This window comes from Pseudophryne corroboree, chromosome 6 (assembly GCF_028390025.1).
Source record: "Pseudophryne corroboree isolate aPseCor3 chromosome 6, aPseCor3.hap2, whole genome shotgun sequence".
NCBI lineage: Eukaryota > Metazoa > Chordata > Amphibia > Anura > Myobatrachidae > Pseudophryne > Pseudophryne corroboree.
In genome coordinates, this window is record NC_086449.1 from 564,059,189 (window position 1) to 564,347,546 (window position 288,358).

At 46.6% G+C, this 288,358-nt stretch overlaps 4 protein-coding genes across 8 annotated transcripts in view; 2 read left to right on the top strand and 2 right to left on the bottom strand.

Annotated features, from left to right (window-relative positions):
* Window positions 1-266: 266 nt before the first annotated feature.
* HCFC2 (host cell factor C2) lies at window positions 267-179,635 on the bottom strand. Of its 4 annotated transcripts, none has more exons than XM_063927779.1 (15): window positions 179,544-179,635; window positions 174,082-174,230; window positions 169,708-169,868; window positions 145,088-145,296; window positions 134,748-134,832; window positions 103,761-103,867; window positions 103,401-103,586; window positions 57,348-57,602; window positions 54,923-55,020; window positions 45,105-45,255; window positions 35,755-35,795; window positions 35,374-35,514; window positions 16,533-16,718; window positions 6,566-6,848; window positions 267-5,957 (listed from the first exon to the last, which is right to left on the bottom strand). In XM_063927779.1, the coding sequence occupies exons 2-15, from the start codon at window positions 174,124-174,126 to the stop codon at window positions 5,947-5,949; spliced, it is 1,959 nt and encodes a 652-aa protein (XP_063783849.1). In that variant the 5' UTR covers window positions 174,127-174,230; window positions 179,544-179,635; the 3' UTR covers window positions 267-5,946. The 4 variants fall into 4 exon arrangements, with proteins under 4 accessions (XP_063783849.1, XP_063783848.1, XP_063783847.1 ...); XM_063927778.1 differs by lacking the exon at window positions 179,544-179,635 and adding an exon at window positions 178,964-179,501; XM_063927777.1 differs by lacking the exon at window positions 179,544-179,635 and adding an exon at window positions 178,542-178,947 and having other exon boundaries at window positions 35,761-35,795.
* Window positions 179,636-216,335: 36,700 nt separating this feature from the next.
* Window positions 216,336-237,425, top strand: GLT8D2 (glycosyltransferase 8 domain containing 2). The gene is made up of 10 exons (XM_063930516.1): window positions 216,336-216,610; window positions 219,970-219,999; window positions 220,123-220,218; window positions 223,369-223,534; window positions 224,105-224,222; window positions 226,306-226,390; window positions 230,159-230,271; window positions 230,687-230,853; window positions 233,165-233,277; window positions 236,387-237,425. Exons 2-10 carry the CDS (start codon window positions 219,981-219,983, stop codon window positions 236,551-236,553), a joined length of 1,044 nt encoding a protein of 347 aa, XP_063786586.1. The 5' UTR covers window positions 216,336-216,610; window positions 219,970-219,980; the 3' UTR covers window positions 236,554-237,425.
* Window positions 237,426-256,160: 18,735 nt separating this feature from the next.
* TDG (thymine DNA glycosylase) lies at window positions 256,161-284,388 on the bottom strand. Its single transcript, XM_063927780.1, has 10 exons — window positions 284,224-284,388; window positions 282,299-282,564; window positions 272,323-272,549; window positions 270,145-270,214; window positions 267,047-267,182; window positions 266,869-266,951; window positions 266,690-266,784; window positions 265,521-265,692; window positions 259,199-259,327; window positions 256,161-258,092 (listed from the first exon to the last, which is right to left on the bottom strand). Exons 1-10 carry the CDS (start codon window positions 284,244-284,246, stop codon window positions 257,968-257,970), a joined length of 1,326 nt encoding a protein of 441 aa, XP_063783850.1. The 5' UTR covers window positions 284,247-284,388; the 3' UTR covers window positions 256,161-257,967.
* A 52-nt stretch (window positions 284,389-284,440) lies between these two features.
* Window positions 284,441-288,358, top strand: part of LOC134932923 (ubiquinol-cytochrome-c reductase complex assembly factor 6) — a 32,231-nt gene continuing 28,313 nt past the window's right edge. Inside the window, exon 1 of one of the 2 annotated variants that reach the window (XM_063927782.1) lies at window positions 284,441-284,537. The gene's annotated coding sequence lies outside the window, so the exon portion shown is untranslated. The remainder of the gene's footprint in view (window positions 284,538-288,358) is intronic. The other variant, XM_063927781.1, reaches the window with a different exon arrangement.

Consider the following 288,358-nt stretch of genomic DNA (forward strand, 5'->3'; position numbering starts at 1 on the left):
CAGATCTGTAATAAAGGCAAAACTATGGAGATGTTTCAAGCCTGCTAGAGGACAGGTGAAGTTGCCCATAGCAACCAATACAATTCAATCTATTATTTCATAGAATGTACTCTAAATTCTAGTAAGAAGCGGATTGCTTTCGACATGTGCTCTTTAGAAGGCCTCAAATATCTACCCTTGCCCCTTTGTGATTTTAATTGTACAATGTCAGTTTTTAGAGTAATTACCCTCAACATTTTAGAAATGATTATAACACTTAAACCACGTAAAATAATACAAAGCAGTTTTATTTCATACAATTGACACATTTCAAGCAAATATTTCAAATTGTTGTAAACAGGTAAAAACCAAAAACACAGACAAAACAATTTGGTCAACTGCAGAAAACACAAATCTATAACTTGCAAATATACAAATAAATATTTGTCAGTTTGGCAAATGGAACAATTTTTTTAATGCACAATACTTAAAAGTGGCAAATAGCAATGCAAACTATATTCCCTGTATATATTAAAAGAAAAAAAAAAAAAAAGAAAAAATAATAATAATAATAATAATAATAAGGCAAGATACAGAATAAGCATTTTTTTATTTTTCTGTACACCACCTGAAGACCCTGATTCAATACATTGTTTCAGAACAAAGTGTGCATGATGTCTTGTATAGTTAGGCTTACCATACTACCCCTTTAAACTGGGACACTCAAGAATTACACAGGTTCTGTGGGTGATTAAATCCAGGGGAAAAGCAGGCTTGTAGTCATCCTCCAGCCACAGAACCTGTGCAATTCCCCGCTTTAAAGGGACAGTATGGTAACCCTATGTATAGTACATGTTATACTTGCTGACTTTTAAAAAGCCCCTTCCTTAGGTCTGTATTACCCACATACCAAGGGTAACACATCATTCACTTATGTTGTCACATGATTAAATAAGCAGAAAAACAAGACTGAAAGCAAATGAATATAGGAATTTACCTATCAGTATTACAGTTTACATGCTTTTGAAGATAAAGATTATTCATGTTTTTTTTCATTACTAGTTTGCTGTTTGCATGTTGGGAATTTACAGTATCAGTTGTGAAGCTTATTCGGAATTAAAAACTACCTACCACACATCATCACCACATTTGTGGATTGGCTTTTTACAGGCAGTTAGTTGGCTTAAAAATTGCTGCAAAAAGTCACATGCATGAGAACAATATTCATATTAGTGCAAAGCAAGCTTGAATGTAAAACCCGTATAGAAGCAGGTATATGCTTCCACAGGAATAATGAACAGATGGGCTTTTGTAAACATTGATGGGTAAGGCTCAACATCATTTTGCACTAGCCATACACATATATACAAAAAAGGCGGCAGCAGCATTGCACATAGAGGCATGGCAGAGGCCGGCACAATGAGAGGATCATCACTGCAAACACTAAGCCACTTCAAATGTCACAAACTCAAGTAGAAATGGAATATGTGTTATGTGGCACTGATAATATAAGACACACGTTTAGCAAGATATCCGATTTCTTACAATCTAATGGAGAGTTGCCGGGGACAAGTAACTAGCAGGTTTTCCTTTATTTTGTTTTGTCCAAAGACTCCTATTGTAGCAGAGCTGCAAACTACAGAACATTGCTATACGCTTTATAAATGTTGTTTAAAGTATCTAAAAGCAAAATAAAAGATTCAGTAGCCAATATAAGTGCCTGAAGTTCTTTAAACATTGATATAAAATAAATGACAACGATATATAAATGTTACACATCTTTTATTGCAGCTAAAATTTCCCATGTAAATGCTCTGTTCCCCCAACTCCTGCATGGCTAAAGCCAAGTTGGGGATACAGAAAATAGAGTGTCATTAAGTAAATAAGATCACTCAAGAGTAGGTACACTTTCATTATCTACATTTCAATTACGCACTAACCCGATGATGGGGGGGAACGTGTCGCCCCCGTTTTGTAGGAGTGCAGAGGACAGTCTCTGCATGTTGGCCACATATTTTGGGGCCTGGTAGAGGAGTTCCAATGGCCAGAGTAAGTTGAGAATTATGCAGATGACCCAGGGCTGCGACCTTTGAGACCAATGGTCGCTATGTTGATCTGATGCTGCACCTTTGGACGCAGATGTTGCGAGAAGGTGTCTTTTTCCTACAGACTCCTCCTGCAGCGTTAGCATATTAGTTGTACGGTATTGCACAGCTGCTTTCCTGCAGCTGTGCAATACCATATATATCCCAATAAGATAATCTTCTCCAAGCACCACCTCCTCCTATGAAGAGAACGGGTGCCGGGTCGCCTTGACCCGGTATACCCGTTTACACTGCCAGCTTCCCGGGACGGTCCCGGGTTCAACCCTGGTCGAGACCTGGGATGAAATCCCGGGATGTTCGTCCCGGGAAATGGACCCTGTTCCCATTCACACTGAGAAAAATCCCGGGATGATGCGCGTTCACGTGCAATATCCCGGGATTTTTCTGCGAGTGTAAAAGGGGTATTAGGAGCTGATTGGTTGGTACTTTATCACCATGCAATTTATCACTCTCCAAGGCTAAATAAATCTGGGCCCAAGTGTTCAAAGCTTAACAAATACGAATGAAAAGCCACAGAACATATTAGTTACAAAGTGAATATTTAAGAAATGTGTCTGCCTTCCTTAGTTAATTGGGGAACACTATGTAATTTGCACTGGTGCGCTGGTAGACTGAAGCCCAATACTGTGCAGTCTTTTACTTTTACCCAAATCTCTTTCTCCACATGTTATATCTGCCCCACCTGCACTTCACATGGTTTTGCCCATTAGAGGAAAATGTTGTTTTGCATTCAACCTTGAATAAGGCTCATAGGACAGTGTTTTTCAACTCCTGTGTACAACGGGTTGTGTTTTGAGCATTTCCCTGGATGAACATGCAACATAATTAGGAACTTAGTTTATCTCTGTGGTGCTGACCAACACCCCTCCCTTCCTCCGGATCCCCTTTGTTTTAATTAGGGGAAAATGTGTGTCTCATGCAGAGTTGCACACCAGTCCGCTTTGTGGAGAGATCTTGAGGGGTAAATTTAATAAGATGGGAGTTCTATTTATCAACCAATGAGATTCTACTTCTCATTTATCTAGCACCTTTCAGAAGATAATACCTAGAATCTGATTGATTGCTCTGGGCAACAATCTATCATACATAGAACTTCCATCTTAATAAATTTACCCTGATAGTTTTAGCACTGTGCATGCTCTGTGGCAAATTGTATGTAACTATGAGAAATTCTGGGTGATTCAGTCATATGCTACAGTCGCATCTCCAATTACAGCTAAAGGGGACACAAGTGGGGGCATTTTCACGTAGGCTTAGTTAAGTGTGTGTGTGTGTGTTATGGTCGTGTAGGCGTAATTGTGGACTACACAGAGAGTGAAGCTATTAATGAGGAAGACTATTTGCAAAAGCGTGTGGATCAGGTTTATACAGTCACATAAACGTGTACAACTCTGCACAATGGCGAACATCAGCAATTAGTTCTGCGCAACTCTCCATCAGCCCAGTGTGTCTAAATCTGGACCTGGGAGTGGGTACTTAGGGGCAGATGAAGTGATAAAGTGGAAGGTGATAAAGTACCAGCCAATCAGATCCTATCTTCCACATCACAGGCTGGGTTTGAAAAATTACAGTTAGGAGCTGACTGGCTGGTGCTTTATCACCTTCCACTTTATCACTTCACCAGTCTTAATAAATCTGCCCCTCAATTTGTAAAGCACACCAATCATTAGGTTATATGATGTGATTTCAATTGAATACAGTGTGCCCTATGCAGTCAACAAAAAACACAAATGTATTCAGCGTGCCATGTTTTCTCTGACTGGGATTCCTGCAGCCAGCACTGTTGCAGAGACAGTCAGCCCAGGAAGAAGCACTCATCCAAATGGACAGCCTAACTCAGCTTCAAGTCATGTTGTCAGACTGCACTATGCTTGGTCCTACACTGGCTTTCTCTCTACACATCAGTGTTACTGCCGTATGACCTGACGGACGTCTGCCTGGGAGAGAGCATCACAAGATAAATATAGCACTCGCTAATAAAAAAAAAAAAAAAAAGTACATTTTATATTAAACACTAGACAAGAAAAGTACTATTTTACATTTATACGTTCTCCTGTTAAACACACAATCTTAAAATGCTTAGAATTTCTACTTGTATATAAAACAGTACATATGAATATACCCATGCATTTATAAAATTATGTATAAAGTATATATTCCCAAGATTATGAATTTTAATGCACTGACATTACATATTGCTATAGGGAACCTTAGAGTTCCATGTCTTTTTTTTTTTTTTTTTTTTTAAATATAGACCAAGTCTTGCAAAGTAGAATAGCAAATTTCACATGAGGCACTGTATGGTATAGTCATCAACACTGTACATGCCTGCAGTAGGTACAGACATGCCCTTAACGCCCATGCCTATTTATAGCAACCATGGCCCAGAGTCTGCAAATATTGATATTGTGTTCAAAGAAAGAAATATCTGTAGCACAGCTAGAGGATATAATGCTAGGCCCTCCAAACAGGGCCAGACTAAAGTCTCCTCTCCTCCGCTGCACTGACCGCCCCTCCCATCTGCAGGAAGTACAGACCTCTTTCACTAAAAAGCTACTCCCCTTCACTATCATTTTCTTTCCTGGTCGTGTAAAGCATTCTCTTTATGTGGTACTTTCAATATGGCCATGTGTAATCCAGGCTTCCTCAGTACTAGAAGTGTCTCTGCTCATAGAGAATTTAGATTTATATTTCCCTCCTACTATTCAGAAACGTATTTTATTAATCTCTGAAATTATTGTACTGATTTCTTCCTGTTCTCAGACCTACTTGTAAGAATTTAAAATGATATCTATTATATTTAAATCTGGTTCTGGTACTACGTACTGTTGGGTATCATCAGGAAAACAAGTCACTGGAGAAACCAACGGCACTATGAGCATTTCTATAACCGGAGATGTTCTTACCACTGCTGGACCAGGAAACCTTGTACAGCTGGTTCTCTGTCCACAGGGCCCTGCCTCCCTTCCTAGTGGCAGCAGGTCCCCTGGATCTGGAACCACTGTGACAAAGTTCTTCGGAAACTGAGAAATACTCCAAATATAATGACATTTAAGCTACTGTAGAAAAGGATAGTAGAAGAAGGTAGATGAGTGTAACTTTGTGTAGATGTCCACAATTGCTTATTCATATAATTAAATAGCTGTCCACATACACATACATCTACACACTCAAAAATGTCACAGATACATAGACAGTTTGGAGGTCTGATTTCCACAACAGCTAAATAACAAGTCTGGTGCTATATAAGCTTTTCAGCATTTTTTTTTTGCATATCACATAAAATTACATTTTTCTTCAAATAGGCTATTTTAAAAGTGCTATGCATTTAACAAACATATAGAAATAGAACAATAGCAAAAAAAGAAAATCTGATGTAACACCTTGATATTCCCGAGTTTCTCCTTCTTAGCAAGAACTGGCAAGATAGCCCTGCTATTAGGGAAGTGCTACGTGCCTTTCATATTGCACTGTAAGAATCCTCCACTCCCTCTGCACCATTTTATTGCTATCAAATTCTATACTCACAAACATACTGAAGTGGTAACAGAAATGGAAGCAAAAATTCAGTTCCCAGCTATCAGAAACTGTACCATGTAATCCCACCTGAGTACATATCACTAATGCTTACAATAGAACATGAAAAAGTATATATTCAGATATTTATATAATATGTATATCTATACAATTAGAAGCAGAATGTAAAAATAAACATTTTGAGATTTACAAAATCTTACAAAAGTGAAACATATAGCGATATTAAAATATACATTTAAAAAGGATTCCTTCCAGTTGTGTTAGGGGCAAACATCTACCGGAACTGGCAATTCTCTTGTATCTTATAGACCTTCCAGACGGAACCTCATGCTCTATCTGAAAAACACATTATTTCAAATAAATTGTGTATTTTTTGTATTTATAAACAGTTGACTGTGCTTCTGATGTGTAAAACACCAGGCATAGAGGAGTCTGTACAGAAAACCTTATTTTCTGTATATTTATGTATTTAAAAACAAAAACAAATAAATAGCAGTTACTATTTAAGTGTTTAGGAGGTCAATACATTGGAACATCCTTATTCTATATGTACAGTACCCAATGAGTATTGTTTCGGGACGGGAAGGGTGTGTGTGTGTGTGTGTGTGTGTGTGTGTGTGTGTGTGTGTGTGTGTGTGTGTGTGTGGGGGGGGGGGGATATGGTGTTATGATCCGTTTCTACACTAGAGGTGACAATCATGTGACCTCTTTGTTCATTTACCTATTATCCCAAGTAATAGCATTAGTGAAAACCTATCTTTTCTTTTTTTATTGAGTTAATGTACTTTTTTGTAGTTTTGTCCTAAATAATATTTCAGTTCAGTGTCCTTGACCTACTACTTAATTTATCGGTCAACAATCAAATTCTGTAACTGTAATTCTTCATATGAAACAATAAAATCTCTACTGACAGAGAGTGGGGCCTGTCATTCATAGTCACTCACCTTGCAGCCATCTAACTTGTATTGCTGGTCCATAACCCTTTTCATTCTTTGCAGAAATCCGGAATACCACAGCAGGCCGGGAGCTGTAGTCAACATGTGCATTCGCCAGCTGCGCAGCTGTTACGGTGCAGGATGTCTCCAGGCCACTGTAAATTTTCACAAACGCCAGCTGGTTTTGAACCTCAGGAAGTAAAGTACGTATGGCTAAGAAAGCGGAATATTCCAATATATTTCCAGTGGGTGAAGAAGGAGACTCCCAAGAAATGTGGACACAGTCTGCATTCTGTGAAGCAAGTGTACACTTAGCTCATGAGCCTTCAGATCAAGTTTGTTCATGCCAGACATTGCAACTACTGTATTAACCCCCTCCGCTATGCCAAATAGATCTACGGCAGCACCAAATGGTTTTAGGTTGAGGTGACATTACTCTTTGAGCAAAATATTTATCGGAGAGGAAAGACCAACAGTGCTCAAAAAAAAGTATATCAGGTATATATTTCTAGATCTCTTTAATGACATTTGTAAGCTTTTCATTACAAAATCACATTTTCACACAGATTTCATGTTAGTCTGGGTAACAAGTTCATAAAAAATAAGAATTTACTCACCGGTAATTCTATTTCTCGTAGTCCGTAGTGGATGCTGGGTACTCCGTAAGAACCATGGGGTATAGACGGGCTCCGCAGGAGACTGGGCACTCTTAAAAGAAAGATTAGGTACTATGGGGTATATGCAATTGCGGTCGAATTCGCGGCAATTTTCGCCGTTTTTTAATTCGACTCAATTCGACAGGTGAATCCCGGAAGGTGGCTTCCGGAATTCACCATATTCAATGAAAAACGGATTCGCCAGAGTCGCGGGCGAAAATCGGCCGATTTGGCGGATTTTGCTGCGATTTTAAAAAACGGTAAAAAAACGTGAAAAACCCGGAAAAAAAATGGCGTGGGGTCCCCCCTCCAAAGCATAACCAGCCTCGGGCTCATCGAGCTGGTCCTGGTTCTAAAAATGCAGGGGAAAAATTGGCCAGGGATCCCCCGTATTTTTAAAACCAGCACCGGGCTCTGCGCCTGGTGCTGGTGCCAAAAATACGGGGGACAAAAAGAGTAGGGGTCCCCCGTATTTTTAACACCAGCATCGGGCTCCACTAGCTGGACAGATAATGCCACAGCCGGGGGTCACTTTTATGCCGTGCCCTGCGGCCGTGGCATTAAATATCCAACTAGTCACCCCTGGCCGGGGTACCCTGGGGGAGTGGGGACCCCTTCAATCAAGGGGTCCCCAGCCACCCAAGGGCCAGGGGTGAAGCCCGAGGCTGTCCCCCCCCCATCCAATGGGCTGCGGATGGGGGGGCTGATAGCCTTTTGTGATAATAAAAAGATATTGTTTTTTTCCAGCAGTACTACAAGTCCCAGCAAGCCTCCCCCGCAAGCTGGAACTTGGAGAACCACAAGTACCAGCATGCGGGAGAAAAACGGGTCCGCTGGTACCTGTAGTACTACTGGGAAAAAAATACCCAAATAAAAACAGGACACACACACCTTGATAGTAAAACTTTATTACACACTACCGACACACACATACTTACCTATGTTGACACGCCGACTGCCACGGTCTCCGACGATCCGAGGGTACCTGTGAAAAAATTATACTCACCTTCCAGCGTCCAGAGATAAATCCACGTCCAGAGAGTAAAATCCACGTACTTGTTTAAAAAAAAAAACACGCAAAAACCCGCTCCATACCGGACTAGAAAGGGGTCCAATGTTTTCACATCAGACCCCTTTCTCCCGAATGCCGGGACATCACGTGACTCCTGTCACTGACGTCCCTTCAGCCAATCAGGAAGCGCTACTTCCGTGGCGCTCACCTGATTGGCTGTGCGCTGTCTGTACTGTGACAGCACATCGCAAAGCCGCTCCATTACTTTCAATGGTGGGAACTTTGCGGGTAGCGGTGGGGTCACCCGCCGGTCAGCCGCTGCCCGGCGGGTGACCTTACCGCTAGCCGCTAAGTTCCCACCATTGAAAGTAATGGAGCGGCTTTGCGATGTGCTGTCACAGTACAGACAGCGCACAGCCAATCAGGTGAGCGCCACGGAAGTAGCGCTTCCTGATTGGCTTAGAGACCTTTCTGTGACAGCTGTCACTGACAGGTCTCATTCGTGGAAAGGTGTCCCATGTGTCAGCATGGGACCCCTTTCAGTCCGGCATGGAGCGGGTGTTCGGTTTGTTTTTTTGCCAAGTACGTGGATTTATCTCTGGACCATGGCTGAGGTGAGTATATTGATCTTTTCTTTTCAGGTATCCGTGGATTCTACATGGAGAAGAGGACCGATGTCGGCGTGTGAACATAGGTAAGTATGTGTGTGTCGACGTATGAAATAAAGTTTTACTGTCGACGGTGTGTGTGTCCTGTTTTTATTTGGGTATTTTTTTCCCAGTAGTACTACAGGTACCAGCGGGCCCGTTTTTCTCCCGCATGCTGGTACTTGTGGTTCTCCAAGTACCAGCTTGCGGGGGAGGCTGGCTGGGACTTGTAGTACTACTGGAAAAAACAATATCTTTTTATTATCACAAAAGGCTATCAGCCCCCCCATCCGCAGCCCATTGGATGGGGGGGGACAGCCTCGGGCTTCACCCCTGGCCCTTGGGTGGCTGGGGGGGGGGGACCCCTTGATTGAAGGGGTCCCCACTCCCCCAGGGTACCCCGGCCAGGGGTGACTAGTTGGATATTTAATGCCACGGCCGCAGGGCACGGCATAAAAGTGACCCCCGGCTGTGGCATTATCTGTCCAGCTAGTGGAGCCCGATGCTGGTGTTAAAAATACGGGGGACCCCTACTCTTTTTGTCCCCCGTATTTTTGGCACCAGCACCAGGCGCAGAGCCCGGTGCTGGTTTTAAAAATACGGGGGATCCCCTGTCAATTTTTCCCCCGCATTTTTAGAACCAGGACCAGCTCGAAGAGCCCGAGGCTGGTTATGCTTTGGAGGGGGGACCCCACGCCATTTTTTTTTATGATTTCACCGTTCCAGCATAAAAAAAAAATAATAATAATAATAATATTTTAAAAAATATATAAATAATATTTGTGCCTCCAAAAAAAAAAAAAAAAAAAGGTACCTAATCCCTTCTAATATAAATAGATCTGTTATTCCCCCCCAAAAAAACACAAAAAAAAACATGTTTAAAAAATTTTTATTTGTTTTCACCCTCCAAAGTGTGGCGGATTGAAAATGACGAATTTGCTGTCTAAAAGCACTGCTGTCGAATTTCCAAACTTGAATTGAATATGCTTTGGTCGAATTGCAGCACTTGTATCATTGCAGAAAAGTCGAATTTGCAAAAAGTCGAATTTCAAAAAGTCGAATTTTGAAAGTCCGTTTTTTGGTCGGAAAGCACTGAATTGCATAGGCGATTTTTTTTTTTGGTCGAAAATGACCCGAAATTCGACAATTTCGGGAATTCGACCGCAATTGCATATACCCCTTAATCTGGTGTGCACTGGCTCCTCCCTCTATGCCCCTCCTCCAGACCTCAGTTAGGGAAACTGTGCCCGGAAGAGCTGACATTACTAGGAAAGGATTTGGAATCCAGGGTAAGACTCATACCAGCCACACCAATCACACCGTACAACTCGTGATAACTATACCCAGTTAACAGTATGAACAATAACTGAGCCTCTCTCAACAGATGGCTCATACAATAACCCTTTAGTTAAGCAATAACTATATACATGTATTGCAGAGAGTCCGCACTTGGGACGGGCTCCCAGCATCCACTACGGACTACGAGAAATAGAATTACCGGTGAGTAAATTCTTATTTTCTCTGACGTCCTAGTGGATGCTGGGTACTCCGTAAGGACCATGGGGATTATACCAAAGCTCCCAAACGGGCGGGAGAGTGCGGATGACTCTGCAGCACTGAATGAGCAAACTCAAGGTCCTCCTCAGCCAGGGTATCAAACTTGTAGAATTTTGCAAAAGTGTTTGAACCCGACCAAGTTGCAGCTCGGCAAAGTTGTAAAGCCGAGACCCCTCGGGCAGCCGCCCAAGAAGAGCCCACCTTCCTCGTGGAATGGGCTTTTACTGATATAGGATGCGGCAGTTCAGCCGCAGAATGTGCAAGCTAAATCGTGCTACAGATCCAGCGAGCAATAGTCTGCTTTTAAGCAGGAGCACCCAGCTTGTTGGGTGCATGCAGGATAAATAGCGAGTCAGTTTTTCTGACTCTAGCCGTCCTGGAAACAAAGTTTCAGGGCCCGGACTACGTCCAGCAACTTGGAATCCTCCAAGTCCCTAGTAGCCGCAGGCACCACAATAGGTTGGTTCAAATGAAACGATGATACCACCTTAGGGAGAAATTGGGGATGAGTCCTCCATTCTGCCCTTTCCATATGGAAGATCAGATATGGGCTTTTTCATGACAAAGCCGCCAATTCTGACACACGCCTAGTCCAAGCTAAGGCCAAAAGCATGACCACTTTCCACGTGAGATATTTTAGTTTCATGGTCTTAAGTGGCTCAAACCAGTGGGATTTTAGGAATCCAACACACGTTAAGATCCCAAGGTGCCACTGGAGGCACAAAAGGGGCTGAATATGCAGCACCCCTGTAACAACGTCCGAACTTCAGGCAGTGAAGCCAGTTCTTTTTGACAGAAAAAGGGATAGGGCCGAAATCTTGGCCTTTATGGATCCTAATTTTAGGCCCATAGTCACTCCTGACTGTAGGAAGTGCAGGAATCGACCCCCCTGGAATTCCTCTGTAGGGCCTTCCCGGCCACACACCAAGCAACCTATTTTCGCCATATACAGTGAAAAAGTCTTGCTGTCACGTCTTTCCTAGCCTTTATCAGCGTAGGAATAACTGCATACGGAATGCCCTTTTCCGCTAGGATCCGGCGTTCAACCGCCATGCCGTCCAACGCAGCCGCGGTAAGTCTTGGATCAGACAGGGTCCCTGTTGCAACATGTCCTGACTGAGAGGCAGAGGCCATGGGTCCTCTGAGAGCATTTCTTGCAGTTCCGGGTACCGAGTCCTTCTTTGCCAATCCGGAGCAAAGAATATTGTTCACACTCCTCCGTTTATTACAATTCTCAGCCCTTGGGTCTGAGAGGAAGAGGAGGGAATATATAGACCGACTGGAACACCCACGGTGTTACTAGTGCGACCACAGCTATCGCCTGAGAGTCCCTTGACCCAGCGTAAAACCTTTTTTATCTTTTTATTGAGGTGGGACGCCATGTAGTCCACCTGAGGCAGTTTCCATCAATTTGCAAAACTGCGTGAAGACTTCCTGATGAAGTCACCACTTTCCCGGGTGGAGGTCCTGTCCACTCCCGGAATGAACACTGCTGAGAGTGCGCTTACTTGATTCTCCACCCAGCGAAGAATTCTGGTGGCTTCTACCCTCGCCACCCTGCTCCCTGGCGGTTTACATGAGCCCCTGCGGTCTGACTGGATCAGAACCGGTTGGTCGCGAAGCAGGAACTCGCTTGACTTAGGGCGTTGTATATGGCCCTTAGTTCCAGGATATTGATGTGAAGGCAAGTCTGTTGGCTTGACCACAACCTTGGAATTTTTTTCCCTGTGTAACTGCCCCCCACCCTCGGAGGCTTGCATCCGTGGTCACCAGGACCCAGTCCTGAATGCCGAATCTGCGGCCCTCGAGAAGGTGAGCACTCCGCAGCCACCACAGGAGAGACACCCTGGCCCTGGGGGATAGGGTGATTAACCGATGCATCTGAAGATGTGATCCGGACCACTTGTCCAGTAAGTTCCATTGTCCTTGCATGGAACCAGCCGAAGTGGATGGCCTCGTATGATGCCATCATCCTTCCCAGGACTCGAGTGCAGTGATGCACTGACACCTGTTTTGGTTTTCAATAGATTCCTGACCAGTGTCATAAGCTCCTGAGCTCTCTCTATCGGGAGATAAACCCTCTTCTGGTCTGTGTCTAGGATCATGCCTAGGCGAGGCAGATGAGCTGTAGGAACCAACTGCGACTTCGGAATATATAGAATCCAGTCGTGTTGCCGTTTCACTTCCAGAGAAGGTGATACGCTGTCCAGCAACTGCTCTCTTGATCTCGCTTTTATGAGATCATCCAAGTATGTGATAATAGTGACACCTTGCTTCCGCAGGAGCACCATCATATCCGCCATTACCTTGGTGAAATTGGTAATGACAATCCCGTACCGCAATTCTGAGGTACGCCTGATGAGGTGGATAAATGGGGACACGAAGGTAAGCATCCCTTATGTCCCGATTCATTTCAGGCTTGCAATGACCGCTCTTAGCGATTCCATCTTGAACCTGAACCTTTTCAGGTATATGTTCAGGGATTTTAATTCAATATGGGTCTCTCCGAACCGTCTGGTTTCGGGATTATAACATGGTCGAATAATAACACCCTCTTGTTGAAGGAGGGGACCCTTGACCACCACCTGTTGAAGATACAATTTACGAATTGCAATTAACACTGGCTCCCTCTCTTGGGGGGAAGCCCGCCGGGTCCTCGGTGAGGGGGCATCTTCTCACAGTCCAGCCTGTATCCCTGCGATACAATTTCTATTGCCCAGGGATCTAACAGGGAGTGAACCCACTTGTGGCTGAACTTACGAAGGCGTGTCCCCACCGGGCCTAGCTCCGCCTGTGGAGCCCCAGCGACATGCGGTGGATTTTTGTAGAGGCCGGGGAGGACTTCTGTTCCTGGGGACTAGCTGTGTTGTACAGCTTCTTTCCTCTGCCCCCGGCTCTGACAAGAAAGGACGCACCTCAGACTTTCTTGTTTCTTTATTTGAAAAGCTGCATTTAATAATGTCGTGCTTTCCTAGGCTGTGCAGGAATATAAGGCAAAATATCCGAATTACCAGCTATAGCTGTGGAGACCAGGCCCGAGAACCTTTCTCCACACAATCCTCAGCCTTCCATATGCCTCTTAAGTCGGCATCATCTGTCCAATGTATATTCTACAGGACACGTCAAGCAGAAATCGACATAGATTTTGTCTCTAGGACCCAGTATACTCATGTCCCTTTGAGCATGCTTTATAATTATATATCTATCATATTTATATGCATACTAGGTCTCAATCTCTGCTGATAAGGTACCTGTCCACGCTGCCACAGCGCTATAAACCCATGCCGACACAATCGCCGGTCTGGGTAGTATACTAGAATGTGCACACTATCTGCAGGATCCCTGAGAATAGCTAGTGCAAACAGGACACCCAAGGGGAAGATTCTCAACACATCCTGGCCCTAGTGGGGAAAGGATACAGCCTGAGAATTCTCTTGTGGGAAGCTGCCGTGTCTTGTCTGGAGATTCCCGCTCTTTTTCCTCATGAGAGGAGGGAAATTTACCTCGGCATTCTTCCCCTTAACATGTGTACTCTCGTGTCAGGGACAGATGAGTCATCAGTGATATGCAAATCATCTTTTATTCTAATAATCATATATTGAATATCTTTTAGCCCTGTTGGCTGTAACTTTGCATTATCGTAGTCGACAGTGGAGTTAATCTCCGTGTCGATACTTTGTTATTTTGGATAGTGAGCATAGAGAGACTCTGAAGGACTCTGTGACATAGGGACAGACCAGGGTAGATTTCCTTTCTGTTCCCTAACCTTTTGTGCAATAATTTTACCTCAGCACTTACACATATCCAAACAGGTGTCGGCGTTGTTGACGGAGACACCCTCCCACACACTTATCCGCTCTATCACCTCCTTAGAGGAGCCTTTTACCTCAGACATGTCGACACACGCGTACCGACACACCACACACACAAGGGATGCTCTATTTGAAGACAGTTCCCCCACCAGGCCCTTTGGAGAGACAGAGAGAGAGTATGCCAGCACACACCACAGCGCTATATAATACAGGGATGTACACTATACTGAGTGATTTTTCCCCTATAGCAGCTTATATACACAGTTTTGCGCCTAAATTTATGTGCCCCCCCCTCTCTTTTTTACCCTTTGTGTACCAGGATACTACAGGGGAGAGCCTGGGGAGCTTCCTTCCAGCTGAGCTGTGAAGAGAAAATGGCGCCGGTGTGCTGAGGAAGAAGGCCCGGCCCCCTCAGCGGCGGGCTTCTGTCCTTTTATGTACTTTAATGGCGGGGGTTAATGCACATATACAGTTTATCAGACTGTATTATGTGCTTTTCGCCAAGTAAGGTAATCTAATTGCTGCCAATGGCGCCCCCCCCCCAGCGCCCTGCACCCATCAGTGACCGGAGTGTGTGGTGTGCTAAGGGAGCAATGGCGCACAGCTGCAGTGCTGTGCGCTACCTTAATGAAGACCGGAGTCTTCAGCCACCGATTTTCAACTTCTCTTCGTTCTTCTGGCTCTGCAAGGGGGACGGCGGCGCGGCTCCGGGACCGGACGACCGAGGACTGGGCCTGTGTTCGATCCCTCTGGAGCTAATGGTATCCAGTAGCCTTAGAAGCCCAAGCTAGCTGCAAGCAGGTAGGTTTGCTTCTCTCCCCTCAGTCCCACGTAGCAGTGAGTCTGTTGCCAGCAGATCTCACTGAAAATAAAAAACCTAACAAATACTTTCTTTTCTAGGAAGCTCAGGAGAGCCCCTAGGGTGCATCCAGCTCTGGCCAGGCACAGATACTAACTGAGGTCTGGAGGAGGGGCATAGAGGGAGGAGCCAGTGCACACCAGATATAGTACCTAATCTTTCTTTTAAGAGTGCCCAGTCTCCTGCGGAGCCCGTCTATACCCCATGGTCCTTACGGAGTACCCAGCATCCACTAGGACGTCAGAGAAATTAGAACACTAACTAGGTAGTAATTAAAAAGTTGTTCTAGGTAATAAGTAAAACACAGCCACAATAAAAAGGGAAAGTGACCACATCACAAATGGTTTGATGGGTTGGCAATCAGAGGCTTAGCCATTCGTAAGCCTGGTCGAGCAGCTCAGCCATATGATGCTCTGCTCGGTGGGACTCTGGATGTGGGCTGAGCAGTTTGGATGGCAGATGGCAGCTCCACCTTCCAGCATTCTGCTTGATGGGATTAATGTTAAGGTGTGGCGTGACATTACATCATGCATACTGGGAGAGGCTGGGAACAGCTTAATGAGTGAAGGGGATGACCCGGGAGCTGGACAATGGGGGTAATTCTGAGTTGATCGCAGCAGCAAGTTTGTTAGCAATTGGGCAAAACCATGTGCACTGCAGGGGGGGCAGATATAACATGTGCAGAGAGAGTTAGATTTGGGTGGGTTATTTTGTTTCTGTGCAGGGTAAATACTGGCTGCTTTATTTTTACACTGCAATTTAGATTTCAGTTTGAATACACCCCACCCAAATCTAACTCTCTTTGCACATGTTATATCTGCCCCTCCTGCAGTGCACATGGTTTTGCCCAACTGCTAACAAAATTGCTGCTGCAATCAACTCAGAATTAGGCCCAATGTTTCCGAGTGAATCTGCCAGTCAGCAGACCCAGTAAAGCAGTAAGAGGAGGCAGGTGGGCCTGTGTACTTTAAATGCCAGGGACGATTTTTAGGAGCAGTGTGTCCCTGTATCACTAGTACATCTAGCTACAATGGCCTTCTGGTATTAAGGTACCAAATAATATATTCCAAACATTTTTACTTTTTATTACATAATCCATATCAAATAAAGATGCTATTGAATGTCTTGGTGCATTCATGACCCCACCTTGGTAGAAACTGAATATAGGAGCAATAAGACTAGATGTTTATCAGCAAAACTGACTTTTTATATCATGTGCTTATTGCACTTCAAAAGAAAGCCTAGATTGTTTAAACTAACTGGCTTTCCCTATTCTACCAGCCAAAGGGGCAAATCTTGTTTTAGGATTCACTTTATATTTTTGAAAAGGTCAACAATATGTGTCAAATACTCCTGTACTGCCGCGTGAGAGAATTATGGTGCTTTTTCTTTTTTCTTCATTGAATGGCTCACATCATTTTTCAGTATCTTACCTTTGTGATTTTTACGGATGATGGTGCGCCAGGAAATCCAGGAATGCAAGTCTTAAACTGACTGATTTTACTGAAAGGACCTATGCCATGTCCGTTAACTGCTGCTACTCTGAATCTGTACGCGCTTCCAGGACACAAGTCATGTTTCTTCAGCATAGTGTAGTCTGACAAATCTGGATCCACAGCCTACAAGTGGGAGAGCAGGTAATTGTTAAAGAGGACATTGCAGTTTTTGTTCACAGGCTTTAAAACTGTAATGTAAATCTACAAATAATGTTGTAAATAAATGTAGCCTGCCAGGCCAGTGAGAGGGTTGTGAAACAGTCTCCGAAAAGTGGCAGAGAGTGAAGAGGACAAAACACAGTGATGACAAGCTGCAGTCAATGACAACGAACTTTAATCAGGCACCAAAAGTTAGATGTTATTATTAGAATACATATGAACATAAATAAAAATTTTGTAGGACTAATTTTGTCATTGATGAACCAATCTGTGAAGCACTGCTTGTTTTATATGAAAAGGCATACACATTAACATTACTGCAACTGTCTGGAATTTAAGATTTTGTTACATTTTTATTTTGGACAAAAATTGAACACACACCAGATGTCATCATTGAATATCATTTAATTAAGGTAGCAAATGACCTCAGATTCTGAAATGACCAAGCCTGCACTTTGTTTTGTTCAGACTGTTGCTATTATTATTATTATTGGTAAAAGCAATCATGCTTTAGCTGCAGCATGCAATGAAAAGTCTGTATGTGCCGAAAGACCCCAATAGCACTGGAGAACTACAACAGACGTTCTCTCCATCCCTCACTAAGATGAAATCAGCCAACCATACAAATGGTAGACAGCACTCCCTACAATAAGTCCTCCAAGCAATCTGTGGAAAGACAGTTTGAGCAAATTGAAGAAGTGCCATAACCGTCAAATATGGACAGAGCGAGGGAAGCAGCGCACCATATTTCTTTTTCATCCACTAGGGGTCACTGGAGTACTCTTGGGATATGGACTGGGCGTAGCCGGAAATGGCACATATTTAAATAATAGGATTTTGGTACTTACCAGGTAAATCCTTTTCTTTGAATCCATAGGGGGCACTGGAGTACTCTTGGGATATGGACGGGCTTCCGTAGGAACAGCACTGAATATTTAAATTTAGAACACTCCACCCCTCCATATCCCAGAGTACCTCAGTGTACTACCTCAGTGTTTTTTACTGAGCCGAACAGGAACTATAGAGAGGTTGACAATGGAGAATTCCTATAACATAACGGACAACAACAAAGTTGACACATAACGTTACTGACAACTAAACAGTTGACACCATAACTGATAGACCTTTATAATTTGAACCAATCGGTGAAAATGTGTTACCATAAGCTCCTCTGAGCTTAATACAACCCAGGTAAAACTGCTCTGGGTGGGCGTCCAGTGCCCCCTATGGATTCAAAGAAAAGGATTTACCTGGTAAGTACCAAAATCCTATTTTCTTTATCATCCACTAGGGGTCACTGGAGTACTCTTGGGACGTACCAAAGCTTCCCCCGTGGGCGGGAGAGCTGTTTGGCACCTGTAACACTAAGCGGCCAAAGCTAGATGCTGATGCCGCAAACGTATCAAACTTGTAAAAGCGCACAAACGTGTGCACTGAAGACCATGTAGCCGCACGGCAAAGCTGCGTCGTAGAAGCTCCTCGACCAGCTGCCCATGAAGTTCCCACAGAACGTGTGGAATGAGCGGTTACTGATGTAGGTGGTTGTAACCTAGCATGAAGGTAAGCCTGACGTACGGTTAGTTTTATCCATCTGGATAAGGTTTGTTTAGACGCTGGCCAACCCATCTTGGCAGCATCATAGAGAACAAACAACGTATCCGTCTTACGAAGATACATAAACGCATAATGCACGTACCACATCCAGAGTTCCAGAATGTGCTGTCAACACAGGAACTACTATTGGTTGATTGATGTGAAAAGATGACACTACCTTTGGTAAGAAAGCGGGATTCGTCCGAAGTTCCGCTCTGTCATCATGAAACACCAAATACGGTGACTTGCATGACAAGGCACCCAAATCCGAAACACGCCTTGCCGAAGCTAAGGCTAGAAGAAAAATTATTTTCCAAGTGAGAAACTTTATATCCACTTGCTGTAAGGGTTCAAAATATGAAGACTGTAAGAACTCTAAAACCAGATTCAAGTCCCATGGCGCTGTAGGTGGAATGAATGGAGGCTGTACTCTGAGGACACCTTGGAGAAAAGTGCGTATAGACGGCAATAGAGCCAATCGTCTTTGAAAGTAAATTGACAAAGCAGATACCTGCACCTTTAGTGTAGATAAACGCAGTCCTTCATCTAACCCTGTTTGTAGAAACAACAAAAGGCGGTATAACTTGAAAGATGATGTCGGAAACTTCCGCGCCTCACACCAACCTATATAGGCACGCCATATTCTGTAATAATGAGCTGCCGTAACCGGCTTCCTAGCTCGTAACATGGTTGGCATAACCGAATCTGGAATGCCCTCTCTTCTCAACAGCCACCCCGTCAAACGCAGCCGCGCTAAATCGGGGTAAAGGAACGGACCCTGTTGTAACAGGTCTGGACGTAGTGGGAGCGGCCAAGGATCGTCTGCAAGTAGTCCTCGGAGATCCGAGAACCAAGCTCTCCGAGGCCAATGAAGCGCCACTAGTATGACTGTGACAGACTCTCTTTTGATCCGTTTTAGCACCAGAGGGAGCAACGGAAACGGTGGAAACAGATACACAAGACTGTACGGCCACGCGACAGTGAGAGCGTCCACCGCCACTGACTTTGGATCTCTTGTTCTGGACACATACTGGAACGTTTGGTGATTGTGTCGAGACGCCATCAGGTCCACCTGAGGATAACCCCATCGCTGAACCAACATGTGAAACACTTCTGGATTTAATGCCCATTCGCCTGGATGAAAATCCCGACGACTGAGATAATCCGCTTCCCAGTTGTCCACTCCCGGAATGAACACGGCCGACAACATCACCTGGTGGCATTCCGCCCAATTGAGGATTCGAGCTACTTCCCGCATTGCCATGCGGCTTCTCGTTCCTCCTTGTTTGTTGATGTATGCGACCGCCGTCGCATTGTCTGACTGCACTTGGACAGGCTGAGAGCGAAGCATGTGCACTGCTTGTCGTAGCGCATTGTAAATTGCGCGGAGTTCCAGGACATTTATAGACAGCAATTTTTCGTGATCCGCCCAGAGACCCTGGAGCTGACAATTTTGAATTACCGCTCCCCAACCTCTGAGACTGGCGTCCGTAGTTAGAATTATCCAATTCCAGCCTCCGAACAGTCTTCCTGCGGTTAAATTGTGTTCCTTAAGCCACCAGAGCAGAGATACTCTTGCCCTTGGCGACAACCTCACCCTGTGGTGAATCTGCAGATGCGAGCCCGACCACTGGGCGAGCACATTCAGTTGAAAAGGACGCGAGTGAAATCTTCCGAACTGAAGCGCTTCGAAAACTGCCACCATTGTGCCTAAGAGGCGAATGCACCAGTGTACAGACACTGTGCGTGGCTTGAGCACTAATTGTACTAGATGGCGTAGAATTTGTACTTTCTGCTGTGGTAGGTAAATTCTTTGATTGACCGTATCGAGAATCATACCTAGGAATTGAAGGCGTTGAGACGGAATTAGATGTGATTTCTTGAAGTTGACAATCCAACCGTGGTGAACCAGTACATCGTATGTTAGCAGCACATGTTGGAGAAGTATCTGTTGAGACGGTGCTTTGATGAGCAGATCGTCTAAATACGGAACTATTGTCACTCCCAGGGATCTGAGATGAGCTATCATCACAGACATCACTTTGTTGAATACCCGAGGCGCTGATGACAGGCCAAACGGTAGAGCCTGAAACTGGTAATGGTTTCTGATGAGGCTGCCAAATTGGAATGTGTAAGTACGCATCCTTGAGATCTAGCGCAATCATAAATTCCTTTGGCTCTAAACCCGCAATCACCGAGCGCAGAGACTCCATTTTGAATCTGTAGTAAGTTACGTACTGATTGAGACCCTTTAAGTTCAATATTGGTCTGACTGAGCCATCCGGCTTTGGTACCACAAACAGACTTGAATAATAACCCTGACCCTGTTGGTGTACAGGGACCGGAATCAAAACTGCCGAATCCAGTAGGGACTGAATGGCAATTTGCAGAACCGTCCTCTTGTCGTCCGACAGAGGCAATCCTGTCTTGAAAAACCGCAGAGGCGGAAGACAGTCGAACTCTATTTTGTAACCTTTTAACACTAAATTGCGGATCCACCCATCCGCGGATGTGTGGAACCACGCCAAATGGAACGTCTGAAGGCAAGCTCCCACAATCGGAGAACCGAGATGGGCTGGTAGCCCGTCATGCCACTGGCTTGTCGCCTTAGCGTCCTGGCGAGTTGTGTTGGTTTGTTGGAAACCACGTCCTCGACCACGTCTAGCAGGCGTGGCTGTTCCTCTGCCACGTCCTCGAAAGGGCTGAGGTCTAAAAGATTTGAACGAAGGTCCAGCGTACCTTCTTCTTGATACCGGTGGAGGCAATGTAAGAAAACAGACTTACCTCCCGTAGCCTCAACAATCCATGCGTCCAATTCAGGACCAAACAACTTCTTGCCATTGTAAGGCAACGCCTCTATACCTCGTTTGACCTCTGCCTCCGCATGATAAGCACGCAGCCAGAGTGCTCTTCGTGCCGTTACTAGCGACGATGAAATACGAGAAGTGAGCTGACAGACGTCAGTAGACGCTGTGCAGAGATACCCTACAGCCTCACTCATTTGATTTACAAGTAGTATCAGGTTTTCGTCATGTAAAGCAGATTTGAGTTCTGTAACCTGCTGCTACATACATGGATTTTAGCATAGTTTCTTAAGCGTAGTAGCTGCTGGCACTGGTATGGTTAATTTCTTGGTAAGTTTTGACACTGAAGAATCAACTATTGGTGGATTCTCCCATGTACATGTTACGGAGTCTGGAAACGGGTAACTAGACTTAAATCTGCGAGGTATAGAAAACCGTTTATCTGGATTCCGTCGTGTTTCTACTAACATCTGATTAAGAGATTCCGACACAGGAAAACTTATCAGAGTTTTTTTGTCGTTTAGTAAATACGACCTGATCATTTGTGAGAGGCTCCTCAGTTTCAGTAAACTTCAGAGACTGACGTACCGCTCTGATGAGATCATCAATGCCGGAACTGTTAAAATCCTCGCCATCTGACTCCACTTCGCCCTCATCTTGTTCCGTGAGGTCTGGCATGGAATCGTCAGAGTGCAACATAGCAGAAACTGGAAAATCATAAGACATATGAAATTTATCCCGTTTACCCAAAATGGATTTGGACCTTACGCAAGGCTGAGACGCCTCCGGTAGTTTTGGCGGTCTCACCCTCCGGTTCTAGACTCAGATCTTGCAGTTTCCCGCTACCGACGAGCGGCGGTCAATTCTGATTGTAACCTATCTAGTACATTTACTAACATACCCCACGGAAGGTCCGGTGAGGACATTGGTTGTAACACTGGAGCAGAAATGGTATTCTGAACCGAATCCACAAAACATACTGTACATGTGGTAGATCCATCCGGTAACACACTGCTACAGACTCTGCTATTATGCTTTTTAGTTTTTGCTGGTGCCTTACTCATTATGGCGACAGACAATACAATACACAAAAAACAGACACTTGCACGACTCAGTAAAATAGCAGTAAGGTGTCTCTATATATATATATCTGGCCAAGTGCAGTACACGTGGCCAGTACTATGAAATGTGATCCCAAATTCCCACTAACACCCCTGCGCCTCCGGTGGAGTAGAGATGTAGTACTGGAACGTTCTGGAATCACAGAGGAAGACACAGGAAGCATGTTAAAATGGTTGCCATGCTATGCTTACACATATAATCCTAGTGCTGGTTACAAACTTTCACTGATTATAATTCTGCAAATATCCCTGCAGCCTAGCATCTGCTGGTGCTGCAGTATTTCTTATGCCGCTCTATTGCCCCCTTATTTATTGCCCCCCCCCTCTGCCTCACCCTTGTGGTAATGCCTGCATGCTCTTTCAGATTCAGAGCAGCGGCAGCGCAGCGTGTGGGGCCCCAGCGGGTATCGCCGAGCGGATCGCCTGTGAGCCCGGGTGAGCAGCGCGTAACACAGCGGTGGGACCCGGAGCAGTAGCGGCGGCCGGCGCCGTGAGCGGGAGAGCAGCCGCTGCCGGCGCCGTGTGAGCGGAAGAGCAGCGGCGGCCGGAGCCGTTGTGAGTGGGGAGAGCAGCGGCGGCCGGAGCCGCTGTGAGTGGGGAGAGCAGCGGCGGCCGGAGCCGTGTGCGGCGGCGGCCGGAGGCAGTCTGTCCCCGAGTTCTTTAACAATGTCCCCACACCTCGGGGCGGCAGCGGGAGCTGACCGCCCCGTTCACATACCTTAAGTCCTGCAGCTTGTGAGGAGGCTCCGACGGGGCTTCTTAGTAAGCGCCGGCCAGCCTGTGCAGGATCTGTGTGTGGCTGTGAGGGAGCTCTTTCAGAGAGGCCCGACACGCCCCTGCTGCTATCAGCAGCTGCACTATCCCTGACCCTTTGGAAGGGGGAAAGGGATGTATAAAAATAGAGAAATATAAAAATAAAAATATTCAAAGTAATTGTGACTTTTAGCCACAGAGCTGTTACTACTTCGAGCACAGAAAAAACACTGAGGTAGTACACTGAGGTACTCTGGGATATGGAGGGGTGGAGTGTTCTAAATTTAAATATTCAGTGCTGTTCCTACGGAAGCCCGTCCATATCCCAAGAGTACTCCAGTGACCCCTAGTGGATGATAAAGAAATTTAAATTAGTAACTGGCCATCCCCTCCATAATCCCATAGAGCCTTCAGTATTTTTCTGTGCCTCTAGCGGAAGGTACTGTGGACTGAATGTCCTGCGATTCTTCAAGCAAGATTATTTTTGTTTTTTTCTACCTGATCCCTTCCCAACTTATCAGAGAAGTTCGGGTTAGGGATCATTGGTGCTGCATTAGCAGCAGATGGTCTGCCGGCGCTCATACAAAGGGCCCCGCCATTGATCAAAATCAGCGCAGCTGATTGCAGCCACGGGCTGCACAAGGAGGACGGCGCTTACAGAAAAGTCCCGTCATGGCCTCCGCAGGTGGTGCAGGTACTGAGCGGTAGGCAGCTCTCACTGCCGCCGCTCACTTACTTACTTTTTCTGTCTATTGCGGGCGGTCAGCTCACGCTGCCGCCCATTATGTGGGGACTGTGTGTATTTATAGACTTTAATGGTCGTTCCCCTGCTGCCTGCTACTTGTAAAATCCCTTGCTAATTCTTCACTTGCACAGGGAGCCAGCGAGCGAACCCCGGCACTGCGCAGGCCGCTCGACGCTTCCTGGGTCACCAGGCGCCGCTGGCCGCTTGCAGGGGTAGCTAGCGAGCAGCTTCCGCCACTACCGCCGGAACGCTCGCCGCTCCCCGTCTCTCCGGATCCGTCCTCCTCCCTACCCCGGTACGGCTCTCGTGGGCTGCGCGGCCGACCTGACCGCGGACAGCTGCTGCCGCGGCCCGCTCTGGCGGCCGCTCACCAATCTCCGACGTACTGTCCTTCACGCGGCTGCGGTAAGACTTGCACTCCCCGTCTCCCGTCTGCTGAACAACGAGGGGGGGGGAGCGGTGTGGGGGAAGTCGGCAGCCAGAATAAAGGCTGCACTTGCATATCATACTCTTCTGCAGGAGAGAGAAGGGGGGAGGAAGCCCGCAGGGAGGCCCCAATAACTAAGCTGCGTTTAGGCAGCAAAATCATCAGGATTTTAAGCCTGTGGCCAATATCAGAAGTCTCTGTTACATATGCAATATAACTGTTGTATATATATATATATATGTATATTTATATATATGTGTATGTATGTGTGTATATGTGTTTGTGTGTTTACACACTGATGGTATACAGATAGGTGTGTCTGTGTATATACATATGCATGTATTAATGTATATCAGCAATCTTGCAATAAGCAAGCACATGGCCGGACACCATTTTAACATTACTTCCTGCTTCTTCCCAGGAAGTTGCTGCCCTACAACACTCGGCCTCTAGAGGAGCCGGGGTGTTGTTAGGAATTTTATTTTATTGGTATTGTACATGACCACGTGTGCTGTAATGTACAGTTATACACACTTTATTTACGTGGTACTAAGTCACGGTACTGGTCTATCCTTCTGTACTTGCTTGTCCGTGTACATAAGGAATAAGTATAAGACATAGCAGCTTCGCTGCAAAGTCCGTCGGACAAATACGACTGCACATACGCACTATTGCCGTTCCTCGTTGGGGGAGGCTGGCGTATATACTGACTGGGGACAATTGTTATTATTGTTTTATAATTTGACAGTTTCAGAGATACCCGTCGCAGTGTGCCCTACAGTATACAGCAGTAGGGGTGTTGTTTAACCTGGTTTGGCCCGGGTTTTGGCTTAACAGGGCAGTGGTTGCATGGCAATACAGTTCAAGTTTGCCCTACAAGAAGAACACCTTACGCTTCTCGCTGATCACACTTGTGAATCTGCTCAATATCTAGGTACAGTTTCTGAGTCAGCCAGTATAGTTCTCGCTTTTCAGCTTCACTAGTGCGGCACAACGTGCTTTTTCGCTACGTTCTTAACAGGACGGCGTCCGTTTCTAAACGAGAATAGAAACATCACCTTACGCTGGCTACAGGTTTCGTCCTGTCTTGGACAAATTCCAGTCTTTACATCTCAGTCCTTTCGGGGCCGTGCTACAGGAACAGCCACAGACGGGTCAGGTGGTAGTGAACGTGGTTTTCGATAACCTCTAATTGTCCTCAATATACGGTTAAAGTGCTGCCACCTACTTCCAGGCATCTTTAACCAGGGTTTCAGTGGTGTTTACAGCTAAGCCACTGAAAAGCCAGGGCTAGAATGAGTTTCCAGCCCATCGCCGATCGTCAGTTGTGGGCATCCACAGTTGAGGGATCCGCAATTTTGGGTTCGCAGTTTACCAGACAAAGGTTGATTGTTTTCCACCATTGCAATTTGCAAGACGGGGCTGCCTGGGTCAGAAGATAAAATCGCGGTTCTGCACACCGCCATACAAGCTCTAGTAGATTGAGCACTTTGACTGCAGTCAACAACAGAGTCACGGTCATTATTCCAGTTTGGGGTAGTTCCAAAGCTGGCTGAATCTGTCAGTCCGATACTGACCCTTCAGGTCAATCAGTGCGTCGCTTACTACACATTCAACAAATGAATACCTGCAGTTGGTGACTACAGGTTGAAATCCACAGTGATTCTGGATTTCAACAAGAATAAGTACTTAAACGCATCAGGCCTACTTAAGTTTGCAGTAAAAACCATTCTCGCTTTCAAGCGCTACCGTTTTGGCTTCGTATGGCGCCTAGGGTTGTCACAAGTAATGGCTATCGTGATAGCTCATCCCTGGAAGTGATAACAGTTCCGTGTTTTGCAGATCTGCTCATTAAAGCACCGTCTCAAAACTTCGTCATGCAACGGCCCTTACTAACGTACAATGGCGTCGTTCAGCACGGTTAGATTGTTAACCTAGAGATATCAAGCCTCATTCCGTAACAACGGACTCATGCATAGGGATAATTCCGTGATTACACGGATTTATCTGTCTGAACATACCACACAAACTGTTCGTCATCACGTACAGTTCGTACGCAAGCCACGGACAGTCTTGATCCGTTTGGCCTTTTGCCTATTGGAAAGGAGAGTGACGTCTTTCGACGCACTCTACTTCGCAAGGAGTCACTCAGGTCATTTTCACCTGGAAGTTCTTGCACGCTCCTACAAGTTCATCAAATAGTACGGTTGTCTCTAAGGGCCAGAGTTTCACTACTCTAGTGGCTCCAAGTACATAATTTTACCGCAGGGACAATGTTCGGCGTCTGGAATTGGATAATTCTAAATATGAACGCGAGTCTCAGAGGTTGGGGACCTGGGGTCCCAAATGATCAACTTCACATATCACGGAAAATTTCGGTCAAACGCGCTGCGGCAAGCGGGCCACATGCTCCGTTCTCAGACTGTCCAAGTGCGGTCAGACAACACAACGGCGATCGCATACATCACCGAACAAGGACGGAATCGAAGTCGCATGACCATGCGGCAAGTTGCTCGATGTTCATTCTGGGAGTGAACAGCTGGAAGGCAGCTTATTCCAGGACACTGAGCATTGAATTCTTAAGTGTTCCAGATGTTGGTCCAGCGGTGGAGTTACCCACAGTGGTATCTATTGGCATCTCGCAAAAAATAAATAAATAAATAAATAAAAACATCCAAGTATGTGTCCAACCCAGTATGTGTCCAGTACAAGAGCTCCGAAGGCAGCAGCTGTGGATGCTCTCACGATCGCGTGGCTGTACAGCGTTGTGAATCTGTTGCAACGTTTACGCTGCTTCCTCGGGTACTAAAATGGATCATACAAGACTCCATGACAGTCATACTAGTGGCGCCACATTGGCCTCGGAGGCCATGATTCTTGGATCTCCGCTAACTACTCGCAGCCGATCCTTCACCGCTCTCGCCACGTCCGGACCTGTCCCACTAGGGTCAGTTCTTTTACCCCGATTTAGCGCAGCAGCGTTTGACGGGGTGGCTGTTCAAAGCGCTCTCTTAAGAACGGATGGCATTCCAGAATCTGGTATACAAACCATGTTGGGGGCTGGGAAGCCAGTACGGCAGCACATTATCACAAGGTTTAGCGTGCCTCTATAGGTTGGTGTGACGCTCAGAAGTTTCCAACATCATTTTCAAATATCCCGTCTTTTAATATTTTTACAGACTGGGTTTGGTGAAGGATTATATTCTACACTCAAGGTGCAGGTCTCTGCATGTCAATTTACCTGCAAAGGTGTTTGGCTCCTTTGCCGATTGTACACACTTTCCTGCACGGTGTCCTCAGACGACCTCCATTTATACCACCTACAGCGCCATGGGACGTGATCTGGTTACCACCTACAGCGCCATGGGATGTGATCTGGTTTTAGGTTTTTTATTTACAGTCTTCATTTGTTGAATTCTTACAACAAGTGGATGTTACGTTTATCAATTGGTAAACACTTTTCTCTTAGCCTTAGCCTCTCAGCAAGGCGTGTTTTAACATAGGGTGGCTTGCATGACAAGGCCCCAAATCTGGTGTTTTATGGTCATAGGGCGGAACTTCGCACAAATTCCGTGTTCCAGTCAAAGATCGTATAATGTCACGCATCAATTAATTAATGTAGTTCCTCGGTTATCATTATGTTCGAGAACTTAAGTTACTTTGAATGTGGTACGCGCACTACGCGTTTCTGTAACCCAAACAATTGTACGTAGAACAGACACATTGTTCTCTATAATGTAGTGAAGATGGCTTTACAAGCTTCCAAGCAGTCCTTATGTCATACGTCAGGCTTAGCTTCATAATAGGCTACAACGCCTACATCAGGGTCAGACCATTCCAAACGTTCTAGTGAACGTCATAAGCGGGCTTCAACCGCCTACATCAGTGTCAGACCATTCCAAACGTTCTTTGGGAACGTCAGGAGCAGCAGGTCGTGGAGTTTCTACGAAACAGCGTAGACGAGCTGCTACATGGTCATCAGTGCATGACCATCAGTGCGCATGTTGGTGCGCTTTTACAGGTTGGCTACGTTTGCGGCATCAGCATTTAGCTTTGGCCGTGTAGTGTTACAGGTGCCAAACAGCTCTCCCACCCAACGGGAAACTTTGGTACGTCCCAAGAGTACTCCAGTGACCCCTAGTGGATGAAAAAGAAAATAGGATTTTGGTACTTACCAGGTAAATCCTTTTCTTTGAATCCATAGGGGGCACTGGACGCCCACCCAGAGCAGTTTACCTGGCTTGTGGTAAGGTCTGTGGATCTTATGGTAACACTTTATCACCAATGCATTCGATGTTATGGTATCAACTGATTATCAGTTCCGTTATGTGTCAACTTTAGGGTTGACCATTATATTATAATGTTATAGGTTCATATAATGTTAAATGTAATTCTCTATGGTTCATCCTCTCTATCACTCCTGTTCGGCCCAGTAAAAATACTGAAGGCTCTATGAGATTATGGAGGGGATGGCCAGTTACTAATTTAAATATTTAAATATGTGCCATTTCCGGCTACGCCCAGTCCATATCCCAAGAGTATTCCAGTGCCCCCTATGGATTCAAAGAAAAGGATTTACCTGGTAAGTACCAAAATCCTATTATCTAGCTTGGTAGACACTACTAAGGGTTGAGTTACGTTGTACATTTTTTCACCTCTCTCCCTTTAACGTTGTCCCTCAAAAAGCGGCTTTCTTTTACTTGCAGTTGAACAATGAGTATTGTCTGCACTCTTTTTCGTCTTATGATTCTCAATATTTTTGAGATGAGAGGAAGAGGAGGGAACACATAGACCGACTGAAACACCCATGGTGTTACCAGGGCGTCCACCACTACTGCCTGAGGGTTCCGTGACCTGGCACAATACCTCCGAAGCTTGTTGTTGATGGCGTCCATCGTGTCTATTTGAGGAATTCCCCAAAGACTTGTTATCTCTGCAAAAACTTCTTGATGAAGTCCCCACTCTCCTGGATGGAGATCGTGTCTGCTGAGGAAGTCTGCTTCCCAGTTGTCCACTCCCGGAATGAAGACAGCTGACAGAGCGCTTACGTGATTTTCCGCCCAGTGAAGAATCCTGGTGGCTTCCGCCATCGCCACTCTGCTTCTTGTCCCGCCTTGGCGGTTTACAAGAGCCACAGCTGTGACGTTGTCTGATTGAATCAGAACCGGTAGGTCGCGAAGAAGATTCTCCGCTTGTCGTAGGCCGTTGTATATGGCCCTCAATTCCAGTATGTTGATGTGTAGACAAGCCTCCTGGCTTGACCATAGTCCCTGAAAATTTCTTCCTTGTGTGACTGCTCCCCATCCTCGGAGGCTCGTGTCCGTGGTCACCAGAACCCAGTCTTGAATGCCGAACCTGCGACCCTCTAGAAGGTGAGCACTCTACAGCCACCACAGGAGAGACACCCTGGCCCTGGGGGACAGGGTTATTTTCTGATGTATTTGTAGATGGGACCCGGACCACTTATCCAGAAGGTCCCACTGAAATGTCCTCGCATGGAACCTGCCGAAGGGGATGGCCTCGTAGGCTGCCACCATTTTTCCCAGAACTCGAGTGCAGTGATGAACAGACACTCTTTTTGGTTTTAGCAGGTCTCTGACCATGTTCTGGAGGTCCTGGGATTTTTCCAATGGGAGAAAAACCCTCTTATTTCCATGTCCAGAATCATGCCTAGGAATGATAGCCGAGTCGTTGGAACCAATTGTGACTTTGGCAGATTGAGAATCCAACCGTGCTGTTGCAACACTCTCAGGGAGAGCGACATGCTCTTCAGCAATTGATCTCGCGATCTCGCCTTTATCAGGAGATCGTCCAAGTATGGGATAATTGTGACTCCCTGCCTGCGCAGGAGCACAATCATCTCCGCCATCACCTTGGTGAAAATCCTCGGGGCCGTGGAAAGCCCAAACGGCAACGTCTGAAACTGGTAATGACAGTCCTGTATAGCGAATCTCAGGTACTCCTAATGAGGGGGATATATGGGGACATGAAGGTATGCATCCTTTATGTCTAGTGACACTATAAAATCCCTCCCTTCCAGGCTGGATATTACAGCTCGGAGCGATTCCATCTTGAATTTGAACTTTTTCAAGTACAGGTTTAGGGATTTTAGATTTAAAATGGGTCTCACCGAACCATCCGGCTTCGGGACCACGAACAGGGTTGAATAGTACCCTTTTCCCTGTTGGACCAGGGGAACCTTGACAATCACTTGCTGTTGACACAGCTTTTGAATTGCAGCTAACACTACTTCCCTCTCCGGGGGTGAAGCTGGCAAGGCCGACTTGAAAAATCGGCACGGAGGCACCTCTTCGAATTTCAGCTTGTAGCCTTGGGAAACAATTTCCATCGCCCAAGGATCCACGTCTGAAAGAACCCAGATCTGGCTGAAAAGTCGAAGACGTGCCCCCACTGGTGCGGACTCCCTCAGTGGAGCCCCAGCGTCATGCAATGGATTTTGTAGAAGCCGGGGAGGACTTCTGCTCCTGGGAACTAGCCGAAGCAGGCGTTCTCTTTCCTCTACCCTTACCTCTGGCAAGGAAGGAGGAGCCCCGACCTCTTCTGGACTTATGCGACCGAAAGGACTGCATCTGATACTGTGGAGTTTTCTTTTGCTGTTGGGGAACAAAAGGTAAAAAGGTAGATTTACCCGCGGTAGCTGTGGAAACCAGGCCCGCGAGCCCATCCCCAAACAACACTTCACCCTTGTAAGGTAAAACCTCCATATGCTTCTTTGAGTCTGCATCACCCGTCCATTGGCGGGTCCATAGAGCTCGTCTCGCAGAAATAGCCATGGCATTGGCTCTGGAACCCAGCAGCCCAACGTCTCTTTGAGCGTCCCTCATATATAAGACTGCGTCTTTAATGTGGGTTAAGGTCAATAAAATGGTATCCCTGTCCAGGGTATCAAGGTCAGCTGACAAGGTATCTGTCCACGCTGCAACTGCACTACACACCCATGCCGATGCTATTGCCGGTCTGAGCAAAGCACCTGTATGCGCATAAATAGACTTTAAAGTAGTTTCCTGTCTTTCCTGAGACGGTAGCGCCACCTTCTTGGACAGGCGTGTTAAAGCCTTGTCCCCCCTGGGAGAGGATTCCCAACGTACCCTGCCCTGTGCAGGGAAAGGATACGCCATAAGAACCCTTTTGGGAATCTGCAGTTTTTTATCTGCAGTTTCCCAAGCCTTTTCAAATCACTCGTTAAGTTCATGGGATGGGGGAAAGGTTACCTCAGGTTTCTTTTCCTTATACATGCGCACCCTCATGTCAGGGACAGAGGGGTCATCAGTGATATGCAAAATATCTTTTATTGCAATAATCATATACTGAATACTTTTTGCCACCCTTGGGTGTAATCTTGCATCATCGTAGTCGACACTGGAGTCAGAATCCGTGTCAGGACCAGTGTCTGCTATTTGGGATAGGGGACGTTTTTGAGACCCAGAAGGGCCCTGTGACCCAGTCCAATCCGTGGATTGACTCCCTGCTTTTTCCCTGGACTCTGCTTTGTCCATTCTCTTATGTAATGAGGTCACACTTGCATTTAACATATGCAACATGTCCATCCAATCATGAGTCGGCGTTGCCGACGGAGACACACCACTCATCTGCTCCACCTCCTCCTTGGACGAGCCTTCCGCTTCAGACATGCCGACACGCACGTACCGACACCCCCCCACACACAGGGATATATCTATAAGGGGACAATTCCCCAACAAGGCCCTTTGGAGAGACAGAGAGAGAGTATGCCAGCACACACCCAGCGCCAAGTGACACTGGAATAAAAACCCAGATATAGCGCTTTTTATATGTATAATAAATGTGTATACACTCACTGTGCCTCACAAATGCCCCCCCCCCCCCTCTTTTCAGCCCTCTGTCACCGTGTTTAGCAGGGGAGAGTCCGAGGAGCCAGCTTCTCTGCAGCGTTCTGTGGAGAAAATGGCGCTGTTAGTGTTGAGGGATCAAGCTCCGCCCCCTCCAGCGGCGGGCTTCGGTCCCGCTCCAATATACAAAAAATAACGGGGGATTTTTTCATTTACTGCCTCCGCAGCCTAATGTACCCTGTTGCCAGTCCAGAGGTTTATATTGCTGCCCAGGGCGCCCCCCCTGCGCCCTGCATCCATCAGTGCCTTCAGTGTGTGTGTAGTGTGTGGGAGCAATGGCGCGCAGCATTACCGCTGCGCGCTTACCTCAGTGAAGATCTGAAGTCTTCTGCCGCCTTGAAGTCTTTTTTTTCTTCTTATACTCACCCGGCTTCTATCTTCCGGCTCTGCGAAGAGGACGGCGGCGCGGCTCTGGGACGAACGGCGGGATGAGACCTGCGTTCCGACTCCCTCTGGAGCTAATGGTGTCCAGTAGCCTAAGAAGCAGGGCCTATCATTTAAGTAGGTCTGCTTCTCTCTCCTCAGTCCCACGATGCAGGGAGCCTGTTGCCAGCAGAGCTCCCTGAAAATAAAAAACCTAACAAAATTCTTTTTCAGAGAAACTCAGGAGAGCTCCCCTGTAGTGCACCCAGTCTCCTCTGGGCACAGGATCTAACTGAGGTCTGGAGGAGGGGCATAGAGGGAGGAGCCAGTGCACACCCATACTAAAAGGTCTTTATAGTGGCCATGTCTCCTGCGGAGCCCGTCTATACCCCATGGTTCTTACGGAGTCCCCAGCATCCTCTAGGACGTAAGAGAAATTTACCTTTTTCCTATAAGTCCCAAATGTTCAATGGTGAACTGTACAGCCTTGATGTGATGATACAGTCAACAGTATCAGTCCTAGGGAGGGACTTCTCAGACTTCAGAAGGGTTGCTAAATTGTTCAGTCCTCATCTTTGCTAGTATCATTTTTTCTTCAAAGACAAAGTATCTGGCTCCTAATTTTTACATAATTTTCCTCAGGAGCCTAAATGTCAGGGAGGGGGGTGCTTGGCTTTGGAGAACGAGGTATCTGCAGATCTTTAACTTACCTGGAAAAGGTCTAAGGCAGACAGAATTATCTCTCTTTTACTCTGCCTTCAAAAATCCAGATTTTTGCACATGAACGAGCATCAACCCAGGTTTTTGTCAGTGGAAAACGCTTACTGAAAAAAAAAAAATTGGGTCCAGTGCCCCGAGAATCCAACCCGGGTAGCAGACAGGGTTGGACACAGGAAGGACCCGGGTTAAGGCAGTGTAAACCTGTAACCCAGGACCTCCAACCCTGGTTCTGTTTACAGCATGGTGATTGGGTGAAAACAGAAAGGTGTCTGTGACAGCTGTCACTGGGAAGGGAGCAGCATTGCACACGTTAAGCCGCCGCCTTCTGGGAGTGTATCTTAGCTTAGCAGAATTGCGAACGAAAGATTAGCAGAATTGCGAATAGAATTTTTTTTGCAGTTTCTGAGTAGCTCCAGACTTACTCACAGATTGCGATCAGCTCAGGCCGTTTCGTTCCTGGTTTGACGTCACATACACGTCCAGCGTTCGGCCAGCCACTCCCCCATTTCTCCAGACACTCCTGCGTTTTTTCGCACACTCCCATAAAACGGCCAGTTTCAGCACAGAAACACCCACTTCCTGTCAATCACACTCCGATCACTTCAACGATGAAAAATCTTTGTTCGGATGTGAGTAAATCTACTAAGTTTTGTGTTAAAATACTAACCGCATGCGCACTGCAAACCATGCGCATGCGCATTTTTGCCTTAATCGCTCCGTTGCGAAAATCGTCAACGAGCGAACAACTCGGAATGACCCCCATGGTCCGAAACGTTCTGGTTTTTACCCCATCCCCGCTTCATACAGGGAGGCTGTAATCTCTCCCTGCCCGACTCCCGGATGACATCTTGTGACTGACAAACACCTTCCCGGACAGACTGATGGACATCCTTCTGTTTTGCTGGCCTGTGTCAGTTCTTGCAGGCCAGCAAAACAGTGTACCATAGCAAGGCTGGGTCAATGATGCGAGTGGTCGCTGTACAGGCTGATCAAATCTGGAGGATAGTAAAAGACTGTGAAGGTACTCAGAAATAGAGCACTATAGATATGCTGACCACACAGGAGCCGCTGGGAACCCACCACTCGTGCTATTTCCCGATCCAGCTGACACTAATACCCCTTTACCACTGCCTTAAAAACCTGTGTTATTGCCGTGTCAACCCAGGTCACAGCTCAGTGGAAACTGATCCCAATAAAAGAATTTGGTTCAAGTAATCCGGCATTGCTTCCTGGGTCGATAGCAGTGTAATACCTGGGAAGGATCTGGGTGCAGCATGGCGAGAGCCCATGCCTCCCAACCACAGTGTCCCATGGGCAGCTATGAGGTTGGGGGATAAGATGTCTGCACTGCTGGTGAAGGTGAATGAATTGCACATAGGAGGCTGGGGCAGCCCAGCAGCTGCCAGAGTGCTGGGCTCGCCCCAAGTGCGACATGGAGAGGTATCATTGATGGGGCGTGGCCTAACCAGAGCAAGCCATGTCTCGAGGTCCCGATCAAAGACGGGAGAGCAAGATATCTCATTGCTTGGAGGTGATGTCATCTCCAAGCACTGGCAGAAGATAGACTGCACCTGTGTGCAGTGTGAACAGAGCTGATCAGGGAATAACTCTGGTCAGATCAGCAGTGGGAACAGGGTCTGTCCCAGCCTGGAACCGTGGAAAAGGGGTATGATTCTACTCTGCAGGAAATTCCTCCTAAATACTCAATTTGCACGTGCCTCCTCCACATACAATCTTGAATTGGAGAATGAAGGAGTGAACATAACATTTCTACTGCTGCAAAGTGGATACCTGCAAAGGAGGCTCACATGCTGTCAAGGATGCATCATCCACCATTCAAACCTCTCTGACTAGGATTGAAAGGAATGCGAGAGGAGTCCGCAACAGTAAGTGAACACTAGGCAGCCAATGGTTCACATGACTCATAGCTGACGGCAGTGACAGAGGTGGGGTGAGACGCTACAGTGATAGGAGCTGGGAGGAGGAAAAATATCATGATATATCATAAAACATGTAAAGAAATCATATAAATAAAGCCAAACACCCACTTCCTATGCAGAGGTAACTCTGACAAATGATGTGTGACTGATACGTGAGTATACACAGGATTCTGATGCTTAACTGTGACTAATAATGACCCAACATGGTTCTGATGTGGAAACCGTACAGAAGATATCAAACACAGACAACAGTAGACAGAATACCTTGTTAGATGTGCTCGGATTGCCACCTGGAAGTAAAAAGAAGTGCGTGACCACAGCACTATTGGTCTGGAAGATGCCAACATCATACCAATGCCTCTGTCCATCCTTCAATGCAGTCTTCTCTGCAGTCTGACCATTTGTCTGTCAGCAAGCCAGAGATAAACACCCTTAGGTTATCCAGAAATTACATTTTTGTTTCTGGAAAATTAGGTCTGCTGACGCCATGTACATGCTTTCAGATTAGGGATGTATATATATTTTAGGTCAGACTTATACTCTATAATGCAATTTGCGCTATATAGATACATTTATTTATTCTTTGCAAATCTCAATGCTAATAAAAAAACACTGTCTAAAGAACGAAGACCGAGTCAAACTTACACTTACTTGGTTTCTTGAATGCAGATGTGGTAACGTTGTAGCTAGAGAGAAAAGAAAAACCCAAATATAAATTTTACACATAACCGTTTGACACCGTTCAAAGATTAGGTCTTCTTTGTTTATCTATACAAGCACACACACTGGTTTAAGTGGGGTAGTATAAGGTGGATCTCTGCTCCTTCCCACTGTGTCATGTGCAGATTCTACACTCCAGCCCAGGCCACAATACAGAGTGCATGATGTGAACTTTTACAACATCCTATGGGAGCCAGGATACATCCTAGGGAAGCAGGTCTCATTGGCCTGGCTGTCATTCAGTTAATGGTAAGAGATGTACCTATTTGATTAACTGATGCTCATTTAAAAATTAGTAGTTTGTATTGATAAAGGGAGAAAAGTGTGGAAATTGCAGAAGCTAAAAGGGAGATAGAAGAGGCATGAGCCATAGTAGAGGAACACTAAAGAGAATCCTGGCTATTTACTTACATATTCTATACATAGACTTACCACATTATCCCTTTAAACCGGGAAGCTCATGGATTACACAGGTTATGTGGCTAATTAAGACCAGCTGTAATGCAGGCTTGATGTCAGCCAGCCACAGAACCTGTGTAATTCATTATTGTTCCGGTTTAAAGGGATAGTATGGGTAAGCCTATCAATACAACATTTATGAATGAAAATCTTCATGTTCAATTTGAAAAAGGGTCTTATTATTCAAATATATATCTCAGTATATACAGGTTGAGTATCCCTTATCCAAAATGTTTGGGACCAGAGGTATTTTGGATATCGGATTTTTCCGTATTTTGGAATAATTGCACACCATAATGAGATATCATGGTGATGGGACCTAAATCTAAGCACAGAATGCATTTATGTTACATATACACCTTATACACACAGCCTGAAGGTCATTTTAGCCAATAATAAGAATTTACTTACCGATAATTCTATTTCTCGGAGTCCGTAGTGGATGCTGGGGTTCCTGAAAGGACCATGGGGAACAGCGGCTCCGCAGGAGACAGGGCACAAAAAGTAAAGCTTTCCGATCAGGTGGTGTGCACTGGCTCCTCCCCCCATGACCCTCCTCCAAGCCTCAGCCAGGTACTGTGCCCGGACGAGCGTACACAATAAGGGAGGAATTTTGAATCCCGGGTAAGACTCATACCAGCCACACCAATCACACCGTACAACTTGTGATCAAACCCAGTTAACAGTATGATAACAGAGGAGCCTCTGAAAGATGGCTTCCTAAACAATAACCCGAATTAGTTAACAATAACTATGTACAATTATTGCAGATAATCCGCACTTGGGATGGGCGCCCAGCATCCACTACGGACTCCGAGAAATAGAATTATCGGTAAGTAAATTCTTATTTTCTCTATCGTCCTAGTGGATGCTGGGGTTCCTGAAAGGACCATGGGGATTATACCAAAGCTCCCAAACGGGCGGGAGAGTGCGGATGACTCTGCAGCACCGAATGAGAGAACTCCAGGTCCTCCTTAGCCAGAGTATCAAATTTGTAAAATTTTACAAACGTGTTCTCCCCTGACCACGTAGCTGCTCGGCAAAGTTGTAATGCCGAGACCCCTCGGGCAGCCGCCCAAGATGAGCCCACCTTCCTTGTGGAGTGGGCCTTTACAGATTTAGGCTGTGGCAGGCCTGCCACAGAATGTGCAAGTTGGATTGTGCTACAGATCCAACGAGCAATCGTCTGCTTAGACGCAGGAGCACCCATCTTGTTGGGTGCATACAATATAAACAACGAGTCAGATTTTCTGACTCCAGCTGTCCTTGCAATATATATTTTTAATGCTCTGACAACGTCCAGTAACTTGGAGTCCTCCAAGTCACTTGTAGCCGCAGGCACTACAATAGGCTGGTTCAGATGAAATGCTGACACCACCTTAGGGAGAAAATGCGGACGAGTCCGCAGTTCTGCCCTGTCCGAATGGAAAATCAGATATGGGCTTTTGTAAGATAAAGCTGCCAGTTCTGACACTCTCCTGGCCGAAGCCAGGGCTAGTAACATGGTCACTTTCCATGTGAGATATTTTAAATCCACCTTTTTTAGTGGTTCAAACCAATGAGATTTTAGAAATTCCAAAACCACATTGAGATCCCACGGTGCCACTGGAGGCACCACAGGAGGCTGTATATGCAGCACTCCCTTAACAAAAGTCTGGACTTCAGGAACTGAAGCCAATTCTTTTTGAAAGAAAATCGACAGGGACGAAATTTGAACCTTAATAGATCCCAATTTGAGACCCATAGACAATCCTGATTGCAGGAAATGTAGGAATCGACCCAGTTGAAATTCCTCCGTTGGAGCACTCCGATCCTCGCACCACGCAACATATCTTCGCCAAATGCGGTGATAGTGTTGCACGGTTACTTCCTTCCTTGCTTTAATCAAAGTAGGAATGACTTCTTCCGGCATGCCTTTTTCCTTTAGGATCCGGCGTTCAACCGCCATGCCGTCAAACGCAGCCGCGGTAAGTCTTGAAACAGACAGGGACCCTGCTGAAGCAAGTTCCTCCTTAGAGGTAGAGGCCACGGATCTTCCGTGATCATCTCTTGAAGTTCCGGGTACCAAGTCCTTCTTGGCCAATCCGGAACCACTAGTATCGTTCTTACGCCTCTTTGCCGTATAATTCTCAATACTTTTGGTATGAGAGGCAGAGGAGGAAACACATACACCGACTGGTACACCCAAGGCGTTACCAGCGCGTCCACAGCTATTGCCTGCGGATCTCTTGACCTGGCGCAATACCTGTCCAGTTTTTTGTTGAGGCGAGACGCCATCATGTCCACCATTGGTCTTTCCCAACGGGTTACCAGCATGTGGAAGACTTCCGGATGAAGTCCCCACTCTCCCGGGTGAAGGTCGTGTCTGCTGAGGAAGTCTGCTTCCCAGTTGTCCACTCCCGGGATGAACACTGCTGACAGTGCTATCACATGATTCTCTGCCCAGCGAAGAATCCTTGCAGCTTCTGCCATTGCACTCCTGCTTCTTGTGCCGCCCTGTCTGTTTACATGGGCGACTGCCGTGATGTTGTCCGACTGGATCAACACCGGTTTTCCTTGAAGCAGAGGTTCTGCCTGGCTTAGAGCATTGTAGATTGCTCTTAGTTCCAGAATGTTTATGTGAAGAGACGTTTCCAGGCTCGTCCACACTCCCTGGAAGTTTCTTCCTTGTGTGACTGCTCCCCAGCCTCTCAGGCTGGCGTCCGTGGTCACCAGGATCCAATCCTGTATGCCGAATCTGCGGCCCTCCAATAGATGAGCACTCTGCAACCACCACAGAAGAGATACCCTTGTCCTTGGAGACAGGGTTATCCGCTGGTGCATCTGAAGATGCGACCCTGACCATTTGTCCAACAGATCCCTCTGGAAAATTCGTGCATGGAATCTGCCGAATGGAATTGCTTCGTAAGAAGCCACCATTTTTCCCAGGACTCTTGTGCATTGATGTACAGACACCTTTCCTGGTTTTAGGAGGTTCCTGACAAGCTCGGATAACTCCTTGGCTTTTTCCTCCGGGAGAAAAACCTTTTTCTGAACCGTGTCCAGAATCATCCCTAGGAACAGCAGACGAGTTGTCGGCATTAACTGGGATTTTGGAATATTCAGAATCCAGCCGTGCTGTTTTAGCACTTCTTGAGACAGTGCTAATCCCCTCTCTAGCTGTTCTCTGGACCTTGCCCTTATTAGGAGATCGTCCAAGTATGGGATAATTAATACGCCTTTTCTTCGAAGAAGAATCATCATCTCGGCCATTACCTATGTAAAGACCCGAGGTGCCGTGGACAATCCGAACGGCAGCGTCTGAAACTGATAGTGACAGTTTTGTACAACGAACCTGAGGTACCCCTGGTGTGAGGGGTAAATTGGAACGTGGAGGTACGCATCCTTGATGTCCAAGGACACCATAAAGTCCCCTTCTTCCAGGTTCGCTATCACTGCTCTGAGTGACTCCATTTTGAACTTGAACTTCTTTATGTACAGGTTCAAGGACTTCAGATTTAGAATAGGTCTTACCGAGCCGTCCGGCTTCGGTACCACAAATAGAGTGGAATAATACCCCTTTCCCTGTTGTAGAAGAGGTACCTTGACTATCACCTGCTGAGAGTACAGCTTGTGAATGGCTTCCAAAACCGTCTCCCTTTCGGAGGGGGACGTTGGTAAAGCAGACTTCAGGAAACGGCGAGGCGGATCTGTCTCTAGTTCCAACCTGTACCCCTGAGATATTATCTGCAGGATCCAGGGATCTACCTGCGAGTGAGCCCACTGCGCGCTGAAATTCTTGAGACGACCGCCCACCGCCCCCGAGTCCGCTTGAGAAGCCCCAGCGTCATGCTGAGGCTTTTGTAGAAGCGGGGGAGGGCTTCTGTTCCTGGGAAGGAGCTGCCTGTTGGTGTCTCTTCCCCCTTCCTCTGCCTCGTGGCAGATATGAATATCCCTTTGCTCTCTTGTTTTTAAAGGAACGAAAGGGCTGCGGTTGAAAAGTCGGTGTCTTTTTCTGTTGGGGAGTAGCTTGAGGTAAAAAAGGTGGATTTCCCGGCTGTAGCCGTGGCCACCAAATCTGATAGACCGACTCCAAATAACTCCTCCCCTTTATACGGCAAAACTTCCATATGCCGTTTTGAGTCCGCATCGCCTGACCACTGTCGCGTCCATAAACTTCTTCTGGCCGAAATGGACATAGCACTTACCCGTGATGCCAGTGTGCAGATATCCCTCTGTGCATCACGCATATAAAGAAATGCATCCTTTATTTGCTCTAAAGACAGTAAAACATTGTCCCTATCCAGGGTATCAATATTTTCAATCAGGGACTCTGACCAAGCTACTCCAGCACTGCACATCCAGGCTGTCGCTATAGCTGGTCGTAGTATAACACCTGTATGTGTGTATATACTTTTTTGGATATTTTCCATCCTCCTATCTGCTGGATCTTTAAGTGCGGCCGTCTCAGGAGAGGGTAACGCCACTTGTTTAGATAAGCGTGTGAGCGCCTTGTCCACCCTAGGAGGTGCTTCCCAGCGCGCCCTAACCTCTGACGGGAAAGGGTATAAAGCTAATAACTTCTTTGAAATTAGCATCTTTTTATCGGGGGCAACCCACGCTTCATCACATACATCATTTAGTTCTTCTGATTCAGGAAAAACTATAGGTAGTTTTTTCACACCCCACATAATACCCTGTTTAGTGGTACCTGTAGTATCAGCTAAATGTAACGCCTCCTTCATTGCCAAAATCATATAACGTGTGGCCCTACTGGAAAATACGGTTGATTCGTCACCGTCGCCACTGGAATCAGTGCCTGTGTCTGGGTCTGTGTCGACCGACTGAGGCAAAGGGCGTTTTACAGCCCCTGACGGTGTTTGAGGCGCCTGGACAGGCACTAACTGATTGTCCGGCCGTCTCATGTCGTCAAACGACTGCTTTAGCGTGTTGACACTATCCCGTAATTCCATAAATAAAGGCATCCATTCTGGTGTCGACCCCCTAGGAGGTGACATCCCCATATTTGGCAATTGCTCCGCCTCCACACCAATATCGTCCTCATACATGTCGACACACACGTACCGACACACAGCAGACACACAGGGAATGCTCTTAACGAAGACAGGACCCCACTAGCCCTTTGGGGAGACAGAGGGAGAGTTTGCCAGCACACACCAAAAGCGCTATATATGACAGGGATAGCCTTATAATAAGTGCTCCCTGTATAGCTGCTTTTATAATATAATTTTTGCCACTATTTTGCCCCCCCTCTCTTGTTTTACCCTGTTTCTGTAGTGCAGTGCAGGGGAGAGACCTGGGAGCCGTCCTGACCAGCGGAGCTGTGTAAGGAAAATGGCGCTGTGTGCTGAGGAGATAGGCCCCGCCCCTTTTTCGGCGGGCTCGTCTCCCGCTCTTTAGTGTATTCTGGCAGGGGTTAAATATCTCCATATAGCCCCCGGAGGCTATATGTGAGGTATTTTTTAGCCAAATAGGTTTTCATTTGCCTCCCAGGGCGCTCCCCTCCCAGCGCCCTGCACCCTCAGTGACTGCCGTGTGAAGTGTGCTGAGAGGAAAATGGCGCACAGCTGCAGTGCTGTGCGCTACCTTTAGAAGACTGAGGAGTCTTCTGCCGCCGATTCTGGACCTCTTCATGTTTCAGCATCTGCAAGGGGGCCGGCGGCGAGGCTCCGGTGACCATCCAGGCTGTACCTGTGATCGTCCCTCTGGAGCTGATGTCCAGTAGCCAAGAAGCCAATCCATCCTGCACGCAGGTGAGTTCACTTCTTCTCCCCTAAGTCCCTCGTTGCAGTGATCCTGTTGCCAGCAGGACTCACTGTAAAATAAAAAAACCTAAGCTAAACTTTCTCTAAGCAGCTCTTTAGGAGAGCCACCTAGATTGCACCCTTCTCGGCCGGGCACAAAAATCTAACTGAGGCTTGGAGGAGGGTCATGGGGGGAGGAGCCAGTGCACACCACCTGATCGGAAAGCTTTACTTTTTGTGCCCTGTCTCCTGCGGAGCCGCTGTTCCCCATGGTCCTTTCAGGAACCCCAGCATCCACTAGGACGATAGAGAAATTTTTTATCACTTTGTGCATTAACAAAGTGTGTGTCTGCATTCACACAATTCATTTATGTTTCATATACACCTTATACACACAGCCTGGGGGTCATTTAATACAATATATTTAATAACTATGTGTATTAAACAAAGTTTGTGTACATTGAGCCATCAAAAAACAAAAGTTTCACTATCTCACTCAAAAAAGTCCGTATTTCGGAATATTCCGTATTTCGGAATATTTGGATATGGGATACTCAACCTGTATCAGTAATTGCGCTGGGTAAAAAAAAAATTGTGGGTCCCAGGGACCCCTCACTTTAAAAATGTGGGTCCTACTCCACCTTTTCTCGGTCCCATCATATTATGGGGAATGAGGGCAGGCAGAAGTTGGGACAGTGCTGTGGGTAGAGGCAGGGAGAAGCAGGGCTAGATGGGCGGCTGGGGGTAAGGTCAGGTAGTGCTAGGGGTAGAAAAGAGCAGTTGGTATAGTGCTGAGGGGCAAGTTCGGGGCAGGCAGTACTAGGTTTAGGAAGGTGGTAAGGGTAGATAGCAGCTAGGGCAGTACTGGGGGTAAGGACTGGGTCAGGATAGCAGCTGGGGCAATACTGGGGGTAGGGAGGAGGGATACAGGTAGATAGCCGTTAGTGCTGTGGTTACCTTCTTCCTCCTGCTTGGAGCCCCCAGCCGGGTCACTGTCGCCTGCCTCCAGCTTGAGCTGCAGCCCCAGCTTGTCCTTAAGTAGCCACATGTAGACCTCCAGCTCCCTCCTGCCCAGGAAGTGTCCACCTCCTGGGCCGCCTGTGTGCAGAGAGCTGAGGTCTCTGTCGGGGAGGGGCCCAGCACTACTGACAATGCTGCTAATACAGCAACCAGGTACAATTACATGCAGCTGTGGATCTCGCAGGCTGATGAGTCCCCTCACAGAGCTGGCTCGTGGAAGTGAGGCAGCGGACCCCGCAGTTAGCAGCAGCCGCCAAGAGGGAGCAGCAGGGCTCGGGCGGCAGCTATACAGCCATGGTAAAGGCAGTACCATGCTGATCTGCTATTGTAGTTAGGCCACGCACCCTTAGTGAGCTAGGAAATATTTACATTTCTGAGCAGGGTGCTGGTGAGCAGGGAGGGAAGTACTCAGGTGGCGATTGGATGAAAAGACTGCTGGCAGTGATTGGTCGTGGAGACACTGAGGATGGTTGTTGGCTACTGCAGGACAAACAAGGGGGGATATCCAATTACCCACGGTACATTACCATGGGTAATGATATCGCCCAGGGCTATCCTATTAGCCCCGATAAGCCGGCATGAGCTGCGGCTTATCTGGGTTTTTCTGTACTGCACAGAGTGCCGGCTCCTGACATCTCCCTGTGCAGCACTGCACCTCCCGGTCACATGACCGCTCCCCAGTCATGTAACCGCTGCTGGGGGAGGGGAAAGAAGGAGGCTTCCCTGCACCCTCACTGCAGTCCCAGCCTGCTGCGGCGGGCATGGGACACTGCAGGTCGCCGCGGTTATCAGGGATTTTGTTTCACATGCCTCGGGCAGGAGAAACCAAATCCCCAGAAACAGCCCCATTTTCAAGCAAAAAACGTGGCTGTTTCTCACGAAAACACACAGGTTCTGGAGGAAAACTGTTTTTTCGGGTGATCCTAATTGGATAGCCTGTAAAGACTCTTTTTTTCCAAATTCAGCATGGAATAACACACAGCACCACACATATACATACAAACTCGTCCAAAGGTATGTGGACCCTTTAACATCACGCCCATATGTATTTGCTGTACAAATAAAAAAAACCATGGGGGTCATTCCGAGTTGTTCGCTCGCTAGCAGATTTTAGCAGCATTGCACTCCCTCTGGGAGTGTATCTTAGCTTAACAGAACTGCGAACAAAAGATTAGCAGAATTGCGAATAGAAATTTTTTAGCAGTTTCTGAGTAGCTCCAGACCTACTCACAGATTGCGATCAGCTCAGGCCGTTTCGTTCCTGGTTTGACGTCACACACACGTCCAGCGTTCGGCCAGCCATTCCCCTGTTTCTCCAGACACTCCCGCGTTTTTTCCTGACACGCCTGCGTTTTTCCGCACACTTCCAGAAAACGATCAGTTTCCGCCCTGTCAATCACACTCCGATCACTTCAACGATGAAAATTCTTCGTTCGGACGTGAGTAAATCTACTAAGTTTTGTGCTAAAATACTTAGCGCATGCGCACTGCGTACCATGCGCATTTTTGCCTTAATCGCTCCGTTGCGAAAATTGGCAACGAGCGATCAACTTGGAATGACCCCTCATGTGCACTAATAAGGAGTTCGAAAAAAAAAAAAAAAAAAAAAAATACTCAAAATACATTATGAGAAAGTTGTGTACAGAATGCAATTAGTGACTTCTCTAACAAGTGCCCATTTGTACTGCTGGGTTACCACAGATTGCACAGGAGACAATGCAGGATGCACAAGCCTCAGATGTTAACATTTCTATGTCCAAATCACCCACTAAGCATGTGCACTCACATATTCAAATGATCATTCACAAAAGAAAAGCTATTTATCAATGGTAAACCATGGTAGAGAGATTGGGCTACTTGTTAAAAAATAATAAAAAAAAAAACATAAAAAAAAAACCCTGCATGTGATATGCTATTTTATTGACTAAACCACCCAGATTACTACCCACTAGTATACATTTGAAATTCCTTCAGGTCCATCTGTAAAATGAATTAGTATATAATACAGACACAGTTCTTTACTATATTGTTTCTGTACTGCATTCCTCTTACCTAATGATTTAGGCCCAGGAGACTCTTGCAATTTGCCATTTAACTCTATAGTTGCACTGGAAAGAGTTTGTTTCTCAGTCAAGGTTATCTTCATGGCTACAACTTCATGGTCTGCTGCATTGTTGTTGTTTAAACAACTGGGAGTGGAATTCTGGATCGAAAATTAGAAAGAGAAGACAATCACAAATCTAAAAGATACCCATCTATATGTATAGATATGTATATGATGGGGAGGGGCTACCATTTTAACAGACACCTATACTCTCCTATAAAATCAGCCATGCTGTCTTTCAAGGGTTGGTTGGTTTAAACCATTTTTTTTTTTTTTAAATACATCACTACTCTTGTTTTTATATTATGCTGTGACTACACGCATGGTGGCGTGACTTCTTATAAAAAGCTTATTATAAGGGAATCCCCCTGGTATTGTTCCACATTTTTGTTGCTTGTGGTCTTCATTTGAGTGAGTTGAACCAATGCCATAAATTCACATACACATCAGAGACATAGGGAGCATGAACCAGATCTGAGGCGTCACTCACCTCTTATGCACCCGATGCGGCTGCGTTTGCAAAGGGGGTGTGGCTTCATGGGAGAGGCGCGTGGCTAAGCGCCCCGACTCGCATTTTCATCACTTTGGGGGTCCGGGAGTTGCAGGTGACACCCGAGTGCGGGCCGCACCACCCTTGTGACACAGGTGACACCCAAGTACAGACCGCACCCCCCTTGTGACGCCAATGAACCAGATCAGAGCGGTACTAAATCTGCCTAGAATCAGCTAAGACTCCACAAACTCCTACCCTAACAATCCTATAGGACGGGAGAAAACCACAATTTACACATTCTCAATCTTAAAAGGGTAAACAACTCCAGCACATTAAAAGAGGCAATATACAGAGAAAAACCTTGTGGTTTAATCTCATTCATGTTTATTTCAATTCAGAACCTTCACTCCTATTGAGATGTCTCCGAGTGTACTTTGTATGTTTTAATATGTTTAGTCTATCTACATATATTCAGATGTAATAGGAATAAGCTGTAAAAAATTGGTTTTATTGAAATACAACATGTCACATCATATCAAAGCCTATTAACTTTGGATTGTTAATGCTAGAAAGGTTTAAAACATTGTTGATCAAGGTTTCTAATACATAGTAATGTTTCACAGTATTAATATAATAAGCAGGATTCCATTTTTTTATTAGAACATTAATGCAAAAAAAGGGTTTAAAAAAAAAAAAAAAACTACACACAAATAAAAAACGGTTTAAACCAGTGGCTCTCTGTGTGCCGTGGCACCCTGGGGTGCCGCAGGACACTTGCATGGGTGCCTTGGATTGGTGGTCCAGGGCCAAATCAAATTATTTATAGTCAATGTAATGGGCAAAACCGGACAATGCAATAGGAAAAACCAGTGCTGGTGGATCCCAATCATAAAATATGTGGACAAACAGAAGCAAATCCTGTCCCTCACCACACAATTGAACCCAAAGATGACATATAAACACAATTTACTTAATTGAATATTTGTTTCTAAATTCTCAATAAGAAACTTATGGCTTAGAGGTGCCGTGAAAAATATTCTGATACTGTAGGGTCCCGTGACTCAAAAGTTTTGTTTTCTTTAAACCCTTTTTTTTTACAACCTAAACAAAGGACTCAAATCTCTTCACAACGTGAGCATAAGTCAAGACAAACAGAGCCACATCTTCCCTCTTCCATACCACACAACATCACAGAGGATAAATTCAAACAACTACTAAGCATAGGGAAGCTATTGGGTTGGGATATACCCAAGCAATACAATACAACCACATAAATGAAGCCACATATCCTGCATGATCAAACATTTAGGTGATTGTGTGGAGAACAAAGAATTAGCAAAGGATAAAATATCCCAGTGATAATGACTGCAGAAGGTACAATTACTCCAGTGATCCATCTAGAAATGTATTGTTTGGAAGGGGCATAACCTTTGCCAAAGTATGCTGGAATAAAAAATAATGGTCCTGTATTTCTAAGATTCTCTAGATGGAAACTTACGAAATACTGAACCTTTGAATCAGTTGCCCATCCGTAGTTTGGGGGTCTCTTATCCATTAAGAAGCATCTACCAAGACATTAGGAACCATGGATATCATGGGCAAAATAGAAGATTTGCCATAATTTCTTAATTTAGTTTTGGATTCAGTTTAGCAGATGAGAGATTAATGGAAAAACAGGGAAGACATAGGTTAGTTGAAACCTCCATAGGGTTGTCTACTCCTCTTGTCCCAGAATTTTTGATTTGGGAGAAGAATGTAGATACTTTGCATTTTGGATTATTGCCATAAAGTCCATCTAAAGATAACAATTCTTTCTATCAGCAATTTGAAAACTCACTGCTGTAGAGATCACTCACCTGGAACAACCTTGCAAACCCCATGACATGGAATGCTTAAAGAGAATGACGTTTTCTTTCCACCCAAGGCATTAGTTCTGCTATTCCCAACATCATAGCTCTGCTTCTGGTGGCTCTCTGGTCAATTAAGAAGGCCACTACTGTTCTGGTGATTGAGAATATGCTGAGATGCTTTTCCAGCAACTGCTGTTGAAGCTGCTGAAATGCTTTCCATGCTTCTCCAGCACATTTTTATGTAGTTTCCATTCTGTTTCAGACCAAGCACCCAGTATTAGCTTTGTGAGATTAGCTCCCCAGTCTGTAGTACTGCAATATATATTACTGATTCTGGATCTGAGTGTGACATGCCAAGTGTACTCAGTACTGGGACTTGTAACAGATTAGAAACATTATTGCCAATCTCAACAAGGTTATTGTCATCTAGTGAAGTGAATTTATGATCCCACAGATATAACAATTCTATCTGACTATTACGCTGCGCCATCTTGCCCAGGGAACTGCCTCTATGGGGTATATGCAATTGCGGTCGAATTCCGGCTGGAATTCGACCGTTTTTAAATTCGACACAATTCGACAGTCACATACCCTCCCGCCGGGACCCGAATTCGACATATTCAATAAAAAACGGATTCGACAGTCCCGCTGTCGAAAAATGGACCAATTGACGGATATGTGTGTCCTGGATTCGACTTTTTGGACGGCACAAAAATTATTAAAAAACCCAGAAAAAAATTGCGTGGGGTCCCCCCTCCTAAGCATAACACGCATTTTTTTTCCTTGATTTTAACCCATTCCCACCCCTTCCCACTGAAAACCATGCTCTGATCTCTCCATATTATTTTAGTCAGTTTAAAAAAAATAATATTCTTTTAAAAAAATATATAAATAATACTTGTCTCTCCTAATAGACAAACCAAGTACATAATCCCTTCTAATATAAATAGATATGCTATTAGCAATAAAAAAAAAAAAACACAAAAAAAACATGTTTTTAATTTTTTTTTATTAGATTCCGCCAGCAAAGTGAGGCGGAATGAAATTGACGAAATGACTGTCGAAAAGCACTGTTGTCGAATCGACATTCTTCAATTGAATATACTTTTGTCGAAAAGCCGCATTTTTACCATTGCAGACATGTCGAATTTGACAACTGTCGAATTTCAAAAAGTCGAATCTGAAACGTCCGTTTTTTTGTGGAAAAGTACTGTATTGCATGTCGAAATTTTTTTGTGTGTCGAAAATGCCCCGTTTTTTTCGACATTTGCGGCAATTCGACCGCAATTGCATATACCCCTATGTTGGAGAATGTTCTCAGCTGATGTAGAACTCTTTTTACTGGTGATGTTGAGGATTCTGTACTTGATGTGCTAAGTACCTTTCCTCTAACAGTGTTTCTTTCTTCTGTATGGAATTTATCTGAACTGCCAGAAATTTGCTGTGATGTAACAAGTGGACCTCTTATAATGTTGCAATCTAGCAATGTTTCTGCGACTGTTTTGTCTTCTTATTTACAACATTCTGATTCTCCTATAACTAGGATGTTGGCCAGGTATTTCCATTTCTTAGCTCTGTCTAATGTCACAAATACTTTTGTAAAGCTTCTTGGGGATGTTGCCTGGCCAAAAGGCAGATACATGTCATAGGATCCAGTAAATGAAAAACTTGCTGTGCTGAACTACAACATGAAAGCACTTTGAAGATCTATGGATGTGAGAAATTCCCCTTTGCTGAGACAATTGTTTTCACCAATTCTTTTAAAATTATGTGGCATTTTTTTTTTCAGTCTCCTCAGGTTCAGAATAATTAGAGAGGACCCTATGGTCTTTTTGACAAGGAATAAAATCCTTTGCAGTTCGGGTTTGAAGGAGCTGGTGCCACAGTGCCTGCTTTGATTAAAGCTTGTAGGTTGTTCTGTAAGGCCTCTAATCTGATGGATGTCCTGGACTGTACAAAGACCTTTTTGTGGCTAGTTTTAGAATTCTCACTTGTATTTAGAACTCATTGGTCTCTTATACCGCTTTCAGATCACAAACCCAGGTCGGACCCGGCTTTTGAATCCATGTCCGACCCGGCTCAGACCCTTTCACATTGCAGTTTCGACCCTGGTTATTGCCTTTCACACTAAACCCAGATCACCCATGTTAAACAATGTGATATGATTTCAAATGGACTTTTATGGCTCACACTGACGAGGTTTCAAAGGAAATAAAAGGAGGGGCTGGGGACTGCTCTGTGCAGACACATAAACAGCCAATCAGCACCTTCTTTGAGACCCGGGTTGAATATCCCGGGTCAGAGGCTTTCACACTGCACAACGACCCGAGTCCAATCCGTGTTTAACCCTTCTTTTAACCCGGGTTGAAATGCAGAGTTGCTAGACCCGGGTTATTCACACTGCACCTCATAGCAGGTTGACCCGGCAACAACCCGGGTTATTTTGGCGATGTGAAAGGGGGTATTATGGAATCTGACCATGCCTGTACAAGGGTGTGGATCATAGCATATACAGTCACTAGGTCGACTACTATTGGTCGACAGTGACTAGGTCGACATCTGAAATAGGTCGACATGGTCATTAGGTCGACATGGGAAAAGGTTGACATGAGTTTTTAAAGTTTTTTTGGGTGTCGTTCTTTTCATATAGAGACGGGGAACCCCAATTAGTGCACCGTGTCCCATTGCATTGCTCGCCATGCTTCGGGCAAGGTGCCGAGCGCAGCGGGGTTACCGTTCCCGGTTGTAGTCCACGTGGATCGTAAAGTATGAAAAAGCTAAAAAAATTATAAAAATTGTGAAAAACTCATGTCGACCTTTTAACATGTCGACCTTGTTCATATCAACCTAGTGACCATGTCAGCCTATAGAACATGTCGACCAATAGTGGTCGGCCTAATGACTGACGACCTATGGACCGGATACCCCAGTACAATATGTACTTGTATGCAAGCGATGAGGAGGATGGATAAAAATTGTATCTTCTCTCCTGTGGCAAACAATCAGATTTCGTTCCAGTGGATTTCAGTATCATGGAATACAATTTTTCACAAAATAAAAGATTTAGGGACCAAAGAGGTTTCACATATAAGATCAGTTCCTTTCCGTCTATTTCCCACACTTCTAAACAGATTTGCCTATTTACCTAGTTCTTTAATTTCCATTTAAGTCCTAGCCACCGAGGCTATGACAAAGCCTGTTTCAAAGTGAATTTTGAGGAAACGGGAAGATTCTTGAAACCACTTTCCTTCTTTCTATCCATGGGGTCCTTAAATTGACCCTCATCTTCTAGTGGAATAGAAGTTCTGCAGTCATGCTAGGTTTTTTTTTTTTTAGTTCTGCAGACATGCTAAGCGTACTGTTTGAAGTCTGCCTAATTTCTATATCTCTTCATCATTAAAGGGATACATACATCCTAATCTTTTAGCATAACATTGGTGCTTTTCCATCTGATCTTGTTCTTTATGGACCAATTCTTTGATGTGAAAAGCAAGGGCGTCACTAGCCTTGGGGACACCAGATGCGGATGAAAGACTCCATGCTCACCGTGCTAAAAGTGGTGTGGCTTCACGAGAAAGGGGCGTGGCATCACAGCACATGGCCCCTATGATTGAAGGGTACCTGGCATTTTGGTGTAACCCCTCGACTGGTGACACCCAGGAGCGTCCCGTACCTCTGTAGTGACGCAAATGGTGACAGGACAACTGTTTTGTTTTTACGCTCCTGAAAGAGGGATCTTTGTGCTTCAATAGATGTTATTAGTTCAGTGATTCCCTTAGACTAATTATGCATTCTTCAGTAAAGATTCCACATGATCATAATTACATTTTATAAGGTATTTCTTAATTTTCTACAGATTCAGTACTAAAGGAATCTTCCACCATACCTGAGGAATCCATTTCTGAATATGAAGATAGTATTTACTAGAGAGGACCCAATTCAGGGACTAACACATAATCTCAATAATGAGAATATCCCACTGATAGGTACTTATTTAAGCGAGGAAGTAGTCTGTGACCGATTAAAACATTTAAAGATTAATAAGTCACCAGGTCCCGATGGTATTCACCCAAGGGTTCTAATGGAGCTTCACTCTGAACTTGCAAAACCGCTATTTTTGATCTTTAAGGATTCAGTAATATCAGGTATGGTTCCCAAAAATGGCGTATAGCGGAAGTAGTGCCTATATTCAAAAAGGGAAGTAAAGCTGAACAGGTAATTATAGACCAGTTAGTCTTACATCTATAGTGGGGAAAGTATTGGAAGGTATTCTAAGAGATAGTATTCAGAAGTTCCTTGAAGTCAATAAGGTCATTAAAAGGAATCAACATGGGTTTATGAAGGACAGATCCTGTCAAACCAACTTACTTGGCTTTTATGAAACAGTAAGCGCAAACCTAGATCAGGGTAAAGAGGTGGATGTAATCTTTTTAGATTTTGCCAAAGCATTCGACACTGTACCACACATGAGACTTATCTACAAGCTACAAGAAACAGGGCTAGGAAGCACAATATGCACTTGGGTCAAAACTGGTTAGATAATAGGGAGCAGCGCGTTGTGGTTAATGGATCTTTTTCAAATTGGACTGAAGTGCTAAGTGGTGTGCCGCAAGGCTCAGTATTAGGACCGCTATTGTTCAATATTTTCATTAACGACCTAACAGAAGGTCTAGAGAGCATGGTGTCAATTTTTGCAGATGATACCAAATTGTGTAAAGTTATAAATGCGGAGGGGGATGCTGAGTCGCTTCAGAACGACTTAGTTAAATTAGAAGCTTGGGCAGTGAAATGGAGAATGCGCTTCAATACAGACAAGTGTAAGGTAATGCACTGTGGTAACAAGAACAAAAATAACACCTACCTACTAAATGGGGTAAAATTAGGGGATTCTGTACTGGAAAAGGACTTAGGTGACCTCATAGATAGCAAACTAAGCAGTAGTACCCAAAGTAGGACTGCAGCAAAGAAGGCTAATAAGATATTAGCATGCACAAAATGGGGAATTGATGCTAGGGACGAGAGTATTATACTCCCGTTACATAAATCACTTGTGAGGCCACACCTTGAATACTGTGTACAATTCTGGGCACCTTACTACAAAAAGGATATCCTGGAGCTAGAAAAGGTTCAAAGGCGGGCGACTAAACTAATTAAGGGTATGGAGACGCTGGAATACGAGGAAAGGCTTGCAAGACTAGGCACGTTTACACTGGAAAAGAGGAGATTAAGAGGGGACATGATCAACATTTACAAATATATAAGGGGACAATATACAGATCTTGCGCAGGACCTGTTTTTGGTTAGATCAACACAGAGAACTCGTGGACACTCGCTCAGGTTAGAGGAGATTCCGCACAATACGGCGTAAAGGCTTTTTTATGGCAAGGACGATACGTGTTTGGAATTCCCTGCCTAAGGGAGTTGTAACGGCCGACTCAGTCAACACCTTTAAGAATGGGTTAGATAAATTCCTAATGTATAAGGATATCCAGGGTTACGGGGCATAGTCACGCACTATGGTTATTATAAAAAAAGAGGGGTAAAACGTAACGGCAGTCACAAACTTCAGTCAAAATTTTATACAAAATAATTGTGCATAGGAGACCACAAATAGGGTGAACTCGATGGACAATTGTCTTTTTTCAACCTTAGATACTATGTTACTATGTATCTTACTATATCCATACTTGCAAAAGATTTTGTTCTCGTTACACCAAGTTTACCATAAAGATCTTCCTTAGTAACAAAAGCTTATTTCATCTGTGCAATTAAACATTAAAACTACCGATTTCTTTCATGGGTCATAAAGACACTCCATTTTGTACAGAATAAACGGAACCACTTGCTGCACAAATCATATTACACTGAGCTTTGTTATCCTCCTTTTTCCTAAAAGGTTCTGCAAGGGCACTAAAGGAAAACACTAATTACTACTTACACATTTCCAGATATGGAGCATGAGACCACCACTAACTCTGGTACTTACCTCAGACAGGTATCTTTTGCCTGTTTCTTCCATGTTTGCAGCCAAAAAACTGCAGAGTTCATGGTGTTCTAGGCTTCTATAGCATGCCCAGTGCTTCCTGTATGACGCTGACTGTATGCTTAGGCAGAGCACCAGTTAGTTCCATATAAGTACTCTTGTTGAAAAAGTTTGCAGTCAGTTCTGCTCCTGGATACAGCGGACTGGTGTACAAAGGTCAGCCTGCCTGTCCATGGCTTGCAGCATTATAGCTGTATTTTGCTTTGACCAATGAGCGAGGTAAGCCCTGCACTGCAGAAAAAAAATGCTCATGTGGCCTACCAAGCAAGAGACAGGAATAGACAAGGGGGACAGAAGGAGCCACATTAAAGACCATCTAAGGGAATGTTTTATATACATCCGTCTCTACTACAAGGGATATAGGGGGTAATTCAGAGGTGATCGCAGCAGCAAATTTTTAGCAGTTGGGCAAAACCATGTGCACTGCAGGGGGGGCAGATATAACATTTGCTGAGAGTCAGATTTGGGGGGGGGGGATATTTTGTTTCTGTGCAGGGTAAATACTGGCTGCTTTATTTTTACACTGCAATCTAGATTTCAGTTTCAACACACCCCACCCAAATCTAACTCTCTCTGCACATGTTACATCTGCCCCCCCCTGCAGGGCACATGGTTTTGCCCATCTGCTAACAAATGTGCTGCTGCGATCAACTCTGAATTAGGCCCATAACCCACTGTCATAGCTACAATAAAGTACTGATGGAGAACATCTATATTGTAACCTGTATTATCTATATGTTCTCAACCATTGTGGTAGCAGACTGCCAAGCTATCGAAAACATGAATTCCAGAATAACACCTTTACAAGTTGTCCCCTAACCCTCAGTTACATTCTGCTCATTTTTGCGGCTCTGGTTTGTCAATAGAGTGTTTCCACAAGGAGGCTGCCTAATAATTATATGAATGGATGGTATAATAATTATAAGCAAGACCTCAAAGGCATTACAGAAAATAAGTAATTCACTTCAATCATCTATACTCCCAAATATAGTGGGATTGATCAGTACAGCTTGTAATATCTTGAGAGAAAAAACTAAGACTCCCCATGGAATGAAATTCTCTAGAAAAATAATCCCATATTGGCAGATTTATGGCTTAATCCTACAGAAAGGAACAGCTCCATGGTTGACTAATTACCATTTACAAAGTACTGTATATATGGACTGGGTTTAAAGAAATATCCTTCCCCAATACAATTAAGCTCAGAGGCATACTTCTCAGGTAAAGGGGACATATATGAAATACAATTGCCACATCATGTAAAGGGGACATATATGAAATACAATTGCCACATCATGACTCCCATGACTTCACAATGAAAACTGATATACTGAAATGTATTTAAAAAAATAATACACAAATATACAAAATGACACTTACTTGATTGACTAGTCCACTATTGCTGCTTTGGTGACAAATGTCCACTCTGAGTTCTGGAGAAAACATACAGCTAGCAGGGGATACAAGACTATCCGCATCTGTAATACAAACATTATGATTGTTATATTTTACATAAGCAGATTCCCCATAAAATGAAAATATATTGCTTAGTATCAACATGACAGACCACTGCAGCATACTGATAGTATAACCTCCTCAGTCCGCTACAGGCCCCTGCACCCCCTCCGCCACTTTTGACATCTTTACAATGATATACCATTTTTATCCGACAATGGCCAAAATGCTGTTATTTACACTGTTGTGAAATGAAACATCCTGCGTATGATTCCACCAATGCAAAAAGGGCATCTCTGTAACGGAAGACTGTTACTCACTCTCGGCCTTCTAAGTTAGAGACACAGCTAGGTGAGAGAGATGAAATGGCGTACTTTTTATATATGTGTAACGATAATTGAATATGTGACACAATATTAAACTGAACGTATGTTTGTCATTAATTTGCATAATCAGGACATGGTAGTTCCAAGCTGTAGGTATGTTTGTAAGTAATTTGCATAAATAGGGCATGGTATTTCAAAGCTGTGTGATCTAATCTAATCTACATTATCATTGAGTTAATGATTAAACATTTTTTGAAACATACTGTGTAGGTATGATGCAGTTAAAGATTAGAAAATATGTAATAACTTGTTGCCTTGTATATAAAGAACACTAACAGACAGATTCAATTACCAGTGGGGGCGTTTCACACAGTCTCTTCTCAGCTATTCAATTAGAGACTCGCAGTCAGTCCACCACAAGCCCAGAGGCAGCAGTCAAAGTTTGTCTGCTCACACCTTCCAGTAACTGACAAAATAAACTGTTACATCATGCCATCTTGCATGGAATATGTAAACTGGCATAATCCATTGAACAAGGAAATTATTCAACTGACTGATGATTTAGCTAGGTACACTCCTATACAATAGTTGACCGTTCTCCCGTTATTGGATGAATGGCCGTTGCTTGTATAGGTGTGTATGCAGAACCGATGCAAGTGTTAGTTGTTAGGGATGCAGTCACTTTACCTCCAATCATAATCCCGACGGACTATATACCGACACCCATTGACCGATGGTCGAAATCCCGACAAGGTCTAAATACCGACACGGACTAAATACCGACATGTAAAATACCGACAAGGTCTAAATACCGACATGTAAAATGCCGACAGGTCGAAATACCGACACAAGTTTTTCATGATTTTTTTCATTAAAACCGACTTGTTCATACTTTACCGTCCCAGTGGACCTGGAGGGGGAATATAATAGTGTGCCGAGCGCAGCGAGGCACCGTGCCCGAAGCATGGCGAGCGCAGCGAGCCATGCGAGGGGACGCGGTACACTTTATATGGTGTCCATGTTGATTTATGTCGACATACACACAAAAAAACATCAAAAAAGGCATGTCGGTATTTCGACCTGTCGGCATTTTACATGTCGGTATTTAGACCTTGTCGGTATTTTACATGTCGGTATTTAGTCCGTGTCGGTATTTAGACCTTGTCGGGATTTCGACCATCGGTCAATGGGTGTCGGTATATAGTCCGTCGGGATTATGATTGGCGGGATTTCATACCGATCCCAGTTGTTAAACAGCTAATAATGCTCCTGTGACGGTCAGGACCGGAAAAGTCGCATCTTATGTGCTGCACCACCAACCTCCCAATCTCCATAGAAGAGCCTCTATCCTCTGCTTCACAGGAAGTCACAGATAGATTTTCACCTCTCGGCTGATCAGGAGTGTTTAACCCGATCAACCGGCGATCGAACACGTGTGTACCCGGCTTAAGACTTGGAATTATGATCATTAACAGATGATAGAGACCCAATTGTAACAGGGCACGGAGACCAGGTCAAGTATAAAAGATTCCAAAAAAAAGGCACGTTCGCTCCAAGTTGGACAGGATCTCATCAGGTACTTCTGCCAACAAATTTTAATTAACCACACACTCATGCTGCAAACCTAAAATAATATATTTTATTGCATTACACCAGTGATAGGTAACCTGATTTACTTTGGGAGCCGCACTGGGTGGCCTTCTAATCTTTAAAACTGACTCACATCAGCCTTAATCTCAGTAGTAAATGAAATTAATAATTGAAATAAATGAAATGGACACCTATACGTAATAAAATATCAACAGGCCTTTTAAATAAGCATTATACAGTAGAAGAAACAAATATAACACCAAAGGAGGAAGCTGCTGGGGGCAACAAGTAAAGGCTTGAAGGGCCCCCTGTTGTCCGTCACTGCATTATTCCAACTCTCCCCTAATGAAATGTCACATCTTAGCTGTTGTGGATTACATAACGGTTATCTGCACCATACTATTTAAACAACTCTTTATCAGAACATAACTTACTTTCTTCAAAACAATGAGAGCGTATGGATCCACTTTGTAGATGCAGTGGAGCAGAACACGCTGCAGATGTAATATTAGAACTTAGTGCACATATTTCACTGAAAGGGGCAGGTATTCCAGCACCTGTTGAAGTTGGGGATTCTGGGCTTAGCTGCAAGAGATACCCTTCGACAATTGGCAATTCATTCCATTTAACATGAAAACTGTTTGTGGTAGCTAGAATTAGCTGAACTTGCGAAGGTGGTGGAGGCTTCTCTGAAACAAGAACAAATATATACATCAACTGAATAATATACTTGTGTTTTATACTTACATATATCAAATAAACCAGATTTGTTTATGCATAAACTCCACATTAGTAATGGGGTGTCTTTAAGAATGTATAAGGATATCAAATATTATTGTAGTGGTTCCCAAACTGGGTTCCACAGGGAACAAAGGTGGTCATTCCGAGTTGATTGCTCGCTAGCAATTTTTAGCAGCCGTACAAACGCTATGCCGCCGCCCACTGGGAGTGTATTTTAGCTTAGCAGAAGTGCGAACGAATGTATCGCAGAGCGGCTACAAAGTTTTTTGTGCAGTTTCAGAGTAGCGCTAAACCTAGTCAGCGCTTGCGATCACTTCAGACTGTTCAGTTCCTGTTTTGACGTCACAAACCCGCCCAGCGTTCGCCCAGCCACGCCTGCGTTTTTCCGAAAACACTCCCTGAAAACGGTCAGTTGACACCCTGAAATGCCCACTTCATGTCAATCACTCTGCAGCCACCAGTGCGACCGAAATGCTTCGCTAGACCCTGTGCAAAACTACATAGTTCGTTGTGCCCATACGACGCGCGTGCGCATTGCACCGCATACGCATATCTGCCGTTTTTTAGCCTGATCGCTGCGCACAAATGCAGCTAGCGATCAACTCGAAATGACCACCAAACTTAGTGCTAGCGGCTGCCAATCGTAAGATACGTGGACAAAGAGAAGTGTAACCTGTTCACCACCACATAACTGACCCTAAACATGGCAAGTAAACACAATTTACTTCATTTCATTTCCCCCCCTGAATTTCACAATAAAAAAGGTTTGGCCAAGGGATGCAGTGAAAAAATGCTGACACTCTGGGGTGCTGTGATTTAAGAATGTTTTCAACCAATGCATTAGAGGTAAGGGGCCTGAATAAGATGCATGTACAGCTAGAAGGTGCACATTTTCATCTTACTAAAGCTGCCCAGCATGTGTGTTACTGTACATGTAGGATTTTCCCTACCATCCTTTAATTTTTATTAATGAGACTATCTCAGAGATATATATTATAGCATATACAGCAGGAACCACAAGAACTAAAGATATACAAATGTGCAAATTATCCATAGTAATAGCAGTGATCCAAGTGGGTGTCTTTGGACAGTCCTTATAATATGAACATGAAAGAACAGCAGAAAATGACATCAGATTATGGGTCATTCCATGTCATTCGGACCAGGGGCCCCTGCTTGACCATCTACGATTTTGATGAAATTTTGCATGAAGTTTGGTATACATATATGTATAATTAACTTTGGTAAAGTTTCAGTTCACAGAATGTAATAGTAGTGGAGATGTGGCCCTGGTAGTTTAAGTACTGTAGTTGAAACGGTCACTGACTCCGCAGGGCACAATCAGCAATGTTCAAGTAATTGCTGTGGCAGATCTATGAGAGCAAAAGTTGTGAAAGTGCACATACCTAATAGAAACCTAAATTTAAAGCCTGTTTTCTCTCTTCTGAGGAAAAACGCCTATCCAGAAAAATATATATGTTGTAGTTTAAAGGGGTGTGATACAGAAGATCGACATTAAAAAGGTAGGCAGTCATTAGGTCTACACCATAGGGTCGACAGTCAAAAGGTCAACAGGATCGAAAGGTCGACACACACCCTAAAAACTTTTGAGGGTGTTATTTTGTGTGTTTCAATATTTTTTCCCCAAAATTTGTCCCAAATGCATCCCCTCGTGGGCTTGCTTTGCTCACCACGATTCGGGCTCGTGGCTTGCTCTGCTCCGCTCACAAGGTTACTAGGTAATAGTTTGTGATATGGATAGTTAACTCAGCAAAAGATAAACCGTGAAAAACCCCTAAAAACATGTGTTGACCATATTTCAACCTTTTTACCCTATAGACCCTATCGTGTTGACCTACTGACTGTCAACCATTTTACTATCAACCAACCATCTCCCATTTAAATCTGCTCTTTACAATGAATGTTATTTTAAGAAAACCGGTTATGTTTCTTTTTTGTTATTGAACTTCAATGAAGGCGGAAAATTTAAAGCACGATTTGTGAAAGCAATTTTAGATGACATTATCACAGCAACTAAGTAACTTTAAACTGTTATTTATTGATTGTGATGGTGTCAACTTGGATAGTTAGCTATCCTAATGTCATGCTAAAACAATGTTTTTCTTTGGAGATAAGGACAGCTGAATTCCAGAAAAATTTTACACAATGGATTTTTTTACCTACTCTGGTTCATACTGTCAAAAAAAAAGTACTTTTCTGTAACAAGTCTCAAGGCATTAATTTTTGAAATCAGCATCAATGCTCTCATAGATCTGCCACAACAATTACTTGAACATTACTGATTGTGCACCACGGAGTCAGTGACAGTTTCACCTATAGTACCTTCACTATCAGCGACACAACTATACCTACCTTCATGCAAAATGTCATCAAAATTGGATATGGTCAAGTGTAACGCTTTTCAAAATTGTCCACCTGACACAGAATGACTCTTGTTTGAGTAAAAAGGACATAGACATCAAAACATTTGTTATAGGTCAAATATTGTAAAGGTGAGTAACACCTGGTGTAACACTGATATTCAATTAATAGGTACAACTCACAACATAAGGCGGCAATCAAAATAAGACAAAGAGATGGGGGAGGGGGTAAAAAAGGCTTTAAAGGCTGAGGACAAAACTCACTGGGCTAAAACTAACAAACAAAGCGTACCAAGTATAAAAATGATGTAGATAAAGGTCAGAGGAATGCATACGACCCGGTTAAGAGGAAGAGCTTAACAATTACGTAATTAATTTGTGGACTCAAACTTTATAAATATGAGTCTGTGTGGGAGGATCAGAAAATAGAGTTATGGTAGACTTACCATTGTTAACTCTCTTTTTGTGAGGTACATTGGGTCCACAGGAAAACATCGGGGTGTAGAATGGATCTTGATCCAGAGGCACCAACAGTCTAAAGCTTTAGGCTGTCCCAGAATGCACTGGGGCCTCCTCTATAAACCCCGCCTCCAGGCACTGGAGTTCAGTTTCGTTAACCAGTTCAATGCAGGAGCCGGCAAGAGAGAAGGCAGATGTTAGTCAAATAGAACCACATCCTCACGACAGGCAAAGGTACCAGCGGCTAATGCCATACAAACCCATAGAAGCAAGGTGCGTCAGGGTGGGTGCCCTGTGGAACCAATGTACCTCGCAGAAAGAGAGTTAACAATGGTAAGTCTACCATAACTCTATTTTCTGCAGCAGGATACATTCATTTCCACAGGAAAACATCTGGAATGTCCTAAAGCAGTTCCCCAAGGGAGGGGACGCACCTTAGCTGGTATGAGAACCCGGCGTCCAAAGGAAGCATCCTGGGAGGCGGAAGTATCAAAGGCATAGAACCTATTGAACACGTTCGCTGAGGACCATGTAGCTGTCTTGCACAATTGTTCTGCGGACGCGCCACGGTGGGCTGCCCAAGAAGGTCCAACAGACCGAGTAGAATTGGCTTTAATAACAGCAGGAGCTGGGAGTCCAGCCTGCGCATAAGCTTGTGCAATAACCATTCTAATCCATCTGGCCAAGGTTTGCTTATATGCAGGTCAGCCACGTTTGTGGAAATCAAACAGTATAAAAAGGGAATCTGACCTCCTGATAGAGGCAGTCCTCCTTATATAAATACAGAGAGCCTTTAGAACATCCAAAGAACACTCTTTGGAAGACAAGTCTGAAGAGATAAAGGCCGAAACCACAATCTCTTGGCTAAGGTGAAAAGATGTCACCACCTTAGGTAAATAACCCGGTCGAGTTCGTAGAACTGCCCGGTCTCTGTGAAATATCAAATAGGGTGGTCGACAGGACAAAGCGCCTAAGTCCGACACCCGTCTTGCCGAGGCAATAGCCAGCAAGAACAGGACCTTGGCCGTGAGCCATTAAAGGTCCGCTCTCTCAAGGGGTTCAAATGGAGACTCTTGCAGGGCTTTCAGTACCACAGTTAAATCCCATGGAGCCACAGGAGGGACATAGGGAGGCTGAATCCTAAGTACGCCCTGAGTGAAAGTATGAAAGTCAGGTATAGACGCAATTTTTCTCCGAAACCATACCAACAAGGCAGATATGTGAACCTTGAGGGAGGCCAGACGGAGACCTAAGTCAAGGCCTCGTTGCAGAAAAGCCAGAATTCTGGACGTTCTGAATGTCAAGACTTTTTTTTCTTATCAGCACACCATGTGAAGTAAGAATTCTAAATCCAGTAATAAATCCGGGCAGAGGCCAGTTTGCGGGCTTTCAACATAGTCTGATTAGCCTCCTCAGAAAAACCTTTGGCCATCAGGAGTGATGCTTCAAGAGCCACGCCGTCAAAGCCAGTCTGACCAGGTCTGGGTAGAGACACGGGCACTGCATGAGGAGGTCCGGGCGCTGAGGAAGTAGAAGGGGGTTTCTCTGTCGACAGACCCTGCAGGTCTGAGAACCAATGCCTTCGAGGCCAGACAGGGGCGACTAGAAGTATTATTCCTCCTTCATGTTTGAACTTCAATAGTACTCAGGGCAGGAGTGACACTGTAGGGAACACCTAAGGCAGCCGAAAGTTCCATGGAACGTCCAGTGCGTCCACGAACGCTGCCTGAGGATCCCTTGTCCTTGATACGAAGACTGGAACCTTGTGATTGTGTCGAGACACCATCAGGTCTACGTCTGGTAGGCCCCATCTGTCCACTAGGAGTTGAAAAACTTCCGGATGAAGATTCCACTCTCCGGCGTGCACGTCCTGGCGACTGAGCAAGTCCGCTTCCCAGTTCAGGCAGATGGCATTCCGCCCAACACAGGATTTTTGACACTTCCATCATTGCCAAGCGGCTTCGAGAGCCGCCTTGATGGTTTATGTATGCCACTGTGGTGGCATTGGGGGTAATTCTGAGTTGATCGCAGCAGCAAGTTTGTTAGCAATTGGGCAAAACCATGTGCACTGCAGGGGGGGGCAGATATAACATTTGCAGAGAGAGTTAGATTCGGGTGGGTTATATTGTTTCTGTGCAGGGTAAATACTGGCTGCTTTATTCTTACACTGCAATTTAGATTTCAGTTTGAACACACCACACCCAAATCTTACTCTCTCTGCACATGTTATATCTGTCCCCCCTGCAGTGCACATGGTTTTGCCCAATTGCTATCAAAAATCCTGCTGCGATCAACTTGGAATTACCCCCATTGTCTGATCGTACTTGAACAGGCCTGTTCTGTACCAGAGGTAGGGCGAGACATGAGTGCATTGAACACTGCCCTCAGCTCCAGAATATTTATTGGAAGGAGTGATTCCTCCTTGATCCAACGACCTTGAAAAGTGTTGCTCCAACACCGCTCCCCATCCCCTCAGACAGACGTTTGTTGTAAGCAGAACCCAGTCGGGGACCCAGAAGGGACGGCCCCTGCTCTTGCTGGTCCTAGATTCACCACGTCAGCGACAGGCAAACCTAAGGAGTCAAAGAGATCATGTGAAATCTGATCCAATGAGGCAATGATTAACCTGTGTAGTGGGCGGGAATGAAATGGAGCGTACTCTACCATGTCAATACCATCAGGCCAAGTACTTGCATCGTCGAGTGCATAGGCACTCTAGGATACTGGGGAAGCATCTTATCCTGTCCTGAATCTTCAGGACTTTTTCTGAATACAGAACCAGTCTTCTGACTATGTGTGTCCAGGAGTGCCCCCCCCCCCCCCCCCAGCAGGTGCACCATGCTCTGAGCTGGGATCAGCGAGAACTTCGTCCATCTGATAAGCCACCCTGTGGCTTGCAGGAATGTTACCTTCAGTTGCAGATGACAGAGGAGGACTTTGTGGGAATTTGCCAGAATCATTAGGTCGTCTATATACGGCAGAATGCTGACTCCCTGGCGACGGAGATGAGCCGTCATAACAGCCATGACCTTGTGAAGATCCGAGGATCCGTAGCCAGTCCAAATGGCAGAACCTGGAATTGGAAGCCGCAGAAACTGCTGATGCGATATGGCAAAAGGTATATGCAGGTATGTATCCTGTATATCCAGGGATACCATATAGTCTCCGGGTTCCCTACCCAGTACAATGGAGCGCAGTGTTTCCATATGAAGCATGGACACTCTCACAAACTTGTTCAGAGATTTAAGATTTAGTATATGCTGGAAGGACCCACTGAGTTTCGGTCAGAAACAGGGTCGAATATTAACCTCTACCTCTCTGGGACTGAGGTACCAGCACAATCACTCCAGCACTCAGGAGGGAATTCACCACAGTTTGTAGAGTTTGCACCTTTAATGGATCCGAAAGGGGAGCCGTAATGCAAAACTGGTGAGAGAGACGTCTCTTCAACGAGACAGAGTACCCGTGATCCTGGGAGCCCAGTGACATGCTATGAGCTTCTCTGGGCTGCGAACGCCTCTGCCTGATTGACCAGCAGAGGCGGTCTTGGGGCGGGAGGGGGCGTGCCAACAGCGTTAGAATGCCGTTGACGGGATGTTTTTGGACTGTTGGGAGGGGCGGGCCGCGGCGGCTGCGTGACGTCACACACAGCCGCTGCGACCCGGCGCGGCCAGTAGCTCCCTGCCAGAGCGCAGGAGCTGCACTGGCATGGAACTACTCACCAGGTACAAAAGCATCGCCGCTGTGCAATGCTTTTGTACCTGTGCAGGAGGTGGGTGGGGGGGGGGGGAGGGGTCAGGGACTGACATGCGGGACAGACTAGCCCTGTGCTGGGCGTCCCAGCGTATGTCACAGTAACTGATCGTAGATGTGCTAAATTTAGCACATCTGCGATCAACTCTGACTTACCCCCTTAGTACGATAAAGCCAGGCAAAGTACAATACCTACAAATAAATCCAGTAATATGTGACGGAATACACAGTAGAATATACGTATTGGATAAATACTGTGATGCACTATATTAGCAGACCCAGACGCACCTAGCCTCTTAGGGTACAGAATATAGTGACAGTTATATCTGGGAAACACTGAGAGTGAAACCACACAGCAGATACAGACACACACAGTCATAGGCAATGCAGAAATTATCACAATAAAGCTGCACTGAACTAATATAAATATATATATATATATATAGATATATATTAACACAGTGCAGTCCTCCTAGACCGGAGGTATATATCAGAATACTCGCACAATATATTCTGTAACAGGTACACTCTTTCATAACCAACGCTGTCTGTATAAAGACATGTAGAATACTCAAGTGTTTGTAAAGTCACAGCGCTGTATACAGGCGGCTTTACAAGGGAGACCTTGCCCTGCAATCCCAGAGACTAGTAGCAACTATGCTCAGAAGATGGCGCCCAGCATCTCTGTCAGGGAATGAGGGAGAATGTGAGGCAGCTCCAGGGCGGGAAAATCTACTCAGAGATGGCACCCTGGGCTGGGGGAAGGGCTACAGGTCAAGCGCCGGTTCTCCTAAGCTGGACTTCCACCGCCGGTACTACAAAACCTTATTAAATGGGGCGTTAGTAGACCCGACCTGTACTCTTATGCTCTGGTGGTCTAGTGGGGTACCTGCTTGGTGACAGTGTCCACGCCAGCGCCGTGACCCGTCTCCCTAGGACGCGGACGGAACGTGATTTAATGGCTGGTCCCGCCTGGGGGACCCTCTTACCTCCACCCCGTAGCAGCCACGAGATCCACGCGAGCGGTCTGCGACTGTTTGCCTAAGACAGAGCGTCTCCGCCGCAAGTACCCGGGAACAGAGCCGCGGGAGTATGCGACGCAGCTTGGGAGGTGATGGAGCTGCAGTGCTGAAGTGTCTACTGACATACAGTGCTGACAGCCCAGTTGAAGAAATCTTCTTAGAAAAGATTTTTCAGGGCTGCCCAGTGCAGCCCTCCTGTTAGGTGACCTGCTGCTGCAGGCACCAACTCAAAACTGAGCTTCAGTGCCTGGAGGCGGATTTTATAGAGGAGGCCCCAATGCATTCTGGGACAGCCTAAAGCTTAGCCTGTTGGTGCCTCTGGATCAAGATCCACTCTACACCCCGATGTTATCTTGTGGAAACCAATGTATCCTGCTGCAGAAATCCCATTTTTTATGGAACCGCATAATTCCCTTCTCTTAACAACTGGTAAAATCACTTTTTACGCTACAGTTATCAAAATTAAAGCAGTAGGGTTGAAGTGTCCATTACTAATTACAATGAGAAAATATTATGAAAAAACATAACTTTACCCCAAATCTTACAGATTTTTCTTTAGTCTAAAAAGTTCTGGAAAAAATTAGCAATACAGGAATCACTTTTGGGACAACTATCCATCTCCTCGCCCCCAACACCCCCACCCCTTCCCTCCCTCTCTTAAAATGTAGCTTTTAAGGCTTGAAAAATGAGTAAGTTAACACTGGGGTCATAAACATCCCTTATAGCCGCTTACCATTTGGAGAACCAAGCAAGAAAGGTGGCATGATCCAGGCCAAGGGAAAAGGTTACACTGCCGCACAATTTTTGTAAACTGGGAACTAGTAGGATTACGTTTAAGTTTCTGATTAATGGAGTGCTATGCATAATAGGTCTTTCATAAGATAATGTTACTCATAACATGGGGAGGGCACTGAGGGGAAAATGGAGCAAATTACTTCAACTCAAGTAACAAATTAGCATAAGAGCTCCTCCCATAGAGCCAATCAACAATAGATCTGAAAAAATAGGCTTTTAATTATCTATCGTTAAATCCTTTTCTCGTAGTCCGTAGAGGATACTGGGGTCCAGTTATTACCATGGGGTATAGATGGGTCCACTAGGAGCCATGGGCACTTTAAGAATTTGATAGTGTGGGCTGGCTCCTCCCTCTATGCCCCTCCTACCAGACTCAGTCTAGGAAACTGTGCCCGAGGAGACGGACATACTTCGAGAGAAGGATAGATAAGGATAGTGGAGAGATTCCGAACCAGCACACACAAGAGGAAAGCCATGCTAAACAAACTTGAAACAGGAACAGCAACGGCTGAACCAACAATACTTAACCGAGTAACAGTGCAGGAAGAACGAAGCACTGGGCAGGCGCCCAATAACCTCTACAGACTAGGAGAAAAGGATTTACCGGTAGGTAATTAAAATCCTATTTTCTCTTACGTCCTAGAGTATACTGGGGTCCATTTAGTACCATGGGGATGTACCAAAGCTCCCAAACCAGGTGGGTGAGTGCTGAGGGGTCTGCAGAACTGATTGACTAAACTGAATGTCTCAGAGGCCAAAGTATCGAACTTGTAGAACTTTGCAAACGTGTTCGAACCTGACCAAGTAGCTGCTCGGCAGAGCTGTAAAGCTGAGACACCCCGGGCAGCCGCCCAGGAAGAACCCACCGACCTAGTAGAGTGGGCCTGTACAGATTGTGGACATTGCAAACTTGCCGTGGAATAAGCATGCTGGATAGTAAGTTTGATCCAACGTGCAATAGTCTGCTTTGAAGCAGGACACCCAATCTTATTGGGATCATAAAGAACAAACAGCGAGTCCATCTTTCTGTGACAAGCTGTTCTTTTCACATACACCTTTAAAGCCCTCACAACATCCAAAGACTTTGAAGTAGCAGAGGTGTCGGTGACAACTGGGACCACAATAGGTTGGTTGATGTGAAATGCAGACACCACCTTAGGAAGAAATTGCTGACGAGTTCCGAGTTCAGCTCTGTCCTCATGGAAAATTAAACAGGGACTTTTGTAAGACAAAGCCCCCAGCTCCGACACACGTTTTACTGAAGCCAAGGTCAACAGTGTGACGGTCTTCCACGTAAGATATTTTACGTCCACCTCCTGTAACCGCTCAAACGAGTCCGATTGGAGGAAATGCAGCACCACATCGAGATCCCAAGGTGCCGTAGGAGGCACAAAGGGAGGTTGGAAGTGCAGAACACCTTTCAAGAACGTCTGGACCTCAGGGAGAAAAGCCAATTGTTTATGAAAGAAAATGGACAAGGACAAAATCTGGACTTTTATGGAGCGCATACCCAGGCTCACATCCACTTCTGCTTGTAACAAAAGCAGGAAACGTACTAGATGGAATTCCACCGCAGAAAATTTTCTGCTCTCACACCAAGAGACGTATTTCTTCCAAATACGATGGTAATGCTTAGACGTTACCCCCTTCCTGGCTTGCATAATAGTTGGGATAACCTTGTTAGGGATCCCTCTCCTGGCTAGAATCAGCCGTTCAATGTCCATGCCGTCAAACGTAGCCGCTGTAAATCCTGATAGACGAACAGGCTCTGTTACAGAAGATCCTCGCGAAGAGGTAAAGGCCATGGATCTTCGAGGAGCATCTCCAAAAGGTCAGCGTTCCAGGCCCTTCTTGGCCAGTCTGGAGCAATTAGAATTGTCTGAACCTTTTCCCTTTTTATTCTCTTTAGAATTCTTGGGATCAGAGGAAGTGGAGGAAACACATACATCATCTGATAGACCCATGAATTTGTCAGGGCGTTTACCGCCACCGCCTGTGGGTCGCTCAAGCTGGAACAATACCGCTTGAGCTGCTTGTTGAGACGAGAGGCCATCATGTTGATCTGTGGCCGATTTGTTAAGAACCTGAACACCTCCGGGTGAAGGCCCCACTCCCCTGGGTGTAGGTCGTGTCTGTTGAGGAAGTCTGCTTCCCAGTTGTCTACTCCCGGAATGAAGACCACTGACAACACCACAGCGTTTCTCTCTGCCCAGGGGAGAATTCTTGACACCTCTGACATTGCTGGTCTGCTTTTTGTTCCGCCCTGTCGGTTTATGTACGTTACTACCGTCACATTGTCCGACTGGACCTGAATGGCCCGATCTTGAAGATGATGTGAGGCCTGCAGAAGGGCGTTGTATACAGCCCTGAGTTCCAGAATGTGGATTGGAGCACCCTCTGAGTGACTGCTCCCCAACCTCTGAGGCTTGCGTCCGTGGTTAGAAGAATCCAGTTCTGAATTCCGAACCTCCGACCCTCGACGAGGTGAGAAGTCTGTAGCCACCACAGAAGGGAGATCGTGGCTTTTGGCGACAGACGGATCCTCTGGTACATGTGAAGATGCGATCCGAACCATTTGTCCAACAGGTCGAGCTGGAAGGGTCTTGCATGAAACCTTCCGTACTGAAGCGCCTTGTAAGATGCCACCATTTTCCCCAGAAGGCGAATGCATAGATGCACAGACAACCGGGTTGGCTTCAGGACGTCCCGAACCATCGACTGGATTACTAATGCCTTTTCCAATGGAAGGAACACCTTCTGCGACTCCGTATGCAGTATCATTCCCAGGAAAGGGAGCTTCCATGTTGGCTCTAGGTGATCCTGGAGAAGTTTGGTTGAGAGAGCAATGCTGTCCAGCAACCTTTTCTTGGACGGTGCTTTTATCAGGAGATCGTCCAGGTATGGAATTATGTTCACTCCCTGTTTGCGGAGTAGAAACATCATCTCTGCCATCACCTTGGTGAACACCCTCGGTGCCGTGGAGAGGCCGAATGGCAGGGCCTGGAACTGATAGTGACAGTCCTGCAGTGCAAACCATAGATAAGCCTGATGAGGCGGCCAGATATGAATGTGAAGGTACGCATCCTTGATATCCAGAGATACTAGGAATTCCCCCTCCTCCAGACCGGAGATCACCGCTCTCAGAGACTCCATCTTGAATTTGAACACCCGTAAGTACGGGTTCAAAGACTTGAGGTTCAGAATTGGTCTTACCGAACCTTCCGGTTTCGGTACTACAGACAAGTTGGAATAGTACCCCTTGTTTAGCTGATGAGGTGGAACTGGAACAATGACGTGAGTCTGTACCAGTTTTTGGATGGCATATTGTAAAGTTATACTTGCCTCTTGTGAAACTGGGAGGCCTGATTTGAAGAATCTGTGAGGTGGGAGCTCTTGGAACTCCTGTCTGTAGCCCTGGGAAACAAGATTTATGACCCAGGGATCTTGGCATGAATTTGACAGGATTTGACTGAAGAATTGTAGGCGAGCTCCCACCTGACAGTCTTCCAGGCATTGCGGCCTTCTTGGTTGGGGGGGCTGCGGAAGGAAGATACGTAGACTTACCCGCAGTAGCTGTGGAGATCCATTTGTCTAGTTCATCTCCAAACAAGGCCTCTCCTGTGAATGGTAGGCCTTCCACGCCTTTCCTGGAGTCTGCGTCAGCAATCCACTGGCGTAGCCACAAGCCCTTGCCTGCCGACACAGCCACAGCGGTGGTGCGTTCGTTAAGCACACCTATTTCCTTTATGGCCTCACCATAAAGTTCGCAGAGTCCTGTATATGCTGCAGAAGTAAGACAACAACACCCTAGATAAGGAATCTAACCTCTCAATTAGGTAACCTGACCATTTTGCCATGGCCTTAGTGATCTACGTACATGCAATAGTGGGTCTTTGGGCCACCCCAGCAGCTGTGTACAATGAACATCTCGGTTAGCCTCAAGAGCCTCTATTCCCTGGAACAGAGCTGCATCCGCCCCCCCACCCTTTCCCCCCCTCCCCAGGTGAAGAGGAACACTCTGCGGTACAAGACACACACTCTTTCCCTGACATAATGGAATGTGACAGCACACACACAGAGGAAAGGTTAAGCACAATTAACCCCCAAAGAGCCCTTCAGGGAGACACCGCCTTATCGCTAATGCCAAGCTTAGCCGGGTCACAGACTAAGTACCCTGGTAGGGGACTTAGTACACTAGTAATCGTTCTCCCCCCTGCTATGACCCCCTGGTACCGCTGAGGTAATTTGGAGTCACACCGGAGGAGCTGTGCATCCCTGTCAGTGTGTGTCCACTGCAGAGGGAAAATGGCACTGGTGAGCTGCTGGATCCTCTCATAGTGAAGCCCCGCCCCTTCAATGGCGCGCAGTGCTTTTTTTTATACTGGCTGAAGTCATTTTTGTGCTTAAAATGGAGAGAACCGTTTTAAGGCGGTTGTGCCAGTATGGGTACTGTGTCAGTTGTGCACTATGTCTGGAGACCCATTCCGCCCCGTTTAGAAGCCGTGCATCTCCGTACCCTGATGTCGCCATAATGGCCGGCGCCCCGCTACCTGGGACGCTGGCTCAGCACTCACCACTCTTCATTCTTCTGGCTCTGTTAGGGGTGGCGGCGTGCTGCGGGACTGTACGCTCGCCATGGTGGGGCTTGCGAATAGGTCCCTCAGGAGCTCAGTGTCCTGTCAGCGAGGAACGGGACCATTAACCCTTCAAGAGGTTGGGCCGTTCCCCACCCTAAGTCTCACAAAGCAGGCAGGCTGGTGCCATCCAGCTCTGCCTGAAAATAACAAACATAAAATAAATGCAGAAAACGCTTCAGGAGTTTCCTTCAGCGTGACCTCCGGGCACATTTTCTAAACGGAGTCTGGTAGGAGGGGCATAGAGGGAGGAGCCAGCCCACACTATCAAATTCTAAAAGTGCCCATGGCTCCTAGTGGACCCGTCTATATCCCATGGTACTAAATGGACCCCAGTATCCTCTAGGACGCAAGAGAAATACAGCATTAGCGAAAACTGAAAGATTAGGCACTGCCAAACTACAATGTTGCTGGAGATTGACAAGGGGGATCCTAGGCTTCTTATTTCACCATAAGAACTTAGGGCCTAATTCAGAGTTGATCGCAGCTGGAGATTGACAAGGGGGATCCTAGGCTTCTTATTTCACCATAGGAACTTAGGGCCTAATTCAGAGTTGATCGCAGCAGCAAATTTGTTAGCAGTTTGGCAAAACCATGGGGGGTCATTTCGAGTTGATCGCTCGCCAGCAGTTTTCAGCACCCGTGCAAACGCATTGTCGCTGCCCACTGGGGAGTGTATTTTCGCTTTGCAGAACTGCGAACGCTTGTGCAGCAGAGTGCCTGCAAAAACATTTGTACAAAACAAGACCAGCCCTGAACTTACTCTTCGTGAGCGTTGACTCTAACGTTGGAGGGTTGGCTTTTGACGTCACACACCCGCCCAGCTGTAGTTGTTCCGGCATGCCTGCGTTTTTCCAAACACTCCCTGAATACGGTCGGTTGACACCCAGAAACGCCCTCTTTCTGTCAATCATCTTGCGGCCGGCTGTGCGATTGGAATCGTCGCTAGAACCAGTGAAAAACCACAATGGACTTTGTACCCGTACGACGCGCGTGCGCATTGCGATGCCTACGCATGAGCAGATTAGCCTTTTTTTACACTGATCGCTGCGCATCGAACAACGGCAGCTAGCGATCAACTCGGAATGACCCCCCATGTGCACTGCAGGGGGGGCAGATATAACATGTGCAGACAGAGTTAGATTTGGGTGGGGTGTGTTCAAACTGAAATCTAAATTGCAGTGTAAGAATAAAGCAGCCAGTATTTACCATGCACAGAAACAAACTAACTCATCCAACTCTAACTCTCTCTGCACATGTTATATCTGCCACACCTGCAGTGCACACAGGGGGTCATTCCGACCCGTTTGCACGCAGCGGTTTATCGCTGCGGTGCGAACGGGTCCGGAATGAGCATGCGCGCCGTCCGCAATGCGCGATGGTGCCCGACAACAGGGGTCGCTGGGTTACGTCGCGTCTAACGAAAGAAGCGGTTGCAGAGCCGACTGCAAAGAAGATTGACAAGAAGAAGGCGTACCTGGGCGGATCCGAACCGTTGTAGACCGTTTTCGGGGAGTGGTAAGGAAAACGCAGGCATGTCCAGCAGAACGGTGGGCGGATGTCTGACGTCAAAGCCGGCTCCAGCATTGCAGAGATCGTCGCACAGGGTAAGTAGGTATAGGGCTGGTCTACTTCTTATTGAAATTTTTTTGGCTTAGCAGGGCTGCACAAGCGATCGCAGCCCTGCTAAGCTAAAATACACTCCCCCATAGGCGTGTACTAGTTGAACGCAGCAGCAGCAAAAAGTTGCTGGCTGCGATCAACTCGGAATGACCACCATGGTTTTTCCTAACTGCTAACAAATTTGCTGCTGCAATCAACTCTGAATTACCCCCTTAGTGAATACCTTGACGTTACGAGTACAGATGTGTCCTCTTACAACTTTGCTCCATGCACTACAAGTTGTGTTACACATAACGCGTGTGTGCCGTGTGACTCGGCAGAGTCTGAGCATCTTTTTTGGGTGTTTTTCTGAAAGAATGCGTCTTGCACGAAATGTAATGCAATAGTACACATGAGCCGTTTCTGCTGATTAAAATTATATGCAGCATGCCTATATACTGTGTGTAATAGCAGCTTTATCTGCATCTGATATTAAATGTTAGTGTTTTCTAGAAAAACATTGTAGCATAGCATTTTGTATGTTAACACAGTCACACACAGATTAACGAGTTTTATGGTAAGAACTTACCTTTGTTAAAAGTCTTTCTGCGAGGTACACTGGGCTCCACAAGGAATGGACAATGGGGTGTAGAGTAGGATCTTGATCCGAGGCACCAACAGGCTCAAAGCTTTGACTGTTCCCAGAATGCACAGCGCCACCTCCTATATCACCCCGCCTCCCTACACAGGATCTCAGTTTTTAGTTAACCAGTCCGATGCAGTAGCAGGAAAAGAGACGACAACGGTTAGTAGCCACAACACCGCATTCTCGTGACAGGAGACGTGTCAGCGGCTAATGCCATACCAACCCAAAGAAGCTAAGTGCGTCAGGGTGGGCGCCTTGTGGAGCCCAATGTACCTCGCAGAAAGAGTTTTAACAAAGGTAAGCTCTTACCATAAAACTCGTTTTCTGCTGCGGGGTACACTGGGCTCCACAAGGAATGGACAATGGGGATGTCCTAAAGCAGTTCCTTATGGGAGGGGACGCACTGTAGCGGGCACAAGAACCCGGCGTCCAAAGGAAGCATCCTGGGAAGCGGCAGTGTCGAAGGCATAGAACCTTATGAACGTGTTCACAGAGGACCACGTAGCCGCCTTGCACAATTGTTCAAGGGTCGCACCACATTGGGCCGCCCAAGAAGGTCCAACAGACCGAGTAGAATGGGCCTTAATGTGATCAGGAGCAGAGAGACCAGCCTTCACATAAGCATGTGCAATCACCATTCTAATCAATCTGGCCAGAGTTTGCTTGTGAGCAGGCCAGCCACGTTTGTGAAACCCAAACACAACAAAAAGAGAATCCGATTTCCTAATAGGAGCAGTTCTCTTCTCATAGATACGGAGAGCCCGAACCACATCCAAAGACCGCTCTTTGGGAGACAGATCAGGAGAAACAAGTGCCGGAACTACAATCTCCTGATTAAGGTGGAACGAAGAAACCACCTTAGGTAGATAGCTGGGACGAGTCCTAAGAACCGCCCGGTCACGGTGAAATATCAGATATGGGAAACTACAGGACAAGGCACCCAAATCAGACACTCTTCTAGCTGACGCAATAGCCAGCAGAAACACCACCTTAAGAGAAAGCCACTTAAGGTCAGCTGAACTAAGAGGTTCAAACGGAGACTCTTGTAACGCCTCCAAAACCACAGACAAGTCCCAAGGAGCCACAGGCGGGACATAGGGAGGTTGGATACGCAACACGCCCTGAGTAAAGGTATGCACATCAGGTAAGGTCGCAATTTTTCTCTGAAACCACACCGACAAGGCAGATATTTGAACCTTGAGGGAGGCCAGACGCAGGCCTAAGTCCAGGCCCTGCTGAAGAAAAGCCAACAACTGGGCTATACTAACCTTGGAAGCGTCATAATCGTTAGATGCGCACCAAACAAAGGAAGAATGCCAGACCCTATAGTAAATCCGAGCCAAAGCCGGTTTCCAGGCCCACAACATAGTTTGAATGACCGCCTCAGAAAACCCTTTAGCCCTTAAGACGGAAGCTTCAAAAGCCACGCCGTCAAAGACAGCCGGGCTAGGTCCTGGTAGACACAGGGGCCCTGAACGAGGAGGTCTGGGCGTTGTGGAAGTAGAAATGGACGCTCTGACGATAGGCCTTGCAGGTCTGAGAACCAGTGCCGTCTGGGCCACGCTGGAGCTATGAGAAGCTTGAACTTCCGAATTACCCTGGGCAGGAGTGACACCGGAGGGAACACGTACGGCAGCCGAAACCTCCACGGTACCGCCAGCGCATCCACGAATGCTGCTTGAGGATCCCTTGTCCTTGCTCCGAAGACCGGAACCTTGTGATTGTGTCGAGACGCCATCAGATCTACGTCTGGAAGGCCCCACCTTTCCACTAGGAGTTGAAACACTTCTGGATGGAGGCCCCACTCGCCGGCATGCACGTCCTGACGACTGAGAAAGTGCGCTTCCCAATTCAGGACTCCCGGAATGAATATTGCCGATATGGCCGGTAGATGGCGTTCTGCCCACTGTAGAATCCGTGAGACTTCCTTCACTGCTAGGCGGCTTCGAGTGCCGCCTTGATGATTTATGTAAGCCACTGTGGTGGCGTTGTCCGACTGTACTTTAACAGGACGGTTCTGAATTAAATGCTGGGCTAGGTTCAAGGCATTGAAGACCGCACGCAACTCCAGAATATTGATCGAGAGGAGGGACTCCTCCTTGGTCCACCGCCCCTGAAGGGAGTGTTGCTCCAGCACCGCGCCCCAACCTCTTAGACTGGCATCTGTCGTCATCAGGACCCAGTTGGATATCCAGAACGGATGGCCCCTGCACAGTTGTTGGTCCCGGAGCCACCAGAGCAGCGACAGACGGACCTCCGGAGTCAATGAGATCATTTGAGACCTGATCCGGTGAGGCAGGCCGTCCCATTTGGCTAGAATCAGCCTCTGGAGAGGGGGAGAATGAAATTGAGCATACTCCACCATGTCGAATGCTGATACCATGAGGCCCAGCAGCTGCATCGCCGAATGTATCGACACTTGCAGACAAGATAGGAAGCAACGAATCCTGTCCTGAAGTTTCAGGACTTTCTCCTAAGACAGGAACAACCGCTGGTTGTGAGTGTCCAATAGTGCTCCCAGATGCACCATGCTCTGAGCAGGGATCAGGGATGACTTATTCCAGATGATGAGCCACCCGTGGGCTTGCAGAAACCGGACCGTCACATCTAGATGACGCAGGAGAAGTTCTGGGGAATTTGCCAGGATTAACAAGTCGTCCAAATACGGCAGTATCCTGACCCCTTGACGGCGGATTACCACCGTCATCACCGCCATGACTTTTGTAAAGACTCGCGGAGCCGTTGTTAAACCAAACGGTAACGCCCGAAACTGGTAATGGCAGTTGCCAATCGCAAAGCTCAGGTATTGCTGATGAGACACTGCTATAGGAACATGCAGGTAAGCATCCTGTATATCCAGGGAGACCATGAAGTCCCCAGGTTCCAAGGCCAGAACTATAGAGCGAAGGGTTTCCATCCGGAACATGGAAACCTTCACAAACCTGTTCCATGCCTTGAGGTTGAGAATGGGCCGGGAGGACCCATTCGGTTTCGGGACTAGAAACAGCGGAGAATAGTACCCCCGGCCCCTCTGCGCAAGAGGCACCTGTACTACGACTCCTGTATCCAGGAGGGTCTGTACCACCGAATGTAGAGTGTTTGCCTTTGTCTTGTCCAACGGGACATCTGTCTGGCAAAATCGATGAGGGGGTCGGTTTTTGAAGGCTATGGCATAACCTCGTGTGACAACTTCCCGTACCCAGGCATCTGAAGTGGTCTTCAACCATTCCTGGGTATACCCTAGAAGGGAGGCCCGCCCCGTCATGCGGCAGGCTTATCTGTCTTGGAAGCTGGCTGACGGGCCGCCCAGGCTCTTTTGGGCTTAGGCTTACCAGGTTTGGAAGTGCGGGCCTGCTTGTTGTACGCCTGACCTTTTGCTTTACCTGAAGGACGAAAGGGGCAAAAGGAAGTACCTTTAGCCTTCGACACAGAAGGAGCAGTACTTGGCAGACAGGCAGTTTTGGCAGTAGCCAAGTCAGCCACAATCTTATTTAAATCCTCCCCAAACAGAATATCTCCCTTAAAAGGGAGTACCTCCAGGGTTTTTCTAGAGTCCAGATCCACAGACCAGGATCTCAGCCACAATATCCGGCGAGCCAGGACTGATGTAGTAGAGGCCTTGGCTGCCAGGATACCGGCATCAGAAGCCGCCTCTTTAATATAACGAGAAGCTGTGACAATATAAGACAAGCATTGTCTAGCATGGTCAGAGGAGATTTCAGCATCTAACTCCAAGGCCCATGCTTCAATGGCCTCTGCAGCCCAAGTAGCTGCAATAGTGGGCCTTTGTGCAGCACCCGTGAGGGTGTAAATCGCTTTCAGACAACCCTCCACACGTTTATCCATGGGCTCTTTTAGAGACGTGACGGTGGTGACCGGTAGAGCTGAGGAAACCACCATCCTAGCCACATGTGAGTCCACTGGAGGAGGCGTTTCCCAATTCTTAGACAGCTCCGGCGCGAGGGGATAGCGAGCCAGCATCTTCTTTTGAGGCACAAACTTCGTATCCGGGTTTTCCCAGGGTTCCTGACGTATATCAATTAGGTGGTCAGAGTGAGGTAAAACTTGTTTAATCGCCTTCTGACGCTTGAACCTATCTGGTTTCTTAGGAGGAACAGATGACTCGGGATCATCCGTAATCTGTAAAATTAACTTAATAGCCTCCAAGAGATCAGGAACATCCACATGTGAACCACCCTCCCCATCAGCCGTATCTGAGTCAGAACCTGTGGGGTCAGTGTAAGTGCCGTCTTCATCCGACGAGGTGTCAGTGACAGCAGAGGATTGTGAGGAGACTAGGGCTCGCTTAGGGGACCCCTTGGACGTAGGCGAGCGACGGTCAGACTTTTTAGTAGTCAGGGACTGGTTCAACTTCTTTATTTGAGCAGATAAATCGTCCGCCCACGGCGGGTTAGCTGCAGGGACCACAAACGGTTGTACCGGCATTGGGGGTCCCATAGGGGGTGTTAGTTTATGAACTAGCGTATGCAGAAGCGTGGAAAAAGCGGCCCACGGCGGGTCATTATTTGCCCCCGTTGCCACCGTCCCACTGGGGGGCAAGGAGCCCCCTGAACCAGAGCCCAAAGCTGCTATATTCTCCTCATAGGTATCTGCGGCTTCAGCAACACCGGCAGTGTGTTCAGCCCCAGAACAGTTACCCTCAGAAGCAAACATGATATAACTTGCAGTATGTCACAACTGAGGGCCTGAGCTGACGGGAGGCAGCCTCAGTTGTAGGGGCTGAGATGTACCGGAACCTGGGAGGTTGTATCAGACCCCTGGACATGTAAGTAACATGAAGAAGAACCGCCCGAAGGCGTGACCACGACAACTTGAATAAAAGTCAATGATGTTTATTTATGACAAACTCCATGCATCACAGTAGCAGTAAAAGAAACATAAAATCAGCAGAGAAATAATACAGTTCCTGGGTACTACAGGGTGGCAGGGGCCACAGAGCTCTGGTAGTATGAGACAGTTCTTATTATCTGCGAGTTGGAAAGTCCTTACCAGGCCTGACTGTAGCAATGAAGAAAGCCCAGGATCGTACCAGCTGGTGTTCCAGGGAAAGCTGGACTGCTGTAAATAAAATAGCTGCTGTGGGTTCTGGTTGGAACCAGACAGATGTTGGCACGGAGTGGATACTGGCTGGAACCAGTCAAATAATAAATGAAGCTTGAGAGCGATGCAATATGAATGAAATGTAGAGTTTGAGAGCGGAGAAATAATAATACCGGTGGAGAGTGGTAAACTGTAGAAAGGACACCGGCCCTTTAAGAGAAGCTGTACTCTGCTGGAAGCTGGGCTGGAAGCAGGTAATGTTGTAGCTGGAAACAGATGAATCCACAATGGATCGGAGAGTCAGGCTACACCGCAGGTGGAATGCTGGTGCGGGTCTCTATGATGGAAGTCTTGAGACAGGAGCTGGAACCTGGAAGACAATCACAGGAGAGAGACAAACAGGAACTAGGTTTGACAACCAAAGCACTGACGCCTTCCTTGCTCAGGCACAGTGTATTTATACCTGCAGCAAGGAAGGGATTGGCTAGGCAACTATGCAGATTATCAATACTGAGAACAGATTGGTGGAAATGATCAGCTGACAGAATCCAAGATGGCTGCGCCCATGCAGACACTTGGAGGGAAGTTTGGTTTGTAATCCATGTGGTAATGAAAACAGTAACGGCGGCGCCGGCCACCGGAGACAGGAGGCGCCAAGCTGACAGGTGCGCATCCAACCACGCGGACACAGCGGAGGCCGCGGCTGACGTAATCGCCACTCAGACACTCTGCATGCAGAAGCTCAGGGACGGCAGCGGAGGCCGCGGAAGACGCCATGCCAGGTGTAATATGGCGTTTACTGTGACAGCGTCTCAGAGTGACAGGAGAGGATACAGGAATGTAAACATCAGGATAACAGATAGGATCCGGTCCTGGAGCGCTGAGCCAGCCTTAGGAGGCATCTGATGGGTAAGAAATGGCGTCCAGATACCCGGATCGTGACAGCACCCCCCCCTTTAGGAGTGGCCCCAGGACACTTCTTTGGCTTTTGAGGAAACTTGGAATGGAATCTCCGGACCAAGGCAGGAGCATGGACATCAGAAGCATTGGTCCATGAACGTTCCTCAGGGCCATAACCCTTTCAGTCAATAAGATATTGTAGTTGACCATAACGGTGACGTGAGTCCAGGATCTTGGCTACTTCATACTCAACGCCTCGTTGAGTTTGGACTTTCGGAGTTGGAGGAAGTGAGGAATGAAACCGATTCAAGATCAGCGGTTTCAACAGGGAAACATGGAATGTCCTGGGTATTTTTAAGAAGGGAGGCAACTGGAGTCTGTAAGCAACAGGATTGATGACTTGTTCAATCTTGAAAGGACCGATATAGCGAGGTGCAAACTTCATACTGGGAACTCTTAACCTCAAATTCTTCGTGGATAACCATACCCGATCACCCACCTTGAGAGCAGGAACTGCTCGACGCTTCTTATCCGCAAACTTCTTGTACCTGAACGATGCCTTGAGCAGAGCTGATCGTACGCTCTTCCAGATATTGGCAAACTGATGCAAGGTGATATCCACTGCGGGAACAGAAGTTGCTGGAAGCGGTTGGAACTCAGGGACTTTAGGGTGGAATCCAAAGTTAGTGAAGAATGGTGTTGAAGCAGATGAAGAATGATACTGGTTGTTATGACAGAACTCGGCCCAGGGAAGTAATTGAACCCAGTCATCTTGAGAGGAGGACACATAGATGCGGAGGAAGGCCTCCAAGTCCTGATTCACCCTCTCGGTTTGACCATTGGTCTGAGGATGGTAAGCCGTGGAAAACTTTAGCTTGACTTGGAGGACTTGACATAAACTTCGCCAGAATTTGGCTGTGAATTGAACTCCTCGATCTGAGATAATTTCTTCAGGAAGACCGTGGAGTCGGAAGATCTCTTGTATGAATACTTGAGCCAACTTGGAAGCTGACGGAAGACCGGTGAGAGGAATGAAGTGTGCCATCTTGGTGAACCGGTCAACTACCACCCAGATGGTATTGAACTTGTTGCACATGGGTAAATCTGTAATAAAATCCATCGACAAATGGGTCCAAGGTCGACGGGGAACAGATAGTGGAACCAGTTGCCCCGCAGGCAACTGGCGGGATACCTTATGTTGAGCACACTTTGGGCAAGATGCAATAAACTCCAAGACGTCCTTTTTCAGAGTTGGCCACCAATAGGACCTAGAGATAAACTCCAGGGTTTTTTGGATACCTGTATGTCCGGCAAAACGGGAAGCATGGGCCCAATGCATGAGCTTCTTCCTTAGCATCGGTTTCACAAAACTTTTCCCTGATGGGGGCGTAGAGTCCATCCCTACCGTGGAGAATGCCAACGGATTTATAATAGGATGCTTGTCTGAAGACTCTGACTCATTTTCTTGCTCCCATGAGCGGGAAAGGGCATCGGCCTTGCGATTCTGAGAGCCCGGACAGAACTGGAGTTTAAAGTCGAACCTGGAAAAGAAAAGTGCCCATCTGGCCTGACGAGGGTTGAGACATTGTGCGCCTTTCAGATATAAAAGGTTCTTGTGGTCTGTAAGTATGGTGATTGAATGAGAAGCTCCCTCCAACAGATACCTCCACTCTTCTAGAGCGAGCTTGATGGCTAGCAACTCCTGGTCGCCAATGGCATAGCTGCGCTCAGCTGGGGAGAACTTCCGGGAGAAGAAACTGCAAGGGTGTAAATGGCCATCTTTAGCCCTCTGAGATAACACCGCTCCTACTCCAACGGAGGAGGCATCCACCTCTAAGATGAAAGGAGAGTCGATGTCAGGCTGTTTCAGAACAGGCGCAGAGATGAACCTTTGTTTTAAAAGATGAAATGCTTGCATGGCTTCTTCAGACCACTTGGACGGGTTAGCACCCTTCTTAGTGAAAGCAGTAATAGGCGCCACAATGGTGGAAAAGTCTCGTATAAACTTTCGGTAATAGTTGGCGAACCCTAAGAACCTCTGGACCCCTTTGAGGGTTAAGGGTACCGGCCAATTTTGGATTGCTTGTAGTTTCTCAGGATCCATCTCTAGTCCGGAACCGGACACAATGTACCCTAGAAACGGAATGGACTTGACTTCAAAGACGCATTTCTCTAATTTGCAATAGAGATGATTGACACGGAGACGGGACAGAACCTCTTTAACCCAAAAACGATGTTCCTCTAAATCGTTGGCAAAAATGAGGATATCGTCTAGATAGACCACGACATGACGGTATAGAATGTCTCTGAAGATCTCATTGACAAAATGCTGGAAGACAGCTGGAGCATTGCTCAATCCGAAGGGCATGACGAGGTACTCATAATGTCCGTCACGGGTGTTAAAGGCGGTCTTCCACTCGTCACCCTCACGGATCCGGATGAGATTGTATGCACCTCTCAAGTCCAGCTTTGTAAAGATGGTAGCTCCGCTAACTCTGTCAAAGAGCTCAGTAATCAGGGGTAAAGGATAACGGTTCTTGATGGTAATGTCGTTCAAACCTCTGTAGTCGATGCACGGCCGCAGACCACCATCTTTCTTTTTTACAAAAAAGAAGCCTGCGCCGGCTGGGGAAGAAGAAGGTCGAATGAACCCCTTTGCTAGGTTCTCTTTAATGTATTCCTCCATAGAATGCGTCTCAGGCAGAGACAACGGATAAGTTCGGCCTCGAGGTGGAACCTTCCCCTGGAACGAGATCAATCGGGCAGTCCCATTCTCTATGAGGAGGAAGGATATCAGCAGAAGCTTTACTGAACACATCCGTGAAATCTTGATATGGAGGAGGTGGAACATCAGACGACCTGGGGGAGGAAGAACAGACAGGCAATACTTTAAACAAACATGTCTCAGCACAGGAGGAACCCCATGCCAGGATTTGCGTAGTCGTCCAATCAATTGTAGGATTGTGAAGACGGAGCCATGGAAGGCCCAGGACCACAGGATGTGTGGCTCTTGGAATCACTAAAAAAGAAATAAGTTCGGAATGAAGAACTCCCACTCTCAGACGAACTGGTAGAGTCCTTAAAGAAATAACTGCATCAAAAATTTTGCTGCCATCCACGGCAGTTAAAGAAACGGACGAAGGAAGTCTCTCGGTGGGTAGGGACCACCGTTTAACATAGGCTTCGGTAATAAAGTTCCCAGCTGCTCCGGCATCAAGGAGGGCAATGACGTTCCGATAACGTTGAGCAACTTGAAGCGAGACTGGGAGATTACAATCTTGAGGAGATGGAGAGGAGATCATTACTCCTAGCCGGCCCTCTCCTTGGCGAGCTAGGATTTGGAGTTTCCCGGACGTTTGGGACAGGCATTAATGGTGTGAGACGGAGCTGCACAATAAAGACAGAGAGACTCGGAGAGACGTCTTCGGCGCTCAGCAGGAGTTAAACGGGAACGGCCAATTTGCATGGGCTCATCTTTAGTTGGTGACAGTTGGCGAGGAGGAGGAGCAGAAGATTTTGGAGCAGATGATCTTCCACGCTCAGTTGCTCTCTCTCTGAAACGTAAATCAACTTTCGTGCAGAGTGAGATTAGCTCATCTAATTTAGAGGGTAAGTCTCTGGTAGCTAACTCATCTTTAATACGCTCAGATAAGCCATGCCAGAATGCAGCATACAGGGCTCGTCGTTCCATGCCAGTTCGGATGCCAGGATCTGGAACTGTATCAGATATTGTCCTACAGTACGTGACCCCTGGCGTAAACGGAGAATCTCGGATGAAGCTGAGGTTACCCGGCCTGGCTCGTCGAAGATGCGCCTGAATGTTGTCACGAATGCAGTGTAAGAAGATAGCAGGGTGTCGGACCTCTCCCATAACGGTGATGCCCAATCAAGGGCTGAGCCACTGAGAAGAGAAATAATGTAGGCAATTTTTGTACGGTCACTGGGAAAATTGCCAGGTTGTAGCTCAAACTGAATCTCACACTGGTTGAGAAATCCCCTGCAGAATCTTGGAGATCCGTCAAATTTTGCTGGCGTTGGAAGATGAAGACGTGGAGCAGAAATGGGTAAGGTGGGTGGGGTTATAGCTGGAGTCACTGTGGTTGACGCACCAGACGCGCCTGATCCACGGAGAGTTGTCTGAATCCCATCCAGCCGAGTAGAGAGATCCTGGAGACAGCGGATGATGTGGCCCTGTGCAGCCTCCTGATGTTCTAGTCGGGCTGCCAGTTCTTGCATCGGCCTGGCCGCTTGATCCTGGTCTCCGGCTGGATTCATTAGGTCAGTGCTTACTGTCACAACTGAGGGCCTGAGCTGACGGGAGGCAGCCTCAGTTGTAGGGGCTGAGATGTACCGGAACCTGGGAGGTTGTATCAGACCCCTGGACATGTAAGTAACATGAAGAAGAACCGCCCGAAGGCGTGACCACGACAACTTGAATAAAAGTCAATGATGTTTATTTATGACAAACTCCATGCATCACAGTAGCAGTAAAAGAAACATAAAATCAGCAGAGAAATAATACAGTTCCTGGGTACTACAGGGTGGCAGGGGCCACAGAGCTCTGGTAGTATGAGACAGTTCTTATTATCTGCGAGTTGGAAAGTCCTTACCAGGCCTGACTGTAGCAATGAAGAAAGCCCAGGATCGTACCAGCTGGTGTTCCAGGGAAAGCTGGACTGCTGTAAATAAAATAGCTGCTGTGGGTTCTGGTTGGAACCAGACAGATGTTGGCACGGAGTGGATACTGGCTGGAACCAGTCAAATAATAAATGAAGCTTGAGAGCGATGCAATATGAATGAAATGTAGAGTTTGAGAGCGGAGAAATAATAATACCGGTGGAGAGTGGTAAACTGTAGAAAGGACACCGGCCCTTTAAGAGAAGCTGTACTCTGCTGGAAGCTGGGCTGGAAGCAGGTAATGTTGTAGCTGGAAACAGATGAATCCACAATGGATCGGAGAGTCAGGCTACACCGCAGGTGGAATGCTGGTGCGGGTCTCTATGATGGAAGTCTTGAGACAGGAGCTGGAACCTGGAAGACAATCACAGGAGAGAGACAAACAGGAACTAGGTTTGACAACCAAAGCACTGACGCCTTCCTTGCTCAGGCACAGTGTATTTATACCTGCAGCAAGGAAGGGATTGGCTAGGCAACTATGCAGATTATCAATACTGAGAACAGATTGGTGGAAATGATCAGCTGACAGAATCCAAGATGGCTGCGCCCATGCAGACACTTGGAGGGAAGTTTGGTTTGTAATCCATGTGGTAATGAAAACAGTAACGGCGGCGCCGGCCACCGGAGACAGGAGGCGCCAAGCTGACAGGTGCGCATCCAACCACGCGGACACAGCGGAGGCCGCGGCTGACGTAATCGCCACTCAGACACTCTGCATGCAGAAGCTCAGGGACGGCAGCGGAGGCCGCGGAAGACGCCATGCCAGGTGTAATATGGCGTTTACTGTGACAGCGTCTCAGAGTGACAGGAGAGGATACAGGAATGTAAACATCAGGATAACAGATAGGATCCGGTCCTGGAGCGCTGAGCCAGCCTTAGGAGGCATCTGATGGGTAAGAAATGGCGTCCAGATACCCGGATCGTGACAGCACCCCCCCCTTTAGGAGTGGCCCCAGGACACTTCTTTGGCTTTTGAGGAAACTTGGAATGGAATCTCCGGACCAAGGCAGGAGCATGGACATCAGAAGCATTGGTCCATGAACGTTCCTCAGGGCCATAACCCTTTCAGTCAATAAGATATTGTAGTTGACCATAACGGTGACGTGAGTCCAGGATCTTGGCTACTTCATACTCAACGCCTCGTTGAGTTTGGACTTTCGGAGTTGGAGGAAGTGAGGAATGAAACCGATTCAAGATCAGCGGTTTCAACAGGGAAACATGGAATGTCCTGGGTATTTTTAAGAAGGGAGGCAACTGGAGTCTGTAAGCAACAGGATTGATGACTTGTTCAATCTTGAAAGGACCGATATAGCGAGGTGCAAACTTCATACTGGGAACTCTTAACCTCAAATTCTTCGTGGATAACCATACCCGATCACCCACCTTGAGAGCAGGAACTGCTCGACGCTTCTTATCCGCAAACTTCTTGTACCTGAACGATGCCTTGAGCAGAGCTGATCGTACGCTCTTCCAGATATTGGCAAACTGATGCAAGGTGATATCCACTGCGGGAACAGAAGTTGCTGGAAGCGGTTGGAACTCAGGGACTTTAGGGTGGAATCCAAAGTTAGTGAAGAATGGTGTTGAAGCAGATGAAGAATGATACTGGTTGTTATGACAGAACTCGGCCCAGGGAAGTAATTGAACCCAGTCATCTTGAGAGGAGGACACATAGATGCGGAGGAAGGCCTCCAAGTCCTGATTCACCCTCTCGGTTTGACCATTGGTCTGAGGATGGTAAGCCGTGGAAAACTTTAGCTTGACTTGGAGGACTTGACATAAACTTCGCCAGAATTTGGCTGTGAATTGAACTCCTCGATCTGAGATAATTTCTTCAGGAAGACCGTGGAGTCGGAAGATCTCTTGTATGAATACTTGAGCCAACTTGGAAGCTGACGGAAGACCGGTGAGAGGAATGAAGTGTGCCATCTTGGTGAACCGGTCAACTACCACCCAGATGGTATTGAACTTGTTGCACATGGGTAAATCTGTAATAAAATCCATCGACAAATGGGTCCAAGGTCGACGGGGAACAGATAGTGGAACCAGTTGCCCCGCAGGCAACTGGCGGGATACCTTATGTTGAGCACACTTTGGGCAAGATGCAATAAACTCCAAGACGTCCTTTTTCAGAGTTGGCCACCAATAGGACCTAGAGATAAACTCCAGGGTTTTTTGGATACCTGTATGTCCGGCAAAACGGGAAGCATGGGCCCAATGCATGAGCTTCTTCCTTAGCATCGGTTTCACAAAACTTTTCCCTGATGGGGGCGTAGAGTCCATCCCTACCGTGGAGAATGCCAACGGATTTATAATAGGATGCTTGTCTGAAGACTCTGACTCATTTTCTTGCTCCCATGAGCGGGAAAGGGCATCGGCCTTGCGATTCTGAGAGCCCGGACAGAACTGGAGTTTAAAGTCGAACCTGGAAAAGAAAAGTGCCCATCTGGCCTGACGAGGGTTGAGACATTGTGCGCCTTTCAGATATAAAAGGTTCTTGTGGTCTGTAAGTATGGTGATTGAATGAGAAGCTCCCTCCAACAGATACCTCCACTCTTCTAGAGCGAGCTTGATGGCTAGCAACTCCTGGTCGCCAATGGCATAGCTGCGCTCAGCTGGGGAGAACTTCCGGGAGAAGAAACTGCAAGGGTGTAAATGGCCATCTTTAGCCCTCTGAGATAACACCGCTCCTACTCCAACGGAGGAGGCATCCACCTCTAAGATGAAAGGAGAGTCGATGTCAGGCTGTTTCAGAACAGGCGCAGAGATGAACCTTTGTTTTAAAAGATGAAATGCTTGCATGGCTTCTTCAGACCACTTGGACGGGTTAGCACCCTTCTTAGTGAAAGCAGTAATAGGCGCCACAATGGTGGAAAAGTCTCGTATAAACTTTCGGTAATAGTTGGCGAACCCTAAGAACCTCTGGACCCCTTTGAGGGTTAAGGGTACCGGCCAATTTTGGATTGCTTGTAGTTTCTCAGGATCCATCTCTAGTCCGGAACCGGACACAATGTACCCTAGAAACGGAATGGACTTGACTTCAAAGACGCATTTCTCTAATTTGCAATAGAGATGATTGACACGGAGACGGGACAGAACCTCTTTAACCCAAAAACGATGTTCCTCTAAATCGTTGGCAAAAATGAGGATATCGTCTAGATAGACCACGACATGACGGTATAGAATGTCTCTGAAGATCTCATTGACAAAATGCTGGAAGACAGCTGGAGCATTGCTCAATCCGAAGGGCATGACGAGGTACTCATAATGTCCGTCACGGGTGTTAAAGGCGGTCTTCCACTCGTCACCCTCACGGATCCGGATGAGATTGTATGCACCTCTCAAGTCCAGCTTTGTAAAGATGGTAGCTCCGCTAACTCTGTCAAAGAGCTCAGTAATCAGGGGTAAAGGATAACGGTTCTTGATGGTAATGTCGTTCAAACCTCTGTAGTCGATGCACGGCCGCAGACCACCATCTTTCTTTTTTACAAAAAAGAAGCCTGCGCCGGCTGGGGAAGAAGAAGGTCGAATGAACCCCTTTGCTAGGTTCTCTTTAATGTATTCCTCCATAGAATGCGTCTCAGGCAGAGACAACGGATAAGTTCGGCCTCGAGGTGGAACCTTCCCCTGGAACGAGATCAATCGGGCAGTCCCATTCTCTATGAGGAGGAAGGATATCAGCAGAAGCTTTACTGAACACATCCGTGAAATCTTGATATGGAGGAGGTGGAACATCAGACGACCTGGGGGAGGAAGAACAGACAGGCAATACTTTAAACAAACATGTCTCAGCACAGGAGGAACCCCATGCCAGGATTTGCGTAGTCGTCCAATCAATTGTAGGATTGTGAAGACGGAGCCATGGAAGGCCCAGGACCACAGGATGTGTGGCTCTTGGAATCACTAAAAAAGAAATAAGTTCGGAATGAAGAACTCCCACTCTCAGACGAACTGGTAGAGTCCTTAAAGAAATAACTGCATCAAAAATTTTGCTGCCATCCACGGCAGTTAAAGAAACGGACGAAGGAAGTCTCTCGGTGGGTAGGGACCACCGTTTAACATAGGCTTCGGTAATAAAGTTCCCAGCTGCTCCGGCATCAAGGAGGGCAATGACGTTCCGATAACGTTGAGCAACTTGAAGCGAGACTGGGAGATTACAATCTTGAGGAGATGGAGAGGAGATCATTACTCCTAGCCGGCCCTCTCCTTGGCGAGCTAGGATTTGGAGTTTCCCGGACGTTTGGGACAGGCATTAATGGTGTGAGACGGAGCTGCACAATAAAGACAGAGAGACTCGGAGAGACGTCTTCGGCGCTCAGCAGGAGTTAAACGGGAACGGCCAATTTGCATGGGCTCATCTTTAGTTGGTGACAGTTGGCGAGGAGGAGGAGCAGAAGATTTGGAGCAGATGATCTTCCACGCTCAGTTGCTCTCTCTCTGAAACGTAAATCAACTTTCGTGCAGAGTGAGATTAGCTCATCTAATTTAGAGGGTAAGTCTCTGGTAGCTAACTCATCTTTAATACGCTCAGATAAGCCATGCCAGAATGCAGCATACAGGGCTCGTCGTTCCATGCCAGTTCGGATGCCAGGATCTGGAACTGTATCAGATATTGTCCTACAGTACGTGACCCCTGGCGTAAACGGAGAATCTCGGATGAAGCTGAGGTTACCCGGCCTGGCTCGTCGAAGATGCGCCTGAATGTTGTCACGAATGCAGTGTAAGAAGATAGCAGGGTGTCGGACCTCTCCCATAACGGTGATGCCCAATCAAGGGCTGAGCCACTGAGAAGAGAAATAATGTAGGCAATTTTTGTACGGTCACTGGGAAAATTGCCAGGTTGTAGCTCAAACTGAATCTCACACTGGTTGAGAAATCCCCTGCAGAATCTTGGAGATCCGTCAAATTTTGCTGGCGTTGGAAGATGAAGACGTGGAGCAGAAATGGGTAAGGTGGGTGGGGTTATAGCTGGAGTCACTGTGGTTGACGCACCAGACGCGCCTGATCCACGGAGAGTTGTCTGAATCCCATCCAGCCGAGTAGAGAGATCCTGGAGACAGCGGATGATGTGGCCCTGTGCAGCCTCCTGATGTTCTAGTCGGGCTGCCAGTTCTTGCATCGGCCTGGCCGCTTGATCCTGGTCTCCGGCTGGATTCATTAGGTCAGTGCTTACTGTCACAACTGAGGGCCTGAGCTGACGGGAGGCAGCCTCAGTTGTAGGGGCTGAGATGTACCGGAACCTGGGAGGTTGTATCAGACCCCTGGACATGTAAGTAACATGAAGAAGAACCGCCCGAAGGCGTGACCACGACAACTTGAATAAAAGTCAATGATGTTTATTTATGACAAACTCCATGCATCACAGTAGCAGTAAAAGAAACATAAAATCAGCAGAGAAATAATACAGTTCCTGGGTACTACAGGGTGGCAGGGGCCACAGAGCTCTGGTAGTATGAGACAGTTCTTATTATCTGCGAGTTGGAAAGTCCTTACCAGGCCTGACTGTAGCAATGAAGAAAGCCCAGGATCGTACCAGCTGGTGTTCCAGGGAAAGCTGGACTGCTGTAAATAAAATAGCTGCTGTGGGTTCTGGTTGGAACCAGACAGATGTTGGCACGGAGTGGATACTGGCTGGAACCAGTCAAATAATAAATGAAGCTTGAGAGCGATGCAATATGAATGAAATGTAGAGTTTGAGAGCGGAGAAATAATAATACCGGTGGAGAGTGGTAAACTGTAGAAAGGACACCGGCCCTTTAAGAGAAGCTGTACTCTGCTGGAAGCTGGGCTGGAAGCAGGTAATGTTGTAGCTGGAAACAGATGAATCCACAATGGATCGGAGAGTCAGGCTACACCGCAGGTGGAATGCTGGTGCGGGTCTCTATGATGGAAGTCTTGAGACAGGAGCTGGAACCTGGAAGACAATCACAGGAGAGAGACAAACAGGAACTAGGTTTGACAACCAAAGCACTGACGCCTTCCTTGCTCAAGCACAGTGTATTTATACCTGCAGCAAGGAAGGGATTGGCTAGGCAATTATGCAGATTATCAATACTGAGAACAGATTGGTGGAAATGATCAGCTGACAGAATCCAAGATGGCTGCGCCCATGCAGACACTTGGAGGGAAGTTTGGTTTGTAATCCATGTGGTAATGAAAACAGTAATGGCGGCGCCGGCCACCGGAGACAGGAGGCGCCAAGCTGACAGGTGCACATCCAACCACGCGGACACAGCGGAGGCCGCGGCTGACGTAATCGCCACTCAGACACTCTGCATGCAGAAGCTCAGGGACGGCGGCGGAGGCCGCGGAAGACGCCATGCCAGGTGTAATATGGCGTTTACTGTGACAGCGTCTCAGAGTGACAGGAGAGGATACAGGAATGTTAACATCAGGATAACAGATAGGATCCGGTCCTGGAGCGCTGAGCCAGCCATAGGAGGCATCTGATGGGTAAGAAATGGCGTCCAGATACCCGGATCGTGACACAGTATCAGGTAACACAGAACAATTTGTCAGCAGCACAATATCTCTAGCCCAAACCTCTGCGCAGTGTAGTCAGCACCAGCAGAAATAAAGGAGAGATACAGTGACTAAATCACAGAGAAAAATAAGTAAAACAGTGCATCTTTGTGAAAATCCTATACAGGTTGAGTATCCCATATCCAAATATCCGAAATACGGAATATTCCGAAATACGGACTTTTTGAGTGAAAGTGAGATAGTGAAACTTTTGTTTTTTGATGGCTCAATGTACACAAACTTTGTTTAATACACACAGTTATTAAACATATTGTATTAAATTACCTTCAGGCTGTGTGTATAAGGTGTATATGAAACAGAAATGAATTGTGTGAATGTAGATACACTTTGTTTAATGCACAAAGTTATAAAAAATATTGGCTAAAATTACCTTGAGGCTGTGTGTATAAGGTGTATATGAAACATAAATGTATTCTGTGCTTAGATTTAGGTCCCATCACCATGATATCTCATTATGGTATGCAATTATTCCAAAATATGGAAAAATCCCATATCCAATATATCTCTGGTCCCAAGCATTTTGGATAAGGGATACTCAAACCTGTATTAGATAAAACCTGACGCACCAAGCCCCCTCAGGTTATAGAATATAGGGATAGCAGGTTGAGTGAAAGACACGAAATGGACACCACTCAGCTATCAAATGCACACACAAATAGTCACAGTTTGTACAATGCAGAGGTTATTACTAACAATAATACTGCACTGGACTAGCTTACACAGCTATATAACAATAGATATAACAGTACACAGTAAGAACTGGATGTATATCACAGGGTAATTGTACTAGGAAACCCTGACTAAATGCACTCTTTCTTAACTAACACTGACTAAAAAAGGCAGGTATAATACTTAAGTGTCTTGTAAAGTCACAGCGCTGACAACCAGGCGGCTTTACATAGGAGGATTTGCCCAAGCATTCCCAGGAACAGTGAGCTGAGGGATAATGGCGCCGCAGACACTGCCAGGGAGTGAGGGAGAGACAGATATGCAGCTCCAGGGAGGGAACATTTGCAGAAAATGGCGCCCTGGGGCTGGGGGAGGGGCTTCAGGTAAAAGCTCTATCCCCCTGCTGGCAAAACCACCAGGTACTGCGGGCTCTAATAAAACGGTTTATAGAGAAAACCTGACCTGTCCCATGCCCTGGTGATCTAGTGGGATCGCCTGTACTGCCACAGTGTCCACCGACAGCGCGCGCGGCCCGCCTCCCACTGACCGTGCCGGATCGCGATAAACACTGGGTCCCGGTAGCGGGACCCACTTACCACCTCCCGAAGCGCGGCCACACGATCCCGGAGAGCCCCCGTCGTGTGTGCCTGACAAGAAGAAAACCCGAGCCTCCAGCTGTAGTTACCCGGCAACCAGGGCTCGGGAGTGTACAGCGCCGCTGGGGAGAGCCGGAGCTGCAGCCGTGAATGTCCACTGACATGAAACACTGCTGCTGCCCTTGAAGTCTTCACTTTTTTCCTCAGAAAAAAAATAAGATTTTACTTACCGATAAATCTATTTCTCATAGTCCGTAGTGGATGCTGGGACTCCGTAAGGACCATGGGGAATAGCGGCTCCGCAGGAGACAGGGCACAAGAATAAAAGCTTTAGGATCAGGTGGTGTGCACTGGCTCCTCCCCCTATGACCCTCCTCCAAGCCTCAGTTAGGATACTGTGCCCGGACGAGCGTACATAATAAGGAAGGATATTGAATCCCTGGTAAGACTCATACCAGCCACACCAATCACACCGTACAACTCGTGATCTGAACCCAGTTAACAGTATGATAACAACGAAGGAGCCTCTGAAAAGATGGCTCACAACAACAATAACCCGATTTTGTTAACAATAACTATGTACAAGTATTGCAGACAATCCGCACTTGGGATGGGCGCCCAGCATCCACTACGGACTATGAGAAATAGATTTATCGGTAAGTAAAATCTTATTTTCTCTGACGTCCTAGTGGATGCTGGGACTCCGTAAGGACCATGGGGATTATACCAAAGCTCCCAAACGGGCGGGAGAGTGCGGATGACTCTGCAGCACCGAATGAGAGAACTCCAGGTCCTCCTCAGCCAGGGTATCAAATTTGTAGAATTTAGCAAACGTGTTTGCCCCTGACCAAGTAGCTGCTCGGCAAAGTTGTAAAGCCGAGACCCCTCGGGCAGCCGCCCAAGATGAGCCCACTTTCCTTGTGGAATGGGCTTTTACAGATTTAGGCTGTGGCAGGCCTGCCACAGAATGTGCAAGTTGAATTGTACTACAAATCCAACGAGCAATAGTCTGCTTAGAAGCAGGAGCACCCAGCTTGTTGGGTGCATACAGGATAAACAGCGAGTCAGACTTTCTGACTCCAGCCGTCCTGGAAACATATATTTTCAGGGCCCTGACAACGTCAAGTAACTTGGAGTCCTCCAAGTCCCTAGTAGCCGCAGGCACCACAATAGGTTGGTTCATGTGAAAAGCAGAAACCACCTTAGGGAGAAATTGAGGACGAGTCCTCAATTCTGCCCTGTCAGAATGAAAAATTAAGTAAGGGCTTTTATATGATAAAGCCGCCAATTCTGACACACGCCTGGCTGAAGCCAGGGCTAACAGCATCGTCACCTTCCATGTGAGATATTTTAAGTCCACAGTGGTGAGTGGTTCAAACCAATGTGACTTAAGGAACCTCAAAACAACATTGAGATCCCAAGGTGCCACTGGAGGCACAAAAGGAGGTTGTATATGCAGTACCCCTTTTACAAATGTCTGAACTTCAGGTACTGAAGCCAGTTCTTTCTGGAAGAAAATCGACAGGGCCGAAATTTGAACCTTAATGGACCCTAATTTTAGGCCCATAGACAGTCCTGTTTGCAGGAAATGGAGGAAACGACCCAGTTGAAATTCCTCTGTAGGGGCCTTCTTGGCCTCACACCACGCAACATATTTTCGCCAAATGCGGTGATAATGTTTTGCGGTTACATCCTTCCTGGCTTTGACCAGGGTAGGGATGACTTCATCTGGAATGCCTTTTTCCTTCAGGATCCGGCGTTCAACCGCCATGCCGTCAAACGCAGCCGCGGTAAGTCTTGGAACAGACAAGGCCCCTGCTGGAGCAGGTCCTTTCTTAGAGGTAGAGGCCACGGGTCTTCCGTGAGCATCTCCTGAAGTTCCGGGTACCAAGTCCTTCTTGGCCAATCCGGAACCACGAGTATCGTTCTTACTCCTCTCCTTCGTATGATTCTCAGTACTTTTGGTATGAGAGGCAGAGGAGGGAACACATACACTGACTGGTACACCCACGGTGTCACCAGAGCGTCCACCGCTATTGCCTGAGGGTCCCTTGACCTGGCGCAATATCTGTCTAATTTTTTGTTTAGACGTGACGCCATCATGTCCACCTTTGGTTTTTCCCAACGGTTTACAATCAGGTGGAAGACTTCTGGGTGAAGTCCCCACTCTCCCGGGTGAAGGTCGTGTCTGCTGAGGAAGTCTGCTTCCCAGTTGTCCACTCCCGGAATGAACACTGCTGACAGAGCTATCACATGATTTTTCGCCCAGCGAAGAATCCTTGCAGCCTCTGCCATTGCCCTCCTGCTTCTCGTGCCGCCCTGTCTGTTTACGTGGGCGACTGACGTGATGTTGTCCGATTGGATCAATACCGCCTGACCCTGAAGCAGGGGTTTCGCTTGACTTAGGGCATTGTAAATGGCCCGTAGTTCCAGAATGTTTATATGAAGAGATGTTTCCATGCTTGACCACAAGCCCTGGAAGTTTTTTCCCTGTGTGACTGCTCCCCAGCCTCTCAGGCTTGCATCCGTGGTCACCAGGATCCAATCCTGAATGCCGAATCTGCGGCCCTCTAGAAGATGAGCACTCTGCAACCACCACAGGAGAGACACCCTTGTCTTTGGTGACAGGGTTATCCGCTGCTGCATCTGAAGATGCGAACCGGACCATTTGTCCAGTAGATCCCACTGAAACGTTCTTGCATGGAATCTTCCGAATGGAATTGCTTCGTAAGAAGCCACCATTTTTCCCAGGACCCTCGTGCACTGATGCACTGACACCTGGGCTGGTTTTAGGAGGTTCCTGACTAGCTCGGATAACTCCTTGGCCTTCTCCTCCGGGAGAAAAACCTTCTTCTGGACTGTGTCCAGAATCATTCCTAGGAACAGAAGACGTGTCGTTGGAATCAGCTGCGATTTTGGAATATTTAGGATCCACCCGTGCTGACGTAACACTATCTGAGATAGTGCTACTCCGACTTCTAACTGTTCCCTGGACCTTGCCCTTATCAGGAGATCGTCCAAGTAAGGGATAATTAATACGCCTTTTCTTCGAAGAAGAATCATCATTTCGGCCATTACCTTGGTAAAGACCCGAGGTGCCGTGGACAACCCAAACGGCAGCGTCTGAAACTGATAATGACAGTCTTCTACTACAAACCTGAGATACCCTTGGTGAGAAGGGTAGATTTGGACGTGGAGATAAGCATCTTTGATGTCCAGAGACACCATATAGTCCCCTTCTTCCAGGTTCGCTATCACCGCTCTGAGTGATTCCATCTTGAATTTGAACCTTTTTATGTAAGTGTTCAAGGATTTCAGATTTAAAATTGGTCTCACCGAGCCGTCCGGCTTCGGTACCACAAACAGCGTGGAATAATACCCCTTTCCTTGTTGTAGGAGGGGTACCTTGATTATCACCTGCTGGGAATACAGCTTGTGAATGGCTTCCAGAACTGCCTCCCTGTCGGAGGGAGACTTTGGCAGAGCAGACTTCAGGAACCGGCGAGGGAAAAACGCCTCGAATTCCAGTTTGTACCCCTGCGATACTACCTGTAGAATCCAGGGATCCACTTGCGAGTGAGCCCACTGCGCGTTGAAATTCTTGAGACGGGCCCCCACCAAGCCTGAGTCTGCTTGTAAAGCCCCAGCGTCATGCTGAAGACTTGGCAGAAGCAGGGGAAGGCTTCTGATCCTGGGAAGCGGCTGCATGGTGCAGTCTTTTTCCCCTTCCTCTGCCCCGGGGCAGAAAGGAATGGCCTTTTGCTCGCTTGTATTTATGGGAACGAAAGGACTGAGTTTGAAAAGACGGTGTCTTTTTCTGTTGATGTGAAGTGACCTGGGGTAAGAAGGTGGACTTTCCAGCCGTTGCCGTGGCCACCAGGTCCGAAAGACCAGCCCCAAATAACTCCTCCCCTTTATACGGCAATACTTCCATATGTCGTTTGGAATCCGCATCCCCTGACCACTGACGCGTCCATAACGTTCTTCTGGCAGAGATGGACATAGCACTTACTCTTGATGCCAGGGTGCAAATATCCCTCTGTGCATCACGCATATATAGTAATGCATCCTTCAAATGCTCTATAGTTAACAATATATTGTCCCTATCCAGGGTATCAATATTTTCAGTCAGGGAATCCGACCACGCGACTCCAGCACTGCACATCCAGGCTGAAGCGATTGCTGGTCGCAGTATAACACCAGTATGTGTGTATATACTTTTTAGGATATTTTCCAGCCTTCTATCAGCTGGTTCTTCGAGGGTGGCCGTATCAGGAGACGGTAACGCTACTTGTTTAGATAAACGTGTGAGCGCCTTATCTACCCTAGGGGGTGTTTCCCAACGTGTCCTAACCTCTGATGGGAAAGGATATAGTGCCAATAATTTATTAGAAATTAGCAGTTTTTTGTCGGGAGAAACCCACGCTTTATCACATACCTCATTCAATTCATCTGACTCAGGAAAAACTATTGGTAGTTTTTTCACCCCCCACATACTACAAATACCACTAAGAAGGGTATTTGTAGTGTCAGAAATGTGCAATGCTTCCTTCATTGCCGTGATCATGTAACGTGTGGCCCTACTGGACATTACGTTCGACTCATCACCGTCGACACTAGACTCCGTATCTGTGTCTGGGTCTGTGTCGACCCACTGAGGTAACGGGCGTTTTAGGGCCCCTGGCGGTGTCTGAGACGCCTGGACAGGCACTAATTGATTTGCCGGCTGTCTCATGTCGTCAACAGTTTTTTGCAAAGTGTTGACATTATCACTTAATTGTTTGAACACGATCATCCAGTCAGGTGTCGACTCCCTAGGGGGTGACATCACTAACGCAGGCAATTGCTCCGCCTCCACATCATTTTCCTCCTCATACATGTCGACACACACGTACCGACACACAGCACACACACCGGGAATGCTCTGATAGAGGACAGGACCCCACGAGCCCTTTGGAGAGACAGAGGGAGAGTCTGCCAGCACACACCCAGCGCTATATATATATATATATACAGGGATAACCTTATATAAGTGTTATTCCCTTATAGCTGCTGTTTATATTGTCATTTGCTGCCAATAGTGCCCCCCCTTCTCTTTTTTACCCTGATTCTGAAGCAAGACAGCAGGGGAGGGTCAGGGAGCCGTCCTTCCAGCGGAACTGTGAGGGAAAATGGCGCTTGTGTGCTGAGGAGATAGGCTCCGCCCCTTCACGACGTCCTTATCTCCCGCTTTTTTGTGTAAAAATGGCAGGGGTTAAAATACATCCATATAGCCCAGGAGCTATATGTGATGTATTCTTTTGCCACCTAAGGTATTATCATTTATATTGCGTCTCAGGGCGCTCCCCCCCAAGCGCCCTGCACCCTCAGTGACCGGAGTGTGAAGTGTGCTGAGAGCAATGGCGCACAGCTGCGGTGCTGTGCGCTACCTTAGTCTGAAGACAGGATTGTCTTCTGCCGCCGATTTCACCGGACCTCTTCGTCTCTTCTGGCTCTGTAAGGGGGACGGCGGCGCGGCTCCGGTGACCCATCCAGGCTGTACCTGTGATCGTCCCTCTGGAGCTAATGTCCAGTAGCCTAAGAAGCCCAATCCACTCTGCACGCAGGTGAGTTCGCTTCTTCTCCCCTTAGTCCCACGATGCAGTGAGCCTGTTGCCAGCAGGACTCACTGAAAATAAAAAAAACCTAAATTAAACTTTTATTCTAAGCAGCTCAGGAGAGCCACCTAGCCTGCACCCTTCTCGTTCGGGCACAAAAATCTAACTGAGGCTTGGAGGAGGGTCATAGGGGGAGGAGCCAGTGCACACCACCTGATCCTAAAGCTTTTATTCTTGTGCCCTGTCTCCTGCGGAGCCGCTATTCCCCATGATCCTTACGGAGTCCCAGCATCCACTAGGACGTCAGAGAAAAGCTCTTCTTAGGGCTGCCTGGAGCAGCCCCTCTGTTAAGTGCCTGATACTGCAGCACCAACTACAAAACTGAGATCCTGTGCAGGGAGGCGGGGTGATATAGGAGGCGGCGCTATGCATTCTGGCAACAGTCAAAGCTTTGAGCCTGTTAGTGCCTCGGATCAAGGTCCTACTCTACACCCCATTGTCCATTCCTTGTGGAGCCCAGTGTACCCCGCAGCAGAAAATAAGATTTTACTTACCGATAAATCTATTTCTCGTAGTCCGTAGTGGATGCTGGGACTCCGTAAGGACCATGGGGAATAGCGGCTCCGCAGGAGACAGGGCACAAAATAAAAGCTTAAGGATCAGGTGGTGTGCACTGGCTCCTCCCCCTATGACCCTCCTCCAAGCCTCAGTTAGGATACTGTGCCCGGACGAGCGTACATAATAAGGAAGGATATTGAATCCCGGGTAAGACTCATACCAGCCACACCAATCACACCGTACAACTTGTGATCTGAACCCAGTTAACAGTATGATAAACGCAAAGGAGCCTCTGAAAAGATGGCTCACAACAATAATAACCCGAATCTTTGTAACAATAAGTATATACAAGTATTGCAGACAATCCGCACTAGGGATGGGCGCCCAGCATCCACTACGGACTACGAGAAATAGATTTATCGGTAAGTAAAATCTTATTTTCTCTGACGTCCTAGTGGATGCTGGGACTCCGTAAGGACCATGGGGATTATACCAAAGCTCCCAAACGGGCGGGAGAGTGCGGATGACTCTGCAGCACCGAATGAGAGAACTCCAGGTCCTCCTCAGCCAGGGTATCAAATTTGTAGAATTTAGCAAACGTGTTTGCCCCTGACCAAGTAGCTGCTCGGCAAAGTTGTAAGGCCGAGACCCCTCGGGCAGCCGCCCAAGATGAGCCCACTTTCCTTGTGGAATGGGCTTTTACTGATTTTGGCTGTGGCAATCCTGCCACAGAATGTGCAAGCTGAATTGTACTACAAATCCAACGAGCAATCGTCTGCTTAGAAGCAGGAGCACCCAGCTTGTTGGGTGCATACAGGATAAACAGCGAGTCAGATTTTCTGACTCCAGCCGTCCTGGAAACATATATTTTCAAGGCCCTGACAACGTCAAGCAACTTAGAGTCCTCTAAGTCCCTGGTAGCCGCAGGTACCACAATAGGTTGGTTCATGTGAAATGCAGAAACCACCTTAGGTAGAAATTGAGGACGAGTCCTCAATTCCGCCCTGTCAGAATGAAAAATTAAGTAAGGGCTTTTATATGATAAAGCCGCCAATTCTGACACACGCCTGGCTGAAGCCAAGGCTAACAGCATCGACACCTTCCATGTGAGATATTTTAAGTCCACAGTGGAAAGTGGTTCAAACCAATGTGACTTTAGAAAACTCAACACCACATTGAGATCCCAAGGTGCCACTGGAGGCACAAAAGGAGGCTGTATGTGCAGCACCCCTATTACAAATGTCTGAACTTCAGGTACTGAAGCCAGTTCTTTCTGGAAGAAAATCGACAGGGCCGAAATTTGAACCTTAATGGACCCTAATTTTAGGCCCATAGACAGTCCTGTTTGCAGGAAATGAAGGAAACGACCCAGTTGAAATTCCTCTGTAGGGGCCTTCTTGGCCTCACACCACGCAACATATTTACGCCAAATGCGGTGATAATGTTTTGCGGTTACGTCCTTCCTGGCTTTGACCAGAGTAGGGATGACTTCTTCTGGAATGCCTTTTTCCCTCAGGATCCGGCGTTCAACCGCCATGCCGTCAAACGCAGCCGCGGTAAGTCCTGGAACAGACAAGGCCCCTGCAGTAGCAGGTCCTTTCTTAGAGGTAGAGGCCACGGTTCGTCCGTGAGCATCTCTTGAAGTTCCGGGTACCAAGTCCGTCTTGGCCAATCCGGAACCACGAGTATAGTTCTTACTCCTCTCCTTCTTATGATTCTCAGTACTTTTGGTATGAGAGGCAGAGGAGGGAACACATACACTGACTGGTACACCCACGGCGTTACCAGAGCGTCCACTGCTATTGCCTGAGGGTCCCTTGACCTGGCGCAATATCTGTCCAGTTTTTTGTTTAGACGTGACGCCATCATGTCCACCTTTGGTTTTTCCCAACGGTTTACAATCAGGTGGAAGACTTCTGGGTGAAGTCCCCACTCTCCCGGGTGAAGGTCGTGTCTGCTGAGGAAGTCTGCTTCCCAGTTGTCCACTCCCGGAATGAATACTGCTGACAGTGCTATCACATGATTTTCCGCCCAGCGAAGAATCCTTGCAGCTTCTGCCATTGCCCTCCTGCTTCTCGTGCCCCCCTGTCTGTTTACGTGGGCGACTGACGTGATGTTGTCCGATTGGATCAACACCGCCTGACCCTGAAGCAGAGGTTTTGCTTGACTTAGGGCATTGTAAATGGCCCTTAGTTCCAGAATGTTTATATGAAGAGACGTTTCCAAGCTTGACCACAGGCCCTGGAAATTCCTTCCCTGTGTGACTGCTCCCCAGCCTCTCAGGCTGGCATCCGTGGTTACCAGGATCCAATCCTGAATGCCAAATCTGCGGCCCTCTAGTAGATGAGCACTCTGCAGCCACCACAGGAGAGACACCCTTGTCCTTGGCGACAGGGTTATCCGCTGATGCATCTGCAGATGCGATCCGGACCATTTGTCCAGTAGATCCCACTGAAATGTTCTTGCATGGAATCTTCCGAATGGAATCGCTTCGTAAGAAGCCACCATTTTCCCCAGGACCCTCGTGCACTGATGCACTGAGACCTGTCCTGGTTTTAGGAGGTTCCTGACTAGCTCGGATAACTCCCTGGCCTTCTCCTCCGGGAGAAACACCTTCTTCTGGACTGTGTCCAGAATCATTCCTAGGAACAGTAGACGTGTCGTTGGAATCAGCTGCGATTTTGGAATATTTAGAATCCACCCGTGCTGACGTAACACTACCTGAGATAGTGCTACTCCGACTTCTAACTGTTCCCTGGATCTTGCCCTTATCAGGAGATCGTCCAAGTAAGGGATAATTAAAATGCCTTTTCTTCGTAGAAGAATCATCATTTCGGCCATTACCTTGGTAAAGACCCGAGGTGCCGTGGACAATCCAAACGGCAGCGTCTGAAACTGATAATGACAGTTTTGTACTACAAACCTGAGGTACCCTTGGTGAGAAGGGTATATCGGGACGTGGAGATAAGCATCTTTGATGTCCAGAGACACCATATAGTCCCCTTCTTCCAGGTTTGCTATCACTGCTCTGAGTGACTCCATCTTGAATTTGAACCTTTTTATGTAAGTGTTCAAGGATTTCAGATTTAAAATTGGTCTCACCGAGCCGTCCGGCTTCGGTACCACAAACAGCGTGGAATAATACCCCTTTCCTTGTTGCAGGAGGGGTACCTTGATTATCACCTGCTGGGAATACAGCTTGTGAATGGCTTCCAAAACTGCCTCCCTGTCGGAGGGAGACTTTGGTAAAGCAGACTTCAGGAAACGACGAGGGGGAAACGCCTCGAATTCCAGTTTGTACCCCTGCGATACTACCTGTAGAATCCAGGGATCCACTTGCGAGTGAGCCCACTGCGCGTTGAAATTCTTGAGACGGGCCCCCACCATATCTGAGTCTGCTTGTAAAGCCCCAGCGTCATGCTGAAGACTTGGCAGAAGCAGGGGAGGGCTTCTGCTCCTGTGAAGCGGCTGCATGGTGCAGTCTTTTTCCTCTTCCTCTGCCCCGGGGCAGAAAAGAATGGCCTTTTGCTCGCTTGTACTTATGGGAACGAAAGGACTGAGTTTGAAAAGACGGTGTCTTTTTCTGCTGATGTGGAGTGACCTGGGGTAAAAAGGTGGATTTTCCAGCCGTTGCCGTGGCCACCAGGTCCGATAGACCAGCCCCAAATAACTCCTCCCCTTTATACGGCAATACTTCCATGTGCCGTTTGGAATCCGCATCCCCTGACCACTGTCGCGTCCATAACGCTCTTCTGGCAGAGATGGACATAGCACTTACTCTTGATGCCAGGGTGCAAATATCCCTCTGTGCATCACGCATATATAGTAATGCATCCTTTAAATGTTCTATAGTTAACAAAATATTGTCCCTATCCAGGGTATCAATATTCTCGGTCAGGGAATCCGACCATGCGACTCCAGCACTGCACATCCAGGCTGAGGCGATTGCTGGTCGCAGTATAACACCAGTATGTGTGTATATACTTTTTAGGATATTTTCCAGCCTTCTATCAGCTGGTTCTTTGAGGGTAGCCGTATCAGGAGACGGTAACGCTACTTGTTTTGATAAACGTGTGAGCGCCTTATCTACCCTAGGGGGTGTTTCCCAACGCGCCCTAACCTCTGGCGGGAAAGGATATAATGCTAATAATTTTTTAGAAATTAGCTGTTTTTTATCGGGGGAAACCCACGCTTTTTCACACACCTCATTTATTTCCTCTGACTCAGGAAAAAATATTGGTAGTTTTTTCTCACCCCACATAATACCCTTCTTTGTGGTACTTGTAGTGTCAGAAAGGTTCAATGCCTCTTTCATTGCCGTGATCATGTAACGTGTGGCCCTACTGGACATTACGTTTGTCTCGTCACCGTCGACACTAGACTCAGTATCTGTGTCAGGGTCTGTGTCGACCCACTGAGGTAACGGGCGTTTTAGCGCCCCTGACGGTGTCTGAGACGCCTGGACAGGCACTAATTGATTTGCCGGCTGTCTCATGTCGTCAACAGCGGCCGGGCACAAAAATCTAACTGAGGCTTGGAGGAGGGTCATAGGGGGAGGAGCCAGTGCACACCTCCTGATCCTTAAGCTTTTATTTTGTGCCCTGTCTCCTGCGGAGCCGCTATTCCCCATGGTCCTTACGGAGTCCCAGCATCCACTAGGACGTCAGAGAAATAGGCATGCTGCATATCATTTTTAACAACAAAAGCTGCTCATGCGTCCTATTGCATTACACTGCATCTAAGAAGCATTTTCGCGGCTAAAGATGCAAAAAAGACGCTCAGCGCTACAGAGTCCCGCCACAGCATGGAGCGACTTGAAGGGCTGTTTAGCGTGACTGCAGCAAGGATGTAAGAGAACACATCTGTAACATCTCTTAAGGGCCCTACTCACTGGCCGACCCGCCGCCGAGCTGCCCGACGGCGGATACGGCCGACGAGCGACCCGGCGGCGGGGGGGCAGTGACGGGGGGAGTGAAGTTTCTTCACGTCACGCGGCTGCATCGAAGTGCAGGCAAATATGGACGAGATCGTCCATATTGGCCTGCATGCACAGCCGACGGGAGACCAGCGATGAACGAGTGCGGGGACGCGCATCGTTCATCGCTGGAGTCTCCACACTGAAAGATATGAACGAGTTCTCGTTCATTTATGAACGAGATCGTTCATATCTTTCAAAAAATCGCCCAGTGTGTAGGGCCTATAAGAGATATACAAATCAGTAATATCTGAATGAGGTAAGACAATTTAAGAAGTATAATAACTTTTAAAGGACTGCTATTCTACAATAGCAGTGATCAGGGCAAAAGTCTCTAGCTATCGAATAGATGTTCAATTCTGAATATGATACAGCTATAATTGGCTGCATACAAATGGGGAAGATCTGAGGTGATACGAATATCTAACTTCTTGAGAGATGACAGGGTATATGTAATAGGGTCCAGTTTGTCGGATGTTTTTTAAAAGAGACAATCATTTACAAGGCATGGTTTTGGACTGTATTACATATGCCCCAATGTGTTGGTGTTTTTTATTTTAAGTGTGCAGAAATAAAAGGTAGGGAGTTATGTCAGGATAACAATCCTATGGGCATACATACCCATTTGTTAAAAATCACCTTATACCCTAAAAAAAAAACAAAGTGAGTTCTAATGTCAATCACAATAGGAACTGAGAGGGCTGGGTTAGTAATAATGAGTAACGTATCGGGTACAGTGTAACTTTAACTTTTAACACAGCAAGCAGGAAACATTTATCAGCAATTTGCCTTGAGTGAATCAAAAATAAACCAAGAGCATGGGAAATTCAGTAATATGAGACAGAAAGTAAAACAGACATTATCAGCTATGCAACTACCTGTATCAATGTACCAAAGGTCTTTGCAACAAACTTGGTAATTCCATGCTTTTTTGTAACCGTCCCTTCCACTCCAGATATACAAACGCTTCCCAATTGTGACCGCACAGTGACCTGCTCTGGGTCTTGGCCAATTCTTTCTATCTTCTGAGCAGTCTGACATTAGAGTTGTCCATTCCATGGAGTCTGGACAATAAAAATATTTGGTTCTAAGCGGACATAAAATAAACAAAGGTCTACCGCAGCATCTTGCAATAGTCTAACAAGAGGATATATATGTATACAGCATATATTCTTTACAATTGCAAAGTAAATAGCCAGGTACTAAAAGAAAGATGTTAGTTAATGAATGAGACAAACCCAAATCCAGGGAGGAAAAAGAGTTGGAGCACTTCCACTTCTTCTCTTGCAAAGGAGGGTTATCATCTTCTGCTGTTTGTGGAACCCAGCCACCAAAAATATACATTCTAAAAACAGAGGACAAACACTATTTTTAGATATCAATGAATCCACATTTAAAAAAAAGAAAGTTACCAATTCTACTTTGAACATACTTGTTAGTAACATATAGAGATGTCCTCATACATTTAGCCTCAATACGCCATGCCTGGCGAGATGCCTGGCGTGAGTGAGCCACCAGGTCCCATGCAACTCTGGTAACGTTGGGCGTTTTTTTTAACCCCAAGAAAATGTGTCTTAGTCGCAATGCAATGCAACTAGGACGCACAAGTAGACTGTGCAGATTAATTTGATATATGACATGTATATTGTGTGTGACTGAGACTATACTCGGCAGAACAGAACTTGTTTTGGAAAAAAGCTGCTGCTGCTACATTGTAGCACTATGTAAACAGATTCAGGGGTAGATGTATGATAATCCATTATGGGGGAAAAACTGTATCAACATTATGCACACTGATAATGGTTCTCCCCCATATATTACTGTGCCGATGTGTGGCAATTATTATTGATGATTATCAATGCTGCTGGGCAATGTAAGAACGGTCAGTATCACCGACTGTTCCGGTACCTGTAGCTGCTGATTAGGCAGCTGGCTACATGGGAGATCTTGTGAAATTTGTGAGATCTCTCACATACCCACTGAAACCAGCCGGGGGTGAGACACAGCTCATCAGACTGATGCACTTTGGGGGTTCTGACAGGGACAGCCATAGTTTCCACTCCCCCTCTCTGGCGCTACTGCTTCTTGGTTCGCCACGATAAACAGGCAAAGCAGGAAGAACTGTAGCAGCATAACTGGTACCACTATAGTACATTTACCCCTCAGAGACTCAGTCGCACACAGATAATAAGATTTTACTCACCGGTAAATCTATTTCTCGTAGTCCGTAGTGGATGCTGGGAACTCCGTAAGGACCATGGGGAATAGCGGCTCCGCAGGAGACTGGGCACAACTAAAAGAAAGCTTTTAGACTACCTGGTGTGCACTGGGTCCTCCCACTATGACCCTCCTCCAAGCCTCAGTTAGGATACTGTGCCCGGAAGAGCTGACACAATAAGGAAGGATTTTGAATCCCGGGTAAGACTCATACCAGCCACACCAATCACACCGTATAACTTGTGATACTATACCCAGTTAACAGTATGAAATATAACTGAGCCTCTCAACAGATGGCTCAACAATAACCCTTAGTTAGGCAATAACTACATACAAGTATTGCAGACAATCCGCACTTGGGATGGGCGCCCAGCATCCACTACGGACTACGAGAAATAGATTTACCGGTGAGTAAAATCTTATTTTCTCTGACGTCCTAGTGGATGCTGGGAACTCCGTAAGGACCATGGGGATTATACCAAAGCTCCCAAACGGGCGGGAGAGTGCGGATGACTCTGCAGCCCCGAATGAGAGAACTCAAGGTCATCCTCAGCCAGGGTATCAAATTTGTAGAATTTTGCAAACGTGTTTGCCCCTGATCAAGTTGCAGCTCGGCAAAGTTGTAAAGCCGAGACCCCTCGGGCAGCCGCCCAAGATGAGCCCACTTTCCTCGTGGAATGGGCTTTTACTGATTTAGGATGCGGCAATCCAGCCGCCGAATGCTCCAGCTGAATTGTGCTACAAATTCAGCGAGCAATAGTCTGCTTAGAAGCAGGAGCACCTATTTTGTTGGGTGCCTACAGGATAAAAAGCGAGTCAGTTTTCCTGACTCCAGCCGTCCTGGAAATATAAATTTTTAAGGCCCTGACTACGTCCAGTAACTTGGAATCTTCCAAGTCCCTAGTAGCCGCAGGCACTACAATAGGTTGGTTTAAGTGAAAAGCTGATACCACCTTAGGGAGAAACTGGGGACAAGTCCTCAATTCTGCCCTATCCATATGGAAAATCAGATAAGGGCTTTTACATGACAAAGCCGCCAATTCTGACACACGCCTGGCCGAAGCCAAGGCCAATAACATGACCACTTTCCACGTGAGATATTTCAAATCCACAGTTTTAAGTGGCTCAAACCAATGTGACTTCAGGAAACTCAACACCACGTTGAGATCCCAAGGTGCCACAGGAGGCACAAAAGGGGGCTGAATATGTAGCACTTCCTTTACAAATGTCTGAACTCCAGGCAGTGAAGCCAGTTCTTTCTGGAAGAAAATTGACAGAGCCGAAATCTGGACCTTAATGGAACCCAAGTTTAGGCCCATAGTCACTCCTGACTGTAGGAAGTGCAGAAAACGACCCAGCTGAAATTCCTCTGTTGGGGCCTTCCTGGCCTCACACCACGCAACATATTTTCGCCAAATATGGTGATAATGGTTTGCGGTTACTTCTTTCCTGGCTTTTATCAGCGTATGAATGACTTCCTCCGGAATGCCTTTTTCCTTTAGGATCCGGAATTCAACCGCCATGCCTTCAAACGCAGCCGCGGTAAGTCTTGGAACAGACAGGGCCCCTGCTGTAGCAGATCCTGTCTGAGCGGTAGAGGCCATGGGTCCTCTGATATCATTTCTTGAAGTTCTGGGTACCAAGCTCTTCTTGGCCCATCCGGAACCACGAGTATCGTTCTTACTCCTCGTTTTCTTATTATTCTCAGTACCTTTGGTATGAGAGGCAGAGGAGGGAATACATAAACCGACTGGTACACCCACGGTGTCACTAGAGCGTCCACAGCTATTGCCTGAGGGTCCCTTGACCTGGCGCAATATCTAGTTTTTTGTTTAGGCGGGACGCCATCATGTCCACCTGTGGCCTTTCCCAACGGTTTACCAACAGTTGGAAGACTTCTGGATGAAGTCCCCACTCTCCCGGGTGTAGGTCGTGTCTGCTGAGGAAGTCTGCTTCCCAGTTGTCCACTCCCGGAATGAACACTGCTGACAGTGCTAAGACGTGATTCTCCGCCCATCGGAGAATCCTTGTGGCTTCTGCCATCGCCATCCTGCTTCTTGTGCCGCCCTGTCGGTTTACAAGGGCGACTGCCGTGATGTTGTCTGATTGGATCAGTACCGGCTGGTTTTGAAGCAGAGGCCTTGCCAGACTTAGGGCATTGTAAATGGCCCTCAGTTCCAGAATATTTATGTGTAGGGACGACTCCTTACTTGACCAAAGTCATTGGAAATTTCTTCCCTGTGTGACTGCCCCCCAGCCTCGAAGGCTGGCATCCGTGGTTACCAGGACCCAGTCCTGTATGCCGAATCTGCGGCCCTCTTGAAGATGAGCACTCTGCAGCCACCACAGTAGAGATAACCCTGTCTCCAAGGACCAGGGTATCAGCCGATGCATCTGAAGATGCTATCCCGACCACTTGTCCAAGAGGTCCCACTGAAAGGTTCTTGCATGGAACCCGTCGAATGGAATTTTGCTTCGTAAGAAGCTACCATTTTTCCCAGGACTCGTGTGCAGTGATGCACCGATACCTGTTTTGGTTTCAGGAGGTCTCTGACTAGAGATGACAGCTCCTTGGCTTTCTCCTGCGGGAGAAACACTTTTTTCTGTTCTGTGTCCAGAACCATCCCCAGGAACAGTAGGCGTGTGGTAGGAACCAGCTGTGACTTTGGAATGTATAGAATCCATCCGTGCTGTTGTAGCACTTCCCGAGATAGTGCTACTCCGACCAACAACTGCTCCTTGGACCTCGCCTTTATAAGGAGATCGTCCAAGTACGGGATAATTAAAACTCCCTTTTTTCGAAGGAGTATCATCATTTCTGCCATTACCTTGGTAAAGACCCTCGGTGCCGTGGACAGTCCAAACGGCAGTTTTTCTTCCCAGCTGTTGCTGTGGATACGAGGTCCCAGAGACCATCCCCAAACAATTCCTCACCCTTATAAGGCTCTATGTGCCTTTTAAAGTCAGCATCACCTGTCCAGTGTCGGGTCTCTAATACCCTCCTGACAGAATGGACATTGCATTAATTCTGGATGCTAGCCGGCAAAATATCCCTCTGTGCATCCCTCATATATAAGACGACGTCTTATGTTCGCAAAATAGTATCCCTGTTTGACAGGGTTACAGACCACGCTGCAGCAGCACTATCTGCAGGTCTCAGTCTAGTACCTGAGTGTGTAAATACAGACTTCAGGATAGCCTCCTGCTTTTTATCAGCAGGTACCTTCAAAGTGGCCGTATCCTAAGACGGCAGTGCCACCTTTTTTGACAAACGTGTGAGCGCCTTATCCACCCTAGGGGATATCTCCCAGCGTAACTTATCCTCTGGCGGGAAAGGGTACGCCATCAGTAACTTTTTAGAAATTACCAGTTTCTTATCGGGGGAACCCACGCTTTTTCACACTTCAATCACTCATTTGATGGGGGAACAAAACACTGCCTGCTTTTTCTCCCCAAACATAAAACCCTTTTTTAGTGGTACTTGGGTTAATGTCAGAAATGTGTAACACATTTTTTATTGCCGGGATCATGTAACGGATGTTCCTAGTGGATTGTGTATATGTCTCAACCTCGTCGACACTGGAGTCAGACTCCGTGTCGACATCTGTGTCTGCCATCTGAGGGAGCGGGCGTTTTTGAGCCCCTGATGGCCTTTGAGACGCCTGGGCAAGCGCGGGCTGAGAAGCCGGCTGTCCCATAGCTGTTACGTCATCTAGCCTTTTATGTAAGGAGTTGACACTGTCGGTTTATACCTTCCACCTATCCATCCACTCTGGTGTCGGCCCCACAGGGGGCGACATCACATTTATCGGCATCTGCTCTGCCATCACATAAGCCTCCTCATCAAACGTGTCGACACAGCCGTACCGACACACCGCACACACACAGGGAATGCTCTGACTGAGGACAGGACCCCACACAGCCCTTTGGGGAGACAGAGAGAGAGTATGCCAGCACACACCAGAGCGCTATATAATTTAGGGATTAACACTATATTGAGTGAATTTTTCCCAATAGCTGCTTGTATATACAATATTGCGCCTAAATGTAGTGCCCCCCCTCTCTTTTTAACCCTTTGAGCCTGCAACTACAGGGGAGAGCCTGGGGAGCTGTCTTGCAGCTGCACTGTGAAGAGAAAATGGCGCCAGTGTGCTGAGGGAGATAGCTCCGCCCCTTTTTCGCGGACTTTTCTCCCGCTTTTTTTATGGATTCTGGCATGGGTATTTATCACATATATAGCCTCTGGGGCTATATATTGTGATATATTTGCCAGCCAAGGTGTTTTTATTGCTGCTCAGGGCGCCCCCCCCCAGCGCCCTGCACCCTCAGTGACCGGAGTGTGAAGTGTGCATGAGGAGCAATGGCGCACAGCTGCAGTGCTGTGCGCTACCTTGGTGAAGACTGATGTCTTCTGCCGCCGATTTTCCAGACCTCTTCTTGCTTCTGGCTCTGTAAGGGGGACGGCGGCGCGGCTCCGGGAACGAACACCAAGGCCAGTTCCATGCGGTCGATCCCTCTGGAGCTAATGGTGTCCAGTAGCCTAAGAAGCCCAAGCTAGCTGCAAGCAGGTAGGTTCGCTTCTTCTCCCCTTAGTCCCTCGATGCAGTGAGCCTGTTGCCAGCAGGTCTCACTGTAAAATAAAAAACCTAAAATAAACTTTCTTTCTAGGAGCTCAGGAGAGCCCCTAGTGTGCATCCAGCTCGGCCGGGCACAGAAATCTAACTGGGGCTTGGAGGAGGGTCATAGTGGGAGGAGCCAGTGCACACCAGGTAGTCTAAAAGCTTTCTTTTAGTTGTGCCCAGTCTCCTGCGGAGCCGCTATTCCCCATGGTCCTTACGGAGTTCCCAGCATCCACTAGGACGTCAGAGAAATACAAATGCTTTGTGGGCAGGATGTACTTCATGTGGATCTTTCCATACAGGTTATACCATACCACTACACAAGTGTCAGTTTTCCCATATATGCATTGGGCCCTTGCATGGCTCACCTCCCGCAGTGTAACCTTTGTTGTGTGCCCAACATTTCTGCCTCATCTGGTACGCTTGTGGATGGGATGAAAAATACATGGACCTAACGGTTGTGTTGTGACCCTACTCTGATGCTAGAACCACCCTATTTTGTGTCATCTCTTCTAGGGATAGACTATTTCAACCATGTTAACCCAGCACAGTGCGCCCAAGATGGCTGCCTCACCTGGTACCTTGTGAATACACAGCCTGTGGAAGTTTTTACCCAACATGCCTACACCAATCCTAAATTATGCTTACTGTGCGCTCTAAAAAAATGTTTTATGTCTGTGTGGCTTGTCTATTGCTGTATTACTTAAATCTTCTGTACAATGGGAGTTATTCAGACTTGGTCACAGCTGCGCGTTCGCATGCAGCGGCCGCATCCAGGTGGTCTGCACACTTGCACTGGGCGTTCTGCATGACCTTACACATTGCGTCCGCGTCCAGGAAAGATGCAGCCGCAGTATGAGTGACAGTGGTGCCGTCGGGAGGGTCATCCTCGCGCCATTGGGGGGGGGGGGGGTTTGAGCGTTCTGAATGGGGGAGGGCCGAGACAGTTTTCGGGGCGACTGCGTGACGTCACATGCAGCCGCTCTAAAAAAAAATGGCAACAGACCGCCTCACTGCGCGCCCAGGGATCAACCTTAGTTCTGATGCGTCCATAATCTAATTGCAGACACATTGGGAGGCAGCCTCACACATGCTGGGCGGCCCCCAGCACGTGAGGAGATAAACGCAGATCAGGCTGCGAATGCAGTGATCTGCGTTCATCTCTGAATAAGGTCCTTTGTGCATTGTTTTTGATCTCTGTAATGCGCCTTGAGTCCTGTAGGAGAAAGTGGACTATATAAATAAAATTATTATAAAACGCATATTCATCAAAAAAAAAGCAAACATTATGCCTGGTGCTAAAAGATTCTCACGCGACCTAGAGTATCAGGATTAAAAACCCAACTCAACAAATACAGTAAACCAAACACTATACACTTAACCCAGGTGTGAAAGTGTTTTATTTAAATCACCTTAACTATACTTTTGCTGGCTGTGCGGGGCCTCAGTTACCCTCAGGACACTCAAGTCTGCACTAAACCCATAACATGAAGACAGATCTAGAGCCAGACCCGGAATGCCAAGTATCATAGGCCAGAGCGCATGAAGATTGCTGACCACTAATGGATCTATAGTTGGTCTCCTGAAACTGATGCCCTCTGTACTTTGAAGACAAGAGACTGCTTGTCTAAAGGAGGAGTCTTCTGTTAAAGCACATAATCATTATTATTAAGGAGGAATTCACACTCAAAAGGGAGCTATTCAATAAGTTTAGTTGTGTTTAGCCGCTTTACGTGGCTAAACACTGACTAATTGGGCACGATTATTAAGGGGCGCCCAAACAATTGAATAGCAAAAATGGGGGCCCATTATCACACTTTCGCAAACAACTGAATTGTCCCCAAAGAATTCTATTGTCCAAATAGATTTGTTTGTTTTTGTTGTAGCAGCAGATCAGCTTCTGTATGTGCATTAAATAAAATTGTATGAACACTGCAGATCTATTATCGCATCTAAGGACAATGACAATAGGCAACCTCACCTGGAAAACAGAAATCTCTGACAATTGATCTTAAGTACTAAACCTTTAAGAAATCTCTTGGCAATATTTAACACTTTAATCCTAAACATTAGTCTAAAATAAAACTGCAAGCCAATCCTATACTGCAAATTTGTCGTCAACACCCTTACATTAACCCCTAACCCTAGTCCTGAATTACACTCAATCCCTAAGCAAAGTTACATTTTTTGGTTTTTTATTTTAAAATCAGCCACATTTCCTCTAGAAGTGATAAATTTAATAGAGACTAAGCAGTGATAAGAGCAGAGAAGTGGGCCAGTGGAGATATTTCCCCATCAACCAATCAGTAGCTCTGTATCATTTTATTGTATGCAAATTATAGATGTTACTTCAGTGCTGATTGGTTGCCATGGGCAACTTCTCCACTGGCTCACTTCTCCGCTCTTATCACTGCTTAGTAAATATACCCCTCAGTTCGTGTGTAGTTCTAAAGTTCTAAAAGTCTTTTTGAAAAAGGCTTTCTGTTCTTTATTTATATTATATATATACACACACACACACACACACACACACACACACACACACACACACACACACACACACACACACACACACACACACACACATATATATATATAAAAATCCAATATGTCCGGCACTCCCAATATTCAAGATCAAGTTGACCCGGTGCCCTCACCAAATGGGGTTACATACAGTTTAGTAGGTGGGTGCGGTACTTGCGGCTGACGGATGACACCATGAATCACACGGACCACCACAGTCTGATACCTGAAGGTAACCTGAAGACAATCCTTACAGATTGAAACGTTGATTGAGACTGTGGTGGTCCGTGTGATTCATGGTGTCATCCGTCAGCCGCGAGTGCCGCACCCACCTACTAAACTACCTATATATATATATATATATATATATATATATATATATATACACACACACACATATGCAGAGAACGCAGCACTCTCCTCCGTAACCTCATTCACTTCAAAACTTTAATACATAACTAGAAACACATGGGTCCATGAACTTATCACAGATTCTATGGGGAGTATTCAATTAGCAGGGATTACCCTGTGCGCTAGTTCCTGCAGTCGGACTGTACCTTGCAGCTCGTAAGGTCAGCTGAAGAAAGACAAAATTGAGTTTGTGCGTGTAAAAAACCCAACAACATTGATTCCGCAGTTTACACAGAATCAGTGGGTTTCGAAGCCTTAATCACGATTTTTAGGCGTGGAAAAAAGGCTCTTTAATTGACTAGCCTTTCCTTGCGCCAAAGGGACTTTTGCTGGCAATTAGTCTCGTGGTAAACCCCGCGGCTAAATTATTCACCCGAAAACAGATAATAAATTTGGGCGCAAAAAAATGGTCTCTAATTGAATTGCAAAAAGCTAAAAAGTGCGTAAAAGTCCCTTTTTTGCAACCAAAAAGTTATCACGGCTAATTGAATTCCCCCCAATAGCCCATTGGTTAATGCCTAGGGGAAAAAAATGTTGCATGGTAAATAAAAGGAAATTTATCAGGGAGTACACAGGGAGAAGTCGAAGAACAGGGGGAGAAATGGGAAAGGACAAGGGGAGGTGGGAAGAAAAGGGGTAAGTACAAAGGGGAGATAAGAGGAACAGGGGAAACAAGGGGAGGGACAGAAGGAGATGGGAGGAACAGGGGGAGAGTTAAGAAAAAAAATCACTGCAAATCGGCTAATTACTAGTGATGAGCGGATTCGGTTTTACTCGGTTCTCAAAACCGAATCTTATTGGCTCACTGATGTCACGTGTTTTGGATAGCCAATAAGATTCGGTTTTGAGAACCGAGTAAAACCGAGTAAAACCGAATCCGCTCATCACTACTAATTACAGGTGCAAAATACTAGTCCTTACTAATTAAAGGATGGATGGGGTACTTTACATATTAAAATTAGACACTCTGGTCACTGGCCAATTCTTTAATCGTATTTAAAAATGGGCTTGATCTTTTGTACAAGAAATGTAATCTGTAGCTATAATTATTAGATTACATTACTGAGTTTATTGATCAAGGCCAATAATCTCATTGCCAACAGTGGCCAAGAATACAACTAACAACAGCGTATTGGTTGAACTTTTAATTTTTAGAACATTACTTTGTAAAACAATCACATCTTGCTAGGAAATCGGTGGCTACGAATGTGATCTTTATCTGAGTTATACCAATGTCTTGGAAAGATAAAACCACATTTAGTGAACCCCACTAATCATATACATACTCTTATCGAATGTCCGCTACCCCTCCTTCAAGAAGTTTCATCCTTTTGGGAGCACATCCCTGTTATGTTGAACAAATCAAAGAAAATATTGACCAACTTTGCTGGCTTCAGACACGGAGGTGGAACTTGATTAACTTGATTGTTTTGAAGTCATTGGGGGAGATTCAAATGTTTGAAAAGTCGGTTGTGTGTCTGTTTTTTCCTGTCTATTAGATAGGAAAAAACAGACTCCCAAATGAGTTTTCAGACATTTGAATCTCCCGGATTATCTCCTATAGATTCTCTCTTTTGACATTACTAGTGCATGGTGTCCTCTTCTTTAGACCTACCAAACATAGAAGGTATGCCACCTAATGGGCTCTTTTAATTCCTACAAAATTGATAAGGTCAAAATTAAATGTCTGAGAAAAGTTCACCAGCACCGAGCAATTCATGGATTTCTGTAAAATATTTTTACTCAAAAGATAGCACAGTAGGTAAAAAAATAAATAAATTCAAGGGCATAATGTGGTAGATGTTTTGATCAAACACAATTTTTTTTTTTTCACAGTTGATGTAAAATCATATGTCCACTGCAATGGACGTCATGCAATACAATGGTTCATACTATGTGCAAGCCTTATCATTAGTAGCAGCTGTGGTAGTAATGGTGGATGCTTTATTAGTATTGTTTTTATTTTCTCCAGACATCAAGAGCATCTGCTAACAGGGTTAGGTACAGTAGTATAAAACACACATGGGGGACTGGATCTCATGGGTCAGTGTGTAGTGATGCAAAAACAGAAGATGGTACATTCAGGTGTTCTTTCACTATCTTGATGTGATTTGGCCACTGTATAGAATGTATGGATTCAATTAGAAGAATCAGTTGCATTTCAAAGCACCCATAGCTGGATTTTTGGAGCAATGTCGAAGAGGAAGACCTAGTGAGACTCCACCTCCGTTGAAGAGCTGGACCATGTCAATGGCACCCTCTGAAATTAGGTTCAGTGTGGGAAAATGGAGGCGCTGGTATTGAAATACTATAATTAAATAATTAAAATACGACGTATTTTAAAATACGTCGTATTTTAATTATTTAATTATAATATTTCAATACCAGCGCCGCCATTTTCTCCACTTTGTGGGGAAAATTTTGTTTCTAGTTTCACCAATAGTGGGAATAGCATACACACTCGAGAGGCAGCAGGTATTTAAATATTATCAGCTGGCGCTGGGTAATCTCTCTCTATATTATATATATATATATATATATATATATATATATATATATATATATATTCAGTGTGGGAAAATATTGGCCAAAGTTTATAGATGCAAAACATGCTAACAGGTGCCATGATGTAGCTTGTACACATAAAACTAAGGACATCTGCATGCCGTGCCTTAAGCCTTTGTGACCAGGATGCTTCCCCAAATTTCCTACTAAGCATCAAAATCAGTCAAATTCAGTTTGTGAAAAAGGCTAACTTTCTAGGTATAAAGCAAACTCAGAAGGAAATGAAAACATCTGCTAAAAATACTGAGGACATTTTTGTTTCTGGAGGAATATATTAATAAATAGGCGTTAATAGGGCAATTTTTTATGCTGCAGATGCATGATGTCCTCTTAAGTGGACACATATAACTTCCTTAGTTTTAAAAAAGTTTTTTTTATAGGCACTGAAGACGAATAAAAAAAGTTTTAAAAAAAATCTTGCTTTAGGTTATCATAATCATGAATGAATAACTGCTTGGAAATGTGTGCTTTATCTAAATGTATCAGGGCATACAGTTACATTATGGTATAACCCTTGGCAATAAGCTAATGGCTCATCCATAACAGCTGGAAAACAAACATAAAATTACCCCTGATCAGCCTTCAATACAGAATAGCAAATGACTGAAGTTCTCATTAGTGTTTCCATAACAAGCCCTTTGATGTAGTAATAATCAGAGAGGCTCTCTAAACACGTCCTAGTGTTAGAACATGTGTTATTACCAGCTATATATTAACTGTGTAAGGCTGCCCCGTCTACTCAACGCACACGCAGTGGCTCCCACTGCGAGGAAGATGGGACAAACTTAGGTGAGGCTAGACGGGGTAGGAGGCTGAAGTGACCCAAGCCTGTTATACTAGTCTAACATAAGCTTAGATGTGGCTTGACAAAAAACATTTAAGATATTTTTTAATATAATCATAATATTCAGAATCAAAGAATACGTATAAAGAATATTATTCTCATGTGAAACTGAAACTCATTTATTGTTTTTAATTAACTTCTAAATGTTTGTCTTTTGTTTTCATTGTAAAACTGAAATAGCATTTTTTATTATTATTATTATTATTATTATTATTAGAAATGCTTATGTCAATGTTCGACAGCGCATAATTCTACTGTTTTATGCATAAAGGAACCCACTGAGTTATACATTTTATATTTGCGTAATCATTAAACCACCATCTTAATGCAATAAAAATAGGATTTTAATACCTACCGGTAAATCCTTTTCTTGTAGTCCGTAGAGGATGTTGGGGACTCCAAAAGGACCATGGGGTATAGACGGGATCTGCAGGAGACATGGGCACTTTAAGACTTTAATGGGCGTGAACTGGCTCCTCCCTCTATGCCCCTCCTCCAGACCTCAGTTATAGAAACTGTGCCCAGAGGAGACGGACATTTCGAGGAAAAGGATTTTGTTAAACGAAGGGTGAGATACATACCAGCTCACACCACAACACACCGTACAACATGGCATTTAACTAAAACCAGGTAACAGCGTGAACCAAAGAGATCAGCAACAGGCTGACCTTAACCGAAACACAACCTTTGTGTAACAAAAGCAATAACCATTAACAAGTACTGCAGAAAAAAGTCCGCACTGGGACGGGCGCCCAGCATCCTCTACGGACTAAGAGAAAAGGATTTACCGGTAGGTATTAAAATCCTAGGGGTTTATTTACTAAAATTCGTACTTGTACCGATTTGGAGGGAGATTCATCACGAATGACATCGAATGTGTAATTGTGGAACTTTTTGAATTTATTACGACTAATTTACTAAGCTGTCGTATATTTTTTTTTCGTGATTTCCGATGTCGATGTCATTCGTAGTTTTGTAAGGTAGAATGCGGCCGATTTAGTGGTTTTGCGGTCGTGTTATGAGGTTTTTTTTACGACTGCGTCACATTTTGGTTACGGCAGTGTTTGTCTGTTCACGGCCGCGTTTTTTTCCTAAGTTTCGTTTTTGTCACTCGTCCGTGAGTGGTTTGATTCGTGATGGAGGAGTGTCTGTGCACATTACTATAAAAACGCCCCAAACCGCCAGCACCTCGTGGGTTTAGCTAGTGGAGAGGTGAGAGGAAGGTGTGTTAGGAGTTGGAGAGTTGTTTGGAGTTTGTGGAGGATTTGAGGAGGTTATTTGCGATTGTTGTACTGTGTGTGTAAGTAGTCTTGTCATACTTGTTGTGTAGTTATTTAAAAGTTTGTTTACTTTTTTGTCATTGTTTTTTATTTAACGTCTATTGTCATTGTTTGTGAGTGAGTGAGTGAGTGAGTGTGTGTGTGTGTGTGTGTGTGTGTGTGTGTATGTGTGTGTGTGTGTTTGGTGTGTGGTGTGTAGTGGTAGTGGAGGAGTGTGTTTACTGTTTTTTTTTATCAGTGTTATTTGCGGTTTGTCCTGATTATGTCCCAGTCAGAGGTGAGTGAGAGGGAGAAGGTAAGTGAGGTGGAGGAGGTGAGTGAGAAGGAGGAGGTTAGTGAGGTGGAGGTGGTTAGTGAGGAGGAGGGGGTGGCTGCTGCTGCGGCCTCCAGTGATAGTGATGGTGTTGTGGCTCCGCAGCCACGCACCACTACAAAGACTGGCCGCAATGTCAAATTTAGCTATGCTGAAAATATGGCTTTGGTGCGGGAGCTGATGAGGCATCATCGCCAGTTGTTTGGCCATGATGCTGCAAAGGTGTCGTCACGCAGGAAGAGTGTTCTGTGGGGGAAGGTCATTGCGGCTGTGAATACTGAGGGTGTGGTGAGGCGGACCGAGGACACGTGTCGTAAGCGTTTTTACGACATAAAGCGCCGTGTCAAGGCGAAGATGGCCAAGGAGGCTAAATCGGCCCGCCAAACCGGGGGTGGACACCCCTTCCGTGCATCTTACCGAGATTGGGAGGAGCCTGTGCGTGCACTCATTCCGCAAGAAGTGGTTGGTGCCACTCATGTCCGGGATTCGGATTGGCCAAGGCAGGATGGTGAGTTTTTTTTGTTTTTTTTAAAAACAATTTAAGCATGTGTGCTTTGTCCTTAGTTGTCTGTTTGTTCATTCTTATGTGTTGGTGATGTAGTGCAGGCCTGGCCAACCTGTGGCTCTCCAGCTGTTGTGAAACTACAAGTCCCATCATGCCTTGCCACAGTTTTGCTATTAGGGAATGCTAAAACTGTGGCAGGGCATGCTGGGATGTGTAGTTTCACTACATCTGGAGAGCCACAGGTTGGCCAGGCCTGATGTACTGTTTTTGTTTTTTGTTAAAAATTTTACTGGTTGCCTTGGAGTTTTTCTGTTGTTGTAAGTCAAAAGTAAATGTTTGTAGGTGTGTTTTCATGCTTTTAAATTTCTCTGACGTCCTAAGTGGATGCTGGGGACTCCGTCAGGACCATGGGGAATAGCGGCTCCGCAGGAGACAGGGCACAAAAGTAAAAGCTTTAGGATCAGGTGGTGTGCACTGGCTCCTCCCCCTATGACCCTCCTCCAAGCCTCAGTTAGGTTTTTGTGCCCGGCCGAGAAGGGTGCAATCTAGGTGGCTCTCCTAAAGAGCTGCTTAGAGTAAAAGTTTTGTTAGGTTTTTTATTTTCAGTGAGTCCTGCTGGCAACAGGCTCACTGCAACGAGGGACTTAGGGGAGAAGAAGTGAACTCACCTGCGTGCAGGATGGATTGGCTTCTTAGGCTACTGGACACTAGCTCCAGAGGGACGATCACAGGTACAGCCTGGATGGGTCACCGGAGCCGCGCCGCCGACCCCCTTGCAGATGCTGAAGAGAGAAGAGGTCCAGAAATCGGCGGCTGAAGACTTCTCAGTCTTCATGAGGTAGCGCACAGCACTGCAGCTGTGCGCCATTGCTCTCAGCACACTTCACACCAACGGTCACTGAGGGTGCAGGGCGCTGGGGGGGGCGCCCTGGGCAGCAATGAAAGTACCTATGCTGGCTAAAAATACATCACATATAGCCTCTGGGGCTATATGGATGTATTTAACCCCTGCCAGGTTGTCAGAAAACGGGAGAAGAAGCCCGCCGAAAAGGGGGCGGGGCCTATTCTCCTCAGCACACAGCGCCATTTTCCTACACAGCTCCGCTGCTAGGAAGGCTCCCAGGCTCTCCCCTGCACTGCACTACAGAAACAGGGTTAAAACAGAGAGGGGGGGCACTTATTTGGCGATATTATTATATATTAAGATGCTATAAGGGAAAACACTTATATAAGGTTGTCCCTGTATAATTATAGCGTTTTGGTGTGTGCTGGCAAACTCTCCCTCTGTCTCCCCAAAGGGCTAGTGGGGTCCTGTCCTCTATCAGAGCATTCCCTGTGTGTGTGCTGTGTGTCGGTACGTGTGTGTCGACATGTATGAGGACGATGTTGGTGAGGAGGCGGAGCAATTGCCTGTAATGGTGATGTCACTCTCTAGGGAGTCGACACCGGAATGGATGGCTTATTTAGGGAATTACGTGATAATGTCAACACGCTGCAAGGTCGGTTGACGACATGAGACGGCCGGCAAACCAATTAGTACCTGTCCAGGCGTCTCAAACACCGACAGGGGCTTTAAAACGCCCATTTACCTCAGTCGGTCGACACAGACACAGACACGGACACTGACTCCAGTGTCGACGGTGAAGAAACAAACGTATTTTCCATTAGGGCCACACGTTACATGTTAAGGGCAATGAAGGAGGTGTTACATATTTCTGATACTACAAGTACCACAAAAAAGGGTATTATGTGGGGTGTGAAAAAACTACCTGTAGTTTTTCCTGAATCAGATAAATTAAATGAAGTGTGTGATGATGCGTGGGTTTCCCCCGATAGAAAATTATTGGCGTTATACCCTTTCCCGCCAGAAGTTAGGGCGCGTTGGGAAACACCCCTTAGAGTGGATAAGGCGCTCACACGCTTATCAAAACAAGTGGCGTTACCGTCTCCAGATACGGCCGCCCTCAAGGAGCCAGCTGATAGGAGGCTGGAAAATATCCTAAAAAGTATATACACACATACTGGTGTTATACTGCGACCAGCGATCGCCTCAGCCTGGATGTGCAGCGCTGGGGTGGCTTGGTCGGATTCCCTGACTGAAAATATTGATACCCTTGACAGGGACAGTATTTTATTGACTATAGAGCATTTAAAGGATGCATTTCTATATATGCGAGATGCACAGAGGGATATTTGCACTCTGGCATCAAGAGTAAGTGCGATGTCCATATCTGCCAGAAGATGTTTATGGACACGACAGTGGTCAGGTGATGCAGATTCCAAACGGCACATGGAAGTATTGCCGTATAAAGGGGAGGAGTTATTTGGGGTCGGTCCATCGGACCTGGTGGCCACGGCAACAGCTGGAAAATCCACCTTTTTTACCCCAAGTCACATCTCAGCAGAAAAAGACACCGTCTTTTCAGCCTCAGTCCTTTCGTCCCCATAAGGGCAAGCGGGCAAAAGGCCAGTCATATCTGCCCAGGGATAGAGGAAAGGGAAGAAGACTGCAGCAGGCAGCCCCTTCCCAGGAACAGAAGCCCTCCACCGCTTCTGCCAAGTCCTCAGCATGACGCTGGGGCCGTACAAGCGGACTCAGGTGCGGTGGGGGGTCGTCTCAAGAGTTTCAGCGCGCAGTGGGCTCACTCGCAAGTGGACCCCTGGATCCTACAAGTAGTATCCCAGGGGTACAGATTGGAAATTCGAGACGTCTCCCCCTCGCAGGTTCCTGAAGTCTGCTTTACCAACGTCTCCCTCCGACAGGGAGGCAGTATTGGAAACAATTCACAAGCTGTATTCCCAGCAGGTGATAATCAAAGTACCCCTCCTACAACAAGGAAAGGGGTATTATTCCACACTATATTGTGGTACTGAAGCCAGACGGCTCGGTGAGACCTATTCTAAATCTGAAATCTTTGAACACTTACATACAAAGGTTCAAATCAAGATGGAGTCACTCAGAGCAGTGATAGCGAACCAGGAAGAAGGGGACTATATGGTGTCCCTGGACATCAAGGATGCTTACCTCCATGTCCCAATTTGCCCTTCTCACCAAGGGTACCTCAGGTTCGTGGTACAGAACTGTCACTATCAGTTTCAGACGCTGCCGTTTGGATTGTCCACGGCACCCCGGGTCTTTACCAAGGTAATGGCCGAAATGATGATCCTTCTTCAAAGAAAAGGCGTCTTAATTATCCCTTACTTGGACGATCTCCTGATAAGGGCAAAGTCCAGAGAACAGTTGGAGGTCGGAGTAGCACTATCTCAAGTAGTTCTACGACAGCACGGGTGGATTCTAAATATTCCAAAATCGCAGCTGTTTCCGACGACACGTCTGCTGTTCCTAGGGATGATTCTGGACACAGTCCAGAAAAAGGTGTTTCTCCCGGAGGAGAAAGCCAGGGAGTTATCCGAGCTAGTCAGAAACCTCCTAAAACCAGGCCAAGTGTCAGTGCATCAATGCACAAGAGTCCTGGGAAAAATGGTGGCTTCTTACGAAGCGATTCCATTCGGCAGATTTCACGCAAGAATTTTTCAGTGGGATCTGCTGGACGAATGGTCCGGATCGCATCTTCAGATGCATCAGCGGATAATCCTGTCTCCAAGGACAAGGGTGTCTCTTCTGTGGTGGCTGCAGAGTGCTCATCTACTAGAGGGCAGCACATTCGGCATTCAGGACTGGGTTCTGGTGACCACGGATGCCAGCCTGAGAGGCTGGGGAGCAGTCACACAGGGAAGAAATTTCCAAGGAGTGTGGTCAAGTCTGGAGACTTCTCTCCACATAAATATACTGGAGCTAAGGGCAATTTACAATGCTCTGAGCCTAGGAAGACCTCTGCTTCAAAGTCAACCGGTGCTGATCCAGTCGGACAACATCACGGCAGTCGCCCACGTAAACAGACAGGGCGGCACAAGAAGCAGGAGGGCAATGGCAGCAAGGATTCTTCGCTGGGCGAAAAATCATGTGATAACACTGTCAGCGGTGTTCATTCCGGGAGTGGACAACTGGGAAGCAGACTTCCTCAGCAGGAACGACCTCCACCCGGGAGAGTGGGGACTTCATCTGGAAGTCTTCCACATGATTGTGAACCGTTGGGAAAGACCAAAGGTGGACATGATGGCGTCCCGCCTGAACAAAAAACTGGACAGGTATTGCGCCAGGTCAAGAGACCCTCAGGCAATAGCTGGGACGCTCTGGTAACACCGTGGGTGTACCAGTCGGTGTATGTGTTCCCTCCTCTGCCTCTCATACCCAAGGTACTGGGAATTATAAGACGGAGAGGAGTAAGAACTATACTCGTGGCTCCGGATTGGCCAAGAAGGACTTGGTAACCGGAACTTCAAGAGATACTAAGAAGGGACTTGCTTCAGCAAGGATCATGTCTGTTCCAAGACTTACCGCGGCTGCGTTTGACGGCATGGCGGATGAACGCCGGATCCTAAGGGAAAAAGGCATTCCGGAAGAGGTCATCCCTATCCTGGTCAGAGCCAGGAAGGAGGTGACCGCACAACATTATCACCGCATTTGGCGAAAATATGTTGCATGGTGTGAGGCCAGGAAGGCCCCCACGGAGGAATTTCAACTCGGTCGATTCCTGCATTTCCTACAAACAGGAGTGTCTATGGGCCTCAAATTGGGGTCCATTAAGGTTCAAATTTCGGCCCTGTCGATTTTCTTCCAGAAAGAATTGGCTTCAGTTCCTGAAGTCCAGAAGTTTGTCAAGGGAGTACTGCATATACAACCCCCTTTTGTGCCTCCAGTGGCACTGTGGGATCTCAACGTAGTTCTGGGATTCCTCAAATCACATTGGTTTAAACCGCTCAAATCTGTGGATTTGAAATATCTCACATGGAAAGTGACCATGCTGTTGGCCCTGGCCTCGGCCAGGCGAGTGTCAGAATTGGCGGCTTTGTCTCACAAAAGCCCATATCGGATTGTCCATTCGGACAGGGCAGAGCTGCGGACCAGCTTATTGTGGTACCTGCGGCTACTAGGGACTTGGAGGACTCCAAGTTGCTAGATGTTGTCAGGGCCCTGAAAATATAGGTTTCCAGGACGGCTGGAGTCAGGAAAACTGACTTGCTGTTATCCTGTATGCACCCAACAAACTGGGTGCTCTTGCTTCTAAGCAGACGATTGCTAGTTGGATGTGTAGTACAATTCAGCTTGCACATTCTGTGGCAGGCCTGCCACAGCCAAAATATGTAAATGCCCATTCCACAAGGAAGGTGGGCTCATCTTGGGCGGCTGCCCGAGGGGTCTCGGCTTTACAACTTTGCCGAGCTGCTACTTGGTCAGGGGCAAACACGTTTGAAAAATTCTACAAATTTGATACCCTGGCTGAGGAGGACCTGGAGTTCTCTCATTCGGTGCTGCAGAGTCATCCGCACTCTCCCGCCCGTTTGGGAGCTTTGGTATAATCCCCATGGTCCTGACGGAGTCCCCAGCATCCACTTAGGACGTCAGAGAAAATAAGAATTTACTTACCGATAATTCTATTTCTCGTAGTCCGTAGTGGATGCTGGGCGCCCATCCCAAGTACGGATTGTCTGCAATACTTGTACATAGTTATTGTTACAAAAATCGGGTTATTATTGTTGTGAGCCATCTTTTCAGAGGCTCCGCTGTTATCATGCTGTTAACTGGGTTCAGATCACAGGTTGTACAGTGTGATTGGTGTGGCTGGTATGAGTCTTACCCGGGATTCAAAATCCTTCCTTATTGTGTACGCTCGTCCGGGCACAGTATCCTAACTGAGGCTTGGAGGAGGGTCATAGGGGGAGGAGCCAGTGCACACCACCTGATCCTAAAGCTTTTACTTTTGTGCCCTGTCTCCTGCGGAGCCGCTATTCCCCATGGTCCTGACTGAGTCCCCAGCATCCACTACGGACTACGAGAAATAGAATTATCGGTAAGTAAATTCTTATTTTTAACTTTTTAAACAAAAGGTTTTTTGTAAATACATTTCATATCATTTATGATTATTGTGTGTTGTTATGGGTTGCCCTTTGTGTGCTTGATGTGTTTTTGAATGCATATTTGGTTGTGATGTTTCCAATTTTTACAAGATTTTTTTGTCTAGTGTTTTATTATTATTTTCCAAAATTGAGACCTTAGCGTGCAATATTGTGGTTGTGTCAAGCTACGACGTTTTGTTTTTAAGTAATATAATTGTTTGCATTATGCGCCTGTGTATTGTATTTTTGGCATAATTTATGCTAATTTAAAGAATACGCACCCAATGACGTCAGGCAGAAAAGCATAAGCATCGTTTAGTTTAATTCTCATCAGGTACCACATATGTTTACATCACAATAAGGAATTTGGAAAAAAATATCACCAAAATAGTATGTTCATAAGGACATTCTTCATATTTCTACAGTACGCCAGAGAAGCAGCACAGCCAGGCCACAGCCAACACTGCCAAGAGATGCAGATGGTGGCAATGCCGGTAAGATTTAACTGTATACACATATTCTGCAAACGCATAGAAACACAAAATGTTAATGATTATCTTATCACACAGGTTCTTCTTCGGCAAATCCACCTACACTAAGGCGCCCATCACAGGGCTCGGTTACTGTGTCAACGAGGCCACCCAAGAGACGCCGTCTTGAGGCTCCAGCACCAGCATCACCACCCCAACGGCGCATCTCCGCAGTGTCGGCCGTGCCACCACTAGTTCTATTGGCCAGCCCCCAAAGTGAGGATCCACAATCCCCTCAGTTGTCTGGTGAGTAAACATAACAATTACGTGTAAATAAGTAAACAAACAGTGTTGTTGATTTATTAACCTGGAGAAGGCATAAGGAATTAAAAAAAATGATATGTGCAAGATGATAAAGGCAGCAGTACAAAATAAACACAACTGTTAATGTACATATTGGATCTGTTTGCCTTGTGCCTTTATCACCTTGCACATATCACTGGTTTTTCACTTCCTTATGCCTTCTCCATGTTTAGACATCTGCCCCACTGTTAGTACATAGAAAATATAATTAAACTAATGACCAGTCATCCTTGCAATTATCAACAACAACAATAATCAGATGGTGTTAAGGTATTTTTAGATGGGTAATTGTCAGATGTGATGTTGGCCATATCAACACATTTTTGACACGTAATTTTTGGAGTAAAAAAACAACATAAATGTTAAGTCTTATCCAATTGTTTTGCATGGCCAACAACACCACTTCTAAACATAGTGCACCGTAATACTTTTTCTACCATTGTTAATGTGTACATTTTAGGACACTATAATTGTTTACGTTTTTGCCAGACCACTGACTGCCTTGAACAATGTATGAGTGTATTGGTAAACACATTTATTGTATTGTGTGTGTTGTTCCAAAGGAAGGTACATTCCCAATTTGTAAATTTAGTAATTTGTATTTGTTCGAGTTCTTCGTGGTTGCACATTTAAAAAAACAATTAAAAAAAAAAACATCAACTGAGTAGTGAAGGATAGAAGCATCATATTTATACAAACAGATGAACAACATAGTCAAGTTTATGCCACAATCTATTGATCAATTAAAACATGTATATTAAGAAGAAATGCATGTTGACGTAAAGCTAGAGTAAGACCAATGCTAAAAAGTTACTAAATACTGGCTGTGTTCAACCCCATACAGAACCAGCCATCATGCCCGAGGATGCCCAGCAGGAAAGTGACCAGCAGGATACATACACTCTTCACCTGCAACCCATAGATGATACCAAGACAACCACGCCGCAGGACATACCCCAAACATCCCACAGGCCACAATTGAGCACAACACCAGACCAGACACAAATGGAGACTGAGTTTTGGAGCGGATGGGCCAAACAACAGGAACTAAAATATGCGTGCCTTAAAACCCACAGCCAATACCTGGCAAGTCTGCCCCATCATCTGCCTAGACTGGCTCGAAACTCTGGCAGACTTATCGTTCAAGTGGGAAGAATAGCCAATTCAATGGAACAGATGAGGCCAGACAACTGCCAAATGCAAGCAAATCTCGTACGCATCATGGATGAACAACAGCGCCAACAACAATCCCTAATTCAGGTCATCCAACACAACCAAATTATCAATGAAAACATGTCCCGAATAATAGCAAGCCACACTGCAGCTAATACGCAACTCACTGCCAGCCTCAATATACTCAGCCAAAGCCTTAATGTTTTGGCATCACACCAAGTCAGCTCTAGCTCGGGGACAACTACACCAAACCAGACCCCAGTTCAATCCCCAGTTAGACGCTCCAGTAGAACCAGGAGCAACGAGCCATAACAATCCTCGGCACCCAGCACACAACAAAGAAAAAAATAATGTGGCCTGCAGCTAATTTTTACACTATTATAATATTATGTTGAGTTGTTGTGGCAAAAATGCCTTTGTTGTAGGAATTAAATTGCTCACACGGAATATGTGTCTTGTTTAATTAGCTACAGAAACAACCTGTACATTAGTGTCTAGGACCAGATGTGTATTGTTAGAAATATATTGCCTGCCCCTAGGTGTCCTCAGCTCAACGTGTGTCTAATCTATGGCACCCAGAACATTGGCCATGGCCGCAAGATCAGATAAAGCTACCCTGACTGCATGCCACTGCGACTCCTGGGTAGGGAAGCAGAGAGAGGCATGTATGTAGCCATCCAAGACATCCAAAACCTGAGTGGACAATCCAAAATTAAAGGTGAGTGTCATGACCTGTAATCAATACAATACTGTGTTCTATTACATTACAGAAGCACGACTTAGACATAGACGTGTATGTATGTATGTTTTAACTCACCTGAATTAAATATTTATAAAAGGTGGCCTGTGAGATACTAATTACATTGCCAGTCACAGGCTGGAAGCACCCATTAGCCATAAAGTGCAACACAGCCAGGAGTTTGAGCAGGCCTGAGACAGAGCGAGAGCGTGCTGTCTCAGGGTCTAGGTTCAGTTTGACAAGGTCATACAAACGGAAAATATTATTTACATTTAGTCGGAGCATCTGTATAACATGGTCATCAGCAAATGTGTTATCGTTTAAACGCCCACTAAAAAAACAAGCCATGGCCAGCCTACGCGGAACATGTACAACCTGCTTACCCTGTAGTTTTTCCTGGCCTGGATTTATTGTAGCCTCATGGAGCAGTGTCAGGTATCCCCCAGCAAACAAGACAGCAGTACTACACACAGTAGCAGCCATTTCAGATTGAGAGTGGTGAAAAATGTGTTGGGGCCCCTTTTAAAGGTCCAAAAAAATCAGGTGTGACTAATGTAGAATTGACAACACATGTAAACACGCTTCTCAAAAGCAGGTCTATTTTTTTTTAGGCTTTTTGTACGATTAGTATTTTATCACGGCCGCACATGCATTTTCACGGTAGAGATTTCAAATACGAATGTTTAGTAAATGACCGTGTTCCATACCTAAACAGCCGCGTTTGACCGATGGTGTATTCATTCGTATTTTTTTTCTAGGACTTCCAAAAAAATACGAATGCCCTCATCACTGCCGTGATTTGAGTTTAGTAAATTCCCGAGTTGACACTTTGAAGAAAAAACACCATCTCGGTCAAAATCGGGAGCTTAGTAAATATACCCCCTATTTTCTCCTTCATCCTAGAGGATGCTGGGGACTCCAAAAGGACCATGGGGTTAATACCAAAGCTCCAGACCGGGCGGGAGAGTGCGGATGACTCTGCAGCACCGATTGAGCAAACATGAGGTCCTCATCAGCCAGGGTATCAAACTTGTAGAATTTTGCAAAAGTGTTTGAATCCGAACAAGTAGCTGCTCGGCAAAGCTGTAATGCCGAGACGCCTCGGGCAGCCGCCCAAGATTAGCCCACCTTCCTAGTGGAATGGGCTTTCACCGATTTCGGTACCGGCAATCCAGCCGTAGAATGAGCCTTCTGAATCGTACTACAGATCCAGCGTGCAATAGTCTGCTTAGAAGCAGGAGCGCCAACCTTGTTGGCCGCATACAGAACAAACAGCGCCTCTGTTTTCCTAACACGAGCCATTCTGGCTACATTAATTTTCAAAGCTCTGACTACATCAAGAGACTTGGACTCAGCCAAGGCTTCAGTAGCCACAGGCACCACAATAGGTTGGTTCATGTGAAACGAAGAAACCAGCTTTGGCAGAAATTGTTGACGAGTTCTCAACTCTGCTCTATCCACATGGAAAACCAGATAGGGGCTTTTGTGAGACAAAGCCGCCAATTCAGACACCCGCCTTGCGGACGCCAAGGCCAATAGCATGACCACCTTCCAAGTGAGAAATTTCAACTCTACCTCCTGTAAAGGGTCAAACCAATGTGACGTAAGGAACTGTAACACCACATTAAGGTCCCATGGCGCCACAGGGGGCACAAACGGAGGTTGGATGTGTAGCACGCCCTTCACGAAGGTCTGCACTTCTGGAAGTGAGGCTAATTCTTTGTCAAAGTCGAAAAATATTGCAGTACACACATCACGTACAAACTACACACAGATGGCCTCCGCGCGTGTACTTGTACTGCCGTGCGTGCACATATCCGCAATTTGCGCATGGTCGCTCCCGCGGTCCTGCGAATTAGCGCGTGGTATGAGTATTTACGGTAGAGTTTGTGAACGCATGGAAAGCTATCAAAACACATTACATATTTAATCCAAATAGTGCACAATGTACACATAGCCTCCCTGCACCACATCAGTAAGTTACAATAGTTTAAATGGTAACAGAACAAAGGGATTCACCTTTACAGGATAGGAGGGGACAGAACAAGGTTATAAGGTGGTGTTTGGTATCCAGCTGTAGGGTATTTTAAGGGTAACATTCTGGTGTTGGTCTGCAGCAGATCGCATGTTCCTGCGGATAGTTATGTGCAGGAGCAGAATATAGATATAAACTGTATTTACTCTACATTATGTATGCAGCGGGAATCCAGAGGAGACCACCCACAAGAGCAGTTGGAACAGACATCGCCCACCTATTCAAACCGACCTATGACCTCTCCTGTACTGTAAATGACCATCCCTGTGTCCAATGGACAAAGAGATTACAGTATCCATTGTGTTAAGTTTTGAAAGAATTGTATAAAGAGAGCCTGCTGCAGGCCTGGTCAGACACAAGACTCACAAAGTTATCTATCAGATGACTGAGGACCAGACTGGGTAGCGTGGCGAATCCAATTACGTATGTACCATTGACTGTAGCCATTATTCTGTTGTATTGTATTGTATATATTGTAACCCCCTTTCAATAATAATATGCTGTGGTGTCGGAACCCAGCAGTTTAATTACAATCTGGTGTCGTGTCTTCCTTTCCCTGCTAAGGTTTAAAGTGTATTATTATCGCATTGCATAGCTGTTAAGGGTTTGCGGTGTATCTCTGGGTGTGTACGCGCTGTGTGCACTTTGTACCGTCAGCGCGGCGTTTGTGCGCAAAGTCCGTACACAGTACGGGACTCTTTACGCTAACAGCGTAAAGAGTACGTAGAGTGTGTATTATGTATAGCGGCCGCAGCGGCTCCATGGTAAAGTGTATTTAAAGTGTGTTTAAGGTATAGCTTTTCATTCCTGTATATAAATCAGCATTCTCATCTTTTTGAAAGAAAATCGATAAGGCACTTTAATGGAGCCTAATTTTAGGCCCGCATCCACACCTGCTTGCAAAAAATGGAGAAAACGACCCAGCTGAAATTCCTCCGTAGGGACCTTCTTGGATTCACACCAAGACACATATTTTCTCCAAATACGGTGATAATGCTTCGCCGTTACCTCCGTTCTAGCTTTGAGTAGAGTGGGTATGACTTCCCCGGGAATACCCTTCCTAGCTAGGATTTGGCGTTCAGCCGCCATGCCGTCAAATGCAACCGCGGTAAGTCCTGGAACACACACGGCCCTTGCTGTAACAGATCCTCTCTGAGAGGAAGAGGCCAGGGATCCCCTGTGAGTAATTCCTGAAGATCCGGATACCAGGCCCTCCGTGGCCAATCTGGAACAACGAGTATCGTCCGAACTCTTGTTCTTCTTATGATCCTTTGGTATGAGTGGAAGCGGAGGGAACACATAGACCGACTGAAACACCCACGGTGTCACTAGTGCGTCCACTGCTATTGCTTGAGGGTCCCTCGACCTGGAACAATATGTCTGAAGCTTCTTGTTGAGGCGAGACGCTATCATGTCTATTTGAAGAAGTCCCCAACGACTTGCCACTTCTGCAAAGACCTCCTGATGAAGACCCCACTCTCCTGGATGGAGATTGTGTCTGCTGAGGAAGTCTGCTTCCCAGTTGTCAACTCCTGGAATGAAGACCGCTGACAGAGCGCTTGCATGTTTTTCCGCCCAGCGAAGAATCTTGGTGGCCTCCGCCATCGCCGCTCTGCTCTTCGTTCTGCCCTGGCGGTTTACGTGCGCCACGGCTGTGATGTTGTCCGACTGAATCAGGACGGGCCGGTCGCGAAGAAGATGTTCCGCCTGCCGCCGGCCGTTTTAGATGGCCCTTAACTCCAGCACTTTATGTGCAGACAAGCTTCCTGGCTTGACCATTTTCCATGGATATTTTGTCCCTGTGTGACCGCTCCCCAACCTCGGAGACTCGCGTCCGTGGTCACCAGAATCCAATCGTGGATTCTGAACCTGCAACCCTCTAGAAGGTGAGAACTCTGGAGCCACCACAGGAGAGAAACCCTGATCCTGGGGGACAGGCTTATCTTCCGGTGCATCTGCAGATGGGACCCGGACCACTTGTCCAGCAGGTCCCACTGAAACGTTCTTGCATGGAACCTGCCAAACGGAATGGCTTCATAGGCCGCCACCATTTTCCCCAGCACTCGAGTGCAGTGATGAATCGACACTCTTGGCGGTTTCAGAAGTTCCTTGACCATGTTCTGGATTTCCTGAGCTTTTTCCAACGGGAGAAAGATCCTCTGCAGGTCGGTGTCCAGAATCATGCCCAAAAATGATAGCCGAGTTGTCGGAATCAACTGCGACTTTTGTAAATTTAGGAGCCAGCCATGCTGTTGCAGGATCTGCAGGGAGAGCGCAACGCTTTTCAGTAACTGCTCCTGTGATCTCGCCTTTATCAGGAGATCGTCCAAGTACGGGATAATTGTGACCCCTTGCTTGCGCAGGAGCACCATCATTTCCACCATTACCTTGGTGAAAATACTCGGGGCCGTGGAAAGACCAAATGGCAACGTCTGAAATTGGTAGTGACAATCCTGAACAGCGAACCTCAGGTACGCCTGATGAGGAGGATATATGGGGACATGTAGGTACGCATCCTTTATGTCGACCGACACCATAAAATCCCCCCCTTCCAGACTGGAGATCACTGCTCGGAGAGACTCCATCTAGAATTTGAATTTTTTTAAATAAAGGTTGAGGGATTTTAAGTTCAGAATCGGTCTGACCGAGCCATCCGGCATTAGGGACCACAAACAGGGTTGAATAAAACCAGTCTCCCCGTTGTGACGGGGGTACCGTGACAATGACTTGCTGTTGACACAGCTTTTGTATTGCAGCACGTACTACCTCTCTCTCTGGAAGAGAAACTGGTAAAGCCGATTTGAAAAATCGGTGCGGAGGCACGTCTTGGAATTCCAGCTTGTATCCTTGGGTCACAATATCCAGCACCCAAGGATCTAGGTCCGAGCGAACCCAGACCTGACTGAAGAGTTGAAGACGTGCCCCCACCGGTGCGGACTCCAGCAGCGGAGCCTCAGCGTCATGCGGTGGACTTGGTTGAAGCCGGGTAGGACTTCTGTTCCTGGGAGCTTGCCCCAGGGGGATTTTTTTACCTCTTCCGTTACCTCTGGCCGCGAGGAAGGAAGAACCACGTCCTATTCTGAACTTACTGCATCTGCTACTGAGGTGTTCTCTTTTGCTGTGGAGGGACAAAAGACAAAAAGGAAGACTTACCCGAGGTAGCTGTGGAAACCAGGTCCGCGAGGCGCTCACCAAACAAAACTTCACCTTTGTAGCGCAGAGCCTCCATAGCCTTCTTAGAGTCAGCATCACCATTCCATTGATGAGTCCACAACGCCCTCCTAGCCGAGATTGCCATGGCATTGGCCCTTGATCCCAAGATGCCAATATCCCTTGCAGCGTCCCTTAAATAAACCGGTGCGTCCCTGATGTGACCCAGGGTCAAAGCTATGCTGTCCCTATCCAGGGTGTCCATGTCAGATAACAAGTTATCTGCCCACTTTTCAATAGCGCTACTCACCCATGCCGATGCCACGGCCGGTCTGAGTAGCGTACCGGTAGTAACATAAATAGATTTTAAGGTAGTTTCCTGTTTACGATCCGCAGGATCCTTAAGGGCTGCCGTGTCAGGGGACGGTAGCGCCACCTTCTTGGACAAACGCGCCAGGGCTTTGTCCACTGTGGGTGATGATTCCCACCGTAATCTATCGGGCGAGGGGAAAGGATACGCCATAGCAATTCTCCTGGGAATCTGCAGTCTCTTGTCAGGAGACTCCCAAGCCTTTTCAAAAAGAGCGTTCAATTCATGAGAGGGAGGAAACATTACCTCAGGCTTCTTTCCCTTAAACATACCGACCCTTGTGTCGGGGGGATCGATATTAAATACCTCCAATCAAAATCCCGACACCAATTGACCGATGGTCAAAATCCCGACAAGGTCAAAATCCCGACATGGACTAAATACCGACATTTAAAATACCGACAAGGTCAAAATACCGACATGTAAAATGCCGACAGGTCAAAATACCGACGTGCGTTTTTTGTTGTTTTTGTGTGTGTATGTCGACATAAGTCAACATGGACACCATATAAAGTGTACCGCGTCCCCTCGCATGGCTCGCTCACTATTATATTCCCCCTCCAGGTCCACTGGGATGGTAAAGTATGAACAAGTCGGTTTCAATGGAAAAAATCATGAAAAACGCATGTCGGTATTTTGACCTGTCGGCATTTTACATGTCGGTATTTTGACCTTGTCGGTATTTTGTCCATGTCGGGATTTTGACCTTGTCGGGATTTTGACCATCGGTCAATTGGTGTCAGGATTTTGAACGTCGGGATTTTGATTGGAGGTAAACTGACTGCATCCCGTGTCAGGGACAGTGGGGTCTTCCGTGATATGTAACACATCTTTAATAGCCACAATCATGTACTGAATACTCTTAGCCACTTTAGGATGTAACTTGGCATCATTATAGTCGACACTGGAGTCGGAATCCGTGTCGGTATCTGTGTATGCTACCTGGGTAAATGGACATTTCTGAGACCCTGAGGGGGCCTGAGACTGTGATAAAACCTCACCCATGGATTGTCTCCATGCTTGGTTCTGAGACTCAGAATTGTCTAGCCTCTTATGCAATAAAGCCACACTTGCACATATCTACCCAATCAGCAGTCGGCGGTGCCGACGGAGTCACTCCCATATTCTGTTCTGCTCCCTCACCAGCCTCCTCCTGGGAAAAGCATTCAATTTCAGACATGTCGACACACACGTACTGACACCCCCAAACACACTGGGCTATAGGGGACAGACCCATAGTAAGGTCCTTCAGAGAGACAGAAAGGGAGTTTGCCAGCTCACACCCAGCGCCCCACCGGTCTGAAGGAATTAACCAATGCCCCAGACCTGTAAGCGCTTTCTATATAACAGTAATCAACAACAAATTGCCGTGCCCCCCCCCCCTCGTTTTGTGCACCCTGTTACTTGTGGTAGCAGTGAAGGGCCAGGAGCAGCGTCTCTGCAGCTGTGCTGTGGAGAAAATGGCGCTGGTTTAAGCTGAGGAGGAAGCCCCGCCCCCTATATGGCGCGCTTCGGTCCCGCGTTTTATTATACTGGCGGGGGTCCCTATGCATTGCCTAGGCAATGTATATACATACAGCCAGGTTAAATATGAGGTTTTATTGCTGCGGAAGATCTGAAGTCTTCTGCCGCCTTTGAAGTCTTCTTGCTTCTTTACTCATCCAGCTTCTCTCTTCAGGCTCTGTGAGGGGGACGGCGGCGCGGCTCCGGGAACGAACAGCTAGGCGCACCAAGTGATCAGACCCTCTGGAGCTAATGGTGTCCAGTAGCCTAAGATGCAGAGCCTTTGAACTCACAGAAGTAGGTCTGCTTCTCTCCCCTCAGTCCCACGAAGCAGGGAGCCTGTTGCCAGCAGTGCTCCCTGAAAATAAGAAACCTAACAAAAGTATTTTCTAGAGAAACTGTAGAGCTCCCCTAGTGTGCAACCGGTCTCCTCTGGGCACAGAATTTAACTGAGGTCTGGAGGAGGGGCATAGAGGGAGGAGCCAGTTCGCGCCCATTAAAAAGTCTTAAAGTGCCCATGTCTCCTGCGGATCCCGTCTATACCCCATGGTCCTTTTGGAGTCCCCAGCATCCTCTAGGACGAAGGAGAAATAGTGAATAAAGATTTATCTTTAATCTAAACATGTCAGGTAATGTAGCACAGCATCCAATTAAGCTGGGTACACACTAGAACAGGCCTGGCCAACCTGTGGCTCTCCAGCTGTTGTGAAACTACACATCCCAGCATGCCCTGTCATAGTTTTAACTTTCCCTAATAGCAAAACTGTGGCAGGGCATGCTGGGAAGTGTAGTTTCACAACAGCTGGAGAGCCACAGGTTGGCCAGGCCTGCACTAGAAGATATATATTACGATATATCGTACCAACTGAAATAGGAATGATATATTGTACACATTGCATGGTGTCTACCCCAAAATCCACTGTACCCAGCCAGTGCTCACTGAACATTAGATGTGCTGCGCGTCCAATGAGAAGAGTTCACAACCAACGCAATGTTGTTACATGCAGCATGTACATGATACACTGTGCCCTTGTACAGCAGATCATTTAGTGTGTGACAGCAGATGTGATGTAGCGTTACAGTGCATCGCACTGTCACATGCTGTGTACCCAGCCTTGGTTTAGTCATATGTTTAATATTCAGTGGTAACATTTTATACAAGGCAACATGATGAACAAATGTCCTACCTATTTCCTATCACATTGGCTGTGTGGAGGCTTCTGGGTAAAGGAAATACTCCTTTGGCCTCTGGACTACTCCATATCATGGTTTCTAAAAAAAATGCAAAGGGAAAAAAAAATAGATGAGCCAAGCAAAAATGAAAACTTTAGTACGTATAGTTAAATCCCTTTCTCTGAGACTGTAATGGACACAATTATATTCCTCACCTAGTAGACTGGGCACAAGAAAAACAACAACAATCCTTTCAACCCACTAGAACAGGGGTGGGGAACCTGCGGCCCTCCTGCTGTTGAACTACAGATCCCAGCATTCCCTGCAACAGTTTTATCATGGCCAAATAGCAAAACTGTAGCAGGGCATGCTGGTATGTGTAGTTCAACAGCATCTTTCCATTAAAGGCTGCCTATGCCTAAACTGCAAGTTCATTTTGGTAAAACTTAAGTGTCACATCTCATGTCATTTTCCTCCGACTCCTATTCGAGGCGCGTTCCCGTGCTCCTCGGATCGGAGTCGCAGATCGCTATGGCTGCCATGATTATTTATCACAATCGGAGGAAAAGGTGCACATCAGATGTAAAAAGACCACTCAGTTGCCAATCGTACTCCTGGGAAGCTGTCGGAAAGGTCAGGGGAAAATCGGATCCAACTTTCAGTTCAGCTATGCCTCACTAGTGGATGGCGGCCTTTAGAAAATATATTCAAGGACAGCCGGGTGACCACCCTACACACTGCTGATGCCCCATGTAGCACCACACATAGGAGGAGCCAAACTCCCTGGCCCAGTGCCAGATTACCAAATAAGGGGTGTGTGGCCTGGCCGGCATCAGGAAAGGCTGTGCTTTTGTGGAGCTCCGGCCTGCATCTCCCTATAGTTGTGCCCAAAATTGGTGGTTCAGTGCCTGCTGGTCGAATCATAACCTCCTGGATCAGCTGAACTGCCCTGCGTTTGGGGGTTTGTGCTGCGGAGTCGGGGGGGACCTGCGCTGCCCCCTGCGGATTGCGGCCTACCCCCGCCGTGGAAGCCGGGACCTCGATTCCGGAAGCGAGCTGCCGAGGACGATCACCTACTCACCCGGCGTGGCCTGCATCACTGATCCTCTCCTCCGTTTGGGCGCCGCTCCCCACCGCAGGAAGCACCGCCTGATGAGCCAAGTTCCCTGCCGGAGTCCGGAGATAGCGGGACCCGCTTGAGGTGACGGTCGGGACGCGTGTGGCGGACGGGCGGTGGCCATCTTGCGGTTGGCACCGCTCAGCGCCCGAACCCCATTGCACTTACAGGACAGTCCCCCGGAGCTCCTGGGCCCCCGACCCCCGCTCCTTACACTCCCGCTGGGCTGACTCCCTTTACCTGGTAGCGGCGGCTGGCTGGATAGTCCGCAGGGAGACCCGATCCGGCGGCTGAACGGCGGCCATCTTGCGACTGGCATCGATCACACTCTCCCCCAGGATAGGCAGCCCTAGTGACTGTGTGTATAGAGCCCCCTGCAGTTTTTCCCCTGATACTACTTAACCCACAGCTCCCATACAAGCAACCTGCTCCCAGTGGGCCATGTACAGTGCCCAGACACATCTCTCCTCCCCGAGTTTCACCTGATTTGCGGACCTGGTGGAATGCTGCTGACACCCATGCCTCCCTCCAAATTCCTTTCATGACCAGCTCCCACTGAACCATTCCACTGCCATATCTGTGATACAGTGGAGCCGGGATCTCTGTCATTCTACCAATTGCTTATAACGGGTGTTGCGGTGTCGCTCCCCCGTGGCTATGGAAGCTTACTGTTTCTCTTCTGCAAGTTTACTTCCACACTGATGTCTGGCTAGCCACTTAGATTCTGGGGTGGCGTGCCAGCACTGGCCCTAATGGGATGTTGCTCTAATCACACAACATTAGTCCCGATGTTCTACTGATGTAACTAAGGTGCCTCATGGTGAGAGGTAAGAAAGGATCGCAAGGGAGAGGAAGAAAGTCGCAAAAGGTCACTCCGACGCGTGCAATGGATACTCCGACTTCAGCCGGTATGAAGCAATTTCTCCTACCCCAGGGCTCCGCCCCTACGATAGATGTCTCTTCGCCTTCGACCCCGCGTCTCTCGCCTGCTTCAGACTCAGCCTCTCCAGTGGGGTCCCAGGTGGCAGAACTACACACCACGACGGATCCGGGAAGCCTCTCTCAGATTCTGAACCTTCTTCAGGCCCTCCCAACGAAGCAGGACTTTGAGCATTTGGAGGGTAGGGTAAGAGAAACTGTCCGTTCGGAGATCGCCGTGCTTCAGTCCGAAATAACGCACATTGGTTCCCGTTTGACCTCACTGGAAGGCTTCTCTTCAGACACGGCAGCAGCCCACATCGCTCTCAGAGCCACAGTTATTAAGCAGGCGTCAAGCCTTCAACAGCTCCAAGAGCGTCTAGAAGATTTAGATAACCGCGGAAGGAGAAATAACTTGAGGATTCGGGGGGTGTCGGAGGACATCTCGCCTGATTGTCTTGTTGACTTCCTTATGACGGTTTTCAACAAACTCCTGGGCCGTGATCCTGCTTCAATCATCGAGTTCGATAGGGCCCACCGAGCCCTGAGACCCAGAAGGGCACCGTCTGACCGCCCACGCGACATCATCTGCCGACTACATTATTACACAGATCTCGCACAATGGGAAACTGTACTCCTTTAAAGACTCCTCCGACATGCCCCTTTTCTGCCAAGCATTGGGTGTGCCGCAGGTCTCTCTCCCAGATTGGCAGGAGCCCCTGGCGTGCGGTGTTCCTCCAGAACTCTCACACCGTGACAATGATTGGCACCTTGTCCACCGTAACCCCCTAGGGAGCAGCGCTCCCCCACGCAGTTGACGAAGAAATAGGGGTCTCTACAGGGTTCGGGACATTTACTTTAGCAATTACAAGTGACCCTTATTTAGTTTAAAAGGTTAACCCGAAGCCTCCTAGAGAAAAGCGTTCCCTCACATAGTCGATGTAGCCATGAGGGTTTCTACATGATTCGGGACACTTACTTTAGTAATTTCATGCTGCCCCTGTTTGGTTGGGTGGGTTTCTTGCCGACTCACGGGATTTCTTTGCCTTATGGCTCACACTCCCTTTGGAGATGTGATCGAGGCATCGGGATCGTACTTGACTCGCCGGGTACCCATCTGGCCTGATAGGGTTGGAGGTACTTGTTTTTGGTTATACGATGTTTCGCTAAAATATTCTATAATTGTGTGATCCAACTGTTAGTTATATTTCTGATTGTGATATTGTTATACCTGTTGGGGCTGGGGCCGGCACCGACCCCCAGTTCGCCCCTACACCGCCCAAGTATTCTCGGTCTCTGATGCGACTAAGGCGTCTGAGCTCCCGAGAGGCGGTAGTGTGTTCTTTTTCTAAGTTACGGATTTAATTTGCTGATTTCTGCCTGGGTTATTAGCGCTGATTGGTTCCTGTGTATTTTTTGTTTCACTCTCTGATTTCTGCCTGGGTTAGGCTCTTTGACCTACCCTCTTCATGTATTCTTTACCTCTGTTTCATTCTCTCTCTTTCTCCTCCCACCCCCCGATGTGTGGTCCTCTGTTTCGAGAATCGTTCTGCCATCCTTGCCGGACTCAGCATTTCTCCCTGGATTCTAGATGATGGCGGTTGATCCCAAAGCGACGACCATAAAACTGGTCTTCCTTAACGTGAAGGGCCTTAATGTCCCGGAGAAACGCTCAAGGGTGCTCAGGGACCTCTTTGCATTCCGAGCCGATGTTGCTTTCTTACAGGAAACGCACTTCAAAGTGGGAGCGGCCCCGGTTCTCAGGAACCGTAATTACCCGCACTCCTTTTATAACAACAACAGCAAGGGCAAGTCTTTGGGTGTTGCTATTTTGCTGTCCAAACGCTTGCCTTTTCGGGAAGTTACGTCGGTGTCTTTAGAGGAGGGCAGAACGCTCATGGTGAAATGTAAACTGTTTGATCAGTCCTACACATTCATTAATATATACGTCCCCAATCAATCACAACCTAGTTTCTTAGTGAAGGTTCTCAATCGTATTGCCCCCTTGGTTACGGGTATCCCAGTTATTGGAGGTGATCTTAATTGGACCCTCCAGCCGGAGGTGGACATCTCCGGGGCGCCGGCTAGATCCTCCCTAGCATCGCACCGTAGAGTGCGCCGTTCTCTCCATGACCACCAGCTGGTTGACACCTGGAGGCTCCAACACCCCGGGGACAGGGACTACACGTTCTACTCCAGACCGCATGACACCTACTCTAGGTTGGATTACTTCCTCTTGTCTGCATCTAGTTAAGGAAACTGACATAGGCTCGATTACCTGGTCGGACCATGCTCCTGTCTCCCTGACCCTGGAGACGTCTTACCCATACTCCAAGCAATGTACCTGGCGGCTGAACAAACAACTTTTAATGGATACAAGGTTTCAGCCCCAGATACTTGAGACGATGGAAAATGATTTTATAACAAACGAAACGCCGGATGTCTCCCGGGTCACGGTGCGGGAAGCACACAAGTGTGTTATGCGGGGGAAGCTTATCCAGCTAGGTTCCATGCTGAAAAAGGAAAGACTGGGGGAAAAGACTGTTTTACTTCAGCGGCTGAGGGATTTAGAGACCCTGCATAAGACGGGCCCATCCTCACAGGTGCTGAACGCGCTGACCGAGACGAGAGCAGCTCTCAACACCCTGTTGTTTTCAGACAGCAAAATAGATTATAGGCTTTGCAGAAATCGCTTTTATCAATGGGGTAACAAGCCGGGGAAGCTTCTGGCCAGAGCGCTCCGCGCACAGAGAGCCACTCTATTTATCCAGTCGGTACGGGATGCGGCGGGGACCCGCCGTACCCTCACCAAGGATATTGCTGAGGCTTTCCACTCTTATTACACTAACTTATATAATCTTCAGGAACCTAGAACCCCAGGATCACTATCGGCTACCCAGGATCTGGTGGCGGGATACCTCCGTGACGCAGGGCTCCCTAGAATATCAGAAGACGACAGCGCATGGTTAGACTCCCCCTTCTCTCTTCCGGAATTGGAACAAGCCCTTAAGGAGGCACCTTCCGGAAAGAGTCCGGGTCCTGATGGCTATACCGTCTCTTATTATAAGCTCTATAAGAATTCCCTCTTGCCTAAAATGTTACTGGCGTTCAACGATGTTTCCGATAATTGTGGTTTCTCCCCTCAATCATTAGAGGCTTTTATCACGGTTATACCAAAGGAAGGGAAAGACCCGGCTCAATGTGCCAGTTACCGCCCGATCTCCCCCCTCCACAGACATCAAGCTGTTTGTTAAACTTATAGCAAACAGATTGAAGCTGCTACTCCCTAATATTATACACACTCGGATCAGGTGGGTTTCATACCTGGGAGGAAAGCCTGTGATAATACAACCAAAATTATCGACTTGATGCATTTAGCTTCACATAGCCATAACCCAATAGTGGTGCTCTCTACTGATGCCGATAAGGCATTCGACCGAGTTGATTGGGTATTTTATGGAGGGGGTCCTGCGTCACTTGGGATTGGGACCTGTCAGCATGAATCGCATCCTGGCACTGTACAACTTCCCTACTGCAAGGATCAAAATTAATGGAGACTTGTCCCACCCAGTACTGATCAGGAACGGCACTAGACAAGGATGCCCCCTTTCGCCCCTCATCTTCGTCCTTTGCATGGAGGCCTTAGCGGGTTCCATTAGGCTAAATCCAGACATCTCGGGTCTCACGGTGGGGGGCAGAGAATACAAACTCGCGCTGTTCGCGGACGATCTGCTAGCTATTATATCGAACCCGGTGGTTTCTGTTCCCAACCTGATGTCTGAACTTGATAGATATGGCTCCCTGTCCAATTTTAAGATTAACCTTTCTAAGTCAGTGGCAGTGACTGTGTCAAGGCCCTCTCGGGATCTTGACGGCCTCAAACAATCTTTCCCCTTTCACTGGCATCCCTCCAGCTTTAAATACCTGGGGGTCACCTTACATAAAGATTTATCACGCCTTTTTGAGGAAAATTTCAAAAAATTACTCATCTCACTTCGCTCCGAGTTCCGGGACTGGGGCAACAGGAGGTTATCCTGGTTGGGGAGGCTCAGTGTCATTAAAATTAACGTTTTACCGAGAGTCCTCTATCTCCTCCAGGCACTCCCAGTTTCCATTCCCAAAACTTGGTTCAGAGATCTACATAATTTAGTTAGGGACTTTGTATGGGGGGGACAAACGGCCCCGCTTTCAACATGCTATTCTTTTTCGCCCTAAACATAAAGGTGGCCTTCAGCTACCGCACTTCACACTGTATTATGAAGCTATAGTCATATAGTCATCCAGTCCACTGCACTTCCTCTCAAAATGTTATAGATTTTTGATTGTGAACAAATTCCCAGATCTCCCTAAATATGCCAGAGACTGGGGCCATGACATACAGACGGATTTGTCAGAGGAGGACTGGGAGAAGAGTTTTCAAGCCACCTTTGTAAGTTCAAGTTATTCGGTTCTCAAAACGCATTTTAAAGTTTTATCTCGTGGTACAGATGTCCCCAAACACTGGCTAAAATGTTCCCTAATGTACCAGACACGTGTTGGAGATGTAATACTCAAACGGGTTCCCCGATGCATATCTGGTGGGATTGCTCCATACTACGTCCCTTTTGGGACAAAGTCATTGCAACGTCAAAATTGATCGTGGGTTCGGAGGTCCCCTCTGAGCCTGCCTTCTTGGCTTCTCAACTGTGTTACATGGCCCCTGTCGACCTACAAATACTCATTACTAAAGTTTCTTAATAGTGCAGCCAAAGCAGTTGTTCCGGTTCTCTGGCGATCTACTGAACCCCCCACCCTGAGGGAGTGGGTCGCCAGAGTAGACTGGTATATGACTATGGAGGAGCTGCGGGTGACACCAGAGACCCAACGGAGATTCACGGCTACCTGGTCCCCTTGGTTAGAATTTAAGTCCTCACAAGCTTACCTGACATTGCTGCTCTAACTCGGGCCCTTCACGCTGCCTTCTACTTCCGATTCCTAACTGTCATGTTATTGTTAATTGTGGATAGATGCTGCTAGGTCGGCTTTCTGATCTGTCCGGTCCTGGATAGTCCACACTGTCCTTCCCCTCCCCTCCCCTTCCTTGAATCTCTTTTTTTCCACCCTGTACTCTATTCTGTCCCTCTCTTCTTTATCTGTCTTAGTGTTTAGAGATGTTATGCCCAGACAGCTTCAACCTAGAGAGGCCGGATTTGACCTCGAATTAAAGGTATTGACTTGGTCACTGAGCTTATATACAACTGGCCATAATAACTATGTTAACTGTCATTGCTTATATCTGTCGGATTGAGTTTTCCTGTATTTTCAGTTGAACTATGTATGCTGTCTTCTACATTCTGTTACTATTCTACAAATCAATAAACATTTATTGGAAAAAAAAAAAAAAAAGATTACCAAATAGGCAAAGTAGGCACCGGTCTATGGGCCCCGTGACTACGGTTCAAAATAATATTGATTGATATTGAAAGAAAATTCTAATCAAGATTTCTTAAATTGTTTCCAAAATATAGAAAAAAATTAATCAACTCACAGACACGAAAACTTTACATTAAAGACTCTATAGAGTACTGTATTAATGTAATGTACCCATTAACAATTTAGAGTACATAAACCATAGACAGATTCACATTACAGTTTCAAGATCGTAGACTGTTGGTTGGTAAAATTAAAAACGTATTAGGAGGTAATTTGAGAGGGGAGCTCCAAGATTTCAACTGCCTAGGGGCCTCCACAGGGTTTTAATCCAGCACTGCCCTGGCCAAGTGCAGTACCCTGCAACGGTATAAACCCACCACAATGACAAAATCCAGTAGAAGACAGAAGAAGAGCTAACACCCAAACTGAGAATTTGCTGTGCAGAAAGCCTGGAACCTACAAAAGAAGAGCCATAGATAGTGCCATGGCCGCAACTAGGGGGAGGCTACGGAGGCACAGGATTTGTAGGAGTAAGTCCTGTGCACAGGACTTACTCCTACAGTGCGAAAGAAACAGGCTGTTTGGGCCGGAGCCGACGTCACACACCCTCCCAGAAAACGTCCAGTTATCACCCCCCAAATGTCCGCTTCCTGTCAATTCAACCTGCGTTTGCCTAGCGATAAAAAAAGAAGCGGCTTAAAGAAGCGGCTTTCTTTTGCAGTTTAGCCTCGCGCGTGTGCATTACGATCCATATGCATGCGCAGTCGTTCTATAATCGCACGCATTGCGAATTTGCACAACAGCGATCAGCTCTGAATTACCCCCTCTAGTTTCAGACCTGATAGTGCACTATGGCCAAAGAGTGAAGTCCCAACTGCAGGCAACTCATTTGGTATACATAGACAGGTAATTGTACTGCGCTCAGTCCTATGTTCATCTGTAGAAGATGAAAGTTTATATACTGATAGTGTTCTGTGTAGTTGATAAGGGTAGTAGTAATAAACGATAACTGAAAGGAGATTTTGTGTCTGTGTGTACCGTTTGCCTTGTAAGTTTAATGAACAACAGACTTGAATGAAGAAATTAATAGGACTTTATTCTAATCATAAACTGACCTCCGTTATGGTGCGTTTTAGTAACAGAAAAAAATGAAACCATAAAAATAAAAATAATAATAATAATAAATGATAAATATTGATGCAAATTTCTAAATTGAAAAAACAAAGATAAATCAAGAATAAAAAACAGGTCAAAAATAGAAAAAAATAAAAAAAGCAATGGTGCTTGAGCAAATGCTCACAGTCCGGAATGATGGGGTAGTGTGGATTTTCAAAAAAGGTCTATTAAACGTTGGTATCCAAAGTTCAGATGCAGTTCATACAATTTGCGGCGTCCCGCATAAACTTTCTCAGAGCGCTCGAGGGAGTGGATGATATCAGGGTACGTGATAGTCTATGAGGTTAGTGCAGTGCTGGATATTGTGAGCTGGCAAGGAGTGGATGAGTTAAAGCTCCGGGCTAGTTCGTCCACCTCTCCCCTGGTCCCGAGAGTCGCGCCCGTGTTCAGGCGTTCCCCTGGTACCTGATCGGTTCGAGGGACGAACAGTGCCTAGGGTTTGGGTAATCACGACCAGCGCTCTCCGGAGCGTCTGCTCGTGAAATCCCTCACCGCGTACGGAGACTCACCTGCTGCCGCTTCCTGCCGTCCACCGTGTCTCTGCACTGGCTCCCGTCCTCCTTTACAGCGTCCTCCTGGTTGCTAGGTGACGTCCTGTTGCTTTCGTTCTTCGGGGTCACGTGACCGGGATGTCCCGTCTTCCGCTCGTAGCTCTCTGTTAAATGTAGGTCCTGTTTAGCAGGGTGTATTAGTGGCTCCAACGCGTTTCAACCCCATAGGGGTCTTCCTCTGGGAGAAGTGTCATTTGGTATACAGACTAACTGGGTACATGCTGGAATGATCTGGCAATCCTGCATTGGGCCAATACGTGTCTGAAGACCAGTTTGGACCTGATCGCCCGCTCTGCAAAAACGCAGAGCAGCAATCGGATTTGAATTACCCCCTAAGTGCCAATTTTGACTATACTTTAGTACTAGATAGTCAAAATTGACTTGCCTGCACAGTCTATCTAGCCTTGCGATATCGACCCTGCAGGACCACGCATAAGGTTCGCATCGGTATACAAGCTGGCTAACACTGTGCGATATGCACTAACTTTCCTTGCGACTGACTATATAGTCAGGTGATCTGGCATATGCCTAGTCCCTTTACTAGTTATACTTAACTAGTCCCTTTACTAGTTATATAACAGAGCTATGGCCATCGATACCTTTAGCACATTCGGATGTCAGAATATGCTAAAAACAAGGATATTTTGTACAACAGCCAAATGATCATATAAGAAGAATTACATTTTCCCCTTGCACCATTATAAACATTTCTCACCACTGATTGTAGCTGCACTGGAGCCCAGCTAAAGGCCAGCACTCACTGGCCGATGCGGGAGAGATGTGTGCTGAGCGAGCCGCTCAGCACACATCTCTCCCGCCGCTCATCACAGCGCGATATGTAATGAGAATGCGGGGGGAGACGGGGGGTCCGCTCATTTCCCCCAGCGGGTGAAATGAGCGACCCGCTAGATTGGCACCAGCAATAGCGATGCGCGGGGCTGCGCATCACTATCGCTGTAGGGGCTACACATGGAGCGATCAGGCTTAAAATCTAAGCAATCTAGTCAGATTGTTTAGATTTTAAGCAGCAATCGCTCCGTGAGTACCCCCCTTAAGTCTTAAAGGGACAAAAAGCTGCAAATTGAACATAAACGTTTCTTTCCATTATCAATATGCTTAATCAGTCTTTCGTACACACTAATATGCTAATGACAATGGTATAAATATTTCCATAGCTCACCAATATCTAGTTCCCAAAGGTCACCAAGCCGACACCCAGACATTCCTCCAAAGATATAAAGCTTTGATTTCCCATGGTCCTTTCTGCTGTACACCACTGCTGAGTGGGACTCCCGTGGGGAAGGAGGGGTACCTTTGGTCTGTGGTATATTCCAACCTACTACTCCACTTCCTGGACGCAAATTAAGCTCATAAAAATCATTCAGGTATCTAGCAAATGGAAAAAATTAAATACAAAATAAAAAACCTCAAAACAACTCAATTCTGTACATGCCAGTTATTATATACTGTATACACGCACATACACACAACACCTGTTACCTTGAAATTCAAAATATAAGAACCCAAACATTAAATGTAGCATCTATTAAAGCTGTATAGTTTTTACATGCACCCGTCACAAAACTGAGGTATTCAGTGCTCCCCAGCCACGCTCTCTCTTACCTGCGCCACACTCTGAGGCGATGTCAGTCATCCGATGGTTCATCTAGCGTCCTGCGCTGTCTGCCGCTGCACTGTGTCTCCATTACCAGTGCTCCACAGGCCTGGCGCCCATTGTCAGTCTCCACTGCCCACTCCACACCGGCAGTTCCCTCCAAAACCAGTCATGGACGGAGCCATGACAGTTCTGATCAGCTGACCGCCCAGAGTCCAATCAGGAACCATTTCACAGTCATATGATCATTACCACCAATTAGCAGCAAGGCAAATCGCCAGTGCTTTGTTGTCTATCAACCTGTTGTGAGCTCCAGACTCTCCTGTTGAATTCAAGACTAGAACAGTTTCCATCTCCAGCACTTCCTAACATCATGAGCTATCCAGTTCAGCTGCTCAGCATATCCAGATCCACTGGTACAGCAAATCCTAGTGATCCTGAAGGGCTGTATAGTTCATCATCGCAGCATATCCAGATTCACCGGTACAACCAATCCCAGTGATCCTGAAGGACTGCTCAGTTCATCATCGCAGCATATCCAGATTTATCAGTACAGCCAAACCCAGTGATCCTGAAGGACTGCTCAGTTCATCATCTCAGCATATCCAGATTCACCGGTACAGCTAATATCAGTGATCCCGAGGGAGTGCTCAGTTCATCATTGCAGAATTTCCAATTCGCTAGTACAGACTATCCCAGCATTCCTGAAGAGCTGCTCCTGCAATCCATTGTAGCATTACCCAATTCGCTGGTACAGCCTATCCCACCGGTCCTGTAAAGCTGCTCCTGCAATCCACTGCAGCATTACCCAATTCGCTAGTACTGCCTATTCCAGCGTTCCTGTAAAGCTGCTCCTGAAAATCCGTTGCAGCATTTTCAGATTCACTGGTTAATCTCATCCCAGTGAACCCTCAGTGATGTGAACTTACCAGCTATTCTAATGCACTGGTAACTAATCAACCCAGTGTTCCAGTTTCCCATATAGCTGGTACCAAATCACCAACTCAATTCACCTGATACAGCATCCAGTCAGGTATTCCAACTTTGCCAAACTGCCATGTCTATGAATGAGTATATCCTATATTAAGCCAGCGCAATTCCATCCTAAGGTCCCAAGCCAAAACCCAGCAGCTCTACCTAGTCCGGATTCACAAACAACCCTAGCCGTGACATCACCTTTGCAGTTAGCCATCTACAGGGCAGGTCTGACATATTGATTTGTATGAAGCAGAGTGTGATAGTGCTAAATATACTATCAGGACCAGGGCCCTCATTCCGAGTTGATCGCACCAAGCAACGTTTTGTTGCTGGTGCGATCAACTAATCTCCACCTATGGGGGAGTGTATTTTAGCATAGCAGGGCTGCGATCCCTTGTGCAGCCCTGCTATGCTAAAATAGTTTCACTCAAAACAAGACTAGCCCTGCAGTAACTCACCCAGTGCGATGTTTTCCAGCGATGAAGGTCCCGGTCCTGACGTCAGACATCCACCCTCCGTTTGCCTGGACACGCCTGCGTTCTTCTTACCACTCCCCGAAAACGGCTGGAAACGGTGAGTATCCGCCCTGGAACGCCTCCTGTCTGTCCATCTTCTAGCGATCGCCGCTGCGATCACATTTGTCGCTGCTGGCGTTGTTGCCAGGCAACGCCGCACGTGCACAATGCGTCCGCCGCGCATGCGCATTTCCGACCCGTTCGCACCTCAGCGAAGAACCGCTGCATGCGAACGGGTCGGAATGACTCACCATGCTCACTGTGTTCCTGAAACATGTTTCTGTAACATCAAACTCTGAGGGTTCTGCCCGTGCCAGCCGACAGCACCATACCTGTGAGTAGTCACATAACATAAGTGTACATGCTCTTCAGCCCATAGGCATTCACAGCACATTTTATTAGGGTGTGCACACCAAGCACCACCCAGCAAGCGTGCATATAACCATTTCAGAATTTCTCCCTAGTTTATAATAATACGTGTCGATATGATATACCCCAGACAATGCAACATACAAAAAAACAGATATCCACAGAAAATAAGAATTTACTCACCGGTAATTCTATTTCTCGTAGTCCGTAGTGGATGCTGGGAACTCCGTAAGGACCATGGGGAACAGACGGGCTCCGCAGGAGACTGGGCACTCTAAAAGAAAGATTAGGTACTATCTGGTGTGCACTGGCTCCTCCCTCTATGCCCCTCCTCCAGACCTCAGTTAAGGAAACTGTGCAAGGAAGAGCTGACACAACAAGGAAAGGATTTGGAATCCAGGGTAAAACTCATACCAGCCACACCAATCACACCGTACAACTTGTGATAACCATACCCAGTTAACAGTATGAACAACAACTGAGCCTCAGTAACAGATGGCTCATAACAATAACCCTTTAGTTAAGCAATAACTATATACATGTATTGCAGAGAGTCCGCACTTGGGACGGGCGCCCAGCATCCACTACGGACTACGAGAAATAGAATTACCGGTGAGTAAATTCTTATTTTCTGTGACGTCCTAGTGGATGCTGGGAACTCCGTAAGGACCATGGGGATTATACCAAAGCTCCCAAACGGGCGGGAGAGTGCGGATGACTCTGCAGCACCGAATGAGCAAAGGCAAGGTCCTCCTCAGCCAGGGTATCAAACTTGTAGAACTTAGCAAATGTGTTTGAACCCGACCAAGTAGCAGCTCGGCAAAGCTGTAAAGCCGAGACCCCTCGGGCAGCCACCCAAGAAGAGCCCACCTTCCTTGTGGAATGGGCTTTTACCGATTTAGGATGCGGTAACCCTGCCGCAGAATGAGCTTGCTGAATCGTGTTACAGATCCAGCGCGCAATAGTTTGCTTTGAAGCAGGAGCACCCAGCTTGTTGGGTGCATGCAGGATAAACAGCGAGTCAGTTTTCCTGACTCCAGCCGTCCTGGCTACATAGATTTTCAAAGCCCTGACTACATCCAGTAACTTGGAGTCCTCCAAGTCCCGAGTAGCCGCAGGCACCACAATAGGTTGGTTCAAATGAAACGCTGATACCACCTTAGGGAGAAATTGGGGACGAGTCCTCAATTCTGCCCTGTCCATATGGAAGATCAGATAAGGGCTTTTACTTGACAAAGCCGCCAATTCTGACACACGCCTAGCCGAAGCTAAGGCCAATAGCATGACCACTTTCCACGTGAGATATTTTAGCTCCACGGTCTTAAGTGGCTCAAACCAGTGGGATTTCAGGAAATCCAACACAACGTTAAGATCCCAATGTGCCACTGGAGGCACAAAAGGGGGCTGAATATGCAGCACTCCCTTAACAAACGTCTGAACTTCAGGCAGTGAAGCCAGTTCTTTTTGAAAGAAAATAGATAGGGCCGAAATCTGGATCTTTATGGACCCCAATTTTAGGCCCATAGTCACTCCTGACTGTAAGAAGTGCAGAAATCGCCCCAGCTGGAATTCCTCTGTTGGGGCCTTCCTGGCCTCACACCAGGCAACATATTTCCGCCATATGCGGTGATAATGATTTGCTGTAACATACTTCCTAGCTTTTATCAGCGTAGAAATCACTTCATCTGGAATGCCCTTTTCCGTTAGGATCCGGCGTTCAACCGCCATGCCGTCAAACGCAGCCGCGGTAAGTCTTGGAACAGACAGGGCCCCTGCTGCAACAGGTCCTGTCAGAGGCAGAGGCCATGGGTCCTCTGAGATCATTTCTTGTAGTTCTGGGTACCAAGTTCTTCTTGGCCAAACCGGAACGATGAGTATAGTTCTTACTCCTCTCTTTCTTACTATCCTCAGTACCTTGGGTATGAGAGGAAGAGGAGGGAACACATAAACTGACTGGTACACCCACGTTGTCACTAGTGCGTCCACAGCTATCGCCTGAGGGTCCCTTGACCTGGCGCAATATTTTTTTAGCTTTTTTGTTGAGGCGGGACGCCATCATGTCCACCTGTGGCCGTTCCCAACGGTTTACAATCTGCGCGAAGACTTCTGGATGAAGTCCCCACTCTCCCGGGTGGAGGTCGTGCCTGCTGAGGAAATCTGCTTCCCAGTTGTCCACTCCCGGAATGAACACTGCCGACAGTGCTAGCACGTGATTCTCCGCCCATCGAAGAATCCTTGTGGCTTCTGCCATCGCCATACTGCTTCTTGTGCCGCCCTGGCGGTTTACATGGGCGACCGCCGTGATGTTGTCTGATTGAATCAGCACTGGTTGCCCTGAGTGACTGCCCCCCATCCTCGGAGGCTTGCATCCGTGGTCACCAGGACCCAGTCCTGTATGCCGAATCTGCGGCCCTCGAGAAGATGAGCACTCTGCAGCCACCACAGCAGAGACACCCTGGCCCTTGGGGACTGGGTGATCAACCGATGCATTTGAAGATGCGATCCGGACCATTTGTCTAACAGATCCCACTGAAAGATCCTTGCATGGAACCTGCCGAAGGGAATTGCTTCGTAAGAAGCCACCATCTTTCCCAGGACTCGCGTGCAGTGATGCACCGACACCTGTTTTTGTTTCAGGAGGTCCCCGACCAGAGATGACAATTCCTGGGCCTTCTCCACCGGGAGAAACACCTTCTTCTGTTCTGTGTCCAGAATCATGCCCAGGAAAAGCAGACGCGTCGCAGGAATCAGCTGCGACTTTGGGATATTCAGAATCCAGCCGTGCTGTTGCAACACTTCCGGAGAGAGTGCTACGCTGACTAACAACTGCCCTCTGGACCTCGCCTTTATAAGGAGATCGTCCAAGTACGGGATAATTATAACTCCCTTCTTCCGAAGGAGTATCATCATTTCGGCCATTACCTTGGTAAATACTCTCGGTGCCGTGGACAGACCAAACGGCAACGTCTGGAATTGGTAATGACAATCCTGTACCACAAACCTGAGGTACTCCTGGTGAGGTGGGTAAATGGGGACATGCAAGTAAGCATCCTTGATGTCCAGCGACACCATAAAATCCCCCTCTTCCAGGCTTGCAATAACCGCCCTGAGCGATTCCATTTTGAACTTGAACTTCCTTATATAAGTGTTCAAGGATTTTAAATTCAGAATGGGTCTCACCGAACCGTCTGGTTTCGGTACCACAAACATTGTGGAATAGTAACCCCGTCCCTGTTGAAGGAGGGGAACCTTGATTATCACCTGCTGGAGGTACAGCTTGTGAATTGCCGCCAGCACTACCTCCCTTTCCCTGGGAGCAGCTGGCAAGGCTGATTTGAGGTAACGGCGAGGGGGAGTCGCCTCGAACTCCAGCTTGTATCCCTGAGATACAATTTGTACAGCCCAGAGATCCACTTGTGAGCGAACCCACTGGTTGCTGAAGTTTCGGAGACGCGCCCCCACCGCACCCGGCTCCGCCTGAGCATCATACGGTGGACTTAGTGGAAGCGGGGGAGGATTTTTGTTCCTGGGAACTGGCTGCCTGGTGCAGCTTCTTTCCTCTACCCCTGCCTCTGGGCAGAAAGGATGCGCCTCTGATCCGCTTGCCTTTCAGAGGCCGAAAGGACTGTACATGATAATACGGTGCTTTCTTAGGCTGTGAGGGAACCTGAGGTAAAAAAGTTGACTTCCCAGCTGTTGCCGTGGATACGAGGTCCAAGAGACTGTCCCCAAACAATTCCTCACCCTTATAAGGCAAAACCTCCATGTGTCTTTTAGAATCAGCATCACCTGTCCACTGCCGAGTCCATAATACTCTCCTGGCAGAAATGGACATTGCATTAATTCTAGATGCCAGCAGGCAAATGTCCCTCTGTGCATCCCGCATATATAAGACGACGTCTTTTATATGTTCTATGGTTAGCAAAATAGTATCCCTGTCGAGGGAATCAATGTTGTCTGACAGGGTATCAGACCATGCTGCTGCAGCACTACACATCCATGCTGAAGCAATAGCAGGTCTCAGTATAGTTCCCGAGTGTGTATACACAGACTTCAGGATAGCTTCCTGCTTTCTATCCGCAGGCTCCTTTAGGGCGGCCGTATCCTGAGACGGCTGTGCCACCTTTTTTGATAAGCGTGTGAGCGCCTTGTCCACCCTAGGGGATGTTTCCCAACGTAACCTGTCCGTTGGCGGGAAAGGGTACACCATCAGTAACATCTTAGAAATCACTAGTTTCTTATCGGGGGAACTCCACGCTTCCTCACACAATTCATTTAATTCATCAGATGGGGGAAAAGTCACTGGCTGCTTTTTCTCCACAAACATAATACCCTTCTTGGTAGTAACCGGGTTAACATCAGAAATGTGCAATACATTTTTCATTGCAGTAATCATGCATCGGATGGCTTTTGTAGACTGTGCATTTGTCTCATCCTCATCTACACTGGAGTCAGACTCCGTGTCGACATCTGTGTCTACCATCTGAGCTAGTGGGCGTTTATGAGCCCCTGATGGCCTCTGAGACGCCTGGGCAGGCGCGGGCTGAGATCCCGGCTGTCCCAAGGCTGCTGCGTCATCGAACCTTTTATGTAAGGAGTTGACACTGTCTGTTAAGACCTTCCACATATCCATCCAATCCGGTGTCGGCCCCGTCGGGGGCGACACCACACTTATCTGCCCCTGCTCCGCCTCCACGTAACCCTCCTCATCAAACATGTCGACACAGCTGTACCGACACACCGCACACACACAGGGAATGCTCTGACTGAGGACAGGACCCCACAAAGTCCTTTGGGGAGACAGAGAGAGAGTATGCCAGCACACACCACAGCGCTATATAACACAGGGATTTACACTATAATGAGTGATTTTTCCCAATAGCTGCTTATTATCCTATTTGCGCCTAAATTTATGTGCCCCCCCTCTCTTTTTTACCCTTCTTGTACAGGATACTGCAGGGGAGAGCCTGGGGAGCGTCCTTCCAGCGGAGCTGTGAAGAGAAAATGGCGCTGGTGTGCTGAGGAAGAAGGCCCCGCCCCCTCAGCAGCGGGCTTCTCCCGCGTTTTGTATAGCTTAATGGCGGGGTTTTTTACACATATACAGTTTTCCAGACTGTATTATGTGTATATAGTGCGAAAAGGTATTCTTATTGCTGCCCAGGGCGTGTCCCCCCCCCCCCCCCCCAGCGCCCTGCACCCTACAGTAACCGGAGTGTGTGGTGTGCAGTGGGAGCAATGGCGCACAGCTGCAGTGCTGTGCGCTACCTTAATGAAGACCGGAGTCTTCAGCCGCCGATTTCATCTCCTTCTTCTGTCTTCTGGCTCTGCAAGGGGGACGGCGGCGCGGCTCCGGGAACGGACGATCGAGGTCAGGCCCTGTGTTCGAACCCTCTGGAGCTAATGGTGTCCAGTAGCCTAAGAAGCACAAGCTAGCTGCACGCAGGTAGGTTTGCTTCTCTCCCCTCAGTCCCACGTAGCAGTGAGTCTGTTGCCAGCAGATCTCACTGAAAATAAAAAAACCTAACAAATACTTTCTTTCTAGCAAGCTCAGGAGAGCCCACTAGGAGCACCCAGCTCTGGCCGGGCACAGATTCTAACTGAGGTCTGGAGGAGGGGCATAGAGGGAGGAGCCAGTGCACACCAGATAGTACCTAATCTTTCTTTTAGAGTGCCCAGTCTCCTGCGGAGCCCGTCTATTCCCCATGGTCCTTACGGAGTTCCCAGCATCCACTAGGACGTCAGAGAAACATATGATACAGTGCCTTGCTAACATATTCACCCCCCTTTGCATTTTTCATATTTTGTTGCCTCACAACCTGGGAATTATAATAAGAATTTACTTACCGATAATTCTATTTCTCATAGTCCGTAGTGGATGCTGGGACTCCGTAAGGACCATGGGGAATAGCGGCTCCGCAGGAGACTGGGCACAAAAGTAAAAGCTTGAACTAGCTGGTGTGCACTGGCTCCTCCCCCTATGACCCTCCTCCAAGCCTCAGTTAGGATACTGTGCCCGGACGAGCGTACATAATAAGGAAGGATATTGAATCCCGGGTAAAACTCATACCAGCCACACCAATCACACCGTACAACCTGTGATCTGAACCCAGTTAACAGTATGATAAACGAAGGAGCCTCTGAAAAGATGGCTCACAACAATAATAACCCGAATTTTGTACCAATAACTATATACAAGTATTGCAGACAATCCGCACTAGGGATGGGCGCCCAGCATCCACTACGGACTATGAGAAATAGAATTATCGGTAAGTAAATTCTTATTTTCTCTAACGTCCTAAGTGGATGCTGGGACTCCGTAAGGACCATGGGGATTATACCAAAGCTCCCAAACGGGCGGGAGAGTGCGGATGACTCTGCAGCACCGAATGAGAGAACTCCAGGTCCTCCTCAGCCAGGGTATCAAATTTGTAGAATTTAGCAAACGTGTTTACCCCTGACCAAGTAGCTGCTCAGCAAAGTTGTAAAGCCGAGACCCCTCGGGCAGCCGCCCAAGATGAGCCCACCTTCCTTGTGGAATGGGCTTTTACAGATTTTGGCTGTGGCAGGCCTGCCACAGAATGTGCAAGCTGAATTGTACTACAAATCCAACGAGCAATTGTCTGCTTAGAAGCAGGAGCACCCAGCTTGTTGGGTGCATACAGGATAAACAGCGAGTCAGATTTCCTGACTCCAGCCGTCCTGGAAATATATATTTTCAGGGCCCTGACTACGTCCAGTAACTTGGAGTCCTCCAAGTCCCTAGTAGCCGCAGGCACCACAATAGGCTGGTTCACGTGAAACGCTGAAACCACCTTTGGGAGAAATTGAGGACGAGTCCTCAATTCTGCCCTATCCGTGTGAAAAATCAGGTAAGGGCTTTTATAAGATAAAGCCGCCAATTCTGAGACACGCCTGGCTGAAGCCAGGGCTAACAGCATTACCACCTTCCATGTGAGATATTTTAATTCCACAGTGGTGAGTGGTTCAAACCAATGTGATTTTAGGAACCCCAAAACCACATTGAGATCCCAAGGTGCCACCGGGGGCACAAAAGGAGGCTGTATATGCAGTACCCCTTTGACAAACGTCTGGACTTCAGGCACTGAAGCCAGTTCTTTTTGGAAGAAAATCGACAGGGCCGAAATTTGAACCTTAATGGACCCTAATTTTAGGCCCATAGACAGTCCTGTTTGCAGGAAATGTAGGAAGCGACCCAGTTGAAATTCCTCTGTAGGGGCCTCTTTGGCCTCACACCACGCAACATATTTTCGCCAAATGCGGTGATAATGTTTCGCGGTTACATCCTTCCTGGCCTTTATCAGGGTAGGGATGACTTCTTCTGGAATGCCTTTTTCCTTCAGGATCCGGCGTTCAACCGCCATGCCGTCAAACGCAGCCGCGGTAAGTCTTGGAACAGACAAGGTCCCTGCTGGAGCAGGTCCTTTCTTAGAGGTAGAGGCCACGGGTCCTCCGTGAGCATCTCTTGAAGTTCCAGGTACCAAGTCCTTCTTGGCCAATCCGGAACCACGAGTATAGTTCTTACTCCTCTCCTTTTTATGATTCTCAGTACTTTTGGTATGAGAGGCAGAGGAGGGAACACATACACTGACTGGTACACCCATGGTGTTACCAGAGCGTCCACCGCTAATGCCTGAGGGTCCCTTGACCTGGCGCAATATCTGTCTAGTTTTTTGTTGAGACGGGACGCCATCATGTCCACCTTTGGTTTTTCCCAACGGTTTACCATCTCTTGGAAGACTTCTGGATGAAGTCCCCACTCCCCCGGGTGAAGGTCGTGTCTGCTGAGGAAGTCCGCTTCCCAGTTGTCCACTCCCGGAATGAACACTGCTGACAGTGCTATCACATGATTCTCCGCCCAGCGAAGAATCCTTGCAGCTTCTGCCATCGCCCTCCTGCTTCTCGTGCCGCCCTGTCTGTTTACGTGGGCGACTGACGTGATGTTGTCCGATTGGATCAATACCGCCTGACCCTGAAGCAGGGGTTTTGCTTGACTTAGGGCATTGTAAATGGCCCTTAGTTCCAGAATGTTTATATGAAGAGATGTTTCCATGCTTACCACAAGCCCTGGAAATTTTGTCCCTGTGTGACTGCTCCCCAGCCTCTCAGGCTGGCATCTGTGGTCACCAGGATCCAATCCTGAATGCCGAATCTGCGGCCCTCTAGTAGATGAGCACTCTGCAGCCACCACAGAAGAGACACCCTTGTCCTTGGCGACAGGGTTATCCGCTGATGCATCTGAAGATGCGATCCGGACCATTTGTCCAGAAGATCCCACTGAAACGTTCTTGCATGGAATCTTCCGAATGGAATCGCTTCGTAAGAAGCCACCATTTTTCCCAGGACCCTCGTGCACTGATGCACTGACACCTGGCCTGGTTTTAGGAGATTCCTGACTAGCTCGGATAACTCCCTGGCCTTCTCCTCTGGGAGAAACACCTTTTTCTGGACTGTGTCCAGAATCATTCCTAGGAACAGGAGACGTGTCGTTGGAATCAGCTGCGATTTTGGAATATTTAGAATCCACCCGTGCTGACGTAACACTAACTGAGATAGTGCTACTCCGACTTCTAACTGTTCCCTGGACCTTGCCCTTATCAGGAGATCGTCCAAGTAAGGGATAATTAAAACGCCTTTTCTTCGAAGAAGAATCATCATTTCGGCCATTACCTTGGTAAAGACCCGAGGTGCCGTGGACAATCCAAACGGCAGCGTCTGAAACTGATAATGACAGTTTTGTACTACAAACCTGAGGTACCCTTGGTGAGAAGGGTAGATTGGGACGTGGAGATAAGCATCTTTGATGTCCAGAGACACCATATAGTCCCCTTCTTCCAGGTTTGCTATCACTGCTCTGAGTGACTCCATCTTGAATTTGAACCTCTTTATGTAAGTGTTCAAGGATTTTAGATTTAAAATTGGTCTCACCGAGCCGTCCGGCTTCGGTACCACAAACAGCGTGGAATAATACCCCTTTCCCTGTTGTAGGAGAGGTACCTTGATTATCACCTGCTGGGAATACAGCTTGTGAATGGCTTCCAAAACTGCCTCCCTGTCGGAGGGAGACTTTGGTAGAGCAGACTTCAGGAACCGGCGAGGGGGAGACGTCTCGAATTCCAGTTTGTACCCCTGTGATACTAGCTGCAGAATCCAGGGGTCCACTTGCGAGTGAGCCCACTGCGCGTTGAAATTTTTGAGACGGGCCCCCACCGTGTCCGAGTCCGCTTGTAAAGCCCAGCGTCATGCTGAAGACTTGGCAGAAGCAGAGGAGGGCTTCTGCTCCTGGGAAGAGGCTGCCTGGTGCAGTCTTTTTCCTCTTCCTCTGCCCCGGGGCAGAAATGAGTGGCCTTTTGCCCGCCTGTACTTATGGGAACGAAAGGACTGAGTTTGAAAAGACGGTGTCTTTTTTCAAATGCTCTATAGTTAGTAATATACTGTCCCTATCCAGGGTATCAATATTTTCAGTCAGGGAATCCGACCACGCCACTCCAGCACTGCACATCCAGGCTGATGTGATTGCTGGTCGCAGTATAACACCAGTATGTGTGTATATACCCTTCAGGATATTTTCCAGCCTTCTATCCGCTGGTTCTTTGAGGGCGGCCGTATCAGGAGACGGTAACGCTACTTGTTTAGATAAACGTGTGAGCGCTTTATCTACTCTAGGGGGTGTTTCCCAACGCGCCCTAACCTCTGGCGGGAAAGGGTATAGTGCCAATAATTTATTAGAAATTAGCACTTTTTTATCGGGGGAAACCCACGCTTTATCACACACCTCATTTAATTCATCTGACTCAGGAAAAGCTACTGGTAGTTTTTTCACTCCCCACATAATACCCTTCTTTGTGGTACTTGTAGTGTCAGAAATGTTCAATGCCTCCTTCATTGCCGTGATCATGTAACGTGTGGCCCTACTGGACATTACGTTTGTCTCCTCACCGTCGACACTGGACTCAGTATCCGTGTCTGGGTCTGTGTCGACCCACTGAGGTAACGGGCGTTTTATCGCCCCTGACGGTGTCTGAGACGCCTGGACAGGCACTAATTGATTTGTCGGCTGTCTCATGTCGTCAACAGTTTTTGTAAAGTGCTGACATTGTCACGTAGTTCTTTAAATACAACCATCCAGTCAGGTGTCGACTCCCTAGGGGGTGACATCACTAATACAGGCAATTGCTCTGCTTCCACATCATTTTCCTCCTCATACATGTCGACACAATCGTACCGACACCCAGCACACACACAGGGAATGCTCTGATAGAGGACAGGACCCCACTAGCCCTTTGGGGAGACAGAGGGAGAGTTTGCCAGCACACACCAGAGCGCTATATATATATAGGGATAACCTTATATAAGTGTTACTCCCTTTTATAGCTGCTGTTTATAATTTAGCTGCCAATAGTGCCCCCCCTCTCTCGTTTTTACCCTGATTCTGTAGGGACTGCAGGGGAGAGTCGGGGAGCCGTCCTTCCAGCGGAACTGTGAGGGAAAATGGCGCTTGTGTGCTGAGGAGATAGGCTCCGCCCCTTCACGACGGCCTTATCTCCCGCTTTTTTCTGGAAAACTGGCAGGGGTTAAATACATCCATATAGCCCAGGAGCTATATGTGATGTATTTCTTTTGCCATCCTAAGGTATTTCTGTTTTTATTGCGTCTCAGGGCGCTCCCCCCCAGCGCCCTGCACCCTCAGTGACCGGAGTGTGAAGTGTGCTGAGAGCAATGGCGCACAGCTGCAGTGCTGTGCGCTACCTTAGTTGAAGACAGGAACGTCTTCTGCCGCCGATTTCACCGGACCTCTTCGTTCTTCTGGCTCTGTAAGGGGGCCGGCGGCGCGGCTCCGGGACCCATCCAGGCTGAACCTGTGATCGTCCCTCTGGAGCTAATGTCCAGTAGCCTAAGAAACCCAATCCACTCTGCACGCAGGTGAGTTCGTTTCTTCTCCCCTTAGTCCCTCGATGCAGTGAGCCTGTTGCCAGCAGGACTCACTGAAAATAAAAAACCTAAAATAAACTTTTACTCTAAGCAGCTCAGGAGAGCCACCTAGCATGCACCCTTCTCGTTCGGGCACAAAAATCTAACTGAGGCTTGGAGGAGGGTCATAGGGGGAGGAGCCAGTGCACACCAGCTAGTTCAAGCTTTTACTTTTGTGCCCAGTCTCCTGCGGAGCCGCTATTCCCCATGGTCCTTACGGAGTCCCAGCATCCACTTAGGACGTCAGAGAAAATGGATTGTTTGAAGTTTTGTATCATTTCATTCACAGAACATACAACTTTGAAGATGTTTTTTTTTATATTGTGAAGCAAACAACAAATAGGACAAGATAACAGAAAACTTCAGCGTGCATAACTATTCACCCCCCTAAAGTCAGTACGTTGTAGAGCCACCTTTTGCGGCAATTACAGCTGCAAGTCGCTTTGGAAAAGTCTCTATGAGCTTGCCACTGGGATTTTTGCCCATTCCTTAAGGCAAAACTGCTCCAGCTCCTTCATGTTGGATGGTTTCCACTTGTGAACAGCAATCTTCTAGTCTGACTACAGATTCTCAATAGGATTAAGATCTGGGCTTTGACTGGGCTATTCCAACACATTTAAATGTTTCCCCTCAAACCACTGGAGTGTTGCTTAAGCAGTGTGCGTCGTGTCATTGTCCTGCTGGAAGGTGAACCTCTGTCCCAGTCTCAAATCACAGGCAGACTGAAACAGGTTTTGCTCAAGAAGATCCCTGTATTTAGCGCCATCCATCTTTCCCTCGACTAGAAACAGTTTACCAGACCCTGCTGCTGAAAAACATCCCCACAGCATGATGCTGCCACCACCATGTTTCACTGTGGGGATGGTGTTCTTGGGGTGATGAGATGTTTTCGGTTTGCGCCAGACATAGCGTTTTCCTTGGTGGCCGAAAAGTTAAATTTTAGTATCATCTTACCAGATAACCTTCCTCCATACATTTGGGGAGTCGTCCACATGCCTTTTGGCAAACTCAAAATGTGCCTTCTTGTTTTTAACACTAAGTAATGGATTTTTTCTGGCCACTATTCCATAAAGCCCAGGTCTATGGAGTGTACAGCTTATTGTGGCCACATGCACAGATACATGTTACTAGCCACCTCTAGTGGGTCTGTGTAATTGCAGCCTGACTCCTATGTCTTCCGTGTACAGTCCAGCTGCTGCATAATTAGGCCATTAGCACTAGACCTTGTGTGTCAGGCTGCTCACCTGCAGAGACTCTCCTCATTAAGGGGGCTTGTCCTTTTTGGCTCACCTGATTGGATATTGTGACTTTTATTACACAGCCTGCCCTAGGACCTGGGGGCTGGTTATACTCCGTCTATCCTGACAAACCCTGAACAGTTCCTGTAATCCCGTCATACTCTGAGCCTGCTGTTTCCCTGCAAGTGCCTGATCCTGGTTGGTCCAGTCTATACTGTCTCTGTTAAGCGCTTCTGTTTATGTACCTGATACTGTGCGCAATCCGGTGTACTCCAGCCTGTATTTGCTCAACAAGAGCTTGTGTTTATATACCTGATACTGTGCACAATCCGGTGTACTCCAGCCTATATTTGCTCAACTAGAGCTTGTGTTTATGTACCTGATACTGTGCACAATCTGGTGTACTCTAGCCTGTATTTGCTCAACTGGAGCTTCTGTTTATGTATCATATATTGTGGACAATCCGGTGTACTCCAGCCTGTATTTGCTCAACTGGAGCTTCTGTTTGTATCCTGTGTTATTACCCGTGTCCTGTCAGTCTGGTCCCGCAGTATGTCTGTTTGTGTTACTAGGAGCGTCTGTTCCACTGTGTTACATATGTTTTGTCTGTGTTGCTACTAGCAGCTACTTCGCACCTGCTTGTTTACCGGTGCTATCTCGTGATTGGCGATTGCTTCTATATACCAACCCTGCCTGCCTGAACCATCTGCCGCAGTGGTTCTGTGCTAGTTGCACATGGTAGTGGGCTTTAGTGTCTCGTTCGTCCGGTAACCGCGAGATCAAATTACGGGACTCTGCAACAAGCCCTTCTCACTGTACCTGCTGAGCCGCACACGACGAGCAGAATTCATTCAAGACCGAAACGCTAGCATCACCTGTCCGCTGTCACAGATCCAGCGCTACATACAGCTAACGGATAATTCTGGGGATCAGCAGTCGGTAAAAACCCCGTGAACACTAATATCCAAAGACGCTCGGATTTGGAGACTGTTCTATTTCTGCTGAGTCTCCTAGTGGCACAAGGTAATATCCGGACACATTGTAACGATTACCCGCAACATAGTATCATTCTAAACTCTCCTGTGGTAACCACAATTCTTCTTTTGCCTGACTGTTACGAATATACAATATATACAATATACAATAAGTGCTAAATAGACACAGATAGCACAGTTACCAAGACGGCAGCTTCCGACAGTTATTGAATATACCACTCAGTCTAGAAACTGTGCCCCGAGGAGACGGACATACTTCGAGAGAAGGATTAAAGTGAACAGTGGTGAGATTCGAACCAGCACACACAAATAACAGGAAAGCCATGCTAACCAACTTGAACAGGAACAGCAACGGCTGAACCAACAAAAATACTTAACCAAGTAACAGTGCAGAAAAAAGGAAGCACCGGGCGGGAGCCCAGTATCCTCTATGGCAGTGGTTTCCAAACTTTTTTGAATCACGGCGCCCTAGAAATATTACATTATGTAGATTGCGTTTATAGGTCATCCTTAGGGTCAGTTGTGTGGTGAGGGACAAGATTTGCTTCTGTTTGGCCACATATTTTATGACTGGCAGCCACCAGCACTGGTTTTGCCTATTATATTGACCATGAATAATTTGAATTGGTCCTGGACCACCAACCCAGGGCATCCCTGCAAGTGTCCCGAGGCACCCCAGGGAGCCACGGCACACAGTTTGGGAACCTCTGCTCTACAGGCTACGAGAAAAGGATATACCAGTAGTAATTAAAATCCTATTTACTCCTAGAGGATACTGGGGTCCACACTAGTACCATGGGGATATACAAAAGCTTCAAAACCGGATGGGAGAGTGCTGAGGTTCCTGCAGAACTGATTGACCAAACTGAATGTTCTCAGAGGCCAAAGTATTGAACTTGTAGAACTTAGCAAACGTGTACGATCCTGCTCAAGTAGCTACTCGGCAGAGATGTAAAGCTGAGACACCCCCGGGCAGCCGCCCAGGAAGAACCCACAGACCTAGTAGAGTGAACCTGTACTTTCGGAATCGGCAATCCTGCCGATGAATAAGCCTGCTGGATAGTAAGCCTGATCCAGCGAGCAATAGACTGCTTTGAAGCAGGACACCCAATTTTCTTGGGATCATAGAGAACAAACAGCGAGTCAGATATTCTGTGACGAGCTGTCATCTTCACGTAGATCCTCAATGCCCTCACCACATCCAGGGATTTAGAGGTAGCAGAGGTGTCGGGAAACACCGGAACCACAATAGGTTGGTTGATATGAAACGCCGACACCACCTTAGGAAGAAATTGCTGACGAGTTCTGAGTTCGGATATATCTTCATGAAAAATCAAATAGGGGCTTTTGTGAGACAACGCCCCCAGTTCGGACACACACCTTGCGGAAGCCAAGGCCAACAGTGTAACAGTCTTCCACGTAAGAAACTTAAGGTCCACTTCCTGTAAAGGTTCAAACCAGTCCGACTGCAGAAACCGCAATACCAAGTTAAGATCCCAGGGTGCCATGGGAGGCACAAAGGGTGGTTGGATGTGCAGAACACCTTTCAAAAACGTCTGAACCTCAGGAAGAGAAGAAAACTGTTTCTGGAATAAAATGGACAAAGCCGAAATCTGGACTTTCAAGGAGCCCAAACGAAGGCCCACATCCACACCCGACTGTAGAAAAAGGAGAAAACGTCCCAGTTGAAATTCCATTGCAGGAAATTTCCTGTATCACACCACGAGACATATTTTTTCCAAATATGGTGGTAATGTTTAGATGTTACCCCTTTCCTAACCTGGATCAGGGTAGGAATAACCTTGTTCGGAATACCCTTCCGGACTAAAATCTGACGTTCAACCTCCATGCCTTCAAACGTAGCCGCGGTAAGTCTTGATAGACGAATGGCCCCTGCTGTAGAAGAACCTCTCGCAGAGGTAGAAGCCACGGGTCTCCAGGAGCAACCCTAGGAGATCCGCGTACCAGGCCCTTCTCGGCCAATCTGGAGCAATGAGAATCGCTTGAACTTTTTCCCTTTTTATTCTTTTGAGAGTTCTTGGGATCAGTGGAAGAGGTGGGAACACGTAAACCCATGGTAAAGCCATGGAGTCACCAGAGCATCCACCGCCAGAGCTTGTGGGTCACTCGACCTGGAGCAACAGCGCTTTAGCTTCTTGTTGAGACGAGAGGCCATCAGGTCTATCTGTGGAATTCCCCACCGAGGTGTTAAGGACTCGAACACCTGTGGGTGAAGGCCCCACTCTCCTGGGAGGAGGTTGTGTCTGCTGAGGAAGTCCGCTTCCCAGTTCTCTACTCCCGAAAGGTAGATTGCCGAAAGTGCTACCGTGTGTCTTTCTGCCCAGAGGAGAATTTTAGTTACCTCTGACATCGCAGCTCTGCTCTTCGTTCCTCCCTGTCGGTTTATGTACGTTACAGCCGTCACGTTGTCCGACTGAACCTGAATGGCTTGACCTTGAAGAAGATGTGACGCCTAAAGAAGTGCGTTGTATATGGCCCTTAGTTCCAGAATGTTGATCGGAAGAACAGCCTCCTGACTTGGCCATTTTCCTTTGAACTGCTCCCCTTGAGTGACTGCTCCCCAACCTCTGAGGCTTGCGTCTGTAGTTAGCAGAATCCAATTTCGAATCCCGAACCGGCGACCCTCAGTCAGGTGAGACGTCTCAAGCCACCACAGAAGGGAGATCCTGGCTTTCGGCGACAGACGTATCCTCTGGTGCATGTGAAGATGCCATCTGGACCACTTGTCCAACAGATCCAGCTGGAGCGGTCTTGCGTGAAACCTTCTGTACTGTAGTGCCTCATAAGAGGCTATCATCTTTCATAGGAGGCGGATGCAAAGATGCACTGATATCCGGGACGGTTTCAGGACGTCCCGCACCATGGACTGGATCACCAATGCCTTTTCCATTGGAAGAAACACCTTCTATGCCTCTGTATCCAGTATCGTTCCCAAGAACAGAAGTCTCCTTGTTGGGTCCAAGTGAGATTTCGGCAGATTCAGAATCCACCCATGATCCTAGAGTAGGCGAGTCGACAAGGCAATGCTGTGCAACAACTTCTCTCTGGACGGTGCCTTGATCAGCAGGTCGTCCAGGTATGGTATAATGTTCACCCCTGCATGCGGAGGAGAAACATCATCTCTGCCATTACCTTGGTTAACACCCTTGGTGCCGTAGAGAGGCCGAATGGCAGGGCCTGGAATTGGTAGTGACAGTCCTGCAATGCAAACCTTAGATAAGCCTGATGAGGCGGCCAAATCGGAACATGAAGATACACATCCTTGATGTCCAGAGACACCAGGAATTCCCCCTCCTACAGACTCGAGATCACCGCTCTTAGAGACTCCATCTTGAATTTGAACACCCTTAAATACGGGTTCAGTGACTTGAGGTTCAATATGGGCCTTACCGAACCGTCCGGTTTTGGTACCACAAATAGGCTGGAATTAAATCCTTTGTATTGTAGGTGAACTGGAACTGGAACAATGACCTGGGCCTGTACCAGTTTCTGAATTGCTGCCTGTAAGGTCAAACTTGCTTCTGGAGAAGCTGGTAAGCCTGATTTGAAGAATCTGAGAGGCGGGAGTTCCTGAAACTCCAGTCTGTAACCCCATGTGAAAAGATCTTTTACCCAGGGATCTTGGCATGATGTTGCCCAAATGTGACTGAAATAATGCAACCTGGCTCCCACCTGCCCGACTTCCAGGCAGTGTGCGCCACCGTCATACTGAGGGCTTTGAGGAAGCAGACCCGGAGGCCTGTTCCTGAGAACCTGCAGCAGCTGGTTTTCTGGGTTTACCTCTATTCCCTTTGAAGGTCGTAGAAGAACCCTTGGATTTGCCTTTACCTAGTAGGTGTTGCTGCGGAAGGAAGGTATGTAGACTTACCCGCCGTAGCCTTGGATATCCACGTATCCAGTTTATCTCCAAACAGAGCCTCACCCGTGAATGGTAGGCTTTCCACGCTTCGTGCGCCATGCTTCGGGCAAGTTATCGTTCCCAATTGTAGCCCACGTGGATCGTTAAGTATGAAAAAAGTGAAAAAAATTGTGAAAAACTCATGTCGACCTAATGGCCATGTCGACCTAGTGACCAGGTCGACCTAATGCATGTCAACCTTCAGTGGTCGACCTAATGACTGCCTCCCGAATACATATGCACATGCCAATATTCAAATTTTTATTTATAAAAATTATTTTTTATATAAATTTTTCTCATGTCACTTCACCAACAGACTATTTTGTGCAGAGCCATCACATAAAATTCAGGTTAAAAAAAATAAATAATTAAATTACAGGTTGTAATATAACAAAATAGGTAAAACGCCAAGGGGGGTGAATACTTTAGCAAGGCACTTTAGATAATATACTATACAAAGACCACATAAAACATAATGAACATCTTGGGAAGACAAGTTACATAGGTCATTATTCAGCAGCAGATGCTGCTGCGATGTGATTGCACTTCCCTAGGTCCCCACGCAGTGCGCACGCGCAAAGGCCGAGGAGTGATGCGAACACCTCTGCCTGACTGACAGGCAGAGGTGTTCGCAGGGCGGTGCTGCGAGTAATCCGGAACGCGGGTGGGTCTAGGCCCTTTTCGTGACGCGCCCCCTGCAACAAGTAAAATGGCCAACCTGCTCCTGCCTTCCCACCCAGGGAATCTTTTAATTTGCGCGGACAGTGTTGCGATCACAATTGAATTACGATCGCATCGCTGGTGGCCATTTGCATGTTAATTTAGTAAAGCTGGTACTAATGATGAATGAAGACCATAATATATAGCACACGATACACAGCTAGTAGTAATGCTGTAGACATCTTAGGCAGTACTAGCCGTATGAATGATTATTGTCTGTGAATTACATTATTTGTAAGATATACAGTTTGTATGCCTTTTTTAATAGAGATGCATAACATATAATGCATATAAGTAAGACAGGGTACAAACTGTCTGAAGGGACTGTGGAATGGGTAAGAATGTTTATTATATGAATGTATGGACTGGAGGTAATGGATTTAAGGGGACTATGGATTTAAAATGTAATTCTGTCACGGCCGCGCAGATGCCGCCTCGAGGTCGCACGTATCCCCTGTCGTTACCGGAGACCCAAGCCATGACAGATTATATTAAATCAAATCTTTAAAAAAAGGTTCATTCATCCCTCTACCTCCCCAGATGGAGCTGGTTTCTTTTTTATGAAGAAAAAGGACGGGGGGCTAAGACCGTGTGTTGATTATCGTGGGCTGAACGGTATCACCATCAAGAATAGATACCCGTTGCCGTTGATCACGAAGCTATTTGATAAGGTTCGAGGAGCCCACATTTTCACGAAGCTTGACTTGAGGGGAGCCTATAATCTCATACGCATCAGACAGGGGGACGAGTGGAAGACCGCTTTTAATACCAGGGACGGGCATTAGGCATATTTGGTAATGCAGTTTGGCCTCAGCAATGCTCCTGCCGTCTTTCAAGGATTCGTGAACGAGATCTTTCGAGACAAGCTATACCAGAGCGTAGTGGTTTATTTGGATGACATTCTGATCTTTTCCAGGAATCTTGCAGAACATAGGATGCAGGTCAAAGAGGTACTTCACCGACTGCGTAGGAACCATCTATATGGCAAGATCTCCAAGTGTACCTTTGAAGTTCCATCAACTCCTTTCCCTGGATACAGTATGTCATCTCCTGCACAGAGCTTCGCATGGTTCCGGAAAAGCTTACAGCCATCCGGGATTGGACTCAACCTCTCTCCTTGAAAGCGGTGCAAAGATTCCTGGGCTTCGCGAATTGTTACAGGAAGTCCATAAAAGGGTTTTCCACCATTGTAGCACCCATTACTGCTCTGACCAAAAAAGGTTCCAAACCGAGTTCGTGTCCTCCCGAAGCCGTAGAAGTGTTTGCCCTGTTGAAATCGGCCTTTATGTCTGCTCCGGTGCTCCAATAGCCAAATTTTGAGAAACCGTTTTTCTTGGAAGTTGATGCCTCCTCAGTCAGTGTCAGAGCCGTCCTCTCACAGTACTCTTCTGATGGGTAGTTGCATCCATGTGGTTTCCACTCTCGAAATTTTTCACCTGCTTAACGAAATTATACCATTGGAGATCAGGAACTTTTGGCAATAAAATCTGCCTTGGAGGAGTGGAGATATTTACTGGAGGGTGCTAAACATCTAATTACCATCTACGCCGACCACAAGAACTTGTTATACATCAAGACCGCCCAATGTTTGAATCCCCGTCAAGCTAGATGGGCACTCTTTTTCACTCAGTTTTCATTTGTTAAGTACCGGGCCGGGACTCTCAATGCCAAAGCCGATGCCCTGGCTCGCTCCCTAACCGCCTCCGATTAAGAGAATTCCGTTGAGAAGAGTTTAATTCCAAGTCCTGTCTCCGTTTCTGCAGCTCCCACTTCTCTTGGTCCTCCTCCTGGGAGGACGTCCGTTCCAGCTGAACTCTGACCGAAATTGCTTCAGTGGGCCCATATCTCCAAGTTCTCCGGTCACCCTGGAGCCCAAGAAATGTTTGAAGTCTTACGAAGATCTTATTGGTGGTCCACTATGAGGAGGGATATACAAGATTACGTGAGATGCTGCACTCAATGTACCCAACACAAGATTCCTTGTCTACCTCCTGCTGGATTGCTTCATCCTTTGTCCATTCCTAGAAGACCCTGGTCCCATTTCTCTATGGTAGCAGGGTATGGCTCTCCACCCGCATCCTTCATCTAAAGGCACCCGCTATGAAATTTGCTCCGAGATTCATCGGTCCTTACCCTGTACTGCAAGTCCTGAATCCTGCTGTCTGCAAATTGGGTTTGCCCTCTCACTTCCGAATACCGAACTCTATCCATATTTCTCTTCTCCGCCCTCTCATTCTAAATTGTTTCCATTCAGACTCTCCTAGATCAGCTCCTGTGGAGACCGAAGATGGAACGGAATTTGACGTCAAGACTATTCTCGATTGTCGTTACTATCGCAAGAATTTGCAGTATCTGGTGGAATGGAAAGGTTATGGACCTGAGGAGAGAAGTTGGGTGAAGGCTTCGGATGTCTCTGCCCCTCAACTTGTGCGGATCTTTCACTCCAAGCACCCAACCAAACCAGGAAAGTGTCCAGGGGCCACTCCCAGAGGAGGGGTACTGTCACGGCCGCGCAGCGGTGGCCGCCGTGCTTACCCTGCCATGTGCGCTGGTCTCCAGGGCGGCCTCCCTCCCCGCCGGCTTCTGGGTCCTGGTGTGCGGGTGATGCGGCCGCCGGTGGTTCCCTGGTTCGTGGGCGCCGCCATGTCTGAGGCCACGTGGGGGCCGGTGAAGTAATCACTGCTTCCCCGCCAATGAGAAAAGGGCGGGAAGTTTAAAAGGAGGCGCCAGGCAAAGCTCCGGCACCTGAGTATCGTCGCTGCAAAGCTACCCCCAGGCTCGTGTCTCTATGCTCTGAGTCCCCAGTGCTTCCAGCATACAGTGCGTCTCTCAGCTCACAGACTCCAGTGCTTCCAGCATACAGTGTGTCTCTCAGCTCGCAGACTCCAATGCTTCCAGCATTTCTCATGTCTCTCTCAGCTTACAGACTCCAGTGCTTACAGCTCTCATTCCGTGTTCTTCAGCACTGTTCACAAGGCATCTTTCATCCAGTGTTTTTCAGAATCGTTCACAAGTCGTCACTCACTTCTTCGTTCAGTGTTCTTCAGCATCGTTCACAAGTCATCTCTCATTCAGTGTTCTTCGGCATTGTTCACAAGTCATCATTCACTTCTTCGTTTAGAGTTCTTCGGCATCGTTCTCAAGTCATTGTTTCATTCTTCATTCAGTGCACTCAGCATCGTTCGCTAATTTAAGTAATCTATTAATCCTGCATGAGGAAGACCTACATTCGGCCATCTCTATTTCGACCCAACTACGGTTCTTCTTCCTGACCATTGGAAGAATCCACGAGTTCTCAACTCTCACAACCCAGGTTCGTGACACTATAATTTTATTATAATAGTAATGTCTTCATGTAATGTACTAGTCAGCGTTTTTATTTTTGGAGAGAATTATAAACCCAAGGAGGACCACATTTACACTTGTCAGTGACAGTCAGGGGTGTGTGGTACCTCACACAGACTTAGTCGGAGAGACAGAGTCATCATCAAAGGCTGCAGCTATTGCCTGCTGGAAGTTGGAGATGCAATACTCTCAGACCCCTTGTTGACCATTTCCTGCATTCTTGCAGATAGACTTTAACACACAGTGAATCACTTCACTTTTCAGTGCCAGAACCAAGGGAACTGGCAGAGAGGGTGCAGCACGGTGTGCACATCCCTGACCTCTAAGCACGCACCACACTACTGAAGATGTGCAGCAGGCAGCAGTCACCCAGTGACACATTTTTGTAGCGTGTAGGTTAAAAGCTAGATCGGTGGTGGTTTCTGACATTAGGGTGTGCCTGTGCACACTCGGCAGCCCCCATGCACACAACTACACAAACAGCCAATTTCATTAAATTTCCTAGCAACACAGCAGAGGGATTCCATTAGCAAAATGTAGTGTTTTACAAGTGTTCAACCCTTGTTCAGATTCACTACCTAAACACTTGTACTGGAAAAAGCTGTGGCTGCTACTCTGTAGCACATTGTATACAGATTCCGAGACTCAGTCGCACACAGATATACAGTTGTCATATCAAATTAATCTGCACAGTCTACGCTTTGCAAGTAAGATACATTTTCTGCAAAAAAGACGCCCAATGCTCTAAGATTCTCACACGCTCTGGCGTGCCATGAGGGGCTGTTTGGCCTGACTAGTCATTTTAGGTAAACAATGCATAGGATTCCACTGAGAAAAATAAAAGGTGAGATGTAATAGCGTCCAAGATTTCCAGAGGTGCGGGATGCTGGCCGAAACTATGCCTTGTAAAATGACTGCTGCTTTAAAAAAACGTCCAAGATCGCAGGCATCCCACACCTCCGGCAATCTTGGACGTTATTAAATCTCGCCTATATGTCCCTGTTCTAAATGGTAATTTTCCATTTAAAGTACCCAGAATATTTTTAGTCCTAGTCTAAAAACTGTATATGAATTCTATTTGGCCTGTCAGCAATGTTTATCACATCTGTAATTGTACCTGGGAATATTGTTGTTTGTGTCTTCACTCTCATTCGCCAGGCCACCAAACAAATAACATTTATTGCCAAGAAGAGAAAAACTGTGGCCAAGTCGGGGACAGGGTAGGGATCCATTGGCTGAAGGTTGAGGCTTTAGCTTCTTCCATAGCCAGCGACTTGCCTATAATAAAATAAATTGCACTGCATTACTGTAGTGAGAACAAAGCACATTCCCAATATAGCAGTTTAGTAACTGTGTAGAGAGAGAAGCCAAATCTGACAGGACAACTAGTTACTGGAGCAGAACATGAATGACAATCCGAACTCACAGAGAATTTCCAATCATAAAGATTATTCTTTAAACATATGAAAAACTATGCCTTGATCTTTTTATATTTACTAATTTGACTATAAGATACCACAACCTTTGTTTCAATTATACCCCTTTTACACTAGCACTGAACACTGTTGTAAAGCTCTGTCCCAGCAGCTTGAATCCCATTTACACCACATGCTGGACCCAGGATATTGCCAGGCCTTGCCTTTGCCAGCACTTGGACATGACAATCTCCAAGCGCCGGGAATGCGTCAATCCTTGAGCAGTGAATAGGGCGCATGTCGGACGACTCGGGTTACCTGTTTCCACTGCTTTGTAACCTTCACAGACCAACCCGGGTAGCTAGCCAGGTTGGATTTCCGGGTTCACTGAACACGGGTTAATCCTTTTACAAAAAGCCGCAACCCAGGTTTTTGCAGTGGTGTAAAAGGGGTATTAGAAATAATGAAGTAACATAAGTGCTACCCAAAGATCAAATGATCCTAAAAACAATAGAATGCTTGTTTGATATTAGCAGAAAATTAAGATTCAAGCTAAAAGTATTATGAAAATATGCAATGTCTATGTTATGCCATATCATATAATACCCTATGCAGCTTCATCTACAGGGCTTCTCATCCATCTTTTTCACATAAAAGCCATACCCTGTGTAAATGTTCATATTTGTCAAGGACCACCCAAAGTGTGGTTATATATTCTAAGTACCCTCAATGTCTTTACATTTATCCAGTTTAACGGCTGCTTTTCCAATGCTTTTCATCTACTTTGTGGTATTTACTGCCTGATAATGACTCTCCTATAGCCCTTTCAGGGAATTCCTAGTCGTCAAGGCACTGGTATTTTTCTCAATTTATTATGTTTTTGAGTTTTCTACTGTAACCTTTATCTCTTAACTGTCTCAGTGGTTAATGTATATAATTCTTAATTACTGCAAGTTTTATCGGTTTCTTTTTTCTCCAGGACACCTGTGTGACATTTCTGTTTCTTCAGAACTATATTATGATGACATTGTACACTTTCTTTATTCATACTGTTTCAGAATCAATAATAAATACAAAAAAAAAAAAAAATTTTTTTTATCTAAATTACCTCGGATAGAATATATTTGCATTAAGACATAAGGACGGGACCTGATAAAGGGCTGTAGCCACAGTAGGCCAATACACACATCATACCCCCACCAATGTTTATATTAGGAATCACAACAGCAGGAATTTTTTATAAAAATATATAGTACAGGGAGAATCCCACAGTCAGATAAACAATACAGACAGCATCCTAGACAGTATTCTAGAGACAAACATACAATACAGAGATAATTCCAGAAACCACCATGCAATAAAGAGAGCCTATTAATGACCACCATACAACACAGGGATTGTTCCAGACACCACTATATACAATACAGAGAACATTACAGAAACTACTAGTGTTCCTTCTAGGCTGTTTCAGCAGGGTGCTGCACCCTGCCCATTTTTGAAATGTGAAAAAGCACCCTGCCCTTTTTCAGTGCACCCTCCAGGACCATAAATCATCCCCTTGTATACAGAATGCAACAGTCAGAGTGCATGTTCCAGTGTTATTGTCTACTCCCTGCCCACCTCTGAGATTGGAACACAGTGTCTATCCTAAAGCCCAGTACCCACGGGCCGATGCAGGAGAGATGTGTGCTGAGCGAACCGCTCAGCACACATCTCTCCTGCCGCTCAGCACAGCGCGATCTGTGCTGAGCGTGCGGGGGGAGACGGGGGGGCCGCTCACTTCACCCAGCGGGTGATGTGAGCGACCCGCTAGATTGGCCTGCATGCAGGCCAATCTAGCAGCAGCGATAGCGATGTGCGGGGCCGCGCATCGCTATCGCTGAGGGGGCTACACACGGAGCGATCATGCTGATATTCTAAGCAATCTAGTCAGATTGCTTAGAATATCGCTCCGTGAGTACCCCCCTTTAGCGATGTCAGAGTACCCCCCTCTGGATGTCAGAGGAGGAACTGTAAATAACACAGCACTCTGATAAAGAGGGAAAGAACAGGTTAAGCAGTGAGCATGTACTGCTTACACTATGTGCCTAGTAGAACAGACGTTTTTCTTTTTTTACCTATATATTTTAACCCTCTGCTTAACTTTTCTGTTTTATAACCACTTCAGCACTGGAGGAGACATTTATAATTATCTACTTATGTATGTGCTACAGCCAATCTTTCAAGAAGACTGGACACATACAGTATGTTTCTCAGTACAGATGTTGGGTGTTACATGGGTGTCCTATATGTATATAGGGGTATATGATATACTAAGGGATAAAAATGTATGTACAAAAACTATAAACATATGCACTATGCCAGAGGTTCTCAAACTCGGTCCTCAGGACCCCACACAGTGCATGTTTTGCAGGTAACCCAGCAGGTGCACAGGTGTATTCATTACTCACTGACACATTTTAAAAGGTCCACAGGTGGAGCTAATTATTTCACTTGCGATTCTGTGAGGAGACCTGCAAAACATGCACTGTGTGGGCCCCCGAGGACCGAGTTTGAGAACCTCTGCACTATGCTTTGTTCACAGAGTGTCACATCCTCAATGATCAGCACCCTGCCCTTAAAAAATCCAAGAGTGAACACTAAACTACTATGCAATAAAGTGAGCATTCCAGAGACAGCCATACAATACATTAAGTGCTATACAATACAGAAATCATTCCAGAAACTGATATACAATACAGAGAGCGTTCTAGAGAAAACCATGCAATGCAGAAATCATATTAATAACCACAATATAATACACAGAACATTATAGAAACAGATATATAATACAGAGCACATCAGAGGCCAATATACAATACAGAAAGCATTTCAGAAACAGCCATACATTGAGCACTACACAATACAGAAATTTTTTAAAATATAAACAATACATAGAATATTCCCGAGAGCACCATATAGGTCATGTTAGTACGCACACAAAAAAAAAAAAATATCAGGGAGCACACATTTTCTATTTAATAAATTGTCAGGTCTTTACCGAAATTACAGTTCCCATATAGACAAAACTCGGTCTACAAAACTATCAACATGCATATGGGCCATTCCATGAAAATGACTGAAAATGTCCCATAAATGATACTGTAAAAAAAATAAAAAATAAAATCTTTAGCTGTGTATCTTCTGAGTTTTTAACATAGGGTTGACAAGGTAAATTACAGCTCTTTCTCATAAGGTTTCATAAAATAACATGGGCTCTTAATTAGGAGTTGAGGTGAATTATCAAGTAGAAATTTTCTATACAAAATGGTGGTGGACTTTGCTTGTCACATAAGTAACAATAAATGTTTGCTACTGTGTTGGGAATAACAGAGAAAAAAAAATTCTACCTAAAAATAAGCCTAGTTAGGCACGTTGATATTAGCGTTAAAACAAAAAGTACCTTGTTTTAAGTTAAAAAAAAAAAAAAAATTTGTTAAAACTTGCGAAAATGTCCTGTACGTGACAGTGGAAGGGCCCATATAATGAATTTTATAGGGGCTGCACCATTACCCCCAGCCACCCCCAAAGTGGAATATTAACACCATGTTTTGGTATCAATCTTCAGCCCCCTATAATTAATATACAACATATTGGTACCAGTCACTGCACTATATAATGCTCTTTATGCAGGTACCAATCCCCTCAATTGCAACACAGAACTTCAAGTACTGTAACTACCTATTTACTATAATTAAAGATCAATCGTCTTATGCTCTCTGCAACTTCTTTAGAGTCTAGTTGGCTCCTCCGAACACCGCTACACAATGACAGTCTTGCGCAATTATTAGTTGATGGGAGTGACTCTTATAGGTGCAAGGAGCTGGGTGCGTCTTAAAATTATGGGATTTCTCTCAGATGCAATGCTCAGTCAGTGACACAATAAGGTAGAGGGTGGGGAACCTCATGCACACAGGGCACAGCTTTTCTGACTCTGGTGGCGCCACCCCCCAAATCCTGACACCCTTGTGGCTCAAGTGCTGCCTAAAGGCATAGGAGAGACATTTGTTGTCACATTGCAACTTTGTATACTATACCTGTAACTCATACACGTCATTGCTATATCTTCCATATTCTATCATCCCTCCGAAAACCAGGACCCTCGTCCCATCACATACAAATCCATGAGCAGCACAACCAGGAGGAATGTCTCCTCTCACCGCTGGGAGAAACCACTGATTTGTTACTAGTAAGAAAACAAATTAAAATAATATTTACACAAATGTGAAAATCATAAGAGGTGCACTAAAAATAAGGCAAGCCTTCAAGTGAACGGTGAGAAACCAGGTTAATTTAAAAATAATAAATTATAATAAATGTTCTGTATGTGTGCAAATATTTGCATAGCGGGCTGATAATTTGGCAGTAAACTTTTTATTAAAGTTTTATTAAAGATCTGAAGTCTTCTGCCGCCTTGAAGTCTTCTTTTCTTCTTATACTCACCCGGCTTCTATCTTCCGGCTCTGTGAGGAGGACGGCGGCGCGGCTCTGGGACGAACGGCGGGGTGAGACCTGCGTTCCGACTCCCTCTGGAGCTAATGGTGTCCAGTAGCCTAAGAAGCAGAGCCTATCATTTAAGTAGGTCTGCTTCTCTCTCCTCAGTCCCACGATGCAGGGAGCCTGTTGCCAGCAGTGCTACCTGAAAATAAAAAAACTTAACAAAATTATTTTTCAGAAAAACTCAGGAGAGCTCCCCTGTAATGCACCCTATTTCCTCTGGGCACAAAATCTAACTGAGGTCTGGAGGAGGGGCATAAAGGGAGGAGCCAGTGCACACCCATACTAAAAGTTCTTTATAGGGCCCATGTCTCCTGCGGAGCCCGTCTATACCCCATGGTCCTTACGGAGTCCCCAGCATCCTCGAGGACATAAGAGAAATTTGCATAGCGGGCTGATAATTTGGCAGTAAACTTTTTATTAAAGTGTAAGAAGGAAATCCAATTGTTTTTAGGCACTGTAACTAATGGACGCCCAACGGAGCTATTCAATTGTTGCTACGACCGGTCATGACTGCCGTGGGCTCCCATTACTTATAGCGCTTGTCGTGTCCAAATGCACTGGTTTTAGCCACATAAAGCAGCTACACCTATGTAAAGCACTGGTTTGGGCGCCAAACCACAGACTTTGAGTCGATTTATGCTCGTCACCTCAGGAGGGTGCGAGCAGAAATATGGGCGCCCCCGGTATTCGTGCCCCTCAGCACAAACTGAAAAGCTCCTGTCAGTTTAAATAGGAGCTGCGGCCGCCTGAATCTTCCCCTATAAATCTGTCTGCTAGCATAATATGTAACCACAGCCCACAGCCACACTCCGTCCCAGTCCATCTCTGACGAGGAGCAGCAGACTTACAGGTAAGAAGTGTGCGTTTTGTATCATTACCCTTTTTCCTCATTGTGAGCCAATGAGGATAGAGGTTTATTTAATTTAAAGCCATAGGAGGCCAGGGCTCTGTATGGGGGCAACTGGAATGTAAAAACAATAAATAAGTGATTTGACGTCACTCATTGGGGGTAATTCAATTGTTTTGGGCATCTAAAAATCCCATCTAAACGGGGCTGTTTAGACACCCAAACAATTGTCACTATTCATTTGTTGTTTGGGCGCCCATGCACATCACGCCCAAACAGACAGGGTTTAACAGCGTAAAAGGGCTAAACTCGTCTAAACTCCTGCTTTGGAAGTGCCGGGTTTGGACACATTTTTTCTCGCACCTCAGGAAGCTGTGAGAAAAAAAAATGTGTCCTCCGCGGCTGCCGGGCACCTGAAAAGCAGAAAAACTGAATTGCTGCCATTGGGCGCCCTCTAGTGGTGGCCGCAAAAATAAATAAATTTGAATCTGCCCCATTGACTGTCTTACATGAACGTAACTAGGGCATTCTAGGTGACCTTGTATAATAAACTTCTCAATATACAGCACTATGTAATATATCAGAACTTTGTACATAGAGGATAATAATATGTATTAGAGACGCCACCATACTAAATGCATGGTTTTCCATACATAAAGGTCGCTTAATTGAGCAAATAATATTACAGCCTGGTCAGGATCATTTATAAAAATACTAATTTCCCCTGGTTATTAATAATTACAGCTGACTTTAAACGATTGGTGATGGTTGAGGTGTAATTAACAAGCGTTTCAATGACAAAGAATGTGTCACTTTCAAGTTTACCTAGCAATAGTGTCCAATGTGATAAAAATATGGAATGTAAAGTGTAAAACACCATCAGCAAAGGGCTACAGTAGGGGAAAGTGCATACTCCTGCATTGTCTCATATCTGAGAATCCATTCATAGTTCAAGGCCAAATAGGGAAGCAATGAAAACTAATAGGCCCTACACACTGGCCGATAATCCTCAAAGATATGAACGATCTCGTTCATTATTGAACGAGATACCGTTCATATCTTTGAGTGTGGAGTCACTCGTTCATCGCTGGTCCCCCGTCGGCTGTGCATGCAGGCCAATATGGACGATCTCGTCCATATTTGCCTGTACTTCAATGGAGCCGGGTGACGGGGTGAGTGAAGAAACTTCACTCCCCCCGACACTGCCCCCCCGTCGCCGGGTCGCCCGTATCTGCCAACGGGCAGCTCGGCGGCGGATCTTTAAATGTGTAGGGCCCTTTAGTTGAGCGCAAACATGAATCAGTGATGCAAGCAGCCAGTTTAATAAACAATTGCCTGATGATCATAGTTTGGCTGTAATACACTAACAGAGGTGGGTGATACGATCACATGAAAAATTATTTGCCATGTCTTATTAAATGCATGCATGCACCAAACTAAAAACCTCTACAGATGGGTGTATTTTTATACAAATATATGCTCAGGTGGGGATATTATAATAATATAAAGTTTACCAAACTTAACTCTGCTGAATTGCATTGATGTGCACCACACATTGCCTTAAGAGGGGTACACACGGGGAGATGTGTGCCGAGCGATCTAGCACAGACCGTTCAGCACACATCTCTCCCCCCGCTCAGCACTCAGCGCGATGTGTGCTGAGACAGGAGGGGGGATGCTCATTTCACCCACCGAGTGAGCGATCTAACTAGAGAGTGCCTGCACGCAGGCCAACCTAGAACCGGCAATAGTGACGCGCATCGCTATGGGGCATACACACGGAGAGATCCGTGCTTAATTTCTAAGCAATCTAGTCAGATTACCTAGAAATTAAACATACATCTTTAAAAAAGGATACACCTCCCATGGTGTTTTAAAAGTAAGTGAGTGCATGGGTTAAAGTGCAGGGGAGGAGAGCTGGGGGGCAATCGCGGGTGAACACCTGCATTCATTCCAATCAGGATAAACCAACAAATATACACACCTCCCATGGTGTTTTTATATTTAGGGAGTGCAGGGGTTAAGTGCCGGGGGTGGGGGGAGAGTGCAGAGGGGCGATCTCCCGCATGGGAACACCTGTGGCGGCACGGGCATCGCCAGCGTCATCACTAATTACCGCCTGCCTTGCGGCGCCTGGGAATCAGCATAAGCTATTATGGAGTTAAGCCCGCCCCCAGGCCAATAGGAGTCCAGGGGGCGGGCTTAACTCCATAATAGCTTATGCTGATTCCCAGGCACCGTCACGCTGCACGGTTGTCCCCGGGGAATCAGTCAGTAGCATGACAGCGCTGGCTACCCAAGATTTCCGGGCATACCAATGAAGGTGTTAAGGGTGTACATTCATGGTAACCCAGAGAGATATAGGGGTCCATTTATCAATGATCAAAAATGCAATGCTATCTGAGCACAATATTAGCACCCAGGATCACATTGCAGAATGTGATCATATCTAGTGAATGTATCATCCGGCACAGGCAGGGAAAGGGAGACTGTCCCTATGATGTGCTGAGTGTGCCAGTGGAGCTGGGGCTGTTGCAGACCACCATGCACAGCACCCATTTCCGGCAGAGGATTCCTGGGGAATCCTGCAGAAACTACACCTCCGATCTGTAGCTCATAGGCAACAATGGGCATTGTGTAGCTGCAGGGGACCAGTATCAGGAATGCTTTGCATTCCGGATATTGGGCAATCGGGCAGCATCGCAACCCCCAATGCAGCCGTCAGCGGCAATGGAGGGATTGCAGCAGGTATCGGATATATCTGCCGAGGTTCCTCCTTCAGACATTCAGGGAATACTTAATATTTGCGGCTAATTCCAGTGCGGAAATATTGTTTGATAAATGTGGGCCCCATACTTAGTGCTGAGGGGCATGTCTAGCACTACCTTCATGTTATCAAATCCTCTGTATATAATGTCTCACCCAAACTCCCTCTATGTTTATCATACCCCCTTCAACCCCACACTAGTGCTCCAATTCATGTTACACCAGCTGGAGGACGTATTTTAAATAGCATATGTACTAAATGCATAAAGTTGACTTATTCATGATGTGACCTATAATGTCACCACGCCTGCAATTACAGATCTACGCTGTCACTCTCTATGAAGGCCATCGTGATTACTGCGGCCTCAGAATAAAACAACTAACCTAAAAGGTGACAACACAATTCCAGCTGCATCTGACGCGGAGGAATGACCCAATGATGAACAGAAACATCCCTCATGGAGGATGAGTGACACAGGAAGGGTGACCCGGCCACAGTGTGCCAGCGCTCCCAGTAGGACAGGGACACACAGGTGACAGCTGCCCGCCCGGCATTCCCCCATATGGCGGCATTATCACACAGCTGTGTGCGTGCTGCACGCAACGTCCCGACCGCACAGCTGCAGCCCAACTTTCCCCCTGTCCTCCAGCAGTGAGCGCGGCACTGTACAGCGGCACGGCGCAGCAATGAGTAGTAACACAGGACACTGCCCTGAGGCATCATGAGGACACGCACCAGTGCCGCCGGCACTGTACACCGCGCACATATATCGCTATATCCCGGGCCGGCCTCTGGAGCCTCTCACCCGTGTTATAGACGTGCAACTCCTCCGCTATCCCCTCGTTACCGCCGCCAAAGATGATCATCAGCTCCCGGATGACCACAGCGCGGTGTCCGTGGCGTGAGCGGGGGACCGGGCCGGTGTGGGAGGCCACCCGCCGCCAGTTTAACTGGACGGAGTCCGCCGCCATCAGTTCCCGGGCCGCCTCCTCCGATCCCCCCATCCCACAATGCAGCGGGGCGGCGGGGTCACCAGCAGGGCGAGCGGCGGCGGCGGGGGAGGCGGGGACGGGCCAGCCGGGGGACGTCCCCAGCACCTGTAGCTGCTGCACTGCCGCACGTCCATCTCCGGAGGGAGAGAGGCCGCCGGTCTCCTGGCATCACGAGCCCGGTCGGTAGCTGCTGTAGCTACGGAACGCATATTCCCCGTTAGTAGCGGGAGAGGTGTGCTGTAGTGCGGGAGAGGGAGGAGGCCGGGGCGCTGCCGCTGGCACACACTGGGCAACGTATAGTGTTCTGTAGGCATAGGTGTGTGTCAGCAGCACAGTGCTAGGCATTCCTCATTAGCCCTCAGGTCAGAGCCAATGGAGCAGCAGGGTACACACCCGGTCAGTAGGAGGACTCACACCACAGTGGCCAGCTGCCAATCTTAGCATGGTAGCATCTAGTTGCCCTTCGTGGAGAGGACCTTTCCCATAAGTCCCTGGGTCCATGTCACCAACTATGTGGAATAGCAACCTGTGGCAAGCGGAGCGAGACACCGAGCCGAAGCATGGCAAGTGTCCAATGGTGCATACATAACACTAAACAACCTCAAACAACCGAAGGGGAAGATGTATTAAGCCTGGAGAAGTGATAAAACAGTGATAAGTAGAAGGTGATAACACACCAGCCAATCAGCTCCTTAATGGCAATTTACATATTGGAGCTGATTGGCTGGTGCATATCACCTTGCGCTTATCACTGCTTTATCACTCCAGGCTTTATACATCTGCCCCAGAGAGTGGATAAAACATTAAGGCGCTGCAAAGGTGGAAATTCGCTTCTGCCCTCTCCTGCTGTCACTTCCTAGTCATGATCACAAAGGGAACATAGACACAAGCTGTCCCAACATGACCCTTGCCAGGAGGGACAAAAATTCTCTGCTCCTGGACTGTCTTCTTAATGTATGATTGCCGGCACCTCATTAGGACAGGTTAATGGATAAAAAAGGTGTTATAGCACAGATGATTGCATACATGAACATAAATTAAGAGGGAAGTCCAGGAGCAGAGCATTATGTCCCTCCTGGAGAAAGTCATGTTGGAAGGTATGGTCTTAGCAATGTTTTTTTCTCTTACGTCCTAGAGGATGCTGGGGGTCCACATTAGTACAATGGGGTATAGACGGGTCCACTAGGAGCCATTGGCACTTTAAGAGTTTGAGAGTGTGGGCTGGCTCCTCCCTCTATGCCCCTCCTACCAGACTCGGTTTAGAAAATGTGCCCGGAGGAGCCGGTCACAGCTAATAGCTCTACAGAGCTTTTCTAGAAAAGTTTATTTTTAGAATTTATTATTTTACAGGAAGGCTGCTGGCAACAGCCTCCCTGCAGCGAGGGACTAAGGGGGGGAGCAGTGTCCGCCCTGCGGGGTCTGAGCCACTGTCTCCGCTGACTGGACACTGAGCTCCAGAGGGGTCTGATCGTTCTCTGCCACGGGACCGCTCGCCCCAACAGCATGCCGCCAACCCCTTACAGAGCTGAAGAAGTGGTGAGTGAGACACCGACCCCCCTAGCAAGCAGGGGCCGGTGTGAAGATGGCGGCAGCGGGGAGGGAGAGCAGCATTAACTCCTGAGAAGGCTCAGCGGCACATGGTGCAGCGCTATGATTGGCTCCCTGGGCCAGCACTTACCCCCTACACTCGTCCAGAAGCCTGTCGGGGTCCTCGGATCTTAGCCAGCACAATTTCCTCAGGCCAGTATAATCCATGAAGAGCGGAAAGACAGCGCCATTAAGGGGGCGGAGCTTCTCAGAGCGGACCCAGCAGCATTTCAGCGCCATTTTCCTGCCTGCACAGCGCTGAGAGGAAGAACAGGTCCCTCCACAGCAACTCCAGCTCTCTGTACACGGTATCAGGGGGTTGTAGAAGGGAGGGGAGGCTGTAATAAAACTGTGTCCTATTAAGGTGCACAGTCAGCGCTGACAAGGGGTCTCCCTTTACTAAAAGCGCTGTGTGTGGGTTGGCTACAATCTCTGTGTCTCTCTTGCCATTCTTGGGGGGGGGGGGGGGGACTCTGTCTGCCCTCACCTGTGTGTGTGTGGAGTGTTTAGTGGTCTCCTTTAGCTATGTCCAGGGACGCTGTGTCATATGCTGCATAGGATTTATCCTCCCAGGATGATCCCATTCCATGTAATCAGGATAGCACTGGTTTAGCACAGATACAAGCAAGGGAACCAGAGTGGTTTTCCTCTATCAAATCTTGAATTTCTCAGATTTCTGGCAGGGTTGCAAGTAATGAATCTGCAACCCAGGTATTACAGAGCTCTATGGCAGTATGGCCGGTTTCTGGTACCTCAGGACGCCCTGCTATATACTACCACAAACGTGCGCTTGTGCAGGTCACACAAGATGACACGGATACCGATTCTGACACCACAGAAGGTGATGGGGATGTGATGCGAAGGGGGTGCAATTGTTGATAGAGGCTATCAGGGATGTGTTGAATGTTAATGATACCACACCTGAGCAGGTTGAGCAGGCTTTTTTCACTGAAAATAAAAAAGCCTTGCTAACCTTCTCTGCGTCAAAGGAATGCTATATTTGAAAAAGCATGGGTAAACCCTGAGAAAAGATTCCAGGTCCCTAAAAGGGTCCAGGTGGCGTTTCCTTTCCCTGAGGAGGATAGGAACAAATGGGAAAACCCGCCTATTGTTGGCGCATCTGTGTCCAGACTCTCAAAAAAGTGGTTTTTCCTGTTCCAGAATCTACCGCCTTGAAGGAGCCAGCTGATAGAAAAATTGCTAATACTCTTAAATCAATGTATACTGCTTCAGGGGCCATATTACGTCCCACTATTGCTACCGCATGGATTGCAAAGGCAATAGTAAAGTGGTCGGCTACCTTACTTGAGGATTTGGATACGATGGACAGGGATGATGTTGCATTATATTTACGCAATATACATGATTCAGAAGGTTTTATGGTAGAATACATGAAAGACCTGGGTTCCATGGCTGCGGGAATATCTTCCATGTCTGTTTTCACCTCGTCGGGGACTGTGGCTGCGCCAGTGGTCGGCCGACGCGGAATCCTGAAAAAGTGTGGAGTCCCTACCCTATACAAGTAAGGCTCTCTTTGGGGAAGCTCTAGACGCGTGTATATCCACGGCTACAGCGGGTAAGTCTCCGTTTCTTCCCTCAGCAGCGCCTGCTCCGAAGAAGTCCTTCTCTTCATCTGCAACGCAGTCCTTTCAGCCTAACAAGTATAGAAGGGCCAGAACGTCCAATACCTTCTTTAGGGGAGGTCGAGTTAAGTCCAAGAAACCTGCAGCTGCAGGTTCCCAGGAACAAAAACCTGCTTCAGATACGCCAAAGTCCTCCACATGACGGTGGACCGCGCGGCCTGGAGATGGGGCCAGTGGGAACGAGACTCAGACACTTCAGTCAGGTCTGGGTATCGTCCGGTCTGGGTCCCTGGGTGATAGATATTGTATCCCAGGGATACAGGCTGGAATTTCAAAGTCTCCCTCCTCATCGCTTTTTCAAATCAGGCTTACCAACTCTTTTGGCAGACAGCACTGTACTACAAGACGCTGTCCAGAAACTGGTGGAGGCACAGGTCATTGTGCCAGTACCACCTCACATGCAGAACAAAGGTTACTATTCAAACCTTTTCGTGGTACCAAAACCGGATGGTTCGGTCAGGCCCATTCTGAACCTAAAATTATTGAACCCCTTTCTAAAGGAGTTCAAGTTCAAGATGGAGTCTCTCAGGGCGGTGATATCAGGTCTGGAAGAGGAAGATTTCCTGGTATCACTGGATATCAAGGATGCGTACCTCCACATTCCGATCTGGCTGCCGCATCAGGCTTATCTCCGTTTCGCATTGCTGGACTGTCATTTCCAGTTCCAGACCCTGCCATTCGGCCTCTCCACAGCACCAAGAGTGTTTACCAAGGTGATGGCAGAAATTATGGTTCTCCTCCGCAAACAGTGTGTGAACATCATTCCATATCTGGACGATCTGCTGATAAAGGCATCGTCCATGGAGAAGCTGCTGCAGTCCATTGTTCTCACAACATGCCTCCTCAGGAGTCATGATTGGATTCTGAACCTTCCAAAGTCACATTTGGAACCAACCCAGAGGTTGTCCTTTCTGGGAATGATTCTGGATACGGAAGTGCAAAAGGTGTTTCTTCCGCAGGAAAAGGCGTTGGTGATACTAGCTATGGTCCGGGATGTCCTGAAGCCAGCCCGGGTGTCGGTTCATCAATGCATTCGCCTATTGGGAAAGATGGTGGCCTCTTACGAGGCTCTCCAGTACGGGAGGCTCCACGCTCGGACCTTCCAACTGGATCTCCTGGACAAGTGGTCAGGATCTCATCTCCACATGCACCAGAGAATTAGTCTATCGCCAAAGGCCAGGATTTCACTCCTCTGGTGGCTCCAATTGCCTCACTTTCTGGAGGGCCGCATGTTCGGGACTCAGGACTGGGTCCTTCTAACAGATGCGAGCCTTCGGGGCTGGGGAGCAGTCACTCAAGGTGTAACCTTCCAAGGACGATGGTCAAGCCTGGAAGCCGGCCTGCCCATCAACATCCTGGAACTAAGAGCCGTCTCCAATGGTCTTCAGGCGGCCCCTCTTCTAAGAAATCAGGCCATTCAAGTGCAGTCGGACAACGTAACAACAGTGGCTTACATAAACCAACAAGGCGGAATGAAGAGCAGATCGGCAATGTCAGAGGTGACAAGAATACTCCTCTGGACAGAAAAACACGCGTTGGCGCTGTCAGCCATCTTCATTCCGGGTGTAGACAACTGCGAAGCAGACTTCCTCAGCAGACACGATCTCCATTCAGGGGAGTGGGGTCTCCATCTGGAGGTGTTCAAGGAAATAACAGACCTTTGGGGATTACCCCTAATAGACAAGATGGCCTCTTGTCTCAACAAGAAGCTTCAGCGTTATTGTTCCAGGTCGAGGGACCCACAGGCAGTGGCAGTGGACGCCCTGGTGTCTCCGTGGGTGGTCCAGTCAGTGTACATGTTTCCACCACTCCCACTCATCCCAAGAATCCTAAAGCTCATAAGGAGAACAAGGGTTCAAGCGATTCCCATTACCCCAGACTGGCCAAGAAGGGCTTGGTATGCGGACCTCCTGAATCTTCTGCAAGAAGATCCAAGGCCTCTTCCTCTTCGGGTGGACCTGCTGCAACAAGGGCCGTTCGCCTATCAAGACTTATAATGGCTACGTTTGACGGCATGGAAGTTGAGCGCCTGATACTTGCTCGGAAGGGCATTCCGAAGAGGTCATTCCTACCCTGATACAGGCTAGGAAAGGGGTAACGTCTAAACATTACTATTGTATTTGGAAGAAATATGTCTCTTGGTGTGAATTCAAGAAGTTTACTACGGTGGAGTTTCAACTCGGACGTTTTCTCCTCTTCCTGCAAGCAGGTGTGGATATGGGCCTGAGGTTAGGCTCTGTGAAGGTTCTGAGTTCGGCCCTGTCCATTTTCTTTCAGAAACAATTGGATGCTTCTACAGGAGGTTGAGGTTAAATGTCTTACATGGAAGGCGGTCACGTTGTTGGCCTTAGCTTCTGCTAGACGCGTGTCCGAGCTGGGGGCTTTATCCTGTAAAAGCCCTTACTTGTTCTTCCACGAAGATAGAGCTGAGCTCCAGACACGTCAGCAGTTTCTTCCGAAGGTTGTGTCGGCATTTCATATCAACCAACCTATTGTGGTGCCAGTGGCTACTGACTCCTCAATTACATCAAAGTCCTTGGATGTTGTAAGGGCTCTGAAGATATATGTGAAGAGAACTTCTCGTCACAGAAATTCGGACTCTCTGCTTGTACTATATGATCCCAAGAAAATTGGGTGTCCTGCTTCTAAGCAGACTATTTCTCGCTGGATTAGGTTCACTATCCAGCACGCTTATTCTACAGCAGGACTGCCGTGTCCAAAATCTGTTAAGGCCCACTCTACTCGTAAGGTGGGGTCTTCCTGGGCGGCTGCCCGGGGTGTCTCGGCAGTACAATTTTGCCGAGCTGCAACTTGGTCTGGGTCGAACACGTTTGCAAAGTTTTACAAGTTCGATACTTTGGCCTCTGATGATCTGAAGTTCAGTCAATCAGTTCTGCAGGAGCCTCCGTGCTCTCCCTCCCGTTCTGGGAGCTTTGGTACATCCCCATGGTACTAATGTGGACCCCAGCATCCTCTAGGACATAAGAGAAAATAGGATTTTGGTACCTACCGGTAAATCCTTTTCTCGTAGTCCGTAGAGGATGCTGGGCGCCCGCCCAGCGCTTCGTTTTCCTGCAAATGTTATTTGGTTCAGTACAACTTCATTTAGTTGAGTACTGCATTGTTACTTGGTAAGTAACGTTTCAGCGGTTGCTGAGTGTTCAAGCTTCGCTGGCTTGACGTGCCTTGTATGTGTGAGCTGGTACGAATCTCACCAGTATCTGTGTATAATCCTTCTCATGAAGATGTCCGTCTCCTCGGGCACAGTTTCTAGACTGAGTCTGGTAGGAGGGGCATAGAGGGAGGAGCCAGCCCACACCCCCAAACTCTTAAAGTGCCAATGGCTCCTGGTGGACCCGTCTATACCGCACGGTACTAATGTGGACCCCAGCATCCTCTACGGACTACGAGAAAAGGATTTACCAGTAGGTACCAAAATCCTATTTTTTCCCTGGCATGGGCAGGCTGGCACCTTCAGAGACACCTGTCCTGCTCTCCACATCTGAGCAAACATGGGACTATGGGGAGTAGTCCATGCGCTGTGACGCCTCTTCTGTATAAGGGAATCTATTGAAGGCTTATCAATTTATGGTGCCATCTGTACTTTGCAGTGATGGCAGAAACGCATTGACAAGATGGTGTATAACATGGGGGGTCCTGGCAGTGCGGTGGGCGACAGGCCTGGTGTGAGTGTGACTACTGCCTGTCTGTGCTTATGGCTGAGGAAATGGATTCCTGTTAGAATGAGTGGTGGGCAAAGGGAAGGGCACATATCAGATTATGTTTGGTGGCATGCACCTGTTGGATGGGAGATTGGAGTGTAGGGGAAATTCTTTTAGCAGGCCATGGTTGGGATTTGCGTGATTGTTGGAAGTGTGTGGTGCCTCTCACTCCTGTCAGAACTGTGCTCACAATTCAATTTACAGCCATGGCCAAAAGTTTTGAGAATGACACAAGTATTGATTTTCACAAAGTCCACTGCCTCAGTTTTTATTATGGCTATTTGCACATAATTCAGATTGTCATGAAGAGTGATCAGATGAATTGCAATTAATTGCAAAGTCCCTCTTTGCCGTGACAATTAACTTAATCCCAAAAACAACATTCCCACTGCATTTCAGCCCTGCCACAAAAGAACCATATTAGTGATTCTCTCATTAACACAGGTGAGAGTATTGACGAGGACAAGGTTGGAGAACACTCTGTCATGCTGATTGAGTTAGAATAACAGACTGGAAGCTTTAAAAGGAGGGTGGTGCTTAAAATCATTGTTCTTCCTCTGTTAACCATGGTTACCTGCAAGGAAACACGTGCAGTCATCATTGCTTTGCACAAAAGGGTTTAACAGGCAAAGATATTGTTGCTAGTAAGGTTGCACCTAAATCAACCATTTATCGGATCATCAAGAACTTCAAGGAGAAAGGTTCAATTGTTGTGAAGAAGGCTTCAGGGCGCCCAATAGCGTCCAGCAAGCACCAGGACTGTCTCCTAAAGTTGATTCAGCTGCGAGACTGGAGTACCACCAGCAGGCCCGGCGACAGGGGGGGTCAAAGGGTACACTTGTGACGGGCCCCGAGGTTTAGAGGGGCCCTGAGGTTCAGGGACACAAAAACACGGATACACAACCAAATAGTAATTTTGAAATTGATCACGCCAGCTGGCCACCCACAGCATAACTAGCATGTCCCTCCCCATTACTTCCGGTTACCCCGTCCAGCATGCTTTGGTCCGGTCCCGACTGTGGTCCAGGCTGCACCAGCCCTTACTTGTGTGTCCGTGTGGCCACAGCCCCGGCCGCATAAGAAGAGGAGCAGGTAGACTAGACAAGCAGGAAGAAATGTCGGGCACTACTTCAGAAAGTAGCACCATCGCACAGCTGTCTGATTCCTCACACTACACAGACACCCTACCTAGCTGGTTATGGCAGTCCCTGCATCCTACCCATGATGAGAGTGATCGTGGCAACAACTGACTGGCAGCACTGCAGCAGCCTGCATTAAGACAGTTGTTTGGTAAGATAACAGGGCATTTTAACTTTTTTCATTTTGCATTGGGAGCCTGGCTGTGATCCCGTGGGTTACAATTGTATTACTGAGATGGTGGGGTCAGGAGTGAGGTGCTTGGGGGCACCCGGGAATTTCCTGATGGATGATCATACTCCTGGCACCTTTGCCAAACCGAAGTACTGGTTCTGTCACAGCGCCAATTGTCACCATTCTCTCTGGTAATGCAGATCCCGGAGCCTGGACTCAGAACATGATCTTCAACAGTGCAGCTTTGATGCTGTTGGGTCTCTGCAGGAAGTAGAAGACACTGGTGAAGGGGCCTCTTAAGGAGTTCAGGATGGAGGTGATGGCGCTCAGTTCATCATGTTATGCCAACATTTCTCTAACGTCCTAGTGGATGCTGGGGACTCCGAAAGGACCATGGGGAATAGCGGCTCCGCAGGAGACTGGGCACAAAAGTAAAAAGCTTTAGGACTACCTGGTGTGCACTGGCTCCTCCCCCTATGACCCTCCTCCAAGCCTCAGTTAGATTTTTGTGCCCGAACGAGACGGGTGCAGGCTAAGGGGCTCTCCTGAGCTGCTTAGTGTAAAAGTTTAAAGTAGGTTTTTTATTTTCAGTGAGACCTGCTAGCAACAGGCTCACTGCACCGAGGGACTAAGGGGAGAAGAAGCGAACTCACCTGCGTGCAGAGTGGATTGGGCTTCTTAGGCTACTGGACATTAGCTCCAGAGGGACGATCACAGGCCCAGCCATGGATGGGTCCCAGAGCCGCGCCGCCGTCCCCCTTACAGAGCCAGAAGACGGAAGAGGTCCGGAAAATCGGCGGCAGAAGACGTCCTGTCTTCAATAAGGTAGCGCACAGCACTGCAGCTGTGCGCCATTGCTCTCAGCACACTTCACACTCCGGTCACTGAGGGTGCAGGGCGCTGGGGGGGGGCGCCCTGAGACGCAATAAAAAACACCTTTTTGGCAAAAAATACATCACATATAGCTCCTGGGCTATATGGATGTATTTAACCCCTGCCTATTTTTACATAAAAAAGCGGGAGAAAGGCAGCCGAAAAAGGGGCGGAGCCTATCTCCTCAGCACACTGGCGCCATTTTTTCCTCACAGCTCCGTTGGAGGAAGGCTCCCTGACTCTCCCCTGCAGTCCTGCACTACAGAAACAGGGTAAAACAAGAGAGGGGGGGCACTAAATTGGCATATAAATATATACAGCAGCTATATTAGGGAAAAACACTTCTATAAGGTTATCCCTGTATATATATAGCGCTCTGGTGTGTGCTGGCAAACTCTCCCTCTGTCTCCCCAAAGGGCTAGTGGGGTCCTGTCCTCTATCAGAGCATTCCCTGTGTGTGTGCTGTGTGTCGGTACGTTGTGTCGACATGTATGAGGAGGAAAATGGTGTGGAGGCGGAGCAATTGCATGTGTTAGTGATGTCACCCCCTAGGGAGTCGACACCTGACTGGATGGTCTTATGGAAAGAATTACGTGATAGTGTCAGCACTTTACAAAAGACTGTTGACGACATGAGACAGCCGGCAAATCAGTTAATACCTGTACAGGCGTCTCAAACACCGTCAGGGGCTCTAAAGCGCCCGTTACCTCAGGTCGATACAGACACGGACACGGACACTGACTCCAGTGTCGACGGTGAGGAAACAAACGTATTTTCCAGTAGGGCCACACGTTACATGATCACGGCAATGAAGGAGGTTTTGAACATTTCTGATACTACAAGTACCACAAAAAAGGGTATTATGTGGGGTGTGAAAAAACTACCCGTAGTTTTTCCCGAATCAGATGAATTAAATGAGGTGTGTGATGAAGCGTGGGTTTCCCCCGATAAAAAACTGCTAATATCTAAAAAGTTATTGGCATTATACCCTTTCCCGCCAGAGGTTAGGGCGCGTTGGGAAACACCCCCTAGCGTAGATAAGGCGCTCACACGCTTATCAAAACAAGTAGCGTTACCGTCCCCTGATACGGCCGCCCTCAAGGAACCAGCTGATAGGAAGCTGGAAAATATCCTTAAAAGTATATACACACATACTGGTATTATACTGCGACCAGCAATCGCCTCAGCCTGGATGTGCAGTGCTGGGGTGGCTTGGTCGGATTCCCTGACTGAAAATATTGATACCCTGGACAGGGACAATATATTATTGACTATAGAGCATTTAAAGGATGCATTTCTATATATGCGAGATGCACAGAGGGATATTTGCACTCTGGCATCAAGAGTAAGTGCGATGTCCATTTCTGCCAGAAGAGGGTTATGGACGCGACAGTGGTCAGGGGATGCGGATTCCAAACGGCATATGAAAGTATTGCCGTATAAAGGGGAGGAGTTATTTGGGGTCGGTCTATCGGACCTGGTGGCCACGGCAACGGCTGGAAAATCCACCTTTTTACCCCAAGTCACCTCGCAGCAGAAAAAGATACCGTCTTTTCAGGCTCAGTCCTTTCGTCCCCATAAGGGCAAGCGGGCAAAAGGCCACTCATATCTGCCCCGGGGCAGAGGAAGGGGAAAAAGACTGCAGCAGACAGCCTCTTCCCACGAACAGAAGCCCTCCCCCGCTTCTGCCAAGTCCTCAGCATGAAGCTGGGGCCTTACAAGCGGACTCAGGCACGGTGGGGGCCCGTCTCAAGAATTTCAGCGCGCAGTGGGCTCACTCGCAAGTGGACCCCTGGATCCTGCAGGTAGTATCTCAGGGGTACAAATTGGAATTCGAGACGTCTCCCCCTCGCCGGTTCCTGAAGTCTGCTTTACCAACGTCTCCCCCCGACAGGGAGGCGGTATTGGAAGCCATTCACAAGCTGTATTCCCAGCAGGTGATAATCAAGGTACCCCTCCTACAACAGGAAAAGGGGTATTATTCCACGCTGTTTGTGGTACCGAAGCCGGACGGCTCGGTGAGACCCATTTTAAATCTGAAATCCTTGAACACTTACATAAAAAGGTTCAAGTTCAAGATGGAGTCACTCAGAGCAGTGATAGCGAACCTGGAAGAAGGGGACTATATCCTTGATGTCCAGAGACACCATGCTTACCTCCATGTCCCAATTTGCCCTTCTCACCAAGGGTACCTCAGGTTTGTGGTACAGAACTGTCACTATCAGTTTCAGACGCTGCCGTTTGGATTGTCCACGGCACCCCAGGTCTTTACCAAGGTAATGGCCGAAATGATGATTCTTCTTCGAAGAAAAGGCTTCTTAATTATCCCTTACTTGGACGATCTCCTGATAAGGGCAAGGTCCAGAGAACAGTTAGAGGTCGGAGTAGCACTATCTCAAGTAGTACTACGACAGCACGGATGGATTCTAAATATTCCAAAATCCCAGCTGATTCCGACGACACGTCTGCTGTTCCTAGGGATGATTCTGGACACAGTACAGAAAAAGGTGTTTCTCCCGGAGGAGAAAGCCAAGGAGTTATCCGACCTAGTCAGGAACCTCCTAAAACCAGGCCAAGTGTCAGTACATCAATGCACAAGGGTCCTGGGAAAGATGGTGGCTTCTTACGAAGCGATTCCATTCGGCAGATTCCACGCAAGAACTTTTCAGTGGGATCTGCTGGACAAATGGTCCGGATCGCATCTTCAAATGCATCAGCGGATAACCCTGTCTCCAAGGACAAGGGTGTCTCTCCTGTGGTGGTTACAGAGTGCTCATCTCCTAGAGGGCCGCAGATTCGGCATTCAGGATTGGGTCCTGGTGACCACGGATGCCAGCCTGAGAGGCTGGGGAGCAGTCACACAGGGAAGAAATTTCCAGGGCTTGTGGTCAAGCATGGAAACGTCACTTCACATAAATATCCTGGAACTAAGGGCCATTTACAATGCCCTAAGTCAGGCAAGACCTCTGCTTCAGGGTCAGCCGGTGTTGATCCAGTCGGACAACATCACGGCAGTCGCCCACGTAAACAGACAGGGCGGCACAAGAAGCAGGAGGGCAATGATGGAAGTGGCAAGGATTCTTCGCTGGGCGGAGAATCATGTGATAGCACTGTCAGCAGTGTTCATTCCGGGAGTGGACAACTGGGAAGCAGACTTCCTCAGCAGACACGATCTTCACCCGGGGGAGTGGGGACTTCACCCAGAAGTCTTCCACATGATTGTGAACCGTTGGGAAAAACCAAAGGTGGACATGATGGCGTCCCGCCTCAACAAAAAACTGGACAGATATTGCGCCAGGTCAAGGGACCCTCAGGCAATAGCTGTGGACGCTCTGGTAACACCGTGGGTGTACCAGTCAGTGTATGTGTTCCCTCCTTTTCCTCTCATACCAAAAGTACTGAGAATCATAAGAAGGAGAGGAGTAAAGCTCCGGATTGGCCAAGAAGAACTTGGTACCCGAAAATTCAAGAGATGCTCACGGAAGACCCGTGGCCTCTACCTCTAAGAAAGGACCTGCTCCAGCAGGGACCATGTCTGTTCCAAGACTTACCGCGGCTGCGTTTGACGGCATGGCGGTTGAACGCCGGATCCTGAAGGAAAAAGGCATTCCGGATGAAGTCATCCCTACCCTGATCAAAGCCAGGAAGGATGTAACCGTACAACATTATCACCGTATTTGGCGTAAATATGTTGCGTGGTGCGAGGCCAGGAAGGCCCCTACAGAGGAATTTCAACTAGGTCGTTTCCTGCATTTCCTGCAAACAGGACTGTCTATGGGCCTCAAATTAGGGTCCATTAAGGTTCAAATTTCGGCCCTGTCAATATTCTTCCAAAAAGAACTAGCTTCTGTTCCTGAAGTTCAGACGTTTGTCAAGGGAGTACTGCATATACAGCCTCCTTTTGTGCCTCCAGTGGCACCTTGGGATCTCAATGTAGTTTTGGGATTCCTAAAATCACATTGGTTTGAACCACTCACCACTGTGGACTTAAAATATCTCACATGGAAAGTGGTAATGCTGTTAGCCCTGGCTTCAGCCAGGCGTGTCTCAGAATTGGCGGCTTTATCCTATAAAAGCCCTTACCTAATTTTTCATACGGATAGGGCAGAATTGAGGACTCGTCCTCAATTTCTCCCTAAGGTGGTTTCAGCTTTTCACTTAAACCAGCCTATTGTGGTGCCTGCGGCTACTAGGGACTTAAAGGATTCCAAGTTGCTGGACGTTGTCACAACTGAGGGCCTGAGCTGACGGGAGGCAGCCTCAGTTGTAGGGGCTGAGATGTACCGGAACCTGGGAGGTTGTATCAGACCCCTGGACATGTAAGTAACATGAATAATAACTGCCCGAAGGCGTGACCACGACAACTTGGATAAAAGTCAATGATGTTTATTATGACAACTCCGCAACACAGCAGCAGTAAAAGAAAACGTAAAAGTCAGCAAAGAATAAATACAGTTCCTGGGTACTACAGGATGGCAGGAGCCACAGGGCACTGGTAGTGTGAGATAGTTCTTATGATCTTCTAGATGGAAAGTCCTTACCAGGCCCGACTGTAGCAATGGAGATAACCCAGGATTGTGCCAGCTGGTGTTCCAGGAAAAGCTGGGTTGCTGAAGGTAAAACAGCTGCTGTGGATACTGGCTGGAACCAGACTGTTAGCACGGAGTGGATACTGGCTGGAACCAGTTAAATAATAAATTAACTTGGGAGCGATGAAATATGAACTGAAATGTAGAACTTGAGAGCGGAGAAATAATAATACCGGTGGAGAGTGGTAAAGTGTAGAAAGGACACCGGCCCTTTAAGGGAAGCTGTACTCTGCTGGAAGCTGAGCTGGAAGCAGGTAATGTTGTAGCTGGAAACAGATGAATCCACAATGGATTGGAGAGTCAGGCTACACCGCAGGTGGAATGCTGGTGCGGGTCTCTATGGTGGAAGTCTTGAGACAGGAGCTGGAACCTGGAAGACAATCACAGGAGAGAGACAAACAGGAACTAGGTTTGACAACCAAAGCACTGACACCTTCCTTGCTCAGGCACAGTGTATTTATACCTGCAGCAAGGAAGGGATTGGCTAGGCAATTATGCAGATTATCAATACTGAGAACAGATTGGTGGAAATGATCAGCTGACAGAATCCAAGATGGCTGCGCCCATGCAGACACTTGGAGGGAAGTTTGGTTTGTAATCCATGTGGTAATGAAAACAGTAATGGCGGCGCCGGCCACCGGAGACAGGAGGCGCCAGGCTGACAGATGCACATCCAACCACGCGGACACAGCGGAGGCCGCGGCTGACGTAATCGCCACTCAGACACTCTGCATGCAGAAGTTCAGGGACGGCGGCGGAGGCCGCGGGAGACGCCATGCCAGGTGTAATATGGCGTCCACTGTGACAGCGTCCCAGAGTGACAGGAGAGGATACAGGAATGTACACATCAGGATAACAGATGGAATCCGGTCCTGGAGCGCTGAGCCAGCCTTAGGAGGCATCTGATGGGTAAGAAATGGCGTCCAGATACCCGGATCGTGACAGCACCCCCCCCCCTTTAGGAGTGGCCCCAGGACACTTCTTTGGCTTTTGAGGAAACTTGGAATGGAATCTCCGGACCAAGGCAGGAGCATGGACATCAGAAGCATTGGTCCATGAACGTTCCTCAGGACCATAACCTTTCCAGTCAATAAGATATTGTAGTTGACCGTAACGGTGACGTGAGTCCAGGATCTTGGCCACTTCATACTCAACGCCTCGTTGAGTTTGGACTTTCGGAGTTGGAGGAAGTGAGGAATGAAACCGATTCAAGATCAGCGGTTTCAACAGGGAAACATGGAATGTCCTGGGTATTTTTAAGAAGGGAGGCAACTGGAGTCTGTAAGCAACAGGATTGATGACTTGTTCAATCTTGAAAGGACCGATATAGCGAGGTGCAAACTTCATACTGGGAACTCTTAACCTCAAATTCTTCGTGGATAACCATACCCGATCACCCACCTTGAGAGCAGGAACTGCTCGACGCTTCTTATCCGCAAACTTCTTGTACCTGAACGATGCCTTGAGCAGAGCTGATCGTACGCTCTTCCAGATATTGGCAAACTGATGCAAGGTGATATCCACTGCGGGAACAGAAGTTGCTGGAAGCGGTTGGAACTCAGGGACTTTAGGGTGGAATCCAAAGTTAGTGAAGAATGGTGTTGAAGCAGATGAAGAATGATACTGGTTGTTATGACAGAACTCGGCCCAGGGAAGTAATTGAACCCAGTCATCTTGAGAGGAGGACACATAGATGCGGAGGAAGGCCTCCAAGTCCTGATTCACCCTCTCGGTTTGACCATTGGTCTGAGGATGGTAAGCCGTGGAAAACTTTAGCTTGACTTGGAGGACTTGACATAAACTTCGCCAGAATTTGGCTGTGAATTGAACTCCTCGATCTGAGATAATTTCTTGAGGAAGACCGTGGAGTCGGAAGATCTCTTGTATGAATACTTGAGCCAACTTGGAAGCTGACGGAAGACCGGTGAGAGGAATGAAGTGTGCCATCTTGGTGAACCGGTCAACTACCACCCAGATGGTATTGAACTTGTTGCACATGGGTAAGTCTGTAATGAAATCCATCGACAAGTGGGTCCATGGTCGACGGGGAACGGATAGTGGAACCAGTTGCCCCGCAGGCGACTGGCGGGATACTTTATGTTGGGCACACTTTGGGCAAGATGCAATAAACTCCAAGACGTCCTTTTTCAGAGTTGGCCACCAATAGGACCTAGAGATAAACTCCAGGGTTTTTTGGATACCTGTATGTCCGGCAAAACGGGAAGCATGGGCCCAATGCATGAGCTTCTTCCTTAGCATCGGCTTCACAAAACTTTTCCCTGATGGGGGCGTAGAGTCCATCCCTACCGTGGAGAATGCCAACGGATTTATAATAGGATGCTTGTCTGAAGACTCTGACTCATTTTCTTGCTCCCATGAGCGGGAAAGGGCATCGGCCTTGCGATTCTGAGAGCCCGGACAGAACTGGAGTTTAAAGTCGAACCTGGAAAAGAAAAGTGCCCATCTGGCCTGACGAGGGTTGAGACATTGTGCGCCTTTCAGATATAAAAGGTTCTTGTGGTCTGTAAGTATGGTGATTGAATGAGAAGCTCCCTCCAACAGATACCTCCACTCTTCTAGAGCGAGCTTGATGGCTAGCAACTCCTGGTCGCCAATGGCATAGTTGCGCTCAGCTGGGGAGAACTTCCGGGAGAAGAAACTGCAAGGGTGTAAATGGCCATCTTTAGCCCTCTGAGATAACACCGCTCCTACTCCAACGGAGGAGGCATCCACCTCTAAGATGAAAGGAGAGTCGATGTCAGGCTGTTTCAGAACAGGCGCAGAGATGAACCTTTGTTTTAAAAGATGAAATGCTTGCATGGCTTCTTCAGACCACTTGGACGGGTTAGCACCCTTCTTAGTGAAAGCAGTAATAGGCGCCACAATGGTGGAAAAGTCTCGTATAAACTTTCGGTAATAGTTGGCGAACCCTAAGAACCTCTGGACCCCTTTGAGGGTTAAGGGTACCGGCCAATTTTGGATTGCTTGTAGTTTCTCAGGATCCATCTCTAGTCCGGAACCGGACACAATGTACCCTAGAAACGGAATGGACTTGACTTCAAAGACGCATTTTTCTAATTTGCAATAGAGATGATTGACACGGAGACGGGACAGAACCTCTTTAACCCAAAAACGATGTTCCTCTAAATCGTTGCAAAAATGAGGATATCGTCTAGATAGACCACGACATGACGGTATAGAATGTCTCTGAAGATCTCATTGACAAAATGCTGGAAGACAGCTGGAGCATTGCTCAATCCGAAGGGCATGACGAGGTACTCATAATGTCCGTCACGGGTGTTAAAGGCGGTCTTCCACTCGTCACCCTCACGGATCCGGATGAGATTGTATGCACCTCGCAAGTCCAGCTTTGTAAAGATGGTAGCTCCGCTAACTCTGTCAAAGAGCTCAGTAATCAGGGGTAAAGGATAACGGTTCTTGATGGTAATGTCGTTCAAACCTCTGTAGTCGATGCACGGCCGCAGACCACCATCTTTCTTTTTTACAAAAAAGAAGCCTGCGCCGGCTGGAGAAGAAGAAGGTCGAATGAACCCCTTTGCTAGGTTCTCTTTAATATATTCCTCCATAGAATGCGTCTCAGGCAGAGACAACGGATAAGTTCGGCCTCGAGGTGGAACCTTCCCTGGAACGAGATCAATCGGACAGTCCCATTCTCTATGAGGAGGAAGGATATCAGCAGAAGCTTTACTGAACACATCCGTGAAATCTTGATATGGAGGAGGTGGAACATCAGACGACCTGGGGGAGGAAGAACAGACAGGCAATACTTTAAACAAACATGTCTCAGCACAGGAGGAACCCCATGCCAGGATTTGCGTAGTCGTCCAATCAATTGTAGGATTGTGAAGACGGAGCCATGGAAGGCCCAGGACCACAGGATGTGTGGCTCTTGGAATCACTAAAAAAGAAATAAGTTCGGAATGAAGAACTCCCACTCTCAGACGAACTGGTAGAGTCCTTAAAGAAATAACTGCATCAAAAATTTTGCTGCCATCCACGGCAGTTAAAGAAATGGACGAAGGAAGTCTCTCGGTGGGTAGGGACCACCGTTTAACATAGGCTTCGGTAATAAAGTTCCCAGCTGCTCCGGAATCAAGGAGGGCAATGACGTTCCGATAACGTTGAGCAACTTGAAGCGAGACTGGGAGATTACAATCTTGAGGAGATGGAGAGGAGATCATTACTCCTAGCCGGCCCTCTCCTTGGCGAGCTAGGATTTGGAGTTTCCCGGACGTTTGGGACAGGCATTAATGGTGTGAGACGGAGCTGCACAATAGAGACAGAGAAACTCGGAGAGACGTCTTCGGCGCTCAGCAGGAGTTAAACGGGAACGGCCAAGTTGCATGGGCTCATCTTTAGATGGTGACAGTTGACGAGGAGGAGGAGCAGAAGATTTTGGAGCAGATGATCTTCCACGCTCAGTTGCTCTCTCTCTGAAACGTAAATCAACTTTCGTGCAGAGTGAGATTAGCTCATCTAACTTAGAAGGTAAGTCTCTGGTAGCTAACTCATCTTTAATACGCTCAGATAAGCCATACCAGAATGCAGCATACAGGGCCTCGTCGTTCCATGCCAGTTCGGATGCCAGGATCTGGAACTGTATCAGATATTGTCCTACAGTACGTGACCCCTGGCGTAAACGGAGAATCTCGGATGAAGCTGAGGTTACCCGGCCTGGCTCGTCGAAGATGCGCCTGAATATTGACACGAAGGCAGTGTAGGAAGATAGCAGGGTGTCGGACCTCTCCCATAACGGTGATGCCCAATCAAGGGCTGAGCCACTGAGAAGAGAAATAATGTAGGCAATTTTTGTATGGTCACTGGGAAAATTGCCAGGTTGTAGCTCAAACTGAATCTCACACTGGTTGAGAAATCCCCTGCAGAATCTTGGAGATCCGTCAAATTTTGCTGGCGTTGGAAGATGAAGACGTGGAGCAGAAATGGGTAAGGTGGGTGGGGTTATAGCTGGAGTCACTGTGGTTGACGCACCAGACGCGCCTGATCCACGGAGAGTTGTCTGAATCCCATCCAGCCGAGTAGAGAGATCCTGGAGACAGCGGATGATGTGGCCCTGTGCAGCCTCCTGATGTTCTAGTCGGGCTGCCAGTTCTTGCATCGGCCTGGCCGCTTGATCCTGGTCTCCGGCTGGATTCATTAGGTCAGTGCTTACTGTCACAACTGAGGGCCTGAGCTGACGGGAGGCAGCCTCAGTTGTAGGGGCTGAGATGTACCGGAACCTGGGAGGTTGTATCAGACCCCTGGACATGTAAGTAACATGAATAATAACTGCCCGAAGGCGTGACCACGACAACTTGGATAAAAGTCAATGATGTTTATTATGACAACTCCGCAACACAGCAGCAGTAAAAGAAAACGTAAAAGTCAGCAAAGAATAAATACAGTTCCTGGGTACTACAGGATGGCAGGAGCCACAGGGCACTGGTAGTGTGAGATAGTTCTTATGATCTTCTAGATGGAAAGTCCTTACCAGGCCCGACTGTAGCAATGGAGGTAACCCAGGATTGTGCCAGCTGGTGTTCCAGGAAAAGCTGGGTTGCTGAAGATAAAACAGCTGCTGTGGATACTGGCTGGAACCAGACTGTTGTTAGCACGGAGTGGATACTGGCTGGAACCAGTTAAATAATAAATTAACTTGGGAGCGATGAAATATGAACTGAAATGTAGAACTTGAGAGCGGAGAAATAATAATACCGGTGGAGAGTGGTAAAGTGTAGAAAGGACACCGGCCCTTTAAGGGAAGCTGTACTCTGCTGGAAGCTGAGCTGGAAGCAGGTAATGTTGTAGCTGGAAACAGATGAATCCACAATGGATTGGAGAGTCAGGCTACACCGCAGGTGGAATGCTGGTGCGGGTCTCTATGGTGGAAGTCTTGAGACAGGAGCTGGAACCTGGAAGACAATCACAGGAGAGAGACAAACAGGAACTAGGTTTGACAACCAAAGCACTGACGCCTTCCTTGCTCAGGCACAGTGTATTTATACCTGCAGCAAGGAAGGGATTGGCTAGGCAATTATGCAGATTATCAATACTGAGAACAGATTGGTGGAAATGATCAGCTGACAGAATCCAAGATGGCTGCGCCCATGCAGACACTTGGAGGGAAGTTTGGTTTGTAATCCATGTGGTAATGAAAACAGTAATGGCGGCGCCGGCCACCGGAGACAGGAGGCGCCAGGCTGACAGATGCACATCCAACCACGCGGACACAGCGGAGGCCGCGGCTGACGTAATCGCCACTCAGACACTCTGCATGCAGAAGTTCAGGGACGGCGGCGGAGGCCGCGGGAGACGCCATGCCAGGTGTAATATGGCGTCCACTGTGACAGCGTCCCAGAGTGACAGGAGAGGATACAGGAATGTACACATCAGGATAACAGATGGAATCCGGTCCTGGAGCGCTGAGCCAGCCTTAGGAGGCATCTGATGGGTAAGAAATGGCGTCCAGATACCCGGATCGTGACAGACGTAGTCAGGGCCCTGAAAATATATGTTTCCAGGACGGCTGGAGTCAGAAAATCTGATTCGCTGTTTATCCTGTATGCACCCAACAAGCTGGGTGCTCCTGCTTCTAAGCAGACGATTGCTCGTTGGATTTGTAGTACAATTCAGCTTGCACATTCTGTGGCAGGCCTGCCACAGCCAAAATCTGTAAAAGCCCATTCCACACGGAAAGTGGGCTCATCTTGGGCGGCTGCCCGAGGGGTCTCGGCTTTACAACTTTGCCGAGCAGCTACTTGGTCAGGGGCAAACACGTTTGCTAAATTCTACAAATTTGATACCCTGGCTGAGGAGGACCTGGAGTTCTCTCATTCGGTGCTGCAGAGTCATCCGCACTCTCCCGCCCGTTTGGGAGCTTTGGTATAATCCCCATGGTCCTTTCGGAGTCCCCAGCATCCACTAGGACGTTAGAGAAAATAAGAATTTACTTACCGATAATTCTATTTCTCATAGTCCGTAGTGGATGCTGGGCGCCCATCCCAAGTGCGGATTGTCTGCATTACTTGTACATAGTTATTGTTACAAAAACCGGGTTATTGTTGTTGTGAGCCATCTTTTCAGAGGCTCCTTCTGTTATCATGCTGTTAACTGGGTTCAGATCACAAGTTGTACGGTGTGATTGGTGTGGCTGGTATGAGTCTTACCCGGGATTCAAAATCCTTCCTTATTGTGTACGCTCGTCCGGGCACAGTATCCTGAGGCTTGGAGGAGGGTCATAGGGGGAGGAGCCAGTGCACACCAGGTAGTCCTAAAGCTTTTTACTTTTGTGCCCAGTCTCCTGCGGAGCCGCTATTCCCCATGGTCCTTTCGGAGTCCCCAGCATCCACTACGACTATGAGAAATAGAATTATCGGTAAGTAAATTCTTATTATTACATCACTGCTGTGTTGCTGCTACATATAGTTCCTCACAGTGCCCAGGGACCCCTTCGCATATGATACATATATCATATGGGAATCTGTGGATGGTATATATATATATATATATATATATACACTGCTCAAAAAAATAAAGGGAACACTTAAACAACACAATGTAACTCCAAGTCAATCACACTTCTGTGAAATCAAACTGTCCACTTAGGAAGCAACACTGATTGACAATCAATTTCACATGCTGTTGTGCAAATGGAATAGACAACAGGTGGAAATTATAGGCAATTAGCAAGACACCCCTAATAAAGGAGTTGTTCTGCAGGTGGTGACCACAGACCACTTCTCAGCTCCTATGCTTTCTGGCTGATGTTTTGGTCGCTTTTGAAAGCTGGCGGTGCTTTCACTCTAGTGGTAGCATGAGACGGAGTCTACAACCCACACAAGTGGCTCAGGTAGTGCAGCTCATCCAGGATGGCACATCAATGCGAGCTGTGGCAAGAAGGTTTGCTGTGTCTGTCAGCATAGTGTCCAGAGCATGAAGGTGCTACCAGGAGACAGGCCAGTACATCAGGAGACGTGGAGGAGGCTGTAGGAGGGCAACAACCCAGCAGCAGGACCGCTACCTCCGCCTTTGTGCAAGGAGGAACAGGAGGAGCACTGCCAGAGCCCTGCAAAATTACCTTCAGCAAGCCACAAATGAGCATGTGTCTACTCAAATGATCAGAAACAGACTCCATGAGGGTGGTATGAGGGCCCGACGTCCACAGGTGGGGGTTGTACTTCCAGCCCAGCACCGTGCAGGATGTTTGGTATTTGCCAGAGAACACCAAGATTGGCAAATTCGCCATTGGCGCCCTGTGCTCTTCACAGATGAAAGCAGGTTCTCACTGAGCACATGTGACAGACGTGACAGAGTCTGGAGACGCCAAGGAGAACGTTCTGCTGCCTGCAACATCCTCCAGCATGACCGGTTTGGCAGTGGGTCAGTAATGGTGTGGGGTGGCATTTCTTTGGGGGGCCGCACAGCCCTCCATGTGCTCACCAGAGGTAGCCTGACTGCCATTAGGTACCGAGATGAGATCCTCAGACCCCGTGTGAGACCATATGCTGGTGCGGTTGGCCCTGGGTTCCTCCTAATGCAAGACAATGCTAGACCTCATGTGGCTGGAGTGTGTCAGCAGTTCCTGCAAGACGAAGGCATTGATGCTATGGACTGGCCCGCCCGTTCCCCAGACCTGAATCCAATTGAGCACATCTGGGACATCATGTCTCGCTCCATCCACCAACGCCACGTTGCACCACAGACTGTCCAGGAGTTGGCGGATACTCTAGTCCAGGTCTGGGAGGAGATCCCTCAGGAGACCATCCGCCACCTCATCAGGAGCATGCCCAGGCGTTGTAGGGAGGTCATACAGGCACGTGGAGGCCACACACACTACTGAGCCTCATTTTGACTTGTTTTAAGGACATTACATCAAAGTTGGATCAGCCTGTAGTGTGTTTTTCCACTTTAATTTTGAGTGTGACTCCAAATCCAGACCTCCATGGGTTAATAAATTTGATTTCCATTGATAATTTTTGTGTGATTTTGTTGTCAGCACATTCAACTATGTAAAGAACAAAGTATTTAATAAGAATATTTCATTCATTCAGATCTAGGATGTGTTATTTTAGTGTACCCTGTATTTTTTTGAGCAGTGTATATATATGCAGTGCATAAGCGGCACTCACCAGACTGAAGAATTTAATGTAAAAAAATAAATATATATATATATATATATATATATATACCGTGGAAGGCACCAGAGCAGTTAATCAGCTTTCACTGGGATGAGTGCCGGACGTAAGGCTCATATATATATATATGTTTATAGGATGTGAAGTTGCTGGGGTTTAAGGGTGCCCCCAGAAAAATAAATGTACCGGGCCCCAAGATTTCTGTTGCCAGCCCTGACCACCAGTGCAGAGCTTGCTCAGGAATGACAGCAGGCAGGTGTTAGTGAATCTGTACACACACAGTGAGGAGAAGACTTTTGGAGGATGGCCTGGTGTCAAGAAGGGCTGCAAAGAAGCCACTTCTCTCCAGGAAAAACATCATGGACAGACTGGTATTCTGCAAAAGGTACAGGGATTTGACTGGGGTAAAGTCATTTTCTCTGATAAATAATAAAGGATTGTGAACATCCATGCCACAGTCTGTTTGCTCTACTGCCTTCGAAAAGGCGTTTCCGCTGTATTAAATCCAGAATTTCACGGTTCAGAAACAGTTTTTTCCCTTCAGTTATAGTAAGGATGAACCTGACTGGGGAGTTCTAATATCTGTTCTGTTCTGACTAATATGCATATGTGGTTGCTCTGGTTGAAATTTCGTTGTTCTGTACAATATTTTATTGTTTGATCAATGACAAAGTATTTATCTTATCTTTTATCTTTATCTGATATAAATCTCATTTTAGATTGTTTGGGGCATATGGAAAAACGCTTGTCCAGAGACAGAAAGGTGAACGCTACCATCAGTCCTGTGTCATGCCAACAGTAAAGCATCCTGAGACCATTCATGTGTGGGGTTGCTTCTCAGCCAAGGGAGTGGGCTCACTCACAATTTTGGCTAAGAACACAGCTATGAATAAAGAATGGTACCAAAACATCCTACAAGAGCAACTTCTCCCAACTGCCCAAGAACAGTTTGGTGATGAACAATGCCCTTTCCAGCATGACTGAGCACCTTGCTATAAGGGCAAAAATTACAAGTAAGTTGCTCGGGGAACAAAACATTGAAATTTTGGGTCCATGGCCAGAAAACTCCACAGGCCTTAATCCCATTTAGAAGTTGTGGTCAATCCTCAAGAAGCGGATGGATAGACAAAAACCCACAAATTCTGACAAACTCTCAAGCACTGATTAGGCAAGAATGGGCGGACATCAATCAGTATGTGGCCCAGAAGTTGACTGACAGCATGCCAGGGCGAATTGCAGAGGTCTTGAAAAAGAAGGGTCAACACTGCAAAAAGTGTCTCTCTGCATAAACTTAATGTAATTTTGAATAAAAGCCTTTGACACTTATGAAATGCTTGTAATTTTACTTCAGTATGGCATAGTAACATCTGACAAAAAGGTCTAAAAAAAAAACTGAAGCAGCGAACTTTGTGAAAACCAATACTTGTGTCATTCTTAAAAATTTTGGCTACTTTTTCAGGTGATGTCACACAGGTACCATGGCAGGAAAACGGATAAATAAGAAAGCAGGCAGATGAATGAGCGGATACATGTTTTGGTCCATTGCCTCTGCTCTTACCTCTCTTTTCAGTGACCTCTTGGGCAGCCAAAATAAAGATCCAACCAGAATCCATGGTTTCCCAAGCCATGGCTAATACTGAAGAACTATCTTCTCATAGCCAGTTGACATCACGGTCACATGGCTTGGTTGAAGTGGGGAAAACACATTACTGGCATCACCATTGTGCTTACTTCATCACTGGTGGAGAAACATCACACTTTAGCCAACAGTAGTAAAATTGTTGATCATCAGTAGTAAACCATTGATGGTTGCTAACTGTCAACAGCCATCCCTACTTTTGCACAGTAAAAACAGTGTTTTACAGGGTATTCATCAACTCTGGGCCATGATCTCAGAAGAAAGCAGTATTGACCTCCGGTCTGAATTAACTACTATGTGCCCTAGGCCCCCGTCTATGGATTGTTGGTCTCTTGTGATACCTACAGATACTCAGGCAGCCTTTAATTTAATTCAGCATGGATTGGATTCAGGAGGTGAGCAGTCTCCTGAGTCTATGACTGTCACAATAGACCTATTTTAGGTAAGAGGTACATTAGCATTACAATATAGTACATACCCCATGAACAGGTATGTGCTGCACCTCCCCAGTTCCAGCACAGATTACCCTGATATCTGAAATACTGCCCAGAGTGAGTCACCATTCGATTCTTGGGGCTACATAATGTTGTTTCACAATGTGTTTCACTAACCTTAGTTACTAATACCTTTGCAGTCATATTGGGCAATTCAATTCTCAGCCATGTGTAGTCATGATGTGCAGATGTGTGTATCTCAGAGAAATTTGGTACCTCAAAGTCTCATATTTTCCTGTGTATCCATATGGGGTGTGGTGTACAGTGTGGGTGGTACTGGAGGCCAAAAGGTGCTGGTGTTTCTTTGTTACTTTTCTGTCATTGCTTCTAATTGAATTGACCCTGTGTATGCAGAAGGGATGCAGTTAAAATGCCGGCTGTTGGGATCCCGACGTTCAAGATACCGAAGCCAGAATCCCAACAGCTGACATTATACTGGCGGCTGGTATCTCGACACCTGCCCGGAATTCCCTCTTGGTTGGTGAGTCCACGCCACCAACCGTGTGGGAATAGAACCTTTGGCGAGCGTCACCGGGCCTGAAGCAATGCAAGCGCAGCAAGCCTGTCACTCCTCCTCTAGCGGTAATGATTTCCTCTATGTGATCCTCCAGATGGTACCCAGAAAGGAAGAAGACAACATATGGTCCAATATTGCTTCAGTATTTTTACTACGATTAGGAAGGGAATCGCACTCACATTATATTAGTAATAAGTAGGCGTATATCTCACTCAGAGGCGAGTTGTCACTGTTGATCCTATTTTCACAGGAGATTTCAGGCTTTTTTTGACCAAAAGAATCTCTAGAAGGTAAGTGTTTTCACACACCCCCAGGGATGAGAGAAGCAAATAATAGTGCAATCCTTTTTTCCAAAAGAGATAACCATATTTAATAAAATACACTCGTAAAGTTAAAACATTCATATAGCGGGGGCGTGGCCTGACCTGCATCTGGTGTAGACGTGCCTGTATGAGCTCCTGCCGGCCCTGCACTCAAAACACACATTTCACTCCTGATTCTCCCCCCTGGCGAGCATCCACCGTGCCCAACATCTGAGGAGCCTGGAGAGGTGCCCCCTGGCACTATTTAGCAATTGAGGCCTCCGCTTCGTCCCGAAGCCGGGACCTCGAGTTTGGGGCCCTCCCGGGCACGGGCTCCGGGACCGGATCGCGGCCGTGCCGGGACCTCCGGCGGCTCCCCCAAACATACAAGCCGGCTCACCCAAGTCCCCTCTCCTGCCCTAGACCATCGGGGACAGCGGCAAGGATCAGGCTCCCGCTCCCTGCCCTCCGAATCCGCGGCTTCGGCCCTCTAGTGACCGCATCCACTCCGGCGGTGGCCATCTTGGTACACCCGGCCCGCCGGTCGCCTGCACACTGCTGCCCCCACGAGCCAGCCCTGCCTCCCATAAGACCTCCTGCAATATAAACGCTCCCTCAGTAGTGATAACAAAGGGTCTGCTGCTGCTTTTGAGGCTCCAGGGAGTTGAGGCCTACACCAGTACCGGGATCCGGGGCCTAGATTAGCTGCATACTCCCACCTGCTGAGCCCTGTCAGTGTGGAGGCCTGTTGGAGCCACTTATCTTCCCCTGCAGCTGTGGAGGGCCTGGCTCCCTCTCTGTGCTCCCTCCTCACACTCCTCGACCCTGCATAATACAGTGGGAGCATCACGGGAGGGGTGAGTGTCTGCCCAGGAGGGCACTGCCTGCCCGACATCTATGACGCTGTGCTACCAGTAGTTGTCCGGGTACCTGACTCCCCCTCTCCCTTGCTCGCTGGAGACCTGCCCTTCGGCACTGCTGGAGGGATATGACCGGTTGCCAGTCCTATGTTGAGGCCGTTCTTCTGATGTAGTCCAGAACGATTACACACCACCACCTTTGAACTCTCTGCTTACCTAACCTCCACTACATATTCTCCGGGATCCATCGCTTCAGAATGGCGCCGAAAAAGGTTAAAGCGGTCCTCCCTCCTAGAGTATCTTTGCCGTCCCAGAAAGCAGCTTCTGCCCCCTCTACTGCACGTAAGTCCCCAATAGCCACCTCTGCGACAGACCCTCCCTGCAGATCTGCTTCTGTTCCAGGGTTCGACCCGGACTCTGATGCCCCGCTCACGGTCAAAACTCCGTATCAGGCTCTATCAGCGTTTAAAACAGAGCTGACTCAAGATCTCACAGCGGCAGTCCGAGAGGTCAAGACAGAACTGCATGCTATAGGGGAACGCACAGACCATCTGGAACGGAAAGTCGAGGAATTGGTCTCGTCCCACAATGACCTCATAGCGGCTCATGATCAACAGCAGAATGACCTGGAGGCATTCAAACTCAAGATGGCGGATATCGAGGACAGATCTCGGCGCAATAATATCAAGATCCGAGGCATTCCTGACTCCGTGCAAAACTCCGAGCTGGAAGATTATGCCACAGCATTATTTAGGAAGCTCTTACCCAGGGCTGACCCCAGGGAGCTGCTTATAGACAGGGTCCACAGGCTACCTAAACCACGCTCTGTCCCCCCCTCGCTTCCGCGGGATACGCTCATGAGAGTACACTTCTTCACGACGAAAGAACGCATCCTAAAGGCGGCAAGGGACTCGGATGCTGACGCGCTTGGTGGATTACAGCTCTTTCCGGATTTCTCGGCTTTGACTTTGGCTAAAAGGCGTTCGTTTCTTCCTGTTACCCTGGTGCTCCGTGACCAAGAGATCAATTATAGATGGGGTTTTCCGGTGAAGCTCATCATCTTCTATGATAATAAATCCTACACGGTTACCTCATTGGAAGCTGGAGTCAAGCTGCTATCGGAGTGGGATATTTCTGTCACGCTGCCGCCTGGATCCAAGAAACAGTCAACCCTTCAATCGGAGTGGATCGTCGCCTGAAGTCGTCACTGTAAACTTGGACTTTGAATGTGGACGTTATGCTGTTCTGTCCTAACAGATAGGTCTTAGCCTTTCGTCTAGACGCGGACACGTGAGTCACCCTGTTAGTAGTTGTAACGCTGGAGCCCCGGCTCCATACCCATGGTTTAGTTCATTAGTGCATACGTATATGTTCTCTGTTGTCTTTACATGGTTGGTAGGCATATGTGTATCTGTACATGTCTCTTTTTCTTTTTTTTCCCCTCATCTAGGTTCATAGGTGGTGGTGGCGTTAGGCCACATGTTCCCCCTCGTTAATGTACTACTGCATTTTTTTGCTTTCCTTGCAGTAGTTACACCGACCCGATGTACTGGGTCGTTTTGGTTTGTTCTTACCCTTTTTTCCCCTGTTACTTCCTCCCCCCCTCCCCCCCCATCTCACGACACTCTAACTAATGGTATGAGACAAAATAATTTCTTATATGTATACCGAAATATCTCACCACTCATGGCGTGCCTTGGATCGCCTCGATGATCCAGGTTTTATCCATGAACGTTAAGGGGTTAAACTCCCCAAATAAGCGAAGGTTAGCATTGGACTATTTTGCTAGGCACAAGACAGATGTTATTGCGCTGCAGGAGACGCACTTTTCGTCCTTAGCGCCCCCTACGTTTAAAGACCACAGGTTCCCTATCGGTTATTTTGCAAACGGCCCCTTTAAGAGGAACGGTGTAGCTATATTGTTTAAAAACTCTGTTTCCTTCACTTTACACTCCCAAGTGCCCGATAAAAATGGCCGTTATCTCATCTTGAGTGGCCTTTTAAATGACAAACCTGTAACCTTGGTTTCAGTTTATGCCCCTAACTCAAACCAAGTGGCCTTTATACGTAAACTATGTTTGGTTATCCAGAAGAACCGTACAGGCTCGCTCCTTCTCATGGGGGACTTCAATCTGGTCCTTGACCCTAGATTGGACAGGTCTCCCAGGCCTGCCCCTTCTCCATTAGCCTCCTCTAACGCCCCATGCTCAGCCTTCCGTAATCTCCTGGCTGAATTTGACCTCTACGATATTTGGCGAGTGCAAAACCCAACGGGCCGTGAGTACACATACTATTCTCCAGTTCACAACTCCTATTCCCGCATTGACTTCCTGTTTTCCGATAAATGGACCCTCCAATTCACCAAATCCGCTGATATCCTTCCAATAACCTGGTCAGACCATGCCCCGCTGGTTCTTAAATGGGATCTTAATAGTCAGCACGCCCCGCCCCGACCTTGGAGACTCCCGCCTCACTTACTGACCAACCCCGTATCTAAAAAATTATAGTAGACAGCATCGTGTCCTACTTGGAATTTAATTCTCCTTCGGACACGTCCACTCTGAATTTCTGGTGCGCATTGAAGGCTGTAGCTAGAGGCGCGGCGATACAGGCAGGAGCCCACCTTAAGAAACTTCATCAACAACGCTTGAATGATTTGGAGCGTAAATTAAAGGAACTGTAGGAGAAAAACCAAGCTCGACCTTCGAGATCTCTCCAGAAAGAGTTAGCTGATATTAGGTCCCAGCTTCAGACATTGCTTATGGTACGTACCCAGGCCTCATTAAACAGGATGCGGCAGAAATTTTACCTGGCAGGGAATAGACCGGGAAAACTGCTTGCTCGTAAGCTTAGAGCGCAACAAGTGAGGAATAGAATTAAGCTCATTATGTCCCCAACAGGCACCAAAATATCTAACCCTTTGGAGATATCCAATCAGTTTGCTGACTTCTATTCCCAACTTTATAACCTCGCGACTGACCCTTCTACCCCGCAGCCCACTCTCCCCTCTATCAATACCTTCCTCGCTGATTTGAAACTTCCTTCCATTACCGACGACCAATTAGAAGTGCTGAATGCCCCCTGGTCCATAGCAGACACGTTAAGGGCGATTAAATCCCTCCCAAAAGGTAAAGCGCCAGGCCCTGATGGCTTTCTAAATGATTTTTATGTTTCACTCCAGGACCTCCTGGCTCCATCCTTGGTAACAGTTTATAATGAAATCACTTCCCAGGGCACGCTCCCAACGGAGATGCTGGAGGCTCGCATTGTCACGATTCCTAAACTAGGTAAAGACTTGACTTCTTGCCAGAACTACCGCCCCATTGCGCTGTTAAATGGAGACATTAAAATCTATGCTAAATTAATAGCTTACCGACTGAACACCCTCCTCCCCTCCTTGATACACCCCGACCAGGTCGGATTTATCCCTGGTCGGCAAGCGTCTGATAATACCCGTAGAGTATTCAACCTCGTAGACTCCATAACCCGTGAACAGGGCCTCCTCCTGTTGTCCTTAGATGCGGAGAAGGCTTTCGACCGCATAAACTGGACCTACATACGAGAAGTATTATTGAAATTTGGCTTCCGCGACCGTATCCGGTCATCCATACTAGCCCTGTATAGCTCGCCCTCGGCCCGGGTCTTTAGTAATGGTTTCCTCTCTTCCCCCTTCCCAATTTACAATGGCACACGTCAGGGTTGCCCCCTCTCCCCTCTCATTTTTGTCCTGGCGATTGAGCCTTTGGCTGCTAAGATTCGGGCAGACCCACAATTTCCAGGCCTCCACCTCGGCACAGCCCCCCATAAACTATGCTTATTTGCAGATGATGTCCTTTTATTTGTAACTGACCCCTGCTCCTCACTCCCGCACTTACACAATATTTTAGATAAGTACTCTGCAGCGTCCTACTATAAATTAAACACAACTAAAACTGACGCCCTGCCTATAAATCTCGCCCACTCCATGGCCTCTTTGCGTACCAAATACCCTTACAATTGGCAAACAACTTCGATAAAGTATTTGGGTATTCACATCCCCCCATCCTCCTCTTCTGTATTTGACGTTAACCTCCCCCCTTTACTGACTGCGCTACAACTGTCCACCAAATCGTGGCTCAATTATGAGATATCATGGCTGGGACGCCTGGCCGCCTTTAAAATGTCGTTGCTTCCCAAACTAATGTTTCTGTTTCGTACAATTCCCTTTGCCTTCCCCAAGAAATATTTAGACAAGGCTACCACTATCCTCACCAAATATGTCTGGGCTTTGCGACCGCCTAAATTGTCCCGCGCCAGGATGTCATTACCTAGGAGAGTTGGTGGCCTCGACATGCCTAACCTTTCTCTATACCAAGAAGCTTGCCTCTTGGCTCAGATTAAAGCAATTACTAGTGATACACACTCGGAGTGGACGTGTCTAGAGGGACTAGCCTGCTCCAGGTTCCCCTTGAAGGACCTTTTTTGGCTACCCAAACCCATGCGACCCCCGGACCTCCGCCTTCTCCCCTCAACTCGAGCCACCCTACAGGTCTGGGATAAACTGACCATCGGCTCATCATCTCCCCTCCATACATTGCCACGAATTTCCCTACGCACAGTAACCGCCTTAATCCCTAATCTTAATTTGTCAGGTTGGCGTTCTAGGGGGATCGGTCTACTGGGAGACCTGTTCAACGGGCCCGTGCTTAGCTCCTTCTCCACCATACAAGAACGCTTTGCTTTACCTGAATCTGAGAGGCTCAGATTCTATCAAATACAACATTGGTGGAATAGTCTACACCTTACCCCCTCCCCATTGCACCCTACTATGTCTCAGGCCTTGGGTCGTCTTTCTGGGGACACCTCGACAGGTGAGATCTCCTTTTGGTACAAGACACTACTAGCGTTAGTTCCCGTTCTCAAAACTAGAGCCCAAATCAGGTGGGAGGTAGATATTGGCTGTACCCTTACCGAACCTCAATGGCAACACATTTTTATGTCATCCTTTACTATGTCCAAATGCTTAAATCATTCCGAGATGCACGTCAAGTTATTGCATAGGTTATACCTCACACCTGATAGGCTGCATACGATTTGGCCTACATGCTCGAAGTTTTGCTGGCGCCTCTGTGGTGAGGTGGGCCATCTTTTTCACATTTTTTGGACCTGCCCCTCTATCAAGTTGTACTGGGTCGAGGTGTTTGGGCTAATGAACAAAGTACTTGGACTCACCCTGTCCCCCACCCCACTTATAGCTTTACTAAATGTCTACCCGCGCTCCGTGGGTGTTAATTTACAATACGTTTAGGTCACATTTGCCTTGCAGCCCGTGCGGCCTTGGCTCAGAACTGGAAACAATCTATACCCCCCCCTTAATGAAAGTCGTACATAAAATCCAGAAGCAATTCTTGATGGAGACTGAGTATATGCCTTGCTCCCTTTCTGCCAAGTCCCCTCTAATACGTTGGAAGCCTTGGCTGCTTTTTACCACGGAGGGTGAGGGAGCCAACCTGGTAAGGCGATCTTCCTCCCCGGACATTCATCCCCACACCCCTCCCCTAGATGGAGACACCCCCTCTCCCTGAGCCTGGGACCGCTCGAGGCTCTTGGTTGCAACTTGCATTATTGTGGATTCAATGTTTCTTTTTTTTTTTTTTTCTTCCATTCTGTATGCCCCACTGCATTACACCCATTGTACCCCTCCTGAACATGTCTGATCGATTTTGAAAAGTATGTATAAGTATACAAATTGTCTCTCCTATGTATTTACTGCTCCCCCTTCCCCTTCTCCCCTTTTATTCTTTCTGTACCCCTGTTTTGCATAATAAAAAATCTGAATAAAAATCATTGATGTTAAAAAAAAAAACATTCATATAGCATATCATAGCGACATGTATGGAGCCTATGACACGCCCACAAGACAAGGTGGTTCTGTGCACTCATATTGTTGCCCCAAAACATTCAATTTCACAGAAAGACAGGCGGAAATGTTCTGTATGCATGTTCTGTAGGACAGACGCATCAATTCGCATCTGCGCATGCACTGTATGCAAGAACTCGCCATTTGCTCCTGTGTGTGTAGAGATCCATACAACTCGGAATTAGGTCCAAAGCCTCCATATCAGGCATTAATAAATTATGTAATCTAAAAAATAAAGTCCAATTTATTTTAGGTATCAATTAAATGTATTGTAGATGCCAGTTAAAAAACGTAGGAACATTTTACTAATCCGCATAAAATTAGTTTCTAATTACAAGATTTGATAGAGATAGGCTATAAAATGTAATAATCTAATATAATATATTAGAAAATGTGACACCTAGGTGTCATGTATTGATGCTTTTATAATACATCTTTAACTTACTTAAGCTCTCCGAGTGCCGCTGCTTTTGTATTCTACAGATAGATATATATATATATATATATACATATATATATATTTGAGAGAGAGACACGTGTGTGTGTGTGTGTGTGTGTGTGTGTGTGTGTGTGTGTGTGTGTGTGTGTGTGTGTGTGTGTATATACACACACATATGAAGAATGAGGTGGCACTCCTGGACACTCAAATAGGTGAAACAAGCTGGTGCTTTTAATATCAAAGCACTAGCTTGTTTCACCTATTTGAGTGTCCAGGAGTGCCACCTCATTCTGCATGCATATTAATGGGATAAGGCTTTTCCTTAGGAGAACACCCTGGCAAGTAATCTGTAGCCAACATAGGAGTGCTGGATCACTGGTATTTGTGTGTGTGTGTGTGTGTGTGTGTGTGTGTGTGTGTGTGTGTGTGTGTGTGTGTGTGTGTGTATATATATATATATATATATATATATATATAGTGATTTAAAAGTCGCAGTACACCCTTTTGTTTCAAAAACTGCAGAAAATGGACTTAGATTCAAAGTGGCGCCCATGTTCGGTACATAACCTAAAAGATAGGCCACCTCACCCATACCTTACTGCAGTATTCAGTTTTCCCATTTCCTGCACAGTTTTTGAATCAAAAGGGTGTGTTGCGACTTTTGATTCAGTATGTGTATATATATATATATATATATATATATATATATACACAGTATATATATAGTATATATATATATATATATATATATATATATATGCAGAAGAATGCAGCGCCACTTATGAGAGTATATCTACCAGTTTTACTTTTGTGGTAATAAATTTCTTGTATCAAAGCGACACTCCCAATTTATTGGGCGTCAGTTGACCCTTAAATATACAGTATTGGTTGATTACTGTGAAGGTATGTGGTAATAGGGGATAAGGGTTCAAGCGACCAATGGTGTCAATCTGGACGGGGAAAATGTCTTATAGGTATAAATAGACATGGTAACCAAGATAATAGTTTAACAAAGGGTTTTTATTTAAAAAATTCAGCTATTCTGAATAGGTGAACAATATTTAAAATCAAGAGAAATAAAAGAGCATAAAAAAGCTTAAATGATGTAGTGGGAGGTCAGTGAGGGAAATTCCAACGCGTTTCGTCCTTCAGAATGCGTTTCATCCTTCAACCCCTTGAAGAAGTCTGAAGGATGAAACGCATTGGGATTTCCTTCACTGACCTCCCACTACATCAGTTAAGCTTTTTTATGCTCTTTTATGTGTCTTGATTTGAATATTGTACTTTTATTCAGAATAGCTGAATTTTTTAATTTTCTATTTGGTACTTAGACTCTGTATAACACAAAATAAAAACCTTTTATTAAACTTTTATCTTGATTACCATGTCTATTTATACCTATATAAAATCTGGAAATCCCCCTTGTATGTTTGCTCCTGGACTTGAAAAATAAACCTAGGCTGGATTGGACTCCCTGGTTGTTCGTAGGACATCATGGGGCATATACAATTAGGTGTGAGGTTTTGTCTGCAAAAAAACTTGCAGACATTGCCCGATTTTGGATTACCACGGGTATGACCGCTCCTGATACAGTTTCCAATTTAAAAAAAAATGGTTGCTGTTTTTTTATGGGCAAAATCCCATGGGGAAAAAAAAAGCATCTGGGCACTTACCTGTGTGTTCCGGCCACTCCAGTGTTCTCCATGACTCCTTGTAAGCTCCCCTCCATCAGGAAAGTGAGGAGGCTGCTGGGAGATGTAGTTCTCCCTGCTGCTGCCACTAGGGGTTACACACACATGGGGGTCTCACACACACACATTCCACTGGTGAAGAAGACCAGCCTATCAAGAGCCAGGGAAAAAGACAGCTTTGCAGAAGGTGAGTAGTGAAGGACTAAGTAAACGAATTGGGAACTTCCAGTTGCTTAATTAGTCATGGGAGATGGACCTTGGGGTTTTGTAGCAAGTCCCTATAACTTTACCTAAGAAATAAGGATTTTAGGAAAAATTAGTTGTGCTCAGAACAAAAAATCAAAACCCTGCACCCAATTGAATACCAAAAATATTGCACCTGCGGGAAAAGCCCAGCAGGTGCAAGATTTTTGGCAAACTCACACCTAATTGGATATGCCCCTATGAGCTTCCATGAGAAATCCCCCGCTCCCGCCCCCATAAAAAACTCCATGTTTTATTACTATTCTGATAGCATCACAACTGATGTAATATAAAGGTATGTATCCTTTCAATATTTACTGTTTTATCCATAGTATCATCTGTAGATTTCGCACTTCCCATGCACCATACTCCTGTATAGAGTAAAAATAAAACCTTTAATTGTTCTTCATACTGTTTTTGTTATAACATTTAAAAACATGTAATACTATATATATATATATATATATATATATATATATACACACACACTGCTCAAAAAAATAAAAGGAACACTTAAACAACACAATGTAACTGCAAGTCAATCACACTTCTGTGAAATCAAACTGTCCACTTAGGAAGCTACACTGATTGACAATCAATTTCACATGCTGTTGTGCAAATGGAATAGACTACAGGTGGACATTATAGGCAATTAGCAAGACACCTCCAATAAAGGAGTTGTTCTGCAGGTGGTGACAACAGAAATAAAGGAGTTGTTCTGCAGGTGGTGACAACAGACCACTTCTCAGCTCCTATGCTTTCTGGCTGATGTTTTGGTCACTTTTGAAAGCTGGCAGTGCTTTCACTCTAGTGGTAGCATGAGACGGAGTCTACAACCCACACAAGTGGCTCAGGTAGTGCAGCTCATCCAGGATGGCACATCAATGCGAGCTGTGGCAAGAAGGTTTGCTGTGTCAGCGTAGTGTCCAGAGCATGGAGGCGCTACCAGGAGATAGGCCAGTACATCAGGAAACGTGACGGAGGCAGTAGGAGGGCAACAACCCAGCAGCAGGACCGCTACCTCCGCCTTTGTGCAAGGAGGAACAGGAGGAGCACTGCCAGAGCCCTGCAAAATGTCCTCCAGCAAGCCACAAATGTGCATGTGTCTACTCAAACGATCAGAAACAGACTCCATGAGGGTCCGACGTCCGCAGGTGGGGGTTGTGCTTACAGCCCAACACCGTGCAAGACGTTTGGCATTTGCCAGAGAACACCAAGATTGGCAAATTCGCCACTGGCGCCCTGTGCTCTTCACAGATGAAAGCAGGTTCTCACTGAACACATGTGACAGACGTGACAGAGTCTGGAGACGCCAAGGAGAATGTTCTGCTGCCTGCAACATCCTCCAGCATGACCGGTTTGGCAGTGGGTCAGTAATGGTGTGGGGTGGCATTTCTTTGGGGGGCCGCACAGCCCTCCATGTGCTCGCCAGAGGTAGCCTGACTGCCATTAGGTACCGAGATGAGATCCTCAGATGCCTTGTGAGACCATATGCTGGTGCGGTTGTCCCTGGGTTCCTCCTAATGCAAGACAATGCTACACCTCATGTGGCTGGAGTGTGTCAGCAGTTCCTGCAAGACGAAGGCATTGATGCTATGGACTGGCCCGCCCGTTCCCCAGACCTGAATCCAATTGAGCACATCTGGGACATCATGTCTCGCTCCATCCACCAACGCCATGTTGCACCACAGACTGTCCAGGAGTTGGCGGATGCTTTAGTCCAGGTCTGGGAGGAGATCCCTCAGAAGAGCACCCGCCACCTCATCAGGAGCATGCCCAGGCATTGTAGGGAGGTCATACAGGCACGTAGAGGCCACACACACTACTGAGCCTCATTTTGACTTGTTTTAAGGACATTACATCAAAGTTGGATCAGCTTGTAGTGTGTTTTTCCACTTTAGTTTTGAGGGTGACTCCAAATCAAGACCTCCATGGGTTAATAAATTTGATTTCCATTGATAATTTTTGTGTGATTTTGTTGTCAGCACATTCAACTATGTAAAGAACAAAGTATTTAATAAGAATATTTCATTCATTCAGATCTAGGATGTGTTATTTTAGTGTTCCCTTTATTTTTTTGAGCAGTGTATATACTATGACTGAAATATATTTATATGTAATTATAGAATTTTAATTGTTAAAATTCTGCAGCACCTTCACAATTTATTTTCCATTCCGGAAGGGAAAACTCCCTCTGCAAAGCACAAGGGAGATTTCCAGAGGAGGAACAGCTTTCATCTGGAACTCATTTCTCTCTGTCTCTACTAGCCAGTTTAGCATTTAATTTTACAGAACAACTCATGGCGCTGGATGGAACAAAGGAAATCACAGGGGTCACGATCAACGCTTGCTCTCTCCTGATACACCTTCACTCATAACGGAAGATAGTCTCAAGTTTTCTTTTTGCTTACATTAAAACACGCTGGCGTGGACATTATTTCAGCTCTCTCCCTTGAAATGTTCAATAAGGAGAATTTGGCCTGAACTTCTGCATCCCTGGTATGTAAAACTTAACTGATAAAATGTTACAATTTATTCCCATGAAATAAGTATCCCAAACTGCAAAAATAGACATAGACAGACCCGTTTCATTTTATCTAAACATGGCGTAAGAAGTATTCATATATCATAGAGAAACTGTGGTTTGCTTTTGTGTAAAAGTTAGCAATGGTAAAAGCACAATAGAGGCACTGTTAGGGCTTTTACAGTTACAGAATCGAAATGGAGTGCAGGAAATGAAATGTATATATAATTTGGAATAATATAATAACTTTTTGGTGCTGCCTGCCAGTTAGCTTAACTGTTTCCAAACTTGACGGCTTACACAGTATATACAGCATTACTTCTTCTGATCAACCATTGCTAAAAAATAATGAAAATCAGTTACAACGTGCATTGGCAGTGCATTGCAAATCACTTTGGTTTTGCACTAGTGAGTCTGGAATGATCTGTCCTGTGCACATGACAACTTTTTGATTTTTGCACATGCTTCCGCAAACTAGGCCTATGTATACATTTATGGCTGATGCAGAGTTGAATGTATGCCCGTTTGCAGAATTTGCACAGTGCATGCTCAGAGAAAGGGGTGCACACAATGTTGGGTTCTATGCATCTCTACTTAAGAATGAAGCGACGGAATGGAATGTTTTACATAGAGAAAGTTAAGTGATGGTGTGCTCATGTAAAGGTGTCAACAGACCTGGACAGGAACTTGGGTAGTATAGATTGCAGCTAGTATATGACAGTGGCAAGTGTACGAAGCTGATGATGATTAGTAGGAAACCAAGAGCATAAGCTACAGATGCAGATGCGGACGCATGTCAAGATTCGCACAACTGTGCAAATGTGTAAACATCACATTAAAGTCCAACATCCAATCTCAGTGAAGTAAGCTTTACAGTTTTACTTCTGCAAATCTGTTCACTGTAGCCTAATTTTTGGCTTAACTTAATACACGGTAAGTGGACATCAGGATTGCCTTTATTAAATGTTTTTGTTTAATTTTATAAACTGGGTGCAGTACACACAGGAATGTGCTACTTTGTCAAAGTGCGACTGGAAGGTGCAGAAGATGTCCTATTAAAAGTATAAGAAGAGAATCAACTCCACTAGCTCAGAACCTGTGCAAAAAAAAGTATATAACATTAAAATGGCTATGTGCCTTTACCTCTTTTTCTCATTTAGGGCCTCATTCAGATGCAGTCGCAAAGCAGCTGAAGTACGCAAATTGGTTGATATTTTCTTACTGTGCATGGGTCTAAGCTGCAGCGCACGTGCTTGACATGCGATGGTGGTCGCAACAGGGGCGTGGTCACAAAAAATACCTGACAATAGATGTAGCCGCACCTGTGTTTACATTGCAGAATGCATTATGAGGCGGTTTTTTATATTTACTTGAATAATAATTAAAAAAAAGTCTTAATGCTTGTATATAGAGCCTATAACTAGTTATTTAGTGCTAAGCAGGGCTTTGGAATGTGAAAACTAGGAGGGCCCCATAGTAATAAAGCCAATCCAAGCTACGCCCTAAATTTAACAAACTTATTATCCTTTATTTATATGGTGCCACAAGGGAACCGCAGCGCCCAATTACCGAGTACATAAACAAATAAGCAACACAGGAAAATAAGACACTAACAGTTGAATACAATATAGGACAAGTACAGGGTATATAAATATAGCTGCATCAGCAGACAACACTGAAATAAGTATCAGGGCTGCAGAAAACCAAAGGATTTGGTGCCATCAATGGGAGTATAGAATAGAAGATGGTTTAAGTAAGATAAGGAAAAGCATATGACGGAAGAGGGCTCTGCTAGTGAGAGCTGACAATCAAAAGAGGAGATGGGGTAGACCTAATACACTATATAACATTTCTTTAGTTTCATTGTAATTTGGCTTGAGCCATCAATGGTAACCTATCCTCCATTCAGAGGTGCATGCAATGCAGATTCGAAAGCAGCTGGCTGATGGTTTTAGTACGGCACATGCCCCTGAGTTGCACTGTGTATGTGCCAAGACGGTCTGGTGATAGCGGGCACAGACAGGATTAAGACTTAAATGGTGGCCGTTTGGGTGAAGTATATGATGAGACATTTTATGTTGTACATCAAGTGTAATGATGCTGAGATGAATGCATGTTGAATGAAATTTATATATAACCATTTGTAATAATAGCATCTTTCCAGATTCACATTTGTTTTGATAGCTACAAATGCACTTACTGTTATCCTAGATATAATACAGCAGATGTAGTGAATGTAGCAAAATATTGTTTTAAAATATACTTACAAAATGATCTAAAATGTGCACAATGAGTGAGGAAAGCACCAGCCACATTCTGGTGTCTCTTTGATCCAATCAGAAGTGGCTAGGCGTGCTAGTGATCATCAGACCACCTCTCAGGCACCAGCAATAGAAACATCTACTGACAGGTGTATCTGCTTTTCCATGCGGGTCTGCATCTGTTTGCAGTTATGTCAACATGCCCTTACAGATCTCGGCCTATAGATTAGACAGCCCCTTCCTAACCCTGTCTCATCTCTCTAGTTGCAGACAGACACTAGTGGAGATGCATACAAATCTGTATACACACATCTGTGTGCAGCTTGTGCTGCCGGCAAACGCAGTATAAATATGCTGATTTTATGCTAAGCAAACAGGAGAATGCCCAGCTCAGCATCCGGACCAAAATCTGCTTCATAAACTAATTACAGTACATCCTCTGCCTCACATCAGTCTTCTTAGTTTTATTAAAGTGTGGCACATCCACATAACAATTGTGTGTGGGTTAGGTAATTGTAAGTCAGCAACTGGGATGGTAGTGCATAGAGCAGTGTTTCCCAACCACGGTCCTCAAGGCACACTAACAGTCCTGGTTTTAGTGATATCCAGGCTTGAACACAGGTGACTTAATTAGTACCTCAGTTATTTTGATTTAACCATCTGTGCTGCAGCCTGGATATCTCTAAAACCTGCACTGTTGGTGTGCCTTGAGGACCGCGGTTGGGAATGACTGGCATAGAGGGATCAAACCGTCTATAGAGGAAAAGTGGCAAAGTTGCCCATAGCAATCACCTTTTAGCGATCATCAAATACAGTCTATAAAATGATAGCTGGAAACGGATTGGTTGCTATGGACAACTTCTCCATCTGTCCTCTTTAGAAGGTTTGATACATCTCCCTATAGAACAGCAAAACATAAAAAAATAACTAAAACAAAAAGCTAATAAAATGCCATGATTATAAAGAAGATCAGCTTGTAGGGAGCCAGAAATAGAAATAAAATGCTATCGTTTGTTTCCTTTTATTTATTAATTTTCCTGATGTGTTTTGCTTTTTTATATATACTACAACAGAAATTGACCATATGGCTATTTTACGGAAATGTAAGTAATTAATTCTTTTTATCTAATGCAATTCAGAAAAAAAAGATGCTGTAAAGAAAATATAATATTCCATTTATTGTCTCATTTCTTGTGTTTCTTTTAGTAAATTATTTTTTCTTTCAGTGAATCACGTATTGTTGTTTCTGCTTGTGCTGACATTCTGTGTGATATGGTATAGCACAATCTACAGAGTGCCTACCGTGGTGGAGAAGGATGAAGGTAATCTGGAACATGTAGTTATTATGCAATGACTGTTCTATAACATGCACAAATAATAGAAATATTAGTATTCCTCGTTATATTCTGAATCAGTGGAAAGTTTGAGCACCAACTGATCATTTATTACCACAGTAATAGACTGGAGGCATGATAAAGGTCACCTGTATAATCCTTTGCATATTTACACTACAATCTAATTTGTGTCAAATGTATGAAAACATATTGGTCTAAAGCCTCAATTGATAATTGGGTAAATGGCAGATGAAAAGCTGAGCAAGGCCAATATATTCTCATAGTCAAAGGTCCCTAATAATAAAGACTCACAGGAAGAGCTACTGGACGCTTGCGGTAAATGAGGCAGTCGTCATGGGGGGAATTCAATTGTTTTTTACCCATCCATACGTAATGGGCATCCATTGGAGCAATTCATTTGTTCTCTCCCATAAGGCATGAGTGCTTTGTGTGCGCATCCATTAGTATCGGGTTTAGCCACGCAAAGCGGCTAAATCCATCTTAAGTACTGCTTTGAACGAGTAAACTCTCATTTGGGCGGCCAAAGTGCCAACTTATTGCCCACTGCTATGGCAATTTTCTTTCCCTCTCCTTGGTATTTTAAACTAATTTTAAAGTGCTTTACTTCTGAATCATACTTGCTGTACACCAAATTGTGGCTTGCTTCTGCACTAGCAGACTCATATAGACTGCCTTGCACACATCAGAATGCACAATGGGCCTAATTCAGATCTGATCGCTGCTGTGCGTTTTCGATCAGATCCGAACTGCGCGTGCATATGAGCCACAATGCACCGGCGCATCGGATGGCTACAACGGCCATCAGCGGTCAGCGACGGAATGGTGCAAAAGATCCATTCGCACGTTCGCAAGGTGATTGACAGGAAGAGTCCGTTTTTGGCTGGCAACTCACCGTTTTCAGGGAGTGTCCGGAAAAATGCAGGCGGGCTCAAGCGTTTTCAGGGAGGGTGTCTGACTTCAGCTCTGGCCCCGATCAGCAGGATTAAATCGCACTGTATCAGTAAGTCCTGGGCTGCGCAGAGACTGCACAACCTGATTTATGTGCAGCTCTGTAACACATAGGAACGCACACTCGCACAGTGATTTTACCCTCCCCCTCTAGGCGGCGACTATCTGATCGCAGGGCAGCAAAAAATGCAGCCCAACGATCAGATCTGAATTAGGCCTAATGTCCACCAGCTCAGAGCTGGTACCAGTTTGAAGTGTTTATACTATTTGAAAGGTGCTGCGCTTCACTATCTTAGTACATAAACTCATGCACTTGGGATGAAATACAGCTACATCTGCATAAATGAAGGCATGCTGAGGCACCATAGAGCAGAGGTTCCCAAACACGGTCCTCAAGGCACCCCAATGGTCCTGGTTTTAAATGTATCCATGCTTGGCCACAGGTGACTTAATTAGCACCTTAGTCAATTTGATTGAACCATATGTGCTGAGCCATGGATATACCTAAAACCTGGACTATTGGGGTACCTTGAGGACCGCATTTGGGAACCTCTGCCATAGAGGGTTTGCTGTGGGCCTACTTAATTAAAGAAAGAATAGCATGAAAACAGCCATGCAGGAAATGAGGGATTATGCATACCTCCTAAGTTTGAAGGGGGAAGAAGAGGGACCCCTGTGCGACGAAGCCACGCGCGACCCGAAAAGGGGTGTGGTTTCCCGTGGAAGGGGTGTGGCATCTGTTGAGTGGGCGTGGTCGAGTGCCACGGACCCGTTTTTGCCATTTTGGGGGCATGCCCAGCACTCCCAGAGCAGCTGGGCAGCCCCCTGCTCCCCTCCCAGCATTGAATAGATGCCGTGCGCGTGTGCACGGTATCTATTCAGTGATCACCGGCTGCTTTGCAGAGCAAAGCAGCGGGTGATCAAAAGCCTCCCCCAACTGCCCCCCCCCCCCCCATCCCGCCCGCGGGACACTGCGACCCGCGGGAGGGACATCGGGACAGTGTCCAAATAGCGGGACTGTCCCACTGAAATCGGGACAGTTGGGAGGTATGGATTAAGGGAAGGGGAAAAGTAAACTAGGTGCTGCCAAAACACCTGTATAAGTACCAAGAAACATCAAAGGAACACTTAATCATTAATCAGTGTACTACCGTGATTATTTTCTGCTTTCTATTATAAGGGAATACTCAACCCATATAGAGATAAAATAAACCAAGAAAATAAAGCACTAGTAATCAATATTTAATGGTCAAATATAATATAAAATAAAATAAGCAAAATACCGTCTGGTATTTACAAAACAATTTATGCACTGTTAGTATGATTAGTGCGCAGGCATACCTCCCAACATGACCCTCTCCAGGAGGGACAAGATGCTCTGCTAATGGACTTTCCTCTTCATGTATGATTGCCGGCACCTGTGTTGAACAGGTTAATGGATAAGAAAGGTGTTTCAGCACAGGTGATGGCAATCATACATCAAGAGGGTCATGTTGGGAGGTATGCACAGGTTCTCAAAACTCGGTCCTCAGGACCCCACAAAGTGCATGTTTTGCAGGTCACCCAACAGGTGCACAGGTGTGTTAATTACTCACTGACACATTTTAAAAGGTCCACAGGTGGAGCTGATTATTTTACTAGCGATTCTGTGAGGAGACCTGCAAAACATGCACTGTGTGGGGTCCTGAGGACCGAGTTTGAGAACCTGTGAATTAGTGCAAACTCCTTGAACACATCCTTTAGTGAAGTGAACTCAGGTATATGCCTCCCGGCTGCCGGTGCAGTTATAGAAGTGGAGATGTTGTCCATAGCAACCAATCAGATTTTATTTATAATTTAGTACCTTCTAGAAGATAATAGCTAGAATCTGATTGGTTGCTATGGACAACATCTCCACTTCTATAAACCCGCACTTTAGTAAATAATCCCCCTAATATGCAGCCATCTCTGGACTGGCAAAGCTTTCAAACACTGCAGATCCTCACTAATGGCAAATTTTAGAGTATTATGTTATCAGAAATTGTTTTATAAATACCAGCCGGTGTTTTGTGTCACTATTTTACTTGTGATTTTATTTAATACTTGTATAGATAGTTGCTCAGCGTAGTTCTTTCTAACCAATTCTATATGATTTCTAAGTGAATTCTGTATTGTTCATGTGCATTGCAGATGCTGAATCAGAAGTGCAGGATGAAGATGTAATTCCTGTTGTCATTTGCGCTGCTTCAGGCCGCATGGGTGGCACGATTGCTGCAATCAACAGCATCTACAGCAACACTAATGCCAATGTGCTGTTTTATATTATTGGGCTAAGAAATTCCTTGCTCCATATTAGGTAATGAGTCATCCTTCCCAGTACTTCAAATGAACAAACAAAGCACTAATTTATTTGGTGTAATCCAAGTTCATCCACCACCAGGGCCGGATTAAGGGCGTCGGAGTTCAGGAGAGGCTGCTGTTCTATAAAGGGGCATGGCTAGAGCAGGTGCCGATGCAGATAGATAGGGAAGTAACCAACTTCCCTGCCTATTTCGTATTGTAGTACAGATTACGCCATCCAGAGATGGCGAGTCTGCACACAGCTGCAGAATGGAAGAAGAGATTTCCATCCTTTAATGAACTGCACTCTCCATATGGCTATGCGATTCAGTCATGGAGCGGGGTGCCGCTGGAGAAGTAATGAACTCCTCCACTGAAACCCACTGAGTGAATAGCACAAAGCAGAGAAAAGCCCTGTTTACCGCAAAACAAGGCCATTCTCTGCTCTATGAATAGAAACCACAGACAACTAAAGGGAAAGTTGATCTATATTCTATACATACATTTATATTTCAGGGTATTGTATTGTCTCAAATAATTTTCTGTATAATAAATTTGATTCTGTTTGTTATTCTATGTATTATAGAAAATGGATTGAAGGAACTCGGTTGGCTGATACACGATATAAAATAGTGGAGTTTAACCCAATGGTCCTTAAAGGAAAAATTCGCCCTGATGCAGCCTATCCTGAGCTTCTTCAGCCGGTAAGCAGAGATTTGTACTATATTGCTCTGCAAATATTTTACGAATTGATTCAAATTAGAATTTTACTGAAAGAAAATTGAGGACTTCAGGATACACTGTTTAGGGTCTATTTACGACCCATTGCGCTTTAAGTATCATCACAGAAATAACCGATGAATTACCATTGCAATTTAACAAAAACTCACATGATGTGACAGGGTCTGTCTTGGCAAAGAGTCGACAGGAGAGTGATAGCAATTACTGACACTTAACTGCTGGGTCCTTACCAAGACAATGCAGTGCACATGCATCACTATCAGAAAGGAAGGAAGGAGCATGAAACTTGCATCAGAGGAAAAATAAGCTGCGCTCCCACCCTGATGCCGCCATTCTCACCGGCTCCCCACTTGTCGGGTCACTGGTGTCCTACTCACCACTCGACTTCTTCTGGCTCTGTTAGGAGGTGGCGGCAGTGCTGCGGGAGTGAGCATTCGCCTCGGGGGCTTGCGATCATGAACCTCAGGAGCTCAGTGTCCTGTCAGCGGAGATGGTGGCCATTAACCTCTAAGGTTGGACACTACTCCCCCCCCCCCCCCCCCTAAGTCCCACGAAGCAGGGAGGCTGTTGCCAACAGCCTCCCTGTGCCTAAACTCTTTAAAAAATGACAAAACTAAAAGAACTCCTAGGAGCTCCCCTAGCTGTGACCGGCTCCTCCGGGCACATTTTCTAGACTGAGTCTGGTAGGAGGGGCATAGAGGGAGGAGCCAGCCCACACTATTAAACTCATAAAGTGCCCATGGCTCCCAAGGGACCCGTCTATACCCCATGGTACTAATGTGCATCCTCTAGGACGTAAGAGAAAAGTAGATCCCTCTTTGGTTATTCTCTCCCCATTGGCCACACATGCAATTGTCAACTTTGGATCCAGACCACAGTCCCTATCTGTGATATCTCCTGCCATGTTAGGTTAGTTTTAAATTGGCCAGATACTAAAATATGCTCCTATGTGTCTCCCACTTTATATCACTTTATGGCTGCTCATTTACTCCCACAGCAACAGCTGAGGATTCACTCCTATAGCCGTGACTCTCCACACACAGGCACCACAGTCTGAGGCAGTGCAGTTTATTTTACAATTGCAGTTGGTTTCAGTCACAAGGCAATGGGAAGATTTATCATAGCTTGGAGAAAGATAAAGTACCAACCAACTGGCTTCTTACCAGAGCCTTAACTAGAGGTCTGCGACCAGTGCCACCGCACTGCGCACACTAAATTTTCCATTAATATCTCTGCATGGTCATAGTGATGAATGACATTCTCGGCAATATTAATGAAAATGTTCTGATTAATGGGGGTAATTCAGAGTTGATCGCAGCAGGAAATTTTTTAGCAGTTGGGCAAAACCATGTGCACTACAGGTGTGGCAGATATAACATTTGCAGAGAGAGTGATGGGCCCTACTCACTTGGCGATGTGCCGCCGAGGTGCCCGACGGCCGATACGGCCGACGAGCGACCCGGCGGCGGGGGGGCCGTGAGGGGGGGAGTGAAGTTTCTTCACTCCCCCCGTCACCCGGCTGCATTGAAGTGCAGGCAAATATGGACGAGATCGTCCATATTGGCCTGCATGCACAGCCGACGGGAGACCAGCGATGAACGAGCGCGGGGACGCGCATCGTTCATCGCTTAAGTCTCCACACTGAAAGATATGAACGAGTTCTCGTTCATTTATGAACGAGATCGTTCATATCTTTCAGAATATCGCCAAGTGTGTAGGGCCTTTTAGATTTGGGTGGGTTATTTTATCTCTGTGCAGGGTAAATACTGGCTGCTTTATTTTTACACTGCAAATTAGATTGCAGATTGAACACACCACACCCAAATCTAACTCTCTCTGCACATGTTATATCTGCCTCCCCTGCAGTGCACATGGTTTTGCCCAATTGCTAACAGAATTCCTGCTGCAATCAACTTGGAATTACCCCCAATGTTACGTTTATAAGTGGATTATTTGTTATTCACAATTTGTTTAAATAAATGTTCTTTTGCGCTTTATAATTGTTGTATCCCTAACCTCTCTCTCTCTCTTTTATTTGCATAAAAGCTGAATTTTGTTCGTTTTTATCTACCACTGCTTACTCTGGAACATGAGAAAGTCATTTATCTGGATGATGATATAATTGTACTAGGTATGTTACATAATATGGTATACATAAGTTTATTAAATGTAGTTAATATTAAAGCTGTCACTACAGACATTTTGTATGATGTTGATGATGACCCCTTAATCATAACTACAGTGGCGTAACTAGAAATTTTTCTCCCCCAAGCCAAAAAATTCTGCCCCCCCCCATCCCCCATAATTGGCACTGGTAAAGGGATAAACATGCGTGCGCCGAAGACGCGCACCGTAAAAAGGGGCGTGGCTTCATTGAAATGGGCATGGCTTCGCATACAGGGGCGTGGCATTGCAGGAAAAAACTACCTTATACCCCAGTTTTGCAACCTGCACGCCCAGACGTTAGCCACCACAGGAAAGAAAAACAATCCTGATTCATGCCCCTCACATTATTTGTCATTTTTCCTCCTTATAGTAATGCCCAGTATACATTATGCCACATACTGCAATGGCCCTTAGACATTATGCCACACACAATAATGCACATGACACAATATCCACACACCATAATGCCCCCGACACATTATGCCACACACCATAATGCCTGTGACACATTATGACAGGAATCGCAATGCCCGTTATACATTATGCTACACACTGCAATGCCCCTGATACATTATAGCACATACAATGTCTGTGACACATTATGACACACACCGCAATGACCCTGAGACATTATACCACATACCACAATGCCCGTGATATAGTATACAACACACCGTAATGCCTGACACATTATGACACACACCGCAATGTCCGTGATACATTATGCCACACACTGCAATGACCCTGAGACATTATACCACATACCACAATGCCCGTGATATAGTATACCACACACCGTAATGCCTGTGACACATACCGCAATGCCCGTTATACCCTATGCCACACACCGCAATGCCCGTTATACATTATGCCACACTGCAATGCCCCTGAGACATTATACCACATACCACAATGCCCGTGATATAGTATACCACACACCGTAATGCCTGTGACACATACCGCAATGCCCGTTATACCCTATGCCACACACCGCAATGCCCGTTATACATTATGCCACACTGCAATGCCCCTGAGACATTATACCACATACCACAATGCCCGTGATATAGTATACCACACACCGTAATGCCTGTGACACATTATGACACACACTGCAATGTCCGTGATACATTATGCCACACACCGTAATGCCCATTACACATTAAGTCCTACAGTAAGGCTTCTAATTACTTTTAAATTACCTGCTCGTTGCCAGGGCTTTCATGCTCTTGGTTCCATGCACGGTGCCAGGGGTTTTCATGCTCAGGGTGTTATGCTCGTTGCCAGGGGTTTCATATACTGGGTGTCATGCTCGTTGCCAGGGGTTTCATGCACTGGGTGTCATGCTCGTTGCCAGGGGTTTCATGCTCTTGGTTCCATGCACGGTGCCAGGGGTTTTCATGCTCAGGGTGTCATGCTCGTTGCTAGGGGTTTCATGCACTGGGTGTCATGCTCGTTGCCAGGGGTTTCATGCACTGGGTGTCATGCTCGTTGCTAGGTAGTGCTTGTTGCTAGGGCTGTGCTCCCAGTGCCACATATGCCCCCAGTGCCAGGTACTTACATGCCCCCAGTGCCAAATATAGCCCCCCCATGTGCCAGGTACACATATACCCCCCCCCCCCGTGCCACATATGCCCCCAGTGCAGATATTCCCCTACAGTGCCAGGTACTCACATGCCCCCAGTGCCAAATATAGCCCCCCCATATGCCAGGTAGACATATACCCCCCCAGTGCCACATATGCCCCCCGAAGTGCAACTTTACATCAGGCCCACGGTGAGATATTTTCTTACGATTTTACTATATAGTAAAAATCGTAAGAAAAGTTAGTGCAGATCGCAAGGTGAAAGTCACCTTGCGATCCCGATGCAATGCCGATGCGCGGTCCCGCAGATAGACTGTGCAGGCAAGTCAATTTTGACTATCTCGTAGAAAAGATAGTCAAACTTGACACTTAGCGAATATCGCACATAGTCAGTATCGCAAGCACAGTCATTATGTGCTTGCGATACCAACCTAGTCCCTATCGCACAGTGAGAATCGGGGTTATGCTGCATACACACAGTGAAATTCGGGCTAACCCCGATTCTCACTATGCGACAGAGGCTAGGTCGATATCGCAAGCACAAAATGAGTGTGCTTGCGATACTGACTATGTGCGATTTTGGCTGTGTCAATTTTGACTATCTCTTCTATGAGATAGCAAAAAATTGACTTGCCTGCACAGTCTATCTAGGCTTGCGATGCCGACCTTGCGGGACCGCGCATCGGCATAGCATCATGATCGCAAGGTGACTTTCACCGTTCGATCTGCACTAACTTTTCTTACAATTTTGACTATATAGTCAAAATCGTAAGAAAATATCTCACCGTGTGTACACACCTTTAGCCCGAATCTCACCGTGTGTATGCACCATTACTCTGATCTCTGCATACGCTTGCCCATAGATGCAGCTACAGTAGGTGCAGGGGTGTGGCTGCTAGGGGACCGGGCTCTCTCCCAGTTACAGTGACAGATATGTGCTCACCTCCTGATCTCCATGGATGGCTTCTCCTTTAGCAGTGTGCTGCTGCAGGCACATCTACTCTCTCGGCCGGCTCCGTCTCTCCTCACAGCATCAGATACTAAGGGCCAGATGCACTAAACTACATATGCAGGGTCAGACACATCCGCAGAGATCTGCACACTGGGGAATTTGCATCACACTTTCCAACCCTCCCGGAAGCTGTGTCAGAATCGCGATTTTTGGGTTAGTCACCCGCAGTCCTGTAAGGGTAGATGAAGGCTAGGCAAGTATGATTTGCATGCAACCCTGATTCAGGACCCTAAATATTGTAAATGTTAGCCCTAAATGTGCTTCTGATTCCCACATGAAATGTACTTAATGTATTTAGATAATCAAATAATAATGTCTCTTTTTTTGTGTAAAAAGCCATTTTGCTTTTCACACTATTGAATGCTGCAGTTTGATGCCACACTCTCATTTGCATATTGCAGCCAATGGCATTATACAATAAAGGATAGAAAAGTACAAAACAAAAGTGATAACAAGCTTAAAAAGTATGTATTTCTGCATCAAATAAGAAGAATGACATCCAGGCCATTTCTTGTGAATGATAATGGATATAGAAACAACTACAGCTCTAATAATGGTGTGATATATTATGTCGACAGAATATCGACTGTATAATGTTGATATGGTCACAATTTTGACACTGGCATAATGTACACGTTGAGTATGTTGACAATGAGATTTTATTGGTAGATCTTTCTCTGAGCCTAAACCTAAAATCATGTGTCAGCATTCTGACAGTGTTGACATTGTGAATATTAACATCCTGAATGTCCATTTAACATTAAAGACAGCTATATGTCACTTGGGTATATGGAAGGGAACTTTGGTGCCACCCACGGCATAGCTTCTGCTGAGGTAGCTTTGAGGCAAGTGTTGTATATAACCAAGAGAACATAGTTTATGTAGTGATTTCCTCAGCACCGGGTGCACACCTGCTCTTCTCTGTTGCTGAGGGGACTATATGCCCAGGATTGAGGATTGTGCAGGATTACTCTAGTCTAGTTACATAAAGTGATCAGTATTCTGCGCTCAGTCCCCAGCCAAGGAAGTGTTAAGAGACAAACCAAACCTCTTTGAAACTTACAAAATATACTAAGCTCTATGTAAGTGATCTCAAAACTGATAACTTATCTGGTTTTGTACTTTTTGCATTACAGGAGATATCCAGGAGCTTTACAACACAAAAATATCTAGAGGACATATTGCAGCATTTTCTGATGATTGTGACTTACCATCACTTCAAGAAATTGTCATGAAAGTAGGAATACAGGTACATGACATGGCGGACAATACATTATACTTCTATGTTCTAGATTTACTTAATTCCAACAGCTGGATCAACAGGATGTGCTCCATGCACCCGTTTTATAGGGCTTTGCCAGTACTGTAAAACAGACGTAGCAAATTAATTTTGTTGTCTATCTTTGAATGGCTGTGGAGGTGGGTAAGTGAGCAGTAGAACCAATCATATGCAGCAGTCTCAAACCCCCCCCCCCCCCCTTCCCCTCAAGATCTAGTAAAGATGGTACTTCTCAACCTACTTGGTTTCAGTGGGTGGATCGTGTACCTCTGGCTCCCCCCATGGGTGACCGGGCAACGTTTCCCCTCACTGTAATCTGCCACTGGCTCCCTCTTCCATTCTATGTATTGTGTATTAAGCTGGTCATTGTTTTCTCCTCTTGTAGAACAGGTACATGGGATATCTTGATTACAGGAAGAATACTGTTCAGAAGCTTGGCATCAGCCCCAGCACTTGTTCTTTCAATCCAGGTGTATTTGTAGCCAACATGAGTGAATGGAGGCAGCAGCACATTACCAAAAAACTGGAAAAATGGATGAAGAAAAATGTGGAGTAAGTTATGCCATTGGTACTCGGTAAATGAAACGGGTATGGGTCGTTGGATAGACACAACTTAGGTCGACAGTCATTAGGTCGACCATGGAAGGTCGACAGGGACAATTGGTCGACATGGTCATTAGGTCGACATGTACTAAGTCGACAGGTCAAAAGGTCGACATGGTTTTTTTTTTAAAACTGTTGTTGCCATCGTTTTCTTCGTAAAGTGACGGGGAACCCCAATTAGTGCACCGTGTCCACTCGCATGGCTCGCATTCGGGCAAGGTTACCGTTCCAATCGTAGTCCACGTGTATCGTTAAGTATGAAAAATTCCCAAAAATTAAAAAAGAAATGTGAAAAACGCATGTCGACCTTTTGATCTGTCGACATAGTACATGTCGACCTAATCACCATGTCGAGCTATTGACTGTGTCGACCTAATGCATGTTGACCTTCAGTGGTCGACCTAATGACTGTCGACCTAAGCTGTGTCAACCTAACGACCGTATTCCAAATGAAACGTGTGAGTGGATAATATCATCCATTAAAACAGTAATGTTTCTTAGTGCATATAGATTTTTCTTGCAGAAGGATGAAATAACACAAATTATGCATAATTCCTAAGGTTCTGGATAATTTTTTAATCCGTTTAAATCAGGATTATATTAAATTATTTGGAATTGTTTAAAATTGTACACCAGGAACATTGTATGTTACGCAAACATTCCACCTTGCCACCGTCCCAGTGAATGAGAGACTGCTGGCATATGTGGGAATATGTAATGAAGTCAGCACACATCACGTTCAGCACCCTATTTGGATGTTGGACTAAGAACATGTCATGACACAATATTTGACTTCCGTACAACTTTCTCAGCTATTTTGTTAGTGATCTACATAGATTCTAATAGACAAGGTTATCTGATTATTATTAACCACAAATAAAATGGCAATACTGTTGCCAGCATCTCTGCAATTGTATTCCTTCTAAGTGGACTATTCAATTGGTGTCAGATCCTCTCTGACGGAGAGGATCCGACACTGCACTATTCAATTTCCGGGCATTTCCGACAGGTTTAGCCTGTTTTTGACAATGCCGATCCGACATTTTCTAAAGTCGAATCGGTATTGTCAAAAATGGGCCAAAAACCTGTCGAAAATGCCCGCAAAGTCGACAAAACACGTGGATCTGCTGCTAATCCGCTGATCCACGTGTTTTCCAACAAGTTGGAAAAACGGCAACTGACTTGTCTTGAATAGGTTGAATCCTGATTCGACCTAAAAAAGTCGGAAAGTGCCGTCTTTCCGACTTGATGGCAATTCTGACTTGAATTGAATAGACCTCCAAGCCTTAGATTCTCTTTTAGGTTGACAAGTAAACAATCCTGTCCCCAGAGTGAGCTAAATATGAAAATACACAATACTTCTGTTAAGGCCCATACACACTGGGCGATTTTGAGCTGAAAGCAGCTCACTTTTGGTGTTTTGAGCTGCTTTCAGCTCAAAACTGCCCAGTGTGTATGCCCCGGCAATGAACGCTGATGCGCGCTCCCTCTTCATGAACGGCGGGGTGGAGGCTTTCCATAACGTCCTGCTATGGAAAGCCGTTCACCCCTGCTGACATCGCTGGGCAGTGGGGAAATTAGCTCAGTGTCTATGCACTGAACGATTTTCAGCCCAGCGATGTCACTATGCATAGACGCTGGGCAAAAACGCCCAGTGTGTATGCACCTTTAGCTCAGTTTAAACATTAAGCTTCAACTAAGCTTGAAAACTGCACATAGTGCCTGATTTAGAGATGTACGTAGAGCCAATGGTGTGCGTAGCTCTCCGATGGCGACTGATATGCACAGGATCATCACTGCACATGTGCAGGTAAGTGTATGTGTGGCCGGTCGATGTGCCCTCAGCACGATGGACGTGCTTAAGCTGTTTGGGGGCTGGCCGAAGGCAGTGATGGTGAGTGTTTTACAAAACAGGGGCTAGTCAGCCCTGTTTTGTAGGCATGTCGAGGCCAGTGGCAGCATCTTCTGACACAGATTTCCCAGCCTCTGCTGCATCATCACACAGCTCACTCAGATGACCGATGTGCATGCACAGTGACCCAATGCTACTTTGGACGCAGCAGCAGATCACAGAAGCGGGCAGGAGGTGACTACTTACACAAGAGGAATCCTGCGGCATTAGCATGTTTTAGCACAGCCGCTGTGTACAGACTCAGCTGCTGTGCTTACTGCACCCGTCTCTGCACCTTTCCCATAGGCAATATAATCATTTCAGAACACAATCACACCAGGTAATTTTCTGGCACATCCTATTTTGCAGAGAGAACCTGTACAGCAGCACTGTTGGAGGTGGTGTAGCTACTCCTCCTATGCTCATTGTGTTCTATGAGAAACACTCCACTATCCCTCCAGACTGGCATATTCGACATCTGGGTAAGTACACTCAAACCCCTTTAATTATGGAAAATAGTATTGAAATGTTTCATTGAATTATAAGAAATTAATATATTGCACAGAATAGTCAAGATGTTTAAGATCATTGCATTCATGGTGATCTTTTACGTTAGCCTGTCACCTACGCATAATGGGGGCATTTATTTCTTTGGGCTGAACAAATATCAAGGGGGGTAATTCTGAGTTGATCGCAGCAGGATTTTTGTTAGCAATTGGGCAAAACCATGTGCACTGCAGGAGAGGCAGATATAACATGTGCAGAGAGAGTTAGATTTGGGTGGGTTATTTTGTTTCTGTGCAGGGTAAATACTGGCTGCTTTATATTTACACTGCAATTTAGATTGCAGATTGAACACACCACACCCAAATCTAACTCTCTGCACATGTTATATCTGCCTCCCCTGCAGTGCACATGGTTTTGCCCAACTGCTAACCAAATTCCTGCTGCGATCAACTTGGAATTACCCCCTAAGTATGCAGGGTAATAAATCAGACCCCCCTAATTATTGCTCAGGAAGTGCCTTGATGAGGCCACAGATTCCTTGTTACGTGATGGGCTGTCTTCTTGTGAATGTTGGATTGTTGGTTTAGTTCACAAAATGGCTGCCGCTTGCTGCAGGCAAGGTGCTCTTTAAAATAATATAAAGCAGTTTCCATCTGATTGGGTGCTAAATACCAAATACAGCCAGCAACAAAAAAAGGATTAATTTTTTTTTTAAATGAATACTAGTCACTCACAATACATCATGAAAACAAATGGAAATAAAACTAAAACAAGTAGTTTGCTTGGCACTATCGGTACAATAATACATAGGCTCTAGAAAGCAAATACAACTGTCAGTGAATAAATATTTACTCAGCAATAAATTTCAACAGGCAGGTAAATTTACTACAGATTCTGGGCAAAAACAAATTATCTCTCAGAGAGTATATATTATGCGTGGAGTGACCCCTTCTAATACTACTGTGGGGGTACATTTACTAAGCAGTAATAACCTTTTTTCTTTGTTTCCATCATTATCAAAGTTTAGCATGTCCCCATAGGAAGTTATGGGGATTGTGGTGTGTAGTCAATGTACTATACTGTGGTAATTGTTATAAGAAGCCTCTAATAGCATTTTATAATGTGAGCGGGCCATCAGTAAAGAGAGGATGTCTAAGGGGGTAATTCAGAGTTCATTGTAGCAGCAAATTTGTTAGCAGTTGGGCAAAACCATGTGCACTGCAGGGGGGGCAGATATAATATGTGCAGAGAGAGTTAGATTTGGGTGTCGTGTGTTCAAACTGAAATGTAAATAGCAGTGTAAAAATAAAGCAGCCAGTGTTTACCCTTCACAGAAACAATATAACCCACCCAAATCTCATTCTCTCTGCAAATGTCATATCTGCCAATCCCCCCCCCCCCCCCTCCTTGGAGTGCACATGGTTTTGCCCAACTGCTAACAAATTTGCTGCTGCGATCAACTCTGAGTTAACCCCTAAGTTCTCCTTCTCTGGACAGTGAAGAAATGGCAGTTACAATCAGAAGAAAGGTACAAGCTATTATATAACAGCCAGAATTCTATTTAAGAATCCTCAGTGCTCAGGAAGAGTAACAGAGCCGGTCCTAGCCCTAGGCAAGATTTTGGCTGGTGCCCCCTAGCACCACCGCTGGTTCTGCCTCTGACCTTGCATCTCTTTCCCAGCACCATCACCCCTCACCCATAGCAGTCCTTGTACCCCCTATGTTTTAAATAGGAACAGTTCGCACATTTGACGCACAGTCCAAAAAGGGGCATCTTCTTGCTGGGAAGGGGCATGGCCACACAATAGTAACCCCAATTCCAATTACGCCACACAGTACTGCAACTTTATTCACATTTTATCTTGCGATAGTGTCCATAATTCATATTACATCCCACAGTAGTATCACTTTACCTTATAAACGTTACTCCTCACAGTAGAGCCCCTTATTCACATTACATCACACTGAATTGCTCCTTATTCACATTACACCACACCCTATTGCTCTTTATTCACATTAGACGACACAGTAGTGCCCTTTCTATATGCAACGCCACATAGTAGAGCACCATATACACATAATGCCACACATTAGTAATGCATTTATACACAATTCCACACAGTAATGCCCCTTACACATATGAGACACATTAATGTCCTTATAAAAATAATGCACCTTACACATTATGACAACCTTTATTAATGCTCTTTTACACATAATGTCCCTTACACATATGCCACACATTATTAATGCCCTTATACACATAATGACACACATAGTGTCCCCTACACATTTGCTGCACATTATTAGTGCCCCTATACACATAATGACACACATACAGTAGTACCCTGTTACACATATGACGCACATTATTAATGCTCTTATACACATAATGACACACATAGTGGCCCTTTACACATATGTTGCACATTATTAATGCATTTTTACATGACACACATAATGCTCCTTACACATATTCTGAATACTACTGCACAACCAACCCACTCATATGCACACAACACTCCCACTTCCACTAACACTGTGACCTCTGCCTCTGCTTGGATACAGATGTGTCCTCACAAATCTTGCATCAATGCTAACGTCGGGCACCTTTTTTTTAATGAATATGCATCTTATTTGCATTGCTATGTGGCTAGGATGTACAAGCAGCTTCTGCTGATTAAACTGATATGCAGCATGCCTATATACTGTGTGAGACTGTGGCTGTATCTGCATATGAAATGCTACACACAGAATATAAGCATGCCGCATATCATTTTAATCAGCAGAAGCTGATGATGCACCTAGGCATATCAAATGCCCTAGGCAATTGCCTAGTTTGCCTATGGCCGGCTCTGAAGAGTAAGATACTGGGGTCAGGGATACCAGTAGCTTAAGTTCAATGAGTTGCACGGCTGGCTCTCTGTACAATGGGGTAACATTGTCAGTGCAGTGGTAACTAACGTTTTGTATCACAGCGGTACAAAATGAGTTACAGCATGTCACTAGGCAAAGCACAGTAGTAAAGGTGTACATCGACAATAACTACATACATAATTATATTCAATCCACTTTCTATTGAAGGATGGAGTCCAGATGAGCAGATCTCTAAGAACGTCCTGCAGGATGCCAAGCTGCTTCACTGGAATGGACGATATAAACCCTGGCAATTCCCCAGCTCATACTCCAAACTGTGGGAGAAGTGGTTTATACCTGACCCTACAGGCAAGTTCCGGGTCCACCGCCTCTGATCTACAGCAAACCTATACATTTAGCACCTGTGTATTTTCAGATCAGCATTAATGCAATACGCACATCAGAATGTCTTCTTTCAGTTATTTTTACTGCAAAGATTAAGAAGCTTTTTATGTCATTGTACATAAGAACAGCAGCACCCTAAAACTACATTTCCAGTGACCAAACTTTTTTTTATATGGCTGATCACCTACTGAAACATATGTACTGCTTTTAGCGTCCGCTCTGGAATGCATCCGAAATGAACTTTTAACATTAGACTTGTGCAGTGGATTTTGTAAGAGCAAAGTATGAATCATGGCCCTCATTCCGAGTTGTTCGCTCGTTCTTTTTCATCGCATCGCAGTGAAAATCCGCTTAGTACGCATGCGCAAAGTTCGCACTGCGACTGCGCCAAGTAACTTTACTATGAAGAAAGTATTTTTACTCACGGCTTTTTCTTCGCTCCGGCGATCGTAATGTGATTGACAGGAAATGGGTGTTACTGGGCGGAAACACGGCGTTTCAGGGGCGTGTGGCTGAAAACGCTACCGTTTCCGGAAAAAACGCAGGAGTGGCCGGAGAAACGGTGGGAGTGCCTGGGCGAACGCTGGGTGTGTTTGTGACGTCAACCAGGAACGACAAGCACTGAACTGATCGCACAGGCAGAGTAAGTCTGGAGCTACTCAGAAACTGCTAAGTAGTTAGTAATCGCAATATTGCGAATACATCGGTCGCAATTTTAAGAAGCTAAGATTCACTCCCAGTAGGCGGCGGCTTAGCGTGTGTAACTCTGCTAAATTCGCCTTGCGACCGATCAACTCGGAATGAGGGCCCATGTCCCCTCTTCTGCGTGTAATTTGGAAATAAAGGCTCAATACACCAAAAACTTGTTCCTGATAAGCTGCACTAAGAACGTACTGTTTAGCTACACCCAGGGCTTAAAGTGGTCCAGGTGAGGTGGTGGAACTCATGCAGGAGGACCATGGAGGCACCAGGACCTGAGGAAGGAGTAGGTGGCTGCAGCTCTTCAGTAACACTAGTGCCGCCTGTATCATCGATTGACGCAGATGATGGGGTGGGCTTTTCTGTTGGAATTACTGTGCAGGGCAATGGAGATGGTGGAACTAGTTCCCCCTACCATTACAGGTGGTGGAACTCAGTAACACCTCGTCCCCCCCACTTTAACCCCTGGTACCTTACCTTTAGGTAGGGTTATACTAAACCTATGTATTGTTAGGAAAAGCACCTGATATTCCTATCCACAGGGTAGCAACTTTACTACAGTGCTAACAGAAAGGTATTAGCTACACACTACTACAGTGGCGGATTCAGGGGTGGCGCACCAAGGCATGTGCACCCCCCCCTCCACCCCTACCCTCTATTTCGTATTTTTATTTATTTACATTGCATACCACAGCGGTTCCCAAACTTTTTTTTAATCACGGCGCCCTAGAGTATCAGAATGTTTTTCACGGCACAGCTAGGCAAAATGTTTTTTATTGAGAAATTTAGTAAGAAATATTAAATTAAGTAAATTGTGTTTCTCATACGTCCTAGAGGATGCTGGGGTCCACTTCAGTACCATGGGGTATAGACGGTTCCACAGGAGCCATGGGCACTTTAAGACTTTTCCAGAGTGTGAACTGGCTCCTCCCTCTATGCCCCTCCTCCAGACCTCAGTTTAGAAAGTGTGCCCAGGCAGACTGGTTGCACTCTAGTGGAGCTCTACTGAGTTTCACTAAAAGACTTTATGTTAGGTTTTTTATTTTCAGGGAGACTGCTGGCAACAGTCTCCCTGCTTTGTGGGACTTAGGGGGAAGAAGTAGGAACCAACTTCCTAAAGCGTTTCATGGCTCTACTTCTTGCTGACAGGACACCATTAGCTCCTGAAGGGTACTGAACACTAGCTGCGGCTTTGCGCTCACTCCCACAGCACGCCGTCACCGCCCTAACGGAGCCAGAAGTCAGAAGGCGCGTGAGTATTATTACCGGAGATCTGCAAGAGGGACCTCCGGTCATCGTGACGGCTCAAGGTACCGTGCAGCGAGCGGGAACGCTGCGCGGACATGCTATCCATACACAGCGCACAGCAGGGTGCAGGGCGCGGGGGGGGGGGGGGGGGGCCCTGGGCACCATGAAAACCTACTCTGACTGGCAAAAAGGTAGCATATTGGGCTGTGGCACAATCCTACACCCCCGCCAGTATAAATGTTACCTCATGTTTTCTGAGGGGAAACGCGCCATTGCAGGGGGCGGGGCTTTCCTCCTCAGTCAGCCAGCGCTGCTCAGCACCATTTTTTCCAGGCGAGCTGCAGGGAGAAGACACGCTGGCCCTCCTCCACGTCTGAATCAAGTATCAGGGTGTATATTGGGGAAGGGGGGGCAGAGTGAAAAGTGGTGCTTAAATTGGCATATAAAAGCGCTAAAGTTCTCTGTAGATACACAGCGATTTTTTGACATTGGCGCTGAGTTGTGAACTGGCAAGTCCCTTCTGTGTCCTTCTGACAGATTTACTGTGGGTCTGTCCCCTATAAGCCCCGGAGTGTCTGTGGTGTGATTGTGCACGTGTGTGACATGTCTGAGGCAGGGAGCTCTTCCCCTGAGGGTGCCATTTTAGGGACACAGAGTTGTAATGTGGTGGCGCTGCCGGCACACCATGAGCCTGAAAGAATTACGTAATAGTGTGAATCATATCAGTAAGAGATTGAATAAGTCTGAGTCTCATGCAGAAAGTTGGAGAAAATCTGTCGAAGATGCAGAGTTCTGCTTTTTCATCCACAGGGGACCCCTCTGGGTCACATAAAAGATAATTTGCACAAGTTGTACAAACTGATACCGACACTGGCTCTGACTCCTGTGTCGACACTAGTGATTCCAGGGGAATAGATCCAAAGTTAGCAAAAAACATACAATACATGATTATTGCTATAAAGGAGGTGTTAGAAGTTACAGAGCCCCCTCCTTTACCACGGGAGAAGGCTTACTTTTATAAAGGAAAGAAGATTAATGTAACTTTTCCTCCATCTCATGAGCTGAACAGTCTCTTTGAGGGAGTCTGGGCAAACCCTGAAAAGAAATTTCAGATTCCTAAAAGAATTCAGGTAGCTTACCCTTTCCCTGCAGAGGACAGGAAAAGGTTGGAGTCACCCCCCGTTTTAGACAGTGCCCTGTCACGGTTAACAAAAAAGGTGATTCTCCCTGCGCCTGGGACGGCTTCACTAAAAGAGCCGGCAGACCGCAAGTTAGAGACTACGTTAAAATCTATTTATGTGGCAAATGGGACACTTCTCAGGCCTACCATTGCCTGTGCGTGGGTGAGTAGTGCTATTGAAAAATGGTCAGAAAACTTGTCATCAGAAATTGACACAATAGATAGAGACGAGATACTCCTAACGTTAGGTCATATCAAAGACGCTGCTGCGTATATGCTAGAAGCCATGAAAGATATTGGTCTCTTGGGATCAAGAGCCGCTACCATGGCAATCTCAGCACAGAGGGCGTTGTGGATTCGCCAATGGAATGCTGACGCAGATTCCCAAAGGAATATGGAGGCTCTCCTGTACAAAGGTGAGGCCTTGTTTGGAGATGGTCTGGATGCTTTAGTTTCTGCGGCTAGCCATGAAAGATATTGGTCTCTTGGGATCAAGAGCCGCTACCATGGCAATCTCAGCACAGAGGGCGTTGTGGATTCGCCAATGGAATGCTGACGCAGATTCCCAAAGGAATATGGAGGCTCTCCTGTACAAAGGTGAGGCCTTGTTTGGGGATGGTCTGGATGCTTTAGTTTCTGCGGCTACCGCAGGTAAGTCGACATTCTTGCCTTATGCTCCTGCACCGGCGAAAAAGACACATCACTCTCAGATGCAGTCCTTTCGGCCCAATAAATACAAAAAGGGTAAAGGTTCCCCTTTTTTTGCGGGTAGAGGATGGGGAAAAGGAAAAAAGTCCACAGTGTCTTCAGGATCACAGGAGCAGAAATCAACCTCTGTTCCTGCCAAAGCTTCAGCATGCCGCTGGGGCACACTTGTGGGAGTCCGCTCAGGTGGGGGCACGTCTGAAACTCTTCAGTCACTTCTGGGTTCAATCTGGCCTGGACCCGTGGGTCATACAAATAGTGTCCCAAGGGTACAAACTGGAGTTTCAAGACATTCCCCCATGCTGATTTTTCAAATCGGCCTTACCAGCTTCTATCCCGGACAGGGAAGTGGTTGCAGCAGCAATACAAAAATTGTGTCAGTATCAAGTAATTGTCCTGGTTCCCTTGTTAAAATGAGGAGAAGGGTTTTATTAAAGCCTATTTGTAGTTCCGAAGCCGGACGGCTCGGTCAGACCGATTCTAAACCTGAAAACTCTGAATCTCTACCTGCAAAGGTTCAAGTTCAAGATGGAATCTCTGAGGGCAGTGATTTCCAGTCTGGAGGAGGGGGAATTCATGGTGTCAGTGGACATAAAAGATGCCTACTTACATGTTCCCATTTATCCTCCGCATCAAGCTTATCTGAGATTCGCAGTACAGGATTGTCATTACCAATTTCATACGTTGCCGTTCGGACTCTCCACGGCACCGAGGGTGTTCACCAAGGAGATGATGGTCCTCCTTCGACAGCAAGGAGTCAATATCATTCCTTACCTGGACGATCTCCTGATAAAGGCAAGGTCCAGGGAAAGGTTGGTGCAGAACATTGCACTCTCCCTGATAGTACTTCAACACCACGGTTGGATCATACATTTTCCAAATCACAATTGGAACCGACGACAAGATTGTCCTTTCTAGGGATGATACTGGACACAGAAGTACAGAGGGTATTTCTTCCAATAGAAAAGGCTATGGAAATCCAGAGAATGGTCAAACAAATTCTGAAACCAACAAGAGTGTCGATTCATCAATGCATTCGGTTGTTGGGAAAGATGGTTGCGGCCTACGAGGCCATACAGTTTGGCCGATTCCATGTCAGAGTGTTACAGTGGGACCTATTGGACAAGTGGTCTGGATCCCATCTACACATGCATCAGAGGATAATCCTGTCATCCAAAGCCAGAATTTCGCTCCTGTGGTGGCTACACAGTTCTCACCTCCTAGAGGGACGCAGGTTCGGGATTCAAGACTGGATCCTGGTGACCACGGATGCAAGTCTCCGAGGCTGGGGAGCAGTCACACAGGGGGAAAGCTTCCAAGGAAGGTGGTCAAGTCAAGAAGCTTGTCTCCACATAAACATACTGGAATTGAGAGCCATTTACAATGGCCTTCTACAAGTGGTCCATCTTCTTCAAGATCAACCCGTACAGATCCAGTCGAACAATGTAACAGCAGTCGCGTACATAAACCGTCAGGGTGGAACAAAAAGCAGAGCGGCAATGGCAGAGGTGACAAAGATCCTTCTCTGGGCAGAAAGACATGCAAGAGCTCTGACGGCAATTTTCATTCCGGGAGTGGACAACTGGAAAGCAGACTTCCTCAGCAGACACGATCTCCTTCCAGGAGAATGGGGCCTCCACCAAGAAGTCTTTGCAGAGGTGACAGGTCTTTGGGGAGTTCCTCAAGTAGACATGATGGCATCTCGTCTCAACAAGAAGCTTCAGAGATATTGTTCCAGGTCGGGAGACCCTCAAGCAATAGCAGTGGATGCACTAGTGACCCAGTGTGTGTTTCGGTTGGTATATGTCTTCCCTCCACTTCCACTCATTCCGAATGTTCTCAAGCTCATAAGAAGAACAGGCGTTCGAGCAATCCTAATTGTCCCAGGCCAAGGAGGGCTTGGTATCCAGATCTTCAGGAGTTACTCATAGAAGATCCCCAGCCTCTTCCTCTTCCTGTTGCAGCAGGGGCCGTGCGTGTATCAAGACTTACCGCGGCTACGTTTGACGGCATGGCTGTTGAGCGCCGGATCCTAGGCCGAAAGGGTATTCCCAAAGAAGTCATTCCCACTCTTATTCAGGGCAGGAAGGGAGTAACGTCTAGACATTACCACCGTATTTGGAGAAAATATGTATCTTGGTGTGAAACCAAGAAGGCTCCAACGGAAGAGTTTCAATTAGGACTTTTTCTCCATTTTCTCCAGGCGGGTGTGGATGCGGGCCTACGATTGGGGTCAATCAAGGTGCAGATTTCGGCCTTGTCCGTTTTCTTTCAGAAACAATTGGCCTCCCTTCCAGAAGTTCAGACATTCGTGAAAGGGGTTCTGCACATCCAACCTCCATTTGTGCCTCCTGTGGCACCATGGGATCTTAACTTGGTGTTGCAGTTCCTTCCGTCGGATTGGTTTGAACCTCTACAGGAGATAGAGTTGAACTTTCTCACTTAGAAAGTGGTCATGCTGTTGGCCTTGGCATCCGCAAGGCGGGTGTCTGAGTTGGAGGCCTTGTCACACAAGAGCCCTTACTTGGTTTTTCATGAAGATAGGGCTGAGTTAAGAACTCGTCAGCAATTTCTTCTCTCCATATAAACCAACCTATTGTGTTGCCAGTGGCTACTGACACCTTCGCTGCTTCAAAGTCTCTGGATGTGGTCAGGGCTTTCAGAATCTATGTCGCAAGAACAACTCGGATAAGGAAAACAGAGGCTCTGTTTGTACTGTATGCTCCCAACAAGATTGGGTGTCCTGCTTCTAAGCAGACGATTGCGCGCTGGATCTGAGGTACGATTCAGCACACTCATTCTACGGCAGAATTGCACGTACCGAATTCGGTGACTGCCCATTCTACTAGGAAGGTGGGCTCATCCTGGGCGGTTGCCCAGGGGGTCTCGGCATTACAGCTTTGCCGAGCAGCTACTTGGTCAGGGGCAAACACATTTGCTAAGTTTTACAAGTTTGACACCTTGGCCGATGAGGACCTACAGTTTGGTAAATTGGTGCTGCAGGGTCATCTGCACTCTCCCGCCCGTACTGGAGCTTTGGTATAACCCCATGGTACTGAAGTGGACCACAGCATCCTCTAGGACGTATGAGAAAACAGGATTTTAATACCTGCCGGTAAATCCTTTTCTCCTAGTCCATAGAGGATGCTGGGCACCTAACCAAGTGCGTAAATTTGCCTGCAGTTGTTATTTTGTTATAGTACACAAGTGTTGTGTTCAAATTATTTGCTGCAATAGTTCATGCCCGTTGGCATTTGTTCTGTTGAATGCCATGTTGTGCGGCATGGTTGAAGTGTGAGCTGGTATGAATCTCACCGTTAACTTAAAAGTAAATCCTTTCTCGAAAATGTCCGTCTCCCTGGGCACAGTTCCTATACGGAGGTCTGGAGGAGGGGCATAGAGGGAGGAGCCAGTTCACACTCTGGAAAAGTCTTAAAGTGCCCATGGCTCCTGTGGAACCGTCTATACCCCATGGTACTGAAGTGGACCCCAGCATCCTCTACGGAGTAGGAGAAAAGGATTTACCGGTAGGTATTAAAATCCTGTTTAATTTAGGTTCAGTTATGTGTTGAGAGACAATATTTGCTTCTGTTTGTCCACACATTTTATGACTGACAGCCACCGTCACTGGTACTGCCTATTACACTGACCATAAATCATTTGAATTGGTCCTGGACTACAAATCCAAGGTGCCCCTGTAAGTGTCCTGAGGCACCCCAGGATGCCACGGCACAGAGTTTGAGAACCACTGGCATACCAGCATCAAGACGCCCGCCCGACACCGTGATGAGGCTGCTGGCTGTAGAGATGGCTACTGAATGCATTTCTCAACACAATGACTCAAATTATTTAGTAGTTCAAATTATTCGAGTCACTCCAAGTTTGGTGGGTCAAGATAGCCGCTGGTAGCCTCTCACAGTCCGTCACAGTCAGGGAGAGCCAGAGGTTGCAGTACGTGTCAATGTGTGTGTCATATAATCTTATGCTTAGTCTTATGAATCAGGAAGATATCGTTCCAACCATCCAACTAGCTATTGCCCCCTCACCCTCTTAATATCTGGGCAGTAAGTAAGCACACCACTCCAGTGCTCCTGCACCCAATTCACCTCTGTTGCTGCACCTGTGACACCCACCCCCACCCCTCATGCTTGGCAACATGTGGGCAGTAAGCCCCCCTCCAGTACTATTGCATTCCTCACCAAGATTCTACCATGGCACCTATGAGCCCAGCCATTCCCCCCCAACCCACACACATTGTTAGGTGGTCAAACACTTAAGATATGTGAGGGTGTGAGAGAGCGAGAGATGTAGGAGGTGTGAGAAAGCGAGAGACATGATGGAGAGCAAGATGTGGGAGAATGAGAGAAGTGGGCATGTGGGAGAGCGAGAGAAGTGGGGTGTGTGGGAGAGTGAGATGTGGGAGAACGAGAGACTTGGGGGAGTGGGAAAGAGAGAGACATGAGGTTAGGTGGTCAGCTATTGCCCCTAACACACTTAATATGTGGGCAGTAAGCCTCCACTCCAGTGCTCCTGCATCCTGGCACCCCAAATCCACAGAGCCACCCCCTCCCTGCCCCCGCAAGCCATGCTAAACCCCCTGTGCCTTGTGTACAGGTGATAAGGCAGGTGCATAGGGGTATGTGTACAGAGGATGGAACAGGTGCATAGGGGTATGCAGCATACCAATGTTCACAGAGACACTGTCTGCCTACTTCGGTGACATGACATCACAAGTTGGAGAGAAGTTGGTCGGTTGGCTGGTCTGATGAAAAGTTAGTTAGATGTGTGGAGCACGGTTTTAGTTGGACAGACAAGTTAGACAGTTGGAAGTTTGGAGAGTCGGAGAAAAGTTGGTCTGAAGTTGGTCTGATGTATGGCTAGCATTAGTCAAGTCACTCAGTCATTACCTTATCTTCTGTATTCTGAGCTGCCGCAGCTGTGGGTCGGGACTCGGGAGCGTGCACTATGTGTGTGGCTCAGCTGTGCACAGCCACATTCTGAGCGGGCAGTGGCACTCTCGGGTGACATGCCCCTGGGAGGGAGCAGCTGCTGCTGTGCCTGACTGCCTGTGAAACGGAGTCTAGACAGTGCACTAATGCAGACTCAGTGGAGATGGATCAGATTCATTCAGCACTAGTCTGCGCAGATGCACCGCACAATCAGTGTAGCCAAATAGCTGACCACTCTCAGATGTCTGAGTCACTCCATCCACGAGTTGCAGCACTGCCAGCAGTCTCTGCATTCACTGCACGTGCACAGTCTGCAAAGCATTCCAAAAGAGCCATGTGCCAAGGCACTGTCTCGAGAAACTCCACTGAGCTGAGTCATGTGTCTCATCTCAGTTCAATGTATTTCTTTACCCATGACTAGCTGTCTGTCTGTCATCCCCGTCAGCAGCTCCGCATCCAGCATTCTGCTTGTCGAGCTAAGCTTGATCCAGATTGGCTCTCTGCAGCCACCACACGGACGCCATCCTGCCGCAATCATGAGTGACATCCCAGCAGTCAGCCTGGGAGCCAGAGGAGGTAGACACTCCGATTCAGCGTCACCAAGGGACAAAGTGCTGCCGTCATAGGCACTGCCAATCACCGTGACCACAAGGATGTCAGTGCCACGGTCGCTCAGCAAGCCTCGAGGAGGATGTCCTGGCCCTGCTTTCTTCGGTCTGGGATCAGTTGCTGAGTATCAGTGCTGCTGAATGCGGGGAGAATGGCCAGGAGGGGGAAGTGAAGAAGCTCTGCTGAGGAGGGAAGTCTGGAGTGATTGAGGACGGAGGTTTGCTGCAGCTGAGGTCAGGGAAGCAGAGCCGGATTAAGGGGGGGGGTCCCGGGGATACGTACCCCGGGCCCCCCTTTCTAAAAGGGCCCCCTGTCATACCACAGATCGGATCTCTCTTCCGATCCGATCTGTGGTGCTGCGCTCTCGTCCGCACTGCAGCCGTACAGACAGGACAGCTGAGCGACGGCTCAGCTGTCCAATAATGTATGACTGAAGTAGCCTGCCCCAATGGCTGAGCGGCAGGCTGCTTCACTCGTACATGATTGGAGAGCTGAGCCGTCGCTCAGCTGTCTGTGCGGTTGGCGGGGACAGGAGCGCAGTGTGATCGTGCTGTGGCAGGTATGTGACACCCGCCCCCCCCCCCCTTCCCTTCTCTTCTCTTGAATAGGGGCAGACGCGCACGCAGGGGGGTTTTCCGAGTACCTAGAACCCCCCCCTGGCCGTCGATCCATCAGAACTGCCGCTATTTATTTATTTTTTCCACTAGAGGTCAGGCTGGCTGTACCCATAACGCAGCTGCGGCAGCTGCTTCCTAACATTGTCAGCGATCGGCTGGCTGCTGGCTGGCTGCCTGTAGGGGGAGCTGCAGCGGCAGCTCCTCTCAGTCACTTCTCAATTTGAGAGGGATTCAGGTGAGGTGGAGGGGAAACAGCTGAACAAGAGAGGCAGTAACTAACTGTCTCCGCCACTCCTACTGACTACAGCCAGGTTTGTGCCTCGTTAATCGTTGGGACTTTGTGGAGGTGGGGTAGTGTATAATAAATTATGGTGGCAGGGTGAGGAATGTCATGTCCCGAATACCAAAGCATTTGTTAATGTGGATGTGTGTGTTGTATGTGTCTACTGTGTGTATGTGTATGCTATATTTGTGTATATACTATATATATCTATATATATGTTTGTATGTATGTATGCTGTGTGTCTGTGTATGCTACTGTATATGTGTGTAAATGCTGTGTGTGTATATACTGAATGTATGTATGCTGTATGTATGTATGTATGTATGTATGTGTATGTATGTATGTGTATGTATACAGTATATATGCGTATGTGTATACCTTCAGCAATCACGCGGCACTCCAAGGACTCTTCTTATATAATTTAATTGTGGTTAAACATCAACATGTTTCGAAGCCGCAGCTTCTTCTTCAGGACTCACCAACAAACAAATAACACAAACACAGACACACATTTAAATACCTGCTGGTCTCCATGTCCTCCCCCGCCAGAACCGCTCACAGCTGCAGCCGCCGAGTATCCTCACGTACCTCACTTCCGGGTACACGCAAGTTGATGTTGCTAGGCAACACCTTGCTTGCGCTCCAGTGTCTGAGATCCTTCCGGCGTCGACAGTGAACGGGGCTAGGAGATAAAACACAGATGACACAGTCACATATCATGTTAAAAAACAGCACTTGTAAATCATCACCTATAAGCAATTAGACAGTTAAACCTGTTCCTTACTAACAAGCCCAAGTATCCACAAGACTTAATGAGTACCCTCGCTATTAACCCTCGAATACCACTACATTTCTATCTCTACTACAATATACCATAATTGTTCAATACTTCCTTTCCCATTTATCCCCCTTGGAACTAATTATAGAAGAGTGTTCCAATTAATTTTATCATTTAATCCTGTTGGGATAATTGTATCCAAGCGCACAATCCACCGTGCCTCTGTAACAATTAAAGATTTTATACGGTCTCCACCTCTTGGGGAATCTGGTACATGGTCAATTAGAAAGTCTTTCAAATCACTCAAAGAGTGGCCCATCATTTTAAAGTGTCGGGCCACCGGTTGGTCATTCGTTTTACCTCCTAAAGATAAATGGATTGCCGACCTATGAAGGGCCATCCTCTCACGAAATTTGCGTGAGGTCTGACCTACATAATACAAGCCACAAGGGCATGTGATTACATACACCACAAACGATGACGTACAGGTAAGTATATGTCGGATATCGTAAATTTTTTGAGAATGTGGATGTTTAAAGGTTTTGCATGTTATCATAAATCTGCAAGTCGTGCAATTATGACAGCTATAGCACCCAGGAGGTTTCACATATACATTAGGCATCCGAGGGATGCCTCTCCCTGTAATATCTGTGATCATCAATCTATCTTTAAGATTCCGGCCCCTCCTAAATGCCGCTAACGGACGTACCTCACTAAAGCATGGCAAATCTTTATCGGTAGCTACAATAGGCCACAACGCCTTGGTAGCATGTTTAATCACTGGACTGGCTGTGGAGAAACTACTCGCCCAAGGTAAAAATGTACCTGGTTTGCTGCTACGGGATTGCATTAATCTTGACTCTGACATGTTTAATACTTGTAATTTATTGTCAAGCAACATTTTGGGATCATAACCTCTAGCGGTAAATTTAGTGATTAATTTATCAATGATACCAGAAACTTTTGCTTTATCACTAGTGATTCTAGCAACCCGCATCATTTGAGACAGCGGTAAGCCGTGCTTCAATGGTAACGGGTGGTGACTAGAAGCCAGAAGGAAAGTATTCCTATCTACATCTTTACTAAATATTTCCGTTTCAATAATCCCCTCATGGATTGTCACCTGCACATCCAAAAATTGTGTTTGTTCTTCACTACACACATATGTAAACTTGATAGCCGAGGTGCTCCCGTTAATCTCATCCATAATCGCCAAAAACTTATCTCTGCCAGGTGTTTGAATTGTGCACCTGCAACCTTTTTCTTTGTATGCAGTTCTACTGAAAGGTCTCCACAGGGTCGCACCTCTCATTACCGGAGTGCACCACAGGACCCCTCCCCTGTATATCTAATGCTGTGTATTCACATACACAATAGAAGGCCAGAGACCCCTTCTGCCTGGTCGTAGCACCCACATCCACCTGTCCTATATATTGGTTTTAATTAGGTTCCTGACATTTCTTAGACTGCATGCAGAGCAAGGTGAGTCCTGCACAAATGTATATTGGATTATCAGATGGGGGTGCATTTCCGGGGTGTGGGTCCCCCTGAACTGTTGTGGCTGTTTTGCCTCAGGAGCAACACATATTAACACTTATTTTCATATTTACTTTCATCCCTATCGTGTGTTTTGTTTCAATGTAATTCATTTCCTACCTTCACTTTTCACTACTTTACCTCTCACTACTTTATCTCCCCCTTCATTACCTCTCACTAATTTACCCCTGCTGTTTTCAGCAGCCTCTCTCACTAACCTATTTTCACTATATATTTTTTCACTTTTGTGTTGCCCTGGGGTCACTCAGCCGCTTCATTTTGGGGGGTCCCGCACCCTAGATTTGTACCCCCCAAAATGTTAGGGACTTGCCCGACTAATGAGGTCACCTGGACGCGGTGGGCAAGCCGTTACTTATGGCCATAACTATGCGAAGAACCTCGCTTAAAATGCAAAATTTTATTGCAATTATTATTATTAATAAATTGGTAATGTTTGAATTGTGCACCTGCAACCTTTTTCTTTGTATGCAGTTCTACTGAAAGGTCTCCGCAGGGTCGCACCTCTCATTACCGGTGTGCACCCCAGGACCCCTCCCCTGAACCAAATAACCACTGCAGGATAACGAAGCGCAGCATACTCTACAGACTACGAGAAAAGGATTTACCGGTAGGTAATTAAAATCATATTTTCTCTTACGTTCTAGAGCAGGCCTGGCCAACCTGTGGCTCTCCAGATGTAGTGAAACTACACATCCCAGCATGCCCTGCCACAGTTTTAGCATTCCCTAATAGCAAAACTGTGGCAAGGCATGATGGGACTTGTAGTTTTACAACAGCTGGAGAGCCACAGGTTGGCCAGGCCTGTTCTAGAGGATGCTGGGGTCCACATTAGTACCATGGGGATGTACCAAAGCTTCCAGAACGGAAGGGAGAACGCGGAGGCTCCTGCAAAACCAATTGACCAAACTTAGGGTCCTCAGAGGCCAAAGTATCGACCTTGTAGAACTTTGCGAACGTGTTCGACCCCGACCAAGTAGCTGCTACGCAGAGTTGTAAAGCCGAGACACCCCGGGCAGCCACCCAGGAAGAACCCACCTTACGAGTAGAGTGGGCCTTAACAGACGTAGGACATGGCAAGCCTGCCGTAGAATATGCATGCTGGATAGTAAACCTGATCCAGCAAGATCGTCTGCTTAGAATCAGGAAACCCAATTTTCTTGGGATCATACAGGACAAACAGAGTACGATTTTCTGTGACGAGCAGTCCTCCTCACATAGATCTTCAGAGCCCTTACCACATCCAAGGACTTTGATGAAATTGAGGTGACAGTCGCAACTGGCACCACAATAGGTTGGTTGATATGAAATGCCGATACAACTTTCGGAAGAAACTGCCGACATGTCCGAAGCTCAGCTCTGTCTTCATGGAAGATCAAGTATGGGCTTTTACATGACAAAGCTCCCAACTCCGACACACGTCTAGCAGAAGCTAAGGCCAACAAAGTGACAGACTTCCACGTGAGAAACTTGACCTCAACGTCCTGTAGAGGTTCAAACCAGTCTGACTGGAGGAACTGCAACACCACGTTAAGATCCTAAGACGCCGTAGGCGGTACAAAGGGAGGTTGGATGTGCAGAACTACCTTAAAAAAAAGTCTGAACTTCAGGGAGGGCAGCCAACTGTTTCTGGAAGAAAATGGATAGGGCCGAAATTGGGACCTTTATGGATCCTAACCTCAGGCCCATATCCACACCTGCTTGCAGGAAGAGGAGAAAACGTCCCAGTTGAAACGCCCCCGCAGGAAACTTCTTGGACTCACACCAAGATACATATTTTTCCCCAAATACGATGGTAATGTTTTGACGTTACTCCTTTCCTAGCCTGCATCAGGGTAGAAATAACCTTGTTCGGAATGCCCTTCCGAGCTAGTATCTTGCGTTCAACCTCCATGCCGTGAAACGTAGCAGCGGTAAGTCTTGATAGGCGAACGGCCCCTGCTGCAGCAGGTCCTCCCGAAGAGGAAGAGGCCTCAGCTCTTCTAGCAGTAGATCCAGAAGATCCGCGTACCAAGCCCTTCTCGGCCAGTCCGGAGCGATGAGGATTGCCTGAACTCTTGTTCTCCTTATGAGTTTGAGAACTCTTGGAATGAGTGGGAGTGGAGGAAACACATACACCGACTGGAACACCCATGGAGTCACTAGGGCGTCCACGGCCAGGGTTTGCGGGTCCCCCGACCTGGAACAATACCGCTGAAGCTTCTTGTTGAGACGAAAGGCCATCATGTCGATCTGGGGTATGCCCCAAAGATCTGTTACCTCCTTGAACACCTCCAGATGGAGACCCCACTCCCCTGGATGGAGATCGTGTCTGCTGAGGAAGTCCGCTTCCCAGTTGTCTACTCCCGGAATGAAGATCGCTGACAGCGCCAACGCGTGCTTTTCTGCCCAGAGGATGATTCTCGTTACCTTTGACATTGCAGCTCTGCTCTTTGTTCCGCCCTGTCAGTTTATGTAAGCCACTGTTGTTACATTGTCAAACTGCACTTGAATGGCCCGATTTCTCAGAAGATGGGCCGCTTGGAGAAGACCGTTGTAGACGGCTCTTCGTTCCAGAATGTTTATTGGCAGGCCGGCTTCCAGACTGGACCACCTTCCTTGGAAGGTTTCCCCTTGAGTGACTGCGCCCCAGCCCCAGAGATTTGCATCCGTGGTTAGAAGGATCCAGTACTAAATCCCGAACCTGCGACCCTCCAGAAGGTAAGGTAATTGCAGCCAGCAGAGGAGTGAAATCCTGGCCTTTGGCGACAGACGTATTCTCTGGTGCATGTGTAGATGGGATCCTGACCACTTGTCCAGGAGATCCAGTTGGAAGGACCGAGCAAGAAACCTCCCGTACTGCAGAGCCTCGTAAGAGGCCACCATCTTTCCCAGAAGGCGAATGCACTGATGAACAGACACCCAGGCTGGCTTCAGGACATCGCGAACCATTGTTTGTATCACCAACGCTTTTTCCGCTGGAAAAAACACCTTCTGCACGTCAGTGTCGAGGATAATTCCCAGAAAGGACAACCTCCTGGTTGGTTCCAAACGTGATTTTGGGAGAGTCAGGATTCAACCATGTTCCCTGAGAAGGGTCGTGAGAGCTATGGACCACAACAGCTTCTCCTTGGACGATGCCTTTATCAGCAGATCGTCCAGAAACGGAATTATGTTCACTCCCTGCCTGCGGAGAACCATCATTTCCGCCATCACCTTGGTGAATACCCTTGGTGCTGTGGAGAGGCCGAATGGCAGGGCCTGGAACTGAAAATGACAGTCCAACAGTGCGAATCGGAGATAAGCTTGATGCGGCAGCCAAATCGGAACGTGGAGGTACGCATCCTTGATATCCAGGGATACCAGAAACTCCCCCTCCTCCAGACCTGAGATCACTGCTCTCAGAGATTCCATTTTGAATTTGAACTCCCTCAGATAGGGGTTTAACGATTTCAAATTCAAAATTGATCCGACCGAACCATCCGGTTTCAGTACCACGAAAGGTTCGAATAGTAACCTGTGTTTTGCATCTGGGAGGAACTGGTACAATAACCTGTGCCTCCACCAACATCTGGATGGCCCCCTGTAGGGTAGCCCTGTCTGCTGGCAAAGCCAGCAAGCCCGATTTGAAGAACCGGTGAGGAGGGAGATTTTGAAATTCCAGCCGGTACCCCTGGGACAAAATATCTTGTACCCAGGCCGGACATCCAGACGTGACTGAAATGTCAGAGTCTCACCCCCACCGGCCCTACCTCCAGGCTGCGCGGTCCACCGTCATGCTGAGGACTTTGGCGTACCGGAAGCAGGTTTCTGTTCCTGGGAACCCGCAGCAGCAGGTTTCTTGGATTTTGGTCGGCCACCTCTAAATAAGGTGTTGGACGGTTTGGCCTTTCTTGGTTTAGTAACCCGAAAGGACTGTGATGCAGGTGAAGAAAAGGTTTCTTCGTAGCCGGAGCTGCTGAGGGAAGGAAAGGTGACTTACCCGCTGTAGCCGTGGAGATCCACACATCCAACGTAGGGTAGGGTCTCCACACCTCTCCTGGATTCCGCGTCGGCAAACCACAGGTGCAGCCACAGTCCTCGACGAGCTGAGACAGACATGGAAGAAATTCCTGCAGCCATTGAACCCAGGTCTTTCATGGATTCCACCATAAAACCTGCAGAATCCTGAATGTTACGTAGAAACAATTCAATGTCGCTTTTATCGAATGTATCCAAATCCTCAAGTAACGTGCCTGACCACTTTACTATAGCTTTGGAAATCCATGCACAGGCAGTAGTAGGACGTAGTATCGCCCCTGAAGCTGTGTATATGGATGAGCGTAGTATTAATTTTGCGATCAGCCGGCTCCTTTAAGGCAGTAGATCTTGGAACAGATAAAACCACCTTTTTCGAGAGTCTGGATAAAGACGCGTCCACTATGGGTGGGTTTTCCCATTTCTTTCTATCCTCCTCAGGGAAGGGGAAAAACAACCAGAACCTTCCTAGAGATCTAGAGTTTTTTTCTCTGGGTTTTCCCATGCTTTTTCAAAAATAGCATTTAATTCTTTGGACGCAGGCAAGGTTAGCGAGGCTCTCTTATTGTCAGTGAAGTAAGCCTCCTCAGGTGTTGTGTCAGCAATATTAAACACATCTCTAATAGCCTCTATCATCAACTGCACCCCTTTAGCAAGAGATGCGACCCCCCTGAGCACATCCCCATCACCGTCTGCCGTGTCAGTATCCGTGTCGTCTTGCATGATCTGGGCAAGAGCACGTTTGTGGGAACCTACAGAGGGTAAAAGAACCGGACCAAACTGCAATAGAATTCTGTAAAACCTGAGTTGCAGATTAATTCTGAGCAACCATAGCAGAAATCTGGGAATATCATAGTTTTGATAGAGGATAACTACTCAGGCCCCCTTGCTGGTATCTGCGCTACAACAGGTAACATACATAGTAACATAGTATCTAAGGTTGAAAAAAGACAATTGTCCATCGAGTTCAACCTATTTGTGGTCTCCTATGCACGATTATTTTGTATAAAATTTTGACTGAAGTTGATGACTGCCGTTACGTTTTACCCCTCTTTTTTATAATAACCATAGTGCGTGACTATGCCCCGTAACCCTGGATATCCTTATCCATTAGAAATTTATCTAACCCATTCTTAAAGGTGTTAACGGAGTCCTAATACTGAGCCTTGCGGCACACCACTTAGCACTTCAGTCCAAGTTGAAAAAGATCCATTAACCACAACGCGCTGCTCCCTATTATCTAACCAGTTTTTGACCCAAGTGCATATTGTGCTTCCTAGCCCTGATTCTTGTAGCTTGTAGATAAGTCTCATGTGTGGTACAGTGTCGAATGCTTTGGCAAAATCTAAAAAGATTATATCCACCTCTTTACCCTGATCTAGGTTTGCGCTAGGTTTGATTACATGGAATGAGATCATCCTGAGAGGACATATCCTCAGCCGCATATGACACAGAGTCCCTAGACATAGCTAACTGGAGACCCCAAACACTCCACACAGGGGAGGCTAGACAGAGTTTCCCCCCTGAGAATGGCAAGAGACACAGAGTTTGGAGCCAACCCACACACAGCGCTGTTTAGATAAAGGACACCCCTTACCAGCGCCCACTGTGTACTGTAATAGTTACACAGAACTAATTCTACCCCTCCCCCCCCCCTTCTACAACCCCCTGGTACCGCACAGGATAGCTGGAGTTGCTCGGAGGGACAGCTCTGTCAGCGTCTGTGTACAGGAACTGCAGGCAGGAAAATGGCACTGAACGCTGCTGGGTCCGCTCTGAGAATCTCCGCCCCTTTAAGATGGCGCATCTTCATGTACAAAATCCTTTATACTGGCCTGAGGATTCCGACGCTAGGCGGGGGATTCCGTCCCCTGTGAGCTTCTGAGTACGGAGGATTGACGCTAGCCTGGGGATTTAGTCTCCGGTTAGCGTCTGTGACCAGTGTAGGGTATTAAGACGCTGGCTCAGGACGCCCCTCATAGCGCCAACACTGTGTGCTGCTGAGCCTTCCTGGAGCACAACCTCTGAGAGCTGCGCTCCTACCCTTGTGCCGCCATCTCTTGCCATCTTCTGGCTCTGTAAGGGGGTGGCGGCATGCTGCCGGGGTGAGCGATCCCCTGTGGTGGGGGAGCGTTCGATCCCCTCAGGAGCTCAGTGTCCTGTCAGCAGAGATAGTGGCTCAGACCCCGCAGGGCGGACACTACTCCCCCCCCCTTAGTCCCTCGAAGCAGGGAGGCTGTTGCCAACAGCCTCCCTGTAAAATAATACTCTAAAATAAACTTTTACTAAAGATGCTCTGGAGAGCTCCCCTAGCTGTGACCGGCTCCTCCGGGCACAGTTTCTAGACCGAGTCTGGTAGGAGGGGCATAGAGGGAGGAGCCAGCCCACACTCTCAAACTCTTAAAGTGCTAATGACTCCTAGTGGACCAGTCTATACCCCATGGTACAAATGTGAACCCCAGCATCCTCTAGGACGTAAGAGAGGAACATCTCTTTCATAAACAGCGCTTAAATGAACAAAAATTACATTTCAGAGAATGGTATATGAATATACAGTTTGTTCCTTATAAATAGAAGATTGTGGGGGTGCGGGTCTCGGGGGGATTCAATTGGCCAGTGTTCAGTACAATCTCATGTACTGATACTATGCAGGTTATCTGGGCAGGAAAACGTTGCTTATTCATGCATGCTGTCCAAAGAGGTGAAAGTATAAAAAGAGCAATGTTCTCCGCCTGCAGTCACCGTCTTTTCATTGCTTGCATGAACCACGGGCTAGATGATAAATTGTACAGGGCTTGCAATTCATTTTTACAATTTAATGCTGGTGAGATAGGAATTTCAAACAGCATTTGGCTAGAAAGCATTCACCTAAGAGGGTGCCCCCAGTGATTCTGGAAAGTCCATCAGAGGGCTTCTCATACACCTTCACATATCACGTTTCCTTGGGAGCATAATTTATTGAGAAAAAACACTGCACTATTTTGTTTGTCTTTGTATATTCCTTCTCAAGGTTTATTACCAACTTGTGGAAAGAAATACTCAATAGAAGCAGCACCCAGTCTTGACAAATAGTCTATGCTTCTACATGTACATACATCAGTTCTAAAATGATAAAATGAAAAATAAATCATCAACAGTCTTAAAAGAACAAAATAGCCCCAAAAGGTTGCAGTCTTTAATATTTAATGATTCATTTTAAAAGTAAAGGAAATAGACGTTTTAAAAATGTTCATTTTGGATTTTATTTTCAGTATGCTAGTTGTTGATGCTTGTTTCTGTAGTTAATAAAAGGCAACAAACAATCAGCAGTAATAAGCACAAACACAAAAAAACACTTTCAAAAAGCAGTATTGGTAACAATGTGTAATGCAGTATTTCAACCAGACAGTTGCTAAAGACACAAGAAAAAAAATATACTGTATATTCTTCAAATGACAAACTCACAATATGGGACACTGCTGTCCTCTAGCAGATCCAGATGTTAATACATAATATTAGAGGTGAGCAAAGCTATGCCAACATTTTGCACACATTTCTGGTAATTTATTTTTCGTTTTGAAAAGTCGCTCATCTCTAAACAATGTATCAAAGCCTGGCTATAGCACCAATCGTTACATTATAATGTGGAATGTCACATATTTGATATTTTACCATGGAAATAGTATTCCGATAGTTTGAATAAATATTTACCATTAAAACTCAAATGCGCAGTACTTTAGAATGGATATTTGGTGCTCACTGAGTGTGAACTTAAAAATATCCTGTATGTAAACTATTTTATTACAACAGAAGTACAGCTAGAAGGCTGACTTGTATAAAATCAGTTACATATATTCACATATAAAGCACATTGTGACCTCTCAAAAGAGTCAGTTCATGGAAACAGACTGTGCAATACAAGATTGCATTGGGAGCGCTAGTCCCCTCCATCTTTTCCATAGTACAAGGATTCCATTCACACTACAGTCAATAACATATAAAAAATAAATAAAAATTTTGAGACTGGATTTTAAAACAAAAATAGAGACATTGCTTTTAAAATTATGTAGATACTTCAAGTACATAAAACACAATGTAAGATATTAAATAAAAATGTATGTAAGGCTTCATATTTCTTACTGCAGCCATTGAGTAAGGTCTATCATATCAAAGTATGAAATCAACTTGTAGCTGAAGTGGGAATACACTACAAGACATAATACAGTACACAAACCTTTCCCTGCAGAAGTCAACACTACTACCAATGAACAACAGTCACGTCCTGGTGGGTGGACTACATGCATGATATAAAGTCCTCATGGAGCTTATTACAGCTCACACGGAGTAAGAAGTCACATAATTATCCATTTTGTTAAAAGGAAACCACGATGCCCAACATTTACATCACCACCTTTAAAATATACCCATAGAAAGGCTAAAAGGTAGGTGTAACCGGTAAAAGTTATTCCCCCCAATAATGAAAACACCAAAATGTGCAGGACATGCAGTTTGTGAACAACTGCATTAAACAGCAAATGTTAAATAGAAAAAAGGATGTACCAAAAACATTTACTTTAGTTAATGTTCTTCTAAAAGTTCAAATATATAATTGAAAACTACCTACTTTTAAAGGTAATAGCTACTACTAATGCTTACATTATAATAAAATAAAAGGTAAAATTGAAACAAAAAAATAAAATAAAAATAAACCGAAAACAAAAGGCTTCAGTTAAGCAACTGAGGTACAGTCCCTTGTGACTGCAATAAAACTGCAGTGTGCTTGCATAGCTTGGAAAGCAGGCCAGTCTCAAGCACTGCTGCCTTCCTCCTGCTGTTCTTCACAGTGGTTGAATGTAGACATCTGCTCAGCAAAAGGTTGAGACATCCACTGTCCATTCTGATCCTGGCCAGCAAACTCTGAGTTACAAGGTGCTATTTAAAAAAAATAATAATAATTATAAAAATACAACAACAACAGTTGAACTACAAAGATACTCAACTAGAATAAAATAAAAGAAGAAATTATTAAAAACCAGTGTTTAAAACCTAAGGCTAGTTTAAAGAGCAAGGGTTTTCCTTATTAGCAGAGCATTAATACACATCCTCAAAGCTTCCCTGCATCGTGTAGTGTATATTTTATGATCTTTTCCAAAGATCACAATTCTATCATAACAAGACATAACGGTTCTGATAGCAAAGTTGTAACGGATGTGATGCAGAGTCAGTATCTGTCAAAGTGTATAATGTACAGGTACTAAAATGTCTATAGTTTCAGACTATGGACCAGATTCAATTAGCCATGAGGTTCTATACAATCACATGCAGGGGATGTTATAGTAGGATAACCTTGCTTATTTTTGATTTCCCTTTAAGAGACAACCAAAAATAAGTGAGGGAATTACCTACCATAATACCAGGTAATGTGCACAGTTGGGATGGGAACAGAATGATAGAACATGAAAACCATTAAAGGTGTGGTTTATATTTCTTCCAATGTCTTCTGTTCTGATTGGGTCAGGTGGACGGACAGCCTCCACCTACCCCTTCCATCCAGGACTTGGCTGTCTGCTGCACACTCCTGTATTGTTCACCTTAATTCTGCACTAATCAGCACTCACTGCATTCAGTGTATGGGTGTAGCAATGCAGTACAGTATCTCGCCTGGAGCTCACTCAGATGCATTACATGATATTGGGGGAGATGTACTATAGCGTCACTACTTATTGTGGGAAATCAGGAGAATATTTAATATCTAAAATCCCCTTGATCCAAAAGTGCAGAAATTGCTGCCAGACTTCACTGCTGATGGTTAAGTGCTATCAATGTTTGAGTTCAATGTTTAACACATCGGAACCATCAGTTTCTCTTTTTGATTCCCACCCAAAAGAATCTAGTAGCAAATTGAATCCATAAGTGACAATGTCCTTTTAACAGGTTTAAAGAATGTTTGTCAACCAATGAAAACAGTCTGCATGTGCACACGAGCACATACATACATAATAGACAGATATATATATATATATATATCTCTATGTTACCTGTAGGGTCAGGCAAGTTACACAATCCACCTTCTCCATTAGGTGTCTGTTCATTAAGAGCAGGGAAGTTAGCAGCGTCATAGCCAGGATCATACTTCTCTTCTTTTACTGCTTGTCTCTTTGCATCCTCTGTACAACATGAGAAAATATACCAAATCATCAGCACCAAAAGTAATCATTCAGTAAGTACAGAACTAGCTACAACCTTCTACACAGAACAGGTCAGTAACCAGTCAATAACTACATTCACAGCTACACTTATTAGATTTATTTCAAATCACAGACTGGAGGTCAATGTGAACAATGTTCTACTGCTTATTCACAGATTACCAGCAAAAAAAGAAAATAGGAAAAAAAGAAAAAGGCATCTGGAAAAACAATTCAGTCAACTTCAACACTTCCAGATATGTGCAACACTTATACAGGTATTAGTGCAAAATGATAAAGACATTTCTTCTACCAAGCAATCACAGGAGTAATACAGTCATTAAACTTAGCATCACACTAAACCTACTTTAGAATAGTCAGGAAATGGTTAATAGACAATAATAAGAATTTACTCACCGGTAATTCTATTTCTTGTAGTCCGTAGTGGATGCTGGGGACTCCGTAAGGACCATGGGGAATAGACGGCTCCGCAGGAGACTGGGCACATCTAAAGAAAGCTTTAGGACTATCTGGTGTGCACTGGCTCCTCCCCCTATGACTCTCCTCCAAGCCTCAGTTAGGAACTGTGCCCGGAAGAGCTGACACAATAAGAAAGGATTTTTGAATCCCGGGTAAGACTCATACCAGCCACACCAATCACACCATATAACACGTGATAGGAACCCCGGTTAACAGTATGATAACAAATGGAGCCTCTGAAGAGATGGCTCACAACAAAACCCGATTTTTGTAACAATAACTATGTACAGGTATTGCAGACAATCCGCACTTGGGATGGGCGCCCAGCATCCACTACGGACTACGAGAAATAGAATTACCGGTGAGTAAATTCTTATTTTCTCTGACGTCCTAGTGGATGCTGGGAACTCCGTAAGGACCATGGGGATTATACCAAAGCTCCCAAACGGGCGGGAGAGTGCGGATGACTCTGCAGCACCGAATGAGAGAATTCTAGGTCCTCCTCAGCCAGGGTATCAAATTTGTAGAATTTTGCAAACGTGTTTGCCCCCGACCAAGTAGCTGCTCGGCAAAGTTGTAAAGCAGAGACCCCTCGGGCAGCCGCCCAAGATGAGCCGACCTTCCGTGTGGAATGGGCTTTTACAGATTTAGGCTGTGGTAAGCCTACCGCAGATTGCGCCAGCTGAATAGTGCTACAAATCCAGCGCGCAATAGACTGCTTAGAAGCAGGAGCACCCAGCTTGGTGGGTGCATACAGGATAAACAGCGAGTCAGTCTTTCTGACTCCAGCCGTCCTGGAAATATAAATTTTTAGGGCCCTGACTACGTCCAGCAACTTGGAATCCTCAAAGTCCCTAGTAGCCGCAGGCACCACAATAGGTTGGTTCAAGTGAAAAGCTGAGACCACCTTTGGGAGAAACGGAGGACGAGTCCTCAATTCTGCCCTATCCATATGGAAAATCAGATAAGGGCTTTTACAAGACAAAGCCGCCAATTCTGAAACCCGCCTGGCCGACGCCAAGGCCAACAGCATGACCACTTTCCACGTGAGATATTTTAAATCCACAGTCTTAAGTGGTTCGAACCAATGTGATTTCAGGAATGCCAAAACCACATTGAGATCCCAAGGTGCCACTGGGGGCACAAAAGGAGGCTGAATATGCAGTACTCCTTTGACAAAAGTCTGAACTTCGGGCAGTGAAGCCAGTTCTTTTTGGAAGAAAATCGACAGAGCCGAAATCTGGACCTTTATGGACCCCAATTTGAGGCCCAACGTCACCCCTGCTTTGATCAGGGTAGGGATGACTTCCTCCGGAATACCCTTTTCCTTCAGGATCCGGTGTTCAACCGCCATGCCGTCAAACGCAGCCGCGGTAAGTCTTGGAACAGACAGGGTCCCTGCTGCAGCAGGTCTCGTCTGAGCGGCAGAGGCCAAGGGTCCTCTGTAAGCATCTCTTGAAGTTCCGGGTACCAAGCTCTTCTTGGCCAATCCGGAACCACGAGTATGGTTTTCACTCCTCGCCTTCTTATTATTCTCAGTACCTTGGGTATGAGAGGTAGAGGAGGAAACACATAAACCGACTGGTACACCCATGGTGTCACTAGAGCGTCCACCGCTATCGCCTGAGGGTCTCTTGACCGGGCGCAATATCTTTTCAACTTCTTGTTGAGGCGGGACGCCATCATGTCTACCTGTGGTTTTTCCCACCGGTTGACCAGCATTTGGAAGACTTCTGGATGAAGTCCCCATTCTCCCGGGTGGAGGTCGTGCCTGCTGAGGAAGTCTGCTTCCCAATTGTCCACTCCCGGAATGAACACTGCCGTCAGTGCTAACACATGATTCTCTGCCCATCTGAGAATCCTTGTGGCTTCTGCCATCGCCATCCTGCTTCTCGTGCCGCCCAGTCTGTTTACACGGGCGACCGCCGTGATGTTGTCTGACTGGATCAGTACCGGCTGGTTTTGAAGCAGGGATCTTGCCTGGCTTAGGGCATTGTAAATGGCCCTTAGCTCCAGGATATTTATGTGAAGAGAAATCTCCTGATTTGACCACAGTCCTTGGAAATTTCTTCCCTTTGTGATTGCCCCCCAGCCCCGAAGGCTGGCATCCGTGGTCACCAGGACCCAGTCCTGTATTCCGAATCTGCGGCCCTCTAGTAGATGAGCCCTCTGCAGCCACCACAGCAGCGACACCCTGGTTCTGGCCGACAGGGTTATCCGCTGTTGCATCTGGAGATGGGACCCGGACCATTTGTCCAACAGGTCCCACTGTAACATCCTTGCGTGGAACCTTCCGAATGGAATTGCTTCGTACGAAGCTACCATTTTTCCCAGGACTCGTGTGCATTGATGTACCAACACTTTTCCTGGTTTTAGGATGTCTCTGACCAGAGATGACAATTCCTCGGCTTTTTCCAGTGGAAGAAACACTCTTTTCTGGTCTGTGTCCAGAATCATTCCCAGGAACAGAAGACGTGTCGTCGGGACCAGCTGTGACTTTGGAATGTTTAGAATCCAGCCGTGCTGTTGTAGCACTTCCTGAGAAAGTGCCACCCCCACTATCAACTGTTCTTTGGACCTTGCCTTTATCAGGAGATCGTCCAAGTACGGGATAATTAAAACTCCCTTCTTGCGAAGGAGTATCATCATTTCGGCCATTACCTTGGTAAAGACCCTCGGTGCCGTGGATAACCCAAACGGCAGCGTCTGGAACTGATAGTGACAGTCCTGTACCACAAATCTGAGGTACTCCTGGTGCGGAGGGTAAATGGGGACATGCAGGTACGCATCCTTGATGTCCAGGGATACCATGTAATCCCCCTCCTCCAGGCTCGCAATAACCGCCCTGAGCGATTCCATCTTGAACTTGAACCTTTTGATATAAGTGTTCAAGGCTTTTAAATTTAAGATGGGTCTCACCGAACCGTCCGGTTTCGGTACCACAAACATTGTGGAGTAGTAACCCTTTCCTTGCTGAAGGAGGGGTACCTTGACGATCACTTTCTGTGAATACAGTTTTTGAATAGCCACCCAGACTGCCTCCCTGGCAGAGGGAGTTGCCGGCAAGGCAGATTTTAGGAAACGGCAGGGGGGGGAGACGTCTCGAATTCCAGCCTGTACCCCTGAGATACTACTTGAAGGACCCAGGGATCCACTTGTGAGAGAGCCCACTGTGTGCTGAAAAACCTGAGACGTGCCCCCACCGTTCCCGATTCCGCCTAAGCAGCCCCAGCGTCATGCTGTGGACTTACCGGACGAGGGGAGGACTTCTGCTCCTGGGAACTAGCTGTGTGCTGCAGCTTTTTCCCCCTTCCTCTGCCCCTCGGCAGAAAGGATGAGCCTCTAGCCCGCTTATTTTTCTGGGGCCGAAAGGACTGTACCTGATAATACGGTGCTTTCTTTTGCTGTGGGGTAGCCTGTGGCAAAAAAGTCGATTTCCCAGCAGTAGCTGTGGAAACGAGGTCTGAAAGACCTTCCCCAAAAAGTTCCACCCCTTTATAGGGTAAAACTTCCATGTGCCGCTTGGAGTCGGCATCACCTGACCATTGCCTAGTCCATAACCCCCGTCTGGCCGCAATGGACATAGCGCTTATTTTTGATGCCAGCCGGCAAATATCCCTCTGTGCATCACGCATGTATAAGACCGCGTCTTTTATATGGTCAATCGTTAGCAAAATATTGTCCCTATCCATGGTATCAATGTTTTCCGACAGGGAGTCTGACCACGCAGCAGTAGCACTGCACATCCAAGCTGATGCAATAGCGGGTCTCAATATAATGCCAGTGTGTGTGTATATAGCTTTTAGGGTACTTTCCAGCTTTCTAGCAGCAGGTTCTTTTAGGGCGGCCATATCCGGAGACGGTAGTGCCACCTTCTTTGATAAGCGTGTCAGCGCTTTATCTACCCTAGGGGGTGTTTCCCAGCGTGACCTATCCTCTGGCGGGAAAGGGTACGCAGCCATTAACCGTTTAGAAATGATCAATTTCTTATCTGGGGAAGTCCACGCTTCCTCACACACCTCGTTCAATTCGTCAGATGCAGGAAAAACTACTGGTAGTTTTTTCTCACCAAACATAATACCCTTTTTTGTGGTACCTGGGGTATCATCATAAATGTGTAATACATTTTTCTTAGCCTCAATCATATAACGGGTGGATCTATTGGAGGGTACACTCGTCTCATCATCGTCGACACTGGAGTCGGTATCCGTGTCGACATCTGTATCTGTCATCTGAGGTAGCGGGCGTTTTATAGCCCCTGATGACATTTGAGACGCTTGGACAGGCACAAGCTGAGTAGCCGGCTGTCCTATGTCGTCAAACCCTTTATGTAAGGAGCTGACACTGTCACGTAATTCCTTCCATAAGTCCATCCACACTGGTGTCGACCCCGCAGGGGGTGACATCACATTCACAGGCATTTGCTCCGCCTCCACATCATTATCCTCATCATACATGTCGACACAGCAGTACCGACACACAGCAGACACACAGGGAATGCTCTTACAGAGGACCGGACCCCACAAAGCCCTTTGGGGAGACAGAGGGAGAGTATGCCAGCACACACCAGGGCGCTATATAACACAGGGATATCACTATACAGAGTGTTTTCCCCTATAGCTGCCTATAATATATATATATATATATATATATATATATATATATATATATATATATATATATATATATATATATATATATATATATATATATATATATATATACACATGCTGCGCCTAAATTGTGCCCCCCCTCTCTTTTTTACCCTTTCTGTAGTGCAGGACTGCAGGGGAGAGCCAGGGAGCTTCCTTCCAGCGAAGCTGTGAGGGAATAATGGCGCCAGTGTGCTGAGGGAGTTGGCTCCGCCCCTTTTTCGGCGGGCTTTCTCCCGCTATTTTATCGTTTCTGGCAGGGGTTAATATACACCTATATAGCCTCTGGGGCTATATATGGTGTTAGTTTTGCCAGCCTAGGTGTTATTATTGCTGCTCAGGGCGCGCGCCCCCCCCCCCCCCCCCCAGCGCCCTGCACCCATCAGTGACCGCAGTGTGTGTTGTGCATGAGGAGCAATGGCGCACAGCTGCAGTGCTGTGCGCTACCTTGGAGAAGACAGAAGTCTTCAGCCGCCGATTTTCCGGACCACCTTCTTGTTTCTGGCTCTGTAAGGGGGACGGCGGCGCGGCTCCGGGAACGGACGACGAGGTCGGGTCCTGTGTTCGATCCCTCTGGAGCTAATGGTGTCCAGTAGCCTAAGAAGCCCAAGCTACCACCACTTAGGTAGGTTCGCTTCTTCTCCCCTTAGTCCCTCGTTGCAGTGAGCCGGTTGCCAGCAGGTCTCACTGAAAATAAAAAACCTAAACTACACTTTCTTCTAGGAGCTCAGGAGAGCCCCTAGTGTGCATCCAGCTCAGCCGGGCACAGAAATCTAACTGAGGCTTGGAGGAGGGTCATAGGGGGAGGAGCCAGTGCACACCAGATAGTCCTAAATCTTTCTTTAGATGTGCCCAGTCTCCTGCGGAGCCGTCTATTCCCCATGGTCCTTACGGAGTCCCCAGCATCCACTAGGACGTCAGAGAAATAACACTTCTTAACCACCTTTTTGTGTTGTAATGATTGACATCCTGCATATTTTAAAAGCTTATTGTTAGAAACAAAATGCAAGCTGCACTGACAGTATTAATCAGAGGAAACTTACCTTGCGCCAGCTGTAAGTCGAAGGAGTACTGTACCTCCTGGACTTCCCTGGCACTTTCTAAACCCTTCAGTTGGTCTCTTAAGTCTTTTAACTTGATGTAGTGATGTACCTTGTCCTGCGCTCTGGGAAACTGTGCGCACCTGGCACTGGAAGAAGGCATGACGTAACACAGCTGTTTCCAAACAAAAAGACAGTGTGAATAAAACAGAGCATACAAATCACCACACTTCATATTCTAAAATCCTAGAGAACATAGGTAAGCTTGATTGGACAAAATACAGATACCTTTAAATTAATTTCCCCCTACTATTATTGCTCTGTCCGTGCTAAACAAAAAACATTGATACGCCTATCTATGGTACTTCTAGAATTATCCACAGAAGGTGGGGCTACTTTGTGCTGCAGATGGTAAGTGACAGAGTGCAACACCACTGCTCCCCACACACCATAGCAAAAATGCCCCTACCACATAGAGCTGTTAAAATTTAAGTATGCCAACGCTCTTAAATGAAGAAAATGTTGGACAACAGGTACTTCAGTGGATGTGCTAACCATTTATTTAAATATATTGGTTAAAAATGATGTCACCAGGTGGCAATGCAAAGCACTTTAAGAGCACTACAATTGCTTAAGCAACACTTTACAGAACAACAGGTAATCAGCTGCTACTTTCCAACATCTTGGCCGCTCGATAACCAAACCTCACCCCATGTGACATTTGGTTGGGAGTTTTTTTTTTTTAAATTAGATGTATTGGGTAGGATCAGGTATATTTGTTAAATTCAGGCGCATTGGGTTTTTCATATCTGATAGGAGTACCTACCAGAATTGAAAACCCCAATACATCACATGTTCTGTTCTGTAACAGAGAATGCCGTTCTTTGAATGGAATCTGTTGGTGACCACAATGAAAGACACAGTTAACAAATGCAACACTCAAACCATAGCCAGATTGCCACCTGGTGCCAGAATGTGTGACATACTTTCATTTTAACAGTCCTGTCTTCTATATTGTGGAACTGTTGAATACTGCAGCTTTAAAAACTGTAAGCAAATCAAACTCTCTCTGTGGAGTACTAGGAAATAAAATGCCCACATTATATGACAATTCCACCGATATACACTTTAGTTTACAATAACTGTATACGTTCTTAATGCCATATACTGACTGTTTCTGTTTCTGGAATTCTGTGTGGCTGGATTCCAAATTCAAACTTTTTAATCTTGACGCCAAAGATTTCTTTACTAAAAATTTCATATATACCTGCAAGGAAGAAAGAATATTGTTTCAGCTTTTACAATTCTAAACAGAAACACAAATATTTAGCAGTGTAGGTGCTAATCTCACATTTTCCATTAAAGACAGCTATACGGGGCTTATATTTTTGTAGCTTTTGTAAAAGAATTCTTCCTCCTTCTCGAAACTCCTTGCTAGAGGGGACAGAAAAAAAAGGAAACAATACAATATACTGAAAGGGAATCCAATAGCACATGAATACTGATTACCACTAAATGATTCTGCTAACCTAGAGAGGTCCTTGCTCCCAGGTGTGGTCCTCTCCACCATGTTGGTGAAGCCAATGCCATAGGTCTCTGGAAGAGCATGGTCATCTAAGTGGTTGAGCTGCTTGTCACTTAGTCCTGACAGGAATAGACACTTCCCTGGATAGAGAGACAACAATACTACTTTATCTTTGCTAAAGTAATCAAAACTTATGCATCAAAGATATGGTTCCTATCAAAAAATGGTTCTCCTACCAACTCTACAAATAGATTATGGGATGAATGTGTTAATTTAGATTACACATATGTATATGGTTATGTGTACCATGCAGCTAAGTTTCCACACAATTCATGATTGTATATGATTTATTCAACAGATTTACCATGAATAAATTCTCCATATTTTATTTAACAGGTACAGTGTCACAATTACAGTGTCAATCCTATGATGAGACAAATAGTTTGTATAAGTTGTAAAACACACTTAACTGCACAAAGTGGATTGGAATTGATGGGTAAAATAAAAGCTTGAGAACATTATAATTACTCATCATACCAAAAGTAGATTATCTGGAGAATTGCATTTAAACAACTATACAGCAAGGTTCTAATATGCTCAGCTGCTCTTCTGCAGGTACAAGGAATAGTATTGTTAATGTCAAGAAGGTCTGCATCACTTAAGTGTATTTTGGTGAGTGGTTAAAGTGGGCCAGAATGAGGCGGAACACATTATGCCTCTGCCAGCCCACAGCACTGTGTACGTGATGTGCTGTCGCTGCCTGATTGTAGGAGCCTGCAGTTTGTCACCGATTGTGCTCCGAGCCACCTGCCTCCCACATCAACAGATGTGGCGAGTAGGCAGTGGTAGTTTGTGTATTCCCCTAGTCCCCCCCTCTGGGCAAAGGTGGTGTTGGTAATGACACGACGCAGTGCTGAGATCGTCGTGCATCCGTCTGTTTCTGAGCTGCCGCGGGAAGAGGTGCCGCCAGCACCAAGATAAGTGAGATATCATAGTGCAAGAGAGGTAAGAAAGAGCTACGTGGGGATGGGGTGTCAGGAGATCATGCAAGTTAGACTGTGTGAGGGGTGAGAGATGCGTGACGTGGAAGATGTGCATGTAATACAAGTCTAGCCAGATTGCAGAGTATCTTGGTGGGTTGTATGATCTAGTTACACTGCAGTGTTTGCTTGGAGATAGCGGGATGCACAAGTGTAGATAAGAGAAAATATGTCAAAGGTATGTGTGGGCTGTATAGAAGGTAAGTGGGTAGGATAGCTTGTGGAGCTAATGTGGGTGGTTTCAGAATATGATAAGCTGCCTGAAGAGGTGAATTCTTAGGGAACACTTGACGGTTTGAACACTAGAGGAAAGTCTTGTGCATGAGAGGGTATTGCACAGAGTGGGTGCTGCACAAAAAAAGTCCTGTAACCGTGGCTGGGAGCAGGTAATTGTGCAGGAGAGATGCAGAGAAGAGATGTATGTCGGTAAAGTTTGGTTAATAGAATTATGTGGAAATCGTTAAAATACAGGCAGCCAATGGGAGGTACTGACAGAGCGGAGCAGAAGCAGATGATCATTTTGCAAGGTTGGCAAAAAGGGGAGGAGCTATGGGCATGGCACCCATAATGAGAGTTTCACCACCTCTCTAGGACCACTTTAAGCATGGATTTTAATTAATTTGACTTGTAGCACTTGTATTTTAACATTAAAGGCTAGTAATGTATTGTTGCTAGACAAGAGCTACTGTAAATTAATATTTGAGTTAAACGTTAAAAAAAGTAATTGCAACAAACATTTAACCTTAAAGCAGTGCTCATTATTTAGCTCTTTAAGAATACTTGGCGTCTTTTTACTCTGCAGAAGAGCAAGCCAAAGAAATGCAGACAGTCAAAAGCAGTTGATACCAGACTTGAACAGCTGACAGTACAATACACACACAAGGAAAAAATACATATTTAATTGTTAGGGAGAGAAGCTTTGAATAAATCAAATAACAAAATTCCTTTCATTTGAAAATGGCCTCAAAATGGAACCATGGCATCAAGAGGCATTTTGTTTAAATTGGTTTCTAGCAAATTTATGAAGTTATAGGTTCTCCCTCTGTTCTTACAGGGTATGAGCAATCTTAGGGAGCTATGGGCCTGATGCAGGGAAGCGGCTGTGTAATACTGTACAGCTAATATGCTGTAGTGAATAGACGCCTCTTGCCTGCTTCCGTGATCTGCTGTTGTCTCTCTTGATGTACCATCGGATCACTCTGCAGGACAATCGGTAATCTAAGTAACCTTCAGGTTATTCAGATTTCCATCTCAGATCCGCAGCCAAGGTCAGTAAATCTGCATCGCCAGAAAGAACAGACCCAGTTGCCACCCCTTCCCTGTCCCAAAACGCCCTCAGCCAAACCATCGGGTGAGCGTACAAGTCTGAATCAGACCCTATGTCTTTCTCCATTATACATGTACACACTTTTGGATCTCCAAACCCTAATCAAATCACCATCATAACCTCCCTCAATTATGTTATATCTATACACTGTCAGTGAGTCACATTACCCAGCTTTGTCAGTAGAGTGAGGATTGTTACTCTACAAGAGGAGAAGGTGATTAAAGAAAAAATGAAGGCACGGATGCAGACTGGTTAACATTGCTGCCTCTCAACACTAAAGTGTTGGGTCTGGTTACCGCCAGAGCCCCAACTGTGTGGCGTTTGTATATTCCCCCCGTGCTTGCGTGGGTTTCCTCCCATGTCAAACACAATGAAAAAGCATAAATAAAGATTGGAGTCCTTTTAAAAAGGCCTAAAATACAAACTATTATTAGGAGACAACAAACAGATACCTCACATGCAAGCTAAATAAAGGCCATTTCAGTTGGATGTCCTGCCTTAATTGTTCCAAATTCCCATTTCATTGGTACGTGGTAACCAGCGCCACGAATTCTGCAAACCTCTCAAAATGCAATGAGATTTATTTTCCTATTCCGCAATACATTGGGGAAGTCAATTGCAAGACAGAATGGTTCATATGATTAAAAAAAATACATAGTGATGGTAAATGTGTGATATTTGTGAATATCGGCTACAGACTATTCATACACTTTACACATGCACACATTAACTTACAGAAGTGGTTTCCAGGGCCGGGGTAGTGATGGCCTTTGTAAGCTGCCATAAGACCTGGGTTGATTCCAATCTGAAATTCGAATGTACAGAGGACACACAATCAGTCTGTACCATATTTTAATGACTAGAAAAAGCAATAAAGTGTATGCAAGTGGGATGATGACCAGATGCTCCCAATTTATTGCACTACTTTAAAAACAACATGACTGATAAGTTAGAGAATTGGCCCTTATAGACAGTTTATATTTACACAATCGATATGTACAGGTTATTGGCTACCTGTAACAAGAAGGTAGAATAGCTTATATTTTATAAATAGCCAAGTAGCATAGATTAAATTAGTCTAAACAGTTTCTATTGAGATCAATTATAATCAGTGAATGACATTATAAGGTGTAGATCAGTGATATTATATTTAGGTCAGTATCAGCCCATAAAAAGAAGAAATACATTTTGAGCTGAAAATACCAAAGGAGTAATTAAAACAACTTTCATACAGAGCATTTGACCCAGGAAATTGCTGAGCAAACCCGGATCCCGTGTCAGTGTGAAGGGGTCAACCTGGGAAGTGTCCTGGGCCCGCGACCCTCGTCAAGACACAGGTTATTACTGGGTACGAGCCAGATAAGCTGTTGTATGTAAGGGGAGACCCAGGTTACTCAACCATGGTTATGCTGAAAAGGTTCTCATTGGTGGTCACTTTTCATGAGACATCTTTATGAACCTGTAACGTTCACTTTTAATGACTCACAGTTTTGCAGGGAAGACACGGGTGCAGTGTGAAAGAAAACAACCCAGGGATAACCCGGGTCCAACGTGCAGTGTGAAAGAAAACAACCCAGGGATGACCCGGGTCCAACGTGCAGTGTGAAAGAAAACAATCCAGGGATGACCCGGGTCCAACGTGCAGTGTGAAAGAATATAACCCAGAGATGACCCGGGTCCAACGTGCAGTGTGAAAGAAAACAACCCAGGGATAACCCGGGTCCAACGTGCAGTGTGAAAGAAAACAACTTAGGGATAACCCGGGTCCAACGTGCAGTGTGAAAGAATACAACCCAGGGATAACCCGGGTCCAACGTGCAGTGTGAAAGAAAACAACTTAGGGATAACCCGGGTCCAACGTGCAGTGTGAAAGAATACAACCCAGGGATGACCCGGGTCCAACGTGCAGTGTGAAAGAAAACAATCCAGGGATAACCCGACTCCAACGTGCAGTGTGAAAGAAAACAACCCAGGGATAACCCGGGTCCAACGTGCAGTGTGAAAGGCGTTTGAGCAGCTGTAACAAGGGTTTAAACAGTGTTCATTAAAGCCATTCAGACCCGGGATTTAAGAATGATGAAAGGGGTATAACTGACATTTGTATAATCAATGTAGAAATTTCAGATGTCGATTAGCATATTGGCAAATTATCCTAGGAATTGCAGATAGATGATTAATACTAAATTATATATACACGATTGTAATAGAGATTTTTTTATAAAACATGGAATGAATCAGGGATCTATAATTTGTCACTACTAGTCATGAATATATAGCAATTGATTCCAATTTCATAAGCAATCACTGAGCATATTAGGATTATCAAACATCTGCAACGTAAAATGAGAACTGGTATAGTGAACACCTAGTAACAACCCAATTTCAGCTCTTCATTCTCAAATGGAAAGGTGACGGAGTTACATAGGACTATAAGGGGTATATTCAATTCCTGTCGGATCCCCTCCGATGGAATTCGCCAATCCATCTGTTTTTCGACAGTGTCGGAGTTTCCGACAAGTCGAAAAACCGTCACTTACACTGAATAGGGCGAATCGAAATTCGCCCTAAATTTTTTTGAAAAGTGCTGTTTTTTTTTCGACCTGTCAGAAATTGATACAGGAATTGAATATACCCCCCAAGATCCCTTTATACTAAGCCTTTGAGACAGATAAAGTGCACAGAGATAAAAGTACCAGCCAACCAGCTCCTGTAATTTTACAAACACAGCCTGTAACATGGCAGTTAGGAGCCGATTGGCTGGTACTTTATCTCCGTCCACTTTCTCTCTCCAAGGTTTAGTACATAGAGGACACAATTCCTAAAAAACAACTACTAGTTCAGGAATGTGTAAAGCTAGTGTCTGCCATATGTAAGCTGCAGCATGCAACAAGGCATCAGGTGATGCTTACTTACAATCACTATGTCCAAGTTAAAGGTTAGAATATCTGGTAGAGTTTTAGTCATGAGCTCAGCCTCGGATACACCATTAAAACGGTTCACTTTTCTTTTAACTTTGAAGGCATCTGTGATCTTCTCTTGTTTTCCTGATTTGGGGGTCTTTGTGCTCTTCGCAGCTGGTTTCTTTGGTTTTGGCTCAGCTGGAGTTTTACCCTTCTTTTTTTTCCCCTTTGTAGGCTCTTCTGTCCAAGATACAACATTAAGATATAAATATATACACATTCCAGCAGTCATACAAATGAATGACAACCACGGTTATTAGCATACTGGTCCCTTGCGTTATTCAACATTTTAATTAAACTTTATGATTGTGTCACTTAACATTATTATTTTAATAAATTCATTATCTGTGTCTATTAATTATTAAAAGAGAAGATGTCTTCTTGTGATTGCTGGAGTGTACCCTACTAACGTATTTAGAGTTACACTGTATGAGAATCGCATGTGTGGTGAATGACCGAGTCAATGTCACTGAAAGCTCTGATTAAAACAGACTTGTTCGGTGGTTCAGTGAAGCAGCACCATTCTAATGGGAAGCGAGTTATGTGACCGGCAGTCTCCCACTATAACAACGCCAGGATCCCGAACAGCGAATAGCCCGACGGTCGGCATGCCGACCACCAGAGACTATTACCACTCGTGGGTATCCACGACACCCATAGAGTGGGAACAGAACCTGTGGCGAGAACAGCGAGCCCGCAAGGGGTTTTCGTTGCCCTTGCCCCCCCCTGCCGGCCATCTAAAAGCCGGGATCCTGCCGTCAGTATGGTGACTTGCGGTCACCCAAACCCAACCCATTCTAAGGAATTTGTACACATGCAGAGCCGGAGAGGGTTAGCAGAGATTCCCTAGAAGAGGGAAGAGAAGCAGGAATATAAACCTCTAATCCCCGGTAGCTCCCAACTATAAAGGCGGACCTGTTCAGGTGGCAAGGACAAATTATTTCTTTGCTGTGTAGGATAATAATGATCAAAATATTCCCCTTGCAGAGACTGCTCTAGAGGAGTCAAACATAATCTGTTAGTGTGCCAGAAGATGATCTTTTCATCTTCATACTGCTTGTGCAAACACTGTACAACAAAATTCTCTTAGGACTAGACTCCTGAATATCTGTAGAGAAACAACGAATGTAGAACGGGATTTCCCAGATATTAATCTACTAGTATTTTGGAGCCTTAGTTGCTGAGTTATCATGTATTGTACAGAGATATTTTCTTACATTGTGTCTTTCCCTTCTCCTGTTCCTCCTACTGCCTTCATTTTCGTTTCCCTTTCCTTCGGTCTCATCCTGATTTTTTGTTCCTTGTTCCCACCTATGGATGCGTATAATTTGCCAGCTTTCGGAATCCTGGCGGTCAGGATACAGACGCCGGAATCCCAGCGTAGCTGGGATATTCCAACTCGTGGGTGTTCACGACACCCATAGAGTGGGAAGACACCGAGCCCGCAAGGGGACGCTTAGCTCTCACCCCACTGCCGGCATTCTAGCGGGCGGGATGCCACTGTCAGGATATGGACAGCCTGCTGGTAAAGTATACTGAATCCTCCCACCTGGCTCCCCCTTTTCTGCCATCTCCCCATTTTGTTCCCCACTCTGCCTTCACAGTTCAGGGCTGTCTGCCCTGCACAGCATCACTCTAGGTAACTTGAAACATTAATAATCTTTCCTGAAGGTATGTACCCTTTTCCCTAGTTGAAATACATTGTTATCTTTTGTCACTGTTCAATATCCCCCCACTCCTTGAATTCATTTGAATGACTTTTTTAGTACAGGCCCCTTATATAATGAATGATTTCACCCTTGTACAACTTAATGCATTCTGCCCAACCCCCCCCCACTGGAATCTGAGTTACAGTGGGAATGTAGCCCCTCATGGCACACAGTATAAAAGAGGGTCCAGGGTTCTTCAATAACCACACAAAATACCTTAAAGGTATATCATAGGTGGCACTTGGAAAATACCTTTAAGGTGGCACTTGGAGCTTACCAAGTTACACAAATTATTTTGTTCCAACAACCCAGAATGGGGGGGAAATAGAATTCTCCCTCCACATGTGGCAGATATGCTGTAAGATCACACCCTCCTGAGATGAAGTTGTGGTCCTAAGTAAAGTGACCAACATTACAATACTAAAAACCTTTGCTCCTTCCTCTTGTGGTTCCCCAAAGAAAACTTTGGCAAACTACCCAGATCTTCAACTCATCTAGATGCCGATTAGCCTCCCACTGGAAGATGCATTCACGTTTTTTAATTTTTCAATTTAAAGGCTTAAAACCTGTTGAAAGTTGAATAGATATTCTGACCTCTCACCCTCAGGGTGTTTGCCTATTCAAAATGTAAGTTGCTGGCCAAGGAAATAAAGAACACTATTAAGATCAATGTCTAAAAAGCAGGGGAAGGCTAGCAAATGATACTGAAATACTTCCAGCTTGGACTTTTCACGGCTAGAAACATCAAGTAATGTCACATAGTGGCAGTACGGATGGTGTAATGGTTAGCATTACGGCCTCACAGCACTGAGGTCATGGGTTCGATTCCCACCATGGCCCTAACTGTGCGGAGTTTGTATATTCTCCCCGTACTTGCGTGGGTTTCTCTCGGGTACTCCGGTTTCCTCCCACAATCCAAAAATATACTGGTAGGTCAATTGACTCCCAACAAAAATAAGAATTTACTTACCGATAATTCTATTTCTCGGAGTCCGTAGTGGATGCTGGGGTTCCTGAAAGGACCATGGGGAATAGCGGCTCCGCAGGAGACAGGGCACAAAAAGTAAAGCTTTCCGATCAGGTGGTGTGCACTGGCTCCTCCCCCTATGACCCTCCTCCAGACTCCAGTTAGGTACTGTGCCCGGACGAGCGTACACAATAAGGGAGGAATTTTGAATCCCGGGTAAGACTCATACCAGCCACACCAATCACACTGTACAACCTGTGATCTGAACCCAGTTAACAGTATGATAACAGCGGAGCCTCTGAAAACATGGCTCACAACAACAATAACCCGATTTAGTTAGCAATAACTATGTACAAGTATTGCAGATAATCCGCACTTGGGATGGGCGCCCAGCATCCACTACGGACTCCGAGAAATAGAATTATCGGTAAGTAAATTCTTATTTTCTCTATCGTCCTTGTGGATGCTGGGGTTCCTGAAAGGACCATGGGGATTATACCAAAGCTCCCAAACGGGCGGGAGAGTGCGGATGACTCTGCAGCACCGAATGAGAGAACTCCAGGTCCTCTTTTGCCAGGGTATCAAATTTGTAGAATTTTACAAACGTGTTCTCCCCCGACCACGTAGCTGCTCGGCAAAGTTGTAATGCCGAGACCCCTCGGGCAGCCGCCCAAGATGAGCCCACCTTCCTTGTGGAATGGGCCTTAACAGATTTAGACTGTGGCAGGCCTGCCACAGAATGTGCAAGTTGAATTGTGCTACCAATCCCACGAGCAATCGACTGCTTAGAAGCAGAAGCACCCAGCATTGTTGGGTGCATACAGGATAAACAGCAAGTCAGATTTCCTGACTCCAGCCAACCTGGAAACTATATTTTCAGGGCCCTGATAACATCCAGCAACTTGGAGTCCTCCAAGTCCCTAGTAGCCGCAGGTACCACAATAAGCTGGTTCAGGTGAAACGCTGACACCACCTTAAGGAGAAACTGGGGACGAGTCCGCAGCTTTGCTCTGTCCGAATGGACAATCAGATATGGCTTTGTGAGATAAAGCCGCCAATTCTGACACTCGCCTGGCCGAGGCCAGGACCAACAGCATGGTCATTTTCCATGTGAGATATATCAAATCGACAGATTTGAGTTGTTTAAACCAATGTGATTTTTTAGGAATCCCAAAACTACGTTGAGATCGCCCAGTGCCACTGGAGACATCAAAGGGGCTGTATATGCAGTACTCCCTTAACAACTTCTGGACTTCAGGAACTGAAGCCAATTTCTTTCTGGAAGAAAATCAACAGGCCGAAATTTGAACCTTAATGGACCCAATTTGAGACCCATAGACACTCCTGTTTGCAGGAAATGTAGAAATTAACCTAGTTGAAATTCTTCCGTGGAGCCTTCCTGGACTCACACCCTGGCACATATTTTCACCTAAGTGGTGATAATGTTGTGCGGTCACCTCCTTCCTGGCTCTGACCAGGGTAGGGATGACCTCTTCCGGAATGCCTCTTTCCCTTAGGATCCGGCGTTCACCCGCCTTGGCGTCAACGCAGCTGCGGTAAGTCCCGGAACAGACACGGTTCTTGCCGAATCAAGACCCTTCTTAGTATCTCTTGAAGTTCCGGGAACCAAGTCCTTCTTGGCCAAACCGGAGCCACGAGTATAGTTCTTATCCTCTCCTTCCTATCATTTTCAATACATTGGGTATGAAAAGCAGAGGATGGAACACATACACCGACTGGTACACCGACGGTGTTACCAGAGCGTCCCAGCTATTGCCTGAGTGTCTCTTGACCTGGCGCTTCAGGTGGGACGCCATCATAACCACCTTTGGTCTTTCCCAACGGTTTACAATCATGTGGAAACTTCCAGATTAAGTTTCCACTTTTCCGGGTGGAATTCTTTATGCTGAGGAAATCTTCCCAGTTGCCCACTCCCGGAATGAACACTGCTGACAGTGTTATCACATGATTTTCCGCCCAGCGAAGAATCCTTGCTGTCATTGCCCTCCTGCTTCTTGTGTCGCCCCGTCTGATAACGTGGGCGACCGCCATGATGATGTCCTACTGGATCAGCACCGGTTGACTTTGAAGCAGGAGTCTTCCTAGGCTCAGAGCATTGTAAATTGCCCTTAGCTCCAGTATATTCATGTGGAGAGAAGTCTCCAGACTTGACCACACTTCCTTGGAAATTTTTTCCCTGTGTGACTACTCCCCAGCCTCTCAGGCTGGTATCCGTGGTCCCCAGAACACAGTCCTGAATGCTGAGTGTGCTGCCCTCTAAAAGATGAGCACTCTGCAGCCCCCACAGAAGAGACACCCTTGTCCTTGGAGACAGGATTATCCGCTGATGCATCTGAAAATGCGATCCGGACCATTCGTCCAGCAAATCCCCTGAGATCTGCCGAATGGAATCGCTTCGTAAGAAGCCACCATTTTTCCCAGGACTCCTGTGCATTGATGCACTGATACTTGGCCTGGTTTTAGGAGGTTTCTGACTAGGTCGAATAACTCCTTGGCTTTTTCCTCCCGGAGGAACACCTTTTTCTGGACTATGCCCAGAATCATTCCTAGGAACAGCAGACGTATCGTCGGAAAACAGCTGCGATTCTTGGAATATTTAGAATCCAGTCGTGCTGTCGTAGAACTACTTTAGATAGTGCTCTTCCGACCTCCAACTGTTCTCTGGAACTTGCCCTTTTCAGGATATCGTCCAAGTAAGGGATAATTTAGATGCCTTTTTTCTTTGAAGAAACATCTTTTCGGCCATTACCTTGGTAAAAGGCCCGGGGTGCCGTGGATAATTCAAACGGCATCGTCTGAAACTGATATTGACAGTTCTGTACCACGAACCAGAGGTACCCTTGTTGAGAAGGGCCAATTTGGACATGGAGGTAATCCTTGATGTCCAGGGACACCATATAGTCCCCTTTTTTCCGGTTCGCTATCACTGCTCTGAGTGACTCCATCTCGATTTGAACCTTTTATGTAAGTGTTCAAAGATTTCAGTTTAGACTATGTCTCACCAAGCCGTCTGGCTTCAGTACCACAATATAGTGTGGAAAAATAATACCCTTTTCCTTGTTGTAGGAGGGGTACTTTGATTATCACCTGCTGGATATACAGCTTGTGAATTGTTTCCAATGCTGCCTCCCTGTCGGAGGGAGCCGTTGGTAAAGCAGACTTCAGAAACCTGCGAGGAGAAGATGTCTCGACTCTCCAATCTGTACCCCTGGGATAATACTTGTACTATCTAGGGGTCAACCTGCGAGTGATCCCACTGCGCGCTGAGACTCTTGAGACTACCCCCCCACCTTGAGTCCGCTTGCATGGCCCCAGCGTCATGCTGAGGACTTGGCAGACGCGGTGGAGGGCTTCTTTTCCTGGGAAGGGGCTGCCTGCTGCAGTCTACTTCCCTTACCTCTATGTCTGGGCAGATATGACTGGCCTTTTGCCTGCATGCCCTCATGGGAAAGGAAGGATTGAGGCTGAAAAGACGGTGTCTTTTTCAGCTGAGATGTAACTTGGGGTAAAAAGGTTGGATTTCCCAGCTGTTGCCGTGGTCCCCAGGTCCGATGGACCGACCCCAACTAACTCCTTCCCTTTATACGGCAATACTTCCATGTGCCGTATGGGATCTGTATCACCTGACCACTGTCGTGTCCATGACATCTTCTGGGTGATATGGACAACGTACTTATCTTGATGCCAGAGAGCAAATATCCCTCTGTGCATCTCACGTACATATATATATATAGAATGCATCCTATTAAATGCTCTATATGAATAAAATATTTTCAGTCAGGGAATCCGACCAAGCCAACCCAGCACTGCATCTCCAGGCTGATGGCGATCGCTGGTCGCAGTATAACCACCGTATGTGTGTATATACTTTTTAGGATATCTTTCCAGCTTCCTATCAGCTGGCTCCTTGAGGGCGGCCGTATCTGGAGACGGTAACGCCACTTGATAAGCGTGTGAGCGCCTTATCACCCTAAGGGGTGTTTCCCAACGCGCCCTAATTTCTGGCGGGAAAGGGTATAACGCCAATATTTGCTATCGGGGTAACCCCACGCATCATCACACACTTCATTTTATTTTATCTGATTCAGGAAAAACTACAGGTAGTTTTTTCACTCCCACATAATACCCTTTTTTGTGGTACTTGTAGTATCAGAAATATGCAACACCTCCTTCATTGCCCTTAACGTGTGGCCCTAATGAGAAATACGTTTGTTTATTCACCGTCGACACTGGATTCAGTGTCCGTGTCTGTGTCGACCGACTGAGGTAAATGGGCGTTTTTAACGCCCCTGACGGTGTTTCTGAGACGCCTGGACCGGTACTAATAGTTTGTCGGCCGTCTCACGTCGTCAACCGACCTTGCAGCGTGTTGACATTCTCACGTAATTCCCTAAATAAGCCATCCATTCCGGTGTCGACTCCCTAGAGAGTGACATCACCATTACAGGCAATTTCTCCGCCTCCTCACCAACATCGTCCTCATACATGTCGACACACACGTACCGACACACAGCACACACACCGGGAATGCTCTGACAGAGGACAGGACCCACACTAGCCCTTTGGGGAGACAGAGGGAGAGTTTGCCAGCACACACCAAAACGCTATAATTATATAGGGACAACCTTATATAAGTGTTTTCCCTTATAGCATCTTTATATATATCTCAATATCGCCAAAATCAGTGCCCCCCCTCTCTGTTTTAACCCTGTTTCTGTAGTGCAGTGCAGGGGAGAGCCTGGGAGCCTTCTCTCCAGGCTTTCTGTGAGAGAAAATGGCGCTGTGTGCTGAGGAGATAGGCCCCGCCCCTTTTTCGGCGGGCTCGTCTCCCGCTATTTAGTGAATCTTGGCAGGGGTTAAATATCTCCATATAGCCTCTGGGGGCTATATGTGAGGTATTTTTCGCCAAAAAAGGTTTTCATTTGCCTCCCAGGGCGCCCCCCTCCCAGCGCCCTGCACCCTCAGTGACTGCCGTGTGAAGTGTGCTGAGAGGAAAATGGCGCACAGCTGCAGTGCTGTGCGCTACCTTTAGAAGACTGCAGGAGTCTTCAGCCGCCGATTCTGGACCTCTTCTTACTTCAGCATCTGCAAGGGGGCCGGCGGCGCGGCTCCGGTGACCATCCAGGCTGTACCTGTGATCGTCCCTCTGGAGCTGATGTCCAGTAGCCAAGAAGCCAATCCATCCTGCACGCAGGTGAGTTCACTCCTTCTCCCCTAAGTCCCTCGTTGCAGTGATCCTGTTGCCAGCAGGACTCACTGTAAAATAAAAAACCTAAGCTAAACTTTCTCTAAGCAGCTCTTTAGGAGAGCCACCTAGATTGCACCCTTCTCGGCCGGGCACAAAAATCTAACTGGAGTCTGGAGGAGGGTCATAGGGGGAGGAGCCAGTGCACACCACCTGATCGGAAAGCTTTACTTTTTGTGCCCTGTCTCCTGCGGAGCCGCTATTCCCCATGGTCCTTTCAGGAACCCCAGCATCCACAAGGACGATAGAGAAATTAACCCTAGCATGAATGTGTCTGTGTGTACATGTGATAGGGAATATAGATTGTAAGCTCCACTGGGGCAGGGACTGATGTGAATGGGCAAATATTCTCTGTACAGCGCTGCGGAATATGTGTGCGCTATATAAATAACTGGTAATAAATAAATAGTGGAACTGTTGAAGACCAAGCACGATCTGATACACCCAGGTAAACCTATGATAAACTGATCAGTAATAGATGCATCATTCACCTATCTTTTTTGCACCATATGGCGCGACACTTAGGGGTCTATTTATTAACATTAATTTTACTAAAATAATGTGAAAAAGGGTGAATGTATTAGAGGGCATTTGGAGCAGTTTTCATGAGAAAGCTGAGCGGGGACCCGGCACCGATGGACACACAAGCTGATCACAGTGTAAAAACAAACAAAAAAAAACAAAACATACTCGCTTGTCCAGGGAGCCGGTGTCCGCTGCTCCGGTGAGCGCTGCTGGGCGCCGGGTCCCCCATATGCTGCACTGTGACCCCGGTGCAGTAAAGTGATGCTGCAAAACGGCAGCACACTTTACAGCACTGGGGGTCACAGTGCAGGAGAAAGACCCGGCACCCTCCTGAAGCAGCGCGGACGGGCTCCCTGGACAGGTGAGTATATTGTCCTTCTGGGGAAGAGGGGGTAGTCGCGACGGTGGGAAGGGGGTTGACTGGACGGCGGCGGTAGCGGCGATGTCGGCGCATGTGCAGAAGGACATCAGGGTATTTTTTACGAAAAATACCCCGATGATGCTGCGAAGAGGCATCGCAGGGACAGAGCTTGACCGCAAAGCTCTGTTCTTGCATGCGATAATTGATACATCCCTGCGATGTAATCAATTATCGCAGTGCGAGTTGGGGCAATTTTATCACCCGTCATCAGCATCCTGGATGCGGATGGTGATAAATAGGCCCATTAGACACTCTGACCCTGGTAGCAATTATCAAACTTGAGTACATTTTAAATGGCATATGCATGCATAGATTCTTCATTTTTGTATATAACTTTGCTAATAATGTACTACGTACTTAGGGTTACTATTTTTTCACAAATAATTAGTATAAAGTAACTTAAGAGGCGTATTTTTTAAAAGTTGCATGGTGCATCCAAGTTGTGGCGTTTGTGGCACGCCAAATGTGGTTATTTATCACAGCTTGAGGAGAGGTATGTGGCTACATCTGTATGAAAACCAGAACCCATATCTCACTCCAGAGGATGCAGAAAGGTTTAGGTTATGGCTGAGTTGGGGTTGACAGTACAGAATCGCTTGCACAAAAATCATGCATGGAAGTATTGTAACGAGGAAACCTCACAGAAGTCAACACCTGAAATGTTTACTACAAAGAGCTTGTTGATTCTGTAAAGTGCCACGGGGGATCTATTGTGTTTTGTGTGGCAGAAAGTGGCACAGAAATACCATCCAGGTCAAAGCAACTAAATATCAAAACCTTCTAGAAGCTAAAGTCGGAGAGTCAGCTTTGCAATTAAAAGAGAAAAACAATTCCAAACACAAGAAAAGAAAAATTCTTAGCTGGCATCAAGAAATGTACTGAAACTGAATTTTTTTTCAAATGAGATTATGAGCATTTACTGATAAGGAGCTCAAACTATTACACATACCAAATTCAGCGTTTGGTTACATTATACAGCAAAATAGTTGTCGCCCCAATGTATACATTTAACAGTTTTGTTTTTACGCATTCAGACTTTACCTTGCACAGGCTCCTGAGCAACATATGGGACCTCAGTTGATGTTTGCATATTGATAGGTTCATGGGATGGCACACCAGTCAAAGTGTGGAGAATCTGAGGCTCGTTGGCCGGCATGCCGGAAAAAGCCTGCAGCTCATGAGTGGGGACTCCGGTAAGGGTGTGCAGAGTCCTCTGCTCATTTCCCAGTTCCATGCTTGAAGGAGAATTCATCATTTGGTGGAATGGATAAGCATAAAATGCCTGGGCTTGTTGGAAATTGTAATAGCTGAAATAAAAAAAAAAAAAAAAAACTTCTTTTTAGGAATTATAGCTTCTTGGAAGAACAAATCAAAATAGGAGTGCAAATTTAAGACATGGCAAGAAGATATATTAACTAAACATTTTTTTCTTGCCTCCTTGTGATAAGAGCCAATTTCTTAAGCATGTTTAACACTAACTCGTGGACAAGTCTAATAATGAATATCCCTCTTCCACTAGCTATTAAAACACGGGTAAATGCGCGGGGGCGCGCATTTACCCGTGTTTTTCACTAGTGGAAAAGGGTCCCCCTGCAAATTCCCGGATCAAGTGATCCGGGAATCCTACCCGGGTAGCTTGCCGGGTTGAACATGTGCTCAACCCGGCAAGCTGTGTAGTGTGAACGGAAGCCGTGTCGAGGCGACAGCTCCCTTTCACAGTGTATGGGAGGGCGGCACTGGGAGGATCATGTGATCTCCCAGCGCCGCCCCTGCCGTGTCACCAACCAAGCAATATGCCAGGTTGGTGAGCACTGTCTGAAAGGGGGCTGTAGCACGGGTCGCAGCTGTGTCAGGCGACACGGCTGCGACCCATGCTACAGTGTAAAAGGGGTATTAGTTACCTACAGCAGTGATTCTCAAACTTGTCCTTGTTGCATGTTTTCTAGACTCTTAAGGGGGTACACACGGACCAATGTTCAGCTAATTTCTAAGCAATCTGACTAGATTGCTTAGAAATTAGCTGAACATCGCTCCGTGTGTAGCGTTCCTGCGCGTCGTTATCGCTGGTGCTAGATTGCAGGTCGCTCATTTTACCGCTTGGTGAAATGAGCCCCACCCAGCACACATCGGTTTGTGCTAGACCACTCAGCACACATCTCTGGGGAAATCTCCCCATCAGTACAGCCCACCACTCACAGATAAAGTTGTACGTAATGTAGACCATACGTCTGAGCAGAGATTCCCAATTCTGCTGATGCCAATCAGCAGACATCGATGATCAATGATCCGTTGGGGTAGCAACATAATACAGCATGTTCAAAATCCCTGACTCGCTAATTCCGACCAAAAAATTCTGTATTGGTGAGGCAGGTAAATGTAACATGCTATATTTTGAGCAATTCAAACATGTTGGATTCCAACCCAGGCAGAACTGAGAATTGCCCTGGTAGCAGCCTGATGTATGGGCACCATAACACATATGGAACTTTTAGAGCAGCAGGAACAAATTAATGTTCCTGACAAGAGAAGCAATATATGCACTGTAGGGTGTAGCAAGCAGAAGCCAATGGTAGTAATTACAAAGAGGATCTGTTACATTATAATAGATCACTGAGAAATATAAACATGAGATATTTTACACAGTGATCTGTACTTGTGTATAGCAGTGTGGCTGTGCATGCTGATGACTGGTCCCAGATCTCATAATGAGCAGCAGGAGGGGGAGGCTGTGATCCCAGCTGCAGCACGCTGCATTATAGGCCACAGCCCCCGGGATAATGCGGCCGGGCCACACGGCGTCTCCTGGTGAGCGCAGCAGCAGGAGACGTGCCCGCGCCTTCCCTCCATTACACACAATGGACGGGACCCACTCGGCGCATGCGCCCTTGGAGCAGTGGCTGGGCCGCAGCAGCTGGATACCCGGAGACGGGAGAAGGACGGGGGCCCCGGGCGCCCTCACAGCTCACCTGCCGAGATCCTGAGCCTCCATCGCTGCGCTCCGTGCAGGAAAGCACCTAAACCCTTCGCACTGACACAGCGACGCCGCTCCCGTACACCACACAGTGACTGCGGCCTCAGCACTCTCTCCCCAGCCAGCAGCCGCCGCCGTACACAACACAGGGGCTCACACCTTCCGCCCGGCCCAGCCAACCAGCGTCCTCGTCGGGGGGACACGTGAGCATAGCCAGGGGGAAGGGGAGCTTAACCGCCTGTGTGCCGGGAGGGGGATGGGATACATGGTGGTGACGTCTCCTGCCACGGAGCGCGGTCAGTGACGCCGGTGAGTGTGCTAGTGACTCCCCCAGTACAGAGAGACATGGCCGGGCCACATAGTGCCGCCACTGCAGCGTGATCCGGCCCCAGCCTTGCCGTCTGTGGCTAATGTCTCTCTGAGAAGCGGAGCAGCAGCTGCTGCAGGCCAGTGCACGGGGAGCCGCACATTCTGTAGCGGAGAGTGTGGGAACAGGGAGCAGCAGAATAAGGAGCCGGTGACACTCACAGCGGCCGGCGTGCAGCAGTCACTGTGAGTGCTCAGGTGCGGCGCTGCGTGTCACCTCTGCTGCGTCCGCACCTGGCTGCTCCCACTGTGACTCACGCACCCCCTCTGCTGCTGCTACTGGGAGTTCCCACTCATTTAAAGTAAGATTACCAAATTATCCCTTTAAACCCGCTCATGGATTACACAGGTTGATTAAACCAGGTGGGAAATGCAGGCTTGAATTTAGCCAGCCCCAGAACCTGTGTAATTCATGAGTGTCCCGGTTTAAAGTGATAGTATGGTAAACCTAATTTAATGGAAAATAAAGTTTGAGAATAATGGGGCCACATTTTCAGCTTTAGTACATCCCACCCTAGATACAGCCCATGCATCTAAGTGGCAATTACCCAATGCTGATCAGATTTGCAGGTCAGCAGACTCTAGTGATTGTCAATTTCTCAGGGGTTCAACAAAATACATGGTACAAATCCCAGACTCGCCGTTTCCAATAATTTTTGGGTCGGAATCAGTGAATTAATTGTCCAACATGTTGATTTTGCTGATCCCTCAACCCAAGCATCACCATAACGTGAATTACTTCTGAGCAGCCAGGTTGGCTCAGCTGGGGGACAGTGCGGGGGTGTGGCGCATCAATGGGTTGAGGTGGAACAATATTATGGAGGTGGTACAAGGGGCATGGTGGTTGGGATCACATTCTTGTAGCCATGCACCCCACTTTACAATGCCAAGATTACCGGCAGTATACAGCACGGGGTATGGCTACGATGATGTGATTCACCCAGAATCGCATATATCTGCGCCTGGACCACCCACTTTACTCGCTAGGTGGGCAGCATAGCTGGAGGGTTCATCTGAATTTGGGAGACTTGCCTGCTACATGATTTCCGGGAGCCTGACAGCCTTTCCGAGAGAGTAGGCAAGTATGGTATGGGTCCTATGTTGCCCATATATATCGGTTGAATCCCCAATATGGATCCAGTTTGCAGATTGGTGAACTTCGATGTTCACCGATTGTCTGGTGATCTGCAAAATCAAACATGTTTAAAATCTCTGATTCGTCGATTCCGAGCATTTTTGAGATGGGATCAGCCAACTGAGATTATCCAACATGCTGGATTTGCAGATTTTCAAAAACAATAATTTGCACAACGCAGCATTGCGCCAACTGATTGCTCATATGTGGGCCTGCTGATATTTAGTAATGGCAGTAGCATTGCATATATTTCTTGATGAAATGTTTTCTAAATTCTGTGTATATTAAACACAAGTTAAAATGTGTCACAGATGACTGAGAATGCATGAAGGCTGCAGAAAAAGCCTCACATTGTAACAGCCATCATAGAGAAGCTACAATTGATTATGCCCTGAATTAGTAGCTATTAGTCTCCAGGATAATGGCGGCGTGAAGACAAATGTATGAGATTCATTGTGTGCCTCTGGTAGGAAGAACTGTGTAGGTGACACAGATGGGTGGTCTTCAGTTTGCCGGCTGTCGGGATCCCGGCGCACAGTATACCGGCGCTAGAATCCCGACAGCCGGCATACCAACACTATTTCTCCCTATTGGGGTTCCAGGACCCCCCTGGAGGGAGAATAAATAGCGTGGCCGCAGCGAGCCCGCAAGGGGCTCATTTGCGCTCGCCACGCTGTCTGTATGCCGGCGCCGGTATGCTGGTCGCCGGCATACCATACTACACCCACACAGAGGAGGCAGGTCACACATAGTGTGTGCAGCAGCCGGAGACGCCAGGGCAGTAGTGAGGGACGCAGGGTGTCTAGATGTCTACCTGGTGAGGATACAGAGGGATGTGCGACAGTCACTATGAGTCTAGATAGATAGATATAATAGTAAACCAGGTACTTGAAATAAGGACTCGGTAGGCAGGTTTCCCAGTGAAACACAGTATCTTCACTGGCATCAGACACTGTGCATAGCATACACAGGCTTGGGGAGATGTGCGCTGAGTGATCTATCACAGACCGCTCAGCACACATCTCCCCCCCCTCACTCAGCACACGCACAATGTGTGCTGAGCAGAGGGGGGCGCTCACTTCACACAGCGGTGAAGTTAGCGAACCTGACTAGATTGTGCCTCCAATCTACAGTCAGCGATAGCACCGCCAATCGCTATCGCAATGGAACATACACACGGAGCGATGTATACTTCTTTTCTAAGCAATCTAGTCCTATTGCTTAGAAATTAAGCAAAAACACTCCGTGTGTAGCCCCCTGTAGGCATCGTCGCCCAGGTACAGAACTAAAACAAACAAACATGCAGGTCCCAGTACTCCTCGTGTTTATCAGTTATTCTGCTGCAATGACCTGCAGCCATCATCTGCCATGGTCACCTGGCACAGCCAACTTCCACAGTCTTTGGCACTATAGAACTGCACCCTTCACATTAAACTTGATTGTGTTTGGCATGTGGCGATAATAAGATTTTACTCACCGGTAAATCTATTTCTCGTAGTCCGTAGTGGATGCTGGGGACTCCGTAAGGACCATGGGGAATAGCGGCTCCGCAGGAGACTGGGCACAGCTAAGAAAGATTTAGGACTACCTGGTGTGCACTGGCTCCTCCCACTATGACCCTCCTCCAGACTTCAGTAAGGATACTGTGCCCGGAAGAGCTGACACAATAAGGAAGGATTTTGAATCCCGGGTAAGACTCATACCAGCCACACCAATCACACCGTATAACTCGTGATAATATACCCAGTTAACAGTATGAACACAACAGAGCCTCTCAAAGGATGGCTCAACAATAACCCTTGTAGTTAACAATAACTATATACAAGTATTGCAGACAGTCCGCACTTGGGACGGGCGCCCAGCATCCACTACGGACTACGAGAAATAGATTTACCGGTGAGTAAAATCTTATTTTCTCTGACGTCCTAGTGGATGCTGGGGACTCCGTAAGGACCATGGGGATTATACCAAAGCTCCCAAACGGGCGGGAGAGTGCGGATGACTCTGCAGCACCGAATGAGAGAACTCAAGGTCCTCCTCAGCCAGGGTATCAAATTTGTAGAATTTTGCAAACGTGTTTGCCCCTGACCAAGTAGCAGCTCGGCAAAGTTGTAAAGCCGAGACCCCTCGGGCAGCCGCCCAAGAAGAGCCCACTTTCCTCGTGGAATGGGCTTTTACAGATTTAGGCTGCGGCAGGCCAGCCACCGAATGCGCAAGCTGAATTGTGCTACAAATCCAGCGAGCAATAGTCTGCTTTGAAGCAGGAGCACCCATCTTGTTTGGTGCATACAGGATAAATAGCGAGTCAGTCTTCCTGACTCCAGCCATCCTGGAAACATAAATTTTCAAGGCCCTGACTACGTCCAGTAACTTGGAGTCCTCCAAGTCCCTAGTAGCCGCAGGCACCACGATAGGTTGGTTCAAGTGAAAAGCTGATACCACCTTAGGAAGAAACTGGGGACGAGTCCTCAATTCTGCCCTATCCATATGGAAAATCAAATAGGGGCTTTTACATGACAAAGCCGCCAATTCTGACACACGCCTTGCCAAGGCCAAAAGCATGACCACTTTCCACGTGAGATATTTTAAATCCACGGTTTTGAGTGGCTCAAACCAATGTGACTTTAGG

Excerpts from the sequence above, each read along its gene's own strand:
- HCFC2 (XM_063927776.1), bottom strand. The coding sequence starts at position 178,881 with ATGATGCCTCAGGGCAGTGTCCTGTGTTACTACTCATTGCTGCGCCGT. Across the intron at positions 57,603-103,400 it reads CCTTTGGTACATTGATACAG|AGAAGCCTCCACCACCTTCG; the intron begins GTAGTTGCATAG and ends TTCTTGTTTCAG. Across the intron at positions 35,796-45,104 it reads TCCTGGGCCTAAATCATTAG|CTACAACGTTACCACATCTG; the intron begins GTAAGAGGAATG and ends TTTTCTCTCTAG.
- GLT8D2 (XM_063930516.1), top strand. Across the intron at positions 230,854-233,164 it reads TGGATGAAGAAAAATGTGGA|AGAGAACCTGTACAGCAGCA; the intron begins GTAAGTTATGCC and ends CCTATTTTGCAG. Across the intron at positions 233,278-236,386 it reads CTGGCATATTCGACATCTGG|GATGGAGTCCAGATGAGCAG; the intron begins GTAAGTACACTC and ends TTTCTATTGAAG.
- TDG (XM_063927780.1), bottom strand. The coding sequence starts at position 284,246 with ATGGAGGCTCAGGATCTCGGCAG. Across the intron at positions 265,693-266,689 it reads GAATTCCAGAAACAGAAACA|CTGTGTTACGTCATGCCTTC; the intron begins GTCAGTATATGG and ends GTTTGGAAACAG. Across the intron at positions 258,093-259,198 it reads TAACTTGCCTGACCCTACAG|CACCTTGTAACTCAGAGTTT; the intron begins GTAACATAGAGA and ends TTTTTTAAATAG.